The 260,771-nt window shown below is 39.3% G+C and overlaps 5 protein-coding genes across 16 annotated transcripts; 3 read left to right on the top strand and 2 right to left on the bottom strand.

The window, feature by feature from the left end:
• Window positions 1–2,322: 2,322 nt before the first annotated feature.
• Window positions 2,323–3,246, bottom strand: LOC112849830 (olfactory receptor 5AC1-like). Its single transcript, XM_086720248.1, has one exon. It carries the CDS (start codon window positions 3,244–3,246, stop codon window positions 2,323–2,325), a length of 924 nt encoding a protein of 307 aa, XP_086576374.1.
• An 18,804-nt stretch (window positions 3,247–22,050) lies between these two features.
• On the top strand, window positions 22,051–72,914 carry GABRR3 (gamma-aminobutyric acid type A receptor subunit rho3). Of its 4 annotated transcripts, XM_086675653.1 has the most exons (11): window positions 22,051–22,166; window positions 23,753–23,997; window positions 24,176–24,302; window positions 34,724–34,842; window positions 41,528–41,595; window positions 44,047–44,270; window positions 49,585–49,667; window positions 50,675–50,815; window positions 56,890–57,042; window positions 66,053–66,249; window positions 71,331–72,914. In XM_086675653.1, the coding sequence occupies exons 3-11, from the start codon at window positions 24,178–24,180 to the stop codon at window positions 71,631–71,633; spliced, it is 1,413 nt and encodes a 470-aa protein (XP_086531779.1). In that variant the 5' UTR covers window positions 22,051–22,166; window positions 23,753–23,997; window positions 24,176–24,177; the 3' UTR covers window positions 71,634–72,914. The 4 variants fall into 4 exon arrangements, with proteins under 4 accessions (XP_086531779.1, XP_086531781.1, XP_086531778.1 ...); XM_086675655.1 differs by lacking the exon at window positions 23,753–23,997; XM_086675652.1 differs by having other exon boundaries at window positions 22,053–22,166; window positions 23,753–24,302.
• A 10,374-nt stretch (window positions 72,915–83,288) lies between these two features.
• Window positions 83,289–111,823, top strand: RIOX2 (ribosomal oxygenase 2). 6 transcript variants are annotated; one of them, XM_086675664.1, is made up of 10 exons: window positions 83,289–83,338; window positions 89,123–89,594; window positions 95,302–95,421; window positions 96,486–96,614; window positions 102,370–102,473; window positions 106,150–106,252; window positions 107,046–107,214; window positions 109,189–109,277; window positions 110,852–110,938; window positions 111,346–111,823. In XM_086675664.1, the coding sequence occupies exons 2-10, from the start codon at window positions 89,160–89,162 to the stop codon at window positions 111,502–111,504; spliced, it is 1,395 nt and encodes a 464-aa protein (XP_086531790.1). In that variant the 5' UTR covers window positions 83,289–83,338; window positions 89,123–89,159; the 3' UTR covers window positions 111,505–111,823. The 6 variants fall into 6 exon arrangements, with proteins under 6 accessions (XP_086531790.1, XP_086531788.1, XP_086531787.1 ...); XM_086675662.1 differs by lacking the exon at window positions 83,289–83,338 and adding an exon at window positions 83,339–83,418; XM_086675661.1 differs by lacking the exon at window positions 83,289–83,338 and adding an exon at window positions 83,343–83,424.
• Window positions 111,749–243,571, bottom strand: CRYBG3 (crystallin beta-gamma domain containing 3). 4 transcript variants are annotated; one of them, XM_086675660.1, is made up of 23 exons: window positions 243,201–243,569; window positions 224,224–224,290; window positions 207,103–207,533; window positions 194,839–196,943; window positions 190,709–192,720; window positions 189,303–189,347; window positions 188,831–188,946; window positions 187,724–187,871; window positions 181,672–181,808; window positions 179,997–180,111; window positions 178,847–178,882; window positions 176,615–176,748; window positions 173,054–173,180; window positions 152,449–152,591; window positions 152,210–152,336; window positions 151,286–151,318; window positions 145,336–145,445; window positions 135,650–135,776; window positions 122,209–122,348; window positions 119,255–119,378; window positions 115,628–115,786; window positions 114,085–114,244; window positions 111,749–113,328 (listed from the first exon to the last, which is right to left on the bottom strand). In XM_086675660.1, the coding sequence occupies exons 1-23, from the start codon at window positions 243,347–243,349 to the stop codon at window positions 113,240–113,242; spliced, it is 6,834 nt and encodes a 2,277-aa protein (XP_086531786.1). In that variant the 5' UTR covers window positions 243,350–243,569; the 3' UTR covers window positions 111,749–113,239. The 4 variants fall into 4 exon arrangements, with proteins under 4 accessions (XP_086531786.1, XP_086531782.1, XP_086531783.1 ...); XM_086675656.1 differs by having other exon boundaries at window positions 190,709–196,943; window positions 243,201–243,571; XM_086675657.1 differs by lacking the exon at window positions 243,201–243,569 and adding an exon at window positions 242,747–243,143 and having other exon boundaries at window positions 190,709–196,943.
• LOC112849362 (cell division cycle 37, HSP90 cochaperone) lies at window positions 140,037–141,835 on the top strand. Its single transcript, XM_025912994.2, is given in 1 exon segment — window positions 140,037–141,835. A coding segment is annotated over 1 exon segment (1,143 nt). The 5' UTR covers window positions 140,037–140,242; the 3' UTR covers window positions 141,386–141,835.
• Window positions 243,572–260,771: the final 17,200 nt, after the last annotated feature.

Genomic DNA, 260,771 nt, shown 5'->3' on the forward strand with positions numbered 1-260,771 from the left:
ATTATTCCCTTGGTGCCATAAGAAATGGGGAGAAATAAAGATAAAAACTTGATAAAAAATTGGATAAACTCTAATAAAGTGGCCACTTTGGCAAACAGTCATTGTAATAGTCATACAGAGAAGTTTCTATACTCAATTATCATCTAATCTTCATCGGAAGCTTGCCAAGTTTCACGTGATAATTATCTCTAGTGACTGTCAACACTGACTGCATATTGGAATCACTTGGACAGGTTTATAAAACTATGAGAAGCCTGGAACCCCATCTTAAAAATTCTAGTTTGTTTGGTTTGAGGTGATAACCAAGTGAGGACCACTGACCTATACCATCTGGGTGAGGATGCAGATGGGCAAGACTTTATTGGTGACATTAAGTCTTCAATTCTGTTAGTTGTTATCAACAGAGTGTGATGTAACAAAGAACTACTCAGTTTTACAATATGCTATAAGCTGAACTATGAAGCACCTGAGATGCAGTCGTTCTTATGGATTATGTAGTATTAGTTGGATTCCAAACCATCTTTCACATAAAATATAAAACCATAAAACATAAAAGTTTCTACAAAAGAACTCACAATCTCCTGGGGAAAACCTAGCATGGTGACCTGAGCTTTACATTAAAAGAAGAATCCAGGAAGCACATCAGAAGGCTTACTTCCTTTCTCTTATCCACAGGGCACACTGTGGAGCGGAAGAAGCAGTCAGTGATTTGGCTAGTACCATCTCCTTCTGTGTGCCTCTTCGGCCACCAGTGTTAGGTCTCATGTAAGACGTTGTAGTCATATAGAAGCAGCATAGGGTAGTGGTTAAAAGCGTGGAGTCAGGCGCCACGCTGCCTGAAATAATAGAGGTATAAAGGAGACAGAGAACATCTATATATTGCCAGATAGCAATTGTACACAGCCAATACTTAAAATAGTCTGTGTGGCACATAGAAAAAAAGAGAGAGTTTTGCCGCTGGTCTTGAGTGTGGAGAAGTGGAGGCAAGAACTCCTACAGAGATTCTGCAGCCACAGGGAGCAACCTGCTTCGAATGAGCCCACACAGCAGAAGGCAGAGCTCAGATGCAATGAGAGGAGCAGAGTCTGGGAAAACTGAGCCCCAAACACACTGTGCTGGAGCCACTTGGCCACACCACCTGCTTTGTTGTTCGATGACTCAACAAATTGTTTATATCCTCAAATCAAAATAATAGGCTAGGATCTGAGAAATGTGCCATGTATATAGCAATACTTTTCTCTTTTTCTTTACCCCCCAGAATGCACTAGGGTCACTATTCATGGTTTATATGCTCTTTTGCCCTTGTATGCCCTGTAAGAGACATCTAAGGGTTATGAAAATCGGCTCTATCAATAACGTAATGTAGGTCAAACTACCTACCTTTTCCTTTATTTTTGACTAAAATATTCACAGAGCCGTATGTAATTAACTCAGGAACTCAAAAATGGTAACACGGTCAGACAGAACACATACATAGTTTTTATAAAGAAAAAGTCACTTAAGTTGCATAATTATGACTTCATCAAGCACATCTGCTATTCCAGGTAGTTGTCAATTACAGGAGAAAAAAATTCAATTGGCATATGTGTGTCAGATGCAAGATGCTTCTTGAGAGTGCTTGATAAATTAAAAGGTAGACATTTTAAAGAATTTAGAACTTTTCATTACATTGCAGGAAAATTGCTTTCTCTTAAATATACGATTGTTAAATTTTTTAACTTTTCAATGGTTGCAATACAAATATAATTTGAAAAATTACTTTTAAACCTTGTAGAGATGTTCATTTTAAATGCCTCAATAGGTTATATATAATTGTCATTATATATATTGTCAATATTACTTTGGTTTTCGTATTGTTTGGGTAATTATAAATAACTACTAAAGACAAGGTTTTGAAAAAGTACCCATTCAAGAATTATTTAAAAAGGCATGAGTCCTTTTTAAAAATAGGGCTTATACAGGATGAGTCTTCCTGTAAAAACTATAAACTCAAAGGAGTTTTGAAGTGTGAGTATCTGGAAACACAAAGCTCTTCACGTTACAAAGATATAGTAATTTGGAGATTTCTGTTTCACTTTTGTCTTTGAAGATGGATTAAAAACAACAATAACACAAAGTAAATGGAGCCTGTCTTTACCATGTTCATTAATTATTTTGATGATCACAACAACTTATGATGAAGACAAGTCTATCTACTCTAAATTTTTTATTCATTCATTTAACGATTATAGATTAAGTCCCCACTATGTGCAAACCCCACATTATGCTTTATTTAAACAGAGGAAAACATAAGGAATAATGAAAGCTTTCCCCCAAAAATATTTATTTCTTTATCACTTTTCTCAGTGCACCTAAAACTTCCTTGTTTCTTAGGCTATAAATAAAGGGGTTTAGCAGGGGGATTATAACCGTGTAGAACAATGAATACATTTTATCCTGATATTGATCTGGCCCAGACCCAGGACGCACATACATGAAGAAGAGAGTGCCATAGAACAAAGAGACAGAGAGCAGGTGGGCGCTGCACGTGGAGAAGGCTTTACTCCTGCCCTTCTCAGACTTCTTTTTCAGGATGGCAAAGAGGACACGGGTATAAGACACCATGATGGTCGTAAAAGTAAAAGCTTGTATACAAGCAGCAAAAATAAAAATCACCAATGCATTAAGAGATGGGTCAGTGCAAGAAATTGTATATAGTGACAAAATTTCACAGTAGAAATGAGGTATTATATTGGACCTGCAGAAGGTTAATCTAAACAATAATCCCACATGAATGACGGGATGCAGAAAACCAATCGCATATGACACACTTATCAACCAGGTACAGAGTCGGTTGGACATCACCACTGGATAAAGCAAGGGGTTGCATATGGCTGCGTAGCGGTCATAGGCCATCACTACCAAGAGGAAACACTCTGTGGTGGCACTGGAAGCAAAAATATAAAATTGGGTGATGCATTTAGCCAGGGATATCATGTGATTGTTAGATAAAAAATTCATTAGCATCTTTGGAGTCACAGAGGATGAGGAACAGGCATCTGCAAGGGCCAAACTAGCAAGGAATAAGTACATGGGGGTGTGAAGATGGGGGTCCTTCCAGGTGAGGAAAGTCAGTCCGAGGTTGCCCACCATGGTGGTGAGGTAGATGACCAAGAACACCAGGAACAGGGGGGCCTGCATTCCTGAACGATCTGTCAGTCCTGTGAGAACAAACTGCGTCACCTGTGTCTTGTTTGTCTCCATCATATCCACTCAGGCTGATTACTACCATGAGAGAATAGGTAAAGGAAAAAAAACAATCAAAGGTCATGAAAACTGGTATTGAATGGTAATGTCTGTTCCCTATTTCAGATGTCACTTTCTCAACAAATATGAAGGGACAGTGTTTCTCTTTTTTACAAACACACTTAAGGGCATTAAGTATATAATAAATAATTTTGAGAAAGATTTTTTAAAAAGGCTTTTAAGTACATACATATTTGGAATTGAATATATTAACAGTGAATTGTTTTTCAGAACTGAGAATAAAAACATACATTTTATATGAAAGTCTCTAAAAACAGCAGCAGTTCAGTTTCAAAAGTGTTATTATTACCCTTTTTCAGAAAATCTTGTGTATCTTTTCTATTGAATGAAAAATGGACTCTGTCTTTGATATTAGTGATATACATCATTCAGTTCCTTTAAGGCATTAATAGGTTAAATAAGAAGACAGTAAATTAATATTGCATTACTGTTTTTACTGTCCATTATCATTGTTATTTGATTATATATTCATATAAATCACCCCAGATACCTAATCAAGTCTTTTGATTTTATATTACTCAAAACCACTCTTAATTTCTAATTAACGCTTTTTAATTATCCCCAATAAACTCTCATATGTGAATATAATCATTCATTCAGTCACCAAATATCTGTGTAGTACCTCCTCAGTTAGAACGCTGTCATTCTTAGCTCAGTCACACGTAGAAACTCTACCTGGTGTCGCACCCAAGGTAAAAAAATAAAAGCCTCCCTTTGAAGAGGAGTGAAGAAACAAAGACACCACCAGCTTATTTACAGGTTTGGGAAGGATCCAAAGGCGGTCATTTTATAGGCCAAATAAAACAATTACCATCCAATTAACTGAGAATATGTTTTAATATTTCAGAGGCACAAATTCTAAAGTGATTGGAAGGATTTTTCTTTTCCTGTTCTTTTTGGGATTACACGTAGGACTATCAAAGTCAAGGTGGAATGAAACATTACAAATGACACCACAGTAGAAAAAATAACCAGTGTTTTGAAAAGGTGGATTCAATTTAAATAGTAGAAATTATAAATTTTGTTTAAAGGCAAAGCAAATGAAAAAAGATGAATCACAGTAATAGGTAATGACTAACATAAATCCAGTCAAGACAGATAAGAGTCCCAGACTAAAAATGTATCCACGAGTTTTACAAGCCTAAGGAAGCAAGTGAGAAGGCTAGATCTTGTGGAGACCCAGGAGAAGAAAACCTCAGTCCTCACCATCACAATGCATTTCACAAATAATGCACAAGTCTGAACATAAAATATGTTTTGTGTATTCAGATCCCTGCCTTGGTATCTAAAACAGGATCTACCCATTTACAAACAGCTGATCTAAATATATAACCATTCAAAGGAATATTTCCCGTTCTTAGATTCACAGCTCCCAGGCTTTCATACCAAGACCACCCAAGTGGGTATCATTCTATCGCATATGTTTAGTTCTTTTTTTTTTTTAATTTTTTATGTTTATTTATTTCTGAGACAGAGAGAGACAGAGCATGAGTGGGAGAGGGGCAGAAAGAGAGGGAGACACAGAATCAGAAGCAGGCTTCAGGCTCCGAGCCATCAGCCCAGAACCCGATGCAGGGCTCAGGCTCACAGACCGCAAGATCATGACCTGAGCCGAAGTCGGTCGCTCAACCGACTGAGCCACCTAGGCGCCCCATGTTTACTCCTATAACCCAGTCACCAGTTCTGTACAGAAGCTGAAGACTTCATTCCCCAAGTCTGTACTGGCCTGAAACATTTCCCTAAAGTGCCAGCTTGGTGATTCAAAGACAGAGAACAGTACAGAAAATTGAGGGAAGACAGAGTTTGTGAAATATTCAGTTCTAATGAGAATAATGTTTGAACAATAAAAATACATATGAGAATTGAGGTATTTTCTATAAAAAGTCACCTGGAATTTTTTCCCCTGTAAAAAGGAAACCATTTGGAGGAAAACTGTTCTTCTCAATCTTCACTGGAAATAGAAAAAGAGAAAACGTGTTTGAGATTTACATTAGACCTTAAGAAACAGAGACGCTGTTAGTATCAGCAGTAATCATCAAATAAGCACGCTGCTGTCACATCGCTACAAACACCCTATTATCCTTATTTTCCGCTCTTCACAGAATATAACAAGTTGTGGCTCTTAATAGTTGTGGCGAACTCTTTTGTGTGTGTGTGCATGTTTCCAGCAAAGTATCATCTTAAAAAAGATCCAAGTTGAAGGGGAAATCATACACTCCTTTAAAAAACCCCATAACTCTATGATTCTTAACAGTTAGAAATCTTCCTCGTTCTGTTTGTGTTTCCATGTAAATGAAATGCCAGAATGAATTTTAATTTTCAAAGACACAAAAAATATTAAATGTGTTTTATAATTCATTATACTGCCCCCCCAAATTAACAATAATGTAACAATATTTCAGAGGCTTTGAATCTCTATTCCACTTCTGAATTGGCAAGTAATTATGAGCTTTATGACCCTTGTTTTGAGGTTCTCATCTAAAGCACCAGATTTTCTAAGGTACATTTCCACCCACAGTCTGTGTGACTATGACCCCCCTCTGCTCTTTAGTAGGTAGCATAAGCATGATAGTAAAGCACACAATGCCATAACTGAATTGCCTGAGTTCAATTCTTCATTCTACAAAGACATAGCTTGATGTCTAAAAGTTTTCAGAGGAAACACACATAATGTTTATTTAGCTATTCAATTCAGGATGTTCCATTTGGAAACTAAATCATCTGAAAAATATTTTTCACGAATTTTGATAGCTCATGAAAAACTCTTGGTACTAAAATGGAATTTTCTAATAGTTTGCTTGGAAAGAATAATTTACAATAAAATAAAGTACTGTATTCTCACCTAATGCTTATAAGAAGATGCAGAGATGCCATAAAATATAAATTTTCATGAAGAGCTCTTAAGATACAAGAAAAAAATGTCAAAGACAACTATTTGTTTCATGTTATTTTTCTTTGAAAAATACTGTTTGGAAGGGAAGATATTTATTTCTTCCCATCTTCAAACCTGTTTGTGAACATAGTATTGAAATTCCCTCAATGGCACCAAAAGATTCCCTGTAGAATGAAGTCAACCTACTGGGCATTATAGGCATAATCAACAAATCACTTCTAACATAGACTTTTGTGACTGTTCTTTTTATAGCTTCTTTCTTTCTTCTGCAAACAAAAACATTACAGGTTAATGGCAGAAAAAACAATGAAAATGCAAAACAGCAAAAAGAAAACAAACTGCTATAATTCGCTAATCACTGATAAAAACAGTTAACTTTTTAGTATATATTTCTGCCATCATTTATCTATACATGTAGCTATTTTTATGTATACTTTATTATATGTAATTAATACATATATTTATATTTACATAATAATATAAACATTTTATATATACATATAAAAATAAAATTATGGCACTGCTATACATAATTTTTCATAAACCAGTTTTTATTTAAGTGTGGTTGGCATACAATATTATATTAGTTTCAGGTGTACCACAAAGTGATTTGACTTTTTTTTAATGTTTATTTATTATTGAAGGAGAGAGAGCGTGAGCGGGGAGGGGCAGAGAGAGAGAGGGAGTCACAGAATCTAAAGTGGGCTTCAGGCTCTGAGCTGTCAGCACAGAGCCCGATGCAAGGCTCAAACTCACGAGCAGTGAAATCATGACCTGAGCTGAAGATGGACGCTTAATTGACTGAGCCAACCCAGGTGCCCCAATTTGACATTTATGTAAGTTATGAAATGATCACCATGTTAGGTCTAGTTAACATCTGTAATCATGTATAGTTACTACAATATTATTGACTATATTCCCTATGCTGTACTTTACATCTCCATAACTCACTTATTTTATAGCTGGAAATTTATATCTCTTAATCTCCACCTATCTCGCCTATCCCCCTAACCCTTTTCCTCCGGCAAACAACAGTTTGCTCTCTGTATTTATGAGTGTGTTATTGTTTTATTTCTTCTTTTTTTTAGATTTCACATATAAAGTAAAATCATACAGCATTTGTCCTTCTCTTTTTTACTTATTTCACTTAGCATAATACCCTCTAGGTTCATGCATGTTGTAGCAAATAGCAAGATTTCATTCATTTTATGGTTGAATAATATTCCATTGATGTGTGTGTGTGTGTGTGTACACAATACACACACACATATCACATCTTTATCCACTCATCTATTAATGGACACTTAAGTTGCTTTCATATCTTGCAGTTGTAAATAATGCTGAACATAAGGGTGTATATATCTTTTTGAAATTATTTCATTTTCTTTGAGCAAGTATTCAGAATTGGAATTACTGGATTGTATGGTACTCCTATTTTTAATTTTTTGAGGAAACTCTATACTGTTTTCCACAGTGCCTGCACCAGTATTCCCACCACCAGAGCACGAGGGTTCCCTTTTCTCCATATCTTCACCAACACTTATTTCATGTCTTTTTGATATTAGCCAGGTGTGAGGTAATATCTCATTTTGGTTTTGATTTGCATTTCCTTAAGGCTTAGCATTGTTAAGTATTTTTTCATATATCTGTTGGTCATCTCTATATCTTCTTGGGAATATGTCTGTTCAGGTCCCCTCTCCATTTTTTAAACAGATTGTTTGATTTATTTTTCTTTTGGTGCTGAATTGTATGAGTTCTTTATATATTTTGGATATTTAACTCCTATCAGCTATATCATTTGAAAATATCTTCACCCACTAAGAAGGTTGCCTTTTTGTTTTGTTGATGGTTTCCTTTGCTGTGCAAAAGATTTTTAGGTTGACATAGATGCAAATGTTTTGCTTTTGTTGCATTTGCCTGAGGAAACAGGTCCAAAAATTATTGCTAAGACCAATGTCCAACACGTTACTGCTTGTTTTCTTTTAGGAGATTTATGGTTTCAGGTCTTACATTTAGGTCCTTAATCCATTTTGAGTTTATTTTTGTATATAGTATAAGAAAATGGTTCAGGTCCATTCTTTTGCTGGTAGCTGTCACATTTTCCCAGTACCATTTATTGAAAAGATTGTCTTTTCCCCACTTTATATTCTTGGTCCTTTTTGTAGATTAGTTGACTGTATAATATGGGTTTATTTCTGGGCTCTCCCTTGTGTTCCATGGATCTATATGTGTAGTTTGTGCCAGTGCCATACTGTTTGAATGTAGATAATATATTTTGAAATCTGAGGATTTCAAATCTTAGGATGATTTGTTCTAGTTCTGTGGAAAATGCCATTCATATTTTGATAGGGATTGCATTGAATCTATAGATTGCTTTGACTAGTAAGGACATTTTAGCAACATGAATTCTTTCAATCCACAAGCACAGTTTATCTTTTTATTTATTTTTGTCATCTTCAATTTCTTTCATCAATGTCTTCTAGTTTTCAGAGTACAGGTTTTTCAACTCCTTGGTTAATTTATTCCTAGGTATTTATTCTCTTTGATATAAATGTAAATGGAAGTATTCTCTTGATTTCTTTTTCTTATAGTTTATTATTAATACATAGAAATACAACAGATTTCTGTATATTAATTTTCTATCCTGAAACCTTAATTAATTCATTTATTAGTTCTAAATATTTTTCGTAGAATCTTTAGCATTTTCTATATGTAGTATCATTTCATTTGCAAATAGTGATAGTTTTACTTCTTTTTCCCAGTTGGATGCTTTTTATTTCTTTTTCTTGTTTGATTTATAAGGTAGGCTTTCCTATTAAGAAAAAAGAAGAATTCAAAATCTAAAGTGATGGTCATGAATGTTTGATCAATTTTAGTGCTTTGTCTCTCAAAATGTGACCCAAACCACATCTGCATCAGAATCAGCTGAGATGCCTCTGAATAATGCAGAACCTCAAGCCCACCGATGATCTACTGAATCTAATACCTGTGGTCTTGTGCACAACAAAGTTTAAGAATGAAAATGTTGACTCAGAGGGGAAGATGGCAGTGTAGGAGGACACTAGGCTCACCTCGTCCTGCTGATTGCTTAGATTCCACACACATCTGCCTAAATAACCCAGAAAACCACCAGAAGACTAGCAGAACGGAGTCTCCAGAGCCAAGGTAGACAAGAGGCCCACAGAAGAGGGTAGGAAGGGCGGAGAGGCAGTGTGCACTACACGGACTGGCAGGAGGGAGTTGGGGTGGTGGAGAGGCAGACCACTGGGCAAGGCAGAGCCCCTGAGTCTGGCTTGTAAAAGCAGAGGGGCTGGACTTCGTGAATTCTGATAGCCATCAGGATTTAACATCTGGAATGTTAAAAGTCAACAGCTCTGCTCTCGCAGAGCAGGGAGGGCGAGAGGATGCCAGGAGGGAGAGTCGTTGAGCCCTGAAAGACAGAGCTCAGCTCAGTGTAGGAACAAAGGCCCTGGCAAGCGCCATTCCCCTCTCCCACCCCCAGATGAAATTCCAAAAGGAACCAGTTCCCATCACTGAACTTGCTTGCACGGCGCAAAGGCCCAGTGCTGTGCTTCTGTGGATCCATCCCTCCGATGGGCCTGCCTCCCTCCTGGTGCTGCAGGGCCCCTCCCCCAGGGGACCACTAACTGCAAAGCGAGCTAAGCCTTCCCCTCCTGTCCCTGTGCAACTTGCGGATCCACCCCAGCTAATACGCCCTTGACCAGATCCCATCAAAGCAGCACCACAAGCCTGGCAGTGTGCAAGTAGCCCAGACAGGGGCCACACCACTCCACAGTAAGTCCTGCTCCTGGAAGAGGGGAAGGTAAGGTACACACCAGTCTGACTGTGGCCCCAGTGGTGGGCTGGAGGCAGACATCAAGTCTGACTACAGCCCGCCCACCAACGCAAGTTACTCCGACACCAAAGGGGAAGAGCCCTGCAGTTCTGCACCACTCCAGGACTATCCAAAATGACGAAATGGAAGAATTCTCCTCAAAATAAACTCCAGGAAGTAGTGACAGCTAACGAACTGATCAAAAACGATTTAAGCAATATAACAGAACAAGAATTTAGAATAATAGTCATAAAATTAATCGCTGGGCTTGAAAAAAGCATAGAGGACAGCAGAGAATGTATTGCTACAGAGATTAAGGGACTAGGAAATAGTCATGAGGAGCTAAAAAATGCTATAAATGAGGTGCAAAATAAAATGGAGGTGGCCATAGCACAGATTGAAGAGGCAGAAGAGAGAAGAGGTGAAGTAGAAGATAAAATTATGGAAAAAGAGGAAGCTGAGAAAAAGAGAGATAAAAAAATCCAGGAGTATAAGGGGAGAATTAGAGAACTAAGTGATGCAATCAAATGGAACAATATCCATATCATAGGAATTCCAGAAGAAGAAGAGAGAAAGAGGCTGAAGGTGTACTTAAATCATAGCTGAGAACTTCCCTGATCTGGGGAAGGAAAAAGGCATTGAAATCCAAGAGGCACAGAGAACTCCCTTCAGACATAACTTGAATCAATCTTCTGCACAACATATCATAGTGAAACGAGCAAAATACAAGGATAAAGAGAAAATTCTGAAAGCAGCTAGGGATAAACAGGCTCTAACTTACAAAGGGAGACCCATAAGACTAGTGGCAGACCTATCTACTGAAACTTGGCAGGCCAGAAAGGAATGGCAGGAAATCTTCAATGTGATGAACAGAAAAAATATGCAGCGAAGAATCCTTTATCCAGCAAGTCTGTCATTCAGAATAGAAGGAGAGATAAAGGTTTTCCCAAACAAACAAAACTGAAGGAATTTATCAACACTAAACCAGCCCTACAAGAGATCCTAAGGGGGATTCTGTGAGTGAAATGTTGCAAGGACCACAAAGTACCAGAGACATCACTACAAGCATGAAACCTACAGATATCACAATGACTCTAAACCCTTATCTTTCTATAATAACACTGAATATAAATGGACTAAATGCTCCAACCAAAAGACATACGGTATCAGAATGGATAAAAAAACAAGATCCATCTATTTGCGCTCTAAAAGAGACTCATTTTAGACCCGAGGACACGTTCAGATTGAAAGTCAGGGGATGGAGAACTATCTATCATGCAACTGGAAGTTAAAAGAAAGCTGAGTAGCCATACTTATATCAGACAAGCTATACTTTAAATTAAAGGCTGAAGATGAAGAAGGGCATTATATAATAATTATAGGGTCTATCCATCAGGAAGAACTAACAATTATAAATGTCTATGCACCGAATACGGAAGCCCCCAAATACATAAAGCAATTAATCACAAACATAAGCAACATTATTGAGAAGAATGTGGTCATTGCAGGGGACTTTAATACCCCACTTACAACAATGGATAGATCATCTAGACACAGAATCAATAACGAAACAAGGGCCCTGAATGATACATTGGATCAGATGGACTTGACAGATATATTTAGAACTCCGCATCCCAAAGCAACTGAATATACTTTCTTCTCAAGTGCACATGGAACATTCTCCAAGATAGATCACATACTGGGTCACAAAACAGCCCTTCATAAGTATACAAGAATTGAGATCATACCATGCACACTTTCAGACCACAATGCTATGAAACTTGAAATCAACCACAGAGAAAAGTCTGGAAAACCTCCAAAAGCATGGAGGTCAGCGAACACCCTACTGGGGCGACTGGGTGGCTCAGTCGATTAAGCGGCCGACTTCGGCTCAGGTCATGATTTCACGGTCCGTGAGTTCGAGCCCCGCGTCGGGCTCTGTGCTGACAGCTCAGAGCCTGGAGCCTGTTTCAGATTCTGTGTCTCCCTCTCTCTGACCCTCCCCCGTTCATGCTCTGTCTCAAAAATAAATAAACGTTAAAAAAATTAAAAAAAAAAAAAGAACACCCTACTAAAGAATGAATGGGTCAACCAGGCAATTAGAGAAGAAATTAAAAAATATATGGAAACAAATGAAAATGAAAATATAACAATCCAAATGCTTTGGGATGCAGTAAAGGCAGTCCTGAGAGGAAAATTCATTGCAATCCGGGCCTATCTCAAGAAACAAGAAAAATCCCAAATACAAAATCTAACAGCACACCTAAAGGAACTAGAAGCAGAGCAGCAAAGACACCCCAAACCCAGCAGAAGAAGAGAAATAATAAATATCAGAGCAGAAATAAACAATATAGAATCTAAAACAACTGTAGAGCATATCAATGAAACCAAGAGTTGGTTTTTTGAAAAAATAAACAAAATTGATAAACCTCTAGCCAGGCTTCTCAAAAAGAAAAGGGAGAGGACCCAAATAGATAACATCATGAGTGAAAATGGAATTATTACAACCAATCCCTCAGAGATACAAACAATTATCAGGAAATACTATAAAAAATTGTATACCAACAAACTGGACAACCTGGAAGAAATGGACAAATTCCTAAGCACCCACATACTTCCAAAACTGAAACATAAAGAAATAGAAAACTTGCACAGACCCATAACCAGCGAAGAAATTGAGTCAGTTATCAAAAATCTCCCAACAAATAAGAGTCCAGGACCAGATGGCTTCCCTGGGGAATACTACCAGACATTTAAAGCAGAGATAATACCTAGCCTTCTCAAGCTTTTCCAAAAAATAGAAATGGAAGGAAAACTTCCAGACTCATTCTATGAAGCCAGCATTACTTTGATTCCTAAACCAGACAGAGACCTAGCAAAAAAGACAACTACAGGCCAATATCCCTGATGAATATGGATGCAAAAATTCTCAATAAGAGACTAGCAAATCAAATTCAACAGCATATAAAAAGAATTATTCACCATGATCAAGTGGGATTCATTGCTGGGATGCAGGGCTGGTCAACATTTGCAAATCAATCAATGTGATACATCACATTAATAAAAGAAAAGATAAGAACTATATGATCCTGTCAATCGATGCAGAAAAAGCATTTGACAAAATTCAGCATCCTTTCTTAATAAAAACCCTCAAGAAAGTAGGGATAGAAGGAACATACTTAAACATCGTAAAGCCATTTATGAAAAGCCCACAGCTAACATCATCCTCAATGGGGAAAAACCAAGAGCTTTCCCCCTGAGATCAGGAACACAACAGGGATGTCCACTCTCACCGCTGTTGTTTAACATAGTGTTGGAAGTTCTAGCATCAGCAATCAGACAACAAAAGGAAATCAAAGGCATCAAAATTGGCAAAGATGAAGTCAAGCTTTCACTTTTTGCAGATGACATGATACTATACACGGAAAACCCAACAGACTCCCCCAAAAGTCTGCTAGAACTGATACATGAATTCAGTAAAATCCAGGATACAAAATTAATGTACAGAAATCAGTTGCATTCTATACATTAATAATGAAGTAACAAAAGGACAAGAAACTGATCCCACTCACAATTGCACCAAGAATCATAAAATACCTAGGAATAAAACTGGTGCAGCTGCTCTGGAAAACAGTGTGGAGGTTCCTCAAAAATTAAAAATAGATCTACCCTATGACCCAGCAGTAGCACTGCTAGGAATTTACCCAAGGGATACAGGAGTGCTGATGCATAGGGGCACTTGTACCCCAATGTTTATAGCAGCACTTTCAACAATAGCCAAATTATGAAAAGAGACTAAATGTCCATCAACTGATGAATGGATAAAGAAATTGTGGTTTATATACACAATGGAATACTACTTGGCAATGTTTTCACTCTTATGTGGATCCTGAGAAACGTAACAGAAGACCATGGGGGAGGGGAAGGGGGAAAAAAAAGTTAGGGAGGGAGGGAGCCAAAACATAAGAGACTCTTAAAAACTGAGAACAAACCGAGGGTTGATGGGGAGTGGGAGGGTGGGGAGGGTGGGCGATGGGCATTGAGGAGGGCACCTGTTGGGATGAGCACTGGGTGTTGTATGGAAACCAATTTGACAATAAATTTCATATTAAAAAAAAAAGAATGAAAATGTCAAATGAAAGCCTTTGTATAATTGGTTTCTCTTCTTTTAACTGGCCAGTTGTAAATATTAAATAGAGGCTATCCACTCCAACTGTATAAATTAAGCACAAAGCCTACTTGGGATTCTCTCCCTCTCTCTCTACCCCTCACCCCTCAAAATAAATAAATAAACTGAAAAAATCAATTACTATAATCCATAACATCAATAGGTAAAAAGAAAAACCACATGATCATATCAATAAATGCAGAGAACACATTTGACAAATCCAACACCTATTCATGATATAAATTTGGTAAACTAGGGATAAAGGGGAACTCCCCCAACTTGATAAAGAAGAGCAACAAAATACCTACAGATAACATCATATTTAATGGTGAGAAACTTGAAGCTTTCCCACTAAGACCAGGTACAAGTCAAATATGTTCCCTTTTACCACTATTTTTTTTTGATTTTAGAGAGACAGTGTGAACAGGGGAGGGTTGGGTGGGGAGGGGGGGTGGGAGAGAATCTTAAGTAGGCTTCACATTCAGTACAGAGCTTGACATAGGGCTTGATCCCACAACCCCGGGATCATGACCTGAACTGAAATCAAGAGTCAGATGCTCAACCTAATGAGCCACTGATATTTTTTAACATCATAGTGGAAGTCCTAGGTAATGCAATAATATAAGAAAATGAAATTTAAAAAAATATACTGATTGGGGAAAAAAATAAATAAAACTTCTTCGTTCACAGAAGACATCTATGTAAAAAAATTTAAAGAAGTGGCCAAAAAACTCTCAGAACTACTAAGGGATTATAGTGAGGTTTTAGGATATGAGGTTAATATAAAAGAGTTAGTCCTTCCCTATATATCAGAAATGAACAAGTAGAATTTAAAAATAAAAACAAAGTACCACTTAACATTATCACATAAAAATGAAATACTCAGATATAGATCTAACAGAATATGTACAAGGTATATATGAGAAAATCTACAAAACTCTGATGAATGAAATCAAGAAAGCACCAAATAAATGGAAAGATATTCCATGTTAATGGAAAGAAAAATTTTAAATTATTAAGATGTCAGTTTTTCCCAATATGATCTTTAGGTTTAATGCAATGCCAATCAATATATCAGAAAGTTATTTTGCGGATATCTACAAACTGATTCTAAAGTTTATATGGAGAGATAAGGACCCACTATAGCCAATACAATATTAAAGGAGAGTAAAGTTGGAGAACTGATGTACCTAATAAGCTGCTTATTGTACTTATTGCTTAATATTTAAATGACAGTAACCAAGATAGTATAGTATTGGTGAAAGAATAGACAAACAGGTCAGTGAGCAGGACAAAGAACCAAAAATAGACCCACATAAATAAAGTCAACTAATCTTTGATAAAGGAGCAAAGGCAATACAATGGAGCGCAGATAGTCTCTTCACCAAATGGTGTTGGAACAATTGTACATCCACTCGCAAAAAAATGAATCTAGATACACACCTTACCCTTCACAAAATTAACTCAAAATGGACTACAGATGCAAACGTTAAAGGCAAAACTATAAATCTCCTGGAAGATAACATAAGAGAAAAGCTAGGTGACCTTAGGTATGGTGATGCCTTTTTAGATACAACACCAAAGACATGATCCATGAAAAAAAAAAAATGGATGAGCTGGACTTTATTAAAATTAAAAACTTCTGCTCTGCAAAAGGTAATGTCAAGAGAACAAGAAAACAAGCCACAGATTGGGAAAAATTATTTACAAAAGACACATCTGATAAAAGATAGTTATCTAAGATGAACAAAGAGTTCTTAAACCTCAGCAATAAGGAAAATAAACAAGCCAATTAAAAATGGGCCAAACACCTTAACAGACATGGCACTAAAGAAGATATACAAATGGCAAATAAGAATATAAAAAGATGCTACACATCATATGTTACCAGAGAAATATAAATTTAAAAAACCATGAGCTACCACCACACATGTATTAGAATGGTCAAAACCTGGAACAGAGACAACACCATATGCTGGCAAGGATGTGGACCAACAAGAAGTTTGGTTCATTGCTGGTGGGTGTACAAAATGGTCCAGCCATTCTTTTTTTATTTTTTTTTTAATTTTTTTTTTCAAAGTTTATTTATTTTTGGGACAGAGAGAGACAGAGCATGAACGGGGGAGGGGCAGAGAGAGGGAGACACAGAATCGGAAACAGGCTCCAGGCTCTGAGCCATCAGCCCAGAGCCTGACGCGGGGCTCGAACTCACGGACCGCGAGATCGTGACCTGGTTGAAGTCGGACGCTTAACCGACTGCGCCACCCAGGCGCCCCGGTCCAGCCATTCTTAAAGACAGTGTGGTGATCTCTTACAAACTGAATGTACTCTTACCGTATAATCCAGCAGTTCCACTTGTTGGCATTTACCCAAAGAAGTTGAAAACGTATGCCCGCACAAAAACCTGTATGCGGATTTTTACAGAAGCTTTATTCATAATTGCAAAGACTAGAAAACAACCCATATTGTTGGTGAATGGATAAATCAACTGTGGTACATACAGACAATAAACTATTATTCAGTGCTAAACAGAAACGAACTATCAAGCCATGGAAAGACATGGAGGAAACTTAAATGCATATTACTAAGTGAAGGAAGTCAACTGAAAATGCTACATACTGTATGGTTCTGATATATAATATTGAGGAAAAAGCAAAACTACTGAGACAGTAAAAAGACCAGTGGTTGCCAGGGGTTGAAGGGAAAGAGATAAATAGGTGAGGCACAGAGGCTTTTTAGGTCAGTGAAAATACTGCATATGATACTATAATGATGGATACATGTCATTATTCATGTGTCCAAATCCATAGAAAGAACATTAAGAGTGAAGTATAATATAAGCTATGGACGTTGGGTGACTATCATGTATCTATGTAGGTCTATCAATTGTAACAAATGTACATCTTCTGTTTGAAGATGTTGATAATAGGGGAGGATATACATGAGTAGAGAAAGTGGCTATGTAGAAAGTCTCCATACCCCCCTCTCAATTTTGCTGTGAACCTTAAGCTTCTGTAAAAAAAAAAAAAAAAAAAAAAATGTCTTAATTAAAAAAAAAAAAGATCTGGAAATGAATAGTGATGATGGTTGCACAATAATTTGAATATACTTAATAATTCTGTGCTGTACACCAAAGCATGGTTAAAATGATAAATTTCATGCTATGTGTTTTTCACAATTTTAAAAATTGAATAAAAAATCAATCATATTTCTATATACTAACAACGTACAATTGGAAGCCAACACTTTTTAAATCAATGACATTTATAAGAATTCCAAAAACATAAACCACTTAGGTATAAATCTAACAAAATACATATTAGATCTGTATGCTGAAAACTATAAACACTGATAAAAGAAATCACAAAAGACCCAGGTAGAGGCATACCATGCTCATTGATTGGATAGTTCAACACAATAAGATGTTAATTATCACCACTCTGACCTACAGATTTAATGCAGTGTCAATCAAAATCGTAGCAGAATTGTTTTGTAGATGTAGAAAAGCTGACTTGAAAACTTGTACACAAGGACAAAAGAACTAGACTAATTAAAACAGCTTTGAAAAAGAAGAAGAAAGTTGAAGGATTTTAAAATTTATTTACTATGAAGCTACAATGATCAAGGCAGTGTGGTATTAGCAAAGGAATAATAACATAAGACCATCATAACAGAATAGAATTTCTCCTATAGGCAATGGGAAAACACTTTTGCCAGAGAAAAGATATTAGAAAAAGAAGTATGATTAACGTGTATTAGCAAAACTACATATAGAAGAGAGTAAACTAGGAAGACTTGAGGCAAGGAGGCTGATTTAGATATATATTTATATTAAGGCAAAAGGTGGCAATGGGAATACAAAGGAACTGCAAAAGAAGTTTTGAAGGAAAACACAATTTTTTTAAGTGGGCTCCATGCCCAATTTGAACTCACCACCTGAGATCAGGACCTGAGCTGAGATCAAGAGTCCAGCGCCTAACTGACTGAGCCACCTAGATGCCCCTCAACACATAAATTGGAAGAAAAAAAAAAAAAGAGACAAAGAAAGAAAGAAAGAAAGAAAGAAAGAAAGAAAGAAAGAAAGAGAGAGAAAGAAAAAATCAAATCTTGAAAATGGAAGGATCAAAGATGACTTCAAATTTTCGAGACTGGGAGACTGGAAGAATGGTGGGAATCATGATCAAAATCATGATGTTGGAAATACAAAGACTATATTAATAGAGAGGAGTAAGGTTGGCAGCTAACATTAATTGAGGTGATTGTTGTATTTTCATTGTGCAAAATGCACTATAGAAAGTTTCTGTTTCTATAGTGTTCACTTGTACCTCCTAGCATTCCCAGAGATAAAATTTTTACATGTAGGTAAGAGATGAAACCTTAAAAATATGCTCAGTATTCAGAGAAACCAACAAACATCATTAGTCAGTCTACATTCGACATAAATAATTGCATTTTAATCAATAGCAGGAACTTTTTCCCCCTGAGTCATTTGGCATTATATCATTAATCTTTTCCTTTAATAGTGCCTGTACTGTTAAGTGCAAATCATTGTGATTTTCCTTTGACAGGAAGAGGACACGTATTAGTGTGGTCCGGCTGGGTATGTGTAGTCTGTGCTGTCATCTAGTGGTCGTATTGTACTATTGCACCGTGATGAAGATTTCTCGATTTTAGTGCCGCCCACTTTCTTCTAAAGCAGAGCAAGATTCTCCAGTCCCCTCTCCTACCACAACGCATTCTGTATCTCGGAACTGAATTGAGAGGGGAATAAAAAAAGTGGTGAAAAGGAAAGAAGCTTTAGAGCTCTGGTAATTCCGAGAAACGGAAGAGAAAACACCATCTCTGAATGAGAACAAAGATTCTGTGGAGGGGAGTGAATGCCCCCTACTGGCTGATCTTGGCATGGCCAGGTTATATTCTATTTCCAAGAGAGTAAAGCAAAATAAACAAGAAAGCAAACGCAAATGAATTGTATATAATCTCTCCAATCTTAATGTCTTCATATATTAAAAAGACGAGGGGGTAGTCTAAGCGATCTCCAAAGTTTTTCATATCAAAGTTCCACAACTCCACAATTTTCATCTCAAAGTATTTTGTCTATGTGACATCATTGCAGATACTTTGAGAAATTTCTGGAGGCTTGGATTTTACCGTTTTTGTCAGATGTTCTTGATTCAGTGTAAATAAGACCTTCACTTTCCTTTTCTCTCTTTGTAGGCAAAGTAATAGCTACATGGTCCATGATGAATATATTGAGGACACAGCCAGCCTAGCTGAATTTTCTTTTTGGCTCCCTATCAAAGGAATCAAAGCTGGCTGACATCATCAGGGTGGAAGAAGAGTGAAGAAGAGGCAATGTATTCAAGGGGGACTTAAGTCATTACAAAATTCTCCAGTGACCCTGTGATTTATTTTGTTTCCTTGTAGTTACCACTTTCTCATTTTGACAGATGTGGTTTTCTGCTTTTCTCTTAAGAAGCTTACTGGGCTTCCGCAGAAAGTACTAAAGGGATAAGGTTAAGGAGCCGATTCAGCATCACAGAGACAGATGCCTTATTGTAATTGAACTGAAACCCTAAGACCTTCCATGGGCCAGCTCTTTGTAGGCTAGGTCATTGCCTTATTTTCATTTTTACGCAAACCATTTCCACTTAAAATTCATAATTGACAACATATAAACGACTTTTATTCCTCCCTTAATCTTAATATTGATATGAGTAGTTAGTCTAGCTAAGATTATTCAGTAAAGTGAGAAGGACTTTCACCATTGAGTCATCCCTACAGTGTGGAGAGGGGCACCCTGATGTGATTTAAGTGGTGAAGGAAGGCATATGATCTGCCAGGTACATTTGAAAAACACATGCTCCAAAGTAGCTCCACTGCTGGCCTAAAAAGTGGACAACTTTTGTTTTTGTGCGTCATTCCTTCGGCTCAGAATATTGCTTCGAAATCCCCTCCCAATGTCTTGTCTGGTTTTTATCAGCCATCACTATTACATTGTGAATTTAAAAGTTTAGCAGTCTGGGCACCTGGGTGGCTCAGTCGGTTAAGCATCTGGCTCAGGTCATGATCTCCAGGTTTGTGGGTTTGAGCCCCACGTAGGGCTCTGGGCTGACAGCTCAGAGCCTGGAGCCTGCTTCAAATTCTGTGTCTCCATCTCTCTCTGCCCCTCCCCTGTTCACACTCTGTTTCTCTCTATCAAAAATAAATAAACAGTAAAAAAAAATTTTTTTTAAAGATTAGCAGTCATCAAAAGTAGTCTCGAGATGATAAGACATAGCATTTGATAGGGAGGATGGGTAAAGCACAGATTTACCTATAAATCAGAATTTCCCAATGGATGTTCTGGAGGAGCACTTTTTTTTGAGGAATATTAATGCAAATATTGCAGATTTTTTTTAAAAGAAGATCTGAGGGGCACCTGAGTGGCTCAATTGGTTGAGCCTCCAACTCTTGATTTCTGCTCAGGTCATGATCACACAGTCACTGGGCTCTGCACTGAGCATGGAGTCTGCTTGGAATTCTCTCTTTCTCTTCCTCTGCCCTTCTCCCCTGCTTGCCGTCTCTCTCTCTCTCTCTCTCTTTCTAAAATCAATCAATCAATTAATCAATAAGAGATCTGAGGTCAATCAACTTTGGGAAACAGAATCCAGTGGAACTAAACAAGCTTTTTTTTTTTTTTTTTACTGAGGCTTCTGATGTATTAATCATTCAATATTTATTAAACACAAACTATATGCCAAAAATGGTTATATGTTTGGAATACTCCAAGGAATAAGACAAAGATTGCTCTCTTGTACAGCTTACATTCTAGCAAGATTGGACAGAAAATGAGTGATAAACATAATAAGTAAATTATATAAAACACGGTAAGTGCCATATAAGTGAGTTGAAAGGAAAGACCAGTGCTAAAGTACCAAGGTACCACAGGTAGGGCCACTCCAATATTATGCAATCTGACAGAGAAGGGAGAATCAGATAACAGGACTAAGAAAGAATGACCAGAGAGGTAAGAGGAAAACAGGAGAGTATGGGATCCCAGAAAGCAGGTGAAGAAAATGTTTCAAATAGGAGGGAGATCAGGTGTGTCAATACTTCTAATAGACCAAGCATGATAAAGACTGAGACTAGACCATCGAGCAAGCATCCTTCAAGTTGCTGCAAGACAAGAGTAATTCCACTGTTCCATGTAATGTGAACCATAAATCCCTGACAGGGTTGTAAAATGCCGCGTCCCAAACTCACTTAGCACAGAGCACTTTTTTACAAAATATCTCCAGTGTAGCCACAAACTACTTTGGGAAATGTTGGTGTAGATAATGGTACTAAGTGAAGAGAATAGACCTTGGTAGCCTGGAATGGTAGGATCAAGGGGTCAGGCCCTGCATCTCATGAGAGCACTGAGGTGGAAAACAAACTGTATCACAAGGAAATCCTCCAGCAGCCAAAGTGACAGTAGTTTAAGACCAACAACTCTACTTACATGTCTTCTATTGATTGGCTCTTTGCAGAAGAGGAAAGCTTACTGACCCAGAAATACATGAAAAAAAAAATGCTCCAACATCTGTGAAAATTAATCAAAGGAAACCTTGTTCAGGATGAAATCAGGAGGTCAGCAGGGGGAGCCCTCACACCCTACCACTCCTTGTCAATTGTGGACCCAACAGGAAGAGACAGACCATGCCAGACAACACTCGTTTTTAAATATCCCAGCAGGAGGAAGAAAGACTTTCTTAGAGCCCATCCAGTGAGAGACTGTCACAACTCAGCCAATGAGAAGCCACTACACTTCAAACTCTGTTTATTCCAATGGACTTTTTGTTTACAACAGCCCCTCCCAACCTTTCCTCTTCCTCCCTAAAGATTTCCTCTCCTTTGTTCTGTGGATTTGCCTCTGTCTTGCAGTAGCTTGCTTGGCGCAGATTGCAATTCTCTACTATTCTTTAATGAACCTGTTTCTGCTGGTAAGATAACTGACAGTTTTAAGGTTGACACTTCTCGAGCCAATAGGGAAATTAAAATTAAAACTACAACAGCCATTGGATTAGGTAATATTTAGAAACCTGTTAATACAAATTTTTTAAAAGATTTTTTAAAATGAGGGCTCTCGTTTTCTAGCAGTGGGGTTGTAAATTGGTATACTCACTTTTATGAGCAATATAGTATTATCCAGTAAATTTGAAGATGTGAAAATTGTTCAGCCTAGCAGTTTTACTTCTAGCCGTACAGTTGTGCACAAGGATATATTTACAAACATTCACTGCAGAATTGTTTATAATAGATTGTTTATGATAGAAAAATAAGACATAATGTCCATCAACAAAAGAATAAATAAATTAAATGTTAGTCATCCACGCATTGAAATGCCATATAGCAGTTAAAAACGAATTAAAACTAGAGCTACATCTATCAACATAATAAATCTCTCAGCATAAAGCTAAGAGAAAAAGCTGATTGCAGAAGTAAAAGTATGACACAATTTTTATAGCTTTTGAAACATGCAAAAAGGTTGTATGTTATTTATGAATATATACATGTAATAGTGTAACTTTTTATGATGATAAACACTAGAGGATAAGGGGAGAGGTAAGAATTTATTACATCTTTCTGTATATTTGTAATATTTTATATTAAGCATATATTTTAAAGAGGAAAGGCATGCCTAAGAAGCATACAAGAAGGTTTTAATACATTGGCTAAGAGAAGATGTAACCTAAGTCAAAATAAATTAATGTGGTAAAGCAATAACCCAAGATACAAGGTGTCAAGGAGACAAATCAATTCTGGGAAAATTTAAGAATTTCCTTCACATTCTGTTTCTGAGAAGAAAATGGTATTTTTCTTAAGTCCTGGTAAACAGGTCAACTGTTGCTATGTTGATCACCTTGTGATATTCCAGCTGGAGAAATTTAATTTCACTGACATTCTCATTCTTTGGAACTTTACAGACTTAGAGGGAGTGTTTCCTGGGGATATTTCTACTCTATAGGTGCAAAGAACTTTTAGGAATGCTTGTGGCCATAATTTATCAGTGACAGTGTGTTTCTTTCCCACTGCCCAAGGCTAATTTTGTTTTTATTTATCGGGCTGTTTACCATATTAAATCTTAAACTGAACCACTTTTGCTTTCAATGGAATACACCATCATTTTAAAATATGATTATTTGTTGGGGCGCCTGGGTGGCGCAGTCGGTTAAGCGTCCAATTTCAGCCAGGTCACGATCTCGCGGTCCGTGAGTTCGAGCCCCGCGTCAGGCTCTGGGCTGATGGCTCGGAGCCTGGAGCCTGTTTCCGATTCTGTGTCTCCCTCTCTCTCTGCCCCTCCCCCGTTCATGCTCTGTCTCTCTCTATCCCAAAAATAAATAAACGTTGAAAAATAAAATAAAATAAAATAAAATATGATTATTTGTTTAACAAAAATAATAAGTTATTGTTTTTCTATGTACTATGGCAATCTGTATGCATATAGGGAGAGAAAGATTCATTTCTGGTTAAAAAGGTCCTCCAAAGCATAATTAAAATTAAATTAATCATCTTTGTTCTTTTTAAGCATATTATTTTGCTGAATCATTAAATATATTCAAATGATATTGTGTTGGATTAAGGGGATTTAATGCCTTACCTCACTTCTTTGTCGGCCGGGGACCAGACTGCAGCTGAGAGTTTATTGAGTAGGGGATCAAGCATCTCACTAAGCACCTTCCCAGGAAAGAGGGACTAAAGGATGGAAACTGAAAATGAAAAGATCTGCTTTGTTTTCCTTAAACTGCTGATGAGCCAGACAGATGTTTGCCTGTAAGTGATGTGAACCTATTTAATCTACTAAACAAACCACACCATATTGAAGGCAATGCCTCTCTTTTTTCCTTGAAACCTTCTACGTGGCACTCTGTTTACTTGTAAAGAGCCACATGAGGAAACAATACTGATAATAATATTGGTTGCGTCCATCTACATTCCTTTCTTTTGGAAGAGATGATCCTGGCTTCCCAGTTGGTCTTCCTCACCTGTATCTGGATCACACTGACGCCAGATGTTTTTGCTGCTTCCGAAATCAAGAAGTCCTACCAGGGATGCTCCGCTTCAGTGAAGAGAGCCCGGTAAGATAGTCAGAGTCTAGTCTCTGAAGTCATTGCCCACTTTCCCTCACCAGCTGCCTCACACCTGTGGGAAACCTAGAAACCAATCTCCATTGTATTGGGGTGGTGATTGTCTCTGGAACTAGCGATCACCCATCAAAATTAATGACTTCTGGTTAGCGTTAGAAAGATGCTAATAAATCTTGGGTTCTGCTGGCAATTGTATGCTTATTTTTGGAGAATACAATTACGGGCTCAGGTAGGGATCTTCTTTCAGGGAATGTATTTCTTCAATGAATAATGTATCTATTACTATTAATGACACATGTTTAAAGTTTTGTCAAGTTTTTTTGAGTAGAAATTAGTCTAAGCAACAACTTCTAATGTCAAGCACTTAAAGAGTATATAGTTCCTTAAATTGGTAATATAGTAATGAAAAGCATCAGACCATTTGTTATCTTTCAAGACGAGTTTCCATACCTTTGAAATATTATCCTGAATGTCAATACATCATTATTACTATCTTATCATCGATAATTGAGAGCATATTTGCAAATGCCAGTGGAGGAGCAATCTAGTAGAGTGACTAGTTCATCCTGCTTTGCCAGAAACTCCCCGGGTTTTAGCACTAAGTGTCCTATGAATCCCTTCTGTCACAAGCAAACAGGAATGACAACTCACCCTAATACTCCAGTATCTTTAATAAGCAAAAAGTGACCTCTTGTTCCCTTTCACCACGCACAAGATTTTCAAAAATACCCAGTAGGGGAAATTGAGGAAAGAAGGTGAGTAATATCACTCAGCCAATCTTGGCAATCAATGAGGTGACAGATGTTTCAGCCAGATTGCCCTCACATCTTGAATATTTATGAAGCAGTCACAATAATATCAGGAAAAAGAACATAAAAATTTAATAAATCCTTGTGAAGCCTCAGATTTAATGATCGGAAACAAAAGAAGTGTGGAGAGGTTGGGAGGAAAAATTTACTAGACTCCTTCCTGATTTCTGCTCTGTTCTTAAAAATCACGGGCCACCTCCCACACTTTTTTTGCATGCTCAGATCTGAGATAATATGAAGTTTCATCCAGTTTAACCACCTTCTGAGTCTTATTCAAGGCAATTAAGAAAGCAATATTTGGGAAACATGGGGTTATAACACCAGACTGAGGAAAAGGGGGATTGTGATAGGAGCTAACCCATCACACTGGCCCACTATCAGTGATAGAGTTGCTGCAGGATAATATTCTTTGTGTATTTTTCAGGTGTTCTTTAAGGGGCAGGAGGGGCATCAGTTCTTTGTGGTGAGGTGGGAATTTCTTATGTTAGAGGTCTCATTTTTAGACCCTATTTAAATGAAGAGGGCATCTCAGGGTTTCTGCTACATGGGGTCAAGCATGTCTGTTTTCACTTCTCTGTATCCAAGGTGAGGTACCCCTTTCAGCATTAAGCTGGAATATTATTCATTAAAATTTATATTGCTTTCTTTTATTCTTCAAAGAAAAATCCTCTAGGGCACTAGGGATTGAGTAAGCCATCAACCCTGGTTCAAAAGTAGCCACTTAGAATGAAAGCCAGTCATTTTCCCTGACTGAACAGAGTAATCCAGCCAGCCAATTTCTGAGCTGTCACTCGCCAGTCTCTCATGCAGATTTGAAGGCATTTTTGACAAAAACATGGAAATTACTGTATATGGTAGTTTCTAGAGTAGGGAGCCCAAGATTCTTCAGACCTCAGTATGTGAATAAATACTGTGAGGTTCTTTGCCCCACACCCAATCTCATTATCAGTAACTAAATAAGTAATGATTTAATTAGTTAATAATCCATTCTTTCATAACATAAGCGAACTAATAGAATGAACATGGAAGAAAGTCCTGATCTTTCTTTGAAAATTATGAAGTGGAATTTACATTACTTTGCATTTATGCGCATTAATTTGAGCCAGTTTTCATTCAGTCGGGTCTTTAAATGCTTTGCTATTATTTTTTTTTTCAGAATATAATCATACTCTTTACCCAAAGATTCCCTTTTTTATCCAAATATTGTTGAAATCTTCTACCTAAAGATATCCTTTGTTTCTTAAAAACAAAATAGGAGGAAAAGGGGAAAGGTGAATAAAGCAAGTTTTGGCAGGTGAAAAATGTCCCTGTTTTGCCTAGGAATGAGGTTTGGCTCCCTGGTGATACAAAGAAGATTAGGCATATAGGTTCACTGAATATTTATTCATTCTTCTAATGGTTGTCTTGGGTGCCCTTTATATGCCAAGTCCTGGGTCAGGGATTATGGATGCCAGGGGAACAATATGCTGTCTCAGGTCTTAAGAAGAGTGAGTAGAGTATGGACTCTGCCTAAACGGGCTTGCAGGAGATAATTGTCACATTTTCAGGAAATCTACTTGCTAGCTGTTAAAAATAAACATTATTAAAAATTAAATTATATAAACATACAATTAAATAATTTTTAAAAATTTTTTAAATTTTTTTTTTTACTTATTTTTGAAGGAGAGAGAGAGACAGAGAATGAGCGGGGGAGGAGTAGAGAGAGAGGGAGACACAGAATTTGAAGCAGACTCCAGGCTCTATGCTGTCAGCACAGAGCCCGACGCGGGACTCAAACTCAGGAACCGTGAGATCATGACCTGAGCCGAAGTCGGACGCTCAACCGACTGAGCCACCCAGGCGCCCCAAAATAAATTTTTTTTAAAGTAATAAGTACTTCAGACTCACCACTTTCTAACTCCTTTACTACATTTTACCGTTACCATTGTTCTTTAGGTTATTTACATCTATTCTATCTATATGGTAGAAATCCATGCTATACTGTGTTATCCTATCCTATTATAGTAAATGATGTTAAATCATACTACACCATATTATGTTATATTATATCATATTATATCATATTATATTATACAGCCCTACACCATGGGCTATGCACAGCTCCATCAGGTCAGTACCTTGAAATCAGCCATGTGGGAGTATTTACATCATGGAAATCAGCAAACACTACAAATAGGGCTGTTTCTCTCCTGGAGAACAACTTGTTAAACATTTACGCGCATTTGTGAACCTAACATGAAAGGCCAGAGGGCCCTAGCGATGGCAAATTCAAGTGCTACTGCAGGTAAGACAGAGGGCAGTGGCACAGGTTGTACTACTAGAGAGGATACACTGCTTTAGACGCAATACTGGTCAGGTCCAGCCTTTTCTTGTAAGAAAACTTGAGCCCAGTGTTGCTAGATTCTTTGAGGTTGTAAAAGAAGCAGGAAATTAAGATTTTCACATGAAATTTTCCAATATCATATACCACATGGGCTAGTCAAAAAAATATCTGCAGACCAGCTCCTAATCTGGTCCAATTTCCTCATTTCCCAGGTAAGGAAACTGAGACCTCACCACTGAGCTCATGATCAGATAGAGGCCCAAGTAAGACACAGGAACTATCGTGTCTTAAGTGGGGGCCTTCTCTCTGGCTGACTCTTCCACAGAAACGTTCATCTGTATAGGTTTTTTTCTTTATAAGAGATGGGCTATTGACTAAAGTCAGGTATGTATGTCCAGAATTCAGGAGCTCAGGAGCAGTTCAGTCAAAGCCAGAAGATTTGCTCTGTATAGTGCACCATGTTGTCCCTAAGAAATAGCAAAAGCATCAGGGACCTAGATATAACCATTGGATCCAGAAGTATGAAGGTTGTCTTAGTGATCAAAGCCTGGATCACCTAATTTTCCTACTACTTTATTGCGTCCTTGGATTTGTATCTATGTAGCCTAATAGATCATTTTTGCTTCATTTTGTATTTTTCTAAAGAAAAATAGTTAAGTCTATGCAAAGTTTTTTTTTTTTTTAATTTTTTTTTTCAACGTTTATTTATTTTTGGGACAGAGAGAGACAGAGCATGAACGGGGGAGGGGCAGAGAGAGAGGGAGACACAGAATCGGAAACAGGCTCCAGACTCTGAGCCATCAGCCCAGAGCCTGACGCGGGGCTCGAACTCACGGACCGCGAGATCGTGACCTGGCTGAAGTCGGACGCTTAACCGACTGCGCCACCCAGGCGCCCCTATGCAAAGTTTTTTAAATGTTGCCTATACATTATTTGAGACTCCTGGGCCTCTATGTGTACTGGTTCATAATAGAGCTTCAGTGAGAAAAAAAAGTCCATGTTAAGCAGCAGGACATGCTTCTAGAATGACAAGGAGAATGGAATGATAATGATGAAGTTTTGGAGTGGTGGTGGGGGTCCAGAGCCAGTAAAAAGAATTCTCGAGACATCTGTAGTGCAAAAGATGACTTTATTAAAGCACGGGGACAGGACCTGTGGGCAGAAAGAGCTGCACTGGGGTTGTGAGAAGTGACTGGTTATATACTGTGGAGTTGGGGGAGGTAAAGGCAAAAGGGAGGCCTCCAGAAGGATTTTCATATGCTGAAGAGGACTCATAAGATGCCAGGGGCCTTGCTATTGTCAAGCTAAGGTTGTTTTTGATCTAGTAAAGCATGAAGCTTAAGACAGTAGGAGGTTCCTAGAGAAAGGTTAGCCTCTGCATTGCCTCAAGTATTTGTCAATGGGGTACAGGTTATAAAGAAATTTAATGTTATTTACATTTTCTTCTTCACAGTTATTCCCAACATCACTGTGGAGGGGAGGATGATGCTAGGGCTCCAAGAAACTTGAGTCTATGGGTTTCGGGAGGGTAGGCTATTGACAAGATTGCCTTTTTCTTGTAATTTACGAAGACATTTATAAACTGATGAAGACTTATGTCCTGCATGACTATGATCTCTACCAGTTAAACACTGGTTTGTGGTTTTTTTTCCCTTGTTTTGTTTTTTTTTTTCCTTTCCTTTGTTCTTGGGCAGCCAGGAGTGCCTGAGGAATGTAATCCCTCCTTGGAAGGTGGTAGGTTGTTAGCTTGTGCTTTGCACTCAGCTTGCCTTATGCTCCCCCATCAACAAGGTGGAGAACCATGCCTAGATCTTTATTTGGAAAAGATCCAAGATGGCAAGTCCTCCTTGTTCTAGATAATTTATAAAGCATTTATTACCCAAATTCAATAATGGAATTTTACATGGAAATGATACAAAGAATCTCAATTATGCTTTCCCTTTTCCAAGTTCTAATCCTTATTCATATATCTCCATGATTTTTCATGTTTGAAATTATAGTATAGAAACCATTTTGTATTTTATTAACTAATTATTTTCTACATTGTTTCACAGACATTATAATGGTTGGTATTTTTAATCACTCCATATTATTACTTTGAATTAAAGGACCAAAATTACCTACTTTATTATTGAACACTTATTTTCAAATTTGCACTGTTGTGAATCACAGCAGTAAATATTTTTATGCATGTAATTTTCCCTGTAGCAATAAAACTATAATATGGATGGAAATGAATTATGAATCAAAGCATAGGAATTATCTTCATAGCTCTTGAAATTGATTTCTAAAAAGGTTTTGCCAATATTTATGCTGCCATATACAAAGTATAAATGTTTCCATTTCATCATATCCTTTTAACATGGTTGGCTACTAAGATTTTGTGTTTGGGGCTCATTTAATAGATATAAAATGGTAGTTATGGTCTTAATTGGTATCTCACTGTTAACTCTCTTAGATTAAATGTTTTTCAAATGCTTGTTAATTATATCCTTCCTTGAATAAGTAGTTTATTCATGTCAACCTACTTGTTTTCAACTAGTTTCATCCTAGTAAACTAATCAAGTATATATGCCCTTCAGAAAACAGTTTTGTAAAGTAACCTGCTGAGTGTTAGTGACTCAATTAAAATGAGTTTTTGTCATTCCATTAACTTAACTCTAATGCAAAAGAATGACTTACATTTTTGTGCTTTTCCTTATCTGGCTCTAGTACTTTTTCATTCTTTGCCTAATATGTCCTCCTCAAAGACTCTTTTAATCTCCCTGGAACCGGGGCGCCTGGGTGGCGCAGTCGGTTAAGCGTCCAACTTCACCCAGGTCACGATCTCGCGCTCCGTGAGTTCGAGCCCCGTGTTGGGCTCTGGGCTGCTGTCTCAGAGCCTGGAACCTGTTTCCGATTCTGTGTCTCCCTCTCTCTCTGCCCCTCCCCCGTTCATGCTCTGTCTCTCTCTGTCCCAAAAAAATAAATAAACATTAAAAAAAAAAATAATAATAATCTCCCTGAAACCACTCAAAATACAGCCTTTTCTTCCCCCACTTTCTTAGTCACAAAATTATAGTAGAATTTCTTTCTTCTTTTTTTTTAATGTTTATTTACTTTTGAGAGAGAGAGACAGAGAGACAGAGCACAAGTTGAGGAGGGGTAGAGAGAGAGAGAGGGAGACACAGAATCCGAAGCAGGCTCCAGGCTCTGAGATGTCAGAACAGAGCCTGATGAGGAGCTTGAACTCATGAACCGTGAGATCATGACCTGGGCCGAAGTCGGATGCTCAACCGACTGAGCCACCCAGGTGCCCGAACTTTCTTTCTTTTTTTAATGTTTATTTATTTTTGAGAGAGGGACAGAGACAGAGAGGGAACAGGGGAAGGGCAGAGAGAAGGAGACACAAATCCAAAGCAGGGTCCAGGCTCTGAGCTGTCAGTGCAGAGCCCAACACAGGGCTCGAACTCACAGAAGGTGAGAATATGACCTGAGCTGAAGCCAGACCCTCAACTGACTGAGCCACCCAGGTGCCCCTATAGTAGAGTTTCTGATACTGAGGAGAAGGGGAACATGGAAATAGTTTTCCTTTGTTTCATCCAGGAAGGAAAAGATTCTAACTCAAAGCAAAAATTGATAACCATTACCAAGACATACACCTACTATTTCTTAAACAGTGTGTGTTATTCTTTGTGGGAAAGAAAAGACAAAGATTAAGAACGCTCAGGTAAGCCTCTTTCACAAATTGATATTTCTTTGCTTTATCCCATCAGGACTCAGCCTTTTAGAAGGCCCTCTCCTCAGACAGAAGTCATCCAAAAGCTTTCTTTCAGGAGCTACTAAAAATGAAGCTTTTTTTTTTTTTTTCTAGAAGAAGGGAGAGGGCAGAAGACACAAAGTGGTTTAAAATGGTATATATATATTGAATTAGACCAGAAAGCTCTGAGCTATGTCTGATGTTCCATCATATATTGAATGTCCCCTTATTAAGCATATTTGCTTCTCTTGCCTTTGTTCTATTTCAGTCCTCACTTTATTAACCTTTACATATATCTTTTTTTGTTGTTGCATAAGCCAGGGTCTTCAAGCTAGGAAACCTATACTCCTGAAGTATAATGTACCCCTCAGGGTACATTCAAACTATCAGAGAGGCATGTGGCCACGGATAGTTTTAAAACAATCAATTTCTGGATCTTTGACTTCCTTTGACCTCTTTCTTAGAATTGATCTACCTGAAAGCATATCTTCAGTCTCCTTTAGAGCATCCCTTTAATTAAATTATTGCTCTGTCTCATTTGGCAGAAAAAAGGCGTACATCTCCCTCTTCCTGAATATCACTTTATGTATTGCCCCAGTGTATAAAATCATCCTAGGTACAAAGAGATCATTATAAATATTGTTGTTGAGTAGTGGATGACTCTAGAGTAAATAACAGATTGTTTTCCAAACTAGGTTGTTGTTTCTTTGCTTTGAACAAAGTTAAAAGAAGAACCTAATTAATTTAGCAGGTTACAAATCATTAGAAATAATTACTGATGATAGATCACCATGTGAATTTTGGAAACTAAGAAAGAATTTAAAAAATCAAGTTACGTTGCTAAAACAATGCTGACACAAAATTTCTTCAAATTTTATGTATGTGAAAGTTTTTTAATACTTTCATCTATAAAAGTAAAGAATAGGAATAGCATTTATGCTAGAATAGAATGATGCTAGAATTGTTTTCATCCTAGCAATGAGTACTATCCATGTACATGATGTAATTGGGGAAGATGTATAATCACTTCATTAAGAAATCCATTGCCAATAAAATTTTAATAAGTATCTATCAACATTTATATGAGTTATGTTTTGCTCCAATTGTAATAGTCATAGATGCTAATGTGTATACATAATACACAATAGTTAATGTGTATACATATATTCTTGCAAAGAAATATGGTGAGGTGATAAAATTCTATGAAGGTAATAAAATGGAAATACAAGTTCAAAGAAAACAAGGAATGATATAAAGGGGAGTTTATTCTCCTTTTTAAAGGGGGAGTTTATTCACATATTTTAAATTGCATAGTGTGGGTATTTAGATTCATTGAATACATTAAGAGGAAGGATATGGGTTTTCTTCTAAATTTTCAATATTTAAGTAATTTTAAAGTTTATAATGAGAAAATTGTTGACATCTATTTAAATGTGTGAGTACGTAGATTTTCAAATTCTTTTAGAGGGTATGTAACCCACATAATCCTTTGTGAAAAATAGATGAGGTATAAATAAAGTAAAAAATAAATAAGTATGGGACATCTCACTGTGCATCAGAAGAGCCCTCAATATAAAAATAGTGTGTGTGCTTTCACTACCTGCCAAGAGTGCACTTCACATAGGCTCTGTGTTCAGTGTTCTTGGGAATCTTAATTAAGATTTATCCTTTTCAATCACATGATGCTTCTGAAAATGTATGCTTCCAAAAAGACAAGTGACGGCCATTTTGTTATATTATATTATCAAAGGAATTCACAAATTTTCATGAGTTTCTACCCAAAGCTACACTTGAGTTTTCCTAAAATGATAACAATTAGCTAGCTTTTATTAAATGTCAACTGTTTTCCAGACCAATGGTTCTCCTAAGAAACTGTTATAAATGCAAACTCTCACATCCCCAGCCTCTTGAATCAGAAGTTCTGGGAATAGGTCCCAGCAAGCCAGGTGATTCAGACGCATGCCAAAGAAGATAATATTTAATATTTATAAAACATCCTGGCATGAGACCTTGAACATAATAGGCATCTAATAAACACATTAGCTACTATTACTTTTTCAATAAATAGTTCACTCTAGCTCCTTAAAAGAAAGGTTCTAGTTAATTTGAGATCCTTGGAAGAAATAGTTCTATATGTTCACTTATTGTAGAATACAATGACTTAACAAGTTTAAAATCAAACTCATTGTCTTCTACGCAAGGCAAATTTCTTCTTCCAACTTCCCCATTTCTCTCAATGACAAAAATACATACATAAACCTCTGAGGGTCTCAACCAGAAACTTCCCTATTGAAAAACCATATGGATGGTGATAGGTGCCTTTAAGCCTGGACATATTTCTTGAATCAGCTGCTTCAGGATGTGAAATTCTCACCATCAAAGTCACTTTATTAAGCTAAGAAATCGTATCCACAAGTCTTATGTTAAAGTTCACATCTCTTTTCTGGAGAAGACATTTATTAATGCAAAAGCATATCAGGAATTCAGAGTAACTAGAATTCACTTAGTAGCCCCTTCAATGCCTGGTGTTGTTATTGCTGCTGCTGCTGATGATGACAGTGAAGATGGCAGGCATGTTTCTCTGGAAGGAGCTGAGCAAAGTCTCTAGCACCCAGAACAAGAGAGCTGCTCTAGTTCCAGAGGAGCTGGGCTTCCACAGACATTCTGCTTCCACACTTAGCAAATCACTCGAAGTGTGCAGGACAGAAAATGAGTCAGGGAGATCCAGAAACTTTCCCGAGTTCACAGACCCAGGGAGTAACAGAGTAAACCCCCACATCAGACTCTGGGAACACCTGAGAGGCCACTCCCCACTTTGCCTACATCCTGGATAACTGTAGGTGAAAATTGACTTTGCTCACTTCACAACTGAACCAGACATCAAATCCAATCAATTGTCAAATCCATCCATTTTTCCTTTGGATCCTTCTCCATTCCCATTGCCATCCCTCAGGTCCTAGAACCTACTGCAGACATTCTACTCAAATCTCAACTTGTACCCATACTTTCTGCTCCTTTTGTCTTTGTAAAACTATTTTCATCAGTTTACAATTCTACAGTGATTTTGTTTTGTTTTGTTTTGTTTTGTTTTGTTTTGTTTTGTTTTTTTTACTGTCTTGGTGCAGAAGTACTTTGACTTCAGTGACCCCAAAAATCACTTAGGTAACATGTTTAATGCAGATTCCTAGGCCTTGTTTCCTCAGGCTTTGGTTTAGGTGATCTGGGGTAAGGTGGTAGCGATAAGGTTTTCCTGGTCTAAAAACCATATTTGGAGAAATACTGCCTGCATTATGTAATAATGCCTTACATCCAAACTTAGTTTTTTATATAAGTTGCTCCAAATTTTGGGTTCCCTTACCTGCCCCACCTTTATATAATGAAGAGTAAATGTTGGCAGATCTTTAGCTAAGTGTAATACAAGCTGAGAAAATGAGCTTCTATGCATATATTTCAGAGGATACCATGTTGAATACAGAAGGCTAACCTAAATCAAAACACCCAGAAGTATATGTATCTTAAAACTATTTTTTCCCCTTTGGAGGGAGAGCAAACAAGAAACCAGAATGAGAAACAATGACAGCACCAAAGCATGGCTCCTGAAATACAAACAACTTCTCCATATAGAGGACCATGATTTTGCAATGAGACCTGGATTTGGAGGTGAGTATTATCTTTCTAAAACTCTTATGTCTAGGGTGCCTGGGTGGCTCAGTTCGTTAAGCAGCTGACTTCAGCTCAGGTCATGATCTCGCGGTCTGTGGGTTTGGGCCCCGCGTAGGGCTCTGTGCTGACAGCCCAGGGCCTGGAGCCTGCTTTGGATTCTGTGTCTCCCTCTCTCTCTCTGCTCCTCCCCTGCTTGTGCTCCATCTCTCTCTGTCTCTCAAAAATAAATGTTTAAATTTTTTTTATTAAAAATAAAAAAAATGAAACTCTTACGTCACAATCCATTGCACTGTCAAAATGAAGCTGAAAATTTGAAGCAATTAAGACCAAAACACAAGCAAAGACCATCTATTAAAAAAAATGTTTACAATGATACTGTCTTGAATGAGAACAATTGATAGATTTTAAATTAATCACAAATAAGGTAAATATCTTTAGTAAATATTCATACTGTTTACTAATTGTAAACAATGTGTTCAATAAATAGTGAATGGATATATACTGCCTATACAGCAGCTTATTCTTTCAACTAAAACCTGTAAATTGTATTATGTAATGATATTCATGAAATCTTGTTGAATAACCTTATAAGCTGGAGTGCCCGGCTTTGGTGGAAGGACTAACACACCAAATGCCATGGCTCCCTATGGAACGACTCTGTTCAGGTTTCTCCTTCAATCACTTCCAGCAACTGAAGTTGATCAGAATGTTGGAGTGCCAAGCACTGGGCTGAGGCTGTTAATGCACTAACTTATTCCACCCTCCTAAGAAGTAGGCACTATAGTGATCCCTCCTATTCCAGTGTGGAGACTGGGGTGTAGAGAGGTTAGGAGATTTGCTTAAAGCCATGAACAAAGCAGTATGTGGGAAAACCAAGATCCAAGGGCAAAGAAGGAGGACAGAAGAAAGCCATGTAAGGACACACTTGGAACAATGTCTTTCCTCAGATTGTTTAATGAGCATACAGTTGCATCACAGAGGGTACCAAGTTTTCCAGAGACACAGAGAATGTGGTAAAATCAAGCGGTTAATGTGAACTCTCTGCCTTACTGCTAAATCCATCCTGATTCTTCTATCATTGACCTAAATTCCCCATTCCTACCATTCCCGAGCTGACAACTTTTCAGAATACTAGAGGTGTGGATGTGAGAGAAGTGAATGTGAGGCTGAGAAGGCAGGAGCCCTCAGCTGTAGAACAGGTGCAGCTTTTTCAAAAATAACGAATACTTTGATTTTTGGCATGGGGTGGGGGAAACGTGACACTTGCTATATCGTGGTTATGACCAAAGGAAGCTTGTTGGTACCTCAGAGAACTCACTTGTTAGCAGGTAAAATAAAACAGTACGTCAGGTAGTTTTTATGTTGAAGGATATTTGTTGTTGTTTAATTTCATGGAATGCATTGGATTGCAATTCTGAGTGTCTAGCTTTGATTTTATTACATTCTTGACTAAAACATTAGCAGGCATCAAAGCCACCTGGGGGATTCTTCACAAGGAATTACTAAGCCCCACCCCCGCACCCAGGTTTTAATTCCCTAGGTCTGGGTGGAGCCAACTATTTGCATTTCTAATAAATTCCTAGGTGATGCTGATGAACCCGGTCTGAGAATCACACTTGATAATTGCTGAATTCGATTATCAGCATCAGAGTAGATCTTGGTGAGTTTCATTTTTGGTTTTTCCAGAGAATTCCTCACACTTACTGAACTGAATTTAAGGTTTTAGATGCCTCTAAATTAATCAAGTTAAAGTATGTCCGTGTTTCACTTCCAAGGCCGCTTCTTTATCTTGTTTTCTTCACATCGCTGTTCCTTAAATGTGTTCCTTACTGCAATTCTCCTAAAGATGCCTGAGCCCTCAATTTCCATTCCCAACAGACCGTTTCTTTCCCCCAACCAAAGTTTGCCCAAAGTTTTGATAATATGCTCTACAACTATCATGCAATCATTCTGTACCTTGGTCTCCATGATTCTATACAAAACTTCTAAATTCTCCTCCATCACCATTTAGTTGGAGAAAATGTTATGGAGAGAAATTTGCCCTGCTGGGGGCCTTTTTAGACACTAGAGGGCGCCAGTCTCACAGGAATGGCTTGGAACTGGCGTCTCCTGAACAGCAATTAGAACCCCAAAATGATGTATGTATGCTCTTCAACACCAATTCAAAACGCTGCCCTAATTCATGTCAGTTTAGGTTCCTCAATTAAATGAATTCCTATCTTAGAGAAAAGGGTTTCTATGAGTCTATTTTGAACCATCGAAACCCAGAAAGATTAAGAGAAAAATGACTGTCCTTTATTTGGACCTTGAAACACGCACTCTGGAAAGCTTTATCGCTCAAAATGGTTCAAGGGCCAGCAGCAGAATCACCTGGAAGTTAGTTAGAAATGCAGAAGCTCAGGCTCCTTGCTCAGGCTTTCTGAATCAAAATCCACATTTTAATAAAATCCCCAGGTGATTTGAACACACTTTACAATTTGAGAAACACGACTGTAGATTGCCAGGTGAGGACCCTCTGTTCTTACCTTAAAACACTTAAATCTTCATTCTCCCTTCCGTGTATCATCCCCATCCCCAACAAAAACATAGAATTGACCTTACATTTCCACTTGTTTTGATCTGCTAGAGATAACCTGTTAAGATTTTGAGTGGGAATGATTTTTTTAAACAATTTTATTTTTCCTGAGGCTACTTTGTGGGGTTATTAAAAATGCAATTGAAACGCTACTTAGTGGCAGGTGGCAAATCATCCCACGATGAGGAAATTTTTCTGACAATCGTGGACTGGGGCTAAATGGTGTCCAAATGTCTTACATGTTCAGTCATTTCAGGCAGAAAAATCCATAAATTCAGTCCGAAGTGTCACACTGGTAGCTCTGTGAAATACAGTCCTTAACCTTCTCTTGTCTTGGTCAGAACAGTTCTTCCTACTGGTGACCCATTTCTCTGTTCTCTCAAGGCTGCCTTCCTGAGGAAATCAGGCTGCAGGATATAAATGACAAGCCTTAATTTATCTTCTCTTTCTTTATACTTGTCCACAACATAAACACACGCACATACCTCTTTCCTCTTGAGCTAAATGTAACTTCAGCACTTCTCTTGCCTTAATGTGTTTTCCTAATTAGCTTTAACATTAAAACCAGCTGCTACCGCAGTGTTTTTTACTTTTATAAAGCATTAGAAGATTAATTGACTCATTATGTGGAAACAGGAGGATATAAATTTAGGGGAGCTTTTTGTTTAACTTGGGTTGTAAATTGCAGCTCATTTTCTTTATGTTTTCCCCACCCTTTACATCTCTCATCACTAAGGGCTTTTTTGATTCAGTCCTAGAGATGATGATTTCTTTGGTTCTTTAAAGTGAAATCAATTTAGCATCTAGATACTGACTACTGGGTCCAGTCAAAAGCTAATGTTGTGAGAGCCGCTTGTATAATCCATGCTTGTCAAACAAAAGGACTAGACTGAGAGCCAGAGGGACCTGGCCGTATTCCTGCATTAACTAGCTTTAGGTTTCAGGCAAGCTCTCCAGTATCTCTGAATGAGTTAGGTCGTATGTCAATTGCATCTAACATTGGCTCAACCTACCTAACAAACGGCTATAATGACAATATGGGATAAAATATTGTATAATGTATTTTAAATGCACTATCCACATAAGATGTGTAACTGTTATTTAACTCTTATCCCAGCCTATGTAAAAAATAGACTGGCAATCTATGTATGTAAAAAAAAAGACTATAAATGTGTGTACTACTACCTAGACAATGATCCTGGGAAATCAACACATGATAATGGTTAATATTTATTTATTTTTACTGTATTCCAGATGCTTTATATATAGCATTAATGAAAGTATTTGTGAAATTGTTATCATTCATGTTGTTATATGTATGACTGATCCAGTAGATGCTGAACAAGTTGGTTGTTAAGCCATTTGAATGGGGTTAGGTCAAGGTCTTGGCATGCATTGTTTTGCTTAGTCTCACAGCGATGCTATTAGGGAAGTACCACAGAATTGTTCCCACTATTTTACAGATAAGCAAACTAAGCTCAGAGGAATTAAGGGATTTACGGAAGTTTGGCTTCAGTTCAGGTGTAGTGGCTAGAAATTCTATGATTTTTAATGTATCTGCTTTATTATTACCCTTTCTCTGAGACTTAGCTCCTTATCTGTAAAAAGAATTTTTGGCACTTATATGTATCTCCACAATTCTGTGATTTTGTATCTTGCCTTTATATGCCCCTCACTCTCCACACGGTTTTCAGGAATGTGTAGATTCCCAGACCCCAGACAAGGTACACTTGAGCATGAAGTTCAAAGGAGCTAAAAATGAGGTCAGATGGCATCTGAGGGCAAACACTTTTCTTCAAAATGGCAGAGCTCATCCCCACAAGAATAGAATAAATCAAAAGGAAAAAAAAGAAATGTAGAATGTTTCTAGGAGTCCATTCCTCGCCATGTTTCTACCCCACTCTCAGATCAGCCTTCAAACAACCCTGAGGGTCTGTTGCTCACCCAGTGGTGGCATAACTACCTCCTTGGATGGTGGCTTTATAAGACTGCCCCAGCCTTGCAGAAATAGTCATTAGCAACTGGGATCTGCTTACAAGTCACACGATCCCAAATGCAAATTGTTCTCAGGTTTTGTCATGAAATAAGAACTCTATGAGAAGCACTGTATCATTTTCTAGTCAGAGGTGGATGGATTATCTAAATGTTTGAGTGTCGGATTGGGAATAGTAGCTTGCATTCCTCGGAGCAGGTTCACATTTTTGCTGAATTGCAGTAGCAATAACATTTATTAGTGCCATTTATTGAGCACCAATTAAGTATACTAGCTGCGCATTGTTTCTAGTCCTCAAATAAGTCTCCAAAGTGAGATTTTAAAGGTGAGGAAACTAAGCTTAGAAATGTTACTTACCCTAGATCACATGAGTGGTTGAGTTAGGTTCAAACTCTAGTCTGTGACTCTAACACCGGAATTTTAACCAGGACATTCCTGCTACCTCTCTCTAAGATCTTGGCAAGCCTTTCAGTCCCTTGGAATATTGGAGTTAATGGAAAGATGTACTCATCCTGAAGCCATCCTGAAAGGCCATGAAGTTTTATTTTGATATCTATACTAATTAAGGAAAAAGAGTAAACAAAACAAAAGCATTAGAGCTGAACTCAATAAGTAATGGAGTAATACTGAATAGTCCCCAAGTTAATGCATAATCATAATTATCATTAAACAGTTTTTAAATATAATTGTCATAATTAATGTTGTAGAAAGTAATTAATCCAATATGGCAGGAAGTCATTAGTGGTTAAGATGCAAGTAAGGTGTTCCTGAAGCCTGGAGCAGAAATATATTTGAGTGACAGACCCGGGGCCTGTCCAGCTACAACCTCTGTAAATAAGGAATGATATAAGGGTATATTATGGAACATAAAAGGGAATCTGTATTTGTAAAAGGAAGGTATCTTCAGCCTTAATGAAGGGAGTCAAAGATGGTGGACAGGGACTGGTGAGGCATATCTTGTTTTAAAATAAGTTGCACATTTAAAACACAATAATTAGGTGCTTTGTTGAATTGTATGCACATGTATGTCACATATACCACATCCAGACATTAATTAGCCTCAGTAAGGAAGTTTTCTAGCCTGACCCTTCTCATTCTCAGAATCTTGACTAAAACAGCCACCTGGGATCCATCTAGGCAAGATTTCTATTTTTTCAAAAATAGTTGAAAGCATTTTTTAAAACTCAGAATTATACAGAGACAATAAGATTTAATTGAGAATTGGTCACAACCTGGTTCTCTGAGGTCCAACTGCAAACACATCTCAACACTAGTCTGTCTGAGGTTTCTCCAGTTCTGACTTTCAATACATTTTCATCAAACATATTTCTTTTTTTTTCAAATGTATTTATTTATTTTGAGAGAGAGAGAGAGAGGAAAAGGGTGAGAGAGAATCCCAACCAGGCTCTGCACTGTCAGCGTAGAGCCCGATGCAAGGCTTGAACTCACAAACCGTGAGATCATGACCTGAGCCCAATCAAGAGTCAGATGCTTAACCGGCTGAGCCATCCAGATGTCCCTCAAATACATTTGAAGGATGTTTGCTTCATCCGAACTGCAGGTTGTGGTTACTGATGTTCTGCAAAGGGACATCTGTGAATGTCTGACGTTCCTGCACAGCACTATACTATCATCTGTGTTCCTCTAGTCTGCCATGCACAGCCCAAGTGAAAGAGGCTGAGTTTTTGGCAAAAGAGAAAAGGCTTCCACACTGCCCAGAGTCATGAATTCCATGACTACACTCCCTGACTATAAAATATGACTCTTACCATAGAGAACCCATAATTCTACATACTCTCAGACATATTTTTGAAACGTTGTTCCTTTTTAAATCACTACTAGCTAAAACAAAAAAAATTGAAACACTATTTCTATACTCTAAGTATACTATAAGAAGGAAGATATTGAGTTATTCATAAGCAAATATATAATAATTATTGAAATAACGTTTATTTATACATGTGCCCTTTTATTGTCATTGACTGTATGATAATATATTGATGGATACTGGAGAAATTTGTTGTTAATTTGCAACATTGATCTCTCTCTGCTTTGAATGTTTCCAAAATAATTTCAATGATTTCTGAGTATATCATTCATTCTTCTTTCTTAAGGGTCTCCAGTACCAGTGGGTATAGATGTCCAAATTGAAAGCCTTGACAGCATTTCGGAGGTTAACATGGTAAGTTTCTCCACAAGACATTGGTCTTTCCCTGGAAGGTTAGAGAATAGTGTCAAAATCACTGGTGCTTTAATGAACCATTTTAGTTATGTATGTTGCTATTATATATTTTTCTTATTTTACGTCAGAGAGTTGAAGTTGCTTGGCTCTCTCTATTCACTTCTTTCTGCTTGAAATTTAGATTGTATGTATTACTTTTATAATATGCAAATACCACAATTAAAGATAAAATGTAAAAAAAAAAAATGAAGATATATATAAAAAAAAAGAGAGAGAGAGAGAGAACAAGTTTGGGAATCTCTTAAGGAAGCCAGATCTAGAAAACATTAATCAATGAAGTTGGAAGATCAAGCAATATTTTTATATGTATACTTAATATTTTTATTTATAGTGATTCCCCCAGCTAGTTATTGCCATCAAAATGCTAGCTGAATGAAAAGTTATAGGACATATAAAAATTCCAAAAATTCTAAACAAAATTTTTTATGACATATTATATCTTGTTTCAATCTTCAATTAATGTTCTTCTAGTCCTTATCATTAGAAAATTCAATATTTATTTCAGTTCACTCTGAAACTTCCTTCATTTTAACCACACTACTCCAAAGGCAATAGCACAGATAGTACTCACTATTAAAAAATGCCTTGTTTAGAAGGTTTTGGGTCTTATCTGACCAAAATCTGCTTTTACTGACATTTTATTGAGCCTGTTGTACTCTAGGAGCAAACATTCATTTCCCCTTTCCTAGCACAATCTCTAAATTATCCCTGAATGACTCATTGTCTCCACCCTCTGCCCCTAAAACCCAACCCCATCCTTCACTCCTGATTAAGGTCTTCTCTGGTATTCAGTATCAGCTAAAACTGGACTGGGTTCTCCATGCCCAATGAGAAAATGCTTTCTAATTATAAGTGACACCCAGTGTTGGCTTCTTTTGCTTCTCATTTATCATCTTCCCACCCTGTCATTCACTTGCCCTACCCGGAATTCACTTTCAATTCCTTGGAGTTTTACCCCACGCTCTTCTCAACATGCTCTTCCGCCTGCTTTCTCATGATAGTGCCCACTAGTGGTGATGTTGATGTATCACTGACATGTACCAATGTCTGCTATTCCACTTCCTAGGCTCTGTGTTTGCCCAGTGACCTTCAGATCAGACTGAGCACCTAATTCTAAATATATGCTTACTAAAGCAGTCCATGCAGTAACCCACACAACTCCCTATAGAGTAGTGTTAGGGGAATGAATGAATCATTCTATTTATTTTGCGCTCACCCTAATCCAAAATTAGACATGGCTGATGCTCCCTGATTAACCAAGAGCAATAATACAATGTACCTCTATTCCTAACCTAAAAAACAAAAAACAAAAAACAAACAAATCTAGTTCATCATTAATTGGTGACTTATTTGTAGTTTACTGAAGTTTGTCTTTTGCCTCTGTAATAAATGTCAAAGTTCTATCACATGTAACTAGTTAGACAATAATTTGAGTATTGCTGGGAAATAAATGATAGTAAGAAATAAACAATTGTGAAAGGTGAAACATATCATCATTGTCCACACCCAATGACTTGAATGTAGCTAGGGGAGTTTCTGTTCAAACAAACATAATAGTAAACATAGCATCTGAGATCCAAACAAAGCTCAAATTAGTGACTAACCAAATTTTTTTTCTCTAAAGTAACATTAATATAATCCCCCCCCTCATATTTATCTCTTTACAATTGGGTTATACACTAACAATTCAATTCCCTGAGCCACACTGGTACTAGCTTCTGGGGAATATGCCATTTTAACAAATTCACAGGTAAGTCTTTTGCACACTAGAATTTGAGAACCACTATTTATTGGTATTCTTTCTGTCTCCCAAGCTGAAGAAAATCATTGTCTCCATCTCAGGATCTCTGACAGCACACTTACCACTAATAGCTCTAATAAATACTGTATCTATTTTTGTGGGACTGTTGGTTATTCAAATGGGGGGGGAAGGGGCTGTAGTTTTATGGGACTGTAGTTTTGTTCCTTAACAAAAACAATATAAATTTATGGATACATTATAAAAGTGAATATTTATTTGCAATAAAAAAAATAAGTCAAAATAAAATATTGGGCCATGTAGATTCAAGTCCTTTTCTTCTGAGATCTCTTTAGGTGATTGACCAGTACTTACACAGAAATGTTTCCCAGTTATAACCTGGCTTCCCTTACCCAAATTGAATTCTCTATGGTTCCCAGAAACTCAACATTCACCAGACTCCAGATGAAGGAGAGGTTCTGCAACTCAAGCTCACTGGATTTACCCTAAATCTACCAGAAAATACAATATATGCCATTCATTTTATATGTCATTAACACCCATGCCAATCAATCTGGGACTAATGGTATTGATTGGTCATCCTGAACTATATTCTTAGTGGCTTTGACTTGTCTCTGTTTCTCTCTGCCTAGGACTTTACAATGACTTTTTATCTCAGACATTACTGGAAAGATGAGAGGCTCTCCTTTCCTAGCACAACAAACAAAAGCATGACCTTTGATCATAGACTGATCAAAAAGATTTGGGTGCCTGACATATTTTTTGTCCATTCTAAAAGATCATTCATCCATGATACAACTGTGGAGAACATCATGCTACGTGTGTACCCTGATGGAAATGTCCTTTTCAGTCTCAGGTAAGGAGGGCTATGGACCGTCTTTGGCTTCCCTATGCCAGGGTCGTCTGCACTAAAGTTAGTGCACCTCACTTCAGGCTAAGCTCACACTATTACTGTCTATTTAGTCATCCTGAAGACTGAGACACAGCAGAAAATATGATTTTTCCTTCTACTAACTTCAGATTTTAAAGAATAGTTTTCTAGTCTAACGCTACCTATACAGTGTATTGTTGGAGAATGATAGAAAAGAAGATGGGACAGAGTGGAGCTGAATTATGGAAACCCCTAAAAGCCTGGCCCACAGTTTTATAGGTACATAAAATTGCTTTTCTTCTTCACCAACTACATACTACCAAACAGTCTTAGAATCTTGGATTAACTAGTTTTCTTAATTATCTCCTTCATTTTTCACAAGAAGGTATAGTCATCATTCAAATTACTGCTAATTTGTTCACTTCCTTTTCATTTTTTTTAATTCAAAACATTTTTTTCTGGGGCGCCTGGGTGGCTCAGTCAGTTGAGAGTCCAACTTCGGCTCAGGTCAGCCCACATTGGGCTCTGTGCTGACAACTCAGAGCCTGGAGCCTGCTTAGGATTCTGTGTCTTACTCTTCTCTCTGCCCTTCCTCTACTTGTGCTCGCTCGCTCGCTCTCTCTCTCTCTCTCCACTAAACGCTAACAAAAAATTTTAAAAGCCACCATTTTTTCTGACACTATGCTATAACAGCTCTCCATCTTTAATGCACTATATATTCTTTTAGCCTAATAAATCCTATACATACTGATGGCTTATCATTGGTAATTCTTAAAATGTGTAGTAAATCCAAGTAATTCAATTTTTTTCATATCTTAAAAATCCTAGGAAAACTCTATAGTAAGACTGTGGGGGGAAAAAATGGCTCCCTGAAAGGTATCCATGTCCTAGTCCTTGAAACATGCAGAAGTTACCTTATTTGGCGAAAGAAAGAAAAAAGGAAGAAAGAAAGAAAGAAAGAAAGAAAGAAAGAAAGAAAGAAAGAAAGAAAGAAAGAAAGAAAGAAAGAAAGAAAGAAAGAAAAAGAAAGAAAAGAAGAAAGAAAGAAAGAAAGAAAGAAAGAAAGAAAGAAAGAAAAGAAAGAAGAAAAGGATCTTTGCAGATATGATTAAGTTAAGGATCTTGAGATAGGAAAATTATCTTCGATCAGTTGGTTGGGATCTAAGTGCTATCCATCATAAGCATCCTTGTTAGAGAAAGGTAGAGTATGATCTGACATGCAAAGAAGAGTAGAAGACAATGTGACCATTAAGACAGAGAGTGGAGTGTGACGCAGCCACTAGTACAGGAATGCCAGCAGCTGCCAGAAGCTGGAAGAGGCAAGGAATGAATTTTCCCCAAAAGCCTTTGGAGGGAACAGGACCTTTCTGACACCTTGATTTCAGTGCAGTGATACTGATTTCAGACTTGTCCTCCAAAACTGTGAAAGAAGAAACTTCTGTTGTTTTAAGCCACCAAGTGGTAATAGAAAATTAATAGGTTCTTTTTGCTCTACACCTTGCTCACTTTAGTGCAAAGGTGCTATTGCCATATTGATGTCAATGTTTTTAAAAATGTAATGAAAGGGGGCTGCCTCTTAACTCAGTCAGTTAAGCCTCCAACTCTTAATTTTGGCTCAAGGCATGATCTCACGGTCCTGAGATCAAGCCCCGCGTTGGGCTCCATGCGGGGTGTGGGGCCTGCTTGGAATTCTCTCTCTCCCTCTCTCTCTGCCTCTCCCCCACTCATGCTCGCACATGATCTCTCTCAAAATAAATAACTATTTTAAAAAATGAAAATAAAAATGCAATGAAAAGGAAAGTACCACTTTCAATAGAACTTTAAAAAAATGTTTATTTTGAGAGCATACAAGAGCAGGAAGGGGTGCAGAGAGAGAGGGAGAGAGGACCCTAAGCAGGCTCAGTGCTCTCAGCGTGGAGCCTGACACAGGGCTTGATCTCATGAACCGAATTGTGAGGTCATGACCTGAGCAGAAATCAAGAGTCTGACGCTTAACCCACTGAGCCCCCCAGGAGAACCACTTTCAATAGAAATTTTAAGTCAGGTGTAACATGGGACTCTAATAAGAACTAGAGTTGGGCCTTACCAGGAATCAGTAGCAGAATGGCAGCATCTGGCCAAGGTACCAACTTTGTAAAACTTTTAACTTTTCAAAATAATTAATTTTGATGAAAGAATTAGTTGAGTAGATTGTCTGTACCCTACATATTCCAAAGAATGATTTCTGGCTCCTGGGAGATGACCTCTAAGCCCTTGAAATATCTTGCCTGTTAAGAAGATCTTTGTTTCCCCTGAAGCCTTGGGCCACACCAGGAAGTCTATGCTAACAATGTGATCTATGGAGGAGGCTTTGAGCTACCCAGTGGCAGCTTGACCCCTGGAGGGGCTGGAGACCGAGGTCAGCCAGACCTGTGTGACCACCTCTCAGTTAATACCTTGGACCCCAAGACTCAGGTAGCTCCCCTGGTTGGAAGTCCTCCATGTGTGTTGTCACACTCACTGTTAGGACAGTAGCACTGCCCACATAGCTCCACTCGAACAGGACAGATGGAAACTTGCTCTTGGTCTCTCCTGGACCCTGCCCTCTGTGCCTTTCCATTGCTGATTTTAATCTGTGTCCTTTCATTACAATAAACCATAACTGTCAGTGGAACAACTTTGATGAGTCCTGTGAGTCCTTCTAGTGAATCATGGAACCTGAGGATGGTCTTGGGGAATCCCCAAACAAAGGAGGACTCAAAATTGTTGTCCACACAGCTATTCCAGTTGATAGCAGAGCCAGTCAAAGCCCAGAGACAGGTTACCTGGTTCCAGGCTTGGTTCTGACACTATCTACTGACGGAGATTCTCTCTTTGACCAAACTCTGCTAAGGCTCCTCTGAACTTACTTCTCACCTAGACTCTGACTTTTGAGCTTCCATGTTTATCTCTGCTACGTCCATTTAGCCAGAATCCTCCATCCATAATATCTGCCTCCCTTCAAATCTGATAAGAGTCCTCATCTTGCACTACCCACAAGTGATGTCTGATCACCCTGGTCTGCCTTCAGCAAGGATCCTGTTAGGTCCTTTTAGCCAGAATCACCCACCCCTCACCCCTGATGTTTCCTCTGAGTAATTTCCCATCCACTGCCCCCCACCCTACTCCTTGGCTATAAATTCCCACTTTGCCTTGTTATATTTGGACCTGAGCCCACTCTCTCCCTATATAAACCAAAGTATAGTAGTCCCCCTAAATAAAATCTTCCTTACTGTTCTTTAACAAGTGTCATGAGGGCACCTGGGTGGCTCAGTCGGTTGTTGAGTGTCCGACTTCATCTCAGGTCAGGATCTTGCAGTCCATGGGTTTGAGCCCCGCATCAGGCTCTGTGCTGACTGCTCAGAGCCTGGAGCCTGCTTCGGATTCTGTGTCTCCCTCTCTCTATGTCCCTCCCCCACTTGCACTCCATCTCTCTTTCTCTCTCAAAAATAAATAAACACTAAATTTTTTTTAAAAAACACCAAGTGTCATGAATAATATTTTCTTTACCACGACTCACCTAAGCACTTTGGTTGCTAATTTATCCATGTGTATACTGTGAAGGAGGTAGACTCAAAGACTTCAGTGGTCCCTTCCAGCTTTAAAGTGCACTTGAACAACACAGATTTGAACTGCACACATCTACTTATATGTGGATTTTTTTCAATAAATATAGTACAGTACTGTGAATGTATTTTCTCTTATGATTTTCTTAGTAACATTTTCTTTTTTCTAGCTAACTTTACTGTAAGAATACGGTATAAAATACATATACAAAATATGTGTTAACTATGTTGTTGGTAAGGCTTCCTGTCAACAGTAGGCTTTTAGCAGTTAGGTTTTTGGGGAGTCAAAAGTTACACAGGATTTTCAACTACACAGAGGTTGGCCTCCCTAACCCTGTATTGTTCAAAAGTCAACTGCGCCAGGAATATGGTAAAATGAGTATGTTTTGTGACACAAAGTCATCCAGAAACCTCCCTGGCTTGGCATTTTGCTGCATGACTGTTGACAACAGAATTCAACCCATGGAAGATAAAATCGTTCCTGATTAACTTGGGGCACCATGGGTAGAAGCAGCTGTTGCCTTTGTTTTTTTTTTTTGCAGACTTGCTCAGGGGCCTTTTATAAACCTCTGATCTGCTGTTGTGGGTACCAGAGTTTCTACTTTGAGGCAGGATCATAGTATAGCAGCATCTGCCTAAAGCCAGAAAACCTAGGAGGATATAAAATTTGAAAAAACAATATTCATCAGTATGCAAGGTTTAATGGCACCTGAATTATGCATTGTGCCCATAAATCTATAACTAAAAATGCTCCAGGCTTTCTCCTCGCTCCTGGAAAGAGAATTTTCTCAGGCAAACTTGCTTTGTGAGAGAAACCTTTACCCATAGGCTTTTATTACCACTATCCCAGCCCTTTATGACTAGAAACTAAGTTTAGATCTTCCAAAAACCAGAAGATATTTAAATCCATTTAAAAATCTTCTCCCTCTGGGGGTGCCTGGGTGGCTCAGTCAGTTAAGCACCTGACTTTGGCTCAGGTCATGACCTCATGGTTCATGAGTTCTAGCCCCACGTCAGGTTCTGTGCTGACAGCTCAGAGCCTGGAGCCTACTTAGGATTCTGTCTTCTCTCTCTCTGCCCCTATCCCGTTCATGCTCTCTCTTTCTCTCTCTCTGGCTCACTCATTCTCTCTCTCTCTCTCAAAAATAAATAAACATTAAAAAACAAACAAACAAAAAAGTCTCCTCCCTCCGAAGTATGTTTTTCTGAAGGACATCACAGCCAAAAAATATAGAGGGAGCTGACTAGGAAAGTGTGAGATTAGAAGCAATTGTTAGAGCAGGAATTCACTCATTAACTCTGTGTCTTTAGCAAATCACCCACCTTCCTGAGTTTGCTTCCTTCTACATTATTTTGCTAGAGGATAGTAATGCCTGTTTTGCATTCTTTTTTTTTTTTAATGTTTATTTAATTTTGAGAGAGAACATGAGCGGGGGAGACAGAGAGAGAGAGAGAGAGAGGGCAGGACAGAGGATCCGAAGCAGGCTCTGTGCTGACAGTGGAGTGCCCAATGTGGGGCTCCAACTCATGAACCATGAGATCATGACCTGAGCCGAAGTCAGATGCTCAACTGACTGAGCCACCCAAGACACCCCTGTGTTGCATTATTCTTGAAAGGCACACAAGACCAGCAAACAGGAAGCTTCAATATTGCATGTTCATTCAGCCATATGGTTAAATGACCTGCAGTTTTTGTTTTCTCTTTCCTCTTCCAGGATAACTGTTTCAGCCATGTGCTTTATGGATTTCAGCAGGTTTCCTCTTGACACTCAAAACTGTTCCCTTGAACTGGAAAGCTGTAAGTCCTACTTACTGATGGAGCAGGCACTCATGATCTGAACACACCATCACCTACTTACGTGTAAATAAGCGTGTTCTTAACAAGCATTAAAAATCTCGATATAAGTTAAATATATTTGTTCAAAATAGTTACATTTTTTTTAAAAAACTAAGGATGATGGCAGATTGCCTGCCAAAAGAGAACATCCAGGGAAAGAATGTTTTCATAATTACATATTCTGCAGTTTCCACAAGGGTTGTAAAGGAACAAGCTCCCTAAAAAGGGATATTCTATATGCTATTAACTATATAGACTGACACACTTCCCAAATTAGGAAAGCTCTGGAATTCATGTTCCCATGTAAATCACAATCTTCCATTAAATGTACTTGGTTGGGTTCCCTAGAAAAATGCAGCTCTAGACATACACTCGCTGATCAAAACCCTGTCAGAGAGCATCCGAGCCAACTCCTTGTCAATCACTTTGATCCATCAGCTGTTTTTGATACATCTTAAAACTAACGGCAGTTTTTCACAATGTGGCAAAAATGCTGGGAATTTCAGTGGTTGTTCCTCCCCAAATCCATTAGAAACTCTCTGTAATGCTAGTTGATTTCAGGAGAAAATTCTTTACTGAGCACAGCTCATTTTGTAATTTCATGCAAGAGAGCCGCAAAACTAATGGGGCCAGAAGACCTAGGGTGGGACCTGTGATGGGGGACAGGCAGTGCTACGACATCACTCAGTGCACGCAGGTATGGGAGCAGCTATTTGGAGAGTTTTCAGTCCTCACATGGGCACCAGAAAAGCCTCCACACTATGCCAGTAATTAGGGTCTAAGTTTTGGAGATTATTTTTCCTTTGGTAGGTATGGGTATTATCAGTCTATCGGCAAACACATTTTTCAGTACCCAATATATACATGTCATTGGACCAGGCACTGGAGATATAGAACTGTGTAAAACATGGTGAATACCTTGTGGAACTCACAAGAGCCAGTGATGGGAAACTATTCTCTTGTTTCAGATGCCTACACCGAAGAGGATTTAATGCTGTACTGGAAACATGGGAACAAGTCCTTAAATACTGATGAACATATTTCCCTGTCTCAGTTCTTTGTTGAGGAGTTCAGTGCATCCAGCGGATTCGCTTTCTACAGCAGCACAGGTGCGCTGTTTTATGGGGACAGTTCATCAGCACTTACTGACACCTACCGTTGTGAAACATGTGAAGAGACCTGAATTCACACAACTGTCCCGTGTGGTCTCAGCATCCTCCCTCCTTCACAGGCAGTCTCCTCCACCTCCAGTCCATGACCACTCTCGTCCTCATGCAGCCACCTCTAGACAAATGCCTTGCTTCTACCCCTGGCCTCTGCAGTCTACTCTTAATACAGTAGAGACAGTGCTCTTCGAAAACGTAAAGACCTCAATTCCTTCCTGCTTAAAACCCTCCAGGGTTTTTCTGTCACACTTATGACAAAATTCAAGCTTCTCAAATGACCTCCAAGGCCTACACGAGCTACCTCTGACCTCACCCACTACACCCGCCCCCCTCCACCACATCCCACACCCCCCACGCTGGCCTTCCTGCCTGTCCTCAAACACACCTGTCTCATTCTATCTGCAGGGCTTCTGTTTTGGCCTTTTCCTCCCTCTGCCTACAATGCTTTCCCCCCAGCTTTCTCATGACCGGCTCCTTCCTGTCATTCAGGTGTTGTTCAAATATCACCTCCTCAGAGAGTGCTTCCTCAACCATCCCGTCTAAACGAGGCCTCCTTCCTCACCATTCCCTATCTGTTATTTGTCTTCATAGCATTAACACTTCCTGAAATATATCTCTATGTGACTGCTTTATCGCCAGAGTGCCTGACTAGAAAGAGTGCAAGAAATCTGTCTGCCTTGTTCACCATTTCTTCCCCAGCATCTGGAATGGGCATGGTACATGATAGATACTCAATAAATATCACTGTGCTCACTTCGGCAGCACATATACACAATAAGTATCGCTGAAGGAATCAGTCAGTAAAGGGCATCATTGCTCAGAAGAGAAAACCTATTCAATATTGGGCCTATATTGTATACTCTTTACTATGACAGATATATTTTTCATTTGGTAACATGTCTCCAAGGCACTTTTTAAATTATATGTGGTCCCATTTAAAAAAATAAACAAAAAATAAATAAATTATACTTGCTTCCTGTTGATTAAAGTTAAAAGTAGCTCCCTCTTCCCTGGTTATTAGCATTCTAGGTCATTTCAGGAAGAATCCATATAAAATGACATTTTAGATTTTTTTTTTTTTTTTAATTTTTTTTCAACGTTTTTTATTTATTTTTGGGACAGAGAGAGACAGAGCACGAACGGGGGAGGGGCAGAGAGAGAGGGAGACACAGAATCGGAAACAGGCTCCAGGCTCCGAGCCATCAGCCCAGAGCCCGACGCGGGGCTCGAACTCACGGAGCGCGAGATCGTGACCTGGCTGAAGTCGGACGCTTAACCGACTGCGCCACCCAGGCGCCCCTTAGATTTTTCAAGCCATGCATAGGCTGGAAAATGTATGCTGCCCTGAGTGCCTGGAATCCTTTTACCTACTGACTTTTCTCCCTAGAGGGTGCTCTACTCTTGCCCTTAGACTCCGGAGAGGAGTTATCAAGTTGTTATCTAAAAGCCAGAATCATTGGGCCTGGGTGGCTCAGTTGGTTAAGCCTCAGACTTTGGCTCAGATATGATCTCACAGTTCATGAGTTCAAGCCCCATGTGGGGCTCTGTGCTCACAGCATGGAGCCTGTTCAGATTCTTTGTCTACCTCTCTCTCTGCCCCTCCCCCGCTCATGTGCTAGCTTGCTCTGTTTCTCAACAATAAATAAATAAGCATTAAAAAAAATAAAAGCCTGAATCATAAGAGAGAAATCAAAATTTACATCACAGAGAAGCTGAGGGACTTTCTAGAACCAACAGCTATTTAGATCCAGGAGAAATGCTCTATTTCACTTCATTATTTGTCTACATTGCTCAGGATTCAGCAGATAATGCTATTAACTGTAATAATGCTTATGGACTTTTCTGATTATATAAATAATACATATTATTTGTTTCGACGATTGGTATATCCCTGGCACATTCTAAATGCTCCATAGGTAATTGTTGAACAAGTGAATAAATGGCAGATAACTTGAAAAAAAATTCAGAGAAATTTAAAGAAAAAGCCTTTGTAAACCAACCTCATAAAGATAAACCATATTATTGTTTTTATATAGTTTCTTCTCCTTCTTTTTCTTTTCTCTGTCTTCCTGTCTTACTCTGCATAAGTAAATACTCAACCCTTGAACAACACGATTTTGAACCGCACAGTCCACTTACATGTGAATTTTTCAATACATACACTAAGGTAATACACATGCATTTTCTCTCCCTTATGATTTTTTAACATTTTCTTTTCCCTACCTTAATTTATTGTAAGAATACAGTGTATAATACAGATAACATGCAAAATATGTCTTAATCCACTGTTCCATTATAGTGAGGCTTCCAGGCAGCTTTAGGCTGTTAGTGGTTAGGTTTGGGGGACTAGAAAGTTATATGCAGATTTTCCACTGCACCAGGGCCCGTACCCCAAACCCCTAAAATTTATCAGGATTTTAATGTGCATAGTCCTAAATTTAATTAATATTTAAACAAAGGAATGCATGCGGTAAACAATGATGCATGTCAAAGTGTAATTTATAACTGTTTTCATTTTGCTGTTGTTATGATGAAATAACTTTGGCATATGATAAATTGTAAATAGGTCTTTGCAATGTTTGAAGCAATTAAAATGTCAGAGGGGTGCCTGGGTGGCTCAGTAGGTTGAGCATCAACCTTGGCTCAGGTCATGATCTCATCGTTCATGGATTCCAGCCCTGTGTCGGGCCCTGTGTTGACAGCTCAGAGCCTGGAGCCTGCTTCAGATTCTGTGTGTGTTTCTCTCTCTCTGCCTCTCCCCCACTCATGCTGTGTCTCTCAAAAATTAATAAGCATTTTAAAAATGTCATATATACGAAGCATAGAAATCTAAGAGTATTGTTCCCTGCACAGAATGTATGCTACATATATAATCATAACAATGACATTTCTTCAGATTTTGAAGCCCAAGTATCCATGAATATACACCCAACTATCCTCTTAAAAATAAGAGGTTAAATTTGATTTCCAAATTCTTACTTCATCAATACGCCATTCCATTGGCTATTAATCCAGTTATTAATCATATCTGGGTTTATTCAACCATTCTTCGGTTTCAGAAAGATCAGCATTTAGAAATTTATTTTAATTTACAAGCATGTGATACTTCTGTCTCACATTATCCATAAAATATTAAATGTGGTCTCCTGAGAGCTAAACTCAAGTGTTTTTCTCCAATTAGTATCCTGTTTAAACATATTAGCTTAATCAAAAATAATTTTTTTATGTTTATTTTGTCTTCGTTCCTGTCATTATAACAACCACCGTAACCTGCACTGCCAAATCAGCTATACAGTAAAATCTGTACTTGCAACTCTGGTTTGGAGAGCCAGAAGTAGAGTTAGATTTATGTAACTTTAGTTTCTATTTGATAGCTGCACCATCATGTCCTCAAGTTTTTCCCTTGGCTCCGTCTTCACCACTCCCTGGCAATAGTAACAAGCAGTTGAGGGCTTCTGCCCCCTCATGCCTTTCAGTGCCCCTCACAATCATGCACTGTAGATTTATGAAGGAAAAAAAAAATGACTCCTGCCCCTAAAGAATGCATTGACAATTATTCTTTATTGCAGCATCATGTCGTGGCTACAGGTATAAGTTTTGGAGACAGGCTGCATGAGTTCAAATCCTGGCTCAACTGCTTATTAGAAATGTGGACAGGTTGCCTTATCTCTCTAAGCCTCAATGTCTTCATCTTTTGTAACACTCTCTACCTCAGAAGGTTGTGAGGATACATGATTTAATGCATTTAAATAATTTAGAATAAAGTCTGCCGTCAATAACTGAGAATACTGTCTATCATATGGTGAGTAACCAGTAAATATTAGCTAGTAGCTCTCATCATCACTATTTTCATAAACATCATCTTGATCCTTTTGACACAGATTGAAGCCTTTAGCATCAACCACCCATCGAAGGTGAGAGTCTCAGGTGTAAAACTCTTCTTGAACCTGACTCCTTGAACCTGACTGACTCCTCAATCACTTCCCCTCTCTTGCATTTTCCTGCTGCCAACTCTCCGGCCCTCTCCTTCTTTCATAAACTCCCCTTCTTTCTACTGTGCGGCAACCTGATGGAGGCTGACAGACCTTCCACCCAGAATGTGGTTCAGCTGTCAAAACTGATGATGCAGCACACAAAGCAAAAGGTTATAAAGAGATTTATTATGCATGTAATGAAGTTTTCCAGAGAGAGCGGAGTAAGCTCCCAAGTAGGTCTGAAAATGGCCTGAGAAATCAGAGAAGGGCAACTGGCTTAGAGTTTTATGGTGGTTAAAGGGTGGGACTGGGGGGGAGTGACTCCCTTGCATGACTTGAATTTCCCATGGGTGCCAAAATAGGGAGCACCCAGCTTTCCTATTAGCTTGCCCAGGCGTGAGACAGAAGGAGAAGGACCAGTGGGGTTTGGGAGCTATGAGGAGTCAAGTATCGGAAGTGGAGTCAGACTCTTGATTACACTACCCAGGCTGAGGGTTCCACCATCTTTCCAAGGCAGCACCACATTTCTTGGTGGTGGAGGGAGCTCTTTCTGGCCTGCAGCTTCAACCACAATAGTACCCCTAGTCTCCCCTGCCCTGAAAAGACACACAACATAGTAGCATTTCTCCTGATTGGTTGCCAAAAACAAATTTATTCTTCAGAAAATTACCAATAAAGAAAGGATATGTTACCAAAATTTAAGTCATAGCTAAAACCACATACCCTAAGTGTTTCTTTATGAAGTTCTTTCACAGCTTTTACTCATCTCTTTTAATCTCAAAATAATTGTATGAAGCTGTAACATCAGAGAGACTGCTATTCCACTATGCAGCTATAATAAGAACTCTCAACTGCACACAAAAATCAAGCGGGGCTGTGGCATGGGTAATACAAGACAAAATGAGTAGCTTAAAAAATAATGTATATTCTGACTTTAGAATGCACTATGTAATGTATCTATTGTTAACCTTGGTAATGAAATTGTTTGGTATTCCTGAAACATATATCAACTGATGATGAGAACCTCAGAACAGGTGGGGACAAGAAGGGTCATCAGCACATAATTAAGAAGAGAATACTAAAAGAATAGTATGCCAATTCAAGGTGGGTTTGCTAGGTATATGTTTTAGGCTGAATGCCTAAATATTGACCTGTTCTGTGTAATAGGTTTGCCATCTTGAGTTTCCTAAGAAATTAATACTGAGACTAGAAGAAGGGTTCTCTAACTTTGCAATACTTATGACTTTGTTTTATAATTTTTAACCTAATAGTCCCTTGTTTTTTGTCTTTAAACTTCCTTGCAGCCAATGTGAAAAGGGAAACCTGAACAAAATTGTATGGATGTGACCACAAGTCTTACTTCTGATCAGCATGAATTAATCAATATTAGCAACATCAATCTATTTAATTCCAGTCAGAAGCAAAGAAACATCATCATTTGGTTACTTTTTTGTAGATTTACCATACATAAATTAATGGTACCCACCAGACTTTGAAATAATACAGTTTACAGATATTCCTTTCACCCACTCCTTTTATGAAAGCCTCACTGTCTGGGTTCCAACTTGGAATCCAATGACTCAGTAGCTACTGTGAACCTTTTCCTTCACATAAGATGTTCTCTTTCATTTGTTATAGCTAATAAATGGTTTATTGGCTATTGCATGCAGTTATTAGTCATGTATTGAAGACTGGCTCACTTGTAGAAATGATGTGAACACAATATATTTTGGAAAAAAGGTCTTTAAAGGCCATTTCACAAAATATGATTACCATTCATTCCTGAATAGCAGCTATGAAATTTAAGGGGAATCTTTGAATCACATAATTAAACAGACTTCAGATCACTTACAGACTTCAGTTCAACAGACATTGATGGAATGCCAGGCCCAGACCGTGTCCTTGTAGTAGGTAAACAAGGGTGAGTGTGTTCTGTTCCATGTTCTCTAAGAGCTTAGAGTTTAAAGAAGCAGGTCATTTCATGAAGTGTGATGTTTTCATGTGGAAGCCTGTTCTAAGGAAAACTCTGGCTTTTTCTCATAGGTTGGTACAATAGGCTTTTCATCAATTTTGTGCTAAGGAGGCATATCTTCTTCTTCGTGTTACAAACATATTTCCCAGCAATGTTGATGGTGATGCTTTCATGGGTTTCATTTTGGATTGACCGAAGAGCTGTTCCTGCAAGAGTTTCCCTGGGTAAGGTTTTTCTGAATCTTTGTGAAATGCTAATATCAGAGAAAGTTCAATGAAGGTAAATAAAAAGGGATGATAAGTAGAGAGAAAGGAGTGATGGTTTAGTAGGGATAGTTAGAGACTTACACTCAGGTTATAACATTGATTTCAACAGCCTCAGCGGCAAACTGTAATTGGACTCTTTCCTTGGAAACTGAGACATTAGGTATGAAGCCTGCACCAGCTGACCAAATGCTGACTAATAAGGATAAATTATGAAATTATGAAGCATAAACAGCCTCACTTTACAAACCTATCTCCTCACTTTCAGGAAACCTCCCCATCCCTTGCCCAAACCCATTTTGCTATGCATGACAAACCTTTGCATCATAGAAAAAAGAAACTTCAATCCACTATACTACTGGTATCCTAATAAATTATTTCTTGAGATAGGGGGCAATGCCAATTAGAAATCAGGCCTTAACCTAAACACCAAAATCAGAATCAACTGCAGTGAAATTTCAGTTATTGTGGTACTTTAGTTGGCAAGCGATTTCAAGTGGAGAGACATTGCCAGCTTCATGAAGTCACCACACAGGTGTGATTATCTACTCCACCTAGCATGTTATACGCCACTGTCACACATACTGATTTATGGGAACCATTTCAGACCCACTTAACAGTTACTATGTTCTTACTAAGTGTAGGATGCCTGGCTAAGCACTTAGATAACACGTTACTTAATGAGAACTCAAGAGTCAATTCCACTTGCCTTCTTGGCTGGTTCAGGGCAGAGCTCCCTTCATTTCAGCTGATTTTGTTTTCACCTGTAATACTCTATCTAGAGAGAAGATTGTTATAAGTGTTTCACAATCATTGTAATTATCACACAATTCATTCCAGAAAGGGTGATTTCTAAGTTAATGTTCGCAAATTATATGCATACTTCAAAAGACCGTTTGAAAAGACATAAATTGTCATTAATATTAATAATTTGTTCACCTCTTTCCCCTATTAAAAGCTTCAATCTACAAGCATTTGAGGCTTGAATATCTTCATGGGAAAAAATACCATCTGAATAAGTAATTAAAGTATTGTGGCTGTTCCTTCACATCAGAACAGTCATGCCCTGACCTCAGTGCAGCAGTGGGACAGGGTAGAATTGAACAGGAGGCTAAAGGCACATTACCAGCCCTCAAGACAGAATGAGAAAGACATTCAGTCTCTAAAGGTTTATAAACATGATTTTCAGATTCCTGAAGCCAACTACTCAGCTCTTATGCTTTGAAAATGACAAGTAATCAAAGCTGGTTCCAGGGTGGGTTGGGGTGAATGGAAAACACTGAAATGCATTTAAGTAACCCCTGAAATTCTATGCTTCTTACATCTACATTGGGTCCCTGCAGGGTTGGAAAATTGCTATGCAGATTTGTATAAAATAATATACAAATCAGAAGTGTCCCTTTCCCCTCTTCTCTTAATAAAGGGAACTGTAGTATTCCTATACCACTGCTATCTTCTCAGGTTTTTGCTTCCTAACACCCTCAAGTTTTTTCAAAGGTATTTTGGGCTCTGCTTTACTGGCTGTTCACAAATACTACTGGGCTACCTGATTCTCCAGAAGGTCCTTCTATCTTTCTATCTTACTCTTGCCTTTTCTCGGTTGCTCCCCCTCCATCATCTGAAGCTCTGAAGTATTTGACACTATTAAGCATCCTCTCCGAATTCAGAATCAGGTGTAGTGGTCAAGAGCCCAGCCTCATCTTCCTCATCTGCAAAATGAGATGATTAATACAGCCTTCCAAGGTCACTGTATGAAATAAATGGGAGCATTTATGTCAACTGCCTAGGCTGTGCCTGGCCCATAGTGTTTGATGAGACTAAACAAACAATAAGTTTGTTTTCGGTACTCTGTACTAGTCTAGGTTTTCTCCTTTTTTAGACTTTTCTTTCATTTGTACTCCTACTTTGTCTTCCTTCTACTCCCTGAGTAGGTAATCTGGGTAATTACCTTCCAAGGTTTTGCTCGCTTTTGATTCTCTCATCAAACGGAACAAGCCTTTGCTTCTGACTACTGTCTCTATGAAAGCAAATCCCAACCCTGTCTTTATCACAAATCTTTCTCTCAAGTTCTAGATACTATTCCCAGTTGCCCGCCTGGACTTCATTTCCAGATACTACAGGTACTCCACATGTTCAAAACCCAACAAACTACTCTTCCCAACTCTGCCACCCCTGCCCAAATCCCACTTATTCTCTTGACTTTTCTTGTTCTTCTAAGGGCCCCGAATGTGTTGAGTCTTTCACTATTGGACCCTTAATTTCCTTAGTCTTGGGCAGTCATTCTTAGGTTCTTAGGACCCATTTACACCTTAAAAATTATTAGGAACCCTAGAGAGCTTTTGTTTTTCTGGGTTACATCTATCATTATTTAGCCATGTTGGCTATTGAAACAGAATTTTTAAAAATCTGCATGAGTCCATTTAAAATTAGCAATAATAAACTCATTAAAAGTTAGCATATTCTATGAAAAATAACTTCTCTAAAGGCATTTTTTAAAGTTTTCTTTCTTTATTTATTTTAAGAGAGACAGAGACATTATGAGTCAGGGAGAGACAGAGAGAGAGGGAGAGAGAGCATCCCAAGCACACTCTGCACTGTCAGCACAGAGCCCAATGAGGGGCTCAAACTCACGAAACCGTGAACTCATGACCTCAGCTGAAACCAAGAGTTGGATGCTTAACCAACTGAGCCACCCAGGTGCCCCATAAAATAACTTTTTTCTAAAACAAAAAATATTAGTGAGAAGAGTGGTATTGTTGTACATTTTTGCAAACCTTTAATATCTGGCCTTCTGGAGGGCAGCTGGATTCCCATCTCTGCTTCCTCATTCAATCTGTTGTAATAGGTTTTAGTTGAAATATAGGAAGGAATCTGCCTTGTTCAGATATGTGGTTAGAGAAAAGAGCCATATTTCAATAGTGTTGCGCATAGTCTTTCTTGACATTGCACCAAAACTCAGAAAGTGACAGTTTCTTAAAGGTTAATTACAATGTGGAATCTGATATTCTATCAGTGAATTTTTTTGTACTCTATTAGATTAAAATTCATTGATCTAGCTTGCATTTTGCCTAGATCTTTTCACCCGTGCATCAACCATTTGAAAAATACTGGTGCACTGAGTTATACAGATCTTCTCAATGTTCATGTAATTAATTATATAAATTCAAAAACTCACATTTATTAATCTCATCAAAAAGTTTTTGAGTAATGGAAAAACTCTCAAGCTCATAGTGATACATACAAGTTTAACATCATTCTAGTTTTGACTTGAAATCTCAAATTTTATCATTTAGCAACAAACATCATTAGTTGCTTTACTTCAAGTGATAGGCTTACTTTACTCAGTTTTTTTTTTTTAATTTTTTTTCAACGTTTATTTATTTTTGGGATAGAGAGAGACAGAGCATGAACGGGGGAGGGGCAGAGAGAGAGGGAGACACAGAATCGGAAACAGGCTCCAGGCTCCGAGCCATCAGCCCAGAGCCCGATGCGGGGCTCGAACTCACGGACCGCGAGATCGTGACCTGGCTGAAGTCGGACGCTTAACCGACTGCGCCACCCAGGCGCCCCACTTTACTCAGTTTTGACAAAATGCCTGAAGATACCCAAATCTGAACAACCAGAGTTTCTCTGTGAGTTGTTCTTTTAAGTGACAGTGATGTCCCATTGTTAAAAGTGTCTCCTGTTCAGCTCATAACTCAACTGTCTGAGCATTTTCCCTCAAGACAGCCATTGCTGTTTGGTATGGAGAAGTGCCTTATATAGACTGCTCATTTCATCAACCAGAATATTAAAAAGGTATATACACAAAGGCTGTAATTTAATAAAATTAAAACGTTTTACTGATTTCTTTTCACTGTGATACTGACAGTTAAAGAATACAGTGATTGTCAGTTGCTAGACCAGGTGGGTGTTGCTGCCTGAATTCATGATAAGGCAACAGTAACTTTTCCCAGCAGTGCTTCCCACCATTGCAAATATCAACATAGGGAAAAGGTAAACAATGTCTTAGTATTGTGAAATTCATCTTCACTATACAGACCCTCTGAAAATGTCTTGGAGAGCCCAAAGGAGCCACTGACCACGCTTTGAGAACTGTGGCTATAAGGTACCTAAATCTTCAGAGTTAGCCTTCTCTATAAAAAGTCCTCAGATATGCTTATCCTTTCTCTTCCATTCCTCCTGCCTTGACCACTGCTGGGACCCTTGTTAATTTTTCCTGGATTGCCCTAACAGATCCCTACCTGCCCAGGGCCATTTTGCAAGGCTGTGACCTCTGATCCCGATGGGAGTAAGGAGCAGAAATCCAGCCCAAGCTCTATGGGACATGGTATGGGATGATATCCTCCGGAAAAAGGGCACCATTTGCTGATTTGCACAAAGCTGTAGTAGGGGCTTGTATAGGCCTTGTACTTGCTTATTTCACTTCCTATTCTTCTTGCCACAATCCAACCCTACTACCAGAGTAATATTTCTAAACTCAACTGTGGTCACAACACTCTCATCTCAAATGCCACTGAAGTAAATATTCTCAGCTTGGAATTCAAGGTGCCTCTTGAGGGTTGCCAGATGAAATACAAGACACTTGGTTGAATTTGAGTTTTAGATAAGCACCAAATACTGTGTTAGTATAAGTATATCCTGAACATTGTATGGGATGTACTTATACTAACACATTATTTGTTGCTTATTTGAAATTCAGATATTACTGAGTGTCCTGTATTTTTATCTGCTGCATCTTTAACCATACTCCTGCCCCAAGTGGTTGTCTAAGCTTCAACCAGTTTGAATATTCAGTGTTCTCAACAGTCGCTCATGACTAACTGCTTATCTTATCTATAGTACTTCTATACCTTTATTCTTGTTCTTACTCTACCTATCTTCCTCTGTCAAAGTCTTGCCATTTCTCAATGGCCACAAACTTCTACTGATGGCACCAGGCAGACATGGTCTCTCCAATATTTGAGCCACATGGCACTTTGTATCTCCCCTAAGGTGTCTCTTCTACCTTACTTCCTCTATCTTGTAATAGCTACGGGGTGCCTTGGTAGCTTATCCTGTCTCCTGTATTAGAATGTGAGTTCCTTAAGGACGAGGATCGTTATTACCATCTTTTCTGTTCCTGTAGTGACTAGTACAGTATCCTGCACATATTTTGTTCTCAATACATAGTTGTTAAATTGCTAATGTTTAACCCACAATGTTTTTAATAACTGTATTTTAGTTACTAACTGAAAACAATAAGGATTCATTGTTGGCTAAGACCTTTCCACATTTGGATTCATTTGCTAAGTAAGGATGAATCATTTGCTTGTTAAGATCCTTTCACATTTGTCATGTTTCAAATGAAAAACAATAGAGGCTGAACGGCATAGAAGTATCAATTGTGATTAGGTGATTTTCATAAGAGATAATAGCTACCATAATTTGGAATGTGGGATGGGTTAAACATACTAATCTATATTTCCATATGATTTGGTTTGGAGAGGGAATGAGACTATTATAAAGTTGTTCAAGGATGTTTTAACCCTCATGGAAGGATGAGTAGTACTGTACTTTCATCTCTTCCTTCTATCTCCCTCCTCTTCCCTTGCCTCCATCTTTCTCATTTGGCTCCTCTAGGTATGCCATTCATACTGCATATTAAGTAATAGAGTCATTTACCAGGAACAGAGATGGCAGAGAAAGACAACTGAAGTTTTCAGGCATGTAGACACTAATAAAGAAAAATGTCTTCTAACAGAGGATATGACATATGCCTGAAAAAAGTAAATAATTAGGAGTAATTCATTTAACCATCATAGAGGTTACCAGAACTTCTAGGCACTGGACTCTGACACCACCTTTGTGCGGCAATGGTTGTTCGTTTCTGGCCATAGACTCGAGGTGTTAGGCTATCCGACCTACCTTCTTTTCTCTCAGATCACTTGATATTTTCTTTCTGCTTAGGCCTACAGGGAAAATGTTTTTATTCACTTAAACATAAATGTAGATACCTATGCCTTCAAAAGACCTGTCCACAGCACAACTACTGAATACACAACTGACTCAATAGTTCTATAAGTGATGCCTACATGCCCTATTGCCATCACCCTAGTCAATGAACCTCTCCATCACATGTGAAGAAAAATGGCCAATGAAACACAAAGATCAGTATTTCTCACTAGACCAAAGGGTTCTTAGGACCCCATATGTGTCCTTAAGAGTTAATATGGCATAACTGCATAACTGGCATAATGCATAATATGGCATAACTGGCTCAGGGGAGTTCAGTCCCATGGGCCAGGCCAAATATTGTCTCCTAACACTTTCCTGACCATGCAGAGCAATATTGGTAGGTGAGAAGATAATTTTCTAATCCTAATCTAAACAGAACCTTTCTTTGACTAAATGGTCACTTCATATATTTAAAGTGCCTTTATTGGGATGTTAACTTTAAAGGGTTTGGAAGGAATACACTTTGTCAAGATTAATGCATTTCTAAGGAGTGGCTCAAGACATAAGTGTTTTAATCAGTAGATGTAACACTCCTGACTCAAGTTCTATTGCTTTAGGAATTTGTGTATCAGTTTTCTCATCCTTTACTTGCAGACTCAAACAATCTCTCCTCCCTACTCACTATTTTTTTATTGCTCATTTTAAACAAGGAAAATCTAAAATGCTGGTTTAAAAATAAATAAAGCTATAGTAAATTAGCTGTACTAAGTATCCTTTTAAGGAAAATGATAGTTTATTGCTCTCTGGCAAAAAATAGATAATGCAGTTTCCTTTTACTGGCCATCGATTTAGTGGCCTTTCACTAGTCATCTATTTAAAATGCCCAATAAGATCTATCTGACATGTAGGAAACTCATATATGGGTTCTAAACCTTTATTTTGTCCATTAAGCCCCATGTTACTGTTCATTGAAAAAAACTCAAGTTCTATCTTCTATATTGTAGAAAACCAGTAAAAAAAAGACATTAAATTTTTTTAACGAATAAGGTAAACTACTGAATATGAATATTAGTGCAGGATTCATTCAGTTTTACCAGTGAAGTCCTGAAAGGAATAGGACTTTTAGCTTTTTGAAAAGCACAAAGTATACCTCCTGACATAGTTCTACTCTCAGCTTTATAGTGTCTTCCTCTCAGAGATGCTGCATGTATAGAGATTGGTTTATAATGTTAGAAACAAAAAGAGATCCCTCTGGAATGAGAAGCAGCAGGTTTGCATATAAAAAGCATGGGTTCCACACTCAGAAAATTTGTAGCCCTGCTCCTGACTCAGGAGTTTTTCAAACTCAGGCTGGTTACTTAGCCCCTCTCAGCTCATATTTCTTTTCTGCAATGTGTGGCTAATAATATTTACTTACCTAGGTTTGTGGTGGGTAAACATTCAATAAAGGCAAGCAAGCTTTATTTAATAATCTTGCCCCTCCCCACCTTTCTCTGCCCCTCCCCTGCTTGTGCTCTCTCTCTCTTAAAAATAAATAAAAACATTTAAAAAAAAATCTTGCCTTCAGCTACACATACACTTGTAATGGGAATAAAAAAAAAAATCACATATCCACATTTATGTAGCAAGGATACAGCATCCACTGATATGCAGATGGTCCATACTACCGTTGTTGGGGAGATCTGGGACTCAGTGAGACAGTGGCCTGTATTTAATGGTAAGAGCTAGAATAGCATTTAGGTTTCTTATCCTGGAGTTTGAATCAGTGTCAAGGTAAGACTCCAGGGCCCTCCCATGGTGACTGCCAAAATGCCAAGTCCTTGGTCTTGATCATACAAATGGAAAACTTAATTTGAAATTGAATAGCTCTGTAGATCTGTCATTGTCTTTGATATGGGCTCCCTCAGATGAGAACCTTGAAGAATTATTGTAGAAGGGTGGAAGTGTGTGATGAAAGCTGTCCACATGCTGTGTCTGTACATTTAGGAGTAAATCATGGTGCTCTTCCTGCTGTTCGGGACTCTGTCTGTTGACATTAAAATGTCCTCACAACTTATAAAAATCATTAAGGACTCCATTTGTGCCTCCCTGGTGGGAAGTTAGGAAATAAAACTGTGCCAGCTAGTGTACATTTCAAATATTTACAATACTGTACTTTTTCTCCAGGCAGCACTCTCGCTGCGTCCCTCTGAGAAATTAGTGCAGACACAGACTAGCCCACCCCGAGGCCAGCATTTTGTTAAGGAAATCTCGAGTCACTTCTTTTTCCATTGTGCCCCAGAATCTTGATCTCATTACCTCTGATGCTTATGCCAGAGGATAAAGAAGGGAAAGGGAGAAAAGAAGAGGGAAGGGGAGAGACTGGCTGACAAGGAAGGGAAGGAAAGGGAGGGGGAGGGGTGGGGAATGTAAATGGCATTTCACAGTCAAATAGCAAGTATTTACGCTGAACTGAGCCTCCAGGATCACACTTCCATCCTAAATCTCAACTGAACTGTAGTTTCAGTAACAAGGGACAAAGTGATAGCAATACTAATGGCTCATAAGTATTCTATATGAAAGAAAAATATGGAAAATGACAAGATCACTGTCTGGTGAATGAAAGATTAAAGATTGACTCAAAGACAATTTCTTAACAGTAAATTGCAAAATGACAGGAAAGGGTAGTGGGAATGGTTTTAGAATTTCTTTTCCAGAAGGAATTTTAAAATTGAACACATTTGAACCTTTCTGGGATGGTTTAAAGAGGCCCAACTGAAGGCAAATGAGTGAGTGAGTCCTTAGAAATATGTTTGTGAAGTCTTTAGATGGGGGGAAGGAAACATGGACAGTTGGGGTGAGGGCAAGGCAAAGAGATAGACAAATCCAAGGAGAGCTTCTTGCTTGGGCTCAAGATGTGTACTAGGTTAACATGCAGGGATTCCTCCCCCACTCCCAGCTTTGATCATCTGAAAGTGTTCCAGAAAAACATACCCTGGTGTAATCCAGCACCAGATCCTAGAACACTGAGCTTGTCACTGTTCTCCAATGGCAGGAATCACCACAGTGCTGACCATGTCCACCATCATCTCTGGCATGAGTGCCTCCATGCCCCAGGTGTCCTACATCAAGGCCGTGGACGTGTACCTGTGGGTCAGCTCCCTCTTTGTGTTCCTGTCAGTCATTGAGTATGCAGCTGTGAACTACCTCACCACAGTGGAAGAGTGGAAACAATTCAAGAAGACAGGGAAGGTATTGCCTGGCTTTAACCATCTGATCCTTTTTGGAATGTGAAAAAGACTGTCCTTACCTATAACCCTCTCCTGACAGTGTTGTAAGCCCTTGTATTAAGTCTATATGCCTTGGCAAGATGCAAGTTCACAGGATTTAATATTGAACTTCATTCTGCCTGTGCTGACTGGTTTCCTCAGCATCCTCATTCACCTTTGCCAGGAGGGTTTTCTCGTGTGAGGAATTTCTCTCAGTGTGCTCCTCTCCACCGGCTCTATCCTTTGAAAAGAAAGGATTCAGGTGTAAACTACATCCTTTCAAGAAGATGATGATGATGATAGCTAACATTTAATGTGTGTTTATTCTATATTGGTATTGCACTAACCACCTAATGACACAGCATGTCATTTAATTCTCAGAGTAGCCCCGAGAGGTAGGTACTGTATAACCCTCATTTTACAGAGGTGAAATAGGAGCAGCTAGGGAGTAACCTGGCCAAGGTCACACAGCCAAAGAGGAATTAGGATTTGTTTCTGGGTCTCCCTGACTCCAATGGCTGTGCTCTCAATCCATAAATGATGTGCTTCTCTCCACCAGAGCTAGGATTTATGTTTCTCTTCTTGTTACTTGGGAGAGTGGCAGAGCATAAAGAGAGGTTCTTCTCTCCTTAGGATACTGGGGATAAAAGGTGGTTTCTGGGTTCTAAATGTCATCACATGTTTCTTGTGCCAGGGTTTAGTAAACATGGACAGATTGATCTCTACCTGCTTTGTTTCACAAAGGATCAGGGCACCGGTTCCCTGTTATTATGACAACTGACATAAGATATTGTACTTAAGAAACATAATTAATCTGTTTGGTAGCCTGTACTTAAGGCCGTATATATACATATGTGTGTGTGTGTGTGTGTGTGTGTGTGTGTGTGTGTGTGTGTAGCATCTATGAACATGATTTTAATGAAATATATTCACATTGGTTTGAGAAATTCTTATATGCATACTTATGTACACCCAAAACATTATTTAATATTTGTTATACCTCTAGTGAGAGTGTTTCTTACTTTTCAGAGTGTTTTATATCCTCTTCTCAAATTGAGCCTTCATCTCAGCTCCATGATGTAGGCCTTGCAGAGATTATTATCTCTATTTTTGAGATGAAGCGGCAGAGTTTTAGTGAAGTGATTTGTCAAGAGATTCACAGCCAACAGAGATGCATTTGAAATTCAGATCTCCTGTAATACCACTTCCTTCTTCTATTATATCCCCTTTGAATCAAAGCTGTAATAAGAGCTGATTTTGCTTTATTGCTGATGCCTCCGTTTCTTTTGTTGACACTGTGTATGTGTCCCCACCGCACACATACCCATATGACTTCTAGGCAGATGTGAGACAACTGGGAGCTTCTGGACAAGTATGCAGTGATGGGTGTGTGCACATCACCTGGGATTTGTTCAGATATTCATTCAGCAGATGTGGGGTGGGATTGGAGTCTGCATTTCTAACAAGTCCCAGATGCCATCGATCCATTGCCTGCACTGAGAATAGCAACAATTTAGATAATCTGTGAATTAAAGGTGACAGAGAAAAAAGACGTGTGATAAGAAAAAGAATGTTGTTGTCGTTCTGTTCTATTTTTATGTGGAAGTGGTTAACCCAAGCAAGAGGCACTGTAGGAATTTGGGCACATCTCTATCCAGTCTTTTGGTTCCAAACTGTCTACATCCATCCACTCCTACCTGCCACACAACACATATGTTCACACTACCTGAATTTTAGTTTCCACTACTTGGGGCTATACACACTCTTCTTGTGTACCAATAAGAAGGAAATCTTTTAAGTTAGTAAGTACCATCCATTTAAAAAAAATTTTAAGTTGTGGTAAAATCCACATAACATAGAACTTACCATCTTAACCTGTTTTTAAGTGTGTAGTTCAGTAGTGTTAAGAATACTCACATTGGGGCGCCTGGGTGGCGCAGTCGGTTGAGCGTCCGACTTCAGCCAGGTCACGATCTCGCGGTCCGTGAGTTCGAGCCCCGCGTCAGGCTCTGGGCTGATGGCTCAGAGCCTGGAGCCTGTTTCCGATTCTGTGTCTCCCTCTCTCTCTGCCCCTTCCCCGTTCATGCTCTGTCTCTCTCTGTCCCAAAAATAAATAAACGTTGGGAAAAAAAATTAAAAAAAAAAAAATACTCACATTGTTGTACAAGCAATCTCCAGAACTTTTTCATCCTACAAAACTGAAACTCTGTGCCCATTCGACAACTCCCCATTCTCCCCTTTCCCCAGCCTCTAGGAACCACCATTCTAAGCATCCGCCTTCAAAGGTGCAATTATCTCAAAGAAATGTCCTACCATTCATATATTTGTGGGGCAAAATAAAAGAACACAGATTTGGAGTCAGAAGTAGTGATGCCAAACCTAACTCTGCCACTTTCTAGCTTTTTGTTCCTGGATCTCATTCTTCATTTTCAAAATGGTGGAATTTCTTCCCTATTTACCTCATAGGGCTGTTGCGAATAATGTAATAAATGGGTCTGAAACTTTTGCAAACTGTAACATGCTACACAAATATTGAGTTATTATTGTGATTAATGCCCAGCTCATGTGCTCTGAACAAATAGTGGTTTTAACAAGGAAAGTGGGAACAGGCTGTCTGAGATGAGATATTGTTAAAGGGGTAGGATGCCCTGGTGAGGGGCAGGGTAGAAGGATATGTCTGTAGGTTTGGGGGGATAATTGGTGATGCTTCTTTTCTCTACGCCTGAAGTGGGAAACCAGTTTTAGAGAAAGATGTGGAAACCAGGCAGATGGGAGGATGTCACCTTTGTTGTTGATAAAGCAGTTTGGAGTAAGTGCTTAGATATGGGAGCAGGAGGTCTCACTAATACTTCATCACTGTACTAAATGTGCTTACCCCTTCTGGTCACTGGTGAAGCTAGACAATTCAGGACTCTCCCTGTAAGGATAATCTCCTTTTACCTCACTTCAGAGAACAAACTTAGGTACCAATGCAGATCCTAAAGTGAGGACTCAAAAGGAGCTGCTGAGCCACACATGCTAATAATTCCTTCTGCGAAACCTCTAGGATGGAATAATGCAGGGATAGTGAGAAAGACCGGGAATCTTAGGCTATGGAGTTCCTTCCGATGAAATCACGAAGTGAAGCAAAGCTCATTTCCTGCCACCACCACCATCACACACCCTGTCCCAACCTCCCCCAGGTGCCAAGAGCTGGGAGAACAGCAAGGATCATGGAAAAATTGTCCTTACTGTTGACCTTTGCCCAGAAAGGAGAAAGGAAATTCTTTTCTTTCTTATTCCTTCATCTGAATGTTTTCCTACTTCCAGGACTTAGAACTCCACATAAAACAGTCAAATCTATACTTTAGATATAATATGCCTTAGGTATGTGCTTATTTGTAGGCTGGAGTGAAAAATTAAAGACCCATTCTAAAACTGTTTCTATTAGAACAACCAACTTATGAAATTGTGGAAATTAGCACCCTACTGGTAAATTGTATACTGCAAGATTTAATCAATTATATGAATGGTTCTAAATTATCATAGTGTCCAGTGGGATAACTCAGCAGTGTTCTGGGTGGGTATAGTAAAACCGCGGAAGAGATTATACTAGTTATTCTGTTCTCAGATCCAGAGTTGAATATATTCTTAGTGTTATTTTTTACTATCTGAGGTTAGTTTTTGAGTCCTGATCTTATTTTATGTTCATATCATCCGTTTTCATTTTGTTATGAAAAGTTCCTATGGCTAAAACAAAAAAGGACAACATAACTTGAGTATGGGTCCTTGGTTAGTTTACTGACTACACAAAATATTCTCTATGTCTCTTGAATTCAGTAAAATATTAGTTTTTTTAATTGCTGTGAACCAAATACATGTTTTGGCAGACTTTATTCTGTAGCTTCCCATTTGAATTCTGAATAATTTCAGCCAGTGGTAGCCTATTCATATTTGCTCATTTTTTTAACTTCCCTATAGATCAAGAAGTGATTTCATTTTCTCAGAAAGCAATTAGTAACACCTACTTCCTAGACACAGTTCTGTATCAGTGAGAACCACCATCTCCCTCAAAGTAAAACCTTAAAGAAAAGTGGTAGTTTAGATTTAATCAGGCACTGGAGCCAGAAAGCATTGATAATTCATTCTCTCCTTCCAAAAAATAAGCCAATTTCAAGTTGTTTAATTGGGCTGTGTTGGTATCATTTATAGGTACTTCTCAGCAACAAATGAGAAGGGTTGACCAATTTGCATTTAAAGAGAGTAGCTAAAATCATTTCCTATCCCTACTCCAAATTTAAGCATAAGTCGATCACCTGATAATATTGTTTTGGTTTTGGACAAAAAATTACACTGACCAGGCGTATTACTGTGTTTTCTCTAAAGACAAAAATATGTTGAAAAGCAAATCCAATTGGTTTTGCTGATAAATCATATTCAATTTCAACTCAAACTTATGTCAAACAATTCATACTATGCAGAAACAAAGAGGGAAACCTGAAACAGTGTTCCCTTCTGGGGAAACATGCATTGAGTGTAAAAGTCTATCAGGCCAAAACTAAATTAGAAAACACTGACATTATAATTGTGAAACATTTATTTGTATAATGTTCAACTATCTCTATGGAGATAATAATAAACCTTGCTAAGTCCCTATTAAAAACAGATCTCTTTGATAATGTTTTCCATTTATTATTAAAATGACTTTTAGTCAGATACCAAAAGCAAAACCAGAATTCTATTCTTTAAAATAAGCAAAACAGGGGCATCTGGGTATTTCAGTTGGTTAAATGTCCAACTTTGGCTCAGGTCATGATCTCACAGGTAATGAGTTCAAGCCCCACATTGGGCTCTCTGCCGTTGGCTCAGAGCCTGCTTCTAATCCTATGTGCCCCCTTCTCTCTGCCCCTCCCCTGCTCACTCTCTCCTTCTCTCTCAAAAAATAAACTAAAATAAAATAAAATAAGCTGAACATTCTTAGCATTTATTGAAACTCTTTTAAAAATCTGATTGTTTAGACTTTTACTATAGTTCCTACATATAGAACCATATTCATGGCTTACTAACAAAAAGTCTTTTTGTCAGATTTCTGGAATGTATAATATTGATACATTTCAAGCCATGGCCTTCGACGGTTGTTACCATGACAGCAAGACTGAAATGGAGCAGACTTCCTTTTCTCTACACTCAGAAGAGGACGCCATGAGAGGAAGATCCACAGGTAGCCCCAGCACAGATACATCTCAGATAAAGAGAAGACAATCCTTAGGAGGGCATATTGGTGCAATCATTCTGGAAAATAATCATGTCATTGACACCTACTCAAGGATTTTATTTCCCACTGTGTATATTGCATTTAATTTATTTTACTGGGGTGTATATGTGTGAGGAAGAATTCCCAATGTATAATATTCATTTTGGAATCAGAGTAGGTTAACAACAACAACCACAACAAACAACTCTTGACTATGAGTTGGATTGTACTTGATTCAACTGGGAGTCAGCCAGTCAGTCACCTCTCTTGGCCTATAGAAGATTTTAAAGTTGACTGATTTACATCTAGGAAGAGTTTAAGGTCCCTGGAGAATTTGATTCCCTACATAAGAGTCACAGGCATGCATATTACAGAAAAATTTCCACAGGGATGGGCTTCGTAACTACTTCGCCTAGACCCTCCTTGCTTTCTAAATGTAAACGTTTTGTATTTAACTAAGCAATAAAGCTGAACTATGACAATGATTCAAGAAGCATTGATTCTTAGTGCTAGCCATGTGCCATGCTACCTAACAGAGTTGAATCCTTGTGAGGAAGAACATCAACATCAAGGTGGGACCATGGACACTTATACAGCTGAGATGTACATGAAGAGCTTCCCCGTCCATCTCCAATCAAGTCTTTTATCTTATTTCACTATTAAATTTCATGTATTATTGAGTCCAAGAGCAAAACATCTAAACTTTGCTCCCATCCTAATGTTAAATTAATATGTCAATCTTCAGTAATAGAATCTTGTATTTTACAGTTGAGTCATAGCTTTCATAGCTTTCGGGAGGCATTTAGTGAATTAGTTACTGTATTTACCAAATATTATTGACCTCCTGTATAAGCCAGTTACTTTATTAGGTGTTATGTAGTCAAAAATGAATATAAAACGGCATTCCTGCTATCAGTGAGTGCACAGCCTATCAGGAACAGTGAACTGGTAGCTTTCATAAATAATAAATATAATAATTAAAATAGATGTAAAATAGAGGCTTGTACACTATGCTGTCTGAGTTCTGAACAGGGGATACCAAAACAAGGAAAAGAATATCCATGAAGGGATGTGGAGTCTCAGTTCATAAATGACTGAAGATGCTTCCAGACATGGTATTGAGTGAAAAATTGAATGAAATTTATATATCCCATAGTAATCCCATAGTAACGTTGGTTGAGCCAAGTAAATCAGGTCAAGTGGGTATTAAATAAATGTTTGTTAAGTAGAAAAACCTCTAATGATTAGCATTCATTGTGTAGATTGGTAGTGTGCATGCTTTTGTGTTAAGTATTTTGTGAAAAAGATTCCATTTAGAGATCAGCCCTCAGTAAGAAGTATGAAATATTTTCCCTTCCTGTTTTGACTTCTGGCATTGAATTAAGGGAAATAAATTAAATGGTGTGTTACATTAAGTGTATTGCCATTTATTTCACCATAAAGTGAACCAAAATGATTTGAACTATTTTGTGCTAGGTTAAAAGACAAGTAACTTCCTGCTTATTTACCAGTAACATTGATTTTGGTTCTCTGCTGTGAGTGACATAGGGTTCTAGTAACTTATTTTCCTCTTGGGCACAAAAGTTTTAAAGGCAAATCCCATCTCTATCATAACTTCCCTCACAGGCTAATTCTGGGATACTTCATTCTATTTTCTTAATACAACTTCTCTAATTCCTTCAGAATTTTCCAAGGATTATATTTTTCTAGGAAACTGTCCAAAATTGAACTAATATAATTTATTAAAACTCTTGTCCATTTAGTTATGGATAGACAATAAATAAATTAGAAAACTAACAGTTTTTAAGCTTGACTTAAAAGGAATAGTAATTTTATAGGATTATATTTTCAGAATGCAGAACAGATTAATATGCTAGGTGTTTCTTTGAGAATTTGTAGCTATTATTTGAGGAGAGTTCTACAGTTGGCTTAACATTTCTGATTCTGACATACTCTGTATACAACTGATGTTAAAAAAAAAAAAAAAGGGAGAGGGTTCCTGGATGGTCCAATCAGTTAAGTGTCTGACTCCTGATTTCTGCTCAGGTCGAGGTTTCTGAGATCAAGCCCTGAGTTGGGCTCTGTACTGACAGTGCAGGAGTCTGCTTGGGATTCTCTCTCTCCCTCTCTCTCTCAAAATAATTTTTTTTTTAAAAAAAGGAAAAATCTACAAATGAACAGAATAAATCTATACTGTTCCCTTCTTCTCTTGGGTTCCTCAGATGTTACTGTTTTTCTTCTACTTTGAACTATACCATTCAGAATGTCTAAAGCTTTCCCTGGGCATATTTATTCCACAATTTCAAATCAAATGCATCGCTGAATACATCTGGCACTCTAGACTAAGACTAGGTCTCCACCACACTACTCATACACTCAGCATTCCTCTTGAGGAGTACTAATGCACAACTGTTGGCTGATCGAACATAACTTTTGTTAATGACTAGAAACAGTCTTTGCATTTTTCAGTAATGTCTAAAATACGCTTGCTGCTCAAGAGAATTATTAGAACATTCAGAATGAGCACTTGGGATTTTGGCCAGTCTTCATCTCCTCAAATCAGTGGCTTGTAGAAGACTGTGAGGGTACAACTGTTCCTGTGAACCTCATTTCCACTAAGGAACACCAATGTTCCTGGCTCTGTTATTTCAAAAAGAATGAAATCACAGTTACCTTGGAAATGTGTGAGTGACAGACAGCATATAATAGTTACCTCATTTTGATTTTGACTTCATTTACTGATCACAATCCAGAACAGACTGCATGTGATTGTTCACTGAGGGATAAGCTTGGATAAAATGTGAGGATTTCAGAAAATAAGCTGCTTTCCAAGATTTAAGAAAAAGCCAGCCAGCTCTGTAAACTGCCTAAATATAGAAACAGGATATTTTATAGGGACTGCTCTGGAAAATCTATGAAAGATATATTTTTAACTTAATTTTATTGTTTTCTGATTACAAAAGAAATACAATTTCACTATAAAAATTAAAATACCAAGTGGCAAAAAAAATTCCACTCAGAATTAAGCTGTTAACATTTAAAATTTTTTTAATGTTTATTTATTTTTGAGAGAGAGAGAAAGAGAGTGTGTGTGTGTGTGAATACAGGAGGAGCAGAGACAGAGGGAGACACAGAATCCAAAGCAGGCTCCAGACTCTGAGCTGTCAGCACAGAGCCCGACGCGGGCCTCGAACCCACAAATCCTGAGAACATGGCTGGAGCCGAAGTCAGACAGACACTCAACTGACTGAGCCACCCAGGTGCCCAAGTAGTTAACATTTTAATGTATATTCTTAGAGTTTTTCTATGCATAACATACATTTTTCCAATGGAATCATTGGTATATGCTTGCATTTATTAATTTAATCACTTATATCACGCCAAACACCTTGCTAGGGATACAGTAAAGATGGGCACTCCCTAACTAACTGAACTTACATTCTAACTGGGAATGTGTTTAACTTAGGCAATTTGTAGCCAGAGTTTCTTCTCTGGATCATAAGCAACATTTTTTAAAAATGCAGCTTTGTTTAATTATTCTTTTCATAAACAACTTTCTGTGCCATTTTTTCCTGCAAAATAATTTTTATATGCTGCAGAGCAATCCACTAAATGAGTGTACCGTAATTTATGTAACCCATCTTCTCCTGGGGGACTTTGGTTTTATTTCCTATTGTGTGTGATTATAATGGGCTGCAATTAGCAACGTAAAGAATATTTAGAAGTCAAATTATTTTAGAAACAAAATTTTTAGCCATATCTGAAGTTCAGCATTTATTTCCTTTATAAGAATTCCTATTTGCCACTAGAATCTGTCATGTCAGACTCAGTTACCAGTCTGTTTATATGGATCTATATCCACGGGCATTCTTTTATAGAAGAAGTTTAGACATTGTATAAAATACCTATTTAAAGCACTTCTATTTATTTAAATTCTGCTTTCTTCCATGATTGTTACTGCCATCACAAGCCCTTTTTGTAAGTAGGAGGGCAACGGAGATTGCAAATATTTGCATATGAGTTGTTGCACAATCATAATTTATGGTTACATTGTCTTAATTCTTGCAGGTGGATTAGTTTGCATGAATAAGGTCTATCATTTTGTATCCTGCTGCTCTTAAGCCTGTTCAAATCACTCACTCACACACACACACACACAATTTTTTAACATGGAGATTAATGAGGAAAGGAATTACACCTAATTCTGTAGTCATTATTAAGGTCAGAATTCCAATAAGATTAACAACACCCTCAAAGAAGCAAGGTTAAAAAGTGGTAAGGAAATTGCTATTTCAACTGCAATTCTATACCTGGTGCTGTTTCCTGGTAGGGCCGGAGGCATCCCAGTCAGTGTTACATTCCAGCTATTTCATTTGCGTGATGCCTAGTCTTTCCCTATACACATTGCTTTAAAACAATCAAACTGTAAAGTCTTGCTTAATTTGAAAGTTCTATCACCTTCCAACTGCAATTTGACTTCCCTGAATTTAACAAAGAACTTGAACATTGTGTTTTCTCTTATAAAGAAACTGAAAGAAAAAAATGCACCAGATAATTGAGATGATTTTGTCAGGCTATTACACTAGGAAGGATATTCATTAATGAGGAACATCTCAAAATTAAGGAAGGGAGCCCAGAAATCCAAAAAGACATAAAAACAAGGGAGTCTTACTCACTGAGGAAGGGTAGAGGTGGGTCTTAGACTATACGACAGCAAGTGGTCATTTCTCAGAAGACAAAATGGTGGTAGGGGGGCAGATTTTTTGACCCTTGCGATTTTCCAGGAACACACGGGCTTCTTCAGATGAGGTTCCACATTGTCAGTTGTTTTTCCATTTCAATCTACTGCTGAATCATAATGTTTTTTGATCAATAAAAGGGCTGTGTGTGGAAAAGGGATTTCACAGTCACTGAGAAAAATTACCATAGTTTTCTTTTCAATATATTGATAATTTGATGTAGGAAACATTGAACTATATTTTATTATCAATTAGGCCATTTGATGAATGTGCTATTACTTTTGATCCCAGGATCAATACAATTCATTATAGAAACTTATTTTCTACAAGAGTGCTTCAAAGGCTTTCTACAAAATTATGCTGTTAGTGGCTCTCTCCTTGCCTTAGGCCATCCAAAGGAGATGATGTTATAATGTCATTAACAAATATTTTTAAACCTATTATGAAGTAGTAATGCTTTCTGAAGTTCGATACACAAGCCTAAATTCTTTAAAAAAATTTTTTTAATGTTTGTTTATTTTTGAGAAATAGAGAGCATGAGCGGGGGAGGCACAGAGAGAAAGGGAGACACAGAATCCAAAGCAGGCTCCAGGCTCTGAGCTGTCAGCACAGAGCCTGATGCGGGGCTCGAACCCCCAAGCCGTGAGATCATGACCAAGCTGAAATCAGATCCTTAACTGACTGAGCCACCCAGGCGCCCCATGCCTGAATTGTTTAAAAGTAACACAATATTTTCAAGAAGACTAGCTAACTGAACAAGGCACGCTTAAGAAAGGAAGTGCTTACATACATTAATTTCTTCTGTTCTTCAGAGAACATTAATGCAGGTGTTTTAAGTGTTTTACGCTCTAAAGAAGTGTTATGAACATAAACCCACACATCAAACAAATTTTTAGAGCATTCACACCACCCCAGAATAACTTAAAATATGTTTTGTTAATTAGGTTGTATGTTGGGTGAGGTCATATTTAAATTAAATGGTGATTCAAAGTGAAAGAAACCTGAATACCTGCTAAAGAGCTTTTAAATGAATATGCAGTTCAGGTACACAGTGAAGAAAGAGATTTTCTGAAAAGAGCTCTAATAATTTAATGTGACTTATAGAGATAATGTGAATTTGAAGTAGGAGAGAAAAATAAGGCAAAAGAAAGGAGAACGATAGAAGCTAAAAATGTGGTTCATTTCACAAAACAAAGTTCTGTGGTATGTGTCTTAAGGGAAGATTTGGATTTGAGGGCAAAATTAATTATATTTAATTATTTTGGGTGATATCCTGGTCTAGATTAATACAATCAGATGATTATTGCTCATTTGTACAAAAGATTGTGTGTCTTTGGGCAATCAAAGTAATTAATTGCATGTTGGTCACCAAGTACTCAATATAATATGCCATCTTGACCAAAGTAATCAAATTATTTAAGTTATTAGGATCATTTGATTCTCTCATGACATTAACTCTTACTCCTTTTATGCAGTAAATTCAGTGGTGGAATTTCTGTTGAGTTCTACTTGATTAATGTAGATTAACCATTTATTATATTGCTGAACTATATTTTACATGAAATAATCTGAATTTGTTGGGGGTACTGATAGAATATGGCTTTATTTTTAATCAATGACTGTTTAATATGCTTTATTAGCTACAACTTCTCTGCCCCTTGCTGGCATCTCAGGTAGATCCCACAGCTTTTTAGATACTGTGAGATATCAATCAATCAATTAACAAGCACACAGTTTGATGATGGAGATTTGTTTTCGGGTATAAAGCCTAGACTGATTTCAGTGTGTTTTCACTTTTCCCACCTCAGACTTAAACCCTGAACTGGGGAAATTGTCCTAGGAAGAAGGTAACATCTGCTCTAGTACAGGCCTCTCTCCTACCCTTTTCCATTCTACCAGGTTCAAGGGCAAGGAATGGATGGGTGAGATTAGGGACTGGCAAAAGTCTTTTTACTTAAATGGTATAATGTATTTTAGTTCTTTGCTTGGTTGATGTCCTCTAGGGGGCAGGTACACCTGGTTTCCTGAGCATGAAACCAGTATCCTCACACAAGGCCCCACCCTTGGGGGTTAATGCTCTACAGTTGCCATCTTGAAATTCTTTTTTTTTTTTTTTTTTTTTAATTTTTTTTTTTTCAACGTTTATTTATTTTTTTTTTGGGACAGAGAGAGACAGAGCATGAACGGGGGAGGGGCAGAGAGAGAGGGAGACACAGAATCGGAAACAGGCTCCAGGCTCTGAGCCATCAGCCCAGAGCCTGACGCGGGGCTCGAACTCACGGACCGCGAGATCGTGACCTGGCTGAAGTCGGACGCTTAACCGACTGCGCCACCCAGGCGCCCCTTGAAATTCTTAATAATGTAATCTTTAAATTTATTTTGTAAGTAAAGTCTGTTGGAACAACAACGCGTGTACCCAGGTTTGGCACGTGCAGTTCCGCTTCCTGTGGGACAGGTTCTGGACGTCACTTTCCTGCCTCCTTCTTCTGGTCCCACTGAGGCCCACCATTGCTCTCTTCCCCTGGCAGGGGCTTGTACATAGGTCCACACATACCACAGCATTTCCCTGCCCTGGGCTGGCAGTGCCCTGGTGGGTTTGAAGAGTGTTTAGACTGGAGCACGCCTCTTACCCACCCCCTATCCAGGTAAGGTGTGAGTCCTGGGAGGTTACAATCTCCTGAGGTTGGCCAGTCTGCTTTGGGTTGGGACCCTGACCAGTGAATCAGGAAGATTGACTTCTCCACCCCTGGCCTGAGCACAGCAGTGCTGGTCCAGTGGTTAGCAGGAGGGGGTACTGAGTAGCCTGTGGGCCATGTGCTTCCATGCATGTGTGGATGCTGAGCGGCACCGCAGGGTCCTCCCATGCCTGTGAATGTATGCACTCACCTTTCAAGTATTCCTGTGTTTTCTAGAGCATGACATTGAATAGCAAATAAAAAAACACCCACCATTATAGCGAAGAGAGAGACTGCAAAAGAATCGTTCTATATTTTAGTACCTTTAACGGCACTTCCCTCTTCTTTTGGAACAAGGAGCTTCACATACTCATTTTGCACTTGGTCCCACCAATAATGTAGCCATCCCGGGTGGCAGGTGTTCAAATGTTGAAGCTTTCAAGGGCTACTGGTGAATGTTCTTTGGAGGTCTACATGCTGTGGTTCATTAAAGTTAACCCTTAGATCTCTGACCTCGTGTGACTTCATGCTCCTTTCCTGTCCATGCCAAAGTTTATGCATCTATTTTTACAAATAACAGTCTATAATTTTCTTTCTTAAAAGGGTTATTTTCCTTTTCTATATTTAGAAGCAGTTTATGTAAGGTATATTTTTCTCTTCCTTGAAAGTTTAAAAAGATTCATTAGCAGACCTGTCAGTTCCCAACAACTACACCTTTGAGATCAATCGATGGGTCATTATTAGGTCATTATGACAAAAAATTTTAAAGAAAGATAAGTAAATGAATGTACCATCACCATGTGAGTCTCTCTCATCCATCTATACATGTTGTGCTAGTCTCCCAGGAAACATTTTTCAGTTGGAGCCTGTTTCCTTTTTAACAAAGGCAATCCAAGCAGTATGAACAGAAAACACCTGTGTAGGATTACATCTTATTTTTATAAGAATCATGGACAAGTTTATTTCAGGTTTTATGGGTAACATATTAAACAACTTCTCTCTCTGAGGGAAAGAGTCACTGGCCAAAACCCAAGGTGTATTTTCATTTGCAAGTGCTTGGCTATTGAAGAAGAGAGGTGTGTAGCATCATTTAATTAAAAAAGTTATACAGCCTGTCACTGACTTTCCTACAGGCATAGGCTATACAAGAAATCAGACTGTAAGTCAGACAAGAAAATGGGAATACTAACCCAATCCAATTTTGTAAACATTGAGTAACTACGCCATGCAAAGCTCTGTTCTAGTTCTCAGAATAGATGAAAGCAATTTCCTGGCTCCAAAGAGTTTAAAACATAGCTATAGGAATATTGATTTCAATGAGATGTATCATAACTATAATTTTGGAAGACCTCAGCCTGGGTCATTAAAAAAATGTGGCTCTTTCTGAAGTTAACTAAGTCTGACCAAGATTATTCATGGTGATATGGCTATGTCAGTGAGAAGGTGCCCTGTTCACGAGTATAGTCAAGGAAGTGAAACATAGACATGTAAAAGCCTCAGGTGCATTTAATTCATTCTGTGGCTCATGTTCAAGATGGTGTAATGGATTTAACAATAATGCCTCTCAGGTGAATAGCATTCTACAGTTTTAACACTCTTCTGCTTACTCTGTCTCACCTGAGACTCACAGCAGCTTTATGAGTTAGACAAACAAAGCAACATTAACCATTTCTACAGGTGCAGAAAATGAGGCTCAAAAAGAGGATTAGTCGATAGGCAGCATGGGATTTAAGTCCCAGATGTGCTATCCAATGGCTGTATAATTTTGAGCAAGTTATTTAACCTCACTATGTCTTGGTTTCCTTATATTATATATATTGTTTGCAAAAGTTAGGATGATAATAATAATGGTACAGGTATTAAATAAAATCATATAAAAGAAAGAAATCACTTATATCTTTTCTGGACCAAAGTGAATACAAATACAATACAAATACGTAGGGGGCAGTATGCATGATTCCTGATTTTTCTCCTAATACCCTGTGGAAATTGGTGCACAGACCTTTAGGATTATAGAATGTGAGAGCCAGTAGGGATAATAAGGATTATCTGGTTCAATCTCACCTAATAAGTGAGGAAACTGAGCATTAGCAGAAAGAGAAAGTTAAGTTCATGTACTTCGCATCTCTTCCCCCTGAGTAACCTTAAAAAGTACACTCACACAGCATAATTCTAAGATTCTTTAAGCCCAGGATCATTCTGATTGGCAGTGGAGAAAGGACAGAGATGGGTTTGTGCAGCCTGACACCCAGGCAGGGCAGGCCCAGTGGGGAGCCCCAGTGAAGCGGCCAAAACCTAAAGTTCTATAGTAAGAACAGCCTAGGAAATCACAGGAGAGGATGACAAACTTGGGTTTGAAATGAAGCAACACAAAGCAACACAAAGGGTGTAAACATAAAACACTCTTGCAGAAGTGCAAGTTATTTTTGTGAGGATTGTAGACAAGTCTATTTCAGGGTTTCTGTATAAGGATGGAATTCTCTGCTCTTTCCTATCATCTCGGCATCGTGTTCCCAGGCTCCACGGGAGGATCACTAGTCTATTGATTCAGATATCTGGGGGCTTAGGCCCTTCTGGGTAGGTCTGGGTCACTGAGCCATCTATGACTCAGCTATCTATGACATTGTTTTTATGAGAAAATAGATTACAGAAAGAAAATAACTGACTTTTTAATGAGTCTGGAATAGATAAGTTGGAGACTGCATAGTGGCCTGCTTCTTGTCCTCTGGAACAACTTTAAACTCAATGGACTAAAAGCAAAAGATGAAAAAACAAAGTACTCAAACAGTATGTTAGGAATGCCATGGATTCTGGAAGCTCTTCTCTCACATCCCCCCCCTCCCACCCCTTTTCCTCACTTCTCTCCTTCCTCCTTTGTAGACATGCCAGCCATTGTGTTTAGGTCTGAAGACTGAATGAGCATAACCTTTTTATTTCTTTTCTTTTCTTTTCTTTTTTTTGCTTGCTATGCTGACAAATCTGAATTATAATGACAGTATCAGAGAGAGCACATTGAAAGACTAATTTTGTATCAGGGGAACTCCTATACAAGATGTATGATTTTCCCTAGCAGAGCTGACTTCAATATGTACTTTTGTTCTGTCAGGCACCCTAGTGACGATTCTCCGTCTAGGAGATGGTTTTATTTGTGTTGACATTGAAACTTCTCTTTATACAAACACAAAGTGGTGCTTTTCCATATAATGGACATGGGTAAGAATTTACCATTTTCTGAATCCTTGTAACATCAATACTGTTCTACATTATCTTGATAGATGTTTTGTAGTCAAAATAAAGAGCAAAGTACATTACCAATATAATGTCAAGTGGACTAGATTTTTTTTTATAGTCTCTTCCGAAAGATAGATCTGAGAAAGTCTTTCCCGAAAGACTTAGCTCTTCCAAATCTAAATGTGACTTTGTGCAAGTTAACTTCTCCAGAACCAGTCTTCTCAACTGTAAAATGGAGGTAAGCACAAGATTGTGGTGAGGATGGAGTGAGGAGTCCCCGAAACAATTAGCATGGTGCCTTACAGCAAGAACTCAATTCAGGTGTTGCTATTATTGTTAGTTTCAGACGAGTGTTAGACAAGGCTGTACTTTGTTCCCATTTGCTCACGTGTCCACATCGATAATCAGAGCTAGTCATTGGTCTCAATCATCCTGACAGAATGAAATAATTTCCTTTAGGTCCTCTTTGGCTGTCTACAAGAGCAAAGAAGGACACAGGCCAAAGCGGAGATGTGCCATTGATCCCCGTGCTCAGTTGGTCCAGCCTCCCCACCCAAACGTTTCCAATCAGTTTGTCTGTCTAAAGGACAGAGCCTTAGGCCAAAATTAAATAATTGCTTTTGTTCTTCTCTTCTATAGCTATCGTCACAAAGAATTTCCAGTATCCTTTTAAGCCGGGATTAATTCTGACTCTGGGAGCAACGGGATATAAATTACAGTTGACAGTACAAAGCAGTACAGCTTTAGCATGGAGAGCCCAAAAGAAAGCTTGGGCTTTCTGGACCTCCGACTCCCTAAACTTGGAAAGCTCTCGTCTCCTCTCTGCATCTGGGTTTCTCCATTCATAAAAAGAATAGGGTTGTACTGTAAAACAGTTGCCCCAAATCCAGAGACTCATCCCGCCCCCAACTCAAAAAAAAAACAAAACAAAAAACCAAGAACCATGCATTTCCTTTAACACCAAAGGGGAAAACGTGATGGCGCGAAGACCCAACACCTGCCGGTACTGGGCGCCAGAAGTACCTACCACCCGCGGCCTGGCGCGGGGTGGAGCCAGAGAGGGAGCGGGAGCTCAGGCAGGAGCCGGAGCGGGCCGCCCCCCAGCGTGCGCACGCCGCCCCGCCCCGCCCCGCCCCGCCCCGCCCCCAGCCGCTGCCCCGCCCGCTCGCGGCCGCGCGCAACAGGCCGAGCAGGGTGAGTGGAGCGGTGTTCGCCGCCTGCCCCGCGCCGCCGGGGGCGGGGTTGTGCACGTCCTGTTGGGCCTCCGAGCGCTGGTGCGGGTAGGGCCTGTCGGGTGGCCTGAGAGCCCAGTCCCCAGGACCTTCAGAGCGGCCGGGGCGGCCTGGTGGGCGCTGGTGCTTTTGGGACCGGGGACGCGCGCCGACGCGGTCCATGATCCCGGGGACCGGGGCAGGGAGGACACGCCGGGTCTGCTGCTGCCCGGATGCGGGAGTAGGGTCACGAATCGCTTGAGCACCGAGAGTGGCCCACGTGGGCCGCCGGTGGTCTGGAGACTGGGACGAGCGCGCGGAAAGTTTGGAGGCTCCGCCGGGAGGGTGACGCCCGCCGGGGAGCGCGGCCTCCACGTGGGTTGTGCCTCTGGCGTCAGGTCGGGCCTAAGAGAGGCTTTACTGCTGGGAGCCCTGCAGCCAGGGCTACGGGGCGGGGGCGTCGCGGCTGTCTGGTCCCAGCCTGACTTTAAAATTACAGACCCCTCTGCCAGTTCACTCAGCAAGTGTTACTAGTTCGGCAGCCCGACAGTGGGTTGTCCAACAGGTTCGTGAGGCCGGCTTGCTCACTGCGTGTTCAGGAAGCAGGGGCCTGGGAGTCCAGTGATGAGCTGTAAATTCGGCGCCAGGCCATTGATTTCCCTGGACTCACGTTTAAATGGAGGAGCCTGACTTATCCAGCCTCTGCCACCATCGCTTGGATAGTTTTTGCCTCTCTGGCCTCATCCTTCGTAACATCGTGCTTACTACAAGACACGGAGGTGTTGTAATCTATTTTCTTTTTAAAATAGGACTAAAAGGGGGGCGCCTGGGTGGCGCAGTCGGTTAAGCGTCCGACTTCAGCCAGGTCACGATCTCGCGGTCCGTGAGTTCGAGCCCCGCGTCAGGCTCTGGGCTGATGGCTCAGAGCCTGGAGCCTGTTTCCGATTCTGTGTCTCCCTCTCTCTCTGCCCCTCCCCCGTTCATGCTGTGTCTCTCTCTGTCCCCCAAAAAATAAATAAACGTTGAAAAAAAATAAAATAGGACTAAAAGGGTAACTGCCAATCACCGCATTAGGTCAACAGGAGAACGAGTTTTCCCTCCGGATGAACATTTCTGTTAGGCAGAAAAGGAGTATTTTAGGTCAGGGTGGGCTGGGTTGCTTAGTGGGTTAAGCATCTGACTCTTGGTTTTGGCCCAGTTTATGATCCCAGGGTTAGTGGGTTCAAGCCCCCCATTTGGCTCCATGCTGACAGTGTGGAGCCTGCTTGCGATTCTCTCTCTCCCTCTCTCCCTCTCTCCCTCTCTCTCTAAATAAACAAATAAACCTAAAAAAAATATTTTAGGTCAGCCGAGGCAACCTCGTTACAGGTCATATTTCCGTCAGGTGTATGTGTTTAATTGAGCAGAATTTGACTAATGTTAATGGATCTAAAATTCCAACGGAATATTTCCTGTGTTAATGTAGATTTTTAGGACCCAGCACAAGAAGTGCTTAATCTAGTAGGCTTGATAGGGAGCCTAGAAATTTGCAGGTGAACAAGTATTTCTGGTGACTACACTGTAAAAAGCTCTGCTCTGAAGACTGTAGAGACATACCTCCCTCTGGTTGGTAATAACCACTGCAGGCTAATTTGCCTTTCAGCTCTGACAGTGCGGTTGAATACCCAAGCTACAGCTGCCATCGGAATTATCCCCTTTGAATAAACTGTTTTCCTCCCAACTCTGTTTTGTGTAAGGCTTTTGAGGATTTTTCTCTAATATTATATACAGACGATGAAAAAGGAGGACAATTCATTCAGCAAACATTTCTTGGGGACCTATGTGCCCTGTTCTGTGCTAGGCTCTGGGACCGTGCAGATGGCTGTTCCCCAGACGAAGCTGTGTTGACTTTTTGTCAGTGAATATTACTACAGAAAAGAAGGTTAGGACACTTAAGGATATAAAGGCTCGGTTTATATTTATTGGCTGTAGAATGGATATCAGTGGATTTTATTGTAGAGTTTTAATCCTTCAAAGTTGTTCAGATCAGTTGGTGGTTTTTTTTTTTTTAATCTGTGGGCAGCTAGTAAAATATGAACTGTGACTCTTTTTACACTAATGCTTATAGTCAACTCAGATTGGAAACATTTTTTTTTTTTTAAAAATTGGAATAATAGATATATATAACAGTTTCAGGTGTATACCATGATTTGATATTTGTATAAATTGTTAAATGATACCAATTGCTTTTTTTTTAAAGTTAATGTTTATTTTTGAAAGAGAGAGACAGAGTGTGAGTGGGTGAGGGGCAGAGAGAGAGAGACAGAATCAGAAGCAGGCTCCAGGCTCTGAGCTGTCAGCACAGAACCCGACATAGGGCTGGAACTCACGCAAGTGAGATCATACCTGAGCCGAAGTGGAACACTGAACCTACTGAGCTACCCAGGCCAGTTGCTTTTTTAATAGCCACTAATTGCTTTTTCAAAGGCTGCTTTTTTTCCCTGTAGCTTTATAAAAATAATTACTTTAAACTTCTGTTTGGGTGGTCTGTGAGGTTTCTGGGCTGGACGGTATTGGCTTTACTTTTCTAGACAAAGGTTTTCCTTGTCTCATTACTATATTTCTTAGATACTTTAGAAAACAATTTTTTTATGTTTATTTATATTTGTGTGTGTGAGAGAGAGAGTGAGCGAGCGAGCAGGAGAGGGGCAGAGAGGGAGACACAGGATCTGAAGCAGCCTCCAGACTCTGAGCTATCAGCACAGAGCTCTCCGTGAGGCATGAAGTCATGAGCTATGTGAGATCATGACCTGAGCTGAAGTCAGATACTCAACTGCTGAGCCACTCGGGTGCCCCTAAATTTCTTAGATTCTAAGATATGCTTTTTACTTTTTCTGAAATTGTGATGCATACTAGGATTTTTACATGTTTAATGTGATAGGGTATGTCATCTGTTCTCTCCTCCACTCCCCAAAGCTATTAAAAAGAATGGTTGTCTTACAATATGGGTAGTGTGAGAATCAGAGAAATAGTTTATTTGCCCAGTAATCTCTAAGCCAGGTTCCAATTAACTGAGCCTTAAATCATTTCAATATGAAGGCAGACAAGAAATGATGCAACTTTTGGCAGTATAAATAGTGAAATATAGATTCTAACAAAAACATTTGTTATGCAGTGCTGGGTTTATTATGTTAGTGATCGTAGATAGGAAAAATGCTTTAAGTGATTTTTTTGGCTTAGGTAGGCTTAAAGAAAGGCCTTTCAGCGGCATCTTCCTGCTGTCCACATCCCTTAAATTTTAAACTGACCAATTGTGAGAGATAAGAGATGTGTGGCTGAATATGAAATTATGTTTTCATTATAGGGTACCTTAATGGTAACAAACCTTCTGAACCAATTTAACACTTTTTTTAATGGTTACTTATTTTTGAGAGAGAGAGAGTGAGTGCAAGCAGGGGAGGGGCAGAGTTGGGGGAAAGAGGATCCTAAGCGGGCTCCATGCTGACAGCACAGAGCTCGATGCTGGGTTCGAACTCATTAGCAAATCATGACCTGAGCTGAAGTCAGATGCTTAACCAACTGAGCCACCCAGGTGCCCCCGATTTAACACTTTTTAAAAATAGTGAGCAATGTGTTGGGGGGATCTCTAAGACCATCCCTTGGTTCAGTGATTTACTAGGACTCACAGCTGATTTATTATAGCAAAAGACCAGGTGCTTAATTGGCCCAGCAACTAGTTGTGACAACCCGTGTGAAATGTTGCCAGCCAGAGAAGCTCATCAGACACTCAGAACTGAGGGTTTTTACTGGGGACTGACCACATAGGCACCCTCTGCCTGGCACCTACCAAAATTCCAGACTCCGAGAAGGAAAACAGGTGTTCATTATAAACCACATTGTGCAAACAATTAAGGCAGAGTGAGTCACTCTTATCAGTTAAAGGTGGTGGAATGCTCCTGAAATCTGAGTTCTCAGACCTTAGCTATAGTCGGGCCTTTCAAAGGATGGCTGGTAACTCTTCTGCACGAGCTGTGCTTTTTACTGTGTTTTCATGTCTCCTTGCATTTCTGCATCACATCTGGGTTCCAAGTATTAGCAATACTTTTGTTCATGGAAGCCTTGATTCTTTAATTGAAAAATCACACTGGCTGGGAAGCTTGAAAGGTGTGCAGAACATTTTCAGAAAATGTCTCATTGGTGACATAGCCAACACCAAAGTTTGTTTTTTTCTAAGCTTAAGCCTTCAGTCCTCCAGTGCAAGCTTTTAGGGTCAGTTTGTACTTTTTTCCACCTCCGTCCATCAGTTTGTACTTGTTTTCCACTTCTGTCCTATGTGCCCTACCAAAGGCACTTGATCTGAGCTGTACACAAGTTTAGCAGCTAAAATGAGGGCACTAGAGTTGTATATTTTGATGTTTCCACTTCCTGAATTGTTCAGTTTATATTTGGGTTGCATTCCAAAGGTTCATTTGTAAATTGTTGCAATGTGTAACACAGTGTTCCAGGTGCTTACTTGCCAGGCCAGACCACTAATTCTACTTAGTCCACAGTGTAGCTGAAATACAGCTTAGTTATAATAACAAAAGGGCAGAAAACAGTGTTCTTAAAATTTTGCTAGCAGTACAAAATAGAAAACTGTGATATCTATAAATAAGTTATTGGTCTCTGGGAAAAATCGTTCTTTATAAGTGCAGTGGTTCTTAGCCCTTCTTTAAGAATCAGGTGAGCACAATGTGCCCGCACCCAAATAAATATTTATATAGAGAGATGTAGACACACAGTTTGAAATAGGATCTTACAGTGTCTGAAAATTCATGTAATTTGAAATACCATTCTTGAACCCCAGGTGAAGAACACCTGCATTATTGTAAGTGTGACGATAGTTGTGGTTTGGGGACAGTTCTGAGAGAGGCTTGGCAGGGCTTGGGATTGTCACTCCTCAGATGTGGTCCATGGACCAGCAAAAGCATTGTTACCTGGGAGCTTGTTAGAAATACAGAAGGCAGTTCTAGAAGGCGATGCCTAGGTGATGTTGGTATTGTGTCTTAGTTTAAAAGTTAAAGCTTTTTAAAAATGGGGCATAACTGTCTTTAGCCTTTACTTTGTAGTCTCGAACTCGTTTGGTTTTTTTTAATGGGGGCGGGTTTTCTCATAAAGTAGCAGTTTTCAGGAAAAAGCTGGGAATCAAAAGTGCGGAGGTTCATGTGGTGAGGAAGACTTGGGAGCAGCAGCTTCTTGTTCCAGCCACCAGGTGACACTGGCCCAGGGCACCTGGGCTGCCTTCCTAACAGTTGGGGGTGGTGCTGTGGTAAGGAGCACCTGGCTGTGAGCCCCTGTTGGTAGTTCTCGAGGCGAGTGCCTGTAACTCAAGAGTGCGTCTAATTAGATTTGGGACCTGGTGCTGATTGAAGCCAAAGTCAAGATTTTAGACTGCTGTGTCAACGGCCACGGGCTAAAACTGTGACTAGGAACTGCTTAGGTGGCTGAACCATTTAATTTGGGATCATTATACCTCCTAACAAACAAACGGTGACTTTAACGATTTAGTGCCTATGCCCGAGAAAAAAAATGCTTTCCTTAGATGAATATGTAATCTGAGTGGTGTTTGAGGCTGAATCCTATCTTGGATGATGTGGTGTTAGATTAAGGCTGTATCCCATCCTGGAGGAAAGGGCTTTGACTTACAAGTGCTCATGAAGGTGGCATGGTCACACGAGTTGTGTGTGCGCCATCTGCTAATGTTAGAACTCCTGGTGAACCTAACCACGTGTGCTTTGTTCTCTGGTAGGTGCACCTCGTCACTGCTTTGTCTTGAAGACAGAACGATGCCGAAGAAAGCAAAGCCCACAGGGAATGGGAAGGAAGAGGGGTCTGTTCCCTGCAAGCAGGTGAAGATAGAGGCAGCTGGTGGACCCTCCTCTATTTTAAATTTTGAAAGCCCCAGTGATCTGTTTGAAAGTTTAATCTCGCCCATCAAGACAGAGACTTTTTTCAGGGAATTCTGGGAGAAGAAGCCCCTTCTCATTCAGAGAGATGACCCTGCAGTGGCTACATATTACCGGTCCCTGTTCAGGCTGTCAGATCTGAAGAGTCTATGCAGCCGGGGTATGTTCTATGGAAGAGACATAAATGTCTGCCGGTGTGTCAATGGGAAGAAGAAGGTTTTAAATAAAGATGGCAAAGTGCACTTTCTTCAACTGAGAAAAGATTTTGATCAGAAAAGGGCAACAATTCAGTTTCACCAACCTCAGAGATTTAAGGTAACAGGTTCTCCCTATTATGGAATCGTTAAATGTATTAAAGTGCTAACATTTGGCCACAGGTCAGCTCAGGGGAGAACCTGTGATGAACCTGCCAGTCTGAGAAGAGATACCTCCTGTTTGCTCTTTAAATGCATTCCAAATTAGGAGACCCTGTGTTATCTTTTGGCTAAACCATTGGAATCTCCCAACAACTCAGGTGGACATGATTAGATGTCATCACACTGCAAAAACTCTATTGCAAGTTTATAAATTATTACCCCTTCAGGAGCGTGTTCTGTGGGCTGTTTTATGTTTTGGTATATGGTAGACCTTTCTATTTGGTCATTATAAATTAAATTATAATTAAATATCATTATAATATAAGGTGTGATAGTGTCGAGGTGATCATTTTCTTCTTGAAGTTACTTCCCTTTACTGCTGACATTCTAGCTAAGTAGAGGCTTTAGAGCTGTGACCGGATCAAGGACCAGATGCATGTTCAAGAAGGAGACTTCACCCTTATTAACAGCCGCTCAGGTGGCATTGAGGAGCTGGGTCTTAGAACTGTTCCTGGGGAGACAGTCATAGATGGAGGGTAGCTGTGATTTGCAAGTCTGGGAGACTGGCTAACTTTTTATTCTGTATCAGTGGTTAACATTTGAGAAATACTTGGCCTTCTTTCTGCTCAGTTTCTGCTTTATAAAATGCAGTCATAGCTTATCTGCTTCTGTAGAGGTTTGAAATCTTTACATGACAGGTGGCCCAGAAGGATTGAGGGCGTATTCTGAGTTCAGAAATTCCCTTTTGTGATCCATGGCTGAACCCAAATGGCAGCATGGGAGGAGAAGGAGAGTGGTTCCTAAGGCTCCATGTTGAGGATTCTGGCTGTGTGATGGCTCCTGGGACTTTGTCATCAGTTACCAGTAATGTTTCCTATGATTGAACTCAGTTGCTTTGTTAGAGCCCATTGGCCAAATCTAGTGAATGCATTTTGCTGTCTACATAAAGGATCTTGAACCTGTTTCTGCTCTGCAGAAAGGGTAAGTACTCTTAGATGTTTCAGTACAAGTCCTAATTTCAGATATTCCATCTCATGCAATCATAAGAAGTTGAAATGTCCCTAGGTTGCCAACCTTTTGGCCCAAACACCCAAAAAGAACTTATAAATCACTTGCCAGACCAAGTCATGATTTGTGTTCAGGAAATGTGGACACCACAGTGCTTCTCTCTTAGCTAGTCCTTGACTCTTCTCTTGGTTAGAAGCAACGCTTCTTAAAATGTGTGTTTTACCACACTCAGATATCACCTCACGCCAGTCAGAGTGGCCAAAATGAACAAATCAGGAGACTATAGATGCTGGAGAGGATGTGGAGAAACGGGAACCCTCTTGCACTGTTGGTGGGAATGCAAACTGGTGCAGCCACTCTGGAGAACAGGGTGGAGGTTCCTCAAAAAATTAAAAATAGACATACTCTATGACCCAGCAGTAGCACTGCTAGGAATTTACCCAAGGGATACAGGAGTACTGATGCATAGGGGCACTTGTACCCCAATGTTTATAGCAGCACTCTCAACAATAGCCAAATTATTTTTTTTTAATTTTTTTTAACGTTTATTTATTTTTGAGACAGAGAGAGACAGAGCATGAGTGGGGGAGGGGCAGAGAGAGAGGGCGACACAGAATTTGAAACAGGCTCCAGGCTCTGAGCTGTCAGCACAGAGCCCGACACGGGCTCGAACTCACGGACTGCGAGATCATGACCCGAGCCGAAGTCAGCCGCTCAACCGACTGAGCCACCCAGGCGCCCCAACAATAGCCAAATTATGGAAAGAGCCTAAATGTCCATCAACTGATGAATGGATAAAGAAATTGTGGTTTATATACACAATGGAGTACTACGTGGCAATGAGAAGGAATGAAATATGGCCCTTTGTAGCAATGTGGATGGAACTGGAGAGCGTGATGCTAAGTGAAATAAGCCATACAGAGAAAGACAGATACCATATGTTTTCACTCTTATGTGGAACCTGAGAAACTTAACGGAAACCCATGGGGGAGGGGAAGGAAAAAAAAAAAAAAGAGAGGTTAGAGTGGGAGAGAGCCAAAGCCTAAGAGACTCTTAAAAACTGAGAACAAACTGAGGGTTGATGGGGGGTGGGAGGGCGGGGGGGGGGGGGTGGGTGATGGGTATTGAGGAGGGCACCTTTTTTTTTTTTCAATATATGAAGTTTATTGTCAAATTGGTTTCCATACAACACCCAGTGCTCATCCCAAAAGGTGGAGGAGGGCACCTTTTGAGATGAGCACTGGGTGTTGTATGGAAACCAATTGGACAATAAATTTCATATATTGAAGAAAAATAAAAACTTTAAAAAAATGTGTGTTTTAGACATCTAATAACTATGAACATAAAAGGTCAGTGAAGTTGATTGTATGTGATTGGGTCACAAACCAGTACAAAGTTATTATTTGGCATATGTATGGTGTCCTTAATGGCTGTCATATCTGTACATTAGAATTATCTTTGGCTTTTCTCTGCTCATCTCTTAAGTCCTGTACATTTCTCCTCTCTGATTCCAGGTGGGCCAAACACTTGTACTTGCTTTGCCCCGTTGACTCTGTTCTTTGGCCAGGTTTATGAAAGTAGGAAGGATGAGCTTTCTCAGTCTAAACTCAGCTCCCAGGATAGACTGGGTTGCACCCTGCCTCTTGTCTTTCCACCAGTAGAGAGACCTATAGGAGCTGTGGGAGCTCATCCTCTTATAGTAGAATCTGGGTTCTAAATATTTTCTCAGAAGGACTAGTGTTGTGTATTTAGGAATGTGCATGTTAATATCAGGATTGAAAAAGTCTAGAGATGGTTTGTCAGTAGCTAGGTTGGGAGACTGTTTAGTGGACAGTTAGTGCCTTGTTTATTGGGGTCTCAGTATGTGCACAACTTATTATTCTAGTTGGTCTGGAGGTGAATAAGGAGGAATCAGAAAGCCATAAGTTGTTTCCACTCCTGCTTTGGGTAATCCATATGTTAAAGGTCTGGGTGAGTTTACCAAATACACGTGTTCACTTGAACCTTCTAACAGACATTTAAAATAGAGCATTCATTGTGGTCTGCATCTTACATGTGAAAAAAAAAAAAACAGGTTCAGAGATGTGACTTTTTCGTAACTGCTAAGTAAGCACTTCCGACTCCAAATTTGAGGCAGTTTCATACCATACTTTTAAAGATGTTATTTGAAATGTAGTAGGGCTTTGGTGTGTGTGTTTTTGCTTTTCTCTAAGTGTACCCGTGGGCTTCTCTGGTCTTAGCAATTGCATTCAGTTTGGATTTTGTGAGTAGGTCAGTGGAGAGAGGAGGTTGTCCCCAGCAAGGGGAGAGGCTGCCACCTTCCCTTTTCGCTGCTCTGGGGTGCTCCTGGGCAGCTCCAGGCATAGTTGCGAGTCCTGAATTAAAGAAGACTGGTTTCAAAAGAGCCTTGTTTGTGCCTGAGTCAGTGTTGGTGAGGCAATGTAAGTAAGTTTGCAGGTAAGTTGTTTTATGCTGTTCCCCAACAACCTTGGGGGAAGGAGGTGGAGTCCTCATTTTACAAATAAAGAAGTGAAAGTCATTTAGTTTGTAACTGCATCTTGGATTGAGGTGCTTTGTCCTGATCTCTTTCTCCTAGGCTATACTTGGCAGATTCAGAAGCTAAAGGTTCAGGAGAAATAGGAAAATTGTGCAATTGCTAGGATTTTTGTAACCTTTAACAAGAAGGGAGACATATACGTATCAATTATAGACCCAGATGCTTGGGCTGGGAACCATAAAGTCACCTACATGGTCCTGAGATACCTCTCAAGCCATTAGAAAGAGAAGCTTTGGTTTTCTAATGGTTTCAGTCACCGTATAAATGTAATTACAGAACCAGGTCCTGCTGGCCCCTCCCTGGTATAAATTAGGCTTCTTGGGAGCTCTCTTAACTCTTTGGAGCTATTCAGAAGCCATTAAATTATTCTTCCTGTGTTAAGTAGAACCCTTGAGATCTATAAATAGAGTAGCCCAGTAGTCTTTATAAAGATGTCTCCCAAAGCTTTTTTTATACTGACCTAATTCTTTTCCACTTGAAACTTTTAATACTGTAGGTCCTTTTTCAGTCAAATGGTAGGATTGATTCCTAAGCTGTGGTTATTGGTTTACTCACCAAATTTTTAAAAATGCATTTTAGCGGGGCACTACAGTGGCTCAATTGGCTAAGTGTCCAACTCTTGGTTTCAGCTTAGGTCATGATCTCATGGTTTGTGAGTTCGAGTCCCACATGGGGCTGCCGCTGCCAGAGTGGAGCCAGCTTGGGATTGTCCCTCTGCCCCTCCCCTGATTGTGGGCACACTCATGCTCATGCATTCTTTCTCTCAAAAATAGGCAAATAAATAAATTAAAAAAAAAAAAAAACATTTTAGTGTCTGTTGTGTGTCAGGCACCGTACTTTCATACACTTGAGACTTGGGGTCTTGAATGTCCATTAGAGTCCTTGTAGGTGACCTGTGTTTTCCTTAAGATAATTCCAAAAGAGGCAATATGGAGCCATGGTTAAAGTGCTCAAGCCAGGCTGCCTGGATTTAAATCCTGGCCACGTCATCTAGTAGCTGTGTGTTCTCATGCTTCAGTTTCCTCGTCTGTAAACCAGGAAGGATGATAGTGCTCACCTTATGAGAGACACAGGGTTGTTGGGGACATATATAACCAGTATATGTAAAAGCCCTTAGAAACAGGGCTTGGAATAGAGAAAGTGCTAATAACCATGTGGCTTCCCTTCTCATCTGCTTGGGAAAATCAGGATTCATATTCTCTCTTTCTCTCTCTTTCTCTCTCTCTCTTTCTCTCTCTTTCTCTCTCTCTCTCTGTCTGTCTCTCTCTGGAACCAATGTATAACTCTCCCTGCACACATCTCCCCTTTCGCCCCTGCAAAAAAACTTGTTCTCTAATAAGTCTTTACTATTTCAATAAGTGGAACCAGGCACTAATTGCCCATCCAAAGCCAGGAGGGTTTGAATAGTCTTCCCCTTCCACCAGCCCACTGTACTTGGTGCCTCCCAGGCCCTGCCAGTGCTGCTTCCAGGGTGCATCTGCCCCTCTCTGCTTCTCCCCCACCACCCTGGTCATCTCTGGCCTGGGCGACTGCCTTAGTAGCTTCCAGACTGATCTCTCTTGCTTTTCTCCAGGCCATTCTCCACATAGCAGCCAGAGTGAGCTTTTAAAAATGTAAATTAAGGGGCACCTGAGTGGCTCAGTTGGTAAGCATCCGACTTGGGCTCAGGTCATGATTTCATGGTTCGTGGGTTCAAGCCCCACGTCGGGCTCTGTGCTGACAGCTCAGAGCCTGGAGCTTGCTTGGGATTCTGTGTCTCCCCTCTCTCTGTGCCCTTCCTCCACTCAGGCTCTGTCTCTCAAAAGTGAATAAAGATTAAAAAAAAATTTTTTTAACATAAATTAGATCATGTCATTGTCCTGCTTAAAATCCTGCATGACTCTTGATTGCCTGCTTTGCCAGTTTCTCGTTGTCTGTGCTGGTCTGCACCAGGATGGAAGGTTCTCCAGGGCACAGGCGTTGGCTCTTTCACTGCTGAATTCTTGGGTATGTGGAACATAATAGCTGCAGCATAAAGACTTGCTAAGTGAGTAAGAATGTGTCTTTCCTCTTATTTCTAATATACTTTTCACCTCTTCTCCTATCCTCCTTTCTTTTTCAGGATGAGCTTTGGAGGATCCAGGAGAAGCTAGAATGCTACTTTGGCTCCTTGGTTGGCTCGAATGTATACATAACCCCTGCAGGATCCCAGGGCCTCCCACCCCATTATGATGATGTCGAGGTAAGAGGAAGAAAATTGTTCTCTTGGGGCCTGGGTTAGCTGTCAGGGTTCAGTTCAGCTCTCTGCCCTTCTTGCTGTGTGGTCTTAGAGATCCTGACCTCACCTAGATGTTGGGCCAAATTAATCCCACCAAGCTGGCTTCCTGCTCATTCTCAAACAGGAGAGATGGTTTCCAGCCTTACTAATATAAAGAGCTACATATCCCTACAAAACAGGTATTTATTGAATCTGTCCACAGAAAAGCATGAGTGGCTTTTTCTGTAATTTCACAACGTAAGGGTTTTAATAAAGTGAGGTCACAAGTAATCTTTACATCTGCTTTCATTTTGTCCTTTTTCTGGAGCTGCCAAAAATGGATAATTTTTTCCATTTGTGAAAATCTTGGGGCAGCTTGAATGAAGGTCATGGTCTCACTTAAGCACTGGCACCTTGACAAGTGTTGCTTCACTCTCATGTGGCTGCCAAAAAAGGTAACTCTTTGGCTTGGGCATTTTGTACTTTTATTTTTATACTAATACAGTTATTAGTAAAACGTGTCCTTTTTCCCCCCTCTGAAGGCAATTTGATAGCAATACATTTCCCAAAAGTTTTTGATTTTGTTTTTAATATTTTAAACAGAGCTTTAAGATATCTTTGGCTGAATGAAGAATAAAAAACTTGACGTTTTCCTATCTGCCAAGGATGATATTCAGGATTTTAGGCACCATGAGTAATTTCTCAAACTTGGCTTTTCCCTCAGAGATTATGGGCTTTGTTGTCTGATAGAAGACTTAAAGGAAGGAGATAGTGGGATATAAAGAGCCCAGTGAGGCTTTATTACACTGAAAAGAATGAATATCCTTCCAGTATCAAGGTTCATGATGACCTGTTTTTTAAAAAGTGAAAAGCAGTAGTGGCAACTTTTATTCAAGTGTAGAGTGAAACATATCACTAATCTCTCATTTTTATTTTCCATCTGGAATGTGTAATTCATCGAAGCCCTTGGGGGGGCTAATACCCTAGAACCGCTTTGCCTCATGAATTGTCCAGAAGCTGACATTCCCAGGTCCTGTGGCTGTCTTTAGGTTTTCATCCTGCAGCTGGAGGGGGAGAAACACTGGTGCCTTTACCACCCCACTGTGCCCCTGGCACGAGAGTACAGCGTGGAGGCCGAGGACAGGATTGGGAGGCCGACACATGAGTTCACGTTGAAGGTACGGGACCTCTATCACGGGAGCTGCTCGTGAGTCAAGTTCAGGTCTGGGGTTTAGTGTTTGTGTGATGGTCCTCAGAATACACGCAAGAGCGTGGGGGGGGGGGGGAGGGTGGCTCTCACTCGGCCACGTGCAGCTTGTAAAGGAGACTTGGTGTTTGCATGTGTAGAGTTGAGCTGAGGAAATGTTACATTCATTTTCCAAACAACCTGTCTTCAAATATAACCCAAGTTCCACAGGAATGGATTATGAGCTCGGTGACTACTGACTGAGAAGTGGAAGGTTTGGCCTGGGGCAGCTTCACCAAATCTAAGAGAGCAGTCAGGACTGGGCTGTAGCTTGCTCAGGCAGAGCACAGCCAGGGGCTTCTTAGTTTTTTTGTTGGTAGAATGCTAGCATGACCCACTCTCCTCCTAATTGTACAGTAGACCCTCTCTGCACTCCCCTCCCTCCCCCTGCATGTGTAGCCACCAGAAGAATAGTAATAATGAAAGGTCTTAAGGAATCTTACTCCGGGAAGCCAGGTGGCTTGATCGTGGTGGCAGGCTCGCCGGCATCTTGCTACAGAAAGAGTCTGTGTTTGAGCAGTTAGCCTGGGTGGACTCGTAGCCAATCCCTAGCAGGTGAGATTGCTGAGAAAAAAATCTTAGAGGGATGAGAATAGGTCCTTAATTCAACTTTATATATTGAATTAAGATACCATAGTTAGCTCAAACCATTCCAGAGATTCTACCAACTTGATGTGTATAGTTACTGTTTTTGCATTTCTTGTGTCTTGAATTTATCACTAGTTATAACTACTCAATGCCTTATGGACCTTTCTTGATTTTAAAAAGTTTTCCTGCCCGCCGGTACCTAGGAGAACCAATCTCCTTTTTTGATGTGTGCTTACATTACAGGAGATTTGAATGGACACAATAAAGGTATCATTTTTTTAAGTTCTTGGTCAACAGTCAGCAGACCATGGCACATGGGCCAGAAATAATGGCCTGCTGCCTGTTTTTGTAAATAACGTTTACCGGAACACAACCATATGTATTCCTTATTTATTGTCTAGGGCTCCATTCACATTGCACCCATAGAGTTGGCTGGTTGCCACAGAGACCACATGGCCCATGAACCAATGTTTACCATGGAGCCCTTTACAAAAAGAGTTTACCAACCCTTGTTCTCCATGAAGCATGTTGAATAGGCTCTTGTTTGATTATTTTTAGGGAAAGATTAAGCTATCCATGGTCTCTGAGGCCCAGGCTGAGTTCCTTAGCTTGATGACAGCCAACTGGCCCTACCCAAGAAAGTTAGTCTTTATAGTGGTCTTCAGGTATAGATGATGTGGGTTCTGTGAGGCGGTGCTGGGAGGCCGGGATGTCATGGAGCGATGCCCATTGGTCACACTTGTGAGGATCTCCATTCATTAAGAGCAGCCCTGAGTCTCCTAGGAGGAGAAAGGCAAGCATCAGGTACCGTAGGGTTTTTTCGCAATTGCACATTTATATACATGTGAATTTTAAACCACCGAAGATCCTCAAATGAAATCTTGGCATAAATGCTTAGTATATGAAACAGAAAAGCTGAGTCATTCTGGGCGGGGTGGGCATGAAGGCCACGACGAAGGTCATCACACCTGGGATCTTGGGATGAAGACCACCCCTGTGATGGAAGCACCACTCTGTGGTTTTGGGGCCTGACATGCCTGGTTTTGAATGTAGCTGTGGTCGCTTAAGAGCTATGTGTTCTTGGGCAAGTTGTTTATGTCAGTCTCAGTTTCTCCTTTATTGAAAATGAGAGCATAATATTTACCTTGTAGGTTGTAAGAACTGAAGTTTTTTGTTTTTTGTTTTTTTTAATTGTTTATTTTTGAGAGAGACAGAGTGTGAGCGGGGAGGGGCAGAGAGAGAGGGAGACACAGAATCTGAAGCAGGCTCCGGTCTCTGAGCTGTCAGCGCAGAGCCTGATGTGGGGGTTAAACTCAAGAACTGTGAGAACATGACCTGAGCCAAAGTCGGATGCTTTACCAACTGAGCCATCCAGGTGTCCCGGAAGGATAGGTTTTGATGCCTCCTTTACAATGAAACTCCTTGGAAGAGACGGCTGTATGTCAGTACATTTATTACTGCTTATCAAATTACCACAAATTCCCACAAATTCAGTGGCTTAAAACAACACACATTTAGTTCTGCAGTTCATCAGTCCAGAAGGGATTTGGTTTTCCTTGGCTGAAATCAGGTATTGGCAAGACTGTTCCTTCCAGAGACTCTAGGGGAGAATCCATTTCCATGCTTTTTCTAGCTTTTAGAGACCTCCTGCATTCCTTGGCTCACAGCCCTTCCTCCATCTGCAAAGCCAGGAACATAGAGCCCAGTCTTTCTCACGCTGACATCTCTTTGGTTCTCTCCTCCTATACCATCTTCTACTTTTAGGGATCCTTGTGATTATGTCGTACCTGCCTGGATAATCCAGAATAATTTCCCTCTCAGCAACTTTAATTCCATTCACAGCCTATTCATATCATCTATATTTATAGATGCCGGGGATTAGGCCACAGACATCTTCAGGGACCCTGCCCAGTCTTCTCTCCTGCTCCTGGGAACACCTCCCAGGAGGCTCCCCACCCCCCCACCCCCAGATTTGCTCCAGGACCAGTCTCCCCAAGGTTACCAGGGACTACCACGTTGTCAAGTACAGTGCTTGCCTCCGAGTTCCCATCATTCCTTTTTTTAAAGTTGTATTTATTCTGAGCTAGAGATAGAGAGCATGATCAGGGGAGGGGCAGAGAGAGAGGGAGAGGGAGAGAATCCCAAGGAGGCTTCGCATTGTTAGTGTAGAGTCTGATGGGGCTCGAACCCACAAACCGTGAGATCGTGACCTGAGCCGAAGTTGGACGCTTAACCGACTGAACCACCCAGGTGCCCCCGTCTGAGTCCCCATCTTAGCATCCTCCTGTCAGCCTCATTGCACACAGTGGTTCACTCCCACCTTCCTCACTGGGCTTCTAGGATGCCAGCCTCTTTGGCTTCTCTTTGCTGCTTACTGGCTGTTCCTCTTCATTCTCTTTGGCTGTTTTATCTTCAGTCTTTGCACCTCTGAAAGTTAGGATGCCAGGGTTTATTTCCTGGACCTCTTTCCTCAATCCATACCCACTCCCATGGTTTTAAATTCCCTCTAGAGGGGCTGAGACTTCAGCTCAGGTCATGACCTCACGGTTTGTGAGTTCAAACCCCGCATCTGGCTCTTTGCTGTCAGTGAGGAGCCTGCTTTGGATCCTCTGTCCCCTCCCTCTCTGCAACTCCCCACTTGTTCTCTCTCAAAAATAAGACATTTAAAAATAAATAAATTGGGGCCCCTGGGTGGCTCACTCGGTAAGCGTCCAACTTCGGCTCAGGTCATGATCTCACGGTTCGTGAGTTCGAGCCCCGCGTCGGGCTCTGTGCTGACAGCTCAGAGCCTGGAGCCTGCTTCAGATTCTGTGTCTCCCTGTCTCTCTGCCCCTCCCCGACTCACACGGTCTCTCTCTCTCTCTCACAAATAAACATTAAAAAAAAATTAAAAATAAATTCCCTTTAGACTGATGTATTTGCAATGCTATGTCCTGTCTTTAGCCCACATCTCTAAACTCCTATCCAACTGCCTACTTAATGTCTCTACTGGAAAGATAAAAGGTGTCACAAACTTAGTATTCTGCAAAGCAAACTCCCATTTCGTGCTGTCCCCAGCCTTCTTTCCTGTAAATGTGACACATTTTCCTGCTTGTTCAGGATAAAACCCTTGGATGTGAATTTATACAAAAGCCTCCTATCTGGTATCCCCTTTGCAGGCTTTTCTGACATGACCATAATGATCTTTTGAGATCCATTGTACCCTTTGCCCAGATCTACAGTAGCTTTCTATTAAATCCAGAATAAAAGCCAAAGTCTTTAAAACAGGCCAGAAGGTCCTGTAATCCAGCCCCTCTGCTGCCTTCTCACTTCACCTCCCATCATTTCCACCCTCACTGCTCTCCTGCCACATGGACCCAAGCACATTTTTCACCTCAGGACCTTTGCCCTTGCTCTTCCCCCTGCCTGGAATCCTTTTGGCCCAGGTAGTCACTTGGCTAGCTTGCTCATTCTCCAAAGTCTCAATTGAAATGTCAGTCTAGCAGAGTGAGGTTTTAGCGCCCATCCTGGATGACAGTGGCATCTCTTAACCCAGGCACACCCTGCCCATCACCTCCATATGCATCATTCATGTCCGTCTTCTGCTTCTTTGTCTTCATTGCACTTACCACTGCTTGACATTATTTACTGCTTTATTTTCTGCCTCGCCCCACTCGAGTGTTTTTCTTGTATTCATTGTCTCTTCTCTCTTCTCAAATGTTTGCTCTCATCTCAAATGAACTACAAAGGGGCAGGTCTTTGTTTAATGCTCTAACCCCGGTGCCTCACATCTTGCCTGGCGTGGGAGGAGGATGGAGAGGGGTTAACCAAATGTTTGTGGGATGAATAAATGAATGAATGAATGAATGAAGGTCTCATTTGGAGGGTGGTGCAGAGACACTGAGCAAATGATAGCTGTAATTGTGAGTGAAGCATTTGCTTCAAGTGGTAATTTCCCTGTCAGTTTGGTGTCGTTCAGGGTGAATGAGCCCCTAAGATAGCCCTTATGAATATATTTAATTGTATACTGTTTCTTTCAAAGGAAAATCTTAACGTTAAGGAAAGGGTTTTTGGTTTGTTTGTCTTTTTATCTGCTGTCTCTTGAACCACACCTCCTGGGCTCTTAACCAGAGTCAGACTGCTTCCCGTGTTGCAGACGGGAGGCTAGCGGCTATCAGGATTGCCTCTCCTCCTAAGGCAACTGCTATATGGAATGTTTCTCGTCTGGGTGGGATTGGGGAGGATGTAGCTTCAGGAGTGATTTAGGAAGGATATTTCTGTCCCCTGGCTTGGGCGAGACCTAGCACAGGATGGAGGCGGCTCACCTGCCCAAGAGGGGGACTGATCTTCAGTTCCATCTAGTTTTTAGGTTCAAGGGAAGGGTTACATGGTTTTTCAACTAGTCATCCACACATTCATTGAGCCTCTATTGTACACCTGATGCTTTGGGAGTTCAGGTTCTGGAGGACACACGATGGACCTCGACCCTTCCTGGAAGAGCTCACAAACTTCCTGATGGTTGATGGGGGAGTGGCAGGTAAAATAGTACTTACGGTACAACCATCTGCCTGTCACTGTTCCAAGACCTCTGGATATGGCATCTCCTTTAATCCTGAAAATAAGTCTGTGAATTTTGGGCCATTGCCTCCATTTTACAGGTGAAGGAACTGAGGCTTTGGTGGGTTAATTTTCTGAGGTTCCTCGCCAGTAAATGGCAACGTCTGTATGACTCTAAAGCTTCTACTCTTGATCACTGGACCCTTCAGAGGGTGGAGAGGAAGGGTGCAGGCTTCCCAGACACAGGAGGTCACCTGCTTGATCCCTGGATTGGGATGGGGCAGTTTCAAGTGTAACTGGTCTCGGCTGTGAATAACGAAAGTGACTTCGGGTACTGAAAGCCTCTCAGGACTGGGGTTCACAGTAACAGACTCAGGCACAGTGAAGCTAGACTAACGGGACCCCAGGAGCCCAGCATACAGACCACCCCATGAATCAGTAAGTAGAAGGTCTCTAGAAGGGAGAACTGAAACTCAGAGCCTATTTTTGTTTCTTTAAGACAAGGGATTGAGAAGACCTCCTCCTTATTAACTCCCTCCTCCCTTTTCTTTTTCTTCCTTTAGCCGGGTGATCTCCTGTACTTCCCCAGAGGGACCATTCATCAAGCGGACACTCCTCCAGGTCTGGCCCACTCTACTCACGTGACCATCAGCACCTACCAGAACAAGTATGACCCTCTTCTCAGCCTCGTGTCCCAGGGCAGCTCAAGTTGTGGCCTGGGGCAACCACACACGGAAGGGAATGAGGGAGTTGGCCACTACTGTCCTGCTTATCCAATCTCAGGGGTTTCATTCAGGCTCCCTTGCTAATTCCATACTCCTTTAGAGTCTTCTCCCTGCCATCACCCCGTCGGGGATTCCTCCTGGGAATGCCATGAACATTGGGATTTACCCAATGAAGACTCGCAAATTTGGGACGAAAGAACCATAGCTGTAGGTGTGGCAGTGTTAATGATGCCAGGCTGGACTGGTAGTCTGTCTCTTTTTAAAAATCTTTTATTGCAGTAAAATATTTACAACGTAGTATATGCCACTGTAACCATTTTTAAGTGTACAATTTGGTGACAGTAATTACATTCACACTGTTGTGTAAGCATCACGACTATCTGTTTCCAAAACATTTCATCACCCCAAACAGAAACCCTCGTGTCCAGTGAAACCTCTGGATCTCTTTTAAGGTTTCTGTCTTTTATGAAAGTTCATGGGGGCGCCTGGGTGGCGCAGTCGGTTGAGCTCAGTCCGACTTCAGCCAGGTCACGATCTCGCGGTCCGTGAGTTCGAGCCCCGCATCAGGCTCTGGGCTGATGGCTCAGAGCCTGGAGCCTGTTTCCGATTCTGTGTCTCCCTCTCTCTCTGCCCCTCCCCCATTCATGCTCTGTCTCTCTCTGTCCCAAAAATAAGTAAATGTTGAAAAAAAAAATTAAAAAAAAAAAAAAAAAAAAGTTCATGAAGTTATGTAGGAGAGGAAGTCTGGAACAGTAAGACCTAAACTCACATGTGCTGAAAACAGTTCTAATTAAAACTGTGTTCCATTTCGGTGAGTGCCTCCTCACAGGACCTGGGCAGAAGCGCCCTCCCTGTTGAGTGGTTTCCGAACAGCAGCGACCTTGCTAGTAGTCCAGACCTCCTTGAAAGTCATTACTGTATTGCAGCCTGCAGGCACCAGCCGCTGTGCTAGTTGCTGGGAATGCAGGCCTGTTACTGAAGGGGCTTTGAGAGAACTTGCAGTCTGGAAGTCGGGGCAGATTCCATCATGGGTCTGCAGGGGGAACTCTTGCAGCATAGAGGAATGCATTTTGCCAAGCTGGGGCATCTAGGAAGGCTTCAGAAATGACTTGACACCCAAGCTGAGTGAGTCTCAAAGGATGAGTAAGTAGAGGTGGGTCAGAAGGTCAAAGTAGGAGAGGCATTCTAGTCCTGACGGACAGCCAAGTCCCCTCCTACCTTCAAAGCCATAACTTGCAAAACAAGTTAGTAAGGTACTTCTACTTCCTCATCTGGGTTTTCTGGGTGAAATTAACCCCTGCGTTTAAGAGGCTGCTCAGAGGAACTTGCTGGAGCCTGGCCTAAAGTTAGTGCAGTCCTTGCCCACAAATAGAAGGCCAAAGCTTATGAAAAATGCCTTTGTCACTGTGGCTAGGCAGATTCTTGGGCATGGCCGGGAACAGAAAGTCACCAAGGCCAGCTTAAGAAGAGCGGGGACAATTGAGGGAGTGGGATTGTAGGAAGTGGAAAGAGCCAGCCACAGGGAGGCCAGAACCTGAAGTTCACTGTGGGTACAAAGTACCTCTGGGCCTTGACAGCCAGTTTGGCACCATGAATGTCCGTGTAGCTTCTGGTGTCCCGCCATTAATGTTACTCAGCTCCTCCCTCTTTCTGTGATTCTCTGTCTTTTGCATTTCACTTACTGGCCCCGACTGGTTTCCTAGTAATTGGTTTTTCACGTACTTTGTTGTCTTTCCTCATCTTCTGTTCACTCATAACATTGACTCACCATAAGCCATTATTAGGTTCCTTGTCTGACCTCCCTTTATCTCAGTGGACTTAATAGCTTTTACTTTTGCTAAACTGTTTCCTAGTTCCAAGAGTGAAGAGCTAGTGGGCTCTTCCCTGGGTCCCACCCATGTCTTTGGTCAGCTGGGGATGTGGATGGACGCCATGACTGATGTGTGTAGGTTAGACTCTGACCTGAGCCTTTATCAGTGGTTCTGGGGCTAGAATGGGACAAATTTAACTCAAGAACCATTGCTCCCCAGAGATGTCCCTGTGCTTTGGTCCTAGTACTCTTGAAGGCACTGTGGCAGGGTGAGGATTTCGGGGCCTTTTCCTAACACCTCTTAAGGGTAGCTTTTTTGGGAATTTCTGGGACCTCTGTGGGACAGCAGCAGGTTGGTTTGGCTATTTTACCAAGGTGAACCCCTCAAGAGGTATTAACCTCAAATTCTGGAAAGGCCCAACATCCATTCTGACTCTGAAAAGAGCACAGAGCTCTGGTTAGCTGCAGTTAATCTCTTCATGAGCTACTGCCACATGATTTCACCTATGGCCTTGCAAAAGGAGCTTATTTTTGTGCTGGTGAAAAATCTCCAGGAGGAGGTTCACGCAGTCAGATCTGTGAGGTTGGGTGTAACGTGAAGTTATAAAGTGGTGAAGATGCCAAAGGGTGGACGTCTTAGGGAAAGTGCCTCTGATGTGGCTTTTGTCTTCGTTTGCCACTTTTCCGGAAGGGAAGCATAAAAGTGTTAATTTTGCTTAGTGGGTGAGAAGCAAAAGTCATACTGTGAATTTCCATTTTGCACGTAGCCGGCAATTTGAAATCTGGTGACACTGAGGAAAATTTTTTTTTTTTTAATTTTTTTTTCAACGTTTTTTATTTATTTTTGGGACAGAGAGAGACAGAGCATGAACGGGGAAGGGGCAGAGAGAGAGGGAGACACAGAATCGGAAACAGGCTCCAGGCTCCGAGCCATCAGCCCAGAGCCTGACGCGGGGCTCGAACTCACGGACCGCGAGATCGTGACCTGGCTGAAGTCGGACGCTTAACCGACTGCGCCACCCAGGCGCCCCTTGGAAAATTTTAAACAGCTAAGAAATGTTTAAAGAGAGCAACCCCACAGAGCATTTCTTACAGTGGCACACATTTGGGAGTGAGCCAGTGGTAAATGCCCCAGAGAAAGCACAGGTAATTGAACACCGATGCTCATCCCTAGATGTTATTTTTGGCCATTGGATTCTACCCTTCTATCCCAGTAAACCACTGCTAGAGTTTCAACAAGTTGCAAGTTGACTATTTTAAAATTGTGATGTTGGATATTTTACTGGGGAAGAGTGCCCCTCTGTTACAAGGGAAAAAGGAAAATGTAGCGTCTAACAGTTCAGATGATTACACAGTCTAGGGATCTTACGGTTACCCTAAATGTATTTCTTTTGGAGTTTTTGAACATAAACATTTTTTATGTCCTATAATTGTTAAAATCTCCTACAAAGCTCCTCTCATAGACACTTGTGTTATAGTTAAAGACATTAAAAAATATTGGTCCCTTGAACTTCCCACTTAGACTGTATATGATTGTGTGGTATCTTTAGGAAAAATTGTGAATAAAGTCTAGCTTCCCACTTTTAACTTTCCACGTGAGTGTCTGGGAAAGGCGGGGGAGAGAAGCTGTGTGATTGATGAAGGTCTTTTAAATTTGTGCTGAGTAATGTCAAATTAATTAAACTCACGATGCCTGGGGAAGGGAAGAAAGTTGGAATGCCCTTTGTAGCTTTGGGATTTACTCTCGAAATCAGTGTTTTTTGTAAATTCCGTGTGTGGTCTGTTTTCTTTTTTGGTGCATGTTGCAGTTCATGGGGAGATTTCCTTTTGGACACCATGTCGGGGCTTGTGTTTGACACCGCAAAGGAAGATCTGGAGTTCCGGGCTGGCATACCCCGGCAGCTGCTCCTGGTGAGGAGTGAAGGCGGGTGGGGGGAGTGGCAGCCCAGGCCGGCGGAAGCTGTGGTCCCCCTCGGAGGAACCCCAGGATCCTTCCTCCCACAGGAGTCAAGCTTGTCTCCTGGGCTGACGGCAGAGCTGGGAGGTTTGCAGAGGAGGGTCGTGCCGCACGTGACGTGGGACCCAAAGAGCTTAGGGTGTTGTGCAGACAGCCCTCTTTCCATATGTCACGGTGGCAGTAGCAGGCGCTGTGAGGACGCTGGCTGAATAAGTGGTTGAATAAGTAAGACGTGTGGCTAGGAGAGCCATAGATTGATTGCACATGATTACTTAGGAGAGACCCACAGGAGATCCTTGGGGTACTGGGGTATTCCTGGCTTTCCCCTGCATCCTTGTTTTATGTTTGAAACAGCAGCACTGTTAGGCTAGTTTTGAGGTGACTGAATTAGTGCTAAGATGAGCAAAGGTTACTTTCACTGTCTGAAGCAGTCACCTCAGGACGATGAGTTGCCTTCCTAAAGGCAGAGCCGAGACTGCACCATATTTCTAGGGATCCCTCTTTCTAGGCAAAATCCTGACAATTGATCTTGTTTTGGCTAACAAAAGGCAGCTTATGATGAATAATGGTTACAAGGAAATAATGGGGTATTCTTAAACACACTGGTTGTCCCCTGCCCCGTACCCCCAGAAGCGTCATGGATCTTCGTCTGTACTGGGTGATTATGCTCAGTGTACTACTTTGGAGACCAGGACCTTGGTGGTAAGTCTTGTTGGAGTTTGGGCCAGCACTCACTTCTCTTTCCAGCAGGTGGAAGCCACAGCTGTTGCAACAAGATTAAGTGGCTTTCTGAGGACCCTTGCAGACCGCCTGGAGGGCACCAAAGAGCTGCTTTCAGCAGACATGAAGAAGGATTTTGTTATGAACAGACTTCCCCCTTACCATATGGGAGACGGATCAGAGTTTTCAACGCCAGGTGGAGCTTTTGCTTTTCTTCTAGGTGGTTGGGCTGATGTGGGATATTTTGAGGCTTTCCTGGGTGGGCTCCTCTTTGGGAAGATGGAAAGTAAGAAGCATCTTAAAGTTTATTTGAGAGAGAGGGAGAGAAAATCTCCAGGCAGGCTCCATGCTGTCAGTGCAGAGCCCAATGTAGGGCTCCATCTCACGAAGCGTGAGATCATGACCTGAGCCAAAATCGAAAGTCCATCACTTAACCAGTGAGCCACTCAGGTGCCCCAAGAAGCTGGTAAGGTGGACCAGGATCTGTCTTTGGCGTGTTACGTTTGGATAGGACATGCTGTACCTTTAGGCATCCTGCCTCCCAGCATGTTGGGGAGAAAGAGCCCTGTGATTGTGGGTGAAAAATAGGTGTATTTATGGGTCCTCTGGTATTCATCATCTTCAGGAAGTTTTAATAACTTGAACACTGAACTAATTCCAACAAGATGAACTCAGTGATGGGTAAAATGTTGCCACCAGCAGGTGAAATTTAAGAATGCCCAAGGTGGTCACCAACTTTCCCTAAGTCCCATGTGACTACTTTGGGACAGGTTTAGGCTGCAAATGACCTAACACTTGTGGATAGATGGTGATAGCATACCATCAGTATGGCACTCCTGCAGGGGGACAAATGGGTTTAGGACTTACTGCAACTGGGAAGACCGCACACTATTGAGGGTTGTGGGGCATCTCAGTAAAAGAGTGTTGGAAGGCTTTATAGGATTTGGGCTCTGGTTAGGTGATTTTTTAGGAGGGTTAAGAGAGTGGGGCTTTGCTCTGAGTTGGATGCTGACAGAAAATAGGGAGTCTAATTGGGTCTTCTGTAGGCAGGAGGAGTGAAAGGAAGCTGAAGTTGGAATTAGTAAAATGGGATCTGCTTCCCGGATTAGCAGGATGGGGACCTGTGGTCCTTTTGGAGGTTGGGACAAAGTTCTTGCTTTTGCCTGAGTTCAGACATGATTGTGGAGCGGTCTTGTTTTAGTCTGGCTCTCTCACAGAGGAGGGGCCTTGCTTACTGTTGGTGTTCAGGGGGACTGTGTTCAGCAGAGCACTGACACGTGGCTGTGAGCTCCAGGCCCAATCTCAGGCTGCTTGGTGCTTTCACCATGGAGTAAGAGTCTCATTTTTACTAATTTTTATTAAAACCTTATTTATCATAGTTGAGAACCACTGAAATAGTCTATAAGGTTGCCTCTAACATTGATTCTATTTATGTTTTTAGTACAATCTTTAGGGGAAGTTTAGAATTAGTTTGGTCCTATTCAAAGCAGATTTTTTTCAGCATATATTTTCATCTTTATAGAACCGTTTTCTGAGTATCAGCTTATGGCACGGAATATCTTCTCTAAGGTTTTCCTTGTCTTAGCCATTATCGTCCATAAGGCTCTGTTTTTTCAAGACTCTTTAACCAGATGACCCTGTAAGATTAGTCTGTTTTTAGTGGCTACTTTTTCACTAAGTTAAATCTAACTTGGGAAAGGACTATTTTTTTATTTCTGTGAATTTTATTAGCTGGCTTTTATGATCTTATGCTTGACCTACATGGATAGAATAATTTGCTATGATTATACAACTAGTTGGTGAGATGGTGCGGTTTGAACGCAGTCCTTTCAGGGTCCACGTGTAGAGCAAGAGGCAGAGGACAGAAACTGGGGAAGGGAGTGTTGTGTGCAGAAGGCATGGTGGCCCTATTGTGACAGTTGTCATGCTTCCATGGTATTGTATACATCTATTTAATATGCTTAACCATCTATCGTTACTGATCTGTTAAACATCTGCACTGGAAGAATGAGCTCCATAAGGATGTAAACTATATTTCAGTATCATTATAAATACAGGGTAAGCCAATACTTGAGTTGGAGGGTACCCCACATTTAGATTTTACCCACAGACAAGATTCAACCTGGGTTTCCTCTTGTGAAGGTTGTCTTTCTCCCTGTGGGTCTTCTAGGTGGACAGTTACCAAGGTTGGACAGCACAGTGAGACTGCAGTTTAAAGACCACACCATCCTCACAGTAGGGCTGCATCAGGATCAGTCTGTGAGTATACAGAGGGGAGGAGGTTTCCTCTTTTCTCAGAACATTTCTGTCACGGGCCTCAGGTTATCAAATTAACAAACGGCCCCTGCCTTTACCCCTCATGCATCTGTCCTCATAACTTTGTGCCCTGGCTTTACATCAATCAGATGGTGCTTACATCTCACTGGGCCAGAGAGGCCTGCCTGTTGGACGTTTGGGGCTTGCCCTCATCCCCACAGATTCTCCTTTATTCCCCTCATGTGGGGATTATTGCCTGGTCTCAGGCCATACTGCTCTTGCTCAGATAACTGCAGACCCTTGTTCATGCACCTCCCTCAGTCCCTCTCCCCTCCTGAATGTTGTCCAAATCTATCATTACGTATGGCTTTGTGAAGGTTTCTTCTCAAAAAATCTCTATCTTGTAGATCATGGAGAAGAAAGTCGACATTCCATAACCTTGTCACCTAATCCTATGGTTGCCAAAACTGGCTAACTGATCCTTGACTCTACTGGAATTTTTTTTTTTTTTTTTTTTTTTTTTTGGAGTGAGTGCCAGTGGGGGAGGGGCAAAGAGAGAGAAGGAGAATCTTAAGCAGGCTCCATGCTGGGCATGCTGATTCAGGGCTTGATCTCACTGTTGTGAGATCATGAGCTGAGCTGAAATCAAGAGTCGGAGGCACAAATGCCTGAGCCACCCAGGTGCCCCAACTGGAAAAGTTTTAGAAGTTTTAAATTCCTGGGTTTCATCTGCTCTGGGTTGGAGCTTCTCTATTTATTAGTAAAGCTCCCTGGACACCATCCCCTGCCCTATGACTTCACCCTCTTCCTTTTAATTCGCTATCTTGATAGGTACTCCATAAATGATTGGAAGGGGATGAGAGTGTGGGGCAGCTAGGTGTGTCTATAAGCAGACTGTCACAGCCATCATGGCCAGACCTGGAGAGGACTGATTTATAAAACACACAGGAAAAAAAACCTCAGAAGTATACACTCTTGTATTCCTATTAAAAAAAAAAAAAATCCTAGTTATTCTGATATACAGAATTTGAGACCTTCTGTATCAGGCCAAGGTCTTTGACCCTGATGTAAGAGGTGACCAGGAATGAGTGAGGGTTCTGATGAGGATGATAAACCCCCCTGTGTAGGATGGAAAGGAAGGGAAGTTGGGACTATTTGGGAGGCTACTGTAATTGGAAGTTTTTATAGCTCCTGTGGCTGGTAATATTTGCTCCATGGTGTTCATAAATTGTCAGCTTATCTATAACTGGGAATGTCAAATTCTGACATAAAACTGTGCTGTTAGGATTAAAGGAACAAACTTGTGTTTCATTGATAAGTTGATATGTAAACATTTGTTTTCTTAAACCCCATTTCTGATGATGTTCTACCAGCTACACTCTTTAAAAAGTGCCTATTTGTTACATACAAATAGTAATCTGATTATAATATATACCTTGTATATAATCATTTTGTGTCAAAAGGATTCTTTACAGTATTCTGGGTGTTGAATTTCATTATTGGAAAACACTCCTAGTAGTCACCTCCTATTTTGTTGTTGACAACTTAACCCACCCCTCCCCTTTTTTCTTTTAAAGGACGAAACTCAGGAAAAGATGATTTACATCTATCATTCCTTAAAGAACAGGAGAGAGACACACATGATGGGAAATGAGGAAACAGAGGTCCGTTCCAACCTAAAATGTCTTTCCTGTGATTTGGTGGTGGCTGGGAAGAATGTGTTACCTTTGATTTATGGGTGATGTGCTTTTTTATGATCGCAGCATGGACTTAACGTTTCACACAATTGACAAAGCCCTTGCATGGGGATGATGAAGCCAGACAGTTCTGTGATGTACATATACCAGCTTTAAAAGATCCTAGCTGGGACTTGCAGCCTTGAAGGAAATGTGTAATGTAATAAATATGAAGCAGTGCAAATGACTATTATATAAACTAGGATGCCTTTCATAAAGTCTAAATTTTTATATGGGAATTGGCCAGTTCTGTAGGTTGCATACTTTTAAGGTTAACTATAGAAGTTTTTTTTATGAAAGTACATTTTTTATCTAAATGGTTTGTCCTTTTTCAGTCTCATGGACTTCGCTTTCCTTTATCACATATGGATGCACTGAAGCAAATTTGGGGCCATCCAGCTGTTTCTGTCAAGAACCTGAAACTTCCTACAGATGAGGAAAAGGAAAATCTGGTGTTATCCCTGTGGACAGAATGCTTAATCCAGGTAGTCTAGTGCCTTTCCAGAATTGAGAACGGACCATCTGTTACATACGTATGAGAAGAGGAGGAGCAAACATTTATGTGCTAGGCAGCTTCTGTTGCTTTCAGTCAGCAGCTTGGGAATGGTTCTACAACTGTCCTTACCTAACAACGTGAGCCCTCCCTGTTTCAGGAAGTTGGTTGGCCATGTGTATTACAGAGGCACATGGAGGAAAGAATGGCAGATGAAGTATATGTCTCAGAAAGTAACAAAACCGTACTTTTGACAAACTTCTTTAATCCAGTGTGGTAGAAAAGGTACAACTCCAATAAATGTATCACTGAAATTTGAATGTCATTTACCTGGCTTTGTTCTTTGGAAGAAACAACTTCTTTAAAGAGCTTCACTGGCTCTATAAAAATCTTTTCAACAATTAAAGAAATTTTAAATTGGTTTTTTACAATGAAAATATACATACCTTTGTGTATACATAACCCCCCCATTAAAATAAATTTACCCCTATAAGTTTCATTAAATACTGCCAAACTAATGAGAGGCACTCACATCTATGGGCTTAAGGGAGTTTTACAACGCTGCTTCGAAGATGACAAAAAGCCTGAGAGTGAAGGAAATTTACATGGAAAGACCAAGTCTCTATAAAAAAAAATGCTCAAAATAGCGGGTCTTTGTGTTTAAACAATTCACTGTTATTTTATATTCTAAAGTGCTTATAGGGGGATATTTAAAAATATTGCTAGCAGATTGAATCTATATAAAAATAGGTGGTTTTTTGCTTTCTGGTAAAAGTTGGGGATGAGGGGGAACAGCTGTCTCAATTTGTTTAAAACCAACTCAGGAGGAAAAAATACTAAGAACTAATTTTTAAAGGTGGTAACCATTACTTGATATCCAACCTGATTTTGCTTATAAATGGAAAGCTGAGTTTTCAGTCATTTAATTAAATAAAATGGTAGAGTCAAGGCTCAAATACTATTTGGGTTTTCATTTGAACATCTGAAATTTACTTCAGCAAAGAAAACTGTGACTAAACACTCCTCGAGGGCAGATCAGGCAGAATCTAGGATGAGGCCTCAGCACCAGGACAGGTGACCACTGGTTACAGTCTTGCCACCCTGAAGGGTGCCTGTTACTACAGAGGAAAAGGATGGCCACAGGTTATTTGTGTTTTTTTTTTTTTTTTTTTTTTTTTAGCTTGGCCACAGAAAATATGCCAGTACTTGAGCCTTTTTCCTAACAAAGCTGAGGTCCTCCCTGGGGTCAGTTACAAGTATGAATACTTAAGGTGCTTCTGTTATAAAAGCTTCAATAGAGAAGAACCTTTAAGGCTTACCTAAATACAGCAGCTTAATAGGAAGGCTTATTAAATATGTTTTCAGGTATTGCTAAAAAAAGAAAATATGTTTTCAGGTATTCTAGGAAAAGTATAACTTGACCTAAAGGAATCTGTTGTCCTGTGCTTAGCACTCACACCCATCTACTAGGAGGATCTTAGGAGAGAAAACACACACTTGATGGAGATCAAGCAGGAATAGAACCTTTCACAGAAATCAGAACATGTGTTCTTCATAGGAACACTGAATAGCTGGCAAGAGCACTTTGAGCTTTTCCACGGTTAACAACAATGGATTGGAACCTGGGAGAAAACCTTCTGCTCAGTGATGGAGAAGTCTGAGGACAAGGAGCTTCCTCTCCATGGGATGTGAAGTTCCTTCTTCCTTTGCTCTTTCTCGAGATGTTGCCAATTCTCTTACAATATTTCAATGTCCCATTTCTGTGTTTCTTCTCCTTCCAGGGGTTGATTTACAATTACATGCGTCTTGTCATAATAATTTCCTCCTACAATAGAGATTCCAAAAGAAAAGATGATTTGTTCACACAGGTGCTTAACCATGTTCACAAGCTTTTGTTCAGCCCATTGTGTGGTAGAATAATATTTGATTTACAGAGCAGCCTGAGATGGAAAACTGAGTTTAAATAAGCTTAGCTGTTATTAACCTCAAACCGGACCTTATCATGGCTCAAACTGAAAAACTAAGGGGTGTAAATTGTTGTTCAGAATCGCTTTGTTGGGGCACACTGCTTTTGCAGTCAAAGCGCTGGGTCGGAGGCGGCTCTGGCTGAATGTCAGGGGCTGTGATTTTGCTTCCACAGGGACAGTGGCTATGACTAAGCCAGTTAAAGCAACAGCCCGGACCTTGCTAATAAACAAGCTTGAACAATACCCACCGTCAGTTTTAACTGAGGGTTTTTAAGGAGTACAGCAGTTCACAGCAAAAAGAGGTTTCTTCTAAGAAACAGGACATCTTATAGTTGATGAAGCTTCACATTTACAAATGTTCTCAAAGATCACGTAGCAAATGAGGATTTTACAACTGTACTAATGTACAAAAACCTTCTAAGGTTTGTCCTTAGGCTTTTCCTACTTGATCCAAGTAGCTAATTGTTTTGTTCATTAAAACAGCGTTATCTCTTTTCAAGAATAATTAGAAATAGCTTAGTATTTCTTTTACCCAGGAAGAGGAGGAGGTTTGGAATTTACATTACATCCAGGGACACACAACGTTTGTCCTGTGGGTTTGTTCAAAGGCCCACCTTTAACATCAAGGACAAGCTGATCACTGAGATAGGAGCTGATGGTTCCATTTCTGTTCAGCCTCCACTTCTGCCGGAACTGTCCGTGTTCGGTCCATAGAGCCACTTTGGCTCCAGGTGTGTCCCGGCCACCAATCACATCCAGGCATGTATCACTGGCCTAAGAGGATTAGGAAGAAAATTGGCAGCACTGTGTCATCTCGAATCAAGTGAACGGGGTCCCTTTTCTTTACACAACTCCCATCTAAAAAAGACTGTATAGCATAGTTACAATTCCACTAACTTTTTAAGTCTTCTTTATGGCTGAGAGGAGATGGTACAGAAATAGATCTACTGAAATAGAGGTCCTCATTTTTTTTTTTTTTTTTTTTTATTTTTTTTTGTTTAATTTTTTTTTTTTTCCAACGTTTATTTATTTTTGGGACAGAGAGAGACAGAGCATGAACGGGGGAGGGGCAGAGAGAGAGGGAGACACAGAATCGGAAACAGGCTCCAGGCTCTGAGCCATCAGCCCAGAGCCTGACGGCCTGACGCGGGGCTCGAACTCACAGACCGCGAGATCGTGACCTGGCTGAAGTCGGACGCTTAACCGACTGCGCCACCCAGGCGCCCCAAGGTGCTCATTTTTTAAAAGGATACCTGCATCTAACAACAGATGGTCAATGAAGGTTTGCTGCATTACAATTAAATGTTTATTAGCATAAACGTATCGGATCACTGGAGCTTGGTTTTCCTATGAAAGCATCCGTGATGTGCTAGATAGCCAATGATAATTACTCTTAAGTGCTTTTCATTTTTGTTGATGAGAAAAAGGTAGGCAATCCATTGGTGACATAATAAAACTGGTGTTCTGTTCCCCAGTAAAGGAGCATCACAATGTAAACTTGGTTTTTCTAAGCTTTCTCCAGTAACAACTTCTTGTACTACTGCTTCCTTGTGTATTTTGAAAGCGAAAGGTTTAACATGTTTAAATCACAGACACCTGATTTTACCTGGGCCACAGTAAGGAATGTGTCACAAAAGCACAATGTCCAGTTGAATCCAGTGAGTTGTCACTGGTTTTAAAAAAATCATTTAGGCATATCCAGTGTGTGATAACCTTAGTTTTTCACTTCAAATAGAGAATTTTCCCATCTAGAAAATTCAGTTTCTAAGTCGATTTCACTGAAAAGCCTTAGTAATATACATCACAGTATCTGAATAATCATGCAACTGTTTCTAGGAAGGTGCATTATTTTAAGTATTTTTTTTAAATGTTTATACACTTTTTGAGAGACCGAGTGCAAGCAGGGCAGGGGCAGAGAGAAATGGAGACAAAGAATCCAAAGCAGGCTCCAGGCTCCGAGCTGTCCGCACAGGAGCCCGACACGGGGCTCGAACTCACGGACCGCGAGATCCTGACCTGAGCCGCAGTCACTCAACCGACTGAGACACCCAGGTGACCCGACCTTTGCATTATTTTATACTCCCATTTCATCGGGCAAGATTCTGGTTTCCAAAAGAAAAAGCCAAAAGGCAGGGTGAGGTATCAGTGGGTGGTTACCTTGGACTTGAAGAGTCCTCGGCAGTAGTGCCAAACCTGAGTGGTCTTGCCGCTATAGGGAGAAACGCACACAGATGTTGCCCTTGTGTCAGCGACGTTGCCGGTGACGGTCAGGTACTCGTCCTGGGCCCGGTTCCTTATTCTGATGTACACTGCAGGCTAGCACAGGGGAGAGACCGCCAATTAGGAAAAAACATTATGAACCTGGCAATCAAGCCTTCCACAGGACAGCAGCTTAGAAGGCAGGCGGTGACAGAATTCAGCTTGCTATGCACTTGCGCCCTTCCTCCCTTGAGTCAGTATGTTTAAGTTACTATTTTTCTACTGACAGACCTCAGGTCACTGAACACTTTTCTCAACACGGCCCTTTTGGAAAAGTGAAAGGTAATAGTTTCATTCATTAAAATGCCACATGGCAAGGGGCAGTGAAGCATGCCGGACTTGCTCAGTTTCATTCAGGAACCAGGGTGTGCCATCTGTGCTGGGAGAGCAAGGGGAAGAGGAGGAGGGCGAGATACTGCACACCTGCAAGGCTCTAACAACAACTTAGCGAACACTGCAATAATGAGACCCGCTGTTTGAGCTACTGTTAAGTGCCAAACGCCTGCTGTGAAAGTCTTGAAAAACCCAGGTAGCTGAGGGCCTGAGCAGCTGTGGTAGTGTGTTTAATTTATACGTTGTGGACCTTTACACTTCAAGAGAAGAGACTATGTATGTTTAATCACTATGTGGGTATTCAAGAACTTCATCCCCTGGGCCTGGAATACATACACAAAGTTTTCAAATACAATATTAAATCTAGGACTTGCCTCTAAGGATAATAGTTAATATTTATTGAGAGCTTAGTATATGTCAAACAGCGTGCTAAAATAAATGCTTTCTGGGCTACTGTATTATCTGTCCAAGTCAATAACCAGAAGAACCCTTTAAGAAAGTACAATTATGAGCCAAATTTACAAAGTTAACACAGATGTGCAGAAGCCAGGTTGGCCTTCACCAAAACTGTCCTCCTTAACCATGATGCTCTAAGGTTTGCTTACGTGTACTAATTATCCTCAGACACAGAGAACAAGAGAAGGTGGTGGTGTGAATTAAGTCAGAGGAGGAAGGGACACAGCATAGGATGGAAACGCCCCAGAAACCATTTTTTCAGCCATAGGCCTCCTGTCTTAATGAAATAAAATACAAGACACTCCACATCCCCACCTTGGGTCATATGCTGGCACCCTAATCAGAATTCTGCTAGATAATAACAAACCATCTATTTAATAAGGAAGCACTAGGTAAGTGCTAGGTAAATGCAATAATGTATCATGGTAAGCCCGCCATATTCTACTCTTTTGAAACTCAGATCAACTGAAAGCCAGCTGAATTTTGGTATATTGCTGCCACATTCGGCCTTTCTAAGGAAATAAACATTCTGAGTACTTAGGCAAATAGAAGGACACATTTGTATCTGGCCATTTAAAGCCGGTAAAAAAGACCTCTACTAGCAAAATGTTTTCAATGCTTCAGAGCACTACCACATTCATACTGACACAGTAATGAATGAGCTTAAATACCTGTGATTGATAATAAGTTTATAGGAGGGATATAATTCTCTAAGTCTCCCACTGCCAATTTTTAATTCTTGAGGCTTCAGTACAGCTTTATTAGTTTCTTTACTTTGCACACAGAAAACAGGCCTGAGGTGTGACCTTCACAGAGGACACAATTCCAATTATGTTAGGACCAAACATTACAGTTTTAATCAATTAACTCAAGCAAAGTACTAATTACTCTTATTACACACTTGTAGTCTGACTCTTCTGTAATTACACTTTAAAATAGTGATGTGCATTATAAGTGCCTTAGTGACTTCCTAATTCCCAAACTCAAAGAGGATCGCATTTTAATTATTCCTGAATTTCCATACAAGAAGATGAATTACAGCAGTACCCAGAGCCTCACCAAAACGGAAATGACCCATAATAATACTGTTTTAGAAACCCAGAATTCCTTCGCTGGGTTCTAAAGCTGTGGCCTAAATAAAGACAAAATAATCTATAAAAATATTCTTAAAATTGATTATTAAACCAGAATGGGAATCAGGTCCTAAAGCACAACACAATAACAACACAGTGTTAACTGTCAAAAAACTTTTATGTGAAATTAGAGGCTGCTGTTCTAGCTATCCTTGATCTCGGGACCCTGAACAATCACAGAGACCTACTCCAGTAAGGAGCTACGTTTCACAAGTGAGAGGATAGTCTTAGCGTCTAGGTTGGCCTCTAAAGTTCCTAACAACATAGGATTAAGCATTATTATATAGTTGGGAAAAGCTAAACTGAATTCCCACTTCTGCCTTGCTTTTTCCTATGGTTTTCAGTAGGATTACCCACCATCTCATGTGACCGGAGTGAGGAATAAGCCAGATGTGAAGGTCATGAAATCCTGTACCACCAACTCTTTGCCAGGAAAAGCCTGCTCACGTTTAGTGTCACTCAGAAGAGCATCTCTAATTCTCTCAAGGGACACTGATGAAGGAACTTTCAAAATAAATGTGTTCCCACAGTAATGTAAGCCAGATGTCGTGTCAGGCTCTTTACATACATGTTCTTATTTAATCCTCACAACAATACTGAGAGGTGAGCAAGGGGATCGCTGTTTCATGAGAGGAATCTGAGGTGCCAGGAAGTGAAGTGACTCACCCAAAGTCACACTGCTTACAAGTGGCAGAGCCAGGATTTGAACCAACAGAACCAGAGAGTGGTGGGAATGGGCACAGTGTGGATGTGTGTGTGGTGGGGGGCAGGGGCAGCAAGACCACTTACTGGCTGCCATATGTCCAACCTGAACATCAGAGCCTCAGCACTTCTATCCACTATGCCACCCTCAGCTCAGTGCCTGGAATGTATGGTGCCACTCTGTAAATGTTGATCTTATTTTGGACGAAGTTAAGCGTGTGGCTGCTCAACACAAATTTTAGAAAATAAATCTGGTTCTGACAGTTGGAGGACTTTTGCTAATTTGCTTTACCTCTCTGACCTTTATTTTCCCATCTGGAAAATGGGAATAACAACTCCTACCTTAAAGGGCTGTTGTTGGAATCAAGTGAGAAGTCTTTCAAATTAGAAGTCAAATGGCATATCCACTGACGATCGCGCCTGATCACCTGGCTTGGCTTTCCCACCTTCTGTGAAACCTCCCATGGCTCCACACATGCTGATATTTCCTTTCTGTGACCCAGAAGCTTTTGAACGGAAGATCGGCAAGCAGTAGGTGTGTAAGATCCATCCTGAGTTTTATTAAGTAGGGGAAAACATCCAAGTACTCAGAAAGTAAAACTAGGGCAGTCTCCGACTTCATTGTTTCGTTTGCTTTCCACAGACCTGATGATATTTATTTTTTCCATGAAAGGTCAACAAGGTCAGTAAGATTGTGGACTTAAACCTAAAACCCAACATTGACCTTAGACACAATTTAATGAATTGGTTAACATCTACATGATTTCTCATCCTAATTTGATCCCCTTGTAACATAAATGTCAAACTAAATGGTCAATATTTCAGATGCTGTGGTTCATGACATTTGTACTAGAAAAATCAAGCTATTTTGGATCTTATGGGTTTTTTCTCTTCTCCTTACCTGCTTCATAGGACGGAGGGAACCAATTGTTTTCCATCCACTGAATGCTGTCCAATTTGGGATCTCATTAGGCTCGAGTAGGATTTGTCTTCCTAAGAAATTGGATCCTTCATAAGCTATCCATCTATATAAAAGCAGGAAAAAAACAGAATACTTAAAAACAAAAAGCAATCTCTTATCAAAAACACCTTCTTGTGTACCAGGTTCATTCTTTAAAACTTCTGGGTTTGTAGATTTTCAAAGGAAAAATGTATAACTGTTTTTTAACAGAAAGGATAGGAGGGACTGGGAGGAAGCCCACTGCACTGGGGCTCAGAAGATTTGCATTCCAGTTAGGATTCTGGTTTCCTTACTTCTAAAACAAGGTTCCCTCCGGGTCTAAAATTCTGTGTGTCTTTGATAATGCTGTCTTTTTTTTTTTTTTTTTTTTGGTAACAGTTTAACATTCAAAGACAGACCACAGCCTTTCCCTGTTACCAGTTACAAAATACTAGGTTTACTCTCCCATGCGTAGGCTCATCGCCGGGTGTCCTTCAGGGTCTCTCTAGGTGGTTCCAGGGAACTCCCAGGCACACCTCCTTCTATAACTTCTCCAAGGTCACCAAGGACAACTGAAAATTATCTACAGAAATCCACTCTCTTGCTTTAAGGCCCAGCTCTGTTGCAAAGCCTGCTCACTGCTCTTGAGGCCTCCAACTGGGGCCAAGTTAAAGCATGTAGAAGCGTTCAGGGCCTTGAGGGGAGTCTCAAGACTTAAGTGGCCACATTCATTCTTTTACTGACTGGCATGTGAATAGTTGTAACTGAGATAGGATGGCCAACAAACTGAAATCATCATCTGGTCCTTTATGGAAAAAGTTTGGTGAGCTCTGATTTAGCTCCACAGCTAAGGGTTATAATAAACTGGGATTGCCAAGAAGATCTGAAATTCTCAGGATTCAACATCACCACAAACAGTGCGTTCAGAAAGTTAAGTGTGGAAGATGAGGTGGCTATCTTGCCTGGTTCAGACAAAGCACTCTGCTTGCTTCCCACAATCAAGATCAGGCTTGGCCTGATTTTTCATGGAGAGAAGAATAGGATATTTGGCCTTCCCTCTGCCCCTTCTTGCGTACACGAATCTAAACTATGGAGAGGCTCATCTACCTCTCCAGCTGTGCAGACTTTTTAAATAGGCAGGGAAGTTTCAGTTATAAGGCAAGACTTTAGTAAACTACACCGCACCATACATTAATCTTACTGGATTCCATAGCTAAAAAGCGTTAAAGCTTGACAAATTGGAGATATGGGATAATACGGGGATTAAACAAAACAAAATATGTCAACAGGGCAGCTGGCTGTGCATTAAGTCCTATTCTGAGCCATCTGCAGCCTAGGAAAACCTTCAGAAAGCATTCTCTATTCCTTACTCTGTGTACTGATTTTCTCTTAGAGAATCCAGAACAGGCAGAGTAGGTGGATAATAAGCGAAAGAGAAGAAATAATGTCAAGGTAAAATAGTACCAGTTTTCTACAAAAGAGTGAAATAAGAAATGGTAAGAAATTACAACAGGTGAGTCAATAATTATCAGTTCCACTTAGGACAGTAAAGAAAAGTGTAAAAATGCTGTGAAAGTCGTATTATCACTAGGATGTAGAATTCAAAAGACTTAGTTAAGTGGTAAATAAGATACTAGTATCTAGTATGGGAATTATTATGCTTAGAGAGAGTAAGTCAATTTATGGTTAAGAAACACCAATGTCAAATGCTCTGAAGAAGAAAAATTAAACTGCTATACAGGTGACTATTCAAACTTCATTTATTATAATAGTTGACTTAATTTTCAAATCAATTTATATTCTTGGCTTTCTCTTCTGTTATCCCCAGACACTTAAATAATCAGAGTTGATTATCATACAATTTAAAAGTCATAAGAAATAAAAACAATCATCTTTATATAAATCATCAAGAGCTATGTGCGGTCTTTTAGTTCACTTTTGGTACCAAAACAGCAACAGTGCAGGAGGCAGGGCAGGCTCTTGTGCCACTCTCCAGATAGGTCCTGAGAAGCAGATCTCTCAGGAAGTCTTAGGGCCTCAACCTCTGGGACTCTCACTGCCAGGCCTCTTACCATTTTTGTTCTAAATAAATATGCAAGTTCATACCTAATTTATGTATCTGTCATTTTTCATTCCTTTTCTTAAAGCAGTCTCCCGGATTGTATAAGTGCAGGCCCCACACAACCTGGATCCACCCTGACAACCTGAATGGACAGCAACACTGGTGGGTGGGCTAGATTCACCAGAACCCTCAGCATGAAAAGAAGTACCCTGGAGCAAAAGGCTCTAGAACAAACAGGACGTCAAATCAAAATACAACAACACACTTCCAGTGTGAGAAATAGTCGGTTATCTTAGGCAGGCAGTGGTCTCAACCAGTTAAGGTCACCTGGTCCACCTACTCTAAGACACATGCTATCAACACACGGCAGCCCATCTCTCCCAAAGGGCTCTTCTCCCAGACTGCCGCATGTTACTATATACTGGACCTAATCCATGGCCTAATCTTATATGTAAACAGATACTACTCTTGTTACGTTGAGAAAGAAAAGGAGTAATAGCATCTCCAGACCAGACAACAATAGCAGTGGAGAGATAAAAAGCAACTGTGCTTGGGTGGCCGCATGGCTCAGCTGGTTGAGCATCCGACTCTCCTTGATTTCAGCTCAGGTCAGGATCTCACAGTCGTGAGTTCGAGCCCCACATCAGGCTCTGCACTGACAGTATGAAGCCTGCTTGGAATTCTCCTTCCCCTCCCCGTACCCCCCCCCCCCCCGCCCCCGTCTGTCCCCTGCTGGCACTTGCTCACTTTCAAAATAAATGAACATTAAAAAAAACAAAAAAAAAAAAAGCAACTGTGCAGCTCTCTCCTAAAACAGTAAGTGAACCAGGCCATACCTTTGTCCCATACTTACAGTCCACTTTTTACCCATACAGACTGGGTGTAAAAGTGCAGGTCCTTGTTCAGAACAGAGTTCACAGCCTCTTCTAGATGTAACTCTCTTCCCTCACAGTGTTCCAGAGCAAAAAGGCTAATGGAGGGTTCTTCAAAAACCTAACAGCAAAAAAGAGAAAGCATCACCATACAGGGTGGCCAATCTCCAGTGACCTCCCAGTCACAACACAGGGTACCCTGGATCCACCGTATTCTTGAATGCATACAGTTTACTGCTCTACCCTCTAATGATGTTATAGTCAAAACTGCACAGGTGAGACTAAATTCGACTCATAATTTTTGTTCACGTTTTAATAAATTAAAATTGGGAGTTTTAGAACAGCAATCTCAGTCTCATAATGGAAATGGACACTTGGTTCCAATTAAGGTCTGGCTGTGCTATAATATGGACATTTTGGTCTTGCCAGCACTTTCAGCTGGTAACAGGATGAACATGGAATGGAACGGCACCATTTCCCCAGAAAGCCACAGGAGCAGTCACTGAGAATCCAACACATGATGGCTCCAGGCTCTTAAACTCATTTCAAGGAGGAAGAAAAAGGCATTCTTTTTCTTTTTTTGAGAGAGAAAGAGAATGAGGAGAGGGGCAGAGGGAGAGAGAATCTCAAGCAGGTTCCATGCTTAGCATGGAGCCCAACATGGGGCTCTCAATCCTATGACTGTAAGATCATGACCTGACCTAAAATCAAGAGTCAGATGCTCAAGCAACTGGGCCACCCAGGCACCCCAGAAAAAGGCATTTTTAATTGAACAACAACCAAAAGCCAAAATGCACAGGGGCAGGAGTGATTTCTACATTCAAAGTAAGTATTCCCCAACTCCTTGTGTCAGAGAAGAACAGAACCAACTTTGCTCTTTTTCACTCATTGGTATATGCAAGACAGCATGCTAGAAGACTTCTCAGGGATGAGAAGACAAAGCAAGGCACCATCCTTGTGTCTGGGTCATTACTAACTAGTAACTAAAATTGGAGAATTGCACAGGTATTGAAATGTAATCCAGGGTAGAAAAGAATATGCTCTGTGAAAGTTCTCAGAATATAGAAGACTTGATGCTTTTTTTTAGCAGAAAGGAGCAAGGATCAAGGAAGCTTCACAAAGGTGGATGTCATGGTATGTGAGCTCAGTCTTCAAGGATGCGATGATTTGGACAGGCCCAGAGAATGGAGGGAAGGCACTCTATACGAAGGAAGGGAGACAGATATGCATGGAACATGTTAAGGGAATAGCAAATAGATCCATATAACTAGAGTCCAAAAGGAAACAGTGTCAAGTACCCCCACTGTTTGCTAGGGGGTATTGAATTGTCTGCTTCTCCTTGTCACTAACAGGGCAGAGACAGATTTACTGCCAATGGGGAGTCCTTGAAGGCTTCTGGACAGGGGCCTAGGAAAGTATCTGTAATTGGTACATGAGAAACAGAGCACTAGCAGCAGGGAATGTGGATGTTCAAAGAACAGTAAATAAACAACTGACTTTGCGTAAGAGCAAGATGAATTATGAAAGCATTATTCTTTGCAGCAGTGTTTGGAATAACAAAGGATACAGATGACTTAAATATCCATCAAAAGGAGACTGGCTAAATAAGTTATGGTACATTCATAGAGAAATACAGCTGTAAAAAAGAATAAGGAGATCTTTATGAAAGATCTCTAAGATATATTCCTTAGAGGTAAATACAGTGAACAGTAGTGTGGAATAGCATATTTCTTCTGCTTCCACTTGTGCATTAAAGGGAAAACTTATGCACATGCCCACAAATAATGTGCACGTGTACACATGAACAATTTTCTTTAAAGAAAGAAAGAAAGAAAAGAAAAGAAAGAAACTACTCCATGACTATCTAGCAGGAGAATAGGATCTGAAAGATGAAAGTGGGACCTGAGGTTTTGACTACATGCCTTTCGTACTTTTTGATTTTTGAAGCTTAGAAATATATTATTTATTCAAAAATTTAACTTTTTAAAATGTTTATTTATTTTTGAGAGAGACAGAGTGTGAGTGGGGAAGGGGCAGAGAGAGAGAGAGAGAGAGAGAGAGACAGAATCTGAATCAGGCTCTAGGCTCTGAGCCGTCAGCAGAGCCCAATGCGGGGCTTGAACTCGTGAATCATAAGATCGCAACCTGAGCTGAAGTCAGACACTTAACCAACTGAGACACCCAGGTGCCCTTCAAAAATTTAAATCGGTGATTATTATGCACATTTTCCATGTATGTGTATTTTTTTCTTTTTTTAAATTTATTTGAGGCAGGGCACACAAGCAGGGGAGGGGCAGAGAGAGGGGGAGAGGCAGACAGAGAGAATCCCAAGGAGGCTCTGCACTATCCGCTCAGAGCCTGATGTGGGGCTCAAAGTCACAAACCATGAGATCATGAATTGAGCCAAAACTGAGATGCTTAACTGAGACACCCAGGTAGCCCTGTGTTTTTCTTTAAATGGACTTTGGGAAATATATCAGACAACATGAGTGAAGAAAACAGAAATGGAAAGTAGATGGGAAAAATACTCCAGTCCCAAGAAAGAGCCAGACCCTAAAGTGTGTGTGTGTGTGTGTGTGTGTGTGTGTGTGTGTGTGTGTGTGTGTGTGTTGGGGGCGGAGCAGGGCGGGGGGGGGGGGGCGATGGTGGAAGGTTAGGACTAGTTAACAAGGGATGGCCAGAAAATCTATCACAGTGCTAAAACAGACATAGGGCTAACAAACGGAATGAGTAAATACAGAAGACAACATGCAAAGATGTGGCTGGGGGCACCGTGGTATAACTTATCATACAAGGAAATTTGGAGGGAAATGTAAGCTAAGAACTTCTATTTAGAACTGGGTGTTTTTAATGTTCAGACAGACAGGACAGACAGGGTAATCTTAACAGAAATGTCCACCGAAGACTGGACTTTTGGATCTGTGCTTCAGGGAAACAAATCCCATGCAGGCATGAAGAGCGTGGGAGCTCCCAGGATCTGGGTGACACCAGAGATGGGTAGGGGTGAGGAAAGGGAAAAGAGGACAGAACTGGGCAGACATGCAAAGGAGGCTGTGGAGGCGGTGGAGTAAATGTACTATGAAAGCACAGCTAAAAAGAAAACACCAAGGAAATAAAGGAGAAAGGAAAGGCGAAGGAAGAGTCATCCATAGTACCAAATACGTTTGCAATGTGGAGGAAGAGGGTGGCTGTGGCAATGCTGCTGGGGTCTGGGCAATCAGGAGGCAGCTAGAAACCTGTAAGAGAACTCTGAGCGGTGTGCAAGACACGAGGGGTGGAATCTAGGTCATAGGGACTGAGGAATGAGTGGTGAGAAATTGTAGACAGGGTGCATGGGATTGCACACTTTAGAGAATGTTGGTGAAGAGAAGGAGGAAAATGGACTGGTGGCCCATAAGAATGTTTGTGGGCACAGTGGCGTAGGATAGAAAAAGCTCAACAATGTAAGACGAGAGGGATGGTTCTAAGGAAGAAGCGAGATGTCCAGTCCATTGTTTCCCATCAGTACAGAACCTCTGACTAGGAATCAGTCCATGAAGGGAAATATCACTTTGAAAAGATGAACTATACTTCCTCTGAAATACAAGGAAAGACAGAAAAAGAATGCCAAAGAAATTTCCAGGTAAATGTGTGAGTTTCTCTTTACATTATGTGGCAAAGGTTACCTGATGAGGGAAGAAGGTATGAAGTACTATCCAACAGCACTTTCTGCAGTGACAGAAATGCTGCTTATCTGTACTTATCAGCCACATGTGGTCACTGATCATTTGAAATTCGGCTTGTGTAACCAAGGGACTGAATTTGTTTTAATTAAGTAAATGTTAAATATAAATATGATGTTATAAATCTAATGTAAATAAATAAGAAACAATGACGTGGCTAGTGTATGGTAATGGAGAGTACAGATTTAGGGATTAGAGGATACTGTAAAAGAACGTCACAATCACTGTGTGCAGTGAGACAGTAAGGCAAGCCTTAAAGGGCTGTCCAGGAGCACTGATTTTCCTTCAGTAAACACCACAAACTGGGTCAGGAATAGGGCTTCATCTCTAGTCAGTGAGTGACCACAGGTAAGATTCGGCACCTCTTCTGCTATCTGCAAAATAAAAACTGGAAGCATCCCAACAGCTTATGGAAGAAATGTCCTTACAGGAGTCCAGAGCAGCAGGTAAAAATAGCAGATTCTAAATTACCCACTAAAACTGGTGGCTGAAGATGGATAATCAAAATCCACAGATAAGCCCCTGCCTTTACTGTTGGACTTTCTCCAACATCTTCACCCTTAAGCTTTTAAAAAAGCATTTAGCTTACCTCTTCATACATCTTCTGGTTGAGTTACTAACTAGTAAGGAAGGGCAGCCAGGCAAGGAGCCCAGACAGGTCTCACAGTCAATTGTTAGCAACATTCTCCCCAGTGAAGAGCCTGCTGGGGTAGAATGGCAGATGCCTCTATTAAAGGCATTTAAGGCTGACATAATGTAACTGTTTTAAACCCAAGAGGGAAAAAAATTAAAAGCTTACTAGGAGAATGCAATTTAAATGCTAAGCATTATTCTAAGAAAAATAGGACCTGTGTACATTTTTCTTCCTCTTTTGTAAAACGCAAAGACATTTTTAAAAAGATGGCCATTATCCCTCAAACTGAATCAAATTCACTCCCGAATAGCAATTCTGAATCTAGAAATTTGTCTTTGGGAAACAATGTAAAATGCGGTGCAGGGGATCACAAAAGATGGTTTTAAAATGATGATGCAGGAAGACAGAGAACAAAATTGTAAAGGATGATAGAGACAGTATTTTTTTTAATGTTTATTTATTTTTGAGAGAGGGAGAAACAGAGTGTGAGCAGGGGAGGGGCAGAGAGAGAAGGAGACACAGAATCTGAACCAGGCTCCAGGCTCTGAGCTGTCACACAAAGCCCGACATGGGGCTTGAACTCATGAGCTGTGAGATCATGACCTGAGCCAAAGTCAGCCGCCCAACTGACTGAGCCACCCAGGCACCGAGACAGTATGTTTTATGAGTTTACATAAATCAGTAAAAACAACCTGCTGCTGCACTAACAGCAATGGGCTATCACCAAGTGGTCCCATTGACTAGACTTCTCATTTGAGAACATCTATTATCTCTACGCTTACAGTTATCCACCCTCTAGAGGTCTGATCTATATTTAAACTTGATTTTTCTCTATTTAAGTTGTTTAAATTTAAATGGTTTTAATTTTTAAATGTACTTAAATTTATAGATGCATTTGATTTATACGTGTACTTAAAGGTTAGGAACATCAACATAAGTGCTAATGTGGAAACAACAGTGGAAGGTGGTAGATAGTTAATCATTCAGAAAAAAGAATGAAGAACTACTTTAAAATCCTATTTTTCGGATACATTTTCCAGACATGAAAACAGGAATATAAACTATTAATAGTCTTCAAAACTGCAGATGACAGAATAATCTGAACTTTCCAAGGACAACAGAAAACACCAGAATTTAGCTACAATTTGAGCTCTACAAATGTCTTGGCCTCAGTCCATGTTAACTTAGAAGACAGTCAACCATTTTGGGCCAAAGGCTCTTCTTAGGGGTCAATAGTAATGGGACATTCCTGCTGAGTTAAGTCTAAGGCAAAAATCAGACAGTTTCTAAAAGGAGAACATAAGAAAGAAAAAGAATACTTGAACAAATTGTATGAAAGAACTTTTAAGAAGAAAAAAACCCTCCACCTCATCCCATCAACTAAACCACATTTTAAGTGACAAGACTAGTAATAATTAATATATACAGCACTTTCATATGCACCAGACATTATATGTAAATATATCCATCCACAACTCCTTATCCATTGTTCAGCACACAAAAACCTTAGTCTAAGTCCCCCCCCCCTTTTTTTTCTTAACTCAATTGGCAGCAAAATCTGACCTGAATAAGTAGAGGGCTACTTATAGTATTTCTCCAATATGTGTAGCCATAAATATATTTGCTACAGTAATAGGAATGTGTTTAATTATGGGGTGCTACTTAGAACGCTTTTGCAGTGTTTCCTTAAGTGCTATGTATGAACCATATCACTGTTTAAAATGGGAAAAATATCCCAAATCCCAAAATATATTCAGATTAGTGGATTGTGAATTTATTTACTTATTTAATCCACACAACTTCCCTTTGATGTGGGGGCTATTTTTAACCCCACTTTACAGATGAAGAATCAAGGCACAGGTCACACGCAGTAAGTGTAAGAGTTGGCATTTGAGTCTACAAAGTATGACCCCAGAGGCTGTGTTCTTAACCCCTACACTGTGGCTCTAACATATTCGAAATGCCAGTAGTTTTAATGGCAAATGTCTGGAGCACTTGACTCCCAACTTGGTCAGTTGGGCAACGTATATGATCCCTATTCTTACCTGTCTCTCTGGCTTCAAAAGTGTTGTCTGCCACCTGAATTTGAAGTTCTGAGATCCTAGTGAGAGTATTCTGCTACAGGGACTACATTTTTATAAACATATCTTCAATATAATGGATAAAATTTTTAAATCTAAGAAATTTTTGACTTAGAAAAAAACTACAGACCTTTACTTTAGCAACTGTAGAGTTCTTTGAGTTTCAAATCACCATGTATATGGAAGAGGTGTTGACAATACCTCAGGGTTATATTAATTGATTAGACTCTAAATATAACATATGCTTTTCAAAATATTCAGCAATCAGCCATGAGAACAGCCATATCCATATAGCCTGACAACATCAATTCATCTCAATCTTTGCCAAATGAACAATGCCTAGCTAAAACAGGAAATACAAGTAAGATGAATTAAAGGAAAGTAACCATAATGCATACCTCTAAAACCATTCCATTCCAGAGCAATACCAAACAGTGTGTTGGCAAAAAGTTATGTAAAATGATACAAATTTAAATAAGGCTCATAAATGTCTAATATGACTCTAATCTGGAATCTTTTAAGTTTGGCATATTAAAAACAAAAATATATAAATACCTTCAACCTACCACGCTAATGGTAGTCTTCATGTTGCTTAGTGAATATTAATTATGGTCTATGAGCTCAATTAGTGAGTGCTTATGAGCTAAGGGCTGTACATGCAGTAGCTTGTTTAAACCTCACACTTTATTAGATGAGAAAGTTGAGGCTTAGGGTAGTCAGAAACATGTCCAGGGCCACTCAGCTAACAAGTAAGGGTCTGTTGGGCTCCCAGACTTCACCAGTGAACTATAATCCTCCTCAGAAAACTGCTTTCATTTGGTTTAGAGAATCAGTTTCATTCTAGATCTACCTTTCTAATTGGTTTCCCCTCTCCACTTTTTAAGAAAATTATTTGCCCCTATTTAAAAGAAGCTAAACATTAAAAAATAATATATAGATGGACTATGTACCCATCATCCAAAAGTAATAAATTTTATTATATTTGTACTGAATTTTATAAATACATTAACAGGTACAGCTGAATTTGAACCTCTTCTCTCTAAAGGTAATCACTATGCTGAAGATGTGAGTCCTTCCAGCTCGTATTTTTATAGTTTACTAATGGTTATGCATCCTTTGTTTTTATTTTTTATTTTTTTAATGTTTATTTATTTTGAGAGAGAGAAAGGGAGAGTGTGTGCACACAAGTGGGGGAGGGGCAGAGAGAGAGAGGGAGAGAGAGAATCCCAATCTTGACAGTGCAGAGCCCAATGTTGGGCTTGAACTCACGGACCTGGAGATCACAACTTGAGCAGAAACCAAGAGTCGGACATTCAACTTACTGAGCCACCCAGGTACCCCTGCATCTTTTGTTTTTAAATTTCACTTACAGTATCTTACCGTAATACCCTTTAGTAATACATGGAACTCACTTTCATTTATTGTACCGTCTTATATTTCCTCACATGGATGTGCTGTGGCTCCTTTTCATCCATCAATAAACTGCAACAAACATCCTTATTCAACTGCCCTGCCTACAGAACCACCTCATGTAACTGACACTGTTTCCAAAAACTGTGTATGAATAATCCCACTTCTCTGCCACCAAACCAAACCATTCAAATGTTTCTATTTAAAGTAAGGCAATATTACCTAGTTATTACTTTATTTTGCATTTACTTGATCACTAGTGAAGTTTAATATTTTTTGCATATCCTTTAGCCATTTTTCTCTCTTCTATGAACTATTCACATCCTCCTGCTAAGTTTTGAAATACGTTTTTCTTTTTTTCTCAATTGATTTGAGAGTTCTTTTTATATTCTGTACACTAAACCTTTGCAGGTTTTATAAGGGCTGCAAATATGCCCTCCTAAGTCTGTGGCTTGTTGCGGTAGGCTGAATAATGTTCCCTCACCTCCACACTTCTCACCCCCACCCAACCCCCAAAATGTCCACATCCTAATCCCTAAAACCTGTGAATATGTTACCTGACATGGTAAACGGGACTTTGTAGATGTGACTAACAGTTAAAAAACTTGAGGCGGGGATATTAGTCTGGATTATCCACAGAGGCCTAATATAGTCACAAGGGTCCTTATCAGAGGGAGGCAGGAGGGTCAGAGATACAGGACAGAGAGAAGTTGGGGGTGATGCACTTTGAAGACAGACAACGGCCATGAGTCAAGGAATGCTGAGGAGGTTGAGAAGCTGGAAAAGGTAAGGAAACCGATTCTCCCCTTAGCATCTTCCAGAAGGAATGCGGTCTTGCCAGCACCATATTTTTTATCAGGCTAAGACCATTTTAGACCTTCTGACCTCTAGAACTGTAATATGGTTTGTTGTTTTAAGTCACTAAGTTTGTGGTAATTTGTTATAGCAGCAATAGGAAATGAATACACTTGCCTTTTCCCTTTCTCTTACTGACATGTACATTTTGTTTTAAATCCATTCTACTCCAATACTATTAGGCTAGTTTCCATATTTTCTTGTAAGTTTTAAAGTTTGTTTTTCACATTTAGGTTGCCACAATCCATCTGGAACTTATTTCTGCGTTTGGAGTAAAGCAAGATTCTAACTCTATCTTTTTCCATGTAAAGAGCCAATTGTCCCAACACCAATCTATTTAATAGTTCATAATAGCCCCACTGTAACCTATTTCAGTCACCTTCCAATTCCATTATTTATGTAGGTCAGTTTCTATGCTATCCTATTCCCCAGTTCTGTATTCTTCCCTTGCACCAATACCCATTGTCTTTATTACTATTGCTGTATAATGCAATATATATTTGGCAGGACAAGTGACCCTGTCTGTTGTTCTTAGTAAGAAAATTATCTTGGCTATTTTGGATCCCTATCTTTTCCAAATTTAGGATAATAAGCTTGTCATGTTTTACCATCTCACCCTAAAAAGGCACTATCCTAGAAAGTCAAGATTCTGTAAGCATCTTGCCTGAAGTTGTAATAATTTGGAGAGGACCACAACTTCACAATATTGAGTCATTTCAATCTATAAAAGATTATTATCTCTTCATCTTTTATGCCCTTTGATAAAGTTTTTATTATTTTCTCCATAAATGACTTACTTGCCTTGTGGTTTGACTTATTCTTAAGTATCCTATAGTTTCATTGGCATTTACCTTGTATCCAGAAACTTCTTAAAACTTCATATTAACTCTAATAATTTGACAACTTTCTTTCTTTAAACATTTTTTGGATTTTATCTTATTCAAGTGTTTGGGGATCCAGAATCACAAATAGAAATGGTGATAGTAGATACCTTTGTCTTCTAACTTTAAGGGGAAATGCTTCAAATGTCTTACTAGGAAGTGTGATGTTTAGTCTGCAGGGTTTTGCTGGCCTTCATTTTAAAATTGTATGCAATAGTTTAAACTATTAACTAAATATGGATTCAGCTGAAAAGTTTAATAGTAACCAAACTCTCAGACACTTATAAACTCATTGCTTCCTTTCATTCTGTGGCTGGATTTACAGTCTTCGACTATTTATGGGTGTGTTCCATATTTAGCATGCTTGCACAGAATCAATCACTGCCTTGCCAATTCTTACTCTACCTCTTAATATCATTATGTCATCACAGTTATAATTTCATTTGAAGTTTTTCTACAGCCTCTTGTTACAATGTTTCTTTTGCTTTGCCTGTTTATAGCTGCCAGGATTGGATTATTACTTCAAAGGAGGCCAACTTCCATGCCAGGCCACCATGGAGACACTAAAGAAGTAATGAGCAGAATGCTGCTCCCATGGAAACGCAATAAAAGGTTACCTCACACACTACTGGGCCAATGCTTAAAGCATTTATATAGGTTCCCCACTCACCTTCAGCTCCTAACCAACTGTTCTGGGGACTGTTATATGGCATAACTTTATTGGAAGCTAATCTACTATGTTATTCCCTCAAACCGCATGAGTCCTAATGCTGGATATATTGTTTTGCATGCCCAATTAGAAATATACCCAAGAAAGGGGCGCCTGGGTGGCGCAGTCGGTTAAGCGTCCGACTTCAGCCAGGTCACGATCTCGCGGTCCGTGAGTTCGAGCCCCGCGTCAGGCTCTGGGCTGATGGCTCGGAGCCTGGAGCCTGTTTCCGATTCTGTGTCTCCCTCTCTCTCTGCCCCCCCCCCCCCCCGTTCATGCTCTGTCTCTGTCCCAAAAATAAATAAAAACGTTGAAAAAAAAATTTTTAAAAAAAGAAATATACCCAAGATGCTTATTTGCAACAGAACTAAAGGCTGAGAAAGATTTGAAAATACCTAACAGTTTCTTTACATATGAGTTAAGTGAGGTACAAACAAATTAAGTGATTTTCCCAATATCACCTTAGTGAAAGGAGAACTATAAAATATACTCCTAAGGTCCTTTCACTATAAAATGACTGCAAATTATCCATGGGCTTCTAGAATGTAACATATGTCCAGACAAACAGAAATCAAGCAAACTGTCATCTGCAAAACATACTCATCTTGTACGAAGAGGAAGTCTTAAAACTCCTCAACATTATTCCACTATGACACTTTAACAGTAATTCACAGTATGTCTGGGAATGCTAACTACAGGCAACACCCTCAGAATTCTGCAGTTGTAACTAATTAAAGCAAAATCAAGAATTAGTCCATATACATGTCAACTCAACTGGACAGAAATATTTTCCAGAATCCCACTGGACTATGGCTTACACAGTGACATTAACAAATCTGGAGGAAAAGGTGGGGGCAGTGGGGGTGCAGACTGAAGCAGAGAAGCAGGATAGGTAGAGGGTATCTAGCATTTTCCAGGATTTGGAGAATGTAAACACCTGGGACCCTCAGGAGTCTCTTCTGTGGGGAAGGTTAGCTGAGTAAACTAATCTCAAGATACCTACTTCATTTTACCTAGATCTTATGCTCAACAAATAACCTTCTGAGGACTATTTCAGTTTTCTATGTTCTAGAGAGGGGGAAAAAATGCTCAGGACAGAATTCTCAAGCATTCTAGCCATGAGAATCCACCTTCTACAGATTACTGTATTGACCTGGTTCATTTATCAATCTCCTAGGTCGGATCAACTCAGGGTGTCAGGGCCACCAGCGTGAAGCACGGTGGAATTCACCAAACAAATGTTACCTGTTAAAGTCTCTTCATGGTCATCTGGGGGGTCTTTGTTGGGATGCCCAACCTTACCTCACATTCCTTCCATTTCAAAACTGAACCTACTGCCTAAATATATCTTCAACAAAGACTTTTCAAAGATTTAAAAACATACTGTGTAAAAGCATTAAGACAATGAATGTGTTGTCCTTACATAAACTGGATATATTCTTTAATCAGTTCTTAGAAAAGGCTATAGCTCCCAGGTCCTTCCTAAGACGCACCTTCATCTATACTGCTTGGGTTTCACAGAACCAAAATAGTGACACACAACGGCACGGTAAAACTTAAAAACATTTCTTCTATTTTCATTCCTTATTTTAATTATTCACTTTTGACTTCATGAGTGTAAACTCTTCAAAGAAAAACAGTAATACTCATTAATTTTGATTGATTCTAAAGCTCCCTCCCTAAAAATTTAGTTGGTTTAGCTCACTGAAATAGAAGTCCTGCAAAATCCTTTCAAGATGGTACTTTCATATTTAGAACTGCATATACAAAGTAAGTATCTGCTGGCTTGACCACTAAAAATTGCTAAGAAAATTCCTTTCCCAGTAAATGTGGACTACTTTCCAATGTCTTTTTCAACCGTATCAATACTTGGAGAAACTGAACAGACCACATTCTTTTTTCCCCCTTTCTGTTTTTTGTCCAACAGACAGGAAGTATTAATCAATAGCCACTTAAGTCTTTACCAATTGGTGTCTAAGATGCAACTGAGAGAGACCGAGGACTGTTTCTATTTTTGTTCCTCAACCAAGACTCTATTCTTAGCCTGATACCAAGAATACTCTATCCAGGAAGGTCTTGAAATAAGGCTACATTGCTTAGGCTGGGATCAAAGTTTCTGAGTATGATCATCATTTCTGGAGTCAGCTCTGGTTGAAAGGTCTCAGTCATTCATACCATTATGCAGGGCTTCAAATGATCTCATCTCTGTGTAAACCTCAGCTTTGACCAAATGCTCCAAGGGAATGATCACAATCAGACATCTTGAAAATATCCCAGATCCTCATTACTTCCTCTGCCCAGACCTACAAACATGGAGCACAGAACTGATGCTGCAGAGTAGTGATCCTGTTTTGCTCACATCAAAATTCTGAGTAAATAGGACAGAAAGGAAAAACCTCTTACTCTACAGATGTGGGTCTCCAAGGTGACCCAGGTAATTCTGCACACAGCAGGCAGGAAATCCCTAGTTCCCTCAGACAAAGGTGTGAAATCAGTACCAGTGGCCATATCAGGACCCAGGCCTTAAAGTAACATTGTGTGACTTATCAAGTAGGATAATAAAATTATCAGGTTATTATTTTTATTAAGCAGCTAGAACAATTACAACTAACAGTTATAGCTAATTAATCGCTAATGTTTAATGACTGTTCACCATGTGCTGGGCATTTTATAAGCATCATTTCACTCAATATCCCAGGAGACTTATAAAGTACTATTATTTTTCATAGACAAGGAAACTGCGTAACTTTACTAATGTCATCCAAAATGGTTAAAATATCAAACTGAGATTTAAGCCTAGGTCTATACATATTACTATAGGTCCTGAGTTTTGAACTCTTGCTTTAAAAAATATATATGATGCATATATATATGTATGATATATATATATTTTATATGTATCATATATATGTATATCATATATGTAAAATATAAAATATATATACATGATACATATATCAGTCTTACGTTTTGGATTTCATGAGTGAATCTCAATTTTACAGTCCTTGAATAAATATTCATACTGTTATATTTACCCATGTTATCACTTCTTCCAACATCACATCATTTATGGTAATTAAAAAGGACAAGAAAAAAGTCTTATAATTATGCACCCAAGCAAAGTACTTACATAGTCAATGGGCTTGAGGGATTTAACTCTAGATGTTGGGCAGCCACAGGAAGTAAGGTCAGCATAGAGGCCTTCTTCTAATACACACTGATTATTAGAAATGTCCTCTTGGTAATATAGGAGCCAGCTTAAAAACAAGCAATAAGACATTCAGACAAATTACATCAGTTGACATCTCAGGCTCATCATCATGCTGTGGGGAACCAGGGAAAGAGTAGGACATCAAAGTCATGGTGCTGACCAGCAGCAAAGACCCAGCTTCAGTTTAAAGAAACAACTACCACTATCATTTACTGACTGCTTACCATGTGCTAGACATGTGCTAGGTACTTTACCTATATTATCACACTGTGTCCTCAATTCTATGAAGTAGAAACATATCCTTATTTTTATAGGCAACAAAACTAAGTATTAGAAAGGTTAGGTAATTTGCCCAAGGTCTCCTCAACTGTTAAATGACAGCATTGCAATTTGAAACAAGACATCTGCTTTACCCTAAAGACATTAGCTTCATTTGGTACCTCCAAGTACACAACCTTGGGATCAGATTATGGTAATTATTAAGTACTTGAACAGATTAGAAAAATACTGCTTGTGTTTCTTTTAGGAAAAACAATTAATTTGTATCCTTATTTAATGATGAGCCTGATGTCAGGGTAGGGGAGTAAAGAAACCAGACTCCTAACATCACATGACAGTAAATAAAATCTATCACCTGTACATCTGATAGCTAATGGAAATTTTTAAAAAGAAGCCCATTAAGAATCTTTGGTAGTAAATTATCTTCAATACACCACTCATCAAAAACTTGGTTAAGACCTATGCCCTTTTGAAAAGAAGGAGCCTGAGGGAGAAATGAACTGGCTGTTACTACTTCACTTCTGGTGTGTTTGAGTTTTAACCTTATACTTTAAGACCACAAGAACTGTACTCTTGCTAGACCAGGTTAACTTAGGATAACCACAGATATGCTCTGTAACATTGTAATTAGTCTCATATCTTCTATGTAATTGGGCATTTTATCAAAGGTTTTCAACGTGTTAGGCATGGAGTTAGCCCTTCCTGCGCATCATTTATTTGGCCCTTATAAGAATCCTTTGAGGTAGGTACTGTTATTATCCCTCCTTTACAGACGAGAAAAAGGATTCAGGCAGACGATCCAATTTGATAAAGGTTATATATCTAGGAAGTGGTGGAACTGGTCTTTAATCCAAGTCTTCCAGGTACTCAAGCAACCGCCAGGGTTCCTGTACTCTTTTATAAGACTGCAGTTTAATAAACTACATACAACAAAATTTTAAATTACACACACACACACTAAGAAAGAGGGAGAGGGAGAGGGAGAGGGAGACGGAGAGAGAGAGAGAATATTCCTTACATAAAGCAAACACAGGACCAATTTGTTCCAGATTTCAGTGTCAGGAAAAACACTTTCCTCCAGAAAACCTTCAATACTTCCCTTTATTAGATAATGAAAATATATGCCACTAAGTAATTTTTTATCTTAGTGGAGAAGAAACTCAGAGCCAAATACTAGTAACAAAATTATTTTAGATAATAAGAGTTGCAGATAATCTACTTAACTTATAGTATCCTATTTTATGTGTTTTAATATTGTAAAACCCTCATATCCTTTTTTGTAAGTATAAAAATAATAACATACACAGAGAAGTTCAAACTAGTTAGAGCTATAGAAAATCTGAGAGGGAAAGACTGGTGGAGTTAGGGTTAATCAAGAAGGTTGACAGAGAGAATCAGTATGGACTGGGTGGACTGATCCTTAAAGATATACTCAGTTTAATATCAAATGGAGGCTACAAACATATATACCAATAGGAGGCCAAGCAGGTAATATACATGAGTAGCATACCAGGTTAAAAAAAAAAAAAGCTGGAAATATATCCTATGGTACACTGGGACCACATATCCCATTTACTTAACACTAGCTAATAATTGCCAAAGGTGAATGCTTCTTAAGGTTTTCAAATCTTTTGATTTTTTAAAGAGAAGGTGAAAAACACCCTAAACCAAAATACTGATACATTTTTGTTTAACATACTGTGTAGGCCAAACAAATAACATTGCTGGTTAGTTAGCTTTACCTGAAACCTACAGCGTTTCCTATAGAGCAGGGATTAGCCAACTATAGCCTGTGGTTGTAAAATCTGTCCCATTGCCAGCTTTAATACAAACCACAAGCTAAGACTGCTTTTCACATGCTTCAGTTTTTTTTTTGTTTATTTATTTTTGAGAGCGCGTGCGCACACGCACACACACACACACACACACACACACACACACACACACACACAGACAAGCAGAGGAGGGGCAGAGAGGGAGACACAGAATGCAAAACATGTTCCAGGCTCTGAGCTGTCAGCACAGAGCCTGATGTGGGGCTTGAAACCACAAACCATGAGATCATGATCTGAGCTGAAGCTGGATGCTTAACCAACTGAGCCACTCATGCTTCAGTGGTTTTAAAAAATTAAAAGAATAGCTTGTGATACGTAAATATACTGTGCAATTCAAATTTCACTGACTAGCATTTTATTGAAACACAGTCATGCCCATTTATCTATCTTCTGTGGCTGATTTAGTGCTTACAATGGCAGTGCTGAGTAGCTGGGACACAGCCTGTATGGCTCACAAAGCTAAAAATACTTACTACCTGACCCTTATAGAAAAGGTTTGCTAACTGACCCCTGGTATAAGTAAGGAAAAAAAAAATACTCAACTGAGTAAATGTTGGAAGAGGGGAAGACAGGGAGACAGTGTAAGGATAGAATGGGAATGGATGGGAAAAATGAGACTGACTGATGGTAAGCCCTGGAAAAGGAGGCATTTAACCATACATTTGGGGGTCCAATTCTGGAGTCTCTATTCTATTCCATTGGTCTATGTGTCTGTTTTTGTGCCAATACCATGCTGTCTTCATGATCATAGCTTTGTAGTAGAGGCTAAAGTCTGGGATTGTGATGCCTCCTGCTTTGGTCTTCTTCTTCAATATTACTTTGGCTACTCAGGGTCTTTTGTGGTTCCATACAAATTTTAGGATTGCTTATTCTAGCTTCGAGAAGAATTCTGGTGCAATTTTGATTGGGATTGCATTGAATGTGTAGATAGCTTTGGGTAGTATTGACATTTTAACAATATTGATTCTTCCAATACATGAGCACAGAATATTTTTCCATTTCTTTATATCTTATTCAGTTTCCTTCATAAGCTTTCTATAGTTTTCAGCATATAGATCTTTGACATCTTTGGTCAGGTTTATTCCTAAGTATTTTACGCTTCTTGGTGCAATTGTGAATGTGATCAGTTTCTTTGTCTTTTTGTTGCTTCATTATTAGTGTACAAGAATGCAACTGATTTCTGTACATTGATTTTGTATCCCGTGACTTTGCTGAATTCATTTATCAGTTCTAGTAGAATTCTAGTAGAATTCATGTATCAGTTGTAGACTCTTTGGTGGAGTCTGTCAGGTTTTCCATGTATAATATCACATCATGTGCAAAAAGAGAAAGCTTGACTTCATCTTTGCCAATTTTGATGCCTTTGATTTCTTTTTGCTGTCTGATTGCTGATGCTAGAGCTTCCAACACTATGTTAAACAACAGCGGTGAGAGTGGATATCCCTGTCGTGTTCCTGACTTCAGGGGGAAAGCTCTCAGTTTTTCCCCACTGAGGATGATACTAGCTATGGGCTTTTCATAAATGGCTTTTATGATGTTTCTGTATGATCCTTCTATCTCGACTCTCTCGAGGGTCTTTATTAAGAAAGGATGCTGTATTTTGTCAAATGCTTTTTCTGCATCAATTGACAGGATCATATGGTTCTTATCTTTTCTTTTATTAATGTGATGCATCACGTTGATTGATTTGCCAATGTTGAACCAGCCCTGTAGCCCAGGAATGAATCCCACTTGATCATGGTAAATAATTCTTTTTATATGCTGTTGAATTCGATTTGCTAGTCTCTTATTGAGCATTTTTGCATCCATATTCATCAGGGATATTGGCCTGTAGTTCTCTTTTTTTGTTGGGTCTCTGGTTTAGGAATCAAAGTAATGCTGGCTTCATAGAATGAGTCTGAAAGTTTTCCTTCCCTTTCTATTTTTTGGAAAAGCTTGAGAAGGCTAGGTATTATCTCTGCTTTAAATATCTGGTAGTATTCCCCCAGGGAAGCCATCTAGTCCTGGACTCTTATTTGTTGGGAGATTTTTGATAACTGATTCAATTTCTCACTGGTTATGGGTGTGTTCAAGTTTTCTATTTCTTCCTGTTTGAGTTTTGGAAGTGTGTGGGTGTTTAGGAATTTGTCCATTTCTTTCAGGTTGTCCAGTCTGTTGGCATGTAATTTTTCATAGTATTCCCTGATAAATGTTTGTATTTCTGATGAATTGGTTGTAATAATTCCATTTTCATTCATGATTTTATCTATTTGAGTCATCTCCCTTTTCTTTTTGAGAAGCCTGGCTAGAGGTTTATCAATTTTACTTATTTTTTGAAAAAAACCAACTCTTGGGTCTCCAGCGCTGCCGCCGCCAGAGTCAGAGCTGGAGCCCGTGCAGGCTGAGCTGCTGAGGCAAGATGGTGGACTATAGCGTGTGGGACCACATCGAGGTGTCTGACGATGAGGACGAGACGCACCCCAAAATCCACACGGCCAGTCTCCTCTGCTGGCAGCACCAGGCCCGGGTGGAGCGCATGGAGCAGTTCCAGAAGGAGGAGGAGGAGCTGGAGAGGGGCTGCCGCCAGTGCAGGCGCAAGGTGGCCGAGTGCCAGTGGAGGCTGAAGAAGCTGGAGGCCGCGGAGGGCGAGGTCAGCAAGGCGGAGCTAGAGCGGCTGCAGGCTGAAGCTCAGCAGCTGCACAAAGAGGAGCGGAGCTGGGAGCAAAAGCTGGAGGAGATGCGCAAGAAGGAGAAGAGCATGCCCTGGAACGTGGACACACTCAGCAAGGACGGCTTCAGCAAGAGCATGGTCAATACCAAGCCAAAGCAGACGGAGGAGTCGTCAGAGGAAGTGAGGGAGCAGAAACACAAAACGTTCGTGGAGAAGTATGAGAAACAGATCAAGCACTTTGGCATGCTCCGTCACTGGGACGACAGCCAGAAGTACCTGTCGGACAATGTCCATCTGGTGTGCGAGGAAACCACCAACTACCTTGTCATCTGGTGCACTGACCTAGAGGTGGAGGAGAAATGTGCACTCATGGAGCAGGTGGCCCACCAGACCATCGTCATGCAGTTCATCCTGGAGCTGGCTAAGAGCCTGAAGGTGGATCCCTGTGCCTGCTTCCAGCAGTTCTTCACCAAGATCAAGACAGCCGACCGCCAGTACATGGAGGGCTTCAACGACGAACTGGAGGCCTTCAAGGAGCACGTGCGGCGCCGTGCCAAGCTGCGCATGGAGAAGGCCATGAAGGAATAGGAGGAGCAGCAGCGCCGGAAGTGGCTCGGCCCGGGCGGTTTGGACCCCGTGGAGGTCTACCAGTCTCTCTCTGAGGAACTACAGAAATGCTTCGACGTGAAAGATGTGCAGATGCTTCAAGACGCCATCAGCAAGATGGACCGCACCGATGCTAAGTACCACATGCAGCCCTGCATCGACTCTGGCCTCTGGGTCCCCAACTCCAAGTCCAGCGAGGCCAAGGAGAGGGAGGAGACAGGCCCTGGGGACCCCTTGCTGGAAGCTGGCCCCAAGCCAGGCGACAAGAAGGATGTCAGCGAGTGACTCGCCCCGGCTGCCGCCTGCCTGCCCGCAGGCCCCTGTGTGCCCCTTTTCAGAAAACAAAAATAGATCCCTCTCCCCAGCTCCTGGCTTCCTCCACTTTCGCTGCTCCCGCCCAGCCTGGGTCAGGGAGAGAGCTGCCCCCATCCCACTGCCCCCACCTCAGTGCTCATCCAAGTCTCTGCTTTGAGTCAAGGGGCTTCACTGCCTGCAGGCCACCCCCCACACCCCACCCATCATCATTATGCCAAAGGCCTGAGGGTCCAGGGAGGGGTGGAGGTCGCTAGGCTGGTCTGTGGGGTGTGGGGAGGGTCGCAAGCCCAGAGGCCTGCTCCAGTCACTATGGACTCTGTTTTCACTGTTCATCTGCTCTCGAGTCTTCAATATGGTAAACAGCAATGATCTACCAATAAAGGATTTCAGATGCTCAAAAACAAACAAACAAAAAACCAACTCTTGGTTTCATTGTTTAGCTCTACAGTTTTTTTAGATTCTATATTATTTATTTCTGCTCTGATCTTTATTATTTCTCTTCTTCTGCTGGGTTTGGGGTGTATTTGCTGTCCTGCTTCTAGTTCCTTTAGGTGTGCTGTTAGATTTTGTATTTGGGATTTTTCTTGTTTCTTGAGATAGGCCTGGATTGCAATGTATTTTCCTCTCAGGACTGACTTTTCTGCATCCCAAAGCATTTGGATTGTTGTATTTTCATTTTCATTTGTTTCCATATATTTTTAATTTCTTCTCTAATTGCCTGGTTGACCCATTCATTCCTTAGTAGGGTGTTCTTTAACCTCCATGCTTTTGGAGATTTTCCAGACTTTTTCCTGTGGTTGATTTCAAGTTGTGGTCTGAAGGTGTGCATGGCATGATCTCAATTCTTGTATACTTATGAAGGGCTGTTTTGTGACCCAGTATGTGATCTATCTTGGAGAATGATGGCCAACTAATCTTTGACAAAGCAGGAAAGAATATCCAATGGAAAAACGACAGTCTCTTTAACAAATGGTGCTGGGAAAACTGGACAGCAACATGAAGAATGAAACTAGACCACCTTCTTACACCATACACAAAAGTAAACTCAAAATGGATGAAGGACCTGAATGTGAGACAGGAAACCATCAAACCCTAGAGGAGAAAGCAGGAAAAAACCTCTCTGACCTCAGCCACAGCGATTTCTTACTCGACACATCTCCAAAGGCAAGGGAATTAAAAGCAAAAATGAACCATTGGGTTCTCGTGAAGATAAAAAGCCTCTGCACTGCAAAGGAAACAATCAACAAAACTAAAAGGCAACCAACGAAATGGGAAAAGATATTTGCAAATGACATATTGGACAAAGGGCTAGTATCCAAAATCTATAAAGAACTCACCAAACTCCACACCCAAAAAGCAAATAATCCAGTGAAGAAATAGGCAGAAGACATGAATAGACATGTCTCTAAGGAAGACATCCAGATGGCCAACAGGCACACGAAAAGATGCCCACTATCACTCCTCATGAGGGAAATACAAGTCAAAACCACACTCAGATACCACCTCACACCAGTCAGAGTGGCTAAAATGAACAAATCAGGAGACTATAGATGCTGGAGAGGATGTGGAGAAACGGGAACCCTCTTGCATTGTTGGTGGGAATGTAAACTGGTGCAACCACTCTGGAAAACAGTGTGGAGGTTCCTCAAAAAATTAAAAATAGAAATACCCTATGACCCAGCAATAGCACTGCTAGGAATTTGCCCAAGGGGATACAGGAGTGCTGATGCATAGGGGCACTTGCACCCCAATGTTTATAGCAGCACTTTCAACAATAGCCGAATTATGGAAAGAGACTAAATCTCCATCAACTGATGAATGGATAAAGAAGATGTGGTTTATATATACAATGGAATACTACTTGGCAGTGAGAAAGAATGTAATCTGGATATTTGTAGCAACATGGATGGAAGTGGAGAGTATTATGCTAAGTGAAATAAGTGAGGCAGAGAAAGACAGATACCAGATGTTTTCACTCATATGTGGATCCTGAGAAACTTAACAGAAGACCATGGGGGAGGGGAAGGAAAAAAATAAGTTAGAGAGGGAGAGCGCCAAACCATAAGAGACTCTTGAATACTGAGAACAAACTGAGGGTTGATGGGGAGTGGGAGGGAGGGGAGGGTGGGTGATGGTCAATGTGGAAAGCTCCTGTTGGGAGGAGCACTGGGGGTTGTATGGAAACCAATTGGACAATAAATTTCATATTAAAGAAAAAAATATATATATATAAAGGAGGCATTTGAACTTGGCCTGACTAGTATTAGAGAGACGACTGTGGGATTTAAGGAAAAGTAGTACAAATATGAAACTGGATTTGGGGACATACAATTGGGCTATAACTGATTTCTGGTCAACAATGGAAAAGTAAGATGTTACTGGAATGGTGCTACTTAGGAGATAGAATTTCTTCAAACGGAAGAACTGGCTCAAGGGAAAAGGAGAATTGATGAATCCAAGATATCTTAAAAAATGAACAAAGAGATTCTGAGGAGTTATTAGGTAAATACTTGAAACAGATCTACCACTGAATTGCACACTTTAAAATGGCTAAAGAGGTAACGTGTATTTTATGAATATTTTATAATTAAAAGATGGAGGAATTATGTTTTAGTCTTGAGAATCACATATGGTTCATTTATATCTGAGAAAAGTCTAGTATATTGCTGTAGCTCAAAGAACACAAGATTTATTTTTTTATTTTATTATTATTTTTTAAAGTTTCTTTATTTGAGAGAGTGGGAGAGGGGCAGAGAGAGAGAATCCCAAGCAGGCTCCTGTCAGTGGGGAGCCTGATGTGGGGCTTGAACTCATGAACTATGAGAATAGGACCTAAGCCAAAATCAAGAGTCAGATGCTTAACTGACTGAACCACCCAGGTGACCCTAGATTTGATTTAAATTTATTAAAATTGATTTAATTTAAAAAATCAAAAAGAATTGACTCTCTCTCTGCCCCTCCCTGTTCACTCGCTCTCTCTCTCTCTCTCTCAAAATAAATTTTAAAAAAGGGAGGGGAGGGTACATGTGTAGCTCAGGTGGTTAAGCATCCAACTCTTGACTTTGGCTCAGGTCATGATCTCATGGTTGGGTTTGTGAGTTTGAACCCTACATGGGGCTCTGTGGTGACTGCGCAGGGCCTGATTGGGATTCTCTCTCTTCCTCTCTTTCTGCCCCTCCCCTGCTCACTTGCGCTCTGCTCTCTCTCTCTCTCTCTAAAAAAGAAAGAAAGGAAAGAAAGGAAGGAAAGGAAGGAAAGGAAGGAAAGGAAGGAAAGGAAGGAAAGGAAGGAAAGGAAGGAAAGAAAGGAAAGAAAGGAAGAAAGGAAGAAAGGAAGAAAGGAAGAAAGAAAGAAAGAAAGAAAGAAAGAAAGAAAGAAAGAAAGAAAGAAAGAAAGAAAGAAAGAAAAAAGAAAAAACAAAAGAAAAGACTAAAGCAATCCTGGGTCTAATATTTGGTATGGGATCTTTGGAACACTAACTCTGAAATCAGGAGTACTCATCTGTGAAACAAGGTTGATTTGATAAAGAATTTCAACAAAATATATATATTTTTTAAATTTAGGAGTACTATATCTAATCTGGACAGAAACAAAGTTTTTTAAATAGCATTCTATTATACTATCCAATAAACATACAAGCATTCAAAATATTTAGGAAATAGTCTAAGTTATCAGTGAGAAAATGAAATGACCACAATGCTCCCCAAAATTGGCTCACTAGCATTTCATTTCTCTGTATTACACAATGGTTCATAATACAAGCTAGGAAAAATTACTATAGGCTAATTAGCAGTTGACCAATGACTAAAAGAATGTTTTTAATTCACTGTGAATACAAAATAAACAAGTCAAATCCCTGTGAATTTAAAGCAAATTTAGTTATTGAACGACAGTAGAAAGCACTCAACAAGCATACTTACCAACCCCGAAGAACTTTAAAAGAACATGGCCTGAATGAAGTCAAATCAGAGATTTCTTCTGTAAAATCTACACATTCACCCTGGAACCCTGGTTTACTGAATGCTTTGAGCTAGGAGAACAATAACACAACAATTTAATAGGAAATAACTGTTTGACATTATCACAAAAGCAAATGAAAACCTTTTATTTCCTATATTTATTTAAGAAATTCAGCAAAATATGAGACAGAATTTTATCTATTACCAATGAATCGAGGTTAAGGGTGATCTGCTCTTTAAACTCCCATTGTTTGTTTCCTTACCCATTTCCAGCAATGTCACCATTTATTTACTATTTTCATCCATCTTTTGCATCAGATTCTGGGCACAGGGTCCCAGAAAAAAAATTCTACCTGTAAGATTAAATCAGAATCCTTCCTCCACTAAAATGTGGTCCCTGTCTATTGTGTCAAACAAGCATTATCCCTTGTGGTGAGACGACATGCATAAAATAAGAAGCGATGTAGTGTTAAATACGAAGGCAGTTTCAGCTAGTATGAGGGGTGGTTAGTATTAAGTCTTTTCTCTTCCCAAGTCTTGCTGATCCAGTTAATAAAAGGTTGAAGCATGAAGGCATGCCCCTACGTGGGCCTGACAACACAGGAGCAGATGGCAGAGAAAATAATGACGACAAGATTTCTGGAAGATTTACGGTGAACAAAGAAAGACATCCATGTCTTGTATTTTAGCTAAGAGACTTCTGCTTACTGTTAAGAATATCTTAAATGTACAGCTTACTGTTTAATATATAAACACATTTCTACTTCAGTCCTTTTTGTCAAGAAAAATCCATGAAATCTCCAAGTTATTCCCTTCAGACCAGAAATACAATAATCTGCAACTCTAGTGGCCTTGAATCTATATAATAGGAAAGAAAAAGTTAATGAGCCCTATAAATATTTCAAAATACATGGGAGCCTTGAAATAACACAGCCCACAGGTTCACCCTGCACTGACAGGCCCGCATTGTAGCTAAAAATGCATCATAATGAACGCTGGGCACCATTGTCCTTTTTCCTGCTCACGCTGTATCAAGAACAAGGCTTCTTTGAGCAGTTGATGTTTGCCTCCTTCATCTTCCCAAGAGCCCTCTTAGAGGCTGATGGCCTCTGAGTTCTGTGCAACTGTGTCTTGACTGTCTTCTTCTGTTCTGACATCAAAGACCAGAGAAAACCAGGGAGGTGGGGGAACGGATTCCCCTGGACCATCCGTGGCTTGCACAACATAACTTCCTATCGTGAAACCAGTCTGCATTTGGAGCGTTAAAACACCAGCTACTCCCTGCCTTAAGGAAGTTTCTATCATGATCCTTCTAGTGGATACAGAGGGTAGTAAGAAAAATGAAGTCCAGAACGAGACAGACCTGTGCAACAATTTCTCATGTAAGCACAATTTTATGTGTCCAGGGAAACTGCCGGTAATTTCCTTGATAAGAACACACATTTTGGTTAGTTTATACGCTACATGTTTTAACTTAAAGGCTTATAAAAACATTAGATTGAGAAGTATAACACAATTTAACTTCCAAAAATGTATAGTAATTTTTTCTATATGCAAGTATTATCTTAATTCATGATAAGAGTTGGAAAAGCCACATGCAAACAGAGGTCACGGCTGTCTTGTTCACTGTGCAAATACCCAGTTTTTATACTGCTGAGCTTAAGATTTATACTTCAGTTTATCACCATGAAGCCATGAAATCCCAGACAAGTGACAGTGCAAGCTAAACATATTTCAGATGGTCTATGTTGTAGCCAACTCTAGTGTTTAATCTGTCTTCATAAGCAGAAGCATTAATTAAAATACACATAGACACACACACTTGCTATCAAGTACCTTTTTGATTCGATGGGTTAGAATGTTCTTTGCCCAAACAAACAAAAAAAAGCAGGCTTAATGCCAATCTGAGCTTATTTTTACTCTCAAAATAAGATGTCATATGGTTCACCCAAAATTTGTCCAGCCCCAGAAAAGTAATGCCTCACTCTGATGACCTTATGAATGCCTCAACAGAACATTCTCATGATAATGTTCTGAGATTGGTCCATACAGAAACCAATTCTGTGATTATTAATTATAATTAAATTGTGGTTTCTACTCTTAGTGAAATTAAATAACAGGACCTTGGTAAAATTAAGTCCTGGGAAAAGCCAGGTGGATAAATCACTATTTTGGTTTCCTTTGCAGATAAATGGAGAATGTACAAAGTAACTCAGATAGGATGCTTAGAATCAAGGCAAAAATATAAACAAGAGATGAGTTTATTTCAAACAAACCTGTGCCATTTAGGTATGGCTCAATCCCTACCAGCCTCCCAAATGGAACTGTATGGATGCAAAAAAAAAAACCAAAAAAAACCAAAAAAAACACCTACCACAGTTTTGCAGTGCAAACTGCCTTTTCACACACATTATCATACCTCTTTAGAACTACTCTATCAGACAGAAACTATCACTACTTTATGAACTTTTTGCAGAAATATTTTTTATTATGTACTTTTCATTTGTGATATATGTGAATAAATGTAATAGGTCTTTAATATGACAAACTAAGAACTCAAAATATTAATTATTGACCAAACACATAAGTTGTGCTCAATTTATTTCACACTATCAGAATAAATTTTTCATTGTAACTTCATTTATTCCAATGCTAAAACAATTTTTATGAGAAACTTTTATCCTACCTAAATAAGACCTTGTGCATCCTTTTGGACCTCCTTTACACAAACATGTTCATTATTAAACAAAGAACAGTCTTGTTTCTATTTGTTTCTATTCTACTATTACATCACACTGTCTCCTACTGTCCTGTTTTGTACTTCTCACATCAAATGTTTACTACACAATAATTTTATTGCCCTGATTACTCGTAAAGGGTTTTCTTTACTTAGATAATTAGCTCTTCCTGAGTATTTCTGGTCTTTGGATTCTGTAAAAATGATCTGGTTGTAGCACCATGAAGAAGTGTTTTCCTCTGGTACCCTTGAATCTTACTAGCCTAAAGCTGTCACTTTCCTGTCCCCCATACAGGATAACAGTAACCCCAACTGTTAAAGATGCTGTGATCACTCTAAAATTCAATGTGGCCAAACTATCCAATACAAGAAAATATCTAGAGTTGCTTTTTCTCAGATAGAATCATATATAAAATGGAACAGAGGTTCAAAATTTAAAGAAATCAAAACTTCTACTAATAATATTTGCAAATGCACTTGAAAAAGATTCTAGGAAGAAAAAAAAGGTCCTCAGTTGTATCAAAGGGAATAACTGTTTAGAATTTCTAGAGAATGGTGCCTGACTATACCTCTTTGAAAGCTAAACTCACTTCTATAAGATTTAATCTAGTGAGATGTCTGATGTTCTGCTAAGACAAAGAGGTGATGAAATTATGAACATAATTCATATTCTGTTTTTATTTGGGGGAAAAAAATGAAAAAATTAAATGCCAGTGGTATTATGAAGAACTATATAATGATGCTGTATATTTTGAGTTGGCAATTAGACTTAGTGATTGATCTTCAGCCATAGGTAAAATAATAATCTTCTGCATTAAAGGTGTTCTGGGTCTCAAATAAAACAGATCTCATCATAATATGGTAACACATCAGAACTAATACATTTATTAGAGGAACATTCATGATGTGTATTTATCTCTGTATACATACATATTCTGGCTTTTCCCTTCTTAGGTTGCTTGAGGTTCCCTTTAAAATCACCAGCACAAAAAAAGAAAAAAAAATTCTTCTTTGACTTCAACTCTGAGATGTCATTTCCTTATTCCTCAGTGAAAATAACATCTGAAATAGTCAATATGACTATCACAGCTATTTGTGAAGAAGAAAATACTTTCTAGTTACTGAATGGAACTAGAGTGTCAGCCAAGATCCTTTCCCCTAAGTAAAAACAAGCAAAACATTCTGAAAATGTGGTCCAATAGAAATAATAAGAGCTTTGATACTGGGTAAACTAAGGAGGCTTTGTCTTCTTCACGTTACTAAATACTCAGCTATCATATACCTGTCAGAAACACTTATTTCACAAGGCTATGGCTGAGCCATATCCAGAAATATGAAGTGGGGCTCATTTCACTGGGCGTTTCCTGCTGCTTCCTTTCTCTTCAAGTTGGACTGGAAATACTATAAAGAAAATCCTCGGAGCAATCTGCTCCAAACAAGGAAGTCCATAAAAAAGAACAGGAATGTAGGAGGGAAAAACAGCACTTAAAAGAATGTGACTTTTATCTGCACTTAAAAACTTAGAAAATGTGCAGTTTGGAATTATCTCTGTTTAACTCTTTAAATACTCATGTTGATTCCTGTACAAGTGCTTTAAAAGTCTGCTGTTGGAGGGGCGCCTGGGTGGCGCAGTCGGTTAAGCGTCCGACTTCAGCCAGGTCACGATCTCGCGGTCCGTGAGTTCGAGCCCCGCGTCGGGCTCTGGGCTGATGGCTCGGAGCCTGGAGCCTGTTTCCGATTCTGTGTCTCCCTCTCTCTCTGCCCCTCCCCCGTTCATGCTCTGTCTCTCTCTGTCCCAAAAATAAATAAAAAACGTTGAAAAAAAAATTAAAAAAAAAAAAAAAAGTCTGCTGTTGGAGTTTTCAAAGATTCAAAATACAGATCTGGCAGGAAGTGTCTCTGAATCAACAACTCAATTATATTCAAAAAGGAAATGTTCCCAATAGCACTTGAACTAATCAGAAAATAAGAGAACCTGAAAACGTACTGTGAACAGAAACATGGTTACAACGAAGTTGACTTGAAATACATGAACACTGGCAAGAACATGAAAAACATACACACTCAGAGAAAAAGACTTAGCTTCATCTAAAGCCAGCAAATGTCCAGTATTTAAGCTTAATCACTCAATTGGCTTCTTTTCCCAAATCTGTTATTTAAAGTGAGACAGAGGAAGGAAGCAATGTCTCTTATCCCCTCTCCCTTCTATGGATGTACTGATTATACCACAGGTCTTATTCTGATGTAAAATCCTGAAAATGTGGTTTGAGTGGAGTCAGATACTTAAAATGCCTATTTTGTTATTTCTAGCTGTGTGAAATGACACTTAAATTCCAAATCTTGGCTTTCTCATCAATAACTGGGATTAATTTTGACCTTACAGGGTTATCACAAGCACAAATTAAGCATAATTTGTAGCCCTCAATGGATCATAAACAAACGTTAGGCTCCAGAGTATTGTTCAATCCTTCAAACCATGAACACACTATAAATAAACAAGCAGGGCTGCAACTTTGCTAGCACTTTTAGGAAATATGTGATTTAGGTTATTAGAAATACATTTACATAATAAGCATGCGAAGACAGCCATTTTTCCACGTTAAGTTTGCTCCTCCAAACACAGGATAACATACTGTGCTGAATAAGAATGTGACACTGAATGGGGGCACCTGGGTGGTTCAGTTGGTTAAAGCATCAGACTCTAGATTTCGGGCCAGGTCATGATCTCAGGGTTTGTGAGATCCAGCCCTGTGTCAGGCTCTGTGATTGCAGTGCCAGGGCCTGCTTGGGATTTCTCTCTCCCTCAATCTCTGCCCTTCCCTCATTTGACCATGTGTACATGCACACTCTCTCAAAATAAATATATAAACTTAAAAAAAAATGTATGACATTGAAAAATGAACGGGCAATAGGAAAAGAGTGGCAAAGATTCAAAATGACCCCAAAGAGGTCAGAGTTAAAGCTCTATGAGGAGAAACCAAAAGGAAATATGGTAAGTCCAGGCCAATGCAACCAGTAACGAAGAAGGACACTCTTCTGCCTGTGGGTACCAAGTACGATATAAACTGTCCTGTCATATAGACATAAGAAATTTATCTGAGGGAAACAAAGAATTGAGATATTGAGACAAAGGGCACAAATGCTTTTAGTAAATAAAAAAATTTTCAAACATACCAAATGGGGAGGCTCATTTATTCCAAGTGGTTCCTGAAACATATATTAAAACATTTTAAAAATTGTAATCATATAATCTTACTTATCTTTTCGAAAGTTTGAAAATACCATTTGAAAAATGAAAAAAAAAGTAATTTACTAGATTTCTTGAACTAGTTATGACCTTCAAATAACTGAATTATCTTGATTTTAGTACTCATTACTAATTCCTTTTGAGTAATGTAGCTGGGAAAAAATATGTGCCTCAATGTCCATCAAACAGAGTCTGAGCTTCCTGTCATTACCTTTCCCACCACTATTTCATGGGCACCCTTCTTGTTCTGTGTTGTTACACACAGAACACTCTTTCCTAACCACACTCTTTCCTAACTTCATGATTTTGTACATGAGATTATTCCCTCTTTGAGGACTGCTTTTTCTGCCCCACGTCATCGTGTGACTAAACTGCTTTTAACCCTAAAGATATCACTCAATACAACCTCTTCTTGAGAAGAGGCATGCTGCCCAACTCCCAGGCTCTGAGTGCTCCTTCACAGGTTCCCCCGCACTGCCTACACACCTCACCTCCTCACTCATCACACTACAATCAGTCATCTATATATCAATCTCCTCAAAGAGACTGAGACCCATCAGGGCGATCTTATTCATCTTTTATCTCCAGTGATCAGTAGTGTCTGGCATATGAAGCACCAAATAAATACTGTTAAATGAATGAAGTGATCAAATTACAGGCATCTCATTGATGTGTTGATACCGCCTACTATCAGCTCCCTAAAGAATCTAAAGCAATTAATATGCTATTTCGTTTTCTCTGTATATTCACATAACATAATCCAGCAGTTTCATGTTTAAAAAGCCTGTTCTACATGTTCAGCTGTACACTGTTACATGCTCTAGAATTGGTTATGGTCATAGCTGACTCACCAGTTGGATAGGTCGTATGGACATGATTATATTATTTGATCCTCCCCAGTCAAAAAAGCATTTGTATTTTCCTTTCTCTAAAATGTACTGTTCTCCACAAAAGAACTTCTGCTGGTAGGCAACCCATCTAGCAGGAAAAAAAAAGAAAAAGAACAGAGATGATACAGAATCGAGCAAACAAACCAACAATCTTAAAACCAAAGAACCTCTCAAAGTTCTCAGAATGGGAGAAAACTTACACGCCACTTTTAACGTGAATGGATCTGGTTTCACTGCCAAAGCCGATTTCTTCCAAGTCAGAAATTTCCTGATTTGTAATGTCAATAAACTTCCCACTTTCTAGGTCAGATTCAAATAGTGTGATAGAGGATTCTATAAAATTCTAAAAAGAGGAAGAAGAAAGTTAAAGAGAGCATAAGGATTTTGTTCTATAGATTGTTGTACCTTTGCACGATTTTCATACTTGAGATTTCACACACATAACTCCAGGAGGAATTTTAAATGTGACTGGAAACAATTTTGATAGTTATTACTTTTAAAGCTTAAAGAAAAAAATAAATCCCAATTTACTTTAATCAGGAAATCAACATTGTTATATAAGTGGAAATTAATCAAGAGTTGGTAAATGGCTGGGACTTACAGGCTATTATATGTTACACTACTTATAAAGGAAACCAAAGTTTCACTTGTGCCTCAAAAGTGAAGCCACAACATGGCTTCACTGTACAAAATGTACAGTGGGCATTTTGTGGGAGAGGATTTTATAAGCTTAAATGTAAAAGAAAAAATGAAATTTCCTTGACCATAGGTTAAAAAGTTAAAATGAGAGGAAAATTTTGAAGTTTTTATAGATAATATATTTACAACAAAAATATCAGAAAAATTTTAAGATCCAAGTTGATAAATCCACGAAGGACACAGACAATTCACAAAAAAGATTGGCATTAGAAACAAATATGCAAAAGTCCAATTTCACCAGTAAAAATTAAGAAATTCAAATTAAAATCCTTAGATACAATTTTCATTTTTTAAAATAAGGAGGTTGTAAAAATCCAGTTTTATCTGGAAATATTCCTGGTAAAAAAATAAATTGGATGGGGGCACCTGAGTGGCTCACTTGGTTACACATCTGACTTTGGCCCTGGTCATAATCTTGTTGTTCTTGAGGTCAAGCCCCATGTTGGGCTCTGTGCTGACAACTCAGAGCCTGGAGCCTGCTTCTGATTCTGTGTCTCCCTCTCTCTGCCCCTTACCTGCTTGTGCTGTTTCTCAAAAAATGAATAAATGTAAAAAATATATATACATATAAATTGGATAGCAATTTTAGAAATTTCTTTTTCTTTCTTTCTTTCTTTCTTTCTTTATGGAGCCTCTGGCACTTAATACTAAAAGAAACTATTTTCTGTAATATTTTTAATTTATATATATAATTTATTGTCAAATTGGTTTCCATACAACACCCAGTGCTCATCCCAACAGGTGCCCTACTCAATGCCCATCACCCACTTTCCCCTCTCCCCCACCCCCGTCAACCCTCAGTTTGTTCTCAGTATTCAAGTGTCTCTTATCATTTGCCTCCTTCCCTCTGTAACTTCTTTTTTTTCCCCTCTTCCCTTCCCCCCTGCCCTCTATTAAGTTTCTCAGGATCTACATAAGAGTGAAACAAATGGTATTTGTCTTTCTCTGCCTCACTTATTTCACTTAGCATAATACTCTCCACTTCCAACCACATTGCTACAAAAAGCCAGATTTCATTCTTTCTCATTGCCAAGTAGTATTCCATTGTATATACAAACCACATCTTCTTTATCCATTCATCAGTTGATGGACATTTAGTCTCTTTCTATAATTTGGCTATTGTTGAAAGTGCTGCTATAAACATTGGGGTGCAAGTGCCCCTATGCATCAGCACTCCTGTATCCCTTGGGCAAATTCCTAGCAGTGCTATTGCTGGGTCATAGGGTATTTCTATTTTTAATTTTTTGAGGAACCTCCACACCGTTTTCCAGAGTGGCTGCACCAGTTTACATTCCCACCAACAGTGCAAGAGGGTTCCCATTTCTCCATGTCCTCGCCAGCACCTATAGTCTCCTGATTTGTTCATTTTAGCCACTCTGACTGGAGTGAGGTGGTATCTAAGTGTGGTTTTGATTTATATTTCCCTCATGAGGAGTGATGTTGGGCTTCTTTTCAATGTGCCTGTTGGCCATCTGGATGTCTTCTTTAGAGAAGTGTCTATTCATGTTTTCTGCCCATTTCTTTACTGGATTATTTGTTTTTCAGGTGTGGAGTTTGGTAAGCTCTTTATAGATTTTGGATACTAGCCCTTTGTCCGATACGTCATTTGCAAATATCTTTTCCCATTCCATTGGTTGCCTTTTATTTTGTTGACTGTTTCCTTTGCTGTGCAGAAGCTTTTTATCTTGATGAGGTCCCAAGAGTTCATCTTTGCTTTTAATTCCCTTGCCTTTGGAGATGTGTCGAGTAAGAAATCGCTCCGGCTGAGGTCAGAGAGGTTTTTTCCTGCTTTCTCCTCTAGGGTTTTGATGGTTTCCTGTCTCACATTCAGGTCCTTTATCCATTTTGAGTTTCTTTTTGCGAATGGTGTGAGAAAGTGGTCTAGATTTAACCTTTTGCATGTTGCTGTCCAGTTCTCCCAGCAACATTTGTTGAAGAGACTGTCTTTTTTCCATTGGATATTCTTTCCTGCTTTGTCAAAGATTAGTTGGCCATACGTTTGTGGGTCTAGTTCTGGGGTTTCTATTCTATTCCTTTGGTCTATGTGTCTGTTTTTGTGCCAATACCATGCTGTCTTGATTATTACAGCTTTCTAGTAGAAACTAAAGTGTGCGGTTGTGATGCCTCCCGCTTTGGTCTTCTTCTTCAATATTACTTTGGCTATTCGGGGTCTTTTGTGGTTCCATACAAATTTTAGGATTGCTTGTTCTAGCTTCAAGAAGAATGCTGGTGCAATTTTGATTGGGATTGCATTAAATGTGTAGATTGCTTTGGGAAGTATTAACATTTTAACAATACTTATCCTTCCAATCTATGAGCACGGAATGTTTTTCCATTTTTTTGGTATGTTCTTCAATTTCCTTCATAAGCTTTCTATAGTTTTTAGCATACAGATCTTTTACATCTTTGGTTAGGTTTATTCCGAGATCTTTTATGATCCTTGGTGCAATTGTGAATGGGATCAGTTCCTTTATTTGTCTTTCTGTTGCTTATTAGTTTATAAGAATGCAACTGATTTCTGTACATTAATTTTGTATCCTGCGATTTTATTGAATTCATGTATCAGCTCCAGCAGACTTTTGGGGGAGTCTGTCGGGTTTTCCATGTATAGTATCATGTCATCTGCAAAAAGGGAAAGCTTGACTTCATCTTTGCCAACTTTGATGCCTTTGATTTCTTTTTGTTGTCTGATTGCTGAAGTTAGAACTTCCAACACTATGTTAAACAACAGCGGTGAGAGTGGACATCCCTGTCGTGTTCCTGACCTCAGGGGGAAAGCTCTCAGTTTTTCCCCACTGAGGATCATAATTAGCTGTGGGCTTTTCATAAATGGCTTTTTGATGTTTCAGTATGTTCCTTCTATCTTGACTCTCTCGAGGGTCTTTATTAGGAAAGGATGCTGTATTTTGTCAAATGCTTTCTGCATCAATTGATAGGATCATATGGTTCTTATCTTTTCTTTTATTAATGTGATGTATCACATTGATTGATTTGCCAATGTTGAACCAGCCCTGCAGCCCAGGAATGAATCCCACTTGATCATGGTAAATAATTCTTTTTATATCCTATTGAATTCAATATGCTAGTATCTTATTGAAAATTTTTGCATCCACATTCATCAGGGATATTGGCCTGTAGTGCTCTTTTATTGCTGGGTCTCTGTCTGGTTTGGGAATCAAAGTAATGCTGGCTTCATAGAATGAGTCTGGAAGTTTTCCTTCCCTTTCTATTTTTTGGAACAGCTTGAGAAGGATAGGCATTATCTCTGCTTTAAATGTCTGGTAGTATTCCCCAGGGAAGCCATCTAGTCCTGGACTCTTATTTGTTGGGAGATTTTTGATAACTGATTCAATTTCTCGCTGGTTATGGGTATGTTCAAGTTTTCTATTTCTTCCTGTTTGAGTTTTGGAAGTGTGTGGGTGTTTAAGAATTTGTCCATCTCTTTCAGGTTGTCCAGTCTGTTGGCATATAATTTTTCATAGTATTCCCTGATAATTGCTTGTATTTCTGATGGATTGGTTGTAATAATTCCATTTTCATTCATGATTTTATCTATTTGGGTCCTCTCCCTTTTCTTTTTGAGAAGCCTGGCTAGAGGTTTATCAATTTTATTTTTTCAAGAATCCAACTGTTGATTTCACTTATCTGCTCTGTTTTTTTAGATTCTATATTATTTCTGCTGTGATCTTTATTATTTCTCTTCTTCTGCTGGGTTTGGGGTGTCTTTGCTGTTCCGCTTCTAGTTCCTTTAGGTGTGCTGTTAGATTTTGTATTTGGGATTTTTCTTGTTTCTTGAGATAGGCCTGGATTGCAGTGTATTTTCCTCTCAGAAATGCCTTCACTGCATCCCAAAGCATTTGGATTTTTGTATTTTCATTCAAGTCCATCTGATCCAATGTATCATTTGGGGCCCTTGTTTCTTTACTGATTCTCTGTCTAGACGATCTATCCATTGCTGTAAGTGGAGTATTAAAGTCCCCTGCAATTGCCACATTCTTATCAATAAGGTTGCTTATGTTTGTGAGGTTGTATGTTTTATATTTTGGTGGTACCGAATTCGGTGCATAGACATTTATAACTGTTAGCTTTTCCTGATGGATAGACCCCATAGTTTTTATATAATGCCCTTCTTCATCTCTTGTTACAGCCTTTAAATTAATGTCTAGGTTGTCTGATATAAGTATGGTTACTCCAGCTTTCTTTTAACTTCTAGTAGCATGATAGATAGTTCTCCACCCCCTCACTTTCAATCTGAAGGTGTCCTCTGGTCTAAAATGAGTCTCTTGTAGACAGAAAATAGATGGGTCTTGTTTTTTACACATTCTGATACCCTATGTCTTTTGGTTGGAGCATTTAGTCCTTTTACATTCAGTGTTATTATTGAAAGATATGGGTTTAGAGTCATTGTGTTATCTGTAGGTTTCATGCTTGTAGTGGTGTCTCTGGTACTTTGTGGTCCTTGCAACATTTCGCTCACAGAATCCCCCTTAGGATCTCTTGTAGGGCTAGTCTAGTGGTGATGAATTCCTTCAGTTTTTGTTTGTTTGGGAAAACCTTTATCTGTCCTTCTATTCTGTCCTTCTATTCTGAATGACAGACTTGCTGGGTAAAGGATTCTTGGTTGCATTTTTTTTCTGTTCATCACATTGAAGATTTCCTGCCATTCCTTTCTGCCCTACCAAGTTTCAGTAAATAGGTCTGCTACTATCCTCATGTGTCTACCTTTGTATGTTAGGCCCTTTTATCCCTAGCTGCTTTCAGAATTCTCTCTTTATCCTTGTATTTTGCCAGTTTCACTATGATATATCATGCAGAAGATCAATTCAAGTTATGTCTGAAGGGAGTTCTTTGTACCTCTTGGATTTCAATGCCTGTTTCCTTTCCCAGATCAGTGAAGTTCTCAGCTATGATTTGTTCAAGTATACCTTCAGCCCCCTTCTCTCTCTCTACTTCTGGAATTCCTATGATACGGATACTGTTCCCTTTGATTGCATCACTTAGTTCTCTCGAATTCTAATTCTCCCCTCATACTCCTGGATTTTTTAATCTTTTTCTCACCTTCCTCTTTTTCCATAATTTTATCTTTTACTTCACCTATTCTCCCCTCTGCCTCTTCAATCCACGCTGTGGCCGCTTCCATTTTATTTTCCATCTCATTTATAACATTTTTTAATTCATCATGACTATTTTTTAGTCCCTTAATCTCTGTAGCAATAGATTCTCTGCTGTCTCTATGCTTTTTTCAACCCAGCAATTAATTTTATGACTATTATTCTAAATTCTTGTTCAGTTATATTGGTTAAATAGGTTTTGATCAATTCGTTAGCTGTTGCTACTTCTTGGGATTTGTTTTGAGAATTCTTGCGTTTCATCATTTTGGCTAGTTTTCTGTCCCTTATGCATTCTAAAAGCTTGTTGTGGTCTTTGCACCTGCAAGCACTGCTATATTAAAAGAGGGTCATACACTGTCCAGGGCCTGTCCCTTCAGGAGTTGTTTTTTCGGAGATTGTTACTTGCTCTCTGTTGTTGTGTTTGGTTATTTTATTACCCTACTCATAGTGATATTTTCGATCCTCCACTAGGTGTGCTTTGATTTGTTCCTTGGAGTAGCCCTATCTTCTTTCAAGCTTCCCCATTTTCTTCCTACTAGATTCAGTCTCTTTTCCTCCTAGGCTCTGGTGTTCATAGTCTTTTGGCTTCTGCACTTCTTTGTTGGCAAGTCACGGGAAGTACAGATCCTCCTACTTCTCTGCCATGTTGGCTGAGACCCTAAAAACCTTGGTGAAGAAAACCATGATGTAATGATGGCATGACCGGAAGTTGAAAATAATTTACAAATACATTTTAAAAGAGTGATATTGTTTAACTCTCTGATATTTTTGGTAAAATTCTTTTTTTTAGCTAGAAAAAGTTTCCTAAAACTAAATGATGGGGAATTTATATTCAAAGATGAATTTTTTTTTTGTAATACCAAAAAGTTGTAAATAGTGCAAATACCCAAACGATGCATAAGCATAAATCTTTATACATCTACCTACCACCTGATGGAATATACTTACTACTGGCCAAGAGCTTTATGTGTTTTATTTCCAAAAGAGCTACCACATGAGATTATATTACCATCATTCTCATTTTCCAGCTAAGGAAGGGGAGTAATTTGCTTGAAGTAACACAGCTACTGAGGGGCAGAGACTGAACTTAAGTCAAAATCTATTTATCTACTCACCTTAATCACTGTCAGGATGAAAGAATAGGACAAAACCTCTCACTTATAAAACTGGTAAGATGATAAGTATGCAACCCCCCCCCAACTTTTCATAAAAGAAGACTAGTAGGAAAAAAACTCAAGAGTGGTTGGGTCCAGAGAAATTGGATAATTTTAACCTACCTTTTTTACAAAACTTTGTAACAGATATACTTTTTAATTGGAAAATACAGAATACATTATTTTTTAACTTTTTTTTTTAATGTTTATTATTTTTGGGAAAGAGGGAGACAGTGTGCGCAGGGAGGTGCAGAGAGAGAGGAAGACACAGAATCTGAAGCAGGCTCCAGGCTCTGAGCTGTCAGTACAGAGCCTGACACAGGGCTCGAACTCACAAACCATGAGATCATGACCTGAGCCGAAGTCAGATGCTTAACTGACTGAGCCACCCAAGAACCCCAGAATACGTTATTTTTAAAAAGAACTGTGGTAGGGTCCCCTTCCAAAGAAAGAAGAAAAAAAAAAAAGAAAAAAACACCTCAAGGCAACCTTGTTATTTGTATACTTGACAACCTCCATCCCCACCCTGTAACATAAGACCACTTAATCAGAGTAAGTTTGTGTGTCACCATATATGGGAGACAAAGAAATAAAAAATATATAAGAACCTGTGCCATATGGCATTTGGGGCTCAGTTCTTTGGGTACAAACCCAACTGAGCAGTGCCAGCAGGAATAAAGTTGCTTCCTGAAAAGAAAAGCCTCGGTTTCATGACTCTCTGTGCAAGAATCCTGCTACATCACTTGGGGGCTTGTCCAGGATTCAGAGTCGGTGAGTTGCCACCTCCTTTGCCACTGGGAATGCGAACCATCGGGGCACCAGGAGAGGCTGGTGCCAGCAGAGCACTTGATCCGAAGGAGACTAGCCCTCCTGGCGTGCTGGGGAGAGGACCCTGTGTGCACTAATGGAACCCATGAGGCTCAGGAACCAGCTAAGGGAGCACCCATCAGACTGGTAAAAACCCGGGTTCATTTTGGTAGACCTGCAAGAGGCAGAAGGGGAGCTTGATCACCTCCCAGAGTCACACTAGTAATTCCACAAGGGACAAGGAACAAAGCTGCAACTCTAAGGCACTGGGCGCTGGGTGGCAGGTTGGAGTCACCATGTGACTGTGTTTGGGGACTTTTCTCTATTTCCTGGATCAATGACTATGATAATTAGAGCCAAGTGTCTCTGGTTATTCTATATCAGAACAGGGACTTTAAGGAATATTCCCAAGCAGCTGCCAAAACTCCTTTTGTTTCAGGGAAATTCCTTGCCTTCTCTGGACTGACATTTACTGCCTAAGTCCACTGGTGGAAAACAAAACAAAAGAAACTGGTGCCTGCTCCTCTGTCCAAGCTGACAAGATTTAAAAATGCGAATTCTCTTTCTCTGCCTTCCGCTGGCACCTTGTCTCTTCTGCGTTTCCTCCACCCGCCCCCCCCACTCCTCCTGTTTCTACACCACTTGGGGGGTGGCCTGCATAACTGGCTCCTCAATGCCTCTGGCACCATCAGCTCCTCCTCCCACCCAAATGTCCAGGATCAAAGAATTCCACGTCAGATTTCCCCACCAATGTTCCAGGTAAAGATTAACCATGGGGAAGGGAACAAATTGTGTTTCTCGGACCCAGGTAAAACGTATTCAGTGTTTAAGCTAATTTAAGTTTGTTAGTTTAAGACAGTGTTTATCAACATTAAACACACACACACACACACACACACACACACACACACACACACACAGAAACAAACTTTTATTCAACCTAGATTTGCTGAAGGTCAAATAGGTTCATGTTATCTCTGTTCTAATTTGCTAACAAAAGGATGACTTAAAGTGATGGTTAATTTTGTCTGTCTCAAAGTTTTCATGGGTAATCCTTAAGATAGCTTTCAAAGTCTTTGGTAACCTAAAATGTTAAAGTTTTGCTTGCATGATAAATTGAGATTTAATTCATTAGATATCTAACAAGAGATTAAAGCCCTATTTACTAGATGTAGGTTTGTGCTTCTCACTTGTTGCAAAAAACTAAGGGTATTTGGAATTGTTAAAAAAAAAAAACATGCTTTCTGCTTAATGTATTCGTAAGTTTGCCATCTAAAAAAAAATTCTGATGTAACAGAGTTCGTAATTGGTTACTACTTAGTTTTCACTGGAGACTAAGGTTTCTAAGAGTTAAAATTCTGCTACATGTAGTTAAAACTGATAAAAATTAGAAAAGCAACTCTGTATGTAGATAAGTAGGAAATATAAAAAAAATATAAGAAATAGAAATATATATTTTTTTGAAGGTAAAAGAAAATAATTTTGTCCTAAATGAGACTGGTTATTTGGAGAGAAATGGCTTGGGACAAAATCTAAATGCAAAGAAAAGTTGTAGAAGGTTTGTGATGAAAAATCTTTAAAAAGACATTTAATGTGTGGTCAGGAAGGACCAAGGTTAAAATAAATGGATTTTAAAAGTACACGGGGTTAAGATTAAAATTCCTCCTCGTTTGATCCAAAGGCTGGGAAAATGATGGCAATACTCTGGTGCCAGCCTCCAAATCCTCCACATTTGTGTTATTCCTGTTCAGCAGAGGAATGGACGCCTTTGCCATGTGAGGGATGGATGATAAATGAAGGGCTTTTACTAAGATACATGGGAGCCATTTTACTAAACTTAGCCCGTTGTATGCCAAAAATGGATATCCACATGGCTGAAACATTTATGTGGGCATTGTTGAGAAAGGCAGGGAAACAGACCTTGACTTTGGCTCTTTAACCCCTTCCCTCAATGGCCAATGATTGCTATGTAAGTTACTGCTGGGCCAAAATAAAATTAGTGCATCCTACAACAACCAAGAAAATATTGCTTGGTCACAGTCCATACCTCCAACATACCCCCAAGGTCCTACAGGCAGGAAATGGAGGGGTCAAAACAACAAAACAAAACAAAAAACAGGAAAGACCAGGCCAGCTCTCAGAGGTAGAGTCAAGCCTGGTTAAGAATGACTACTCCCAGCAACTCAGAGACTGACAGGGCTTTTGGCTGCCAATCGCATAGCCAGCTGAAACAAGGGGCCAGGAGGTGAGGTTTCTCCTGGAAGGCTATAGGAAATTGAGATAAGGGACAACTTTCTTCCTTTTTCCTATAAATGGGTAATTCCCCATCCAAGGCCATTACTCCATTGGAATGCATTATGATTCATTTCTTTGCATAAAGGCTTGGCTCCCATACAAATTGGAAGAGGGAACCTGGCCCCCAGAGGAACATATCGATAACAATACTATCCTACAATAGGAGGTGTTTTGCAAATGTGAAGGAAATGGGGAGAATACCCCTATGTTCATTGTTTTTGGGCCTTAAAAAAATTAAGATATAATAATTTTGTTAAGTCAGACTCTTAGTGAGACAGATGTTTTAAAAAAAATTAAGGAAATATAAGATTTAACCCTTAAATTATGCTAAATTAGCCACTATCTTACAAACACAAAATGAGAGCTCAATGGCCTTCCTGGAGAGGTTGAGGGAGGCTCTCATTAAATATACGGCTATCTCCCCTGACACCCCTAAGGCTGAGATAACTTTAAAGAACAAATTTGTCACTCAGTCAGCCCTAGATATTCAGAGAAAAATGCAAAAATTGGCTGTTGGCCTTGAAGGGACTCTGGAGGAGCTCTTATAAGCTGCCAATTGGGTATTACAAACAAAACAGAAAAGGAAGCTTAAAAAAAAAAAAAATCTGAGGCCTTAATTGTGGCCTTACGTACTATGTCAGACCAGACTTCCTGAGGTCCTGGCACCAAGTGCCATTTATATGGCCATTCAGAGCACGAAAAGGAGAACGTCCTCAGAGGGGACAACCAAAATGAACACCCCATTAGCCATGCCCCTATGTGGAGACAATCACTGGAGAGCTGAACACCCCTCAGGGACCTCTATCTGTGAGGGTTCAGATAACCAATGTCCCTGGAAGGGACTAACCGGGGTCTGGGGCTCTTCACGGTGGCTCCCCTAAACCAACTGTTTATCAGAAACCCAGAACCTCAGGTAACTCTAAATATGGAAGGAAAACTGATTTTCTGCTTAACACCAGAGCTACCCTTTCTGTCCTCCTTTCCACTCCAGGCCAACTATCCAAACACAGCATGACAACTAGAGGCATCTTTGAAAAACTAAATTTTTCTCTCAGACCCTGGGATGTATATGAGGAAACCTACTTTTTTCTCATTCTTTACTGATAATGCCAGAGAGCCTTACTCCTTTGCTAGAAAGGAACATTGTAAATAAATTAGAGACTATGGTGCTACTAACTCCAGGACAGATGAACAATTATGTGTTTTTGGAAATTACTGGATATTATATGTGTTTTGGAAATAACTGGATATTAAAGGGTTCAGGAAAATAGTTTGCTGCTAAATCAATTATTAAAGGAGACTCAATCACACCTACTCTCTCCAAAAAATAAATAAATAAACTGGGGTCTAACTCCTAAACACTGTCTCTAGCCCTTGGAATGGTTACAAACAAGCAGGGCAATTACTATTACCAAGCTCACAGAGCTAAAAGATGATTAAAACACAGCATCAGGGCTTCTATTTAGGGAGGGACAAAACTTATCAAATGGCCCAAAGATGTTTACTAGAAAAAATTTGTCAAGGACAGTTCTCCAAGTAGTATCAGGCTGTGAAGTACGTCTTAGAAACAATCCTTTCAACCACAAACTTGCTTTCCCAGACAGTCAAGGAATGGAGACTATCCAGGAAAGATTAACAATTAGGTCTCACTCAGATGCCAAGGTCAAAAAAAAAAAAAAAAAAAAAAAAAAAATCCACCATCTGTTTGTATGGGTTAATACTTTTATTAATTGGATAGAGGCCTTCTCCTACAAGACAAAAAAGGCACAAAAAGTAATAAAAATTCTGCTTTATAAAATAATACCCAGGTTTGGCTTACCTAAATATTTACAAATTAATAATGGTAAATGGCTGCCTTGACTCTTTCTCTAATAGAACTCCTGGCTCTTAAAAAAGTTTTACACATCAAAATAAAGCAGACTGTCTGTTTATACTCAGCAAAACTCTAACACCTCACAAGGATTACATGCCAAACTCTTAAAAATAGAGCCACCATTGATTACTTACTGCTCCTGCTTCTCCCATCACTTGGGTTATGAGAGATTCCCTGACATATGTTGTTTACAAAGTCAGGGTCTCTCCTAGATTATTTGACAGGTTTGGAAACTGTAGACATTATCTTAAGACGCCATCTTATTGGTCAATATAATCTTTACTTTGTGTTTTTCTCTTTATGTCTACTAACGTTTATGCCACCTCATACCTGCCAGCCTTCCTGTAAAACCATACTGTGGGCCATTTGACCAACCCTTGGGTAGACTAACTGCTGTACCCCTATACCGTCCCTTAGCTTGAAGAAGCCAGAATGGTCATCGTCCCTGTTCCTTAACAGTAGTTACAGGCCCTATGCCAGGGGAGAAGTAAATAGGGAAAGGGTTAACATTAGGCAGGGAGAGATAAGGGACCTTCAGGGAAAGACTGCAGCTGCAAGTGGGAGGCTAAAAAAGAAGATGGGGTTCTCCCCTTATAAAATCCTTTATGGGCACCTTGTCCCCATTATCAAGGGCATAAGCAGGGGATCTAAATGAGATAGACAATCTAATCCTAAAACAACAGATACGGGCCCTTGGCTTTACCCTAACCACCTTTCACCACTGGGTCAGGGAACGATTACCTGTGAATCTGCCTACAGATGCTCACCCCTTTAAACCAGGAAATGCAATATGGATAAAGTAGTAAAATGTCCAACCCCTAAAGCCCTTCTGGAGGGGACCATTCACTGTCATTTTGTCCACCCCTACTACAGTAAAGGTAGCCGAAGTGGGTCCCTGGATTCACCACAGCAGAGTGAAGCTGGCATCTTGAAACTGGGAATGTGCTCCTGATCTGTCAATGCTGTGCAAGCTGACCATATGGAAGAAGCAATATGCAACTCCAGAGGCTCCAAGAAACTGCAGCCCTGCTTTAGTCACTCCAGAAGCTGACTAATCCATGCATGGCAGAAGCTTGAGGAATCGATGTCCTTAAGTCCAAAAGACTGTCCGTATTTTCTATATGTTTCCTTACTGTGATGCACTATCACGCCTTGTTTCCCACTACCATTGTGATTCCTACTCTACTCTTTTCCATAGGTTGGCAGAGGCTGCCTCGGCTGGCTAAAAATGTGATGAGAGGTTTTTGTTAACACTCACCTTCCTTTTGGGAATAGAATATTTCGCTGGTACCTACATGGGGAAACAATGGCCTTAAGAGACTAAAAATTAGATCCCCACAAACCTTATAGTAAAACAAAATACCCCAGTCCTACTATTGGGGTTTGGCTTCTTAAAAGTTCAGTTACTGGAAAAAAAACTGTCTTGCCTAGTGGAGAAAAGTTCATTGTCGTCTGTTAAAAACTTAGCATGCCTATGCCAAAGACTTTATAACTCAACTGTCCGAAAAACCCAATGGTGAGGGACCTCAGGTCACCTTGAGCCAGATCCCCACCCCTTGTCTAACTTCTCCCATCTCTGAGAGGCCTGAGACAATGTCAACACAGGCATCAAAGGCGAGTCCCAGGTGGACTATGCTAGATATGTGCAAAGACAACCTATATACTACTTCCCTCAGTCTGGTCAGGGTCATATGTGCTGGAAACTACTCATCCATCTTTCTTCCTGCTCCCACTTGCTAGAGAGAAGTATTTGGGATTCCAAGTATATGGGGACAGGGAGACTCAAAGAAAGCAGCGTGCCTTACAAATTAATACTCAAAAAGATAATAAATGGCCTCTGGAGCATATAATCCAATATCATGGCCCTGCCACCTGGGCAGAGGATGGGTATTGCGGCTACTACACTCCTATTTACATGCTAAACCGCATAATTAGACTGCAAGCAGTTGTAAAAATTGTAACAACGAAACTGCCAGAGCTCTTAACTTACTAGCCAAGCAACAAACCAAAATGTGCAATGCCATCTATCAAAATTGCTTGGCCTTAGATTACATGCTTGCTTCTGAGGGAGGTGTTTATGGAAAATTTAACTTGAGCAACTGCTGCCTACAGATAGGTAATGAGAGGAAAGTCCAAGAAGAGATCACGGATCAAACGAAAAAGGTTTCTCGTGTCCCAGTCCAGACCTAGAATGACCGAAAGCCTGGGGATTTATTTGGAGGATGATTTTCAACTCTCAGGGCATTCAAAATCCTCATGGGAATTATCGTCCTAATTTTAGGAGGCTGCTTAATCTAACCTTGCTTAGCTCCCCTGGTTGTAGTCTGCCTCCAATCTCATTGAGGCCATAATTAAAGAAAAAAAAAAGCCACTCATGTAATGATGTTATAAAAATTTAAACCTCTAAACCAAGACGACGCTCTTTGACCCTAAATAGAGGGGTCTGAGCATCAGAGGGGGTAAGGTGGTAGGGTCCCCTCCCTAAAAAAACAAAACAAAAAAAAAAAAAAACTCAAGGCAACCTTGCTATTAGTGCACTTTACAACATCCCTCGCGACCTTGTAACATGAGACCACTTAATCAGACTACATGTTTGTGTGTTACCATATATGGGAGACAAAGAAGTAAAAAATACATTAAAAACTATGCCACGTGGCATTTGGGGCTCAGTTCTTTGAGGACGAGCCCAACTGAGGGGTGCCGGCAGGACTAAAGTTGCTTCCTGGAAAGAGAAGCCTCAGTGTCACGACTCTCTGTGCGACATTACTGCTAGAGAACCAAACTCTCTTCCTCTGTCCCTACTATTTCGTTGTTTGTAGATTAGTCTTAGACCTATGGAAAATGTTAGCAACTTCTGTAAGTCTAAACAATATCAATTTTCTCCTGCTTTTAATACGTTATAAATCTAATCTAAGAATACATTTCGAGGATAAACATTCACCTTACATGAACAAGCAAAACAGTGTCAAAAACAACCAAAGCATCTATCAGAAGAAAATACATTAAAAAAAACCTCTCATTTACTACTTACTTCTCAACTTCCAAGGAATTAAAAACTTCATATCAATGGATCAAATTTCATTTGAGACTTCAGGATAAAAGAGAAAGGCTTTTTACCTGAAATGTTTATTATAATTCATAACCCATAATTGTGTTTTTAATCCCTCCTTGACAGTAAACCTTTGGAACCTGACAATATGTGTTACTTTCATTACCTTCACAAGGCTCTTAAATAAAAATGAGAGTTGGGTGAATTTATTTCACATCACTGTCACCATCCCTTCTTTTTAAAATTTTTCTTTTTTCATGTTTATTTATTTTGAGAGAGAGACAGAGCGCGAGCAGGGGAGGGACAGAGAGAGAGGGAGACACAGGATCCAAAGCAGGCTCCAGGCTCTGAGCTGTCAGCACAGAGCCCGATGCGGGGCTCAAACCCACGAACTGTGAGATCATGACCTGAGCCGAAGTCAGAACTTAACCGACTGAGTCACCCAGGCTCCCCACCATCCCTTCTTTTATTAATATAACACTTTATCCTTAAAATACCTGTACTTGTTATCATTGAGCTCCCCTAAATCCTAATTTTATATATATACATGTAATATACATGCATATACATGCATACACATGTCTATCTTGAGAAAGATCCACCATTTTCCAGATACAAATATAAAAGTATAAAAATATACTAATATATATATATATATATATATATACACACACACACACACACACACACACATAAATATATAAAATGAAGCCTTTAAATGTTCCATAAGTGATTTGCCGTAAAGTCCCCAGGACAAGCCTTTCAACTGAAATATGCACAACTGGGTGGCACACCAGCAATCCTGGTTATACTGACAACACAAATTTTCACCACCCGAAGAAGCTGAACATGCCCGTTTCTTGTAACCTGTAAGTATAAAACAAGCTCAAAGTGGCTGTGAGGATACAATGTGAGGATTAGCTAAAGGAGCCCCATCTGGGTCCTGGTCAAGAAACTGGTACTAACAGTAACTTACCAAGCAGGCCCAAGAGCTCCAGGAGAGTCTATAGCAGTTCTTAATTACATGGCCCTCTCCTCCCTTACTCTGGTAACTCTGGAATGCTCCATCTCTGCTTTTACTTCTTCTGCCCCTACAACTGTTCTCTACTCCCTGTTAGGGTTGCAGGAATAGGGGAACGAGGATAAGCTGAAACGCCATGGGTCACATTATATTGGAGTAAAATGAGACAAAGACATAAAAAGACAAATACAGATATGTGTACATATGCTGTGTTTGTGACCTTTCATTAAGAAATAACTGTGTTATGATGTTATGTACTTTACTTGAGCAATGATTTGCACAAATCCTACCGTGTGGGCTGTGCAAGAGTGAACTGGGAAGCAGGCAACAACAATGCAGCCTGGAAGCTGAGCAGAGGAGGGACCCACTGTCACAGGACCCAGTGTCAAGTATAAGAGCTGACTGCTGCCATATGCTTGTGGATTCACAAACAAATTTCCTCATATGGATTGGGTTTGTGTCCTTCCTACTCTGTCTGCTATTCTCAGAGACCTGGCCAAGGGCCACAGGAGCCTCTTAAGTGGCATCACTCTCCTCTTTCCATCTTCTGCTTTTGTTTACTCAAGGCTTTTCTTGCCTTACAGCTTTTGCCTTCTATCTTTTTCTAAGTACCTTTCTGAGCCACTTTCCTTTTTTCACTCTCTGCATTCTTCACTCAAATCTACCAAATATACATTATCTGATCTAGTTGACAGTTACCATCAATATGGTGTCCCTACTGGGCAGAGCTCGAACTAACCCAAATCCATTCACCTGGGCTAAATCTCCTGGGGATACATGTATGAAGTGTGATATAAAACACACAAAAAACTACAAAAACCCAAACCCACAACTTCTAACTGCCTTGTTCAAGAGGAGATTGCAATAGGCACTTAAGAGTCATGTCCAGAGTAAGCATCATGAGATTTCTATGTTACTAGCATCCCTGCTTTGCCAGGTGCAATTATATAATTTTGAAAGTCACACAGATTAAAGTGGAGCTCTATTGTTTGAGAAGAATGAATAATGATGGAATGATCTAAAATTTGTACTCCATTTTATATTTTTAAAGCACTTATATCCAAGGGAAAATCTGGATAGCTTACTCTGGTAAGCTATCTCTGGTCCAGAGATCCCCATTGTCAGAAAAAATGAACAGATGTTTTGGGACCAAAGACAAGTCTTTAAGGATTAGTAAATTGGGTGTTTTTAAATTCCATACAATCCCATAGCTGATCTGCCCTGGAGCTCTTGTGCTAAAACCCCTGGTGGGCAAAGTATTATGAGACACCAGTGGAGAATTGGTATATACATTTATTTAGGAGAAATAATGGTCTCCCCATTGCATACTACCTGGTTTCAGAGACCTGAAAAGAGGCCCCAGGTCTGAAAATCCTAACAAAAGCAAATCCAAAAGTTAAGCTAGTATAAAACTGAGGGGAAAATATCGAGGAAGCCAAGGAATAAAAATTCCTTGTTTAATCTCTGGAGTCTAAATACTCCTATATTCTTCTGGACCTCTCCTTTAAAAAAAAAAAAGAAAAAAAAAAGAAATTAACTCAAAGTCAGTATATCTGACTGCCTCATTTGGAATTAGAAACATATTTCCTTTTGTCTTCTCCAAGCACTCCAAGACACAGATCACATTATCCCTAAGGAACATGTCCAGAATTTGACCTTAGTAGATTCACAGTGTTCTACATTCTGAAGCCAGGACATTAGAAAACTGTACTGCATTATGCAACTTTTCTATCTATCTTCTTCTTTATTTTGTTTTATATTACTTTAACTTAGATCTTACATGTAGTGCATCATTCTTTCCCAGGTTAGGGACACCTGAAAATCTATATGGGAAAAAGATGTCTCATGTCAAATCTACCTGTTAACCTATGTAGGTTACGACAACCATGAGAGCTTTAAATCTTATGTCTAACAATACTGTGTCTTAAATTTAAAATTTTTCAGAGAGAGTAGATCTTATGTCTTATCACAAGAAAAAAATAATAATAATAAAGGAGCAGGAAGAAACTTTGGGAGAAGGTGGGTATGTCTGGTCTTGATGGTGGTAATGGTTTCCCCAGTGTACACATGTCTGCAAACTCATCGAGTTGTAGATGTTAAATATGTACAGCTCTTTATATGTCAACAGTGTCTCAATAAAGTAGTAAAAAAACCCAAAACTCTTCCAACTCTCTGCTATGTCTGACGAATGCAAAGTATTTCATCTGAAAATATTTTAGTGAACGTAAATTTAAATTATGAATGAACTGTCTGAAAGTCATGTAAATATTTATTATACATGTGTACTGGTCTGCAATGTTAGCATACATTTCTAGGTACAAATGAAATGCTAATAAGCTTTTGGTTGAATGAAATCCAGTTTTCCAAAGTTAAGGTACTTTTTTAGTGTAATCACTCTGTAACAAAAATTAAAAAAAAAAAAAAAGGAAAATATGACATGGGCTCTACAGTAACACAGACTTGATCTCAAATAACAGTTCTATACTTTGTATGACTCCTACCTGAGACCCTTAGTTTCCATTCCTATAAGATGAATATGGTAACAGTGTCTATCTTGAGGTCTTTGTGAAGATTCAGTACAAGTATGCATGTAAGGCCATTAATAAGAACTTGACAAATGTCAAGATTATAATAATATCTTTATAAGCTAACAAGTAGTCTTTTAATTGTTAAAAAACATCTTAAGAGAACAGAAGATTTTATGTCAAGGGAATTTATTTACATAAAAGCTGTCGTTATTTTCGTAAACACCCCAAACTTTTGTATACAGCAGTAATCAACATGCCAATTCCTACCAGTTTTTTCCAATGTATATTATCATACTTTCTATACCAAATACCTATTATTTGCCTATATATAGTATTTATATCTTTTCACATTTTCTATTATTGGGAGATTTCAATGAGTGATTTGGGGTTTTATTCTGTTTGCTTGTTTTAGTCATAGTCATCATGAGAAGATGCCACATTCATTGTTGAACATTTCTAGGAACAGCAAGGCTTCCATTCAGCTATCTTTTTAAATAAGGAGGAAAAATATTAAAAATTATTCAACACTAGAGCAGAAGATTCTTGGACTCATGACCCATAGTTCCCTGAATGCATATGGCTGTGAAGAACTAAAATAAAAGGATGAAGGTTCTATCTTGTTTCATCTTGCTTGCCTTTTTAGAGGTCAAGAAAGGAATGGCTAAGTAGAGAAAATGCATGGACCTTGCATAATAGAATTGTGGACTAAGTACCTCATAGTTATCTATCCACTGCTCAAGGAAACTCAGTGCCCAATTATCTTCAGTGGCCTGTCTTATAGGTCTTTTAGGTAGAACTGGTTTCCAACTCGTGGTCTTACTAACAAGGATCATTCATGGGGAAACACAAAAAAAGCTCCCTTGCTCCTGTGCAGCTTCCCCCTTTCTTGGCTCCTCCTGCCTGACCAGGTGAATAGCCCAGACAGACAAAAACCTAAAAGGCCAGAGCATGCAACTCTTTGTGCCCATTCAAAGTTCATGTGGACACCCTTCACTTTATTATCAATTCCTTCAAAGAGGGCTTTAGAGGTCATTGCAGACAGTTAGTATTTATATGGGTAAAGTTACTTTGGGAAGAGACTGCAGAACTCCTGAATTGAAAGAAAGCATGCTCCTCTGAACATACTTAAAAATCTCCAGAGCTGGTCAGAAAAATAAGCAACATTTGATAAACACTGATCCCTACAGAACTCTCTAACATGTATCTCCTCTTCTCTGTGACCTTGACTTCTATAATGTCCAGACTTATCTCCTCCATCCCAAGACATTTCTGGATAGAGTCACCACAAAGATCTTTCTAAATTTCTAATCTAATCTTGCTCACTGGGCATAAAATCCATCAGAGGCTCAAGGTCAAATAAAGAAAAAAAATAATAATCTGGACTCAACATGTGTATAAGGCCCTTCATTATCTGGCTTTTGCCCTCATTTCTCCCAAAGTTCTGCCTAATATCCTGACTTAATTGTATTTCCCAAACACCCCAGTTTCACTTATAAGAGGATTTCTCAACCTCTGCACTATTAACATTTTAGACCAGGTGACTCTTTGTTTTGAGAGGGCTGTCCTGTGACTTACGGAGGTTTGGCAGTATCCCTGGCATCCATGGAGTAGCTATCAGTATCAGCCCCCATCTAGGCCTCCACAAATCACAACAATCCAAAATGTCTCCGGACACTGTCAAATGCTCCCTAGGGGTAAAATCACCTCCAGCTGAGAACCAGTGGCTCGCATCCTTGCCTTTTAATGTTAATCTCTTGCTAAAATAGCACCTACCTTTCTGATTCACTCTGTCCTGGAACCTCTCCACTTGGCTAACTCTTGAATCAGACATTTTACTCAACTGTTATCTTTTCCTCTCTACTTCCAAGTGGGAGTAACTGACCTTTTTCTGGGTACCCTGAGTACTTTGTGCTTAATCCAATCATAGCCAAATAATATCAAACACTTATATAAATGCTATTTTCTCTAGTAGACTGCCTGCTCTGCGAAAGCAAGGACTGAGTGTCTGGCCACTGTATCTCCAGTATCTGATACAATACAGCTCACAAAACAGGTGCTCAAAAAGTACTTATGGGATTGATGGATGAAAAGTAAACATAAGTATTCTATAATAATCATAAAGTTAAGAAAAGCAGGCAAGCCACATTAGTGGTTCAGTGTAATGCTCTCAGGTATTAGAAACATTTTATAACCTCATGTTTTATCACAACTCATGACTGATTTTCATGGATAGAAAACAGAAAATTACGAATAACAAAGCTAACTCACAGCTTGTAAGAAACGGAAAGACAAGATGGGGCCACTTAATGCTCCACAGGCATTACTGTCTTCAAAATCTCCTTCTTCAAGCAAGAATTGCTGGCCTTTAAAATGTTCTTTTTCATAGGCAACCCACCTAGAAATACAAAGGATATCCAATTAAGCCATGAATAAAAAAAAGAAAAAAGAAAAAAAAAATATCCCGATAAAGCACTTAGTTGTATTATCACGATATTTTAAAAAAACAACACATTGTTTTGTTACCATTTATAAAGACAGATAAATGCTGTATGCTTCATGGATCAATAGCTTTTATAGTTTGCTGGCTTTTCCCAACAAAGGTTAACTATTGTAGAATTACAACAGAGCAAAGCTTCCTAATTGTGGTATCACATGATACTGTATCTCAATATGGTGGTGGTGGTGGTGGGGGGGGGACAGCCAATTAATGGAAAGTACAAATAGCCAATGACAAAAGTTACAAACCTATGCTGAGATTCAAAGAACCATTCTTATTTTATTGACAAAGCCCTTCTGTAATCACAGAGAATGATTACTATATTAAACATTTTTTTAGGGTTTAAATCAAAAGAACCTCTCAGTAGGCTTCAGATCTAAAACACATTACCGGTGGTTTTAACAAAGAGGAAATGCAACTGGGCTGGCATTAGCGCTGATGGCCCACACATATATGAAGGCTTCTGTAAAAATTTAGGGGTGGGCAATTTTGTTCCCACCATTTAATCAGTGGTGATAATGGGAACAGGAAGCACGGTGACACAGTATGCTCCGTGGACACAGGTTTCTTGACTTCTCATCTAAAACTGTCAGTAAAGAACACTGATAAACACCACTGGTCATTAAGCTCCTCCACAAAACTTACCTTTTTATGGAATAATTCACAGTAGCTAACGAATGTAATGTGGGCATGGATGATTCATAACACACAATGGCCTGCTTAAATCTGCCTTGAGGGGCACTGTGGTGTTACCATGGGAGCCCCTCCAATGGAGAAGATTCCAGAATGACTATTTTGGGCTCGTGGGTTGGGAACTTCTGCATTCTGGGGCTTGACAAATGAAGCTGGGTACGGCTGACTACTATTGTTTTCAAAAAATTAAAAAACTACTCCAAAAAATTGTTTCCAAAGGGCATAAAATAATAGCAGTCGCTCAGCAATCATGTACACCTTCTCATTTTCTGCATGTAGGTGTGCGTATGGCAAGGGAAGAGGGGGTCCACATGAATAGGGATAAACATATTTTATATATCTTAGTGAATTCGTAATATGTACAAGAACATTATTTTATTCTTAAACTATTATGCGAAGATAAATTGCACAAGAAAGCTTTCAAAAATTTTTTTGAGTTTATTTTTGAGACACAGAGAGTGAGTGAGTGAGCTGAGGTGTGTGCGCGTGGGGTTGGGGAGGGACAGAAAGAGGGAGAGAATCCCAGGGAGTCTGCGCTGTCAGCACAAAGCTTGATGCAGGGGTTGATCTAATGAACCGTGAGTTAGTGACCTGAGGCAAAATCAAGAGTCAGACACTTAACCTACTGAGCCACCCAGGAGTCCCCAAAACTTTCAAATTCTAAATGTGGCTTTCATTTATATAAATGTGGCTACTCAAAACATGCTTTTAATAAACCTGAATGGGAAAAAGAATAAAAGATATAGAAGACCTAAATATTAAAGACAGATTACTAAATTATTACATGATGACAGTTCAAAAATCTTCTCAGCTTTTTTACAATAGATTAAGTTTTGTCTAAGATTCAGTTTATATATCCATCTGGGATATTTAAAAACAGATGTTATCTGAGAAAAACGAAAAAACATCAACCTCACTTTCTCTAGATTCCTCAAGATGGGACAGAGATGAGTTCTTACTACCTGCAGATAAACAGTTAACAGAAGTGAAAAGTGGTAGTAACACTGAAAAACAGTGAAATCAACTGTTCAGTTTTAAATGGGGATATGACATTTTACTCCTACAGTTGTCATATGAAAAATGAAACTTGTGTATATTGTATCACAAGCCATAATGTTTTCTTGAGAGTTTTTATAGAACAATTACAAAAAAACTCAGGAAACAATGCAAATCACAATCTAGTTAATGGGAAAAACATTCAGATTCCAAAGGGAAGAAAAGGCAATAATATTTAGCAGGGTTAACAAGAAGCATATGTGTTCACAGATTAGAGAAGACTGCAAATAAATATGACACAATAAAAATTTGTTTATCCAAAACGTGTTTGTTTTTCAAGGGCCTAATAATTTTTTAATTGAAGGATAAAGAATTAAATGATTACCAATATGTCAGACTAATTATGGATATGTCCCACATATCTAATATATGGCATAGTCTCTTATGTTTCCATTTTGGCTAGTGTGGCCATCACTTGATTTACAGCCAGAAACTGCAAAGTCTAAGTCTCTAAATGTAGACCCTTGAGAGATCTAAGACCCATCATTTAACTTCTATGAATAAATATTTTAGTAGAATCTTGCTAGAATAGCATGAAGAAGTTTTATGATGTTACTGCAAATAATGAGACATGGATACTTAAAATGAACCAACATTCCAAATAAACTATCATATCAACAGAGAGACCAACAATGTTCATGGAGGAATTCTAGTACTGAGTTGACAATGGCAAATAAGCCATTATCTGCCAGGATACAAATACAAACCCATATCCCACCCATATCTGGGGTCCCTGCCCCATAAACCGATGACTGAGATTAGGTTACACTTAGATTTATACTTAGAGGTTCTTTGGGGGGCTTCCTCAAAAACAGTATAATGCCAGAGGGTAACCGATGTAAAAAATACTTGACTTGGGAAACCTACAACCCAGGCTACTTCTTTTTCAAAGTTTATTTATTTTTGGGACAGAGAGAGACAGAGCATGAACAGGGGAGGGGCAGAGAGAGGGAGACATAGAATCGGAAACAGGCTCCAGGCTCTGAGCCATCAGCCCAGACCAGGCTACTTCTTTAATGAAGGACTCACTGGCAAGATCCTCAGCACAGAAAGTTAACTAAGATCCACAGAATAGAGAATCAAAATTGGGGCTTCCATTCATATTCAAAATTTGTAAAACAAAATATATCAATTTCTTTTATCTGAGAGAGAGAGAGAGAGCACAAGCAAGTGTGCAAACGTGGCGAAGGGAGAGATAGAATCCCAAAATGTGGGGCTCAATCCCACAACCCTGGGTTCATGATGAGTCCAAATCAAGAGTCAGACACTGGAACAGACTGAGCCGCTGAGGCATCCCCCCCCCAAAATTTTATTTTGCAATTTTTATCTTCTATATTGTGTTTAGCAATACCAAGTGTTTAAGTTTTAGAAACTATTTTCTACATTCAATCTGTCTCAAAATCTCTAATACAATCAAGAGTTCACAGGAAAGCCATTAGTAACTACTTTTTTATTTTATAGTACCTTACAGAAAAGATGCATATTTTTCGATTAAGGCACATTCTTTTTGCTCTGCTTAGCACATTTTCTGTGATCTTCAAAAAACAGACTATTAATTGAAATATTGAAAACATAACACTCACACTCCACCGATGACACGAATTGATCCAATTCCATGAAAATCCCCGTTATTTTTTAAGAACTTAGGGACAGAATCTATGTGTTCACTAAACTCTCTGGCCTGTCCACAGAAGTGAGGTTTTTCATAAATAATAACCTGGAAGATATGAAAGAAAATTACTTAACATGCTCATATTTTAGAATAGGTACAAAACTCATTTACTTAAGTGAGACTAAAAATCCCAACATGAACAGGGACACCATCCATTTTTTTGACTAATATTTATTTACAACGTAGCACACTGACTGATATTCACAAGGATTTATGTGGGTTATTACCATGAAGATACCTTAATAATATGTTTCTGTCATGATTACGCTGTTCTGGTTACCCCAATCCTAGGACCATCTGACAGGGTAAATTGTCTTAAAATTGACTCTTAAATTACCTAATTTTAGCTCTCTGCCTGGAATTTAACACAGGCCCACCTTGTATTTATTGACTTTCCCCTATTAGACATAAATAAAAACACTCTTGAGGTTCTAGGACATAATAATAAATTATCTACTGGATTGAGAAACAACAGCTGCTTCTTATAACATGGTGGCTGCCAGTCACTAGTAAGAAAGAGATATGCAAATTCCTGAATTTAAACATAAAACTTCCTAATAAGAAGAAATGATTGAAAAAATTATGGTGTTTTCTTTTTGTTGTTGTTTTTTTTTTTATATTGATTCATATGGGTGGGGAGGTAAGTATAGTAGAAAACCCATTTCTAGCGTTTCATTTATTTTAAATTTGGAAGGTCTCTTCCACCATATTGGTGCTCTTTACTTCCCAAGTATGACCTGCCTGCCTTTAGTATGTGGAAATGATAATGGTGATAATGGTACTAATCTATCTACGTTCTATCACCAGGTCCTACTTGTGGCTAATGGCATACGTTGCATACAACTGGCAAAATAAGGCCCCATGCTAAAACATACTGACCAAGTTCTATCTAACTTGTTTTCAAAAATTTGTAAGATTATACAAACTGAAAAAAACCATGTAGTACAGCTCCTGTGTTCCACATATTTAATTTTCACAGGGTGATGTATTTGAAGAGATGAAGTTTTATTTGGTTTAATACTTTCTACATCTGAACACATTCAAACTAAGAAGCAGTAATTCTTTGATGAGCAAGCCGTCAACTAACACATAACAACTTGAAAATGTGACCATGTGTGATAGCTATTTCATTCATATGCCTCTACAACCTGTCAAACTGCAAATGTCCAGCCTGTCACACCTGAAGAAACTGAGACAGGAGTCACTCAGACTGTCACAGCTAATTTTGTATCTTTCAGGTCACTGGTTCGAAACCTCAGCTGCATGTTATCACAATCACCTGTAGAATTTGAAAACTTCTGACTACACCCCGGACCAAAACGATATTCTGTGAGTGGAATACAATCATAAGTATTTTTTTTTAAACTTGGATATGCATGACTCCAACACAGAGCTAAGGTATACTATGCTCAGATACTAACTTTTAAAAGATTCCACCTATGTGATTAAGAGAATGGTGGTCAATTCCATAAGTTAGAAAGGTGAGAAATGGGAGGGTTGGAGGAGCTGTGTCTTGTTTTGCAGGACAGGAGATAGATAGATGAATCTTTGTTTCCATGCCTGCCTGTGGAAGTGCTATACGCTAGTTAAGCAGAGGTCTGGCTGAATCTTTGATCACTGCACTGGTTTTTTTCCCCCGCTCTCTTTTCACACACATTTTATAATTTCATTTCCTTTCCCCAAATAGGCTTAATCCTGGTGTCTCTACTGTTCCCTTCAGGTACTTATTTATTCTTACCAACTGATATCTGACAGGAGCTACCTACTGCTTCTTCTGATCACCCCTGATCTCCTTTCTGAGCATCACTCCCAAAAGACTGCTCAATATCTCTGCTTGAATGTCACGCTGCCACGTCCCTAGTCCCTCCCCACCAAATCAAAAATCACACCTGTCACCTTTCCACCCTGTAGTAGCTGCTCATTGGGTCTGACTAGGTTGTCAGCAAGACCTCCATCCTTGCATACTGACCTCACTCTCCATCACAGCATGGGTCCTCAGTGACTGTTCTGTGCAGTCATTTCCCACCACTCCCAACATCCACCAAGTATTATTAGAATATACCAGTCATCATTTTTTTACTTTAATAGTTCAAAATATGTGAAGATTGATACTGAAACTATAAAAGTCTGTTTTAAGACTTACCTTTAGGTTCATAGGCATTTCCACTTTTAGTCCACCCTTAAGATAAGAAATTTTAATATTAAAGACTTAGAATATCTGGAAGTAACTAAGTGACATATGTAGGTTATATAAACGTCTGATTAGTGAAGATTACATACCAGTCAGCTTTAAGTTGTGGTAAATTTTAAAATTTAAGTACAGTACTCTATAGCAGTCAAAACAGACTCAGACTGCTCATCGATGTAGATGGGAGATATACATTCCAGATTACAACCAGTATAAGGAAGGAAACTGAGCTTTTTAGTCCTTAAGCACATGCAACTGATTAAAGATTTAATCCCACTGCAGAGAGTACCAAGAAATAGAGTGGAATTGCTAGATTTAAAAAATCTCCTTTGGCAGAGTAGATTTCCAAACCACTGACACTACATTTCCTCATGACAACTGCTCGGGCTTTCTAAATTAGAGTGCTTCCCCTTCCAAGTCCTATAAACACTTTTTATCATACTTACAGTCTTCGTGACATCAAGGTTGCAGAGCATGAAATGTTAACCCCTTCACAAAAACTAATTCTAGAATTTCCTGTTTTTAATGCTACTCCACATTGTGGTATTTCTTAAAATTTTGTAGGTTTTCTTGGTTTTTATTTTTTAAAAAGTACAGAGCAACCAAGAATGGTTTATCACTCACCTCACATTTAATTGAAGAGTCTGCCCTCAAATAAAAATGTTTGCAACAAAAATAAATACTGCATGCACTTATTATCTTTAAGAGAGCAACCACTGACAGATCTATTTATTATTAATGCTGTGCTCATCATTCATTACTGCAATGGAAAAGCATAATTTACTATAAGTGGTTTTCTAATAAGCATCAAAAAAAATTCAGAACTTTATTCAAAATTTTTGTTCAATGGTACTTATAAGGAAATGGCATGCACTGTAATAAACTTAACACAAAGTAAATTCAGACATTTGTCTTCTAGAAAGCATTAAAATGTTTTCACACAGATATTCTCTAAAATAAAGAAACAGAAAAATAACATATAGGTTGTTGATTCAGTAGTATACATACTCATTTCTCAAGATAGAGCTGCATGAGCAATCACCATAGCTATTTAACTTTGGGCTCATGTGCATTTGGGAAAAATGCTTCTTTTTAATTTGCTTACCATCTGAAGTGGATGCAATGATTTAATTTCTGTTGCAGAAATCTCAAAGAGTCCATGGTCTTCCTCCAAAACTGTAGCTTGTCCCTTAAAATTAATATCTGGGTAGGCAAGCCAACTAAATAAGAAATGAATGGTTAAAGTATAATAGGGATACTATTGTCTTGTAAGAGTTAAAAGTAAAAAGGCCTATCAAAAAAAAAAAAAAAAAAAAAGGCAAAAAGGCAAAAACCCAAAACAAAAAAACCTTTGTGGCAAAATTACAACTAGTAAAACATATTCGAAATGAGTTCACTAGACAGCATATAACAAGAATTAATGTGTTATTAAGTACTCAACATTCAAACACTGTCTTATAAGTCTATTTATTATATGTTTTCCAAGCAGTAAGCATTACTTTTCTTAGAATTTTCCAATATTTAAAAGGTGTGACACCTTTGATTCAAGCAGAATTGGAAAAAAAAAAAAAACATTCTACTGTTTTCTTTTTTTAAAGGGGGGCAACCAGAGGTGGGATTCTACAAAGCATTTTACTTTTTTTTTTTCATTTAAGGCATTTTACATCTTTGACCCACATTTTTAGAATCAATAATCAGTTCATTTGCCTGCCTCAGGAACAGCATTTGACATGAGATTCCCAAAAGACCCACTACCTTCTACCTAAACTTGATAGGCACAGACATCTCATGGACAGGGTCAATTACTGGGTCTGCCCAAGAGTTTTAATCTACGGTTGGGAGACATGAAGAAAGATGTCCTACAGTGACCCCCAACTTCTACATCAACCATCATCAGAGCAGATGAAAAGAGTGAAAGACAGAAAAGGAACCTGTGTTGAATTGGTATCACAGAATTGTCATTCGAACTCATCTGGAAACTATGAGCTCATCTGGAAACTAAACTCAGGGTTTGGTGTGCCTGGGTGGCTCAGCCAATTACGCATCCAACTTCGGTTCAGGTCACGGTTTGTGGGTTCAAGCCCCACGTCAGGCTCTGTGCTGACAGCTCAGAGTCTAGAGCCCGCTTCAGATTATGTGTCTCCCTCTCTCTCTGCCCCTACCCCACTCTCACTCTGTCTCTCTCTCAAAATAAATAAAAACACTAAAAAAATTTAAAAACAAATAAATAAATTCAGGCTCAAAGTAGCACCGACAGTCTGAAAGATACCTTCAGAATCAGAAAGGTTTGGCATCAGACCCATGCCCACCAGCTGGTAGCCTGAGACAAATAATATAATTTCCTCATTTATAAAATGAATATCTCCACCTGCCTTGCAGGAATAGTAATAAACAAAAAAGCACCATGGGTCCAGCCCTGTGGAGGCACTCAATAACTACTGGCACTGAGACACTCTTGAAATAGTTCAAACTCCAGATTTTTAGGTCAGGGACATGTTTTTATTTCTCAATCTCAAAATTTGGTGGGTGAAAAGATGATGGATGAATCTATCAAGAACTATGTCTGAGAATCTCCATCTGTTCCTAGGAGTTCTACGTCAAAGACTTAACTGGATCCAAAGGAAGACAAAATCTGTTCAAATTCCCTCAAGAGTCTTTCTTGAGTATCCAGGAGCATAAACTAAAACCTCACAGAAATGTATGTCACCTACTAAAATATGAAATAAAAAGTTAACTTTGGTGGCCATCAATCACTGTAATAAAAAGAAACTGATACATACACTCCTGACTTCACAGTGAAGGACACAGATTTAGGGATATTCAGCTCTTCCAAATTGGGGATGGCTCGCTGTATATGGATAGGACAATATTCTGAGTCAGACTGTGGGCAAAGTTCTATCTCTGGAATGCTGCAATCCTGAAAAAAAAAAAAAAAAGGCTTTGAAATCATCTGGAGACACACACAATCCAGCATTCTCAATACCCTGGACATGCAATTACAATTATTCTCATTGTTCAGTTGAATTTCTTCTCAAAAACAGCACAAAGGAAATACTGTTTCATTTTACCAGTTTTAAAAATGAATTATTCTAAGAAGTTACATTGATGACATGAAAATTATAAAAATTAATTGAGAAAGTATTACTTTTTTTTTGCTTGGTTTTTATTTTTTTTTCATAGTTTTTAAGTTTATTTACTTATTTTGAGAGAGACAGAGAGCAAACAAGGAAGGGGCAGGGAGAAAGGGAGAGAGAATCCCAAGCAGACTCCATACTGTTAGCATGAAGCCCAATGTGGGGCTTGAACTCACGAACCATGGGATAATGACCAGAGCCAAAACCAAGAGTCGGACGCCCTATGTAGTTTTTAAAAGTCTTGTTCTATTAAGCAATCAATGTTTAGTTACCAAACTATGTGAGTGCCAGAAGTCTTTAAGCCTTCCTTCTCAGAAGCATAACAAAGCCATGAGGAGGAAGGGAGTTAAGTAAAAGCTGATCTCATGGGGGATATAAAAAATAAATAACAGAGAGGCACAGTACTCTCTCAGTGTGTTATCTAATTTACATTGACAAAAGTAGGAATTAGAAGTGAGGGTAAAGGAAGTCTGTTTTCCTACTTGTGGGATTCTATTTATTTTCTTTAGTACAAGTTGGTTTGAAGAAGAAAGGCATTATAAAATTTGACCCTACACTCCATCACATACTCACTGCCACCATCTCCTGTCAAACCTTCCTTTAAAATTTCCCTTAACGTGTATCTCTTATCTATTCCCACTGTCAAGGACTTTAATCAAGGCCAAGACATCAATTATGGGCCTATTCCACCAGTCAGGTATGAACCACATTATATACAGCTAGGCTTGTTAGAACACCGCTTTCCTCATGACACTCCTTGGCTCAAGACCCAAGCACATCAAATTTACATGTATTTGCCTTCCTACAACACAGCACCAACCCAGTAACCCACAGGAACTCCATACAACTCTTCAGTCATACTGGTATCCATGCTAATCCCACTCTCTTTTTTCATATGGTCTAAGTTTTATAAATGTTTTCCCCAAGGCAACTAAACAGGAAATTTTCTGTATTCTTACTTATGAAAATCATCTAATCGTCAGGTTGTAAATCAAAAAAGACCTCATCTTTTCTTTGGGAATCAAAACTACAATTATTTTTCCCTCCTCTGAAATTAAAGATGTGCTTCTGTCTGAACACACTAACTCAGTAATCATGAGTGCTTAATTATACAATTCAAAATTTCAGTAGCAAAATTCTCACCTAGGACATTGTGAAATTCAAGTGATTATGCTTTAATGAAACAGGTAAATGAGTAACAGGGGTGATATTTATCAGGCTGAAAATTCTATTTTTTATTATAATTAGTTTTGCAATTTTTAACTCCAATTTTCTGATTTTTTAACCTTTCTGCAAACTGAGTTTTATTATTAATCATTCTTATCAATATGCACAAGTACATTAATACATCTTATTTTCAGAAAGCTAGTTCTGAAATGCAATAAAGAAGCATAACCTAAAATATCCTTTGAAGTATAAAATTATTTTTTGAAATTTCATTTTACTTTTTTTTGAGAGGGAGAGAGTGAGCAGGGGAGAAGGGGCAGAAGGGAAGCGGGGGAGAGGGAGAGTGCCAAAACTCTTTAAGCCTTCCTTCTCAGAAGCGTAACAAAGCCATGAGGAGGCCTTCACTCAGTGTGGAGCCCAATGCAGGGCTTGATTCCATGGCCCTGGGATCATGACCTGGGGTGAAATCAAGAGTTGGATACTCAACTGACTGAGCCACCCAGGCACACCTCAAATTTCATTTCAAAAAATAGCCAGAAATGTCCACAACAGTCACCTGTCAATCTTCAAAGTTTTTGTTTGCTATTAATAATAGAGTTCTATGGGGCGCCTGGGTGGCGCAGTCGGTTAAGCGTCCGACTTCAGCCAGGTCACGATCTCACGGTCCGTGAATTCGAGCCCCGCGTCGGGCTCTGGGCTGATGGCTCAGAGCCTGGAGCCTGTTTCCAATTCTGTGTCTCCCTCTCTCTCTGCCCCTCCCCCATTCATGCTCTGTCTCTCTCTGTCCCAAAAATAAATAAATGTTGAAAAAAAAAATTAAAAAAAAAAATAATAGAGTTCTATTAACATTATTTGAAATGCTGCCCTATTAATGTTCCCCTAGGGACATAAGGTACAGTAACAGAATACATAACTAAGTGTCTCACACAAATAAGTTTCCTCTGCATTGTGTTATACAAACAATGCTTGGGTGGTGTACTTTAAAAGGGAAAAAGCTACAAGGCACTTGAGTCCACCACAACAAAGAAGGAAACAGCATAATGGAAAAAGTGTGATGATGACTAAAAAATGGAAAATAAACAAAAAGAACGCTTACGTTCTCAACTCTCTTTGCCAGAGGACCAGGTTTTTCTCTAGTTAAATGAAAAAGATTTCAATAGTTAAGTTTCACCTTCTTTATGGGGGCTATTCTCACAGAAATAAGGTCTCTTGCAAGACTTGCACAATTCTTGATGGATGGAGGCAGTAACACTAACAACTGAAGGGTACTTTCTAGTAATCTAGTGACAATGAACAGTTTATTCTTAGTAAAGTTTGTATGGCTTCCCCCCCGCCCCAACTTTTCTACTCATGATATACTTTTGATGAAATTTGCAAGCTTAGACTATTAAAGCATTCTGTAGGAATGGAGACAAAACTATAGGAGAGAAACAGGGTAGGAATGGATTACAGTTAACAAAAACAATAAGAAAATCTAACTGACTCCACCTCACATAAAATACCATCAGTACCTGATCTAACATCTGATCTCTCTCTTCTCAGTAAATTAGTGAGGACAAAAGCAAAGTAACTTCTGACCAAGAAAAATGTTATTCCTTTAAAAAAAATATTAAATGCACAGTAAACAGTAACTTGCAATATTAATTTCTAATATTTGCAATGCTACCTCACTCCTAATTATTTCTGGGAGCAAAGATGACTTTGAGCAGAACCTACACCTGCTGATAACTGATGGTGTCCTTTGCATCTATTCATAGCGAAGTGAAGACATCATGAAGTATTATCTTTAAAGAACACAAGTTTTGACTGCTCAGATTAGAGCAAATAAAAGAGAACGAAATAAGATAAAGTTAGTACTAGGCTTAAGCCTAGGTGAATCTGGAATGGTAACAATCCCCATGACAATGAAGCTATCAATAGGCAAGATTTTGACAAAGTTGGAGAAAGGAAGCAGTTTGATGCCTGATTCTTATTTTGTAAAATATTTAGAACAATGCTAATGCCTTTTCCATTTGATGCTCAATAGTTTTATTTTCCTTCCTCATTGAAAGGTGCTAGTCTGTTCAAGACATGAGTGCACTAACACTGCAATTTAAAACATGACTCCAGGGGCTCCTGGGTGTCTTGGTCAGTTGAACGTCTGACTTTGGCTCAGGTCATGGTCTTGAGGTTCGTGGGTTCGTGTCCCTTGTCGGGCTCAGTGCTGACAGCTCGAAACCTAGAGTCTGCTTCAGATTCTGTGTCTCCCTCTCTCTCTGCCCCTCTTCTGTTTGCACTCTGTCTCTCTCTCTCTCAAAAATCAATAAACATTAAAAATAAAAAAAAATTTTTTTTAATTTTTTTTTTCAACGTTTATTTATTTTTGGGACAGAGAGAGACAGAGCATGAACGGGGGAGGGGCAGAGAGAGAGGGAGACACAGAATCGGAAACAGGCTCCAGGCTCTGAGCCATCAGCCCAAAGCCCGACGCGGGGCTTGAACTCACGGAACGCGAGATCGTGACCTGGCTGAAGTCGGACGCTTAACCGACTGCGCCACCCAGCCGCCCAAAAATAAAATTTAAAAAATAAATTTTTATTAATTTTATTAAAAAATAAACATTAAAAATAAAATTTAAAAAAAGGCTCCAAGCACTCGAAGAAGGAAGAAATGCAAGCATCACTTACTCTTTCTCTTAATATAATCTAAGCAAATGGTGGATGCGCAAATACACATTTATATATCCATATTCAACAGAACTGAGTTTTTTGCTTGATTTTATTGTGGTTTGTTTTGTGGTGAGAAGGCTGCTGTTTTCAACAACTTACCTTTTTTTCTCCACTAGGCTTGGCACGATGCCTGACATTCTCTCTCTCTCTCTCTCTCTCTCTTTCTCTCTCTCACACACACACACCTGAAGGTATTTAAATCTTAGAAGATTATACCTACACACTATCCATTTCAATCAATTTCTAGTGAGTTAGCTAATTAAATGAGCACTCAGATGCCACTTGCTGAGCTGACCTGCTTGCAGTTAAGGTTTTCAGTGCAAACAAACACCCTGGATGCTGCAGCCGTCAATCTCCTTGTGGTACCAACATTCACATCCTTATTTAACACAAGTGGCTCTGCCAAGGACTTCCTCACATCTCCACCCACCCACTGCTTTACTCTCTCAGGATTCCAATCAGGTGCCACCTCCTCCAGGGGAGTACCTCTTCTTTGTGCATCCTGAGGGCCCTGCAGAGCGTTCTCAATTCATATGCTTACGTGACTCAGATGTCCCTCCCCTAGACTTGCAGCAATCTCAAGCATGAGATCATATCTCACTTGTATTTCCATTTCCCGTGTTCATCACAGTATCGGATCCAAAAGCAAAACAGGTATTTGTGAAGATACAGGCTTGTTTGCAGTTTTCCAGGAAGTATTAATTCACATAAAATTTTTGCAGATACCCCTTTCATGGAGACTTTTTTCTGGAAGCTATGTTTCCTTCCTCTGTATGCCATTTGCAGCTATCAAGAGTTTAATAACATTGACCCAAATCACTATTATAGGATCCACCTGAATTTACATTTTTAAGCACATAAACAAAATCTCCGTAACTTGAATATATATATATATATATTCATGACTATCATATGATTGTAATAAATCATGCACTATTTTAATGCTGAAGGAACTCTTAAGAATGCCCTGGAGAAATAAATCTGTCCTTATCTGAGATCTCTCCTAACCACTAATTCGCCTCTCCTCTAAACCAACACAAAATGTTTTATTATACTGGGAGACCTTCCTCATGTGAGTATTAAATAGTATTTTCTAAACAGAAAATAAAAGAGGAACACACCTTACCTTCCTCTCTCCACCCTTCCTTCTCTGATTTCCTAAACACTCATATGCACACACTCACACACACACTCCTACACTCAGGGGTAGAGATCTATACTAAAAAAAAAAGATATTTGGAAATATCAGCTCTTTTCCTAAAGACTCCTGGATGATGTATTCCTACTACTATTAAAAATATATGTATGGGGGCACCTGGGTTGCCCAGTCGGTTAAGCGTCCAACTTCAGTTCAGGTCATTATCTCATGGCTCTTGAATTTGAGCTCTGCATCAGGCTCTGTACTGACAGTTCAGAGCCTAGAACCTGCTTTGGATTCTGTGTGTCTCTCTCTCTTCCCCTCCCTAGCTCGTGCTCTCTCGATTGCTCTCTCTCTCTCTCCCTGTCTCTCAAAAATAAACATTAAAAAGAAAAAAAATATATATATATATGTATGCACATATACATACACACATATATATATGTATCATGCACCAATTCATTTTATGGGCCAGATTACAGGCAACATTTTCAATTATCACTCACTGTAACACTTTATATGCATAAATTCAAAAGATTATCATCAATATAATGAAGACTGGTAAAATTAGCACGGATATTAGCAACCGCTTTTAAACATCGCTAGACCAACGTACAGCTTTACTACTTGACAAAAGAAAATAAAAAAAACAGGAAAAACAAAACAAAACAAAAGGTTGTGTCACCTTTAAGACACGTTTGATAGAACCCAATACAAAGTCTCTTGGTGGATGTTTTCTGTTCTGAAGGATCCAGTCACGATTTAACACCTTTTCCCCTTCTTCCAACACACATTTCTGACCCTGGAAATGTGGCTTCTCATATAAAATCCAGCTGAACAAATATAAAAGCATGATCGGTTATAACTAATTTTCTAAGAAATGAGGCATAAAACATGATACTTAGTAAGTCCACAGACTATTGTACCTACTTAACTTTCAAAACCTGAGCTATTTTCCACAATTGGTATATAAACCTATTTTTGAAACAATGACATATGCTAATTTAAGTATAGACATGGGCATAAGAATAAAAGTGCACGCAATTTGGAAATATTCCCAAACATAATCTACACCTATATTTATGTATGCATAAATGCACGTATACTTTCTAGATGGTATATAAACAAAGCTATATATTTCTATCAAAAACAATAGCTTAACAATTCCAATTCTTAAATAAAATGGGGGCACAGGTGTCCCATTTTATTGCATGAAGACAACACTATACCATACCACTTACTTCATGAGTACTGACCAGTGGGTAACTGAGACTGGACAAAGAAATTTTGGCTGCAGCATATGCAAGGGAAATGGTCCATAACACATGAGGTTTCCCCTCATTTTTACACCACACAAAGAATCCTTCACTTCTTGACCATGTCAGCTAGACAAATGACTTTAAGTATGTGGCCTTCACATTCCTTAGCATCCCACAACTTGTGAACTCGCTTTCAAAGCTATGCTTCATTTAGCTGATGCTTTCAACTCAACTTGCCAAATCCATCCTGCTACTAATGTAGTTTCAGAATGGTATTAATTGCATATTATATATATATTAGGTCTTGCTACTTATGGCCCATTGGCTTTAAGCACTAAAAACAGCCAGTATTTTCTGGCACAGTACATAAAAAGAACTATTAAATTATAAGACACTAATTATGTTTCAAAATATTCTGTCAAAAACCAGAGGAAAGGGAATGTGACTTTAATAAAAAATACAAAAAGCATAAAGAGTAAGAAAACACACTTAGTTGGGGGGAAAATGCTACCAAATTTTAAGAGATTTCTTACCAGCCCCTTACAACTTTTATCAGTATCCCATTCGGAAAGGACCATGATGTAGCATCGGGAATATTACAGTAGATCTCCTGCTTGTATTTACTTCCATGGAGATCATAGATAACCATCTGCAATATACAGAAAGCAGGCACAAAAACTAATTGTTAAGAATGCATTTAAAATTCCAAAATATCCTAGAATGTAGAAAATATCCTAAACATATAAAAGATGATTAGTATAGATGCTACATCTTTGAGTAAAATAATCCCTTTTAAAGTCAGTGAAAAGTATTTACTTTAAACTCCCCAAATCTGAAAGTAACCTTTTTTTTTGTTTTTAAAGTAAGCTCTGTGCCCAATGTGAGGCTTGAACTCATGACCCTGAGATCAAGAGTCGCATGCCCAACTGACTGAGCCAGCCAGGCATCCCTAACATAACTTTACTTTTCATATTTTATCTTAGTTAATAAGAAACTTATGCTTACCTTCCCAGGTCTCGGGTTACACCTCAGAATTTGTTTGTCAACATTCTGAAAGAGTAAATGTGGAAGAAGTAAGCCTTAAGAAACATCAACAGAAAGATCTACAACTCACTTTCTTTGCAGTCACAAATCCAATTCATCACATATTTACTTAGGGACCATTATATGCAAAGTGTACCTCTAGGTACTACAAGAGATACAAGGGCAAATATAAGGGTAAATAATGTGTTGTTTGTGCCCTCAAGGAGCTTATACCTGGAAGGAAGGAGCAGATGATCACACTCACGTGACTGTTCTGTGAAGGACTAGGTTAAACTCATGGGTAAAATACAAAGAAAATGCCAACTTATGGGCATCAAGGGGAATGACACCAGCATAGAGGTGAGGTGATGGCACGGGGAGGCCCCCAAAAGGCTTGTTGGAGGAAGTGATATGGAGAAGACCTTGAAAACACAGGATTTTAATAAGGGAAAAAATGTGGCAGGTTGGGGCCAGGGAGTTGATAAAATAATTCCATGGAGAACATACTTTCTGAGGCAAGGTGGTAGGAAACACTGGGTGTATAACCAGAGCACGTGGAGACAAAGTTGGACAAACAGGACTTGGGTGTGCTGTAATATAGTGAAGATGTTTCACTTGACTTGGTAGGTAATGGGGAATTATTAAAGAAACATTTCTTCAAATCTTATCCTTTCTTTTAAAAAGACTTTGCCTTGCAAGCTACTGGTTGGTATTCTAGTGTAACTATTTGCTCCTGTGGCTATTCACGGTGAAGACATGGGTCTTGGGAATCGTAGAGAAAGTTCCATGATCTTGGGAATGCCAGAAAGGAAGTCCCATGTTAAGTGAATATTCTACATTAAATGTTTAAATATTTCTAAGGCAAAAAAACCCATAAAACTGAATTTCAAGACCATTACCAGCTATAATGTTTTCAGTTTTTCTTTCAATTAGGCTGTTCGTGGCCCTGCTTTGTATGAACAATATGAGCAACTACTGACAGGATACTGCCAAGTGATTACTTAAAATATTTTAGAATATTATGAAATATTTTACGGAGACACATAAGCTCAATGGAATGTAACAATTTCCCCATATATAGTACCTTGAGAAATTCAGAATGCTGTCACTTAATTTCACTTGAAAACTAAATATTAGCAAAGAAGGGGGAAATAACTTGCTTCTCTTATGCCTTTTAAATTCTGCCTAAGCAATTTTGTTTTCTCAATTTAACAGTCCGGCTAAAATACAGGGATTATGATACACTTCAAATAAAGAATAAAGTAACTTCTGATATATTTTTAAAACCATCTTTACACAACCTCAAATCACTGATTTTCTTCATAAGTTTTTAGGTCATTTCATGACCCAAAGCACTACTTCATTTGTTAATAATCAAAATAACTTACCTCTGTGAATGGGCTTAATCTGCCTGAGATGTCCTGAGCACGGAAATATTTTGACACTGGTTCCTGAAAAAGTCCACCAAATCTGGCTCCTTTGTCTGAGGAGTGGGTTTTGGAAGTATGCAAATACTGATGATAAGCACTCTTTAAAGAAGAATGTAGTTTAGAAGTAAGGTCAGATTTTTGTAGAAATGAAGCCTTTTCTGGCCACAGACCAACTTGCGGATTAGAGGTAGTAGGTTCATTTGACATTACGTATGAATTCTTAGAGATTCCAGTCCTTTCCTGGTCATCCTCGGGATAAAACGTGTTGGAAGGGTCTGGCAGCTTCAAAGTAATGGTTTCCTTCCTCCTAGGTCTCAGGCTTCCTTTATGTAATGGTTCCTCCCCTTCCTTCTCCTCCACCTCCTCCTCCTCCTCCTCCTCTGCCTCTATCCCCTGTCTGTCTTCATCAAAATTCATCTTTAAACGCTCTGATACTGACTGGAGAAGGGATAAAACAGAAGAGGGCTGGTTTGCATTCTCTCTTGATTTTGTGGAGCCATGGTGTCCAGGTGAGACCTCGCTGGACAGAATGTCCTCCTGAGAGCTGTCATCCTCATAAATGGGAGACAAAGCTAAGGGATAAATTTTGTACCTTTTGGCCTCCACTGATAAGAATGATTCTGAACTATCACTATCAAATGTCTCACCTAATTTAGTGTCCTTTTCAAAATGATGGACGAGGTCAGTTCTGCTCTCAGACCTCTCGCATGTGACTACAGGCATGCTGTCAGTAGATGTATCAGGAAACAGCAGAGTGTGTGTTCTTACTTCTGGGGTAGCACACCTGTCCTCATCTTGAAGGGGTTCGTCATATAATATAGTAAAGGAAGAATTTTCTTGTTCATCCTGAGAAATGAAGGCTAAATTAGATTCTTCTTTTTCATCACTATAATTATCATCTCTTATTTGGTTATCTACTGCAGTAACAGATGTTCTTTTGTCTAGCTTTCCCATGGTATCCTTGGGTCGAAAATCCGGCACTGCTAAAGCTGGGTAGCCTTCATAATCCTTGCTTAATGTAGGTGATTCATATCCCCTGAAATATGAGGCAAGTCTGTTGTCACACGCTATCAAGCCTTCCTTTCTCTCAGAGGGTCCTTTCTCTATTTCTCCAACACTCTCTCCACCAGGCTCTTGGGATGTTTTTTCGGCTTCAAATATGGGAGGCACAGCCTCTGCTTGTGTAATAGGCAATTCCAGACCTGTTCCATAGGTTTTCTTAACATTTACCACTGTAGATAATACTTTGTGTTTCCTGATAGCCTCATCAGAATCTTCTGGAGACAGTCTTTCCATTTCTCTTGGAGAGGGCATAGACACACTCATTCCAACTGCCTCTTTATCCTCTGTCTTACATGCCCTTTCCACTTCTAAGAAGGCAGGGACTGACTTCTTGTGTGCTTCTTTCACTTCTAACACTAAAGGTACCATTTCAGTTTTCCTAATACCCTCTCCAGCATCCTTCTGGTAAGATATTTCCAACAAAGGTCTTCCAGTCTTTTCAGTGATGCCCTCAGCATCTTTTTTGTAGACATTTACCACTTCCAACATAATGGGCATAACCTCAGTTTTGTCCAGATCAGCATCACTTAGGTAAATATTTTCCATTTCTAATGGAACAGGTATCACCTCAGTCTCTGTGATATCCTCTTCACCATCCTCTGGGTAAATATCTTCCATTTCTAACGTGGCAGGGATCACTTCAGCCTTTTCGGTACCCCCCTCAAAGTCTTTTTGGTAGACATTTTCCATTTCTGACATAACTGAGGTCATCCCGGTCTTGCCAACATCACCTTCAGCATGCTTTTGGTAAATATTTTGTAATTCTAATGCAACAGGTATCACCTCGGTCTTTGCAATATCCCCTTCAGCATCCTTTTGGTAAATATTTTCCATTTCTAATGTGGCAGGCATCACTTCAGTCTTTCCAGTAATTACCTCAGCATCTTTTTGGTAGGTATTTTTCACTTCTGAAATAATAGGCATCATGTCAGTTTTGCCAAGATTTCCTTCGATATCCCTCATTTTATAAGCTTTTTTCATTCCTAAAATGGCAGGTAATCCCTCAGTTTTTTCAATATACCTCTCAGCATCCACTTGGTGTACTTCTCCCACTTTAAAAATGTAAGCTGTTGGCTCAGTTTTTATCACATTTAATTTGGCATCCTTTTTATGTGCTCTTCCCATTTCTAACATAGGAGGGGCTGCCTCATATTTCATAATATTCAATTCAGCATCCTTTTTGTTTGTTTTTTCCAATTCTAACATGGGAGATCTAAGCTCCATTTTTCTTATATTTACTTCCATATCTTTCTTGTGTACTTTCCCTACTTCTGACATTGTAAAGAGTGTGTTTTTATTACTCTGTCCTGGCAAGCCTTTTTCAGATATACACACAAGACTATCAGAAAAACTGTTCTTGGATGTCCCGGGTACATGGATGTCATCATTTGCAAATGGAGGCCATTTGAAATTTAATACAAGAGTTCTTGTATCCTCTGTCCCTGTTTTGTGATTATCCATACGCGCTATTTCCACTTTATCTTTAGAGTCCTCTTTGAAAAATAAATGTGTTTTTACCTTATCATCTAACCCTTTATGGGGTGTATCTTCAGCTAGTAAAACAGCATCTGATTCCCACAAATTTATCCTATCAGCCTGTCCAGCTCTATTTCCAGAAAGTGGGGATTCTTGGTAGAGAACAATTTCTCTTCCTTTAATTGACTCTGCGTCCTTAACTAAGTTACTTACAGAAAAGAACCTACCTAATATTTTATTTTCATTAATTTCACATGTGCTTTGATTTACTGCCTGTTCAGACACCAAGAAATCCCTTAATGTATCATGCGGCTTAACACTATCACTGTTCAGAATTTGTGAAGTATTAGCCTGAAGTTCAGAATCCCAGGTATCCTCAGTATCTTCAAAAGCATCATCTGCCAAATTTTCTTGGGCTGAATAAATAATCTCATTGACTAATTCCCTAGCTTGATCTTCTAACAAACAAGATAAATTCATTCTATCAGAATCAAAAAGGAGACTCTTCTCACCAGCTGTAAGTGAAACACAGACCTTTTCTTCCCCTGGGACATCTGACCTGTTTTCCATGCCCTGCTCTTCCAAATGCTCTGTTAGCTGGATCCCTGCCAGTGTCACTTCTGAGGAGTTTTTCTCAGGAACATCTTCTTTCAGAGTACCTGAATTCATTATGCCATCTACGGCTATATGCTCTTGGCAGGTATCAGCTATGTGTGTGGATTTTAATTCTTCCCTGACAGAAACAAAAATTTCACCAATCAATGTATCAGCCTTTTTAACTAAACCACTTTTGAGGTCCAAAAGTTGGTCATGGACTCTTCTCCTTGCTTCTGTGTGCTCAGCAGAGGCTTCAGAACACTGCTGGCTTGAGCTGTTAACTGACGTCGGAGCCCCAGCAACTGCTCCAGTCTCTGCTTCCATGGGATTGTCAAATTGGGCAGCAGTTGGGAAATTGAGAGACACCTTTCCAGTAGGAGTCCCAAAGTGTTCTTGAAAAGGGGTCACTTCTGCCCCTGTTGGGACAGATGTTTCAAATTCCAAATAAGGGCTATTAGGGTGCAGCAGGTTAGTTAAAGAGGCACCTTCATGTGTGGCATCTATGGTAACTTTTACAGAACTGGAATTATTTTGGTGACTATGTGAACTTAAAACCATGCTAACTTCTTCAGAGCTACTAGAGGAAGACACACTATCAATACTACCACTTAGGGAATGAGTATTCTCTTTTTTTCTGTGAGATAAGGCTTTCTTTTCTGATTTCAGCACAGGAACATTGTGAAAGTGTGAATTCTCAGATACAAAAGCATTTTTCCCCAAACTTTTATCAGATTTCAGAAAAGGTGAATTTACTTGTGTGCTGTCAGCTTCTCGGAATTGTGGGGAAGCACTAGTTGAGTTGAATTTTGCCATTTCTGAGAAACCAGAAATCTTTCTAGTCCCAAAAATATGTGAAGGTTGATGAATCACATAGGTATTGGCCTCATAATTCTGTGCCATTTGCCTAGGAGCTTTTTCGTCATGAACAGGAGGTAAAATCTCAGATATATTACCTTTGGGAAAAGCAGGAGGATAAACTAAGGCTTTTGCCTCTGTTTCCGGAAAACCTTGATATTTGGAGGCAGGAAGAGATACCTCAGTCTGACAATTCTCTTTAATCTCCTCACGACCCACTGATTGAAAACTTTTGTCTTGTTCAGCCTCTAGGGAAGTTAATTCTGATAAAATAAGCTTTTCTGGCACATCTGTAACTTCAAATGGAGAAGAAATCTTATCCTGAGAAATATCTCTAGGCTCTGTTTGGGAAACAGTGATCTTGGAGATGGCTACAGTTTCTTCTCTTACAGAATGCAACTCAACAGGAACACCGTTCTGACCATCAACTTCCACCTTTGATAAAATTTTCGCAATGTCAGGTTTGGTTTCCAAGGAAAGAGAACCAGACTTCTCTGTAGTGCTCTTACTTGCTCTAGCGTTTGAACACATCAATTCTGCTTTAGCAGGGCCTTGAGGTGAAATGGAACTGTTGTCCTCAGAGAGGCTTTCACACTCCAATCTCGAGTCAACTCCAACCTGGCATTTTTCACCTTTCGGAAGAACTTCCTTGGATTCAAGAGTTGCAGATCCATGCTCCAGATGAAGACAAGCAGGAGTACCCTTCCCGTTTACTGCCTCAACACGATTTGCCACATTTTCTTCTTGACATTTACCAGGTGGACTGGAAATACCAACAATGCTGACATCCCCAGTTTCAGTGAGCACAGAACACTCATCCTTTGTAACAGGAGTATCTAACTTGCTCAGCATACCAACCCTGGAAACAAATGTAGGAGATGAAATACTGAAATCTGATTTTTTACTGTCAAGGATAAGAGATGTTCTGACATCAGGTGATACTTTGGTTTGTTGAAGACTCTCAGAGTCAAGATGAGATTCTGAAATGTGATTTCTGTTAGGTTCAAAATTCAGCTTAGGGGATATTCTGTTTTCTAAGCATGCTACAACTGCTGATTGGCTGATGTGTTCTCCGGAGGCAGGGTTGTTTTGATTTATTCTAACCACATGAGGCATTTTGCCATGTGGCCTAAAACTGGACCTTTTGGGTTCCGTTACAAACAACTGGTCAATATCTTTGGGTAGTGGCTCAATTCTACCTTCTGGAGCTTTTATGTGATTTGAAGTTGTGGGTTCACTAACCAAGGTGCTTTCTGTTTCTTGTCTGATTTTTGTAGCAGCCAAATTTTTTTGTGAGTCTTGGGAAGACAGTCTATTTCCTTCATTTACAGGTTCTGTGTCTGTCACAGCATGTCTCTGAAGAGCCGTGGTGCTGATATGACTGGCAGCCTGCTTGGCTGAGTTATCAACAGCTTGCTTGTCAGAACACTTACTCTCTGGCAACTGCAGATCTTCATGCATAATTGACTTATTTGGACTCAGCAAATCTGCACTGCCCTGTTTGGTAGTGTCACTCCCATCAGGTTTACTAGAAGAGCAGTCAGAAACAGCAGGGCTCTCATGCTCAACACGTGCTTCTCTTTGCACCCATGTCCCATCACTCATCACTGAGCTGTCTTCCTTTATTGTAGTTTCCGCTGTAGTTATCCCCTGAAAATCTGGACTGCAAGGAACTCTGCTACTGTTACTTCCTGTAAACAATGCTGAGCATACCAAATTTCTGTCAGTCTGAGAAACTGGTGCACAACTTAAATGGTGTCGTGAGTCAGATTCACTGGCAGTGGAGCTGAAGTTAGTCACAGAAGAAGGGGATGACCTACTTCTCACAGGTCCCCCAGGATCATTTTTATTTAAAACATTCGTAGAAGCAGCAGTATTGGGCAATTCTAAATGGTTTGTCAGATGGCTTTCTGTGTTAACATTTATTTTGCTACAATCAGAGTCTTCTAACAGGCCTTCGAGCAAATGTCCTTTCACAGATATGTCTGTACTAGCTGATGACAACAACGACACCATCCTAGCCTCAATGTCACTTCCAGGGCCAATATGGATGCTTGTACTAGAGTCAGAACTTTCATTTTCTCTGTCCAAGGGATTCACAGTTTCCAATGCATTCTGGTGCTTCAAATATTTCCTAATTTGTCTGGGGCCTCGATATGTTGCATATGTTACGGAAGGCCTCTCTGGATTACTATCCAGTTGTCTGTAAAAAGAAAGAGCCCAATAGTATCATGAAATATAGTTAGTAACACTTAACAGTAATCCTAGAAGTTATGATAAAGTATATCTTTCAAATACTCCTACTCCTAATAAGTATTCAACTGGAGAAGGAAATCCTAAAATGTTTTAGGTAAACCTGTCTTTACTAAAAATAATGAAGATTTGACAAGGAACACATGAACATCAAGGCACATGAATGTTTGAGCTCCTTACAACCATTCCTTTTTAAAGATTTTTTTTTCAACATTTCTATTCATTTTTGGAAGACAGAGACAGAGTGTGAGCCGGGGAAAAGCACAGAGAGAAGGAGACACAGAATTGGAAGCAGGCTCCAGGCTCTGAGCTGTCAGCACAGAGCTCAAACTCACGAACCGTGAGATCATGACCTGAGCTGAAGTCAGACACTTAACGGACTGAGAAAGCCAGGTGCTCCAAAACCATTCCCTCTTACCTGATTACCTACATCTCTCTCACAGTAGTTACCAGACAGAAAGTGGGCTGACAAGTCCAAGGCTTGGGTTTTAGTTACAATCTCAAAGAGTGTTTGACTGGAAGGAACCACACTGCCTTATGTGCCTCATGCTGGCACAAGTTCATGGATATATCACTGATTTGTCCACCATATTAGAGCACCACAGTAAGCTTCTCTTCCTTTACTCTTGGATGTAAATTTGAACGGCAACTTCAAGCACATAGGGGGAGAACTTTTAAAGGAAAACAACTGGTAAGATGTCTAACTCACATCAAGCACTCAGCATGTATTTGTTAACTCAATGACAGAATTGCCTTAAAAATGCTCTTGTGTTAAGTTCTTCAAATATTCAATTTCTGTAGCATAAAACTGCCTGGGTAAGTGTAGGAATCAAAAGAGACTTCTAGTAAAAGTTCTCTACTTCTTCTCAGCCCCAGCATAAAGTTCCAGAGACTCTCAGCATCCAACTTCCTTTGAAGAATCTTTCGCTGGGAGTTCTCATGCTATCTGATACTGCTTAATAGCCCTGGACACACACCATTCTCTTCCCTTAAATCCCAGCCCCAGAGAGAAACTCCAATGTCTTCTGAGACTAAATTCACAAGTCATCTCCAGAACAAACAGATCCCAGCACCCCTTTCCTGCTAACATGGGCAGTTAGCCTCTGATCTGTGGGTGCAAAGAACCTTGAGCGCAGCATTTGCCATATCAGATTATATTTGCCATTGAGCAAATGGCAAATATAGGTTTCTGTGAACCTTGAGCGCAGATTTGCCATATCAGATTATAAAGATCTAGGCACTTAATGCATTTTCCCCACTTGCCTTGTGGCTATTTGAAGGAAGGCACTGTGTCTTAACCATTTTTACATTTTTAAATGCCCCCCACAAAATTTGGCAAATGGTACATATTTACAACTTTTGGGGGGAATGACTAAAATAAAGCAATGATAGTAAGTGCTTAGTGTGTGATTTATTCCCGACTGCCTTCACTATTATCGATTATATAAAAGTGTTTTAAATTCTGAACTCTAGGCTCATTTTAGTATCCTAACACTAAAAATGTATGGCAGAAATATTTGATGTTCTATTTTTTTTCAGATTAAACATAGAATTAACAAAACATTGTAGAACCCACATGAATAAGAAATCCAGCCACCAGTATTCCAATATCTAAATAATGCTTTTACTCCCCTGCTTTAAAGCAGTAACATTAAGAACACTAGACTCATTTACGCGATAAAACAGATGGTAAACCTCTTCGGACAGGTCAAATTTTTATGAACTGTGCCCCTCACATATTTCTTGAATTTTAGCTGAAATAATGTATTTCAATCTATATAATTGCTGGTCCCTGAAATCCAATCCACCACTATTGTGAAAACTTGTATTGGTTACATGCATGTATTTATTGTCCATTACAAAGCAGCTAAACAAGATGACTAGGGAAAAAGCTTTGCCTTATGAAAGTAGTTTTAGCTCCAGAATGAGTGTCAGGCTAGATCAAAGACTTATTATGAAACAAACTCAAAAACGAATAAGGTAATTGCCTGTGAAAACATACAAGAAGAGAAAAATACATCGTACTTTACAATACAGGTAAAGTAACGTTATTGGTGAAATCTGATATCAAAATACATTAATTAGAAAACACAAGAGCCTTCAGAGCAACATGTGAAGATAGAGAAGCCCGAATAAATGACAAGAAATTTTTGGTCAGTTTTTCTTTCAAAGCTTTAATGTTTTATATTTAAAATCTACTCTCGGGGCGCCTGGGTGGCGCAGTCGGTTAAGCGTCCGACTTCAGCCAGGTCACGATCTCGCGGTCCGTGAGTTCGAGCCCCGCGTCGGGCTCTGGGCTGATGGCTCAGAGCCTGGAGCCTGTTTCCGATTCTGTGTCTCCCTCTCTCTCTGCCCCTCCCCCGTTCATGCTCTGTTTCTCTCTGTCCCACAAATAAATAAACGTTGAAAAAAAAAAAAATTTAAAAAAAAAAAAAAAAAAAAAAAAAAAAAAAAAATCTACTCTCAACAGGCTGCAATATTTTTTCCTTCAAAAGATCAATAAAATAATTCTGAAGATATGGATACACGAATGTACATGATTCCAAAGAAATATGAAATGATATAGGAATCAGAATTCAATTTAAGTAAACTGACATTCTCTTCCTACCAACTCCCTCCTAAAAAGACCTCAAGACATTTTATCCTGCATCAATCCTAATGCACCTTTTGATCTAAAAGGTCTTCTATAAACCATATACAAAAAATCCATTAAATGTCAACTCACTGTAATAATGCCTTTTGGTAGTTTTGGAGTCCTTTCAGGGGTGAGGAGAATCATTTTCTCCATTTTTTAGGATTTTCTGGGTACTTTCAACTAAAATGATTACATTGATTTATATGAACTAGTTTAAATTTGTAACCAGATAATCTCCTGTAGCACCTGGTGGAAATGTTACATGCTTGAAACTAAAACATACATTGCTTATACTAAACAACTATATAATCATGTTTAAAGCACTGAACATCAAAGTTTCAAGCCTAGCTTCGTGTACTATAATTAGTTGTGTCGGGTACTGATGAGCTACACTCCCTCTTTTTAAAAGATTAGTCATGTCACCAATGTAGTCTATTTTCTACAGCATTCTTTCTCAGGTTGCAGTTGAGTCTCCATAATTGAATAGTATAAGAATATAAAACTGTCCTTTAATTGTTAAGTTTTTCCTGGTAAATAAAATAGAAAATGGAAATATCAAAAACATGTAACTTTAAAAATAAAATCTGAAGATGGAAAATTAAAATTTTATAAGCTGCACAGAGAAAATGGAGTATTAATTACACATATTATATAAATTGTCCATGGGATCTACAGCTTATCCTACACAACTAAAGTTAATATGATCCTAACAATAGTAAGAACCAAATAAGACAGGCTCTCTGCTCCTCTCCATTTGACAGACAGCCACATTTTCTTGAACAGTGCCAGCTGCATCCCTGAGACTTGATGGTGAAGGTTGGAGTAAATGGATTTGGCTGTACTGGTGTCTGATCACAAGGGCTGCTTTTTAAGTTTGGCAAAGTTGATACTGTTGTCACCAATTTGTTGACCTCAATTACATGGTCTACATATTCTGGTATGACTCCACCCATGTCAAACTCAATGGTACAGTCAAGGCTGAGAATAGGAAATTTGTCAGCAAAGTCCATCTCCACCTTCCAGGAGTGAGATCCTGCCAACAGCAAACTGAGTGATGCTAGTGCTGAACATGTTGTGGAGTCTACTAGTGTCTTTACCACCATGGAGAAGGCTGGGGTTCACTCAAAGGATGAAGCCAAGAGGGTCATTGTCTCTGCCCCTTCTGTTGATGCCCTCATGTTTGTGAGGAGGGTGAACCATCAGAAGCAGGACAAATCCCTCAAGATGGTCAGCAATGCCTTCTACCCCACCAGCTGCTTGGCCCCTCTGGCCCAGGTCATCCATAGCAACTTTGGCATAGTGGAGGGACTCGTGACCACAGCTGATGCCATCAGTGCCAGCTGGCAGACTGACAGCCCCTTTGTGAAGCTGTGGTGTGATGGCCAAGGGGCTGCCCAGAACGTCATCCCTGCTTCTATTGGCACTGTCAAGGTGGTGGGCAAGGCCATCCCTGAGGCCAAGTGGAAAGCTCACTAGAATGCCGTTATGTGTCCTTATCCCTAATAGGTCAGTTACGGATATGACTTGACACCTGGAAAAAGCTGCCAAATACAAGGATATCAAGAAGACAGTGAAGCAGATACTGTAAGATTATCTCCTGCAAATTTAACAGTAATCCCCACCCTTCCATCTTTGACGCTGGGATTGGCATTGACCTCAATGACTACTTTATCAAGCTCATTTCCTGGTACAACAATGAATTTAGCTACAGAAACCAATGGTGGATCATATGGTCCACATGGCCTCCAATTCAAGGAGTAAGAGCCCTCTGAACCACAAGCTCTATTAAGAGCACAAGAGGAAGAGAGAAGCCCTCAGCTGCTAGGGAGTCCTTGCCCCAGCTCAGCCCCAACTTACAGAGACTGTCATGACCTTGGCATCGAAGTTTCCATCCCAGGCCCCTGAACTTTGTCATATACCACCAATAAAATACACTGTGCCCAAACCAAAAAAAAAAAAAAAAAAAAAAAAAAAAGGAGAGCAAGAACAAAGTAACATACCTAGACATTTCAAATATTTAAAGAAGTAGACATATGTACATATTGGAAATGTGAAAAGGTTTTATGCATTTTAGCCCAAGATATACCTACCTATCATGTAAAGATTTATTAGGCCTCCAGGTACCAAACACAGCTATATTCTTTTCTGTATATATTTGATATTCCTGATATTTCAAAGGTCAACCAAAGACATTTGTCATTCTTCAAAGGAAATCCTAAATAATAGCCTAAAAATAACAGCCTTAGAGCAAAGTATCTAACTCACTTTAAGAAAGTATGATTAAGCTACCTTCTCAGCATTAAGATAGATTTCCTTTCAAATTACAGTTAAGAATATCTTCTCTCATAATAGGAAAGGCTTTTAACTTTTCCGTATAAAGAAAAGCTGTGAATCCAGCAATTTTTTTTTAAATCACAATAAAGCTTTGGCAGAAAATTTTTTCATGATGGATATGAATCTGTTGAAAACATAAAAATCATAGAACTTAAACTTTTTAAAGATTTCAACCCAACAGTGAAGTAGTTTCCTAATAAACTGCAATGAAGGCGTAAGTTAATGTATGGAAAACAATCTAAAAGTTGTCACCAAACAGGTTTAATGAAAGGCTTTATGGATGTTAAAAATGAAATTGGCATAGTCAACATAAAAACAATTACAAAGCTGTTTATTATTTTTAATTAAGTGAAATGAAATAATTTATAACTTTTGAGGATTTTTTTCTGAACACACTTCAAATTATAGTTAATAACTTACCTAAATTTTGAAAACTGTAATTAACAGTGACTTTAAAAGTATGCTTGATATTATAGTAATGGACAGCATTATACAGCACAGATTATTTTATAAACTTGTGTAAATTAAGCTATTAGCCCTTTTTAGTACACTCTGATTATAAAAGACCTACAGAGAAAAAAAAGTAGGGGGCATTTTTACATGAGAAAGATGATGCAAAACCTTTAGTTAATTAAAAAATTGAAGTTATAAAAAAATTGAAATTTTGTGTGACACTGAAATCTCCTACCGATTTCAGAAGTGTAGACTCTAATGAGAGAAAACACTCTCCAAAGGCCTGAGCTAGAAGGAGAGCCATTCTAGATTTCTAAGTCAGCCTGACTGTACACTAACTTTGTTTAAACCAAAAGCCTGATTTATGGCTCACCAAGCATACACTGTATACTGATTTTATAAATGAGTTGCCTAACAGAAAACCATCTGTCCTTGCAATATTGATCAATGCTCCTATTCCCTGCATTCCTTGACCTTAAAACTTGTGATTCCTGCTTATACGCTAGCCTATAATCTTTTGAGCTTTCGTAAGATGTAAAAACATATATAACCCTGTAAAAACTGTTTATCACCCAGAGCACTTTCTTCCCTGTAAAGAGTGTGCTTCCCAGGCAGCTGTTCTAACTTGGGCTTTAATAACACTCTCTTTCTTACCTTCAGAGATTCTTATATACAAGGTTTATTAATTATGCATCAGCAACTCTTAATTTTAAATAACATTTTATATTTGGAATATTCTCATGATCGCAATAAAAAATTAAATATATCCTTGCTTTTAGTAAATTCATTTCACAAAACTAAAACAACTTTAATACTTATAATGCAGTCTCAAAATTAATAAATATCTTTTCCATATATATGGAAAATATTTAAATATCTAAAATTAGTTATAAGTAGTCCTTAATCATATTGTCAAAATAAACTATTAACAAAAATGGTATGTCAATTCTTAAATTGACATGTGACAGTAGGAAGTCACTAAATTGCAATTCTATACCTGATAATTTGTAGGACTTCTGGAGCTGGGCCAGAGGAGGCTTGTATCTCAGTCAAGACAAAAGCTTTGCAGAGGTGGTTCTGGTAACTGCCTTAAGCAATTCTTTTTTTTTTTTTTTTTTTTAAGGTTATTTTTGGGAGAGAGAGAATACACGTACATGTGAGCAGGGGAGGGGCAGAGAGAGAGAGAGAGAGAGAGAGAGAGAGAGAGAGAGAGAGGGGGGGGGGGGGGAAGAGAGAGAGACTCACCAGCAGGCTCTGCACTGTCAGCACGGAGCCTAGCCTGACATGGGGCTTGATCTCACTAACCATAACATCATGACCCGAACTAAAATCAAGAGTCGGATGCTTAACTGACTGAGCCACCCAGGTGCCTGGGCTGTAAGCAATTATTCTATTAATAAGGAGGGTTTTACTAACAAGAAATAAGAGGCAAGGTAACCTCTTCCATTTTCTACTGTCCAGTACCAAAGAAATAAACTCGACTAATCAAAACCAAAGGGGGGGATTAACAAGAAAAAAAGAAAAAACACAAACTTTCCATTCCACATGATTTCCACATAATAGACTCAAAATCCTTACCACTTTAAATTACTTTGGTACAAAAAGTCATCTGGAGAGGTTGTTAGAAGACTGCTGGGCACCACTCCCAGAAATTCTGATTTAGTGGGTCTGAATCAAAAAATTTGCATTTCTAATGATTCCCAGGTGATGTTGATGCTGCTAATCCAACCACCACATTTTAGACAGAACTCCTTTAGACAATCCTTTATTACCGAGGTACCCTAATTTAACCATTTTTCTGCTGTTGGACATTTATTTCCAATGATATGTTCCTGTAAATAATATTTCAGTAAACACCTCCTTATATAATTAGAAATAACCTATAAGCTTTCTAATCTTGATACATATTGCTCTAAAATATGGCCTCCACTCCTATCACTGTATATGGAGCATCATCAGCTCTACTAACTTTGAGTAATACAGAGTATATCATTTATTATTTTAGTAAAATTTTATAAAAGTTATTCCATTTTAGTTGGCATTTCCTTGACTGCTGGTGAGAATAAACCACTTATGTATTAGCAGTTTGTATTTTTGTTTATATTGTTTCACTTTTTTTTTCCCTATTGAGTTAGTGTCTAAAATGCTGATCAGCTCTGGGGCGCCTGAGTAGCTCAGTTGATTAAGCTTCCAACTCAGGCTCAGGTCATGATCTCAAGGTTCATGGGTTTGAGCCACGCATCAGTGGGCTCTGTGCTGATGGCTCAGAGTCTGGAGCCTTTGTAGATTCTCTCTCCCTCTCTCTCTGCCCCTGACCTGCTCACACTGTTTCTCTCTCAAAAATAAATATATACAAAAATTTTTTTTGAATAAAATGCTTATCAGTTAAAGCATTCTCTGACATCTTTTTGTATCGAATTTTCTCACTTGCCAATATAATGTATCACTGTTTATTTTGTTTGACATAGGGAGTTTGAAAATTAAAAGTAATCCAGGGGCACCTGGCTGGCTCAGTCAGTTAAGTGGCCAACTCTTGATTTTAGCTCAGGTCATGACCTCTCAGTTTATGAGTTTGATCTAGCCCAGAGCCTGCTTGGGATTTTTGCTTTTCTTCTCTCTCAGAGCCCCTCCTCCACTCGTGTGTTTGTGTGTGTAGGGGGGGGGGGGCGGGGGGATGTGTACATGCTCTTCTTGCTCTCAAAATAAACGTTAAAAAAAAAAAAGTAATCTTGGGGTGCCTGGGTGGCTCAGTTGGTTGAACGTCCGACTTCAGCTCAGGTCATGATCTCATGGTTCATGGGTTCGAGCCCCACATCGGGCTCTGTGCTCACAGCTCGGAGCCTGAAGTCTGCTTTGGATTCTGTGTCTCCCTCTCTGCCCCTCCTCTGCTTGTGCTCTCTCTCTCTCAAAAATAAATAAACATTAAAAAAAATTTTTTTAAAGTAATGCAGTTTACTGGTCTTTCCTGATACTTTCCATTGCTATCATGCTTAGAAAGTGGTTTCTCATCAAAACAGAATAAGTCATTTAGCTAGTTTAGTTTTGTACTTTTTAAAATTATTTGTTACTGAATTTTAATTATTTTATTGTAACAATGAGATAAGTATCTAGCTTTTTGTTCCCTCCAAATTGTTAACCAATTTCCCCAAGTGTTCCTTTTTATAATATGGAAAACAATAAAAAAAAAAAAAAGAATAGGTAAAAATGCCATCACATTCAAGGGTTAAAATCACATATATATAAGGGTCTACTTCTGGATGATCTATTCTGTTTCACTTAAATGTTTAGTAAGTATTACATTAGTATGACACTGTTTCAAATTATGTGGCTTTATCAGTACACTGACATTTGGTAGGGCAAGCCCTACCACATCAGTCTTGATGGGCAAACTCAAGTCTATCAGGGTCTCAGTTCTCACAACTGTAAGTTGGGTCTATGCCTACCTTTGAAGCTTGCCTATGAGGAATTAACTCAAAGTACGTATATGAAGACACTCTGAAACTATAAAGAACTAAACAGCTCTAAGTTATCGTCTATTTCTGACTATATTATTATAGATGACCTCTTAAAATGATACAAATAATTCACAAGTAGAAGCTAAAATCAATACAACAGGGGTACCTGGGTTGGCTAAGCATCTGACTCTTGATTTTGGCTCAGGTCATGATCTCATGGTTCCTAGTTTGAGCCCTACATTGATCGGGCTTTTTTTACACTGACAGTGTAAAGCCTGCCTGGGGTTCTCTCCCTCCCTCTCTCTCTGTCCCTCCCCAGTTCATATTCTCTCTCACTCTCAAAATAAATAAAAACATCTTTAAATAAAAATCAATGCAACAGATACTTACTGGTTATGAATGAATACTACTAAGTTACACAAAATGACTAATGGACCAAACATTGTTATATACATTTTCTAAGTAAAAAATATTCCTTCCAAGTTCATTTGAGCAAAAGAAAAACAAGTTGGCGCCTGTTAATCAAAGACAGAAAAAAAGGGATGATGAAATAATCCTTATATCTACACAAGATTTCAGTTTCTCAGAGCTGTGGAAAAGCATCACAAGGCTAGTTTTACAAGTAGAGTCCATTTAATTTCTTTTCTTAACCCCTTTATTGTCATTCCACAAAGGAAAGATATGAATACAATGTGCATACAAACCTTAGCACCAAGCTAAGGGTATAAGCAAGGAAGGGACAGAGACAGGGAGACACAGAATCTGATGCAGGCTCCAAGCTCTGAGCTGTCAGCACAGAGACTAATACGGGCCTTGAACTCACGAACTGTGAGACATGACCTGACCAACTGGGCCACCCAAGCACCCCTCCTTAGCACCATTTCTGTTCCCAAAATGCAGACACTGGTCTTACTGCCTGTCCTAATACAGGAAGAATTCGGACAACAGAAAACACTCTCATTCAAGGAAGTCTTAAATTAGAAATAAATATCGTACTGACAAAGTTAGCACCTAAAAGGTATTGGTACTGCCCCCTAAAATAGCACGAAAGGTCCTAGATTATATGTATGGTACACAAAATCATACAATTTTTTTTTTTTTTTTTTTTTACCTAGTAGCAAAGACATTACACAATACTTTTTCCAATTCCCTTCATTAATCAGGGTTAGAAGTAAGGCTTAAGAGCTAGGTCCATAAGTTTAACTTTCTGGCTAAGTAAATTGTAAACTTACTTCAGTAAATCACTGGTTTCCTGTTCACTGTCTTGTGTTGTATCCAAAGAAAAGGAATCTGAGGGCTCTGCTGAGTTGGACTCCGGTTCTTCTGCTGGAAGTGCCTGGGTTCCCAGGGAGCCACCGAAAATCTCCCTTTCTCTTTTGACCCCTTCCTCAGGATGGTCACTGGGATTTTGTAAATCTTTCTCAGTTTTGTCATGGTCATCCTTGAAAGAAGACTGCTTGGCATCACCAAGAGATGATTTTCCTGAGATATTGAATAAGTTACCAAGAAACTGAAAAAAGCTTTCCTTCGGCTGCCTATCACTTTCTCCTATTTTGGTATCTGAAGTGGAGCGGGAGAGGTCATTTGGCTTTTTGGAATCTTCCTGCATTGGAAGAGCGATTAGCTTCTCAGCATGGTTCCTTTTGTGCTCACTTTGGGGAATCTTTGAAAACAAGATAGAGAATTATAAACATCATCATTTAAAAAATAACACAGATTGACTAATAACCTATTATACGACACACTGTGTGCCAGAGGCCAGGGATACATTTGTAAGACTGATGGCTTCTGATTCCTCGGGCCCTTTACAGTCTAATGAAGGGCATGGTCAGCACACATTAAAGCTGTATAGTAAACGTCACACAGAGAGAGAAGTACAGCATGAGTGGGAAGCCAGAACGGGAGTCAGCAGTCCAGGTTTGGTAGCAGTGACAGCAGAGGAGGTTAACTCAGAGGATGATTCCTAGAAGTGCCCTTTGAAGGAGACCTAATATGTGACTCTGTGATGCTTATGCATCTCCCTCCATCCCCATCTCTCATCTCCTCCTCCTCCCCTCCCCCCAACTCTATTTAGTGATGTGTCAGCTTCTAAAGAGTTAAAGATGAACGGAGTTTGGGTACAAAATGAGAAGAGTGAAAGATGTGGAGAGGTAAGTAAAGGGACAGACCATGGCATATGTTATGTATATTTAAATGCGGCTTTCATTACTCTGAGCTAATGGACAGTACTTTCAAGCACTCTGGACCATCAGACAATACCTAAATAGACCTCATTTCGGCACTGTGCTAACCCACGAAGCCGCCACATTGTGTAAAACTGTTCCTCAATAAGATGAGGAAAGACAGCAACATGGTCTATCAATTCAGAGGAAAAGTCCACGATCCTTAATAGTAAAACACAAAACCCTGAGATGTGCATTAATGCAAAGCCTGGGCAGTACTGGGAATTCCTGCAGATGTTAAACAGTTCTGCAGGTGTGTTTCACCTGCTTATAGTTAAGTTACTAGGAAAGCAAAGCATATTCATGTGCACTCTCTGTGAGGAAAGACTGAGCTGCTGTATCAACATTCCATGTCACACTCTTTCCTTTATGCCCATGTGCCAACTCAGCCTGTGCCTGCTCACCTACTTGTAAAAGGAATGTCTGTCTGACAGTATCTGTCAGATGTCAAGCTCACTAGTTCTCATAAAAGGAAAGCTCAAGTACGAGTCAGAGAAAGGTCGGTACACCAAGGTAAAACCACCTTAGGGCAATGTACGTTCACACGATAAAGTTTTATTAAGAGGCTGATCCTCAAGCAGGCAAGAGCATCATAATTATAATGTTATTTAACTTGTCCCATATTTTAATCCAAATTCAAAACAGTTTAAAGAAGTGTTCCACTAACTGCTAATAAAATTTAGCATATTCAAGCTTGAGAAAATGTTTAGAACCTATAAGCCCTGGAAATTAATTTCAAGCAAACAGTATTTTAAGTTTGTTCCCACCTTGGGAATCAGAGGGTATTTTTGAGGAAATACACAGATAGCATTCTTTTTCTATGTGTCAGGAGCTTAATAAAACTTGTGAGTCTCTACATTTAGAATATCATCAACCTTCCAGAGTCACTCAAAGTCTCACCTTTTACTGGTTTCAACTGCAACTTGATCCCACACATCGCCACCTCATCCCTCCAAGTTTCTGCTCATCATGGGAGCCTGCGTTATAAATCAGTTGTGCCCTCTCCTCCCAAAAACAGCATAAAGAGCCTCTTAGTTTGGCAAGAGAAATGCTAGCTGACATTTTGAAAATGCTTCTGTGTATGAAGATATACATTTTTTTGTTCTTTATGCCATTTAATTTGTTGTAATTATCAGCTACATTTCTTCCTGTCAAAAGGAACTAAGACTGTAACATGAACAGAATGGTGATTTTTTTTTTCTATAGTTAGTATGAATGACTGCTCTTCCTGGGTAGCTATTTGAAGGGAGTAAACTATAGGCCATTCATTAGAATATTGTAAATATTCTTAAAATGCTTTAAAGATTCACAAGTCTTATAAAATTGGGCAATGGATTTTTTTTAAAAACAGGAAAATTAAGAGAATATGGAGATTACATTTTTTGACATCAATAAAATCCCAAGAATAATTTCTGTCAAAAATACTATATAGGCATCTGACTCTTGATACCGGCTGAGGTCATGATCCCAGGGTCGTGGGATCAAGCCCTGTGTTGGGCTCCGCACTTACCATAGAGCCTGCCTGGGGTTCTCTCGCTCTCCCCCCTGCGAGAGAACTATTTCACTGCCTCAACTATCATTTTTTACTTGATAATTCCTTTCAAAATACTGTAGACTGCTTTCTAAACAAAAAAAAAGATATGTTTGCTAAGTGAAAGCATTTACACTTAACCTTTTTAGAGTTATACATAATTTTTTACAACAATCGTTTGTTTTTCCTTCCCAATTTTCAGTATTTAAGTATATATATTTTTAATTTTAATGTTTATTTATTTTTACAGAGAGAAAGAGAGAGAGCAAGCCAGGGACGGGCAAAGGGAGAGGGGGAGAGAGAGAATCCCAAGCAGGCTCTGCGCTGTCAGTGCAAAGCCAGACCCGGGGCTCGAACTCATGAACTGTGAGATCATGACCTGAGCTGAAACCAAGAGTAGGACACTTAACTGAGTCACCCAGATGCCCCCCAATTTTCAGCTTCTTTGCTATTCTAGAATCTCTGTATCTTCAGTTTACTGAAGAGCATTTTTTTTTGTCCTTAGATGTCTCCATTGCTTAATTTCTCCCTAAATCTCACGAGAAATTTGTTTATAACAAGAAAAAAAAAAGTATCTAAATCTAGAAACAAAAACTAGCAGAAAAGTGTACTGCTATTCAAAGTAACACAATAAATTTTATATTTATATAATTAAAATTTTAAGTCTGATCTGAAACAGCTGCTCTTTCCCCTCAGCCTAAACAACAATAAAATTCAGCCTGCCACAAGCTAGGGCCAGTGCTGCCTGCCAGCAGGACTGTCTGCCAATGTTCCAAGGAGTAGAATGAAAGCAGTCAGGATCCAAGCAAACAAAACATCAATTCCAGTTGTTCTCAAAGATGTTGGTATTCTGAACATAACATACAAAGGCTACTGACGAAGGCATATGTTATCTGGGGAACTGGGACATTTTTTTCCTTCACACACGATTTGTTGTAATGCAGTGCCCTTAGGTCAATTTCATCCATCTCTCTACTCTCTTTGCTATGTCCCCAATACACGGAAGCATAGGAAAGCATTAGGGACACTGATTAGTGAAATGTAGCTTCAGCCTCAACGTGCTTATAGTTTAGGCAAGATGGTTATCACTGTGCCACTGTGTGGGGCTTAGAAGAGGTCTGCACACAATGGAGGATACAATGAACTTGACTGGGGATGGGGAGAATCCACTGCAAGGAGGAGGGAACATCTGAGCTTGCTCCTAAAGGCTGAGAAGAGCATCCTAGACACACAGTATAGTATGTTCAAAAACAGAAGTATGAACTGTGTTTGTCATGGCAGTGGTGAGGCTGAAGAAGACTGGGGTAAAGAGAATAGAGAATGAGGTTGATAAGATGACTCACAGAAGCAGAGAGAGAGGAACAACAAAGTCAGAGACAACTAAGTTTTCTAAAGTGGGCAACCATTTGAGTAAAGTCAAAAAATGGATATGGGAAATAGGAGAGGTGAGATTAGGGCCTTTGTGGGGTTGGGAGGAGATAAGGCAACAAATTACTTAGATGGCAAATACATTGAATTTTTGGTCCCCTGGTGATGTACAAGTTGAGATGTCTGGAAAATACTCAGAAGCATAGTTTAAGAATGCAATTCGGCAAAACACAGTGTGTGCAGGATAAAGGGGGGGGACCAACAAAAGAGCCCTCAGGAAAAAAGATTTTAAAAAGGTGCAAATAGAGAAGAAATGACTGAGCGATGGAAAAGGCAAAAACCAGACCAGCTCATCCCTCCAGAATACTGGTTGCAAAGGACAACGAGGATTTCTAAAAGCAAATGGGGACTAAATGACAAATGTCAATGTGAGGGCAAGAAAGGTGACTATCCTCTCCCACTGTTCTTCAAAAACATTAGGTACACTCATACCTCAGGAATTGTACATCTACTCTTTCTGCATAGAATGTTCTTCCCCCACATAGCTGTATGACTCACTCCCGTTCAGACCTTTATTGGAAAGTCATCTCTTCATTGAAACCTTCCCCAGTCATGCTAAAATAGTAAATTCCTCCACTATGAAAGTGCCAGTATCCTCTGATTTTTCTCCTTTGTACTTGCCAATATCAAATACACACACACATACACTTATATTATTTAATATCTGTTTCTTCCTATAGAAAGTAAAAACTGCAAGTGCAGGGATTTTTGTCTATTTTATACAGTGTAGTGTCTCTAGCACTTGAAATGTTCCTGACAATAAGAGGTGCTCTCCAATAGTTGTTGAGTTAGTAAATGAGGAACTAAGACTATAGAGAAGCCCTAAGAATGCAGAAGAAATAGTTGCAACAACTCAGGAACTTGCGAGTACAGCCTCCAACTCAAGGTGTTAAGCCAGGAGTAGTAGTTAAACAAGGGAATAGGAACAGTCCATAAATAGAAGGGAGCACTCTGAGAAGTTTTTTAACTTAAAAAAAAAAAAAAAAAAAAAAAGGAAAGACAGAATATGAGAGTTTAAGGTCCAAGACAGAATAGATGTATTTTTTAAAAATTTTTTCTTTAATCTTTATTTATTTTTGAGAGAGAGAGAGAGAGACGGAGTGTGAGTGGGGGAAGAACAGAGACAGAGGGGGAGACAGAATCTGAAGCAGGCTCCAGGCAGCTGAGCTGTCAGCACAGAGCCTGATGTAGGGCTCAAACTCACAAACCGTGAGATCATGACCTGAGCCAAAGTCAGACACCCAACGGACTGAGCCACCCAGGTACCCCTAGATGGCTTTTTGATCCTGTTCTGTGGATCGGCTCTGCACCTACTGGAAAGGGAGTAACTGCTATACAAGAGAGAAGGATGGCAGGTTCCAGAATAAAAAGCACAAAGTAAGATAGAGATCAGTATAGTCTCTAATACTTCTAATAATAATAAAGGGCAAGTATTATCCTTAGAGAAGAGTAGAGACATTTCCCCCTTCCAGGTAAAGAGGTAAGGAAGTGGCTAAGGCCTGAGCAATGCTGTGAGGGGAGAAGCCAAAGATCAAGGTCCAACAAGTGGCTGTGACCTCAGTAAAGTGAGAGGAGAGATAACAAGCCAAAGGAGGGACACATAGGTGGAGCTGGGATTTGGGTTCCCCAAATAGAGAACACCTGGAAGATTGTTTTTGGGGAATGTAGTAGTAATTGGCTGAAATGGGTATACCAAGTAGCAGTTAGGGTCAAGGCAAACTTGAAAGCATTCACTCATTCAGTAAATAATGAACAAAAGGATACCATTCCAGGTGTTTAGATGCAACAGTAAAAACAACAAAACAAACAAACAACCACCAAGAGCACTGCTTTCATGAAACCCACATTCTAGTGATGTAAGAATTTGTTTGCAGGTCTAACTAGTACTGGAGTGTATCACCTCCTATGAGCAGTCTATAGCAGGGAACAGGTGGCAGGTGCTGTCCCAACATTGTGATTAGCACAGGACATAAGGTCAAAAAGGTCACGGGGTACAGCGTGTCACCATAGAGACTGTTGAGTGGAAAACAGTGAAGAGCCAGGTGACTCTTCCTTTACCATGTCAAGCATCTGACTTCATCATCCTTTCTACCTCAGACTCTGCCTTTACTGCACATAGCAAGGGTAATACTTCAGACACCCTGACTCACAGATCCTTAGCGCCCTCAACTCCAGTGACTTCCACTGCCACTTTTCTTGCCTCTTTGGTTAACTCTGACCCTAGTGGTTACCCATGACTGTGTCACCTCTGAAACTCCATCTCAAGCATTCCCCAGTGTCCCCACCTTCTCATCTTTCCGGCTGTCTTACCACACTGTCCCCTGCCTCATCACAGCTTCTGTCCTCTCTTACACTGTCCCTTTCAGTTCCCACAAATTTTCCTGTATTTTCTATCTGGCCCTCAAATGACGAATAACCTCAAAGTCTCTTTGTTTTATTCCTTGGCCATCCCCACCCAGAAAATTTCCAGTTTTATCTTTTCTGCCTAAGCGAATGAGTCTTGCTTTAAAAAGCCCCAAGTATATGCATGCTATGCAGATACAGGCAGCCAATAATTCACAATTTACAGCCTCTGCTGGAAATCTGTCTGTACTCTTTCCTCATTTTCCACAGCAGCTACTTTCCACCTCTCCTACTCCCTTCACTATCCCACAGACTTGCTCAGCAGAGCCCCCTACCCTCTCTTTCATGCAGATGATCCCTCACAGCTCTGACTCTAGCAGGATCTGTGCGGCTTCCTTCACTGATGCTCTTCATGAAGGAAGGGCTCCTCACCCAAGGCGAATTTCTCCACCACGGCACAAGTTGAGTCCTTGTTGTCTCCTTGGGAATTAAAGTTCCTCATCCGCCCCTTCTGTTAGCCCACCGTTCATAAGTAAATGTCCAAGGAAAGCCCTCTCTGCTCTTTACTAACAACCTCCTCAAAAAAGGATTCCTAACTCTCACCATCTTCTTTCCCCTTTCTTCCCAAATCACTCCTTAAGCGCTTGCATAATCTAGCTTCCTCCCCAGTTGTGCTGACCACAATCTCTAAAATACACTGTCCTACTTGCTAATACACTTTCCCCCCGCCCCGTCCTGCTCTTACATGAGTGTCTGCAGAATGTGAGATTTAATCCCTTCCTGATAACCAATCTTCCTTTGGCTTCTATGACATTACTCTGAGATTTACCTTCTTCTCTAAACTTTTTCCATCTCCTTCCAGTTCACATCATTCTAGCCATCCTTTATGTAACATGTTGCTCCAATTTCTAGCCTAGGACTGCTTTATCTTCATGATCATCTTATCAGGTTTCATTTCCCACAGATTAATCAGAGGATTCTCAGATTTTTATGTGTAGCTCAGACAGTATATCTGATATATTAGTTATAACTATCAATTCACCATCCATATCCACCTGGATCCTTCACTGGAACTTCTAGCTAAACACCTCCAAAACTGACCTGACTATGCTTTGTTTCCACTCTTCCTTTTTCTGCAAACCTTAACATTCCCATTTGTTAAAAAGTTAGACAAAATCATCAGGATACCATGACCTCTCCCCTAGAATACTGCCAGCCGTGACTTAATCTGTTTCCTTGCTTGCACTGTCCCCAGTCTACTCTCCAGATAAAAACTAGAGCAGTCTTTTAGAATTCAAATCTGATCATCCTTAAAGACCTTTAAAGGCTATGCATTGCTGTCAGGATAAAATCCAAACTCTCAAGTATGGCACTCAAGGTACTGGTGGGTGGAGGCCCCTGTGTCTTTCTCCAATTTCATCTCTTGCCACTCACAATGTTTGCAATGTCTAACGTCATCGTATCCATCCTCATTCAGTCCTTCTCCATCTCCTCTCTCCTCTCTCTCTTCTTCTTACTACAGACGTCCTTGCAATAATGCTATTCCCACTGCTGAGACCACTTATTCCTTGTCCTCTTTGCCTGGGAAATTTCTAATACAACTCAGGTTTTTCAGAATGAAAATCACCTATGTACATGTTCTTCCAATAAACATCCCTACCATCCTGTTTTCCCTGCCACCACAAGGTAAAGGCAAACAATTTTATATGCTTTCACCAAGAGGAAGACTATCACCTAAATTATTAACAGGTACTAAAATCTGACACTCATAAACTAAAAAAAACAGCTGCTTACTAGAGAATTCTGGTTGGTTTGCTAAGACATCTGGCTGTTAACACATTACCTGACAAATTTGCCAAATTTTGAAATTCTACCACCAATAGTTACTATTTCTTCAGTTTTGAAGGAGATATTTATTATCAGATTTTTACTGATATACTGAGTTAGCTATAGTTTAAGTAGTGCTAAAATTTTTAATCAAAATCACTATTTACTTTCATCATAATGGATTTAATTTGTGGGATGTTGTTTAATTAACTATAAACTATTGAGACATACTTACATGAATACTTTTTTCCAATAAATGGGTTTCACAACTAATGGTAAGGTGCAAAGGTGAGCTATTTATACCCTTATTGTTAAAGGAATTTTTGTTTGAAAGGTAATATTACATTTTTATCACAGAATTATTTTTCCACTAAAAAATTAGAACAGGCCAGCCGGTTGGACATCAACTATTTCACCCTGACTAATCTGGTTATTGTTTAACATAATAAGTTATCTGCAACTTTTAGTCATGACATATCTGTGCTGTGATGAGTTCTGAGATGTCACAAATAATTTATTACTAAAATTAGTTAAAAAGCTGAAGTTTGGGGCACTTGGGTGGCTCAGTCAGTTAAGCGTTTGATTTCGGCTCAGGTCATGATCTCATGGTCTGTGAGTTGAACCCCACATTGGGCTCTATGCTCACAGCTCAGAGCCTGGAGCTGCTTCGGATTCTGTGTCTCCCTCTCTGCCCCTCCCCTGCTCACACTCTGTCTCTAAAAAATACATTTTTAAAAAGCTGAAATTTCACTTACAAATAATATTCTAGAATGGGGGGTGCCTGGGTGGTTTAGTCAGTTAAGCATCTGACTCTTGACTTAGGCTTAGGTCATGATTTCACAGTTTCATGAATTCAAGGGCCACATAAGGCTCTGCACTGACCCTGCAGAGCCTGCTTGGGATTCTCTCTCTTTCTCCCCCTCCCCTGCTTGTGCTCTCTCTCAAAATAAATAAATAAATTTAAATGCTCTAGCATGAAATCAAGTTTTATCTGTGATGATACTTTCAGTTTTTCATTTCCATGTAATTTCTGACAAAGGGATGTAGTTATATATAGTGTACCAAACAAGTGCCCATAACCACAGGTGACCTAAGACAGTCATCTATCATCTGTGTCAGAGGAAAAAAAAACATAAGAGTAAAAAACTGCCGGTCTAAAATAAGAAAATTCTCAGCTACAGAGTAGCAATGGGTATGGACAGGAAGAAAGGGCTGTTGATGGTCCCTGGCACAATGAAGAGACAAAATGACAGAGTCATTTCCAGATGTCAAGATAGGGTAATTGGCGGCACCTTGAAGCAAGATAGGGAATACAGAAGAGAAGGAAATTAGGATAAAATAGACTGAGTTCAACTTTGAGACCGTCAAATCTTATACCCAGTGACACTGACAGGAAAGGTGCAAAGAATTGGCTCTCTTACCCTAAAGCTCAGGAGAACACATTGGGCTGGAAGGACAGATGTGAGCCTTGTCAAGGGTTAAGATGTAGGTAGAAATTCAATCAACCAGGGCAGGTGTGTAAGGAAAGAAGAAAGAAGAACCAAATGACATAAGATAGGAGAAAGGCCACTCCTTTCTGTTATGGTATCAAGATTTCTCTGATGAAAACACTGGGCCAGACGAATAAATGTTTTTAATTCTATGAGAGCTTTCTGGAACCCCGTTCTAATGTTCTCAAATCAGTATGTGGCACCCATGGAGGAAAATATACTCACAGAAACCTGGAGTATGTAGATAACCTTTCATAGACAGCTTCCATTTGATAAGGTATTCCATCATACCACAAAATAGGACCACTACTGGTCTCTGACAGAATGGAGCTGCCACAAATCAAACCAGATACCTTATACTACATTCAACACCCGGAACTCTAAGGATCAAGGCCCCAGACCAGCACCAGCCACACTGACAGGCTCTGGCCCTGGCAGTTCCTTTGGTCATCTGGACTACACGGTGATACACAGTGCAATCTCCACTTCAGGCACCTGACAGCCTCAGTCTTTATAGAAGGAATTAAGGGCTGAGAATTTTTTACTTCTGGCTAAATTTCAATGTGTGTACCTCCATGTGTGCCTTCTTTTCAAATGTGATAGAGAGTTAATGTTTCTAGTAACTACTTCTATACTATTCACCCAGAAAAAGTCAGCATCATTCTCAAAGAGTTATTTCTAAGTTTCAGCTAGACTTTATATAGCAAGAAGGCAGCTCTTTTCCTGAGTACCTATTTTGTGTCCAGCATCAGGTAGTGCTGTATGTGTTATCTTGGTTAATTCCAAAGCACTTCTATGAAACAGGATTTGAACAACGTTCCACACACTCCCACTGCAGATCAGCAAACCAAAGTTCAAAGAAGTTGAGTAAATTTTCCAAGATTACAAAACTACCACATGGAAAGCTGCGATTTAAGCCCAGATCTGTCTGATTCCAAAGACTGTTCTTTCCATCACTGCACATGTAATTTTAAAACTTTTCCAAGGAGGCCCATGGTTGGCAGAGGCAGATAAGTAGTGGCTCACTATGAGACAACTCATTCCATCATCAACATTCCTATCAACTAAAGCTTTAATCTATTTATAAATGGGTTCCAAAAGTGATTACAATTGAATTTTTTTTTTTTAAAGAGTTCTTGTATTTGAAAAAAAAAATTTGGGGGCACCTGGGCAGCTCAGTCGGTTAAGCGTCCGACTTCAGCTCAGGTCGTATCTCACAACTCGTGAGTTTGAGCCCCCATCGGGCTCTGTGCTGACAGCTCAGTGCCTGGAGCCTGCTTTGGATTCTGTGTCTCCCCCTCTCTCTGCCCCTTCCCTGCTCATGCTCTGTCCCTCTCTCCTTCAAAAATAAGTAAGTACATTAAAAAAAAAAATTGAAAAAGAAAAATTTGAAAATCTCTACATAAAACTGACATTTTACTGCCGCTATTATCTGTATTGCTGAGAAAAAAGATAGCAAGCATTTATTAAGGCCATAATTTATTTAAAAAATTAGTCCAGTAAGCAACTTCCCCCTAGCCTAACCAAGAAAACATTTAACGCATTTAAATTTGGCTATCATTTCACTTTCGGCCAAGAAAAAGGTGAAAGAGACCAATAAGGAAGGAAGAGTTACGCATATCAAAATATGAACAGATGTAGATATTGAGTATGTCCATCTTACTAAACAGCATTGTACACTCAATAGATTAGTAGAAAGAACAGTTAGTGACTATTTCTCTTCAATAAGAACTTCTTGAGCTACAATTTTCCCATCTTTACCTGGCAATAGTTAAAAAAAAAATAATAAAAAGTGTGTGGAGGGGGTCTGGGTGGCTCAGTTAAGCAGTCAACTCTTGATTTCAGCTCAGGTCATGACCTCGTGGTTCATGGGTTCTAGCCCCATGGCAGGCTTCACACTGACAGCACAGAGCCTGCTTGGGATTCTCTCTCTCCCTCTCTCTGCCCCTCCCCAGCTTATGTTCTTTCCCTCTCTCAAAATAAATAAATAAACATTAAAAAAAAAAAAAGTATGAGTCTTTGTTGTTAAGTGACTCATTCACAGGATTAAAAATAAATGTTATGAATCATAAATCATAGTAATATGCACTAGACTGATACTCCTTGATTATTCATAGGTACATCATAGGCATCTATAAACTGCCTGTTAAAAACCACTCTAGAAACTTCACGTAAGTTTTATGATTAGTTATAAGCAGCAGTTCTAAAATGGGACAAAAGTTAAATTTTATATAAAGCAGATGTCAAGCTATTGAGAACAAGCCTAATAACCATCAATTTATTTAGGACTGGGTTGGAGAATCTATAACCTATGGTCCAAATTTAATTCACTTTACTTAGCTAATGACTCATTTCTGAAAATAGAATCTAATTTTTTAATAAGATTTCTTTTTGGTAAATCTAGTTTATGAATATAACTTATAAATTAAGTTCACAAATGCGGAACATTATACAGAACTGTATCTGAATTCTCGTCTCCTCGCACTAACAGTGTAGGTTTGTTAAGTGACAATCTTTGAGACTCACTTTCTTCAATTATAAAAAGATAAAAATTCTAATTAGCCCTGTTGATGAAGCACACATACTGTTTCTCTTGTACAAAACATTACAAAATGATAGTAAAGGAAATGTTTAAGTTATAAATACAAAGAGAGGAAGAGAATAGATATTAGCGGATAAGAGATTTCAAAAAATGTTTAGAAGGCAAAGGCAGCTGGAGGCAGGGTAACTGACCACAGGAAGCTTCTAGCCAACTGTCTCCAAGGGGGAGCTCTGATAATGAAGGAAACAATCTAGTCCATGGACAACCTGAAAAAGGTCAGGTTTTAAAGACACTAGGTACTACTTAGGACAGTGTGAGACACAGGATAAAAAGTAAAGAGTTTGGTTGAAAATATTCGGACAGAATACGTGAGCCCAGGGCTCTTCCCCTTTCCTAAGCAGTTGAAGGATCCTCCCTACCTCCCTTCACCTTCACCTCCCAACCAAATACATATAGAGAACATCTCTGAAGATAGCAAGACTTTTGGGCAGACTGAATTTGAGGTATCAAAGGCCATCCATGCAGAAATGTCTGGAACACTGATGCTCAAGTCTGGAGTTAAAAAGCGATGTCAAATAGAGATGTGAGAGCCAAAAAAATAAAATAATAAGACTGAAAGATAATTACTTCGGAAGACTGACATTGAGGAAGACCTAGGACTTTGAGAAACATCTATATGAAAAGTCATTTAGCCAGAAAATCAGAAGGAAACAGAAAGTATTCACCAGAGGCAGGAAATGAAACCAAGTATGATATTATGGAAGCAAAGATAAAAAAATAAATCTCTGTAAAGAAGACAAGACCTGGAAAATTAAGTGCCTCAATAGGTTAAATAAACTAAGAATTGAGAAAAGACTACTGACTGTGGTTAGCAAGATGTCACTGGTTTCATGGGATGACTTTTACTCATTTAACCACTTACTGAGTATTTATGACATGTGCACCAGGCACAGTACTAAGCTTCCCATGTCTGAGGAAACTAGAAGAGAGATAGGAATCAAATTGAAAGGATCAAGAATTTAACAATGATTGAAACATACTTTCATAAGAAACTTTTTGGTAGAAACAGGGAGTGAAGTGAAATGATAGACTGAAAAGAAACCAGACCCACAAAAAGAAACAAAACAAAACAAGAAGAGAAACAGAAGCCAGCAAAGATGGAGGGATGGACAGTCAAGGCAAGGTCCAAGAGAAGGCAGGAAATAAGAGACCGAACCACTAGAAAGGGGCCCAAGGAAGTTTATCTTTGGAAGGCAACAAGGAATGAAAGCTCCTCTGAAGTTGGTAGCTGGCAGCAGAGAATGAGAACATGTCTCCCACTCTTTTAAATAACAGTAGGTGTGAATGCACCAAGACCAGGTGTCTAAGGCTACAAGACCAAAGACTGTAGACCCCATAGAAAAATAAAGGTAGAATATGGACTAAGTATCTACAAGTTTTGCCAGCCATAGAAACCTAATTCATATAAAAGAAATAAATTTATTAGTGGAATGACAAATCCAAGTGTTAGAAATAGCTACCAATGTTCACAAAACAGCAAAACTTATATGGCATATAAGTGACAGCTAAGAATATAATGATGTCCAGACATGGTATCAAGCTTCTATACTCTTTAGTTGTTTGAAAAATACAATTAAATTTTGTAGCTTAAACTTACAACTAAACCATCTTCAACATCTTGATTTGGCATCTCAAATACAATACAAAAGGAAACAGATAACATTTATTATTCATAAATCTGTTACATTTCAGACTCAACAGGAAAAATGCTGCATATTTTTCCTCATCACAGAAGGCATTATCATAAAATTCAGATTAATAAGATGGAAGCATGGTAACAAATGTCACATTACAGTGGAGTGCTGTTTCAGAAAACTACTTATTAGAAAGAAAACAAATATGCATGTTTTATTCCACTTGCTTCTGAAAATACTTAAATTGAGACTATTTACAACAAAAAGATCATAAATATTGTTGCTGACCCATTTTTTCCCTGAAGGAATGGTGTTGACTATTGGTATTATCAAAATACATATTTTTTTATGCATGGCAGAAATAGGTATCTAAACCACTGGATCTATGTGGCTAGGTTGAAGAAATCTTACTAACAGTTTCCAAAGGACCAAAATGCTCAGGCCACTCCAGTGAGAGTGTCGTGATGCCCTTCCAATATGAGCTCAGTGGATTGCCCGTGTCTAAGTAATCCAATAAATCTCAAATCATAAGAGAAACAATCTTGGGACTGTGGACCATATTTACTTGGGAACACAGATCCCAAACTGAAATTATCTTGGGTATTCAAACCAAGATATTAAGAATGGATAGAAAGACTGTAATAACAGAGGCCCAGCTGCTATATTTGCCCACATATATATTTACCATATCTACAAAGGTGTGCTTTTGTCTGCAAGTAGAAAGAAAGACTATAGGGAAGACCAAGTTTGAAGAGTGAAGGGTTTTTTTAGTGAGATTATAGCTGAAGTAGTACAGTATCAGTTACAGGCTGTGTGGGAAAACAAGTAGAGACCAAGACAAGGGAGGCACAGCAAGGAGAGCAGGAATGTTTGGTGAAGGTTTAGGAACAGGTACAATGAGGCAATGAGGGATTAGAAGATGGAATGACAGGAGTTAGCAGCCAAAGAAACCTTGAAGTTTGAGATCTCAAAAGAAAATATTTCCTGTAAAACAACCTAAGAGCAAGGCTGCATGTACACCAGGAGAAGTAAAAATCTTGAAGTAAGGCAACTCAAGACATGCAAAAACTGAAGAAGAAGAAGAAAGCTATGAAGCCCATGCAGTGGTCAACCATCAGGTTGGCTAACAACTGGTTGAGGAGGTAGGAGAGGAGTAGGCAGAAATGTTACAAAACTTTAAAGCAGGATCTAATAGTCAAACTCACAAAGAAATGAAGAAAGATAAAGAAAGCAAAGTAATCTTGATTTTTTTTCTTTCAATAAATTAAAAAAAAAATCAGATCCTGATATTTTCTTTCAAAAAAATTTAGGGGGGCCTGGGTAGCTCAGTTGGTTGAGTGTCTGGCTCTTGATCTCGGCTCAGGTTATGATCCCAGGATCCGAGGACCAAACCCCATTTTGTCTCCGCATTGAGCATGAGACCTGCTTAAGAATATCTTCCTCCCTCCCTCTCCCTTTCCCCCTCCCTCCCTCTCTCTTCCTCCCCACCTCCAGGCATCTGGGTGGCTCAATCATGGTTCAAGTCATGACCTCATGGCTCATGGGTTTGAGCCCCACAACAGGCTCTGTGCTGACAGCTCAGAGCCTGAAGCCTACTTAATTCTGTGTCTCCCTCTCTCTTTGCCCCTCCCGTCCCCCCACTCACACTGTTCCTCTCTCTCTCAAAAATTGTATTTCAAAAAATTAAAAAAAAAAAAAAAAAAAAAAGAATCAAGGGGCACCTGGGTGGCTCAGTCAGTTAAGCGGCCGACTTCAGCTCAGGTCATGATCTCGCAGTCCGTGAGTTCGAGCCCCACGTCGGGCTCTGTGCTGACCGCTCAGAGCCTGGAGCCTGTTTCCGATTCTGTGTCTCCCTCTCTCTGACCCTCCCCTGTTCATACTGTCTCTGTCTCAAAAATAAATAAAACGTTAAAAAAAAAAAAAGTTAAAAAAAAAAATCTCTCCCCCACTTGAGAATTCTTTCTAAAATAAAATTTTAAAAATAATTAAAAAAATAAATTTATATTGTTGACTATGATGGGGAAGAATGAAAACAACTTTATCTCAACCATATCTAATGCCTTTCGAATTACATAATGTTTAAAAGTTCCCCTGTGAGGGAGAGGAGAAAGTGGGTGATGGGCATTGAGGAGGGCACCTGTTGGGATGAGCACTGGGTGTTGTATGGAAACCAATTTGACAAAAAATTATCTATATATCTAAAAAAAAAAAAAAGTCCCCCTATCAGGCGGCACCTGGGTGGCTCAGTCAATTAAGCGGCTGACTCTTGATTTCAGCTCAGGTCATGATCTCAGGGTGAGTTCGAGCTCTGCATCAGGCTCTGTGCTGACAGCGCAGAGCCTGCTTGAGATCCTCTCTTTTCTCTCTGCTTCTCCCCCACTCCCATTCTCATTCTCTCTCTCTCTCCCTCTCTCAAATAAACAAACAACAACAAAAAGTCCCCCTATCAATAATGAATTCACTGGACTTTGTGGTCCTCCCACTGACCAAGCTAACTTACTCTGGAATGCATGGGAAGCACAAGCATTCTCCTGTATAGACTGTCACAAATCATGTAAGAAGAAAGTAACTGAGAACAGACTCCATGACTGTGGTACAGCTACGAAAACTTGGTCACCTATCTGGCATCGTATCACCCGACAAAACAAATGTACAATTTCTAGTAAACCACTTATGAGTAAAAAAAAAAAAAAAAAAAAAAGTTACAAGGTTTAGTGATTCTCAAGGATTTTTAACCACACTTATCGGTAACTATCTAGGGAGGTGTGTAGCTTACACACTTTTCATGCTAGTCCTGTAGAAGCAAAAAAAAAAAAAAAAAAAAGGCCAGTTCATATGTGAGCTGATCAAAAATATCCATCACATACCACGAACATGCAAAAACATGTTGTTAACTACTGCCTGCCTAAAGCACTATCAGATGTCAGCAGCATTTGGGAAAACACTACATAAATCAAAGAATGTCCTAGGGAAAAGAAACTATGGAGATCAGGCGATCCAATTCACAGATTTAAAACTAAGGCTCAGAGATGTTAAGTGCCTCAGCTGAAGGCCTCACAGGTTAGTGGCAGAGCTGGGATGAGCACACCATTCTCCGACTCTCTCAGTGCCCACTCCCCCCACCCTGCCCCACATACTATGTCCAACAGAGGTGGGCTGGATTTACACATCAATAATACAGTGCTCTTTTTGAAATGTCAAATGAGACACAGAATCTAAAAGGAGCAGAAACTAAGAAAAATATTTGCTTAATATAATATTAATTTGAAACCATACCTTTACTGCTTCTGATGAAAGCACATTTTCCTTTTTCTGACTTGTGCTCATGGGCTCATTTTCAACACTGAAAAATAAAAACCACAGCTTCTTTGAAATTAAAAGAGAATTACCAAAATACAGTTTCTTTGTTTAAAGTAAAAACTGAAAGGTCATTCACGTGCAATGCTCAAAGGATTCACACACAATATGTAAAAGAATATGTTCATTTGAATCTCTACACTTGAAAACACATTCAAATATACTCATCTGGGCCTCAGAAATTCTTGTGAATCTATCACGCGCTACATTCTTATGTTGATAATCATCATTACAAAGAACAGCGTACAACTATCTTGGAAATGATTAACACTCTACAATTTTATTTATATTAGGGTTTTCCACAGCCTGATATGTATTTTTTAATGCCTATACTGAATGCTACATGGAATACAATATATTTCTATTCAGCAAGTCTTTATTATAAACAAATACGATCATCTAGTGAACTTTGGGAATACTCAAAAATAGATGCAGGCTTATCTAGCCCAAATGTGTCCCAGATGGCACCTTAAGAACCTGATTTTCCAGACAGTCACCTCCCAATTGTCTGGTCTAGAATACCTTCACAGATGCCTTATGTCATAATGAACTATGCTTCCTATTAGGCACATATACATTTCAGATATAAACTTTTATATTTGTTTTATACACGATCTTATTTTCATACTTTCATAATGCTAGACAAATTGAACAGCTCCCCACTAAAGATCATCATGATTGTCTGCCATGCGCCAGGGATTATGCTTGGCCTTGAGGATGTAAGAACAAGTAGGTCAAGGTCTTTATAAAACTCAGTCTTGTAGGGGAGACTGATATACAAACAAACTAAAACTACAGTTTGGTAGAAGTTACAAATGCTCAAAGAACAAAATACTATGGAGCACAGAAGAAGCAAAGAACAGCAATTCTGCCTGCTAAGTGCTCTCAGAGAAGGCACAAAGGAGGGGTAATAGAGAATACGGCATTTTCAGGAAACCATGTTTTGTTTGTTTGTTTGTTTTTAATATAAGACTGGAGCACAACAACTTGTGTCAGGCAGAGGTAACCCTGCTAGAGAGGAGAATGATACCAGAAGTAGTGGCTGCCAGACCATGCAGAACCTGTCTGACACATTTCAGAACTTGATCTTTGTCCTACTAGCACTGGGAAGCCTTTAGCCAGGGGACAAGCATAAAGCAGGAGGGATGATGGAGAATGGGGAAAACACAGGGCATCATAGTGACTGGTGGTAGAGGGGATGAAAAGGAGGTGGTCTCAGTAACTCAGATTAGACACAACAGAAAGAGAAGACATGATTTAGGCTAGTTAGATTTTCTATCCATAATGTCCAGTGCAATAATGTAGACAGGGAACAAATGGTAACAATAAAAAGATAGAAAGGAAGGGGCGCCTGGGTGGCGCAGTCGGTTGAGCGTCCGACTTCGGCCAGGTCACGATCTCGCGGTCCGGGAGTTCGAGCCCCGCGTCAGGCTCTGGGCTGATGGCTCAGAGCCTGGAGCCTGTTTCCGATTCTGTGTCTCCCTCTCTCTCTGACCCTCCCCTGTTCATGCTCTGTCTCTCTCTGTCCCAAAAATAAATAAACGTTGGAAAAAAAAAAAAAAAAGATAGAAAGGAAGAAAGATCATGAAGGTGTGGAAAATACAATGGATCTAAATTTCATTGAGTCTCAGACTCTACGCAGAATACTCAAACCAATAAGAAATAGTCATACTCATAAGCCTTTGAAGTGTCAGCAGGAAAAGCAACTGTATAAAGGAGATAAATATGTGCTTAACACATGAAAATTCCATATGAAAAACCAAGGACAGAAAGAAAAATACTGTACAATTCAGAATTGTAATCAAAAACATTTAATATACACACAAACACAAAAGGTCTCAAACATTGCTGCTTTAAAAGTGATTGGTTTCTTATCTCCATTTTCTATTTATTTTCTATTTTAGCTTTATTTTTTGTCACAAGGTTGTTAACAATTCTTTTTTTTTTTTTTTTTCTGAGAGAGAGAGAAAGAGAAAGCGAGTAAGAGAGAGACAGAGGGAGAGAGAGAGAATTCCAAGCAGGCTCCATGCTGTCAGTGCAGAGCCCAACGTAGGGCTCAATCTCATAAATGTGAGATCATGACCTGAGCTGAAATCAAGAGTCAAATGTTTAACTGACTGAGCCACCTAGGCGCCCCAACAATTCTTTTTATTTTATTTTTTTTTAAATTTTTTTTTTTCAACGTTTATTTATTTTTGGGACAGAGAGAGACAGAGCATGAACGGGGGAGGGGCAGAGAGAGGGAGACACAGAATCGGAAACAGGCTCCAGGCTCTGAGCCATCAGCCCAGAGCCTGACGCGGGGCTCAAACTCACAGACCGCGAGATCGTGACCTGGCTGAAGTCGGACGCTTAACCGACTGCGCCACCCAGGCGCCCCAACAATTCTCTTTTTAAATTAAATGTCAATACTGGTTTATTTTAGCTCAATGCAAAAAGAGAGAGTAGCAAAATACATGTAAAAAGAGCACATTATAAGGATTTGTCATATAATCAAGAATAATACTCACCTTAATGGTTTTATAAGTGTATTCTCTAACTACAGTCTATTTTGAATGATTCACCTAAAAAGTAAACATACAAGTACCTTAGTCTCCTAGTTCTTCCCTTTAAGACTCCTGAAATTCCCGAGTGTTGGGGCGTCTGGGTGGCTGAGTTGGTTAAGCGTCTGACTTGGCAACAGGTCATGATCTCACAGTTTTTGAGTTGGAGCCCTGCGTCAGGCTCTGTGCTGACAGCTTAGAGCCTGGAGCCTGCTTCGGATTCTGTGTCTCCTTCTCTCTCTGCCCCTCCCCCACGCATGCTCTGTCTCTCTCAAAAATGAATAAATGTTAAAAAAAAAAAAAATGAAACTCTAGAGTGTTTACAGCACTCTGTAAACTTACTGCCTATGAAAATGGCAAAAGTTTCTTTTCCAATACAAAAGGTCTGTAGAAAATGTAGCTCCAGGTTCATGAGAGCAATACAGAAATCAGTATTTTCAAGTAGTTATAATTACATACATTCTACACATACACACACACACACAATGCCATAAAAATATAGTTGTAGGTCAGCATATAAGTATTTTGTATTGAGTAAACAACTGAAGAATTAAAAGCTGGAAAAAAAAAGAAAGAAATACCTTCACAAACTTTCTAAACCTTATATGGTATGTTTAAGACTCATGAATCTTACTGCTAAACCAAAATTTAAAACTGTGTTGAGTTCTAAAGTAAACAAAGTATTTTAGAATTCTGGTTTAGCTATAAAAATCACTGTTTCAGTTAAAGCTTTCCCCCTCTTTTCTAGTTTACTGAGGAAGAGTCCTTTTTAATTGATCTCAGGCCTCTTCAGGACTGCTATGTTTCAATTCTTTATTCCTGTCAAAATGACTGTTAACCTGATCATCACACTTTCCAGTTTAAAAATTCCTTCAGCAAATCTCTAGGAGGTGATGAATAAAATGAAGAGTCCTTAGGATACAGAAAGTTACTCACGTGGCCCCAGATACACCCATCACGTAGAACCACTTTACATTCTCAGAATATGCTGGCAAACCACTCTCTTCTCCTGTATGCAACATCCTCGACACTTAGCCCTGCTCTTAATCCTTTACAATTTAGTCCGAGCTTAATCTTTATTTTTTGGGGGGTTCTCATTGAACCCAGTGATACCACACATACATTTATACTATATACTATAATGTTTAGCTATCTAATTAGAATTTTAACTCATTAAATTCAGAATTGTATCATTCATGTCTATGTCCCAGAGCCTAGCATTGTATCTGTCATTCAAATATTATTTGTTAAAAAAAAAAAAAGATACCAAACAGGTTATTTGTGCCTGCTTAATCAAAAAAATGGGAACAATGTAATGATATTTTTTTCTTAATGAAGTAGTATGTAAGTCTCTTGAAAGAATATACGCTTTTTGTTGAAAGGTATAAAGAAGAGAGTGGGGTTGGTAGGAGAAAATACTCAACAGAAATAAGATTATTCTGAGATGATTTAAAGGCAAAACACACACAAAAATAAAAGAGTAGATGAAAATACTGAAAACATTGACTTACCAGTCGGCTTAGTTAAAAAAAATGAACAGAAAAGTCTCAAAAGGCTTGGAATAGTATTCTCAGACTCTTAAATATATGAAGAAAAGAGAAACACGTTCAAATTCAGATGATCTAAAAACTTATGAAAGACGACAATCCGTTTCTATTGTTCTCTCACAATTTAACCCCCTTTGGGACCCAGGAATATTTCAATAGCAGTATTTTTATTTTTTTTTTTAATTTTTTTTTTTTCAACATTTATTTATTTTTGGGACAGAGAGAGACAGAGCATGAACGGGGGAGGGGCAGAGAGAGAGGGAGACACAGAATCGGAAACAGGCTCCAGGCTCCGAGCCATCAGCCCAGAGCCTGACGCGGGGCTCGAACTCACGGACCGCGAGATCGTGACCTGGCTGAAGTCGGACGCTTAACCGACTGCGCCACCCAGGCGCCCCAATAGCAGTATTTTTAGAAAGCACACATTTTGCTCATGGCAGGGGGTGAGGGGCAGGAATCATAATCACACGTAGGCACAAATAAGACCCTGCATTTCCAAATAGCCTCATCTTACTTATTAGCTACGGGAATTCTGGAAATTAATCTTTCAAAACAGCCCAGGTAAATATCAAGGTCTAAGTAACACAGAAGCTTCTCATTTTTGAAGCTACCTAATTTACACCATACTTGAAAACCAGGAATCCCACATGCAGTCATTTACCATCTACTTTCCAGACACAAATTAAAACAAAACTCTGGGCCAAGAAAAAAAAACAAAGCATATTCTAGAGTTCAAATAATTTACACAGAGGAAAGTCTCTATCCTGGCACTTAATATGTATCTTATACTTCTATTTTTTATTAAATCATAACAAGATTCCCTAACCCATAGCAAATAAGCAGAAGAAGACTGGGCACATCAACTCACTCAGTCAGCAGATAAGTACTGGCCCCTTCCTTTCAAATCCCTTTTAAGTGCCAGGCACTGTTGTTGGTGCTAGGGGTTGAGCAGTGAACACACCAGACGAAATCTTTGCCCTCACTCCTTCAGAATCTCTACCTAGTGCACCACCATCACCTGGGCAATCGTATTTATAAAGCAAATTTATGGGCCTACCTGTCAATGATTCCAGTTAGGAGTGGGGCCCAGGAGTCCACATTTTCAATAACCAACCCCCCCTACCCAGGATTGTTCTGAAGCAGGTGGCCCTCTGACCACACTCTTGATAAACAATGGTTTGAGAGCCTCTATTCTTCAGCAGAAGCCAACAAATGAGAGTTGTACAGGGAGGAGAATGATCCAGTCTGAGGGAGCTCCACTTAATATTATTTAAATGTGTTCAGTGTTGATAGTTAAAGGGTAGGTATCAACTACTTAGAAAACTCAAGTCATGTACAACACTACCCATTTTCCAACAGCCATGCCCTGCAGAGCTCCTGGCCCCAACCAAGAGCTGTTGCCCGAATGGGTACACTGACCATCGCAAGTGCAAAGTGGGACCAACAAGAAAATATACCCTTCGTGGGGCAGCTGGGTGGCTCAGTCAGTTAAACGTCCACTCTTGATCTCGGCTCAGGTCATGATCTCACAGTTTGTGAGTTCGAGCCCTGCACTGGGCTCTGCAGGGATGTCTCAGAGCCTGCTTGGGAGTCTGTCTCTCCTCCTCTCTGCCTCTCCCCCGCCTCTGCATGCATGCTCTCTCTCAAAATAAATAAACTTTAAAAAAAAAAATAAGAAAATATACCCTTCTTTTAGGTGTATACCACAGACTGAAGAATAAGGGATGCTCCTGGGCCTCTTCCAGGCTCAGTTCCTCATGTGGTAGGAATGCAACTTCCTAGATGGTCAAGGGATAGACATGCGGGGACAGCACACAGACTCAGAGGACTGGGTGGAGGCACAGTGAGGGAGAGTAAGGCTCTTCACGCCACCCCTCCTAGAGCACAGCTGCTGTGTATTGCCTCTTACTCTGCCTTTTCTCTCACAGATCATTCCTGTGGCTGTATCAGAAAAACCTGGAAATGTCAAAGAACTGAATACAACTTCCATAACAGTCTTTTGGAGGCTTGCCCACTTTTCTACGGATGCAGAAGTCTATGATTTCTTGCCATTTTCAGAAAGAAGGTAACATTTCTCACTGAAGACATCACTGGCGGTAATTCTGAGCATATCCCTAAACACAAAGCCACTTAATAAAACGTAGTCCCCAATTTGGGAATGCCCTATACATCTAAACAGCCTCTCCCCAACCCCGCCCCCGCCTGGATCCACTGTCCACAGGAACTTCTCACCATCCCTAGGGAATTAAGGATTTTTTTTTTTCTCCCTTCTCTTTCTCTCCATCCCACTCAGCCTGATGCCACATGAAATTATCTTCTGATTTTCACTTCCACTGTATGGTGTAATGGTCTGCAGTAGAGGAACCAGCAAGGTTAAGGACACAGAAAGACAGTCAAGGCAAATCTATTGTTTTCTCCTCCTCCACTAACATAAAACTCTCCTGATCCACTAAACAGCATCCCCCTCTCCACCACAGCTCCATCAGGCCTCCCTGTCTGGCAGGTTATTTATTATTCCTCACCTCAGAGCCCACTTGACATAAGTACTGTGATGAAACTCCAGAAGTGGCCAGAATCTGGCCTTCCTTTGAAATGTGATCAAAACATACTCAGTCCTCCGGGCATGACTTTACCTTGGAGAATTATATGAAAAAATAGTACAGAACAAGAAAGGGTCTTTTACCTATCCATACCCTTTACCTATGGTCATTGGTAGCAAAATGCTTTGCAAAAACTCAAAATGGACAGATGTCTGTTTCAGGGACAGCACTTTAGGGACAAAAGGCACTTCAGTCAAAATGTACCTTCCTGGACTGGATTTTTCAAAGACATAAAATGAAAGAGTCAGACCAGCTCTCTGCCAGATCTAAAATCCCATATGAATCTCCACTGGCAGCGAGAATGGAAAAAGAAACAGGTAGGCTAACCTTGAAGTTTCTGTGGTGAAGGAAGAGACAGACTCTAAGAAACCAACTCGGTGACAAAATTAATACCAGGACATTGTAACAAAGAGGCAGAAACTTCTACAGTCCTTATTTCAAATCTACTGAAACCACCTAGGGGCCTGTCCTGTATTCCCTTGGGCTCCACCCTCTCAGCCCTCACGTGGGGTCCTTAAATACAGTATAGGCTTTTATTCCCACAAACTCTCAAAGGGTCTGCTGCTGTCCTGGGAGCATCTACACTCCTTGGAAGTTTTTTCTTACAGACACAGCTTCACACCAGAAGCGTGGAGTTCTCTTTTTTCAATATTATACCGCAGGCATATTATGGATTAAACCAACTTGTGTGCCCTGGCCTGGAGCCGCATCCAACATTTCCAACCTAGCTTCTATGGGGATAAAGACAGAGCTCCACATGGACAATTTACAAACAACCATCTGGAAAACCATTCATTCATAAACAGTGTCTGCCAGCAGTAGAGTAGTACTTGTATTTTTTTTAATGACCATTAACAGAATATAAAACAGGTGGTTATGGCACTATTTCTGGGCTTCAAATTAAAAGGTAACTAAAAGCTGCCATTTTAAGGCAGTCGAACAGCATGTATTTTAGTTCAAACATCTGGCATTTGAATTTCAGAACTCTTTGGAGAAAAACTGGGAAAGGGAGGAAAGGTAAGACATGATTATGAAGCTCTGTCACTTTACCATCTTAGACTCTTGTGACAGTCTTTTCCCTATCATGTCAGCCTTCTCCTATTGTTTATGTAACTACCTGGAAGCTGCTTTACGTCCGGTCTCCCTGCTCATGCCCCCCGAAACAAGACCCTTTAGTTTAATCACAGGCTACAGAGAACGCTGGTATATTTGATGTGTACCTGAGCTGTCTATATGTGACTGTATTAGTAACTGTTCTACTATCCCAAAGTCCTTGACCTCATATCCTTCAGATTCTGAACATTTGTGATCTACCTCACATGAATCAACACCCTCCATCTTTTGCTGTGACATGAACTCAAAACAGGGTTCTAGCTGCCCTCTAAAACAGGCATCCATTCATGTAGTATTCATCAAACTGTCCTAAGGAAGGGGCACTGGAGGTTCAAGGCCAGGCGAGACTGTGCCTTCCCAGAGCCTGACCTCATCTCCAACTCAAATTCTTTCTCACTGCAAATTCTTCCAGACATCAATAAACCAACAACCTTTGTGAGAATATATAAACACATGCACACATATAAACCTATGCCCAAATGATACTTTCTAAAAGTAAACATCATCTCAACTCCCTACCTTGGCCTATCTCCTCTGGCCCTGACTCCTTTCCCCATGTCATTGACAGCTGCTCTCTCTTCCGTTCTGTTGTCTCTGCTCACTCTAGCGTCTGTGCCAACATGATACTACCCCCAGGCCCCTGGAACTGGCTGTTCCCTCTGCTTGGAAAGTTCTTTCCTTAGATTTGTTCCCCACTCCCAAGTAGCATCGAGGTCCTTTGCTTAAGTGTTACCCAAGAGAGAGGACTTTCATGACCATCCTATCTACACCTCACTCCAGACCCACTACCTCCATCATGTCCCATACCCTCACCCTGACCATTATACATTACAGAATTTGTTAATTTTCTGTCTTCTCCCATTACAGTGCAAACCCCACATAGGCAGAGAGGCACATTTAGATATTCAAACTGAATTCTGAAAAGTGATGATAACACTCAGATTTTTGAAAGGACTAAATTTAAAATTATTTTTGTAATTTATATAAATATATATACTATTATAGAAAATGTTAAAGCATTATGGTTGAGTGGAAAAAAATAAATTTCAAAATCCTGAAGAGAACTTCCACTTTTTGTAAAAATATGTATACATGTGTAAATGCACACTGAAAATGATCTGAAAGGATAGTATGTGTATGTTTGTTGGTAGGGTTATGAGTTGTTTCTTCTTTTTGATTTTCTTATAATTCATCATACCTGTTTTAAAAAAGTATATATTACTATTAAAAAGACAAAAAAAATGCGAAGTATTATAGTGATTGTGAAAAGCAAACAAATGGAAGTTAGTGAAAATGAATTCAGAATAGACAAATAACAAAATGCTAATACTACAAATATTACATAATGATAACTTATTTGTATCATAATATATAGGAGATCCTTATTTGCCTTCCTAAAACAATGAAATAATCAAAATTATTACAAGACACATTTCCAGCTTTGACTAATAGAGCGCAATGCCACCCCTCCAGCGAGGGTACACTCCTTGGTGATCTGACAAGACAAGGAAGTCTGAGAATCTGTATCTCACCTAACCTGTCTCCACTTAATAGAATGGAAAATTGAGAGTATTTCATTTCTTGTCATAAGAAGCATGGTAATTATAAAAAAAAAATATGATCTGCCACTAAGGTAGTATCTATGTTATATATAAATCTTAATAGAAAGAATAAAGCACAAACTTCTAACATATATCTTTAGAAATTATATGAAACTACTATTTGTGAGGGTACTCAAATGCCATTTTCACAATTTCTGGTACTGCCATTTGTGCTACTTGTCATAAGGAAGATATAAAAGCTAGTGTGTTGTATTATGAAACCAAAATTGTATTTCATAAAAATCTAAATATTGGCTTTTGATTTTATTCCAAAATCAACAATTATATTGGCTGACTGAGTAAAGGAAGTAGGAAGAGGTATAAAATAGCTAAGTCCTCATCTACCATAACCAGAAGTCAATATAAGTTATCTAAAGTTTAGAACTCAAGAAAGAACTGTAAGGCATTGTTCAGACACATGTCCAAAAATACCAAAAGAAACAGCTTAAACAAGATTAGAAGTTTCCTCTAAAAAGTGTGTCAAGAAAGGGCCCACACTTGTTAAATGCTCCTATAGCCTTGAGTGGCACCTTGGTGCTCATCTTTTTTTTTTTTTTTTTTTTTTTTCTTTTCTTTAAAGGAACATATTTTTTTAATGTTACTTTTGAGAGACAGACAGACAGAGAGACAGACAGACGATGAGCAGGGGAGGGGCAGAAAGACAGGGGGACAGAGGATCCAAAGTGGCCTCTGCTCTGACAGCAGAGTACCCAATGTGGGGCTAGAACTCACTAACCGCGAGATCAGGACCTGAGCTAAGTCCAACGCTTAACCCACTGAGCCACCCAGCAGCAACACCCCCTCCATACTCTGCCCTGGGTACTTAATTTAAGGGAAGAAAGATTTGTGCTATGTCTGCCTTCCCCACAAAACTGCATGTGTACTCTGAACCAAAGACCATGTTGTAGCATGTTCAGTTCTGGATTCCCAGAACCTAGCACAGTGCCTGGTATGAGGGGTAAATTAATTCTTGGTAAACACTGGTGAAAACACATTTTCATACATGACCTTTCCAGTAAAACAAAAAGTCGTCTTAATATACAGGCATCCTCATTTTGTACACTTCTTATTCTGTGGAGTTTGGGCTCATATGCTAAATCTGGAGATTTAAACCTCATATGCTAAACCTTAGAGATGAGGGCCTGCCTCAATTTTTAACAAAAGACTGAAAGTGTGAATGAAATGCTAGGGTCATACTGTTACTCTAAGTATATGACAGGTGATCTCACGAAAATGAGTTGGTATTTTTGAGGCTCTGTTAATTCCACCCAGTTTCACATTTTTTTTTTTTTCAACGATTATTTATTTTTGGGACAGAGAGAGACAGAGCATGAACGGGGGAGGGGCAGAGAGAGAGAGGGAGACACAGAATCGGAAACAGGCTCCAGGCTCTGAGCCATCAGCCCAGAGCCCGACGCGGGGCTCGAACTCCCGGACCGCGAGATCGTGACCTGGCTGAAGTCGGACGCTTAACCGACTGCGCCACCCAGGCGCCCCTCACATTATTGATTCATAATATACAAACCTCATTCATAAAGTGTCAAGATATCAAAGCTCTCTGTATTAAAATATTACTTCTATATATTTATAGCCTTAATTATAACTTCTCTCATTTGAATAAGTTAATGTAGTTCATGCATTTTTTGGAAAATCTCTGCCAAGTCAGGATCCTAAATTTTCTTGATTTTTTTCCCCCCTCTTTTATACCCAGATATCCACCAGGTCTTAAACTAACCTTACTTCCCCTGAAATAGGTAATTCGCATAACTTTTTTATGTATAAAAAAAGATATAAAATGAAGAGTCCTTCCTGTTCCTCATTCCCTGAGTCACTTTTCCATCTCCCCTAGTTAACCCCAGTAACAGACTTATTTCACACTCCCCCATTTTTGATACAGGAATGGGAGCATACCACACACAGTGATTTCCAGCTTTTTTTTTTTTTTTTCCTTAAAATCTTGGAGATATTCCTTTATCAGTACATAAAATGCTTTGTCATTCTTTTTGGCAGCTGTGTAATATTCTATTACATTGTTGTACCCCATGTAACAATTTTATTTTTTTCCTTTTGCTATGAAAGCAACACTGCAATGGCTAACTTTGCAAAGACAGCATTGGGTCTATTTGCAAACTGTACATGTCTAAGGGAATTCCTACAGGGAAGTGCTGGGTCACAGTATGTGAATCCAGAATACTGAGAGAAACTTCCAGTTTATCCTCCCACCAGTCACTACTTCCAGTTTCCCCACATCCAACTCGTTTGCTTCTCAATTAGGGAGAATACGGTATCTTGCTGCTACACGTTCAGTTTCTATGTCTTTTGAAGAAGATGGACCCTTTTCAAGTGTTTAAATATATATTTATAGTTTGTATATATACATTTGTTTTCCTTTTCTCAACTGTCAGGACCATAAACTCTTTATTGTACAGAGCACTAACCCAAGCCATCTGGGCAGACGTCCAGCTGCATGCCATTGTCTTTTATTTCCATTCAAAACCATTTTCTAAGGCCAGCTTTCTTTTATAGGTCTTCCTAAGTTAAGCAGAGGAAGCAATCACATAATGCAGCAGGCTCTGAATTCAGGAAGAGAATCTGACTCTGACTCCACCACAGATGCTGTGAGACTTCTGATTAACTGCTGGACCTCTCCAAACCTTAAATTATAGATCTGTAAGACAGAGTAAAAATACCTCCTCTCTCAAAGGTTGCTAAGGATTAAATGAATGTATGTATTTAAAGCCCCAAGCACAGGCCTTGGGTCTGATTATGGCCTTAATAAAGGGTGGTTTAGTTTTGTCATCACTAATCTGTCGAGCAAAAAAACCCACTTGACTAAACAGTTGTTTCACTGCTTTGGGATACCTGAAATTAAATACCCCCAGGGATGACACATTGAGGGATAGTCCTGATGGAGTTGTACCACTGGCCGTTCACAACTGCCACCTAAATATTATGAATGAGTTATTTCTGGGATGCCTGGATGGCTCAGTTGGTCAAGCATCCGACTCTAGATTTCGGCTCAGGTCATGCTTTCACAGTACATGAGATCGAGCCCTGCATTGGGCTCCTCACTGACAGTGCAGAGCCTGCTTGGGATTCTCTCTCTCCAACTTTCTCTGCCCCTCCTCTGTTCTCTCTTGTGCACCCTCTCTCTCTCAAATAAACTTAAAAAAAAAAAAACAACTTTATAAAAAAAAAAGAATGAGTTATTTCTGGCAGCAAAACTTCAACTTGTTTCTCTATCGACACTAAGTAAGGATCTCCAGTCACATGAAATGTTAATGCCCGAAAGGATGTACTTTTCTGCCTCCATTTGGAACTTAACCAAACCTGTGAAGTCTAGGAAGAGCAAGAGCAACAGGGGAAAAGCATTCATCCTGCTGGTACAGTTACTGTCACATCTCCCCAGTATTGTTTGGCAAAGGATGCTAAACAAACCATGCTCAGAAAAGTTAATTAATATGGGAAGATATCTTGAAAGCCCAGGTAAAGCTCTCATACAATATATGACAGTCATGAAACAGCAAGTGTATTCTGAACCAAACAGGTCACATGCACATATGTCAAAAACATTTTTAGCTTATAATGAGCTCATCTTGAGACCAGAGATGTCCGTGTTTATCTCCTCTGTTAATTTATGCAATCTTTGAGGGTAGTTTTGGTCATTCATCTTTATCCCCACTGCTTAATAGCATTATCTCACACATAGCAGCCCTTCAAATTTATGGAATGAACAGACTCCAAATAAACGATATTTTAAACTTTTATTTCATGCTGATCTTCTCTTTTCAGGAGAAAGCCCAGATTATTTTCCTGAATTTAAATTTACACCAACCTAAGTTTCCTTGCTACCATAACTGTATTAGTATTTCTGGCATATCTAGGCTGCAGTGTATTTCATTAGTACCCTAGTTGGGAAAGGAAATATTTTATCTTGAAGGGAATATTATTTTCCTCTTTGCAAAATTTGTTTTTATCTCTTTATATATTGTCCTCTGAGATGAAAATGCTATCAGTTTTCAATACAGTTAGAAGTTCTGATGATGTAAATTTATTGCTGGACAATGTGAAGTACTTACAACTCTTAACACTGAGAGTGTACAACTAAGTTAGCTTACAAGGAATGCCCTCGCCAAGAAACAGAATCCTCAAATTAGGCATCTGGCAGACACCCTATTAAACCCCAAAGAGAGAAACTTCACTTGAAAGATGATACAGTTTCAACACCCTAACAATCTGTATTTCTACTCTGTCAAAAGTACCTTCTATGCTTTCACTCAACTTGGGAGTTCAACATTCTTAGAAAATACCGCTGAGGACTTCTGGAATTTTCCTGTCATCTTTACTACCATGGGTATGAACTACTGATGTGGTCCTTCAAGACCACACAGGTATCCTTATTCAACTAAACGAGTTACCAATTATTTTCTATAGTGCTTGCAAATCAGTGAAAATATAATCACCATGAAAATTCAGAGAACAAAGCTCCCTTTTCTCACATACTTGATGCTGTGGTCAACACTGGTTCCTTAACAGCCAAAAGCTCTCATGCATCAGGGGCACTACTGACATGTTTGTTTTTTATGAGAATATCTCCTGTACAAGTCATTAGCATCCTTGCTCCACCCATTTAACACCCTCAGCCATGGTGATGAGCAAAAATTCTCTAAACTTTAAATAGAGACCCAAACACTGTATAGAAATCTTTCAAGATGCCCCATGTGTCTAAATGCGCACTTCAGAGCTGCGGGAACACTGTACTACCTCTAGCTGAAAACCACTAGTAAGTGCTTCAATGTTCCATCAAGAAATAGTGATTCACTCCTCACCTAAGCTGGGTAAACGGGACACCAAGATGAATAAGACACAGTAAGATTCTCTTACTTTCTATCAGTAACGATATACTGGAACACTGAAAGGAACAGCCAAAAAGAATCTATCTGAAATGGGCCACACTAACACTCATTCTGGAACAAAGTATGAAAAATTCCCATTGACTTACGTATGCAAATATGTTTTGAATGAGCATAGTTTAGAGGAGTGGGCAAAATGGTGTGGGGGAAAAAAACAACAACAGCTTTTAGAGTCGGAGAAACCTAAGTTCAAATCTCAACCCTGAAACTTATTTCTTCCATGATTTGGGCTAAATCATTCTTCACTGGGAGTGGTATCACTCTACCTCCTCCCATGCACCTGGGTGGAGGTGTTTGGAATATCCCAATGACTGCAGAATGCTACTGGCAATTAGTGGGCGGGGTCACGGATGCTAAATGTCCTGCAAAGGACAGAAGAGTCCAGTTCACCAAAGAATCCTTCCACCCAAGATGCCACCAGTGTTCACTACTAAGAACTCTCCACCTTCAGTTTTCTCAACTGTCAGAATAGTGATCAGTATACTAACCTTCAAAGTTGAGGGTGAGGTTTAAATGAGATGCTGCAAGTAAGAGTACCCAACCCAGCAATATGTGTACAGTCTGCCTTGATAAATGCTGTTCTCACCTTACTGCCCCCTCTCCAGAGTTAAAATGTCACACAGCGTTGCTTTTAAATAGGTCCACCATGTGTGATACAGCAAAGAAAGGGAGCAATCATTTCCCCCCAAATGGAGAATATTAATAGGCAGGTATCCTCCAAATTTGACATTCTCACAGTATCTGTTTAACAGGCTTTCACATAAGTAGTCTAACCTTTAAATCAAGAGCCAAAATCTGACCTAGCTCCAATCCTTACTGCCTCTTTCATTCTGTCCCACTAATGTATATTAAATTATATAGTCCCCAACAGATCATAACCTCCTATAGGCTCTTGCTCAACCTAGAATACCTGTTCCCTATTTCTATCTTACTGGCTAAGTTCTCTTATTAAAACACTACTAATGTCTCCAAGAACCAGGTAACAATCCCTCAACCATTAAGGCCTCCCTGCTATCCCCTATCACTTTTTAATTATTTTCATTGTTTATTCATTTTTTGAGAGACAGAGTGCAAGTGGGAGAGGGGCAGAGAGAGGGGGAGACACAGAATCTGAAGCAAGCTACAGGCTCTGAGCTGTCAGCACAGAGCCCAAAGCAGGGCTTGAACTCATGAACTGTGAGATCATAACCTGAGCCTAAGTCGGCCACTTAACCGACGGAGCCACCCAGGCATTCCCCCCCCCCCCCATCACTTCTAAGGAGTTCTTTCCTTATGTGCTCATAAATTGGTTTAAATATTATAGCAGTGGTTTGAAATAACTGGGATACACAAAGCTCAGAGTTTTCAAGTTTCCTATGAAAACTTCAGTTACATTTTCCTATCTATATAATCTAAAATAAATATAAGCACCTCCTGGATCTGGTCACCCAAGAAGAGTACTAACAAGCAATTCAAGTGTCCACACCTGAATTTGCATATATAACAGCATTGATGTTTCCTGACCTTCTTTAATTGCCTAAGGTTAATGAGAACAAAACAGCAGGAAACTCAATAAATAAATGATGTGTTCACACCAAATGAAACCCAAATAATTTAGAGCACACCATAAAAGCAAAGGCTTTCCTATGGTTCAAAAAAGGAAATATTAGAAAACCTGAATCATGGCATAATCACAGCAACCCCCAAGGACCCTGTGTTTGTCCCAGTTGGTACCATCTGCATTTTGTGAGGAGCCAAAAAAGTGTTTTCAGGATAATGCTTAAAAATTGACTCTTATTGGTCTTATGTTTAATTTTCATTCTGTTCTTAAGGAATTTATGTCCCATTTTATATTTGTACATGCCTACATTATGTAAATAAAATTCATATAAACATCACTGGTAGTGAAGAAAAGGAAACTATACAAGTTTCAAGTTTGACAGAATGCTTTTCATTTCGAGTACACTGAAAAATCAGAACGCAGATATTAACCCTTAATGTATGTTAAGGGGACTCAGAGTTGCAGGCACAGCGTTGGACTTAATACTTGTTCACTGAACGAAAAGTAGTTATGGACTTGGGGCAAGTTTCCTTAGCTCTGTTTTCTATAATAAAATGAGGACGCTAATCGCAAAGGTGTGTCCAACCTCAAGTGTAATATTTTTTAAGTACTTCTACAAATTGTTAAATGCTAAATACATGATAGGTGCTAATATTATTGTTTACAAGCGGTCTTTTCAGCTTCTTACAGTTCCTTGAGAGAAGGAACCTTTTTCCAGGCATCTTTACATCCTTACCACGCCAAGCACTTACATGTCTGCTGTTGGGATTCCTCACCACCCATATAAAATCACCCGTATAGGGGCGCCTGGGTGGCGCAGTCGGTTAAGCGTCCGACTTCAGCCAGGTCACGATCTCGCGGTCCGTGAGTTCGAGCCCCGCGTCAGGCTCTGGGCTGATGGCTCGGAGCCTGGAGCCTGTTTCCGATTCTGTGTCTCCCTCTCTCTCTGCCCCTCCCCCGTTCATGCTCTGTCTCTCTCTGTCCCAAAAATAAATAAACGTTGAAAAAAAAATTAAAAAAAAAATAAAAATAAAATCACCCGTATAAAAGGTAAACTGGGCTCCCATTAAAACTACAATTTTTTTGCTGCCTTTAAGAAAAGAGCCAAAATGCCCCTTCATTTTGAAATAAGAGCACAGTGACAAACTGCAAATCTGTTTCCAAACTTGTAAACACCAGGGTGTTGTGTTACTAGGACACTGGGTACTACTAAGAGTTTCCATTTGTTTCATTAAACTTTCAATAAAGGCTTTGTATGTGTTTATATTCTTGAAAAGAAAGATTTAAGCTCATTTAAAACATAAAACACCCACAGAAAGGATTATCTGCTATCCCCTTAACACTGGGAAAGTTCTACAAAGATGAAGACAAAATTAGTGTTCACATAAGCACTATTAAAATTCTCAGTGTCAAAAGGCCAGTGTGTGCCTATCTGGAGATAATGAGAATGGAGAAGCGCTAAGCAGACAAGAGGCCAGCTGCTAGAGTGGTTAGCTCCAGAGAGAGGAAATTAGATCTGAGAAGTGTGCCTAAAAAGCCAAAACAGGGCAGGAAGGCAGGCAAAGTTTCAGCACAATTCTGTTCTGACCCTGAAGTTGGCCAGCCTATTCCCTTCTAACACTGACTCAAGTTTCCAACTTTTGCTAAGACTACTTGGGATTTCTTTTAAACACTGCTTTCGTACTATCCAACATTATTAGTGTCGTTGCAGTGATGGCAGGCACCTCAGGCTGTCTGCCCCCACCAGATCTGACACTCTGGTTGAGCCCCGTCAGACTTCGAAACTATTTTTAACTACTGTGTAACTATGAATTTTAAGATCCCCCTTAACAGGGCCACAATAGCTGAAGCTTCCCAGGAAAATCTACCAATTACAGGAGCTGTCTTGGAAAGATGTGGCATTAACAGACATTCGTAATGGACACGTTTCAAAAGGAAGGAAACTGAGGCACACATAAGCGACTAGAACCAAATCACGAGACCTGAATACTAATGAAACCAGCTCGGTCACAGTTCTGCTTCCTATCCATTTTCCTCTGAAGTCCTCCACGAAGTCTTTAAAATCTGAAGTAAACACAGCTTTCTAGAAAGCGTCCTTCCAATCAAAAGGGATTACACTCTTCCGGTGCAGTTAGGAAGAGCAAAGACTATAAGCTTGTCTTCTCACCAAAAGCTTAAAACAGCGAGATGTATTTGACCCCTCTTCCCTCTGAGCAGAAAAAAGAGGCTCAGGAACGGGCATTTTACGGAGACCCGTCTAAAAAAAAATAATCGATTTTACAGCAGGTGGAGGAACGAGGAAAGACTGCAGAGAAGGGGCACGTTATCCTTACTGAAACCAAGACAGCTGAGTCCTGGTTTCTGGAATCTGTTGGCGAACTTGAGGCAGATGTTCCCAGAGACATGAGAAAGGGCGGCATCATTTAAATGTCCAGGCAAAATGGTAAATAAAACTAGCGAGGTTTTGTATTTTGACGAAGTCTTGGGAACTCGGTATCACATTAAAAAAAAAAAAAAATCATTTTGAGGAAATTGAAACAGGATGGCAAAACACCATCTGAGAGGGTGGCGCTCCAACGCTTTACCTTTCCCCCACGAGTGGTTTCGGATGGCGCCCTCTCCGCCCCGGCTGGTGGCTCGGCTCGCTCACAACTGTTTCCCATTACTGCCGGCAGGACGCCGGGGGGACTCGCTTTTGCCACAGAACTTGGGAGCTCAGACGCCAGTGTGGAAGGGGAACAGAATCACGTTCCGGGAGGGGGAGTGGGAAGGAAGAGCGCCGCGCAGGCTGGGCCGGGTGGGAACGCGCTCCTCCGCGGGTCACGAACTTCACCCGGATTTACCCAAGGAAAGGGGAGTGAGGCGGCAAGGGGACCGGGCGAAGAGGAGGAAACTTTAGCAATGGAGAAAGGAGAACAGAAAGTGGCGAACGGAGCGCAGCCTGGCCCCAGAGCAGCTGGCTGCAGGCGGTCGGTCGGGCCAGGGGCCCCCGTCCGGCGAGTTCGCGCAGGACCCCCAGACGTCCCCCGCGGCTCCCACCTGGCGGCGCCCTGGCCTGGAGCGGGCGGCTGGCTCGTCCCCGACCTCTCCTCCTCGTCCTCTTCCTTGTCCCTGGAAGGGCTTCGGGGAGCGAAGAACCGGGAGAAGGTGTGCCAGGGGGCGCCGCCCCTCCTCCGGCCTCCAGACATGTCCCCTGCGCGGCTGCCGGTCCGGGGCGGTCTGCGGCGAACGGGTTTGGCGGTGTCCTACGCCGGGAGCCCGGCGTGGCAGGACCGGCGAAGGCAGGACAGACTGGGCGCGGGCAACCGGCGCGGCTCAGTCCATCCCGGGCGGGAGAGGCGCGGGCGTGATACGCACCCCGCGCGGCTGTTGCTAGCGCTGCACGCCGGCTCCTCCTCCCGCCCCCGACTAGCCCGCCCCCTGGGAGGAGCCAGAAGCCGCGGCACCGCCCCGAGTCTGGGCCCGGCGGGAGTCTGCGGGCCCGCGGGGTCCCAGCTGGAGGCGGGAGCCTGAAATCCTGAGAGGGGTGAACGCGCAGCCTGGGACGCTGGGCTCCGGGTTTCCCGCCCAAAACAGTTAGGCTGTAGTCCTTTGGACTTTGCGCTCAGCTTTTACTCTGTATTACTGACTTTTCTATGCCTCAGGCAGTGAACGAAAACTGTACTCAGACTTTTAAAAGAAGTTGAACTCAAGTTTGTGACAGCACCTTGTAAACTGCGGTATCAGAGGGGCTTGGGCTTTTAGCTAGCAAACAGCTACTTCAAAAACACTTTCCACCAGGGCTGCAATAGAGATTACCCCATGGCGGGGTCCCAGAAGTGAAGGTGGGGCATAGGTGTCTGTGTAGGTCTGTCAACTCTTCTTGTTCAGTTACCTTATGTGTGGAATAACTTTTCCTAACCCGGATGCGCCTTAAATTTCTCACACTCCATGTTATATACGACTCTGAGAACCGTCTTGCAAAAACGACACTGATAAAAACGTGACTTAAATTTCTAAGTGTTTGTTGTTGAAATATATTCTACAGTGGTTACACAGACGTCACTGAAATCTGGAAACCAGTCTTTAAGATGGCTCAAAAACAAAAACAGTCTAAATACAGTAGTATGGAATTTATTAGTTTTTTTTTTTTATGTTTTACATACAGAAAGCCCTACATAATTAATGTATACATCTTGATGAGTTTGGAGATAAACGCACTCCTGAAACCATCATCACAATCTATGCCATAAACCACCAGAAGTTTCCTCTTGCCTTCTTACTATTTGATAACACTTTAACATACAACACAACACAAAAACTTCTTAGGAATTTTTTTAAGTGTACAATACAGTATTGTTAACTATAGGCACAATGCTGTACAGTAGAACTCTAGGAAGTACTCATTTTTCGTAACTGAAACTTTGTACCCTTGAAGAGCTCTGTTTCCTCCTTGCGGCCCCAGGGGACCACCATTCCCCTCTACTTCTATTAATTTGGCTATTTTAGATACATCATATAAGTGTTATCCTGTAATATTCGTTCTTATGTGTCTGACTTATTAATACAGTAGATAGATATTCTTTTATTTTTATATCCTAGTAGCTAGCAGAGTGGCTAACATTGAGGCTCATTCACCGCAGGTATTTTGGTTTTGTTTACTCGTTTCTAAACTAAATTGCTCCTGAGATGGTGTAGAAATATTTACAGACATATTTACAAAGAATCAGACCTTTACTTGTATAAAAATTATATACCAGTAAATGAAATGTCCCAGGCAGTTTTGGCTTGGGAAGGGGAAGGAAGGTACCTTGGGGGTTATCCCTCCTCTAGCTTTGGGGTGCTAAAGAAGAGAAGGTTGTTTATGAGTAAGTTGGACATCTATAAGCCCTGGTCATTTCTGCATCAGCTGGGGGCTGTTGAGCCTCTCTGCCTTCCCCCAGCGGTCTCCTAGAAGCACTCTAACCCCTCCTAACTGCAGCAGAGCCCAAGGCACTCACCCTAATTTGTTCTAGCTTTGATTTAACCCACCAAAGTTAAATCAGCCCAGTTTCCTTCAGCTGGATTCAGACTGACCAGTGCTTTCTCATTGGAAATATTTCCTCCTTTTCTGTGAGTCTGAGAAAATAGGGAAAAGCTGGAATAATACATAGGCCAAGTAAAGTTCCCAATTCTAACTTATCATTTTAGCAGAGAATCTCCATTAAATGCCAATTTACCAGAAAGCCCAGATGACATGAGAACAAAGAGTATGAAGCAAACTGTTCCTTCCAGCTAGAAGGCCCAGAGAATGATTTATCTCCCCAAAGGAATGTTAAGTGAGTACCAGATGTGTCCCCAACTTGTACTGTGAAAAGCAGGCCCTATACCCTAATGTCCACGCAGTGGGTAGATTGTTTGGAAGTCTTTCTGGGGATAGAAGTGGGTGGGATCCAGCAAGATTTAGTACTGAATTATGGTTTTAACTAACAATAGCTTTCTAAGAATAAGAATTTCTCTGAAAAATAGCTGTCAAGGAAAATACAGTGACAGTCCTATTTCTGCATTAGCCACTATCCTCGGTAAGTGAGAAGGCATCAGAATTGTAATGTGTAAACTCCTTCATAAAAATTTTCTACAGTGTTGGTGATGATAAGTAGTGGAAATAATGCTAATGTTCATCCAAATAGAATCCCTTGTATTAATGAACAGCTTGTAAATGTATAAGATAGTATAGATGTTATTAGAGGCCCCTAAAGTGAACATTTGGGCCAATATAGATCTATGATACTTTTATTTTTTCTCAAAAGCAACTCCTTTATGAAGGAAACAATATCTAATGATACTCTAATCTACATTCTATGGAGGAACAAAGCAGCACTTTGAATGAATTGTAAATATAAATGGTGCCTGGCTCCATTAAGGCAAGCTTTGTCAATGCAAGATTAGTTTAAAGCCATAAAAAAATGACCCTAAATTTTCACTGACTTACTTTTCTAATATTTATCAGTTCTTAGATATCCTACATCCTGATATTCTGACTCATATTAACAAATTTCTGAGTACTAAGTTCTAACATTATATTAGGAAGTCTGTACAAATGAATTTTAGAGTTGCAAGGATGATAGAGATGAAAATTTAGCACATTTCATTCACTCATTCAGTTCCATTTAGTGAAGGCCCACTGCAGAAGCATATTCGTTGTGAAGCTGATGAAGCTGAAGCCTCAAGACTCCTCACTAGCACAGTCTCTTCCAATGTGAACTCAGGAATGGGATCACATGGTCATGTGTTTTTTTGTGAAATTTATACAAGTAAATATTTTAACTGCAATTGATTAAGACACATAATCTTTCCACTTGGGATTCCCACACCCCTACCCCCATCATTACACTTCTCCTAAAATCAGTTGATGTTGGATTTATTGGGAACATTTTGGCATCTTCTAGGGAATTTGAGTTGGATATACATTCAGTTTGGATTTAGTGATGTATATTTATCTGATTGTCAGTGTGTCCAAAATTTAACTAAATTACAGCTTAAATTCCAGTTTGTCCATTGTGCAACTCACCAAGCATTATAGCCAACATGCAGGAATAGAGGTCTTATCAAGATATAAACATGAGGTCCCTGATGTTGAAAATGTGTGGGTAGTAGAGGTGAAACAAGATTTGAAATGTACAATAGGAAAAAGGGAATGTGGAAAATTATTCCAGGCATCAGAAGACAAAATACAAGAAGAATCACTTCCAATTGATGTGATTTCTGTCATAGCAGTAATATGTTCAATACTGCAGTGTATATAATTTTTATAACTGTTAATATATCAAACTTTTTTTTGAGGGAGAGAGCATGAGTGAGGGAAAAGGGCAAAGGGAGAGAGAGAGAGAATCTTCAGCAGGTTCCATACTCAGCACAGATTCCAATGTGGGGCTTGATCCTGAGCCGAAATCAAGAATCAGATGCTCAACCAACTGAGCCACCCAGATGCCTGCATCAAACTTTTTAAATGAAAATCATGTAACATAAAATTTATCAGAATTCTTCTTTGTAGGGCACAAACCTGTCACAGCACTACAGTGAGTGTGTGAGAGTGTTGCATGTTTACATACCCCTCCAATCAATAATACACTCAACCAGATGTATAGAAAGTGATATTAGAAAAACAATGTTAGTAGAGCATGTGACTCTTGATCTTAGTTGATAGAGCATGTGACTTTTGATTTTGGGGTCATGAGTTTGAGCCCCATGGTGGGTGTAGACATTACTTTGAAAGTTTTTTAAAAAAAGAAAGTCATTGTCATATGAAAGACTATCAAAGGGTATACTATTGGGGTGCCTGGGTGGCTCAGTTGGTTGAGCATCCAGCTTCGGCTCAGGTGGTGATCTCGCGGTTTGTGAGTTCGAGCCCCGCCTCGGGCTCTGTGCCGACAGCTCAGAGCCTGGAGCCTGTTTCAGATTCTGTGTCTCCCTCTCTCTCTGCTCCTCCCCTGCTCATGCTCTGTCTCTCTCTCTCAAAAACAAACATTAAAAAAAACTTCAAAGGGTATACTATTAAAAATAAAAGAAAAAAGTATTAAAGAGGTATGCCAAGCAATGGAAAAATATATTGGTTTTCTAGACTTTGTGATTTAGTATTGTTGACTTTTTAAAATTGGTAATTTGCATGATTTATTTTTTCATCCATTTCTATATCTAATTTTCATTCTTAATTTTAAATCATTTTTCTTTTTTTTTTTTAATTTTTTTTTTCAACGTTTATTTATTTATTTTTTTGGGGGGGACAGAGAGAGACAGAGCATGAACGGGGGAGGGGTAGAGAGAGAGGGAGACACAGAATTGGAAACAGGCTCCAGGCAGTGAGCCATCAGCCCAGAGCCCGACGCGGGGCTCGAACTCACGGACGGGGAGATCGTGACCTGGCTGAAGTCGGACACTTAACCGACTGTGCCACCCAGGCGCCCCAAATCATTTTTCTTTAAAAAGGACCCATCAAGTTGTAAAAATCTTCAGATACCTCAGAACCTCTGTCCCTAAGTGCCAAACTGTGTGTCAGATGCATGCTTATTCTTAGAGATACTAAGATGAGTAAGATACTTTCCTTCAAGAGGCAAATTTGATAGGAAAAACAGATGAGCAAAGAGGGTATAATAGGGAAATCTTTCTGTGAGCATACATATAGAATGGACCTCCATTATACTCTATAAGTTTCCAGCATGGTTCATAGAGGAAATGACTCTCAGCATGCTCTCTTACCTCCTGCGACCACCATGACTCCCACAAAAAGAATGCACTTCAGTAGCTTATTTGATACAGGAGAAAACCTGAAGCTCTTCACATGGTGATTCCCAAAGCATAAGCACTAAACTCAAAGGTATGAGAATAGACTAAAAGTGCTGATCCCTGAAGCATTTAAATAAGGATGCAAGTGTAGTTTAGAAATGCTAAGCTTTTTGTTCTGAAAAGTCCACCAGAGGGATAAGCTTCGGTATATATCTTAGAGCACAGTATTTACTATGTGGCAGGTGGCCCAGGAATATTAAGACAGCTGTCAACATCAAGGAAAGCACCAGCCCATGAAAAGCAAGCAGATGGATTGGGGCACTTCGCTAGCTGTCTCCTAGAATAATAGCTGTGCATGGCCAAATGAGGCAATGTCATGCTGCCCAGGGCAGCAAAAAGCTATTACTGGATATAAGCGCTCAATTAGGAGATGGGGCGGGGGAATATCCTCCCATTTCCTTTGTTTGCATAGCTCAAGTTTTCATTAAAAACCACAACAGCAAATAAGAAAGTGTGTGTGTGTGGGGGGGGGGGGGGAGAGTGATGGGCGGGGAGAATAACGCTAGCATTTTGCATTCTGTTATATTCTGATTATCATGGTTTGTAACATGGGAAAATGCCTCAGTCTTACTGCTTCAATGGGAGCAGATGGTGAAATTTTTAAGTAATTGGTTATTCAGACTTCTAGGGGATGCATGAAGTTTTATTGTATTGTTTGTCTGGTTTTTATTTCTAGAACATGTGGAGATTGAGATCTTTCAAACACATATCTTTCAAGTTTAAAGTGAGATATGTTAGTCTGACCTAAATTACATTTACTCTTTTCTTCTCTTGATAACAATTGCAAAGAGAAATGAATTCTTTATAAAAATATAACATTAACAATTCAATATTTATTTCTCAAGCAGTGCCAAATTTGGTAATACTAAACCATTATATTCTAAAAAGTATAAAAATAGAGGAATTTCTTTAGCAAACACAGATTGAGATGTATGTCAAAATAGCTATTCATATCAACTCAGTTTAATGTGTCTTTTGAGTTAAATGCTGTCTAAAATACAAAGTCATATGTAGAATATTAACTTTCATTAATGCAGCTTCAAAAGCATGGCACACATAATGGCTCAGAATAAGAATTTACTTGTATATGAAAACTCCATTTCCGAATATTGTTTTCCCTAATTATTTCATCTGAGTATATAAGTACTATATTGTGCATATCTGATATACAATTTTAAATGAACCTATTCTTTAAAAAATAATTATTTACAAATTTCTGGACTGCACTTATTAGTGTTGATTGCAAATTTTATTAGGGCTTCATGAAAGAAAGCTTTAGAGTAAAATGATAATCGGCTTGTGAAATGGATTTCACTTTTTATTTGCAACATACATGTCCTAGAGTTCTCTTACTATGGACATGTTGTTCCCAGTTTGACTTGTTGCAAATGGTTTGAAAACAAGACATAGAGGCAGCTGTTATTGTGAGCAAATGTTTTGATTAGAGAGAGAAAGCAGCTGGAAGTGATATATGCTGTCATATAAGATGAACCAGTTTTCACGTCAGGACTTTACCTAACCAAAATTGAGATTAGCATTACTTCATTTTCATGAATTTTCTTTGTATAGAATGGAATAGAAGTGTATCCACTTTGCGTATAACCTGGAGTGATAAAGTACTGAATATATCACTGAATATAAAGTTGACATACTTATCTATGAAAATCTTACATGATCCATTATGAAATAATATCATTGACAAACTTTCAAAAAATTATTTAAAAATACTGCTTAATGTAGTAACAAAAAAATCTGTATGAAGCTTATAAAACTAAGTGTTACTGTAGTGGATAAAATTTTGATTTTTTAGAAATGTAGCAAGTACGAGGGTACCTGGCTGGCTAAGCCTGTGAAGCATGTGACTCTAGATCACATTGAGTTCAAGCGCTATGTGGGGTACAGAGATTACTTAAAAATAAAATCTTAAAAAAAAAATTAATGTAGCAAGTACATTTCTCAATAACTCCACTTGTATTTTAAAAGATTTGTATAAACTCATCAAACTATAACTTAACTGGTTTTGCAAATAATTAACAAAAGCATTCAACATCAAATATTTCATTCAGTCTATCTTCGCAGTTGAATTCCTTCCTCACCTCTTCCAGTCAACTTTTTACTGGTAAAGAGAAAAAGGAGTAACCTATGACAAAAGGTAAAACTGAATTCAAAAAGTTACAATAGGAATATTTTGACTCAAATATGGAAGTAAAATAATTGTCATAATTTCATATTAATAACCATCTTAAAATTGAGTCATGCCTGTATTCTATCTTCTACTTTTTGTTTCAGCTCCTCAAATAAGCACTTCTAGGTAGTCAGTTTCCATTATAAATCATTTGGCTTACTTCTCATACAGGTAAATGTACTGACATACTTTGAATGACCAAGTCTGGAAGACACTTAAATGAATGTTTTTTGAACCTCACAGTTGGTATTAAACTCCACTTCAAATGATCTATCATGTATATTATCAAATGAAGTAGCTGACCGCACCACAGTATAGAATTTGCCTCCATAAAATTATCAACCACCTGCAACCTGAGGGAAGGGGAAATTAACTTACTTATTTAAAATTCTGCCATTTTCATTCCAGTTCTTCCTACCACTTAAGTATATTCTATAGGTATATTTGGTCTGGATAGCTTAAATAAAACACAATCTAGCTTAGAAAAAAATATCTTTAAAGAAAATGTAACAAGTAGCTATTTGTTGGCAAAACTCCTTAGTTGGTCAGGAAGGTAATCAGAGAACTTAAAAAAAAAAAAAAAAAGGACATGTTTACTGAAAAGCCTGTTAATCAGTCTACATTTCAGAAACACAAAACAAAACCAAGAAAATAGAAAATTCTGAAATACATAAATAGAATCTAAAGGTTATTGACCTAGTATTCATGACTCTAGTATTAGCTGCTTCAAATTTCCTTAGGAGAGTTGGTAGGAGAAATATACATTTAAAAAATAAAAGAAAATATTTCATTTACAAAGTTATTTTATAGTCTTCTGCCCATTCACTAACCTCTTATTAAATACTTCTAGGCCCTATGTTTGGTGACTGGAATCAACCATCAACAAGCTCAGTCTCTGAGATGGAAATAGAACTAAGCAAAAGTTACAAATTACAAGACAATGTGATAATAGAAACATGTACATGGGAAAAGGGACAAGAAAGTGCCTAACTGTATCACTTGGGCAGGCTGTACTTGGGGTCAAGGATAGATTTCACAAATCTCAGCTCCAGAAGTATAGATCATAAAGTCCCACAACTACAACCAGTTTCATACACCTGTTGTTATATATTTATAAATCTATGTTAGATAAAATTAGATAAATTTATAATCAATTAAATTTACAATTAGATAAAATCTATATTAGATAACAAGCAATATTAAAGTCCATAGGAGTGTACACAATACTAGCCCAACAATGGACACATAATTAATATTTACTGTCTGATTTAGTGAGAAAACATTGCAGTAAATGAGTGCTACTACATTGTGAATCATCAAATACTATGTGTAACATAAGGATATTCAAAAGCTTTGGTATGTTAATATGAAACTAACTTTAAGTGAACTCTTTGCTACATTCTTTAAAATAATTGCATAATTGGGGTGGCTGGTGGCTCAGTCAGTTGAGCATCCAACTCTTGATTTCAGCTCAGGTCATGATACCAGGGTCATAGCATCAAGACCTGCGTTGGGCTCCATGCTGAACATGTAGCTTAAGATTCTCTCTCTTTCTCTCTCTCTCTCCCTCTGCCCCTCTCTCCCCTTGCACTCTCTCTCTCTCTCTAGAATAAAAACAAAAAGAAAAATTCATAACAAATAAAATAATTACATAATTAAAAGTAAATGACAATGATAAGGTATGAGAAATATGCAGGTAGAGAAACTGCTACACAGATTCTAATACGACCTACATAATTTGAGTTTACAGCTGCCAATTACTGACAAAGGCAGGTTAGACCAGTAAATCAGGCAGGAAAGATCTTACTACTAACCAACTATCTAATTTAGGACCCAAATCAAGTATATGCAAGAATTAGTTTGACATGTGTGACATTCTTATATCAATTATCTTTCTCATAGCTATTACCTTGGATTCACTCTAAAAGTTGTCAAATTGATGTTATTAATATTGTAAAATCCAGAAAGTCATGTGATCCATCTTTATGATTAGTGGTTATTTTTCCCCCTAAAAAATTGGCAGTAGTACTGTATTTTCTAATATTATATCTTTAAATTTCAAGAATTCTGTAATTCATAGAAGTATATTCACATTACCAAGCTAGTTGCAATTATCAACATATTCAGGTAGTCAATTTTTATATGAGTGATGCAATTTCAGACCTTTTTTGAAAATAAATTACTCATCTACTGTATTCTGTTCTGGTTCCTCTCATGGAGAATGCCATTTGCTCTATATTGCTATTTCATATAAAATTATTTTTATCTACAGGTAATTTTTATTTTGAAATTATTTAATACCTACTGAGAAATTACATGAATAGTACAGAGATCCTTTATTTAATGAACCATTTGAAAGTATGTTGTCAAAATGATGTCCTAACACCTCTCAATAGTTTGATGATACTTAACATGGCCATTGTCCTAAAATCCTAAGTAACCAAAATATAACCCTCAAAATCAAGAAATTAATGTTAATACTACCATCCTAGCCTCAGACACCATTCATGTTTTGCCAATTGTCTCATCAATGTCTTTCATGGCAAAGTGATCCAATCCAGAATCACATATTACATTTAGTTGTCATGTCTCTATAGTCTCCTTTATTCTGGAAAAGTTCCTTGGTCTTTTTATGACTTTCATGGTTGTGAAACTTTTGAATATTAAGGGCCAGTTTTTTGTTTGTTTTGTTTGGTTTTGTTGTTTGGGGGTAATGGGGACATCTCTTCATTTGGTATGCACGGTGTTTCCTTATGGCTAAATTCAGCCTATGAGTTCTTGGCAAAAATACACCAAAAGTAATGTTATATTCTTCTTGTGGCTGGTAGTACATGATTTTAATTTGTCTTATCATGGATGATGTTTGCTTGGGTCAGTTGAGTTCTATTTTAATTTATTGGCATTTTAACATACGTTTTACATTTTTTAAATAGTTGCTCTGAGGATTATAATATACATCCTTAATTTTCACTACTAGAATTAATATTCTATCACTTCATGTACAACATAGTTTTACAACTGTTTAGATCCTTTATGATTCACCCTATCAGTTATACTGCAGCTGCCATATCTCATTTGCATTACATCTACATATATTATAAACCCCACAATATAGTATACTTTTTGCTTCAGACATTCACATGTACTTTAACGACATTAAAGCAAAAAAAAAAATTTATATTGACCTAAATATTTACCATTTCATTGGTTTTCATTGTTTCCTGAAAATTAGTTTCTCTTTAGTATCATTTCCTTTTAGCCTGAAGAATTTTCTTATTGGTAGTGCAAAGCTGCTGGTGAATTTTTTTTCTTAGTTTTCAATCTTATTATTCTGGATCAACTTTTTTTTTTTTTTTTCAACATTTTAAAGATATTGTACTACTGTCTTCTAGCTTAGATCATTTCTGGTAAGAAATCCACAGTAGTTTATATCACTCAGTATAGAAGGTGGATTCCCTCCACCTGACCCTGGATATTTCTGAAATTTTCTTTGGTTTTCAACCATTTGCTATGATATACCTTGGGGTTTTGTTTGTTTTGTTTTGTATTAACTCGTTGGGCATTTGCTGAGCTTTTTGAATCTATAAATTATGTGTTTAATTCAGTTTGGGAAATTTTTAGCCCTTATTTCTTTAAAAATTTATTTTGCCCCATTCTCTCTTTCCTTTCTCTGTGGGACTCCCAACTACACACATACACACATATAACTTTTCATATGATGCCACGGAATCCTGAGGTTCTGTTTTGTTTTGTTTTTTCCATATTTCTCTTTCTTCTCCACATGGGAAAATTTCTTTTGATCTATATCTTCAAGTTTGCTGATTATTTCTTCTGTCATTTTCATTCTACTGTTAGTCTATGTAGTGGTTTCTTAGTGTCCGATATATTTTTTAGTTCTAGAATTTCTTTTAGTTTTCTTTTATATTTTCTATTTTTCTGTTGAAAATTTCCATTTATTATAAGAATTTTTTCTTTTATCTCACTGAGATAAATTACTAAGCTGCCTTAAAGTCCTTACCTGATCATTTAAGTCATCCGTGTTGACCTCTATTAGCTTTTCCTTTGAAAATGAGTCATTATGTCGAGTAAATTTAGATTGTCTCTTAGATTTTGAATGCTATGCTGTGTAGACTGTGGATTCTATCATGTAATTCGAGAGAGTGTTGTCATTTTTATTTTATAGGGACATTAAATTGTTTAAACTGAAACTGCAAACTTGCCCTTGTTGATTGTGGACAGCAAATCAAATCTTATTTCATTGTTTTAGTTGTAGCTGTAAGCTGCTTTGAGTCTGCCCGCTGTTTGTTCCTGGTTTGGGACTCAGCCAGAGACTTGGGGATGTTTATACTTAGAATTTTAGACTCCTATTCTCTGGATCTATCCTTTACTAAATGTTCCTCCGTTTACTTTGCAGTGGCTTTGGTTGTCCCATGATCTTTGTCCTCTTTTCTTCAGGGCAAAATATAGTAGATTTTCTATCATAGGTTTAGCAGCCCAGAATTTTAGCTGTGACTGTGACCTGTTCTCAGAATTGAAGCCTCAAAATGGAGTTGCCTGGATGGCTCATTTGGTAAAATATGAAACTCTTGATCTCGGGGTTGTCAGATCAAGCCCCACTGTGGGCATAGAGCTTACTTAAAAACAAAAAACAAAACAAAACAAAAAACCACCTCAAAACTCACCCCAGTGCAGTGCTGCCTTCTAAGTTTCAGCTCCCTTCCAAAATATGCCAGCTTCTGTTCATTCTCAAGAACCTTCAGGTAGTTGGAATTTTTTGTTGCTGCCCAGCATTTATAGTTTTCTGTAGGAGGGTTGGTCTACCAGCAACCTATTTCTTTATACCAGAATCATCATACAGTCTAAGTTTATTTTTAAAACAATGAAAAAGATCATATCCTACTATCCCAGTACCTCATGGTTAGAAGCTTAAGAATATCGTTAGGAATAGACATGAACATATAAAAAATAGTTAATCACAGAATAATTTAATATTTTGTTTAAGTTAACACAGCATTAACCTTCACTAACATTCCAATTTTATTTCCTTATTATGCTCCCAAAATCTGTGAACCAGGGCAAAAATTACATGTATTGGTTTACATATTAATTAATTCAACAAATATGGGCCTAAAATGTATGGTGCAGTATCCTACGCACTTGGAATGCAGTATGTAACAAATTTTCTGCACTCATGGTGTTTATATTCTAGTGTGAAAGACCAACAATGAATATACGTAAGTATATATAATAATACCAAGTCATGATACAGTGCAATAAGAAAAAATAAGGCAGAATGAAATAGGGGAAAGGGATGGATTTGCTCATTTGAATATAATAGTCAGAGATGACAACTCTGAGGAAGTGACTTGAGTGAAATGAGGCAGTGAGGTATGCAAGGATCTAAGGAAGGGCATTCTAGCTAGAAGAAAGAATATAACAGTGTTGAGATTAGAAAGAGTGGCTCATTTGATAAATAGTAAGCTGGAGTGCAGTAAGTGAGGGCAACCAGTTATTAGGAAAGACGCTAAAGATATAGCTAGAACATGTTAGATAGGAACCCTTGTAGACTCTGGCAATATTTTGGGGTTTATGTGATGAAAGCTATTGAAAGGTTAAAGATAGAGTGATATGTTTTATTTTTTAGAAACAAAAATGACACTGCTTGCTGTGTAGGAGAACAATTGTTGTTGAGGTTAGAAGGGAGCAGAGGGTCTAACTAGGGAGTGAGTTTAGGGGTCTAGACAGGAGTTTATGGTAGTTTGGACCAGAGAAATACTAATGGAGGAGGTGTGAGGTCAGATTCTAGACTTTTAAAATACAGAATTTGCTGATGGATTGCAAGAGGGACATGAGAGGAGAAATTATATCTCTTCTTCATGTTTTGTTACGGATTATTTATTTTGAGAGAGAGAGAGAGAGAGAGAGAGAGAGAGAGAGAGCATGAGTGGAGTAGGGGCAGAGAGAGAGAGGGAGAGAGAATTCCAAGCAGGCTGTATGCCATCAGTGCAGCGCCCAATGGGGCTTGAGCTCATGAACTGTGAGATCATGACCTGAGCTGAGACCAAGATTCAGACGCTTAACTGACTGACCCACCCAGGTACCCCTGATGACTGATTTTTGCATAATGGGTAATTTGCATTATCATTTTATTATTTTACTTTGCTATCAATGAACCCAGTTTTAGTCACTGATACCTTATTTTAGTTGGCTAAATGAACTAATGCAAGTCAGTACATATAGGATATTTTTCCTACATTCATTCACAAATTGAATGGAATATTGATTATAATGGATAAGTTCTTGTGATTTTGGCATGCTTATATAACTTAATACTGTGATTACTCACTTCTCCCACTTTTCTTTATATACCCTACTGTAAATTTTAGAATTGTATACAACATGATGCCATTTTGCCTTTACTTAACAGCAGGAAATGAAATTATCAGTACTGTTGAAATACAGCCATGTCAGATTTACAAAACATGCCAATGTGAAATTAAAAGCACAGAATTTTAAACATTTTGGAAACCTCATTAACAGTTTTAAATATATTATCTTGGTATTTTCAGATGATGAATGTTCTATGAAACTTTAGGATATCACTTGTATTAACTTATAATTTCTACTTTTAAATTAATTTTGTAAAAGATCACCTTTTTTTCAGTGTCCTACATCTGTCTTGATTCAAACATATATACATGCATGTGTGTTTACATAGGTATCTTCACACACCCACATTGACGAAAACAGGAGAAAAAAGAAATAATACAATATTGTGGTTTACTACCTGTTTTCAGTTCTTAGGTATAATTTCTAAATAGTTCATTTTACCATGGCTGGTCAAAGCCCTAGAAAAGTACCCCCAGCCTCCTGAATACTTACTGGTTGCCGCAAAAAAAGCTGGTTTTACGATACAGAGTGTCTTGTATTCTAGTAGTGAGAATTACCTAATAACTCGATCAAGATCAGGAGATGAGAGAATATGTGGATCAAAGCAAGGTCCACCCAAGGCCTAGAACCCATTTCACAGCTATGGCAGTTATGTTTTGTTTTCAAAGAGCCAGCTTGTGGTTTTATTTATTTTCTCTATTGTGTTTTTAGTATCATTGGTGTCTACTCTAATCTGTATTATTTCTTTCAATCTGCTTGCTTTAGGTTTGCTCCTCTTTTTCTATTTCTTAACATAGAAACATAATATTGACTTCAAATCTTTCTTTTTTTTTCTAATTTAATGCTGTATATTTAATTCTATATATTTCCTTAATATATATGCTGTTAACTACAGCTTCCAAATTTTGATGTGGTGCATTTTAATTTTTGTTTAGTTACAAATATTTTTTTAGTTTCCCTTGAATCATCCTCTTTGACCTATGGATTGTTTAGAAGTGTGTAATTTCTAAGTAGTGATTTTTTAATGTTTATTGATTTCTAATCTAATTCTTTCATGGTCAGAGAATGCACTTTGAATGGTTTCAACAGTTTTGAATCTATTATGGCTTGTTTTATGACTTGGTGAATATTCCATATACACTTGAAAAAAAGTGCTACTCTGATGTTGGATTGAGTGTCCTATGAATGTCATTTAGACCTAGCAGGTTGATGATACTTTCAGTTCTTATATCTACAGGGCCTATCCATTATTGAGAGAGAAGTATGGAAGTACCCAACTATAGTCATGGATAGATTTCTTATAGTTCTGTCAATTTTTCTTCATGTATTCTGAAGAAGTGTTTAGGTAAGTGCACATTTAAAATTGTTATCTTCTTGGTGACTTGACCCTTTATTACTAAGTAATGGCCATCTTTATTCCTGGTGATTTTCCTTTCTCTGAAATCTACTTGGTCTGATATTAATATTGCTACTCCAGCTTTCCTTTGAATAGTGTAGTGTTTGTACAGTAAGTCTTTTCTTATCTTTTTACTTACTTATATCACTATACTTGCAGTGAATTACTTATAGAGAGCATATAGTTCAGTAATGTTTTTATCCATTCTTTTCTTTTAATTGGTGTGTTTACACCATTTACATGTGAAATGTATTTTTTATTTTAGAGAGAGAGAGTGAGTGGTGGAGAGGGGCAGAGGGAGAGAGAGAGAATCTCAAGAAGTCTCCACACTCAGTGCAGAGCCTGACATGACGCTTGATTCCACAACCCTGGGATCATGACCTGAGCTGAAATCAAGAGTTGGATGCTCAACCAACTGAGCCACCCAGGTGCCTCTGCACCATTTACATTTATTATTGATAAATTATTGATATGTTATTATTGAATTATTGATATGTTTGGATTTAGGTTAGGTCTCCCATTCTGTTTTCTGTTTGTTACCTCCACATTTTGTTTACTCTGCTTCTTCTTCTATGCCTTCTTTTGGATAACTTGAACACATATCAGTGTTCCATTTTAACTTATTTATTACACTGTTGACTATATTTCTTTGTATAGTTTTTTTTAGTGCCTTCTTTAGATACTACAACAACCAGGAGCACCTGAATTGGCTCAATCGCTAGAGTGTGGCTCTTGATCTCAGGGTGAGTTTGAGCCCCGCATTGGGAGATTACTTAAAAATTTCTGTAAAAGATATTACAACAACCATACTTTTCACAGTCTACTTAGAAAAAAATGCCACTTCAAGAATTATGTGGAAAGAGCCATATTTGACCCTATATTCTCCCCCTTTATTTTGTAGTTGTATTGCACATTACATCTATATAAATTAAAACCCCCATAACACATTTTTTAAATTTTTTAAAAATTTTTTAATGCTTATTTATTTTGAGAGAGAGAGTGAGTGGGAGAGGGGCAGAGAGAGAGAATCCCATGTGGGGCTCAAAAACATAAACTGTAAGACTATGACTTGGGCCAAAATTAACAGTAGTATGCTTAACTGACTAAGCTACCTGGGTACTCCATAACACATTTAAAAAATTTTTTTCAATTTTATTTATTTTGAGAGAGAGCATGTGAGCACGCTGCCAGCATGGAGCCCAATATGGGGCTTGATCCCATGAACATGAGATGATGACCAGAGCCTCAATCAAGAATCAGACACTGTTAAGTGACTGACTAAGCCACCCAGGCGCAACCCCCCATAACATATTTTTAACTGTCAAATATGTTTTAAAGAACACAGGATGTTAAGTTTCCTTCTGGTATCATTTCCCTTCTGTTTAGAGAATTTCCTTTAGCAATTCTTCTAGAGCAGATTTGGTGGCAATAAATGCTCTTGCTTTTTGTAATTCTTAGAGTGTCTTTATTACATCTTTATTCTTGAAGGATATTTTTGCTGGACATTATTCCATGTTTATACTTTTTTTTTTAAAGCACTTAAAAATAGCGTACCATTTCCTTATGGCCTCAATGATTTCTGATGAGAAATCAGCTGTCGTTTGAATTGGTATTTCCCTATAAATTATGTGTCATTTTCTCTAGATGTTTTCAAGCCCTGCTTCTGAAATCTGTATGCTATGTCCTTAATGAAATTTGGGAAGTTTTTCATCATTATTACTTAAAATACTTCTTATGCTCCTTACTCTCTTCTCCTTCTGGGATACTGCTTATATGAAAATGGACTTTTTGATGTTATCCTACAGTTCCATAAGGCTCTATTTTTTAAATTCAATCTTTCTTTCTATTATTCAAATTGGATGATTTCTATTAATCTACCTTCATGTTCATGGAGTCTTTCCTCTCATTTTCATTCATTTTTTAAATCTTTTTAAAAAAATGTTTATATAATTTTGAGAGAGACAGAGTGTGAACAAGGGAAGGGCAGAGAGAGAGGGAGACACAGAATTCAAAGCAGGCTCCAGGCTCTGAGATGTCAGCACAGACGAACTGTGAGATCATGACCTGAGCCAAAGTTGGACGCTTAACTGACTAAGCCACCCAGGCAACCCTCATTGTTTTGTTTTGTTTTGTTTTAAATTTTTATTTTAATTCCAGTTAGTTAACATATTGTGTTAGTTTCAGGTGTATAATAGTTTCAGGTGTATACAACAGTTCCATACATCAACCAGTGCTCATCACAAATCTACTCCTTAATCTCCATCATCTTCTTAACCCAATCCCCTACACTCCTCCCCTCTGGTAACTGTCAGTTTGTTCTCCATAATTAAGAGTCTGT

The sequence above is a fragment of the Puma concolor genome, chromosome C2, assembly GCF_028749965.1.
Source record: "Puma concolor isolate L17-30 chromosome C2, mPumCon1.1.hap2, whole genome shotgun sequence".
Classification (NCBI taxonomy): Eukaryota; Metazoa; Chordata; class Mammalia; order Carnivora; family Felidae; genus Puma; species Puma concolor.

Coding starts and splice junctions, on each gene's coding strand:
- GABRR3 (XM_086675653.1), top strand. CDS start 24,178: ATGATCCTGGCTTCCCAGTTGGTCTTCCTCACCTGTATCTGGATCACA. Junction 50,816..56,889: donor CGCTTTCTACAGCAGCACAG/GTGCGCTGTTTT, acceptor TTTTTCTCATAG/GTTGGTACAATAGGCTTTTC. Junction 66,250..71,330: donor AATTCAAGAAGACAGGGAAG/GTATTGCCTGGC, acceptor TCTTTTTGTCAG/ATTTCTGGAATGTATAATAT.
- RIOX2 (XM_086675664.1), top strand. CDS start 89,160: ATGCCGAAGAAAGCAAAGCCCACAGGGAATGGGAAGGAAGAGGGGTCT. Junction 89,595..95,301: donor ACCAACCTCAGAGATTTAAG/GTAACAGGTTCT, acceptor TTTCTTTTTCAG/GATGAGCTTTGGAGGATCCA. Junction 107,215..109,188: donor ATCAGAGTTTTCAACGCCAG/GTGGAGCTTTTG, acceptor TGGGTCTTCTAG/GTGGACAGTTACCAAGGTTG.
- CRYBG3 (XM_086675656.1), bottom strand. CDS start 243,349: ATGTCTGGAGGCCGGAGGAGGGGCGGCGCCCCCTGGCACACCTTCTCC. Junction 176,749..178,846: donor AAATGCCTATGAACCTAAAG/GTAAGTCTTAAA, acceptor CATATCTTCCAG/GTTATTATTTATGAAAAACC. Junction 135,777..145,335: donor TTTAAAGTTCTTCGGGGTTG/GTAAGTATGCTT, acceptor CTTGTTTTTAAG/CTGGCTCCTATATTACCAAG.
- LOC112849830 (XM_086720248.1), bottom strand. CDS start 3,246: ATGATGGAGACAAACAAGACACAGGTGACGCAGTTTGTTCTCACAGGA.